The 249,154-nt window shown below is 45.0% G+C and overlaps 1 protein-coding gene across 5 annotated transcripts; it reads left to right on the top strand.

Annotated features, from left to right (window-relative positions):
- Positions 1-7,024: 7,024 nt before the first annotated feature.
- On the top strand, positions 7,025-190,561 carry LOC134957968 (flavin-containing monooxygenase 5-like). 5 transcript variants are annotated; one of them, XM_063940246.1, is made up of 9 exons: positions 7,025-7,081; positions 35,466-35,606; positions 37,654-37,842; positions 100,475-100,637; positions 122,753-122,895; positions 151,250-151,449; positions 184,912-185,261; positions 186,054-186,126; positions 189,983-190,561. In XM_063940246.1, the coding sequence occupies exons 2-9, from the start codon at positions 35,472-35,474 to the stop codon at positions 190,323-190,325; spliced, it is 1,596 nt and encodes a 531-aa protein (XP_063796316.1). In that variant the 5' UTR covers positions 7,025-7,081; positions 35,466-35,471; the 3' UTR covers positions 190,326-190,561. The 5 variants fall into 5 exon arrangements, with proteins under 5 accessions (XP_063796316.1, XP_063796315.1, XP_063796314.1 ...); XM_063940245.1 differs by lacking the exon at positions 7,025-7,081 and adding an exon at positions 29,717-29,809 and having other exon boundaries at positions 35,469-35,606; XM_063940244.1 differs by lacking the exon at positions 7,025-7,081 and adding an exon at positions 29,732-29,809.
- Positions 190,562-249,154: the final 58,593 nt, after the last annotated feature.

Genomic DNA, 249,154 nt, shown 5'->3' with positions numbered 1-249,154 from the left:
AATTCTTTAATCACTAAAATAGCTACAAAATTTGAAGCGTGGATCCAGGGCCGTTTCTAGACAATTTGGCTCCCAGTGCGAGATTTCAAAATGCGCCCCCCCATTGGTATAAAAAAAAATTGCGTGCCCCCCCCCCCCCCCATATAGCCAGAAAAAAAGCATGCGCGCGCCTTCCAACAAGGCTGTGTGGCCTGATTAAAATGGGCGTGGTCTCATTTCAGTGGGCGTGGCCTCGTCTGATATCACACCCACCACAGGGGGAAAAAATAAAAATAAAAAAGTCCCCTTTTTACACATTACACCAGGCAAGTGTCCCCATATTACACAGCGCGGCAGGCAGGTGTCCCCATTTACAAAGTGCGGCAGGCAGGTGTCCCCATTTTACAAAGTGCGGCAGGCAGGTGTCCCCATTTAACAAAGTGCGGCAGGCAGGTATCCCCATTTTACACAGTACGGTAAGCAGATATCCCCATTTTACACAGTACGCAGGCAGGTGTCCCCATTTTACACAGTACGCAGGCACGTGCCCCCATTTTACACAGTACGCAGGCACGTGCCCCCATTTTACACAGTGCGGCAGGTATCCCCATTTTACACAGTACGCAGGCATGTGTCCCCATTTTACACAGTGCGGTAGATATCCCCATTTTACACAGTGCGGTAGGTATCCCCATTTTATACAGTGCAGCAGGTGCCCCCATTTTACACAGTGCGGCAGGTATCCCCATTTTATACAGTGCGGCAGGTATCCCCATTTTATACAGTGCGGCAGGTATCCCCATTTTATACAGTGCAGCAGGTATCCCCATTTTACACAGTGCGGCAGGTATCCCCATTTTATACAGTGCGGCAGGTATCCCCATTTTATACAGTGCGGCAGGTATCCCCATTTTATACAGTGCGGCAGGTGCCCCCATTTTACACAGTGCGGCAGGTATCCCCATTTTACACAGTGCGGCAGGTGCCCCCATTTTACACAGTGCGGCAGGTATCCCCATTTTACACAGTGCGGCAGGTATCCCCATTTTACACAGTGCGGCAGGTATCCCCATTTTATACAGTGCGGCAGGTATCCCCATTTTACACAGTGCGGCAGGTATCCCCATTTTATACAGTGTGGAGGGTGCCCCCATTTTACACAGTGCGGCAGGTGCCCCCATTTTACACAGTGCGGCAGGTGCCCCCATTTTACACAGTGCGGCAGGTATCCCTATTTTACACAGTGCGGCAGGTATCCCTATTTTACACAGTGTGGCAGGTATCCCCATTTTACTCAGTGCGGCAGGTGTCAAGTGGGGAGGGAGAGAGAAAGAGAGAGAGAGAGAAAGAAAGAGAATACTTACAACTTGCCGCTCTTCGGGTCCCGCGGGCCGGCCGCCTCCTCCGTCGATGGTTATCTTCTCCAGTCCTCTCCTCCCTCTCTCTTCCACCCGAGCGCTCCTGCTCGGGGGGCGGGGCTTCGCGGAATGACGCGTTTGCGTCGTGACGTCACGACGCAAACGCGTCATTCCGCGAAGCCCCGCCCCCCGAGCAGGAGCGCTCGGGTGGAAGAGAGAGGAAAGAGAGGAGTAGTCACGAAGTGCCGCGGCGGGCGCCCCGTGCGGTTGCACGGCTCGCCCGCCGCTAGAAACGGCACTGCGTGGATCGACCTCCCCCTTTCTTTGTTGGGACGTTTAGCTGTAATAAAATCCATTATCTTTCCAAAGATATTTTACTGCATGCAAATGTTACCAGTAGCTATACTTCAATCTGATATTAAACATCTAGACGCGCTGTTTTCCAAATTTCTTTGGCAAAACAAGCTCCCAAGAATTGCTAAGGCTAAACTTATTACTCCTAGGCATAAAGGTGGGTTAGATTATCCTGATTTGAAAATGTATTCCCATGCAACTTTTTTCAGATACATTAATGCCTGGATATTGAATAAATCTCAATACATTGATCTGACCTTAGATTGAGCTATTTTTACCCATATTCACCAAGTGCCCTCCTTCAGTCGAAAGTATCTCTTATACCAGTGAATTTTCAAACTCATATATTATTTGCAGATACCTATAGAACATGGATCGCTATTAATAAAAGTTGTGAAAGTAATCTATATAGTACCCAATACATTCTGTTATGGGGAAATCCCTCTTTTACACCATCAATAACAAACCTTTGGTTTGGTACGTGGCAATCTAAAGGGCTAGATGTTTCATATAAGGTATGTGATCCAGGTGGCCACATGTCCTCGTTTGAAGATATCAGTCAGCGATTCCAATTACCTAAAACACATATGTATATGTATCTCCAGATGCGCCATTTTTTAACCTCAATAAAGCTCCCCTTCCATACATAACCAGCCAGGCTATCATTGTATCACAGGTTAATTCCCTAGAAATGTTTTTTCTTTTCTCATACAATAAGGTCTATAAAGTCAAGTATATGTATCAACTTCTTCTTAGTTATGTTAAACATGGACAGTGGGATATATTATTGGATAAATGGAAAATGGATATTTCTTCGCTGACTGTTATTTCTGAATTGACAGAATCATATTCCCTTTCAGTGAAGGTTTTATCTTCAGCTTATTTACAAGAAGTTCATATTCGTACCCTGCATAGAGCATATATTACCCCACATCAGAGAAAATACATGGTCAAAGTGGAACAAGGTCATTGTTATAAACGTGGTACCTTAATAGCTGATTTCTTACATTGTATGTGGGATTGCTTTAAACTTAGACAATTTTGGTGTAAAATTGTATATTTCTATTAATAATATGTTTAATTTGCAGCTCAGTCCAGATCCAAAAGTGTGCTTAGGGACTAACTTCTCAGCATGCTTTAAACTTAGACAATTTTGGTGTAAAATTGTATATTTCTATTAATAATATGTTTAATTTGCAGCTGAGTCCAGATCCAAAGCGTGCTTAGGGACTAACTTCTCAGCATGGTCCTTGGGAAAAGATAGGAAAACTATTAGTGATGAGCGAGGTTCGGTTTTACTCGGTTTTACTCGGTTCTCAAAACGGCATCTTATTGGCTATCCAAAACACGTGACATCCGTGAGCCAATAAGATGCCGTTTTGAGAACCGAGTAAAACCGAGTAAAACCGAATCCGCTCATCACTAAAAACTATTCTTCCTCTCCTGATTACTGTTATTACTGTCTGTAAAAAATGTATACTAATTCATTGGACAAAGAAAACTGCTCCTCGTCTTGCAGAAGTAAAGCTTAAACTTCTTCAGTTTTTATATTACAAGAGGAAATATGAATGGTTTGATTTATATCCAGGAATTCAGAGGTTTTATCGTAAATGGGCTCCATTTATCGGTACTTTGGAGTTGGAGACCCAACAACATATTCAAAAAGTTTTTGAGAACTTTAGTTCTGATCCTCCTTATTCCTCTTTGAAACAGATAGAAAAATAATAGACCATCTTGAGAATTGAAATACTGAGGTTTACTAATTGTTAAATCGTGTAGATTTTCTCTTTAGCCCCCCTACTTCTTCTTTATCTTTTCTTCCCCTACCCCTCTTTCCCTACCCTTCTGTATTTTTGTTTGTTTGATTAGTAATTTCTGATTGATATTACAGAATTTAACTATTACTATATGGATCTCCAAGGTCTATGGTTCCACATATTTCTACTTATGATGGGAGATGATTGAAGTAGATTTTGGGGATGCATCTGTATGTTTCTTCTTTAACCCCCTCTTGTTAGAGGGTATTGCTACTGTAATACTTTGTTGTTGTACAAATACTCTGTTTGTATTAAAATTTCAATAAATATATTTGCCAAAAAAATGTTGCTATTACCCAAATTAATGAACCTCTACTGTGCTATTCCGAGACTTCTTCCCAGACAATTATTTAATAGGTTTACCCAAATTCTCATTAATTATGTATGGAAAGGCCTTAAGCCTAAAATAGCCAAAATACTATTTCCCTCCCAAAACTCAGAGGAGGTGCTGCCTTTCCGGATTTTGAGGCATACCACTCCGCCTGTATATTGAGCCAAATTAAAGACTGGTTTGGATCTGATGCCCTTAAACCATGGGTCATTATTGAAAGTGCTATGATGTCTCCTTTTGGTCTCCCAGACCTCCTATGGTTACCTACTATGATAACTCCCCCTCGAACCCATACTTGTAAGACAGTTTTCACGACTATTCAAATTTGGCGGAAATTTGTATCCCCTAACACAGGAATTCCCTCTCTATAATTTGATGAGTGGGCTGGAATGGGTTTGACTTCATTGACAGATGTACTCCAGGTAGATGGGCTGGTACCCTTCTCTCTCCTCCAGAGTAAGGCTAATATTTCACCTCGAGATTTTACAAATATTTACAATTGAGACATTGGCTACAGAGTCATGTCTCACTCCCCTTGAGCAACTTGATATTCCCCCCTTAATACTGTACAAACTTAAATCCTCATCCCACAGAGGTATTATCTCCTGGTGGTATCAGTATTTGCTATCGGAACGGACATCTGGGAAATTGCCCTCTCAAGTTAAATGGGAGAAAGATTTCTGTCAAGTTTTAGCTGATGAGGATTGGGATGTCATTTTACTAACTTGTTTTAAGATATCTAATTGTGTTCACGACTCGGAGATGTACTATAAACTACTATATAGCCCTTTTTCCAGTTGATGAATACCTAATTAATAAATTATATATTTTTTATTACTAGTATATTATCTATTAAAGTTGCTTATTGATAACTTTGTTAGAATCAATATAGCCACATATTGCTAGTTCAGTTACTAAAGTATCAAATATTGTTTTATAAAGGCTCCATAGAAGTAATGCCATAAACAGGTCTTTGTGTGAGTTTGTCTATGTCAGTGCAAACCGTGTTTAAAATTGTACACTTAGTTGTTTTTTAATGCCTCAGTAAAGATTGTAATATTGTAGAACTGCACCTCTCCTAGACGGGCGGAAACACACTAACTTTGGAACGCGTAGTGTGGCGGAAATGGGCAAATTACTTTGGAACGCATGAACACCGCTACTTATATCCAGGAGGGAGAATACATCAAATAATTTTCTATCCTGACGAAGCCTTGTAGGCGAAATGCATTGACCCCAGATCGCATTGATCCTTCCAGTGCCGCACAGCACTGATAGCGGGCTGGTTGGGTGGTCTGCCGGCAGACACTTCACCTTCCAGAAAAGAGCATCCAGCGTCCATTTATATATCTGAAGCAGACCCTCTACTCCACAAGGCATTCAGGGGAGGTAAGAATGGGAGTCCTCTCACCTACCTCCGTTACACGTGGGGACTTGTGGGCAGACCCCGTACAGGCTTAAGGACACAAACCGCTTACACCATACAAGAACAGATTCTTGGATAATTTACATCTGGTGACATTATTTTTTATTTTTTATTTTTCATTCTGCATCTAGGGAGTAAGTCGCAAGTAGCGCATCCCACTTTTGCCATTTACGGTATTGAAGACTTTTGTTCTGTACATATATAACTATTTTACTACACGGAGAGTGTACAATTATTTAAGTGTTGTGGTATATGTTGTGAGTCTATGTGTTTTATATTGTATACCGGTATTAGGAGTCTCTATTCTCCCCAATACGATTTTTTAGTTCATTATATATATTATTTTATATAAGTTCAGTTATATCTTATCAGATCCACATAATAAATATTTCTATGCTTTTACCATTGAGTACCACATGTTATTTATGAGGTGAGGAGAGCACTAGAGTTTGCCTGGTTTACTCAGTCCAATATCAGCTACCAGCAGTTTGGACCAGCACATGCAATCTCCACCACCAACACCCTCATGATCAACCTCCTCATTATTTATAGAAGTACAGTAGTCCTTCCAAAAAATTTGAAAATCCTGATGTCCATTAAAACAAATTACAAATTCTATGAGAAAGACCTGTGCCAGCAATTGCAACAAACATAAACTTCTTCTGTAACAGTAGATACTGTACCAGTGTGGATGAGCTAATATTGTGTGATGAGGACAATGATATTAACAACAGTGAGGAGGAGGATGATGAGGATGATGTGTTTGACATGTTCCAAATGTAACGATGAACAACAACACTTAGGCACTTTAAGCCCATTGGTTGCTTGGTTTGTGGGGGCCCAAACAAACCAAGCACTTCAGCCACAAAAGTGGTAGTCTCTGTCATTGAAATGTTTGGTTTGTTAAACTGTGCATGTTCTTTTAAATATACAAAATAAGGGTTAGTGGCTGGGCCCAAGGACAATTCTATATTGCACCACTTGTGAACTAGATTTAGGAGAGAAAACATGGTATTATCCCTATGCTTAGACTCTCTGCACTGCTTAGACTCTCTGCACAACCTCAGAAATATACAGAGGTGTGTTACCCAGTTGGGAAGTAGGCAATGTAGAATTGCCAGTAGGTCAGTTTCCTAATATTAATTAGTGTGTAACATAGGCTACTATGGAGCTTGAAGCTCTGCAGTGATACTATTTATTTACATGGCTTCTCTTTCAACCCTTGATAGGAATCCTTGGCTATTAACATTATATTATGTTATGGCCTTTTCTCTTCTAAATTGCTGTAAAGCAGATTGTCATGTCAGATTTATTTAATTTTCTTAATTAATCATTTAAATGAACCAGTTTCAATCAATTAATCAACGCTTTACCTGCCTGCCACTACATGTACTTCCCTGGGGCCTATTCTTTTGAAAACATTCTTTCTATGAGGTTGTATAGTTTATTAAATTGCCATCCTGTCTGCCACTGCTGTGCTGCAATGTGGAGGAGTTATGATATTACCCATATATGTTATTACTCCTACAATTCATAGGTTTGAAATAAAACGTGTGTATCATTTACTAACTTCCTTACACTACTGTCACGCAATGTCAGTGTAATTACAGCCACATTGCGTTCCGTTCTGCATCAGCCACATTGAGGTTATTTTATAACCTCAAATACATGTTTTTCTTAACAAAGCACAGCCAACATATGAATTGCCACATCAAGGTCATCACTAGTTAATTTTTCACAGCATTGTCCTTTGTACTACTGCATAAATCTCAGACCCCAATTTAGCTGTTTCTATCACTTCACGCCTGAGGGACAGGTAAGCATATTTGTATCACTACAGTATTTCAGTGGTGTGCTGGTTAGCATATGTACAGTTGACACTATTTTCTACTAGTGTGCAAGGATTTGTTTATTTGGCCTCACATCAGAACTTCAACTGTTCCAGTAGTTTTATTTATATTCAGATATGTAGTTATACTATTGAATGCTCAGCAATAAACAAAAGGTTATACAAGCAGATGCTGATAGTGTAAACACAATACACAGAATGCAAGCCAGAACATTTTTAGATAATGTATTATGAATGCAGTGTTGCACAGCCAGCTTGAAAACAAGAAAAGGCAAGGATATACTGTACATCACTAAGATATATGAACACTCAATTACCAAAGAATAATACAGTAGATCCAAAAGTTGTTCGGGAAAATATAAAATTGCAATTGTCACTCTGTTACAACAGTATCCTGAATGGTTTCTCAGCCATATGAGTTGATCTCCTCTGGGTCCTTATGAAACCAGTTCTTATGTTGAAGAAACTAGTCAGGATACTGTTGGAACAAAGGGACTGCTGTTATTCAAAATTTGCCTGGAATATTTTTGAACATATTATTACACTATCTGTGGACAACAGAGCAAGTTAACTTAAATACTGCTCATACAATATAGTGTGTGATATTTCTAATTCCATTTGGAAAAGTGAATAGTAAATATCACCAAAATTCAATGTAGTGGATTTGTCCTGATTCGACAAACACAAACATGTTACTGTGTGCCAGCTGATCTGTAATGACGCACTAAAGTTACTGGTGTTCTTTTAATCAGTTATGGATCATCTGAAATGGGTTTGTTTACTACTGGTTCTTTATTCATCTTTCCTAGATGACTGTTTAAATGATTTAACCAGTAAAGAAAAAATGTGAAACATTTCTGCATATGTTACCAAGTATTATGTGTTTATAATGTTGTGAGTAATGATGTCTTTTATTTAAAATATGCTTTGAGAATTAAATATGTTAGTGATCTTAGTGATATACTGTATATCCTGTGCTCCTATCTGATTTCTCTCTTTGGTCCATATACTATATGGAGGTTGGCAATTTGTCTATTAAGAACCAGCTCTTATTTCACAAAGAGAAGAATTAGTTTTAGGAAATGCACAGGAACAGTTTTAGGAAATGCAGAATTATTCAAGTAAACCTTCCAAAAGGTTAAGAAACTTCAATGAAAATTATATTTACATAGCTGCCCAGTAAGTCAATGGCCCAGCCATTGGGATTTTAGGGCTTGCCATAGTCTTCTGCCAACATCTTCTAAGGCAGTAGAAACCTGTGTCATACAAGAAATACCCAATGGGTGGGAACATTGACTCATGGAAACACAATTAATTGAATACGTATTTTCCTTTAGGAGAAGCTAATAGGAACGTCCCGAGAAAAAGATTGATACAGCCAGGGTAATTGCTTTCAAAGGACAGTTCATATTTTCTGGATCATAATAACTATACATAAATAAAAAATGCCCTCATACTTCAGGCTTCCATAAATATCAGTTTTATCAGGTAGTTTGACAAATCTTACATTCGGAACCAAAAAGTTTCTGCAATTGGTTCCAAAATAAAAATAACCAATAAATAGGAAGGGTCAGGGCCTCTGACCACTCACTTTAATCCCTGCTTTTAAACAACCCCATGCAATGACTCCTTCAAATCTAACCAATGCTGTGCACCAATCATCTCTAAAGGTCCACACACACGGCGCGATTTTGACTGAGCGATTTACCTTGAACTGGCAGTAGGCGATTTTAACTAACTGTGCAAGTGATTTTGGCTATGGGTGATTTTGAATAACTCATTTAAAGAGGGGGATGCTTTTACTTTTCCAGCGACCTAGTCAAAATTGACTTGCCTGCACAGTCTATTTTTCCCAGCGATAGCGACCTGGCAGGGACGTGAATTGCTATCGCTCGCTGTGTACACAAGGAGCGATATGCAAAAACTTTCTTAGCGATTTTGACTATATAGTCATATCGCTCCGTGTGTACAACAACTTTAGCCTGTGTGTGGACAAGCCTTGAAACAGAAAGCATAGTCATGTTCCATGTGAGATTTAGTATAGGAATAAAAATCATCATGTGATTCTGCAGTTCCCTGTTTTTACATACATGTAACCCCTGGGTAAGCTGCAGCTGGTGCTACTGCCAGCTTTTGCCCCAGTGGAAGGGGAGATGGACAATGTGAGCCTGAAGTACACTGTGAGCCTGATTCTGAGTTGCATGCAATGTTGCTGCCAGATGAAGTGTCCAGTGTGCATGCGTTCTAGTGTGCACGCTATGTTCAGAGGTGGATGCTGCTGTGTCCGCACTAGCAACTGCTTGATGATAATATGCAAATGCCAGAATGTGCAAACCCTGAGATGCCCATTTTCTGTACCAAGCTGGTGGTTCCAGACAGTCCACTATCAGTGCACCATTGTGTTCACCATCAACACTTGCACCAGACTATGGGGTATATGCAATTGCGGTCGAATTCCCGAAACTGTCGAATTTCTGGATTTTTTCGCCAAAAAAAATAATTTGTCAATGCAATTCAGTGCTTTCCGTCAAAAAAACGGACTTTCAAAATTCGACTTTTTGAAATTCGTCTTTTGTCAAATTCGACTTTTCTGCAATGATACAAGTGCTGCAATTCGACCAAAGTGTATTCAATTCAAGTTTGGAAATTCGACAACAGTGCTTTTAGACAGTAAATTCGTAATTTTCAATCCGCCACACTTTGGAGGGTGAAACCAATAAAAAAAAATTAAAACATGTTTTTTTTGGTGTTTTTTTGGGGGGGAATAGCATATCTATTTTTATTAGAAGGGATTAGGTACTTGGTTTGTCTTTTTTGGTTGCACAAGTATTTTTTATGTATTTTTAAAAATATATATATATTATTATTATTTTTTTATAGCTGGAACGGTAAAATCAAGGAAAAAAATGGCGTGGGGTCCCCCCTCCAAAGCATAACCAGCCTCGGGCTCTTCGAGCTGGTCCTGGTTCTAAAAATGCGGGGGAAAATTTGACAGAGGATCCCCCGTATTTTTAAAACCAGCACCGGGCTCTGCGTCTGGTGCTGGTGCAAAAAATACGGGGGACAAAACGAGTAGGGGTCCCCCGTATTTTTTACACCAGCATCGGGCTCCACTAGCTGGACAGATAATGCCACAGCCGGGGGTCACTTTTATACAGTGCCCTGCGGCCGTGGCATTAAATATCCAACTAGTCACCCCTGGCCGGGGTACCCTGGGGGAGTGGGGACCCCTTCAATCAAGGGGCCCCCCCCCAGCCACCCAAGGGCCAGGGGTGAAGCCCGAGGCTGTCCCCCCCATCCATGGGCTGCGGATTGGAGGCTGTAGCCTTGAGAAAAATGTCTGAATATTGTTTTTTCCAGTAGTACTACAAGTCCCAGCAAGCCTCCCCCGCAAGCTGGTACTTGGAGAACCACAAGTACCAGCATGCGGGAGAAAAACGGGCCCGCTGGTACCTGTAGTACTACTGGAAAAAAAATACCCAAATAAAAACAGGACGCACACACCGTGACAAGTACAACTTTATTACATACTGCCGACACACACATACTTACCTATGTTGACACGAAGCAGTCGGTCCTCTTCTCCAAGTAGAATCCACGGATACCTAAAAATAAAAGATAATTATACTCACCTTCCAGCGTCCAGAGATACATCCACGTCCAGAAAATAATCCAGGTACTTGGCAAAAAAAAAAAAACGCAATGACCCGATCCTGCGGACTGAAAGGGGTCCCATGTTGACACGAGACCCCTTTCCCCGAATGTGCCGGGACCCCACGTGACTCCTGTCACTGAGGTCCCTTCAGCCAATCAGGAAGCGCTACTACGTGGCGCTCACCTGATTGGCTGTGCGCTGTCTGTGCTGTGACAGCGCATCGCAAAGCCTCTCCATTATATTCAATGGTGGGAACTTTGCGGCTGACCGCGGGTAACCCCCCCGCTGACGTCACGTGGGGTCCCGGCACATTCGGGGAAAGGGGTCTCATGTGTCAATTAGAGATGAGCGCCGGAAATTTTTCGGGTTTTGTGTTTTGGTTCTGGGTTCGGTTCCGCGGCCGTGTTTTGGGTTCGACCGCGTTTTGGCAAAACCTCACCGAATTTTTTTTGTCGGATTCGGGTGTGTTTTGGATTCGGGTGTTTTTTTTAAAAAACACTAAAAAACAGCTTAAATCATAGAATTTGGGGGTCATTTTGATCCCAAAGTATTATTAACCTCAAAAACCATAATTTACACTCATTTTCAGTCTATTCTGAATACCTCACACCTCACAATATTATTTTTAGTCCTAAAATTTGCACCTAGGTCGCTGGATGACTAAGCTAAGCGACCCTAGTGGCCGACACAAACACTGGGCCCATCTAGGAGTGGCACTGCAGTGTCACGCAGGATGTCCCTTCCAAAAAACCCTCCCCAAACAGCACATGACGCAAAGAAAAAAAGAGGCGCAATGAGGTAGCTGTGTGAGTAAGATAAGCGACCCTAGTGGCCGACACAGCCGTGGACTACCGTACTGTACTGTGTCTGCTGCTAATATAGACTGGATGATAATGAGATGTAGTATGTATGTATAAAGAAGAAAGAAAAAAAAAACCACGGGTAGGTGGTATACAATTATGGATGGACTGCCGAGTGCCGACACAGAGGTAGCTACAGCCGTGAACTACCGTACTGTGTCTGCTGCTAATATAGACTGGTTGATAATGAGATGTAGTATGTATAAAGAAGAAAGAAAAAAAAAAACACGGGTAGGTGGTATACAATTATGGATGGACTGCCGAGTGCCGACACAGAGGTAGCTACAGCCGTGGACTACCGTACTGTACTGTGTCTGCTGCTAATATAGACTGGATGATAATGAGATGTAGTATGTATAAAGAAGAAAGAAAAAAAAAACCACGGGTAGGTGGTATACAATTATGGATGGACTGCCGAGTGCCGACACAGAGGTAGCTACAGCCGTGAACTACCGTACTGTGTCTGCTGCTAGTAGACTGGATGATAAATAATGATATAAAAAATATATATATATCACTACTGCAGCCGGACAGGTATATATTATATAATGACGGACCTGCTGGAGTGGACACTGTCTATCAGCAGAATGAGTTTTTTAATTTTTATAGAATAAAAAAACACCACACAAGTCACACGACGAGTGTACTTTTTCAGGCAGACATTCAATCACAATATACTATACTGGTGGTCAGTGTGGTCAGGTCACTGGTCACAGTGGTCAGTGGTCAGTCACACTGGCAGTGGCACTCTGGCAGCAAAAGTGTGCACTGTTTAATATGTACTCCTGGCTCCTGCTATAACCTATAACTGCTCCCCAGTCTCCCCCACAATTAAGCTGTGTGAGCACAGTCAGATATTATACATAGATGATGCAGCACACTGGGCTGAGCACAGATATGGTATGTGAGTGTGACTGAGTCACTGTGTATCGTTTTTTTCAGGCAGAGAACAAGAACAGAACGGATTATTAAATAATAATAAATTATAAAACTGCACTGGTGGTCAGGTCACTGGTCATCAGTCACTAGTATAACTCCTCCTAAGCTCCAGTAAGTAAATGAAGTGTCTCACTCTCACTCTCCTATCTATTTTAATTTCTAAACGGAGAGGACGCCAGCCACGTCCTCTCCCTATCAATCTCAATGCACGTGTGAAAATGGCCGCGACGCGCGGCTCCTTATATAGAATCCGAGTCTTGCGATAGAATCCGAGCCTCGCGAGAATCCGACAGCGTGATGATGACGTTCGGGCGCGCTCGGGTTAACCGAGCAAGGCGGGAAGATCCGAGTCGCTCGGACCCGTGTAAAAAAACATGAAGTTCGGGCGGGTTCGGATTCAGAGAAACCGAACCCGCTCATCTCTAGTGTCAATATGGGACCCCTTTCAGTCCGCAGGATCGGGTCATTGCATTTTTTTTTTTGCCAAGTACCTGGATTATTTTCTGGACGTGGATGTATCTCTGGACGCTGGAAGGTGAGTATAATTATCTTTAAGAGGACCGACTGCTTCGTGTCAACGTAGGTAAGTATGTGTGTGTCGGCAGTATGTAATAAAGTTGTACTTGTCACGGTGTGTGTGTCCTGTTTTTATTTGGGTATTTTTTTTCCAGTAGTACTACAGGTACCAGCGGGCCCGTTTTTCTCCCGCATGCTGGTACTTGTGGTTCTCCAAGTACCAGCTTGCGGGGGAGGCTTGCTGGGACTTGTAGTACTACTGGAAAAAACAATATTCAGACATTTTTCTCAAGGCTATCAGCCTCCCATCCGCAGCCCTTGGATGGGGGGGACAGCCTCGGGCTTCACCCCTGGCCCTTGGGTGGCTGGGGGGGGGACCCCTTGATTGAAGGGGTCCCCACTCCCCCAGGGTACCCCGTCCAGGGGTGACTAGTTGGATATTTAATGCCACGGCCGCAGGGCACTGTATAAAAGTGACCCCCGGCTGTGGCATTATCTGTCCAGCTAGTGGAGCCTGATGCTGGTGTAAAAAATACGGGGGACCCCTACTCGTTTTGTCCCCCGTATTTTTTGCACCAGCATCAGGCGCAGAGCCCGGTGCTGGTTTTAAAAATACGGGGGATCCGCTGTCAATTTTGACCCCGGATTTTTAAAACCAGGACCAGCTCGAAGAGCCCGAGGCTGGTTATGCTTTGGAGGGGGGACCCCACGTCATTTTTTTCCGGGTTTTTCCCGTTTTTTTAAATCGCGGCAAAATCCGGCAAATCGGACGTTTTTCGCCCGCGGGACTGTCGAATCCGTTTTTCATTGAATATGGTGAATTCCGGCAGCCACCTGCCGGAATTCACCTGTCGAATTGTGTCGAATTAAAAAACGGCGATAATTTGCCGCGATTCTCCGTGAATTGCATATACCCCTATGGCAGTTACAGTTTCTTCATATGAACATGGCCTCTGTGTAAGCAGTTGTGCATCTGAGAACACAGCTTGGATGCAGTGACATGCCCCTGACACTCCCTTGTGGCAGAATGTTTTGCACTCCCTTCAGTCCACCTCCAAGGCACAGCCCAGGAACAGCCATCGCTTTACCTCTGGTGTTCTGGTACCAGCTCCTCCATATACTTTAGCACATCACTGTGTACACTCGGGTAATGTACGTGCCATAGGGATTTCCAGAATATATCGTACATGTGCAGTAGGAGATAATCACTGAAAGGTGTAACCATCAGCATTACATGCAGTTAGCGTCCATATCTGAATCAGAGTTGTCTTGAAAATGTATTAGGCATTCGTGGGTGGTGACTGAGAGGTAATAGGTAGGTGGCTATGTGGATGCAGGAGATAGTCCATCTGATGGCTGTGCTGTGGGAGAGTCACAGGCATGACACTGAGGTGGCTGAGAACTCAGATGCATAATCGCTCACATTGGAGGCCATACTCTGATGGAAAATCTGCACCTAACATGGGGCTGCTACAAATTTTTATGGTGCGACTGATGTTTGTGCCTAAAGATGCACCAAGTGGTATTTAAGCATCTACACATTCAGATGCGTGGCTGAACACCATGGAAGGACTGGTAGTCTTATTTGCATAAAGATGCAGAAGCAGTACCGCCAAAAGGCACAAATGCAGACGCTACAGCATCCAACTCAGAATCAGCTCTTAAATGTTGCCAGCTAAGGAATGAAAACTATAGTTCCCAGAATCCTAGCCAAACACCGCCGGCCCACCCCCTCCCGCCCAGCGAATGCCTATGTCTGTCAATCAAACAGAGGCGAACACAGGGCTGAAATGGCCGTCGACTGTCTGGCATGCGCCGGCGCACTGTGGCACCGGCACATGCGCAGTTCAGACCTGATCAGCTACAGCACCGATCAGGTCTGAATTAGGCCCTATATTCCCTAGCACATACACACATAGGTTGATTTTTTTGTCAGAAGCCAAATAATCTGGCAATATGTTTTGGGACTTTGGAAGTAAATTGGAGCACTATAAGGAAACCCACATAAAACAGAACATACAAACTTTAAATACGAGTACATGGCTTTGATGGCAATCAAACCCAAGACCCCAGTGCTATGTGGCAGGAAGCAAACCATTGAGTCACCCATGAACTTGTGCATTAACAAATAGACCTATTTTTCTTAATGATCTACAACCTTAAATTATGCAACCCAATTGCTTCAAGAAACACCTCCCCCCAACACACACATACACTATAGCAGTCCCTAATAGGCTAATACCTTGCCACGTCACGACAACCCTTTCCCACACCTCTCCACATTACAGAACTTCCCTCCCCTTTGTTCCATGCCCTTCCACATTAAAGCAACCATCAAAACCTATATTTCCAAATTTCAGCAATACTTTGACAACTCTCCACATTACAGCAATCTTTTATAGCAATTAGAGATGAGCGCCGGAAATTTTTCGGGTTTTGTGTTTTGGTTTTGGGTTCGGTTCCGCGGCCGTGTTTTGGGTTCGACCGCGTTTTGGCAAAACCTCACCGAATTTTTTTTGTCGGATTCGGGTGTGTTTTGGATTCGGGTGTTTTTTTCAAAAAACCCTAAAAAACAGCTTAAATCATAGAATTTGGGGGTAATTTTGATCCCAAAGTATTATTAACCTCAAAAAACATAATTTACACTCATTTTCAGCCTATTCTGAACACATCACACCTCACAATATTATTTTTAGTCCTAAAATTTGCACCGAGGTCGCTGTGTGAGTAAGATAAGCGACCCTAGTGGCCGACACAAACACCGGGCCCATCTAGGAGTGGCACTGCAGTGTCACGCAGGATGTCCCTTCCAAAAAACCCTCCCCAAACAGCACATGACGCAAAGAAAAAAAGAGGCGCAATGAGGTAGCTGTGTGAGTAAGATTAGCGACCCTAGTGGCCGACACAAACACCGGGCCCATCTAGGAGTGGCACTGCAGTGTCACGCAGGATGTCCCTTCCAAAAAACCCTCCCCAAACAGCACATGACGCAAAGAAAAAAAGAGGCGCAATGAGGTAGCTGACTGTGTGAGAAAGATAAGCGACCCTAGTGGCCGACACAAACACCGGGCCCATCTAGGAGTGGCACTGCAGTGTCACGCAGGATGTCCCTTCCAAAAAACCCTCCCCAAACAGCACATGACGCAAAGAAAAAAAGAGGCGCAATGAGGTAGCTGACTGTGTGAGAAAGATAAGCGACCCTAGTGGCCGACACAAACACCGGGCCCATCTAGGAGTGGCACTGCAGTGTCACGCAGGATGTCCCTTCCAAAAAACCCTCCCCAAACAGCACATGACGCAAAGAAAAAAAGAGGCGCAATGAGGTAGCTGACTGTGTGAGAAAGATAAGCGACCCTAGTGGCCGACACAAACACCGGGCCCATCTAGGAGTGGCACTGCAGTGTCACGCAGGATGTCCCTTCCAAAAAACCCTCCCCAAACAGCACATGACGCAAAGAAAAAAAGAGGCGCAATGAGGTAGCTGTGTGAGAAAGATAAGCGACCCTAGTGGCCGACACAAACACCGGGCCCATCTAGGAGTGGCACTGCAGTGTCACGCAGGATGTCCCTTCCAAAAAACCCTCCCCAAACAGCACATGACGCAAAGAAAAAAAGAGGCGCAATGAGGTAGCTGTGTGAGTAAGATTAGCGACCCTAGTGGCCGACACAAACACCGGGCCCATCTAGGAGTGGCACTGCAGTGTCACGCAGGATGGCCCTTCCAAAAAACCCTCCCCAAACAGCACATGACGCAAAGAAAAAAAGAGGCGCAATGAGGTAGCTGACTGTGTGAGTAAGATTAGCGACCCTAGTGGCCGACACAAACACCGGGCACATCTAGGAGTGGCACTGCAGTGTCACGCAGGATGTCCCTTCCAAAAAACCCTCCCCAAACAGCACATGACGCAAAGAAAAAAAGAGGCGCAATGAGGTAGCTGTGTGAGTAAGATTAGCGACCCTAGTGGCCGACACAAACACCGGGCCCATCTAGGAGTGGCACTGCAGTGTCACGCAGGATGTCCCTTCCAAAAAACCCTCCCCAATCAGCACATGATGCAAAGAAAAAGAAAAGAAAAAAGAGGTGCAAGATGGAATTATCCTTGGGCCCTCCCACCCACCCTTATGTTGTATAAACAAAACAGGACATGCACACTTTAACCAACCCATCATTTCAGTGACAGGGTCTGCCACACGACTGTGACTGATATGACGGGTTGGTTTGGACCCCCCCCAAAAAAGAAGCAATTAATCTCTCCTTGCACAAACTGGCTCTACAGAGGCAAGATGTCCACCTCATCTTCACCCTCCGATATATCACCGTGTACATCCCCCTCCTCACAGATTATCAATTCGTCCCCACTGGAATCCACCATCTCAGCTCCCTGTGTACTTTGTGGAGGCAATTGCTGCTGGTCAATGTCTCCGCGGAGGAATTGATTATAATTCATTTTAATGAACATCATCTTCTCCACATTTTCTGGATGTAACCTCGTACGCCGATTGCTGACAAGGTGAGCGGCGGCACTAAACACTCTTTCGGAGTACACACTTGTGGGAGGGCAACTTAGGTAGAATAAAGCCAGTTTGTGCAAGGGCCTCCAAATTGCCTCTTTTTCCTGCCAGTATAAGTACGGACTGTGTGACGTGCCTACTTGGATGCGGTCACTCATATAATCCTCCACCATTCTATCAATGTTGAGAGAATCATATGCAGTGACAGTAGACGACATGTCCGTAATCGTTGTCAGGTCCTTCAGTCCGGACCAGATGTCAGCATCAGCAGTCGCTCCAGACTGCCCTGCATCACCGCCAGCGGGTGGGCTCGGAATTCTGAGCCTTTTCCTCGCACCCCCAGTTGCGGGAGAATGTGAAGGAGGAGATGTTGACAGGTCGCGTTCCGCTTGACTTGACAATTTTGTCACCAGCAGGTCTTTCAACCCCAGCAGACCTGTGTCTGCCGGAAAGAGAGATCCAAGGTAGGCTTTAAATCTAGGATCGAGCACGGTGGCCAAAATGTAGTGCTCTGATTTCAACAGATTGACCACCCGTGAATCCTTGTTAAGCGAATTAAGGGCTGCATCCACAAGTCCCACATGCCTAGCGGAATCGCTCCGTGTTAGCTCCTTCTTCAATGCCTCCAGCTTCTTCTGCAAAAGCCTGATGAGGGGAATGACCTGACTCAGGCTGGCAGTGTCTGAACTGACTTCACGTGTGGCAAGTTCAAAGGGCATCAGAACCTTGCACAACGTTGAAATCATTCTCCACTGCACTTGAGACAGGTGCATTCCATCTCCTATATCGTGCTCAATTGTATAGGCTTGAATGGCCTTTTGCTGCTCCTCCAACCTCTGAAGCATATAGAGGGTTGAATTCCACCTCGTTACCACTTCTTGCTTCAGATGATGGCAGGGCAGGTTCAGTAGTTTTTGGTGGTGCTCCAGTCTTCTGTACGTGGTGCCTGTACGCCGAAAGTGTCCCGCAATTTTTCTGGCCACCGACAGCATCTCTTGCACGCCCCTGTCGTTTTTTAAAAAATTCTGCACCACCAAATTCAAGGTATGTGCAAAACATGGGACGTGCTGGAATTTGCCCATATTTAATGCACACACAATATTGCTGGCGTTGTCCGATGCCACAAATCCACAGGAGAGTCCAATTGGGGTAAGCCATTCCGCGATGATCTTCCTCAGTTGCCGTAAGAGGTTTTCAGCTGTGTGCGTATTCTGGAAAGCGGTGATACAAAGCGTAGCCTGCCTAGGAAAGAGTTGGCGTTTGCGAGATGCTGCTACTGGTGCCGCCGCTGCTGTTCTTGCGGCGGGAGTCCATACATCTACCCAGTGGGCTGTCACAGTCATATAGTCCTGACCCTGCCCTGCTCCACTTGTCCACATGTCCGTGGTTAAGTGGACATTGGGTACAACTGCATTTTTTAGGACACTGGTGAGTCTTTTTCTGACGTCCGTGTACATTCTCGGTATCGCCTGCCTAGAGAAGTGGAACCTAGATGGTATTTGGTAACGGGGGCACACTGCCTCAATAAATTGTCTAGTTCCCTGTGAACTAACGGCGGATACCGGACGCACGTCTAACACCAACATAGTTGTCAAGGACTCAGTTATCCGCTTTGCAGTAGGATGACTGCTGTGATATTTCATCTTCCTCGCAAAGGACTGTTGAACAGTCAATTGCTTACTGGAAGTAGTACAAGTGGGCTTACGACTTCCCCTCTGGGATGACCATCGACTCCCAGCGGCAACAACAGCAGCGCCAGCAGCAGTAGGCGTTACACGCAAGGATGCATCGGAGGAATCCCAGGCAGGAGAGGACTCGTCAGAATTGCCAGTGACATGGCCTGCAGGACTATTGGCATTCCTGGGGAAGGAGGAAATTGACACTGAGGGAGTTGGTGGGGTGGTTTGCGTGAGCTTGGTTACAAGAGGAAGGGATTTACTGGTCAGTGGACTGCTTCCGCTGTCACCCAAAGTTTTTGAACTTGTCACTGACTTATTATGAATGCGCTGCAGGTGACGTATAAGGGAGGATGTTCCGAGGTGGTTAACGTCCTTACCCCTACTTATTACAGCTTGACAAAGGGAACACCACGGACAACAGGTGTCTCCCCGGGTGCCTGACTTAAACAAACCACCTCACCATCAGAATCCTCCTGGTCAATTTCCTCCCCAGCGCCAGCAACACCCATATCCTCCTCATCCTGGTGTACTTCAACACTGACATCTTCAATCTGACTATCAGGAACTGGACTCCGGGTGCTCCTTCCAGCACTTGCAGGGGGCATGCAAATAGTGGAAGGCGCATGCTCTTCACGTCCAGTGTTGGGAAGGTCAGGCATCGCAAACGACACAATTGGACTCTCCTTGTGGATTTGGGATTTCAAAGAACGCACAGTTCTTTGCGGTGCTTTTGCCAGCTTGAGTCTTTTCAGTTTTCTAGCGAGAGGCTGAGTGCTTCCATCCTCATGTGAAGCTGAACCACTAGCCATGAACATAGGCCAGGGCCTCAGCCGTTCCTTGCCACTCCGTGTGGTAAATGGCATATTGGCAAGTTTACGCTTCTCCTCCGACAATTTTATTTTAGGTTTTGGAGTCCTTTTTTTTCTGATATTTGGTGTTTTGGATTTGACATGCTCTGTACTATGACATTGGGCATCGGCCTTGGCAGACGACGTTGCTGGCATTTCATCGTCTCGGCCATGACTAGTGGCAGCAGCTTCAGCACGAGGTGGAAGTGGATCTTGATCTTTCCCTAATTTTGGAACCTCAACTTTTTTGTTCTCCATATTTTATAGGCAGAACTAAAAGGCACCTCAGGTAAACAATGGAGATGGATGGATTGGATACTAGTATACAATTATGGACGGACTGCCACGGTTAGGTGGTATAAAAAAACCACGGTTAGGTGGTATATATTATAATAATAATACAATTATGGATGGACGGACTGCCTGCCGACTGCCGACACAGAGGTAGCCACAGCCGTGAACTACCGCACTGTACACTGGTTGATAAAGAGATAGTAGTATACTCGTAACAACTAGTATGACACTATGACGACGGTATAAAGAAAGAAAAAAAAATACCACAGTTAGGTGGTATATATTATAATAATAATACAATTATGGATGGACGGACTGCCTGCCGACTGCCGACACAGAGGTAGCCACAGCCGTGAACTACCGCACTGTACACTGGTTGATAAAGAGATAGTAGTATACTCGTAACAACTAGTATGACACTATGACGACGGTATAAAGAATGAAAAAAAAACCACGGTTAGGTGGTATATATTATAATAATAATACAATTATGGATGGACGGACTGCCTGCCGACTGCCGACACAGAGGTAGCCACAGCCGTGAACTACCGCACTGTACACTGGTTGATAAAGAGATAGTAGTATACTCGTAACAACTAGTATGACACTATGACGACGGTATAAAGAAAGAAAAAAAAATACCACGGTTAGGTGGTATATATTATAATAATAATACAATTATGGATGGACGGACTGCCTGCCGACTGCCGACACAGAGGTAGCCACAGCCGTGAACTACCGCACTGTACACTGGTTGATAAAGAGATAGTAGTATACTCGTAACAACTAGTATGACACTATGACGACGGTATAAAGAAAGAAAAAAAAATACCACGGTTAGGTGGTATATATTATAATAATAATACAATTATGGATGGACGGACTGCCTGCCGACTGCCGACACAGAGGTAGCCACAGCCGTGAACTACCGCACTGTACACTGGTTGATAAAGAGATAGTAGTATACTCGTAACAACTAGTATGACACTATGACGACGGTATAAAGAAAGAAAAAAAATACCACAGTTAGGTGGTATATATTATAATAATAATACAATTATGGATGGACGGACTGCCTGCCGACTGCCGACACAGAGGTAGCCACAGCCGTGAACTACCGCACTGTACACTGGTTGATAAAGAGATAGTAGTATACTCGTAACAACTAGTATGACACTATGACGACGGTATAAAGAATGAAAAAAAAACCACGGTTAGGTGGTATATATTATAATAATAATACAATTATGGATGGACGGACTGCCTGCCGACTGCCGACACAGAGGTAGCCACAGCCGTGAACTACCGCACTGTACACTGGTTGATAAAGAGATAGTAGTATACTCGTAACAACTAGTATGACACTATGACGACGGTATAAAGAATGAAAAAAAAACCACGGTTAGGTGGTATATATTATAATAATAATACAATTATGGATGGATGGACTGCCTGCCGACTGCCGACACAGAGGTAGCCACAGCCGTGAACTACCGCACTGTACACTGGTTGATAAAGAGATAGTAGTATACTCGTAACAACTAGTATGACACTATGACGACGGTATAAAGAATGAAAAAAAAACCACGGTTAGGTGGTATATATTATAATAATAATACAATTATGGATGGACGGACTGCCTGCCGACTGCCGACACAGAGGTAGCCACAGCCGTGAACTACCGCACTGTACACTGGTTGATAAAGAGATAGTAGTATACTCGTAACAACTAGTATGACACTATGACGACGGTATAAAGAAAGAAAAAAAAATACCACAGTTAGGTGGTATATATTATAATAATAATACAATTATGGATGGACGGACTGCCTGCCGACTGCCGACACAGAGGTAGCCACAGCCGTGAACTACCGCACTGTACACTGGTTGATAAAGAGATAGTAGTATACTCGTAACAACTAGTATGACACTATGACGACGGTATAAAGAATGAAAAAAAAACCACGGTTAGGTGGTATATATTATAATAATAATACAATTATGGATGGACGGACTGCCTGCCGACTGCCGACACAGAGGTAGCCACAGCCGTGAACTACCGCACTGTACACTGGTTGATAAAGAGATAGTAGTATACTCGTAACAACTAGTATGACACTATGACGACGGTATAAAGAATGAAAAAAAAACCACGGTTAGGTGGTATATATTATAATAATAATACAATTATGGATGGACGGACTGCCTGCCGACTGCCGACACAGAGGTAGCCACAGCCGTGAACTACCGCACTGTACACTGGTTGATAAAGAGATAGTAGTATACTCGTAACAACTAGTATGACACTATGACGACGGTATAAAGAATGAAAAAAAAGCCACGGTTAGGTGGTATATATTATAATAATAATACAATTATGGATGGACGGACTGCCTGCCGACTGCCGACACAGAGGTAGCCACAGCCGTGAACTACCGCACTGTACACTGGTTGATAAAGAGATAGTAGTATACTCGTAACAACTAGTATGACACTATGACGGTATAAAGAATGAAAAAAAAACCACGGTTAGGTGGTATATATTATAATAATAATACAATTATGGATGGACGGACTGCCTGCCGACTGCCGACACAGAGGTAGCCACAGCCGTGAACTACCGCACTGTACACTGGTTGATAAAGAGATAGTAGTATACTCGTAACAACTAGTATGACACTATGACGACGGTATAAAGAAAGAAAAAAAAATACCACGGTTAGGTGGTATATAATATATTGTAATACAATTATGGATGGACGGACTGCCTGCCGAGTTCCGACTGCCGACACAGAGGTAGCCACAGCCGTGAACTACCGCACTGTACTGTGTCTGCTGCTAATATAGACTGGTTGATAAAGAGATAGTATACAATACATACAACAATATACTACTATACTGGTGGTCAGGCACTGGTCACCACTAGTCACACTGGCAGTGGCACTCCTGCAGCAAAAGTGTGCACTGTTTAATTTTAAATTAATATAATATTATGTACTCCTGGGGGCTCCTGCTATAACAACCTGCAGTGCTCCCCAGTCTCCCCCACAATTATTATAAGCTTTGCCTTTTATACATTGATGTGCAGCACACTGGGCTGAGCTGAGTGCACACAGACTGAGTCACACTGTGTGACTGGCTGCTGCTGTGTATCGTTTTTTTTCAGGCAGAGAACGGATATAGCAGAGAACGGATATATTATATTAAAATAAATAAAAGTTAACTAACAACAACTGCACTGGTCACTGTGGTAAACTCTGTCTGACTCTGCACAATCTCTCTCTCTCTTCTAATCTAATTTCTAATGGAGAGGACGCCAGCCACGTCCTCTCCCTATCAATCTCAATGCACGTGTGAAAATGGCGGCGACGCGCGGCTCCTTATATAGAATCCGAGTCTCGCGAGAATCCGACAGCGTCATGATGACGTTCGGGCGCGCTCGGGTTAACCGAGCAAGGCGGGAGGATCCGAGTCTGCTCGGACCCGTGAAAAAAACATGAAGTTCGTGCGGGTTCGGTTTCAGAGAAACCGAACCCGCTCATCTCTAATAGCAATGCCATATTGCAGCAATACTCTTATCATCTATTTATCTTCTAATAATACCACCATCCCGACACACAAAAGTAATACTACCATCTCATCTCCACACTAAAGGCAAAACTCCCACTCTCCCCCTATAGCAATACCAATTATGCTCTTCAACAATAATACCACAACCATCCCTTCCCTGTTCTAAGCAATAATGCCACCACCACCCCATATTACAGACATAGGGTCTGATTCAGACATGATCGCTGCTGTGCCTTTTCGCACAATGGACGATCAGGCATTAACTGCACATGCAGTGTCAGGCTGGTGCGAAAATTCTAATCACATAGCCATTCGCATGCTGATTGACAAGAGAGCTGTTTGTGGGTGGTAACTGACTGTTTTCTGGGAGTGTCAGGGAAAACGCAGGTGTGTCCAAGCGTTTTCAGGGAGGGTCTGTGACATCAGCTCCGGCCCCGATCAGCCTGATTCTATTGCACTGTAGGAGTAAGTCCTGGGCTGCGCAGAGACTGCACACACATGTAAAAAACATTCACTGGTGAGTGAGGTGCGAACGGATTTGCAGCTGTCCGCTGACTGAGGGGGTTTTCAGCAGCTTGCCGTACACATGCGATCGCACAATTGCACGGCGAATATATACACTCCCCTTGGGCGGCGACTATCTGATTGCAGGACAACAATTTTAGCAGCCTAGCGATCAAGTCTGAATCCCCCAATAGTGCCATCACCTCCGTTTTCACTGGAGCAATAATACCACCACCTCCTCACTATAACAATAATATCAGCAACTTCACACCACAGTGATACTAAAATCTTTGCACATTACAGTACATTAATACCCACAACTTTACACTACAACCCTCGCCCCAACACTCCAGTGGTCTGTGAATTTTTTATGGGGTCCTCTTAAATAAGTGTTTGTCACTTGAGTTCTCCATTTTTTTTGTTTTCATAATATATTTTGCAACCCCTATGTATCCCCTGCGTTTTAGAGTCTTTTCTAACCTATATGGAGGTTTCTTTGCAACAGATGACCTCTGAAAAAATTGAGCCTTCCAGGGCAGACAGTGTCTTAAACAGTATGCATATAGGAGACCATGGGGTATATGCAATTGCGGTCGAATTCCGGATGGAATTTGACCATTTTTTAATTCGACACAATTCGACATTCAGACACCCTGCCGCCGGGACCCAAATTCGACATATTCAATAAAAAACGGATTTGACAGTCCCGATGTCGAAAAATGGACCAATTGACGATGGCTGTGCGTCCTGGATTCGACTTTTTGGACGACACAAAAGTGTTTTTCAAAAACAAAACAAAAAATTGCGTGGGGTCCCCCCTCCTAAGCATAACCAGCCTCGGGCTCTTTGAGCCGGTCCTGGTTGTAAAAATACGGGGAAAAAATGGACAGGGGATCCCCCGTATTTTTACAACCAGCACCGAGCTCTGCGTCCGGTCCTGGTGCAAAAAATACGGGGGACAAAAAGCGTAGGGGTCCCCCGTATTTTTAACACCAGCACCGGGCTCCACTAGTCAGAGAGATAATGCCACAGCCGGGGGACACTTTTATATCGGTCCCTGCGGCCCTGGCATTAAATCACTAACTAGTCACCCCTGGCCGGGGTACCCTGGAGGAGTGGGTAGTGGTACCCCTTAAATCAAGGGGTCCCCCCCTCCAGCCACCCAAGGGCCAGGGGTGAAGCCAGAGGCTGTCCCCCGCATCCAAGGGCAGCGGATGGGGGGCTGATATCCTTGTGTCAAATAAAAGAATATTGTTTTTTGTAGCAGAACTACAAGTCCCAGCAAGCCTCCCCGCAAGCTGGTACTTGGAGAACCACAAGTACCAGCATGCGGGGGGGAAACGGGCCCGCTGGTACCTGTAGTTCTGCTGCAAAAAAAAATACCCAAATAAAAACAGTACACGCACACCGTGAAAGTAAAACTTTATTACATACATGCACGCCGACACACACATACTTACCTATGTTGACACGCCGACTCTGTCCACTTCTCCAAGTAGAATCCATGGGGTACCTGAAAATAAAATTATACTCACAAAAATCCTGTGTAGCATCTGTCGTCTTCTCCTTGTAATCTACGTACTTGGCAAAAAAACAAACCGGAAAACACGATCCACGCACTGAAAGGGGTCCCATGTTTACACATGAGACCCCTTTCCCCCGAATGCCAGGACCCCACGTAACTCCTGTCACAGAGGGTCCCTTCAGCCAATCAGGGAGCGCCACGTCGTGGCACTCTCCTGATTGGCTGTGCGCGTCTGAGCTGTCAGACGGCACATAGCACTATGCCGCTCCATTATCTTCAATGGTGGGAACTTTGCGGTCAGCGGTGAGGTTACTCGCGGTCAGCGGCTGACCGCGAATAACCTCACCACTGACCGCATAGTTCCCACCATTGAAGATAATGGAGCGGCATAGTGCTATGTGCCGTCTGACAGCTCAGACGCGCACAGCCAATCAGGAGAGTGCCACGACGTGGCGCTCCCTGATTGGCTGAAGGGACCCTCTGTGACAGGAATCACGTGGAGTCCCGGCATTCGGGGAAAGGGGTCCCATGTGTAAACATGGGACCTCTTTCAGTGCGTGATCCGGTTATTGCGTTTTATTATTTTGTACAGGATTTTTGTGAGTATAATTTTATTTTCAGGTACCCCATGGATTCTACATGGAGAGGTGGACAGAGTCGGCGTGTCAACATAGGTAAGTATGTGTGTGTCGGCGTGCATGTATGTAATAAAGTTTTACTTTCACGGTGTGCGTGTACTGTTTTTATTTGGGTATTTTTTTTGCAGCAGAACTACAGGTACCAGCGGGCCCGTTTCCCCCCCGCATGCTGGTACTTGTGGTTCTCCAAGTACCAGGAGGCTTGCTGGGACTTGTAGTTCTGCTACAAAAAACAATATTCTTTTATTTGACACAAGGCTATCAGCCCCCATCCGCAGCCCTTGGATGTGGGGGGCAGCCTCGGGCTTCACCCCTGGCCCTTGGGTGGCTGGAGGGGGGGCCCTTGATTTAAGGGGTCCCCACTCCTCCAGGGTACCCTGGCCAGGGGTGACTAGTTGGGGATTTAATGCCAGGGCCGCAGGGACCGGTATAAAAGTGTCCCCCGGCTGTGGCATTATCTTTCTGACTAGTGGAGCACGGTGCTCGTGTTAAAAATACGGGGGACCCCTACGTCTTTTGTCCCTGTATTTTTGGCACCAAGACCGGATGCAGAGCCCGGTGCTGGTTGTAAAAATACGGGGGATCACCTGTCAATTTCCCCCCCGTATTTTTACAACCAGCACCGGCTCAAAGAGCCCGAGGCTGGTTATGCTTAGGAGGGGGGACCCCACACATTTTTTTCTTGATTTTTAACCCATTCCCACCCCTTCCCACTGAAAAACATGATCTGATCTCTCCATATTATTTTAGTCAGTAAAAAAAAAAAAATTCTTTTAAAAAATATATAAATAATACTTGTTGCTCCTAATAGACAAACCAAGTAGATAACCCCTTCTAATATAAATAGATATGCTATTAGCACCAAAAAAAAAACACAAAAAAAACATGTTTTTAAATTTTTTTATTAGATTCCGCCAGCAAAATGAGGCGGACTGAATTTGACGAAATGACTGTCGAAAAGCACTGTTGTCGAATCGACATTCTTCAATTGAATATACTTTTGTCGAAAAGCTGCATTTTTACCATTGCAGACATGTCGAATTTGACAACTGTCGAATTTCAAAAAGTCGGATCTGAAACGGACGTTTTTTTGTCGAAAAGTACTGTAATGCATTGTCGAATCTTTTTTTTATGTCGAAAATGCCCCGTTTTTCGACATTTGCAGCAATTCGACCGCAATTGCATATACCTCCATATTGGAGATCATGTAGTACAAAAGCTACCTATTTGCATAGGAATAATATGTCATCTTCTTTATACAATAAATGTTCAGCCAGATAATACATAGTAATAGTACTTTAGGGGCAGGGCAAAATGTGAACTTCTGCGATCAAACATCTTGAAGAGATGCCATTCTCCTACATTTCTCCCCTGCCGCCCCTCTGTGTCTCTCCAACGACGCCCCACATGATCATATACAGCACCATTCCCCAAGTCTTTACAATGCCATCCTCCTTGCGTGTCTATAGTGACATCCTCTGCCAGGGCCGTAGCTACGTGTGTGCCAAGTGGGCCTGGCACACAGCGCAGTTGCCCTGAGGGCGCACGGCCAGCGGCATGTAATGAGTCAAACTGACTCATTACATGCCGCCTCTGAAGTCTGTGCCGTGCGCCGCCGCCGCACTGAGGAGGAGAGCAGCGCTGGGCAGCGGAGAAGGACGAGGAGGGACGGGGACTGGAGCCGCAGCAGCGCTATTTCATTGGTAGTAAGCGCCGCTGCAGCATCCCCCTCTCCTTCCGTATTGGCTGCCCGGCGCTGCTGTGGATGCTGGGATGCGGTTCCTCCATCCCAGCATCCACAGCAGAGCCGGGCAGCCAATACGGAAGGAGAGGGGGATGCTGCAGCGGCGCTTACTACCAATGAAATAGCGCTGCTGCGGCTCCAGTCCCCCTCCCTCCTCCTCCTTCTCACCTGCCTGCACCGAGGGAGCTGCACGAGGAGCCTGTCAGCGGGGAGATGGTAAGTATGTCTCTCTCTCTCTCTCTCTCTCTCTCTCTCAGGGGGACACCGTCTGCCATAATGTGTAAAAAGGGGGCCTGGCTGCCGCAATGTGTAAAAAGGGGACCTGGCTGCCCAATGTGTAAAAAGGGGGCCTGGCTGCCGCAATGTGTAAAAAGGGGGCCTGCCTGCCGCAATGTGTAAAAAGGGGGACTGGCTGCCGCAATGTGTAAAAAGGGGGACTGGCTGCCGCAATGTATAAAAAGGGGGCCTGCCTGCCGCAATGTGTAAAAAGGGGGCCTGGCTGCCGCAATGTGTAAAAAGGGCGCCTGGCTGCCGCAATGTGTAAAAAGGGGGCCTGCCGCAATGTGTAAAAAGGGGGACTGGCTGCCGCAATGTGTAAAAAGGGGGACTGGCTGCCGCAATGTGTAAAAAGGGGGCCTGGCTGCCGCAATGTGTAAAAAGGGGGACTGGCTGCCGCAATGTGTAAAAAGGGGGACTGGCTGCCGCAATGTGTAAAAAGGGGGCCTGGCTGCCGCAATGTGTAAAAAGGGGGACTGGCTGCCGCAATGTGTAAAAAGGGGGACTGGCTGCCGCAATGTGTTAAAAGGGGGACTGTCTGCTGTAATGTGTAAAAAGGGGGACGCTGTCTGCTGTAATGTATAAAAGGGGCTCTACCTGGTGTAGTGGCGCTACTGTGCAGCGTAATTTGAATAATGTAGACTACTGTGCACCGTAGTATGAATTGCTATTATTTTGTGGCCACGCCCCTTCCCCATGAAGCCACGCCCCTATATATTTTTTGCACGCCGTAGGCGCGCACTGCCCCTATCTTACATGGGGGGGCGCCAATGTCATTTCTTGCACACAGCGCTAAAATGCCTAGTTACGGCACTGCTAAGCAGTGATAAAAGTGGAGAAGTGAGCCAGTGGAGAAGTTGCCAATGGCAACCAATCAGCTGCTCTGTATTCTTTTATAGTATGCAAATTATAAATGTTACATCAATTCTGATTGGTTGCCATGGGCAACTTCTCCACTGGCTCACTTCTTCACTTTTATCACTGCTTAGTACATGTCCCCCTTAGCCTCAGAGAAGGTTAATCAGTGCTTACACCTGCATGTGGTGTATAAAAGGATGTCAGCCTGACATGGAGTCTCTCTCATTACCTGAGGAGCAAGCTGCTGGCTTACAGAGAGAAACTATTACCGCTTGAAGTAAGTGTTGTATTAAATTGCATTTTTGGTGAGTTGGACAGTATTTCTCACACAGGGAGGGAAACTTCCTGTATAGTCAGAGCTGGACAGGCTAGGATTCATGTTTATGATTTTTTTTTACTTTTGCTGCAAAAAATCATACCTCACAATGTGACCCTTTCCAGGAGGGACAAAATGCTCTATTCCTGAGCTCCCTTCTTAATTTATGATTACAGCTACCTATGGTGCAACACCATTGTTATCAATTAACCTGTTCAAAACAGATGAGGGCAATCCTAAATTAAGAGAGAAGTCCTGGAACAAAGCATTTTGTCCCTCCTACAATGTGTCACGTTGGGAGGTATGGCTGAGGCTATTTCTTCCAAACACCCTGGACTGACGTGGTACTGTTTGCTGCTGAAGAAAGTGCACCCATCTACCCCAGGAGACGGCCTCCTATCTTGCCACAATATACATATTTTATAACCGACATGTAACATATAGGGGGAGATTCAAATGTTTGAAAAGTCAGTTGGGAGTCTGGTTTTTTTTCCTATCTAATAGACAGGAAAAAACAGACACCCAACCGACTTTTCCAAAATTTGAATTCCACCCATATAATAGTTGTTATTAATATAAAACTAGTATTATCTATATAATCTATCTATTCTTTCAGAATTTAGTAAGCTTCTCTGTGTCCATGGTAGCAAGCAACCCCCCTCCCCTGGTGACAAGAGATTTCGTTATTATTACACCAATAATTGTGATATGTTATGCAAAGCTTTAGTACACAAACTATGTGGCAGTGATACAAACTGATGTGTTAGGTCTCTTGCATCTCCTTAGCAGCCAACCGATTTAGCTTACTAACACTCTCATTAATTGTATGAGAACATTTTCAAAAATGTTTGCCCAGAATCCCCAAAGCTACTTCTGCCCCAATCATTGTAGACTATGATGTCCAGATGCTAGCTGACTCATATCTCTCAATATAAATCTGAAATGCTGAGGAGGTTATTTATTAAACCGAGAGAGGCTCTTTATACAGTGATTACATCAAAAACGGCTTTTCTCAGCTATTCTCCATTATTTTTTTTATTTTATTTTTTATAGGTTCACAGATTTCTCCAGTGTTCACCTAACTAGTTCTACTTACCGTGGACCCCATAGGCTTCTATGTGGATGGAGGCTTACCACAATTTACTAAGCAGTGAAAAGTTTTAGGTGGCATTACTCTATACATTGCAAAGGGACTTGCAAAGCCGGAAAGATTTTTTTGTTTTTCATAAATAGATCCCACATACCCCTTTAACATTGCCAAAATAACCCGGGTTGTTGCCGAGTCGACCTGGGTTGAGGGGGTGGTCTTCAGTATGCCGGTGGTCGGGCTCCCGGTGCTCAGTATACAGGCGCCGGGAGCCCGACAGCCGGCATACCGACACTTATTCTCCCTCGTGGGGGTCCACGACCCCCCTGGAGGGAGAATAAAATAGTGTAGCGCGCCACCGTGCCCGTAGCGTGGCGAGCGCAGCGAGCCCGCAAGGGGCTCATTTGCGCTCGCCACACTGTCGGTAAGCCGGCGGTCGGGCTGCCGGCGCCGGTATGCTGGTTGCCGGGAGCCCGGCCGCCGGCATATCGTAGTGAACCCGGGTTGAGGTGCAGTGTGAAAGCGCCAAAGTGAATAACCCAGGTTGAGTAACTCAGCATTTCAACCTGGGTTAACAGTAGGGTTAAACACATGTCTGACCTGGCTTGTTGTGCAGTGTAAAAGCCTCTGACCCGCGATATTCATCCCAGGTCTCAGAAAAAGGTGCTGATTGGCTGTTTGTGTCTGCTCATAGCAGTCCCCAGCCCCTCCTTTTTAAACCTCATCAATGTGAGACAGAAAAGTCAATTTTAAATCACATCAGTGTTTAACATGGGTAACCCGGGTTCAGTGTGAAAGGCACCAGCCCGGGAATAACCCGGGTCGAAACTGCAATGTGAAAGGGTCTGAGCCTGCTCGGACCCGGCTCGGACCTGGGTTCAAAAGCCCGGTCCGACCTGGATTTGTGATCTGAAAGCTGTGCCTGTTCCTCAGGTTATAATACTGTAGGTTTATGTTGGCAGTATGGATGGTGTAATGGTAAGCATTACTGCTTCACAGCACTGAGGTCGCAAATACACTGGTAGGTTAATTGATTCCCCCCCCCCCCACAATTTTTTTTTTTATAAATTACTCTGCGTGTGCGTGTGTGTGCGTGTGTGTGTGTGTGTGTGTGTGTTAGATGGGCTAAGTCAGGGGTGGGCAATTATTTCAGCTGAGGGTCCACTTCACATTTCCTGTCAGTATCCGAGGGCCACAAACAAAATAGCAGCTCCCCCCACTTGCCAAAAATATAGGGACGTGGCTTCATGTGGAAGGGGTGTGGGCAAAAAATAATAGATTCATATAAGGCTGCACAATAGTCTCCATTATTCAAATTGCGCCACTTACACACATTACACCAGGTAGAGCCCCTTTTACACACATTACGGCAGGTAGAGCCCCCTTTTACACATTAACATTTTATTTAGGATAATTATTGCGCAGCAAGCAAATTATCCAGTGTCTTATAGCCCCTGGGGAAAGGTGTGACACAGTGATAGAACACGGGGGGTGTGACACAGTGACAGAACACGGGGGGGGTGACACAGTGACAGAACATGGGGGTGACACCAGTGGTGTCAGAAGGCGGGTGCAGGGGGTGCGACCGGGTGTCCCCTTTGGACAGGGTGACACCAAAGTGCCAGCTCTTCTGCTGTGACAAGAGCCGAGTGCTGCAGTGAGATAATCTCCTGCAGCACTCGGCTCCTGTCACAGATAAGAGCCGGCACACACACAGTCCAGTCTCCGGGGTCAGCCAGCATCTTTGGGGAAGCTAGACATGCCCCCGGAGCGAAAGAGAAAAGACCCACCAGGCCACACCCCTTCTAAATTAGGTCACACCCACTTTCTGGGCGCCACGCGGCCCGAACGCGCGCGGGGGGGGGGGGGGGGGGGGGTAATAGTACAGAGTGCGCTCCGGGTGTCTCCACACCCGGTGATGCCTCTGGGCGACACGGTGACAGAACACGGTGGGGTTGACAGTGACAGAACACGGTGGGGTTGGCAGTGACAGAACACGGCGGGGGTGACGCAGTGACAGAACACGAGGCGGGGGTGATGCAGTGACAGAACACGAGGGGGGTGTGACACTGTGACAGAACACAGGGGGGTGTGACACTGTGACAGAACACGGGGGGTGTGACACTGTGACAGAACACGGGGGGGGGGACATTGTGACAGAACACGGGGATGACACGGTGACAGAACATGGGGGGGGTGACATGGTGACAGAACACAGGAGGGGATGGTACAGCGAGAGCTAAAGTTCTCTCCCCGCAACCTAAAAAAAGTCTGACGCCACTGCCCGCACACACAAATATACACACACTATCACACACACACTCTCTCTCACACACACACACACACACACACACACACACACACACACACACACACACTTTCTTTCAGTTTTTCCATTTACTTACTGATCTGGCTGGTAGTGGCAGGAAGGATGAATCTGTAGCAGTCTGGCTCTTGTCCCGTGTAGCTCCGCACCCTGAGGTCCCGTGTAGCCCCGCCCCCCCATCGGCACATAGCTGCGCCCCCTTTTCGGCTGAACACAGCTGTTGTCACTGTGGACAGGAGGAGGCTGCTACAACGCAGCAGGGGAGAGAGGCGCCGCCGGCAGCTAGGAGGTACTGCAGTGCAGAGCAATGACAAGCAGCTCAGCCGGTCGGGCCGCTTGTCATTACTCGCTGGTGGGAGGCAGTGGGCCGGGCAGGATCGGTTTGCGGGCCGTATTTTGCCCACCCCTAGGCTAAGTGGTTCTTATCTGTCAAATTCTATGTAACTCGGAAGTGGTTTTACTTAAAATTTTATACCAGGCCTAGTCCTGAAGATGCACTTGGCTCTTCTAGAGACTCTCTGGATACTTTCAAATCCTTATCTTTTCAGTTCACCTATGTCCCAGGAAGTTTTTCATTCCTAATTTGGAATGTGAATATTGCATTCACCTATTTTTTTTTTTTTTTTTTTCCCTCTGGCTGATAAATAGTGTTAACCAACAAGGTGCTTTATGACTTTTTAATTCTGGAACAGAGTACATAGCTCCTGTGCTTTCAGTCTTGGCCTTATTTACTGTACCTTACTTAGAGGTCTTATGTACTAAGCCTTGGAGAGAGATGAAGTGGACCGTGATAAAGTATCAGCCATTCAGCTCCTAAATGCCATGTGTCAAAGTCGAAAAATATCATAATGCATATGCCTTGTACTAACCCCATGCACATGCCCGCTGCTCATGCACTCAGTCCGCTGTGCGTGCACATATCCGCAATTTGCGTAGGATCGCTCCAGCGATCATGCGCATGATATGGGTATTTACGGCGGAGTTTGTGAGCGTGTTATTAGAATATTGCATATTTAACCCATATAGCGTATATTTTAGATATAGTTCCCCTAGACCATGTCAGCGAGTATTATTAGTTTAAACAGTTCCTGGACAGAGAGATTCCTCTTTGCATGATAGGAAGGGTCAGATAAAGGTTGGAAGGTGATGTCTAGTATCCAGCTGTAGGGTATTTTGAGGGTAACATTCCGGTGTTAGTTAGAGAAAGATTGCTTGTTCCTGCGTATAGTTATGTACAAAAGTAGATTATGAACATTAACTGTATTTACTGTAAATTACATATGCGGCGGGAATCCAGAGGATACCACCCACAAGAGCAGTTGGGAATGACATCGCCCACCTTTTCAAATCCACCTATGACCTTTTCTGTAATGTGGAGACATATCTCTGTGTCCAATGAACAATGAGATTACAGTGACCATTGTATTGTGTATGCATGTTGTGTATAAAAGGACCATTGTTGCCTGGCCGGTCAGAAGACTCTAAACGCTATCTGTATGACCAGTGGAGGACCGAGTTCGGGTTGCGCTTGCGAATATTCTCACGTACGTACATTCTCTGTAGCCATTATTTCTGTTTAGATTTACTTGTTAGCCTGTAGTGTATAAATTGTATTGTTTTACCTTTTTGGAATCAATCCACGGAGGCCTTAGAACCCTGTGTTTTCATTTACAAACAGTGTTGTGTTTTCGCTTTCCTGCATGGGCTTTAAAGTAGTTTAACCTGTTTAAGGTGTATAAGCATTGTTGAGGTGTATGCACTGCGGTTACTTTGTATCGCCAGCGCTACTTAAGGTTTAAAGGTATAACATCGTTGCAGTACTTTGCTGCCAAAGGTTTAAAGTATAAGCATATCATTACATTGTATCATTAACAAGGTTTAAAGGTTATCCATTGTGTGAGCGCTCGCTGTGTGTACTCCGTACACTCAGCGCAGCGTGCGTACGCCAAGTGCGTACCACGTGCAGGACTCTGTACGCAGATAGCATACAAAGTTCGTAGCACGTGCAAGTAGTCGAGCGGCTCAACGGTAATAGTGTACAAAGGGGTATAGCTTTGTGGTCTAAGATAATACCGACATTATCACATGGTACAGGCTGTGTTATGAGCTGGTTGGTTGGTACATTTTCTCCATCCAATTTATCTCTCTCGAAGGCTTAGTACATAGAACCCTTAATCTTTCAATGTCTGTGCTTCTCTTGTTAGCAGGTCATGGCGGTGAAGAAAGTTGCTGTGATTGGGGCAGGAGCCAGCGGTTTGACATCCATAAAATCTTGCATTGATGAGGGCCTGGAACCCATATGCTATGAAAAAAGTGAGGATATTGGAGGTCTCTGGAGATATAATGTGAGTATAGAATGTTTTTTACAATTCAAAAAGGTTGCTCAAAGCATGTTACAAACTAAGTGCCCATGAAGGTGGGACAACACATTTCTAAATGAACGACAACACATTCTACAGACAGAGCACTTATTAGTAAATCATCTGAATAACAAGCTGTAAAACAAAGAATATCGCTGTATAATTTAAGTTTGTTCAAATCACCTGATACATTAATTAAGATAATGGTCCATCTGATAGTCAATTACTGCGTGAAGGTAAGAGACAATCAGGCACAGTGTGTGGGCGTTAACAGGGGAGTGGTGGCAAAACCGTAAACGTGTTCTGGCAGTGTTTTGGGAATGTCACTGACAGACCTGCAAATCTGTGCTCAAACAGCGTGGCTCTGGCTTCTCTGTAGATACTCCAAATGTGGTCAAATTTGAGTATTAGTGACATTGACTAAACTCAAAGGCCATTTTTAGAGAGAAAGTTGACCCGCGATCTGAGCAGCTCGGGACTGACTTGAGTAATCGATATACATTCGATGAAACATCAGTGGGGGTGTTTTCTCAAGCCCCTGTGGATCTGCACACAGTGTAGATAAATAAGGGTATGATTTACCGATGGTCGGGATGCCAGCCGTCAGTATACTGACAACAGCATCCTAGCCGTCAGTATGCATCCGGGCGAGCGCAAAGAGTGCCCTTGCAGGAACGGTGGCTAGCTGCGCTCACCACAGGTTCTATTCCCACTCTATGGGTGTCGTGGACACCCACGAGTGGAAATAGCCCCTGTGACCCGGGATTCTGGCTGTCTGTATTGTCAGCAGTCACAGAGCCGGATTAAGAGGGGGGCCCCGGGGATAAGTACCCCAGGCCCCCCTTTTTAAAAGGGCCCCCCCGTAGCTGCCACAGATCGGATCTCTGATCCGATCTGCGGTGCTGCGCTCCCGGCTCCCGGGAGCCGGCGCGCCGGCTCCACATGCAGGGCAGTTGAGAAATAGCTGTCTCCACTTTCCTGGCAGCAGCGCCGCGGCCGCACGTAGGGACTGTGTAGCGTGTCCAGGAAGGACAGCTGAGCGACGTCTCAGCTGTCCAATAATCTGTGCAGCAGCCTGTGGCTCAGCCATTGGCTGGGCGCGCAGGCTGCAGGGAACAGGGAAGGCAGTGCATATGGAGCCTTCCTGCGCCCAGCCAGCACCCCTATACACTGGACCTACCAGCATCAGAGCAATGTGTGTGTGTGTGTGTGTGTGTGTGTGTGTGTGTGTGTGTGTGTGTGTGTGTGTGTGTGTGTGTGTGTATATATATATATATATATATATATATATATATATATTATACACTATATGTCAAATTATACACCAACGTTTCGGGGCTTCCCGTGCTGCCCCGCCACCGCCCTCAGTCCTTCTCCACACAATCTCCTCCTTCGCACCATGCCGGCCACAGCCTCCGCATCCACTGCACCGCAGACCACAGCATCCTCAGCACCGCCGCTACTAAAGAGGTAATCTTACCCTGTTGCCTTTCTCTCTCCCTAGTCCCTGTATGCCCTTGCTGTCCCTCTCTCTGTTACTCTCCCTGTCCCTGCTGTCACTTTCCCTGTCCCTCTGTCACCCTCCCTGTCCATGCTGTCACTTTCCATGTCCCTGCTGTCACTCTCCCTGAATTTTGCCTCATTCCATGTGGCATAATGTGAATTTGCGGAAAGGTGGTGTTAGGGATCAGGGTTAGCATTCTGAATTAGTCTGTATTTTGACAGTCGGCATATCAACCACCGGGATCCTCATACCAACACGCTCCGAGGCGTGCGCAGTAAGAAAGCATCACCTAATGTGTGTACAATAGCTGCTTTGCAACTGTACCTAAATGAGCCTCACTATTACTATTACAGGTAGGGAATCGGTTTGCAGTCATTAGCATATTGTCGCACATAAATTGAATTAGGCCCTAGGTTCATATAAAATTGAAGGCAGACATTTTGTATCAAAATATACACCATACTATGAATTGTGCACTTGGCCATAAAATATTTGTTATTTCACACACAACTGTGTTTCCTATAACAGGATAATCCTGAAGATGGTAGAGCCAGTATCTATAGATCTGTCATTATTAACACATCCAAGGAGATGATGTGTTATAGTGATTTCCCAATCCCGGAGGAATTCCCAAACTACATGCACAACTCCAAAATCATGGATTATTTCCAGATGTATGCAAAGAACTTCAACCTTCTGAAACACATCCAGTTTAAGGTACTACAAGAATAATTAACCCCTACATCACAAGATGATCCTTTGGTAAATACTGTACATATAGAAGAAATATATGTCAAATTATAGATTGCATGCAAGTTAATAATAACACTGAGGACTTCACTGAAATGAGTTACTGGTGGCAAACCTAAAAAATACTAGATTGCATTGTGATCTGGGAATATGTTATCTATAGATGTAATTTAAAATGCAGAGACTGTAAGGTCCAGGGCAAAGTGACATTTAAAATAATAGAAAACTGAAAAATTAGATCACGAATATGGTTACATTGTTTTGTAGCACACTGTACCCATTTCAGAGCATATCTTAGTATTTAGAGGGTTAAGTGTGTGGGTTAGAGATTTACGATGCAGGTGAATGTGGTGGACAGTAGGGATCCAGTGAGGATTCTGGCATTTGGGATCCAGGCAGTCGGAATCCTGACACTGGGATTCGATCTGGGTCGCAATGCTGGTGCCTGGACCCCAAACGTAAGTATGCAGGGACTGCTGCGGGGTAGGGGACGGCTACAGTCAGGCTGCAGGGGAGGGAGGATTAGGTTTAGTCTGCGGGGAGGGTAATTAGGGTTAGGCACCACTGGGAAGGGTTAGGTTTAGGCGGCGAGGGGGGTGGGGGTTTAGGGTCATGCTGCGGGTTAGGGATTAGGGGTAGCATCCTTACTTAGTAGGTATGGGACTCTGAGCATCGGGATGCCACTGTTGGTATACTGACTGCCGGCATCCAAAGCGCTGTGATCCCAATCAATTTTACTTGTGGGAATATCAGGTGTTTCGATAGAGAATACAGGCTAGCCGCAATAAATAATTCGCTTCTGAATTATCACCAGAAATAAAACCACTAATTTTAACCCTGGCTGAATCCTCATCATCATCACTATAACTGATGGCTGGCAGTAATAATATCATCAGCACTTGTGGCTGGTAGTACAACTGTGGTAATAACATTGGCATCACTGGGGGCTGGCAGTACATCGGCAGTAATAATATCAGTCATCACGGGTGGATTATCTATAGATTGCAGTGGTCAGCGCACACAGGTGGGAAATAATGTGTAGAGGGGGAGGAAGGGGGGTGGGTACAGGTTAGGTATGAGGGGGGGGGGTGGGGAATGGGGATGGGACTAAGGGGTGACTAGGAAATACTCCATGGGGGTAATTCTCAGTTGATCGCAGCAGGAAATTTTTTTAGCAGTTGGGCAAAACCATGTGCACTGCAGGGGGGGGGGGGGGAGGGGCAGATGTAACATGTGAAGAGAGTTAGATTTGGGTGGGGTGAGTTCAATCTGCAATCTAAATTGCAGTGTAAAAATAAAGCAGCCAGTATTTACCCTGCACAGAAACAAAATAACCCACCCAAATCTAATTTTCTGCACATGTTATATCTGCCTCCCCTGCAGTGCACATGGTTTTACCCAATTGCTAACAAAGTTCCTGCTGCGATCAACTCAGAATTACCCCCCATATCAGGTATTCACAAACTGTGTGGATGGTATGCTTCTATAGAACATCATGACAACATGGTCTTTATAACTGATGTCAATCATTTATTGTTGGAGGTATAGACTAAAAAGTCTAATGTTCAAATACTTAAAATCGTATGGTCCTGCAGACTCCCTTTTGATGTATAATACTTTTTGGGTGTATTGGTTTCACAAGGGTCCCTCTGCGGGGAAAAATGTCATGTGAACCTTTAGGGAACACCTGATGTACCTTGTTCCTGGATTTGTATTTAGGGTAAATGTACATGTGAGTGCTATGGCACTTGTGGGTATTTGTATTGCGGTGTCCCGCTATGATACTCTTTCTGTCTGTATAGCATACTTGCCTACCTGACCCTCCCCATGAGGGAGAAAATGCTCTGTTCCTGGACTTTCCTGGTAATGTATGATTGCCATCTCCTGTGGTGAAACACCTTTCTTATCAATTAACTAGCTCACCACAGGTGATGGCAATCATACATTACCAGTAAAGTCCAGGAACAGAGCATTTTCTCCCTCATGGAGAGGGTCAGGTAGGCAAGTATGCTGTATAGTTGATGGTGGTCTGCCAGTATGGGAACCAGGGTACGGGCTTATTATACTCACCACCGGGGGTGCGTTCGGCGCACATGTACTGGCTCCGCTTTCGTCCCTGTTCCCTCTGGTGTCCCGATCATCTGCTTGGTGAGTCTGAGTCCAGTCCCTGCTTCAATGCGGCAGCCGCTGGTTTCCTTGAGTCCTTCACTGCTGCTTCCGGAGCTCTATTGTCTTCTGCTTCACGGGCTTTCTCTCTCTCTCGTCAGGGAGAGAGAAGGTGGCGTTTTGAAGTGTAAATGTTCTTTCTGTCAGTGTGCGATGGTCCAACGCGTTTAAGCAACTTGGTGCCTTTTATCTTGGAATGGCATGGGTGGCTGACAGTGCATCAGTAGTAACAATGTCATCATCACTGGTGGCTGACAGTTCAACATCAGTAATATCATCATTGTCATCTTCACTGGTGGTTGGCAGTGCAATAATGGGAATATAATCATTGCCATCATCACTGGTAGATAGTAGTGCAACAGCAGTAATAATATTATTATTATCATCAGCAGCAGCAGTAATTTAATCATCATCAGCAGTAATTTAATCATCAGCAGTAATATAATCATCAATATCAACATCAGTAATATAATCATCAGTAATCAGCAGCAATATAATCATCAGTGCAATATCATAATAATCATCAGCAGCAATATAATCATCATCATCATCATCATCATCATCAGTAATATAATCACCGGTGGCTGGCAGTGCATCAGCAGTTATATAATCATTGCCATCATCACTGGTGGTTGGCAATAAATATCAGGAATATAATAATTGTATCATCACTGGTAGCTAGTAGCACAACATCCGCAATTATATAATTGTCATAATCGCCAGACAGCCTGTCCGTGCCCTAATCATAGCGGTGTGGCCATAACCTTCTTAAATGTAACATTCCTTTACCTGGGTTTTCTGGTTAATGGTGTGTGTTTAAACGCTTCCGCTTTGCAATGCTTCTCACCTTGTACTTCTCTTGGTATTAGTGCCTTCACCCGAGTCTTGACATGAGGTGCTCTTCTGGGGAATGTTCAATTTCAGGAACACCAGAGGGAGATTCGGGAAATCCCTGCCCACCACGTCCTTAGACCGCCCCCACTACAGGAATAATATCACACAGATATGTTGCAAAAGCCACCCTGGCACATTTATTAAAGGGTCTGGAATAGCAATTGCTTTTTATGCATTTATATACAAGGTACTATAGTAAGTTCAATAAAAAAGGACATACTGTATACTAAATAGGCATAGAAACATATTGAACAGTCAGTAATGTACACACATCTAAAGGGTGTACTGCATAATGCAATAATAAGAAAAAAATGAACATAACGGATGAATCTGCTCTCTCCTACAGTATCCGTCCCTTCCTTAACCTTCCTTTTGTATACAAATAACACCCAGGCCTTTGCAATCACTGACTGGGTAATGACAACTTAACCAGCAGTATGACAAAGAATTTTACACATACCACACCCAGCATTAAACAATACATCCCCCATTATAGTGCACTGTTATTTCAGAGTTCACAAATTATCTTCTGCATACTATGGCTTGGAGAAAACTGTACTCTAAGGGTTCCAATTGACATTTTCAGCAACACTGGTACTTGTAGTTCCACAAACTGATTCGTGATGAAATCACACACTTTGTTAGCTAATAATTGTCAGTCTTTAGAAAGAAACCTAACACTGTAAACTGCTACTTATCTCACACTCCTCCAAAGTGTGCATCCCTCTGCAAACTTTCCACCCCAGGGGTCGAAAAGGAAGGTTTGAAATGTGTTATCTTCTTTAGGCTACTTAAATCCATCAGACTGGGGTTCACCCTCTCAGCGGGTCTCCCTCTGTACAGACACTTTGATTTCTTCCCCAGTATCCTCCAGTTGTAGTCAGCTGCATCTTAGCTATATTAAACACATGACCTCCTCATCCTCGTCTTTTCCCCGCCCCCGACAGCCTCTGCGTGTCTCTCTGTATATCCTCTGAAACCCCAGGCCGTCTGGGAGATGTAGTCTGTAAACACAAAATGGCCGGTGTCCAATTTCACATCTGCTGCCAGTCATAAGCGCCAGGTGCTAAATTTATGAAAAAAAAAACATAAAAATATATTGTATATACGCCACAGAGTGTCGCCAAACCACGTTTGGGGGGGAGGGGGGGGGGGGTTGTGCGTCCCTCAGTCAGGGACAGATCCAGAGGGAGGGCAGCGGTCACCTTTCATCCACCACAGCCCAGCATAGAGCAGTGTGCTGGGCTGGGAAGAGATGCTGCATGCTGACAGTTAAGGTGTGGGGGGTGGGCATGCAGACCCGCTCCACATTGGGCACCTCCAACAGGCCTGGGTGATTAGTACCTGCTCCACCCTCCACACCCTTGTAGTCACTGATAATCACCGGTGGCAAGTAATGCAGAAGCAGTAGGAGTATCGTCATCACTGCCGGTTAGATAATAACATCCCCATCATGACTATGGCTGCAATAGCAGTAATAATATAATTATTATTAGTGATTGGCAATGCAGTAGCAGTAATCTCATTGCCATTTTTGTTTAAAAAAAACAAACGAACAAACAAACATTTGCTATATAAGAAGGTTTAAAAAAAAAATGTGTGTTGGGTGCAATTTAGAACACGATGTTCAGTTACAAATTAGGAAAGACTAGGCTAAGATGATTAGTGGTGTACCAACAAATGTAAGCTGTACCCTTTTTTTATTTATTTTTTATTTGGTTCTTCGTAACCTTATAGGTGGTCCGGGAAGTTTCGTGTCCATATTTATTGATTACTCTAGCATACGTAGCCTTATAAACCACTTGTCTGGTGTGTCTGCATCAGATGTGACCAATCAAACACCCACTGTGCAATTGCTGGAAAATCTTTCAGCAACTTCCCCTCTTAGAGGGACCTCCTGGCCTTTTGTTTCCTAGGGGGACATGTACTAAGCAGTGATAAAAGTGGAGAAGTAAGCCAGTGGAGACGTTGCCCATGACAACCAATCAGCATTGACGTAACAGTAATAATTTGCATACTATAAAAGAATACAGAGCAGCTGATTGGTCGCCAAAGGCAACTTCTCCACTGGCTTACTTCTCTACTTTTATTACTGCTTAGTACATGTCCACCCTAGTTCCCTCCCCCAATGCCTGCTGTGCTGCCAATCACTGCTGATCAGGCAGCCCCCGACCAGTGGCTACAAAGATTAGCAGCTGCTGGGGAAATGCATTAGAAGCAACCTTAACCTTGCTGTGTACACCAGGAGGCTGCAGAGAGAAGCAGCTGCTACTGAAAATGTGAGTTTGCGATGGTCCAATCATTGATGGTCTGATGTCTGTCATTGATGTTTCCAGAAAAACGTTAACTTTTTTTTTTTTTTTTTTTGTTTTTTTTTTTTTTTGATGCACGTATAGAACTGCCATTGATTAGAGCTTATGGGGCATATTCATCAATATGCCCTTAAAACACCATCATAATTTTGGATCTATCTAGCTGTGGGTTGCAGCAGCAAATACAATGGTAAGGGAACGATTCTGTATCACACTCATGCAAGGACAGCTGCTCAGAGAAGCAGATGTCCTTGCCATGTTTAACACTGTAAATGTAATAGCTAATTGCTATTAACTTCTGGGGAAGCTGCTGATCACTGATATAGGCAGGAGAAACACATAAAGGACTCATTTCTGTAGCTCCAGGTGGTGTTTGCCACTCCTTGTCCAGGACCACAAACAGGAATCACTGCTCAGAAAATAAGGCCAGCATTATCTACAGATGAGAACCACGTTAAGGCACCTCACTGCACATCCTGATCTTAGTGGGTTCTACCGTTTCCTACTTTGAAGCACCCCAGGGCTGCCTTTTAACACTGTGAGCCTTCATTTGTGCTGTGGATGGACTACAGCAGATATTTCTATTTGCTTTTGTTCAGTGAATGTGCATGGAGCCATGGACACTGCCACCGCTGAGATTGCTAACAGTGCCAGTCAGCTGGCACTCTCGCCCAGCACTGGGAGACTGACAGAGCTGCGATTGATGGGTATCTGTCCTCTTACTAATGCCTTATATATGCTGGGAGGTAGATACTGCTATTGCCCAGCATTAAGAAAGTGTCAGCCCTGCTCTGTCATTGTTGCTGCATTTCAGCTGTGATCACGGCAGATACTGACTGTTACTAACAGTGTAATTTAATCCTTTTTACCTGTGAAAGACTTAAACTTTTTACAGTCCTATATATTTTATTTGTGACATTTACACATAATCATTTAGAGATCCTGATCTCATTTGGCCTTATCCAGGTCAGCAACTAAGTGTAGCACTTCTAGACTATTACACATAGGGGGTCATTCTGACCCGATCGCACACTGCAGTTTATCGCAGCGGTGCGATCGGGTCAGAACTGCTCATGCGCCGGGGTGTAAGAGGTGCGGTGGTGCGTGTGGTGGTGCCTGCTGTCGTGCAGGTGTAGTTTCGGTACTCACCAGGCGCCGCTCTCTCTCACCTTCAGGTACCGGAACCTTCAACGGACCTGGCAATCTTCAATCGGATCCGGACACGATGACCTAGGAGGAAGGAGATTGCTAAGTGCCGTCCTCCTGACTGTGGACCGAACCGCCCTCCGGAGCCGAGGAAAATAGTGCTTTCGGGCTAGGTGAGGGTCATCCCAGGCGTCCGCCTCAGAGCCCGAATTTCACCTATTGGCACTCTCGCACCAGGTGGAAATTCTACATTGCACCGGCGTGCAAGGTTCACCGTTCGCCCTGAAGGAAGGGAGACAGATAGGGACACACAGACAGATGTTACTCACCGTCCTACGTCTTGTACTCCGATCTTCTCCACTTAAAGGTCCCTGTAAGGAGGCAAAGAGAGAAACAGCCGTGCAGGGCCTAACTCTAATCTAGTGTGCGTCTGCTACACTAGCTGCATAACAAAGCCCTCAAACTGGCTCAAGTGTAAGTGTAAGTGGTGCAACACAAACTATGCACAAACTCTAAAACAACATTTTGCCCTGCACGGTAACAACACACACATCAGAGTACATCATCAAACGGTGCTGTCCCTTTAAATCCCTACCTACCACTGGAAGGGGGTGGGCGCCACACAGCCTGCCCACCTCCTGTACACTTCCGGGGGCTCAGGTCAAGCGGACCTGCCTACCTAACACCTCGGGGTGGCCTGGGCCTAGTGCCCAGTGCCACCTTTATTCACCTCGGGGCACTTATTCACTGGGCCTAGCGCCCCCTGACTGCACACAGGCCGGAGGCCTGACTTCACCCACGGGCCTAGTGCCCGCCTAACTCGTCACTCGTGGGTGACCTGGGCCTGGTGCCCAGGGTCACCTTATGTTACCCTAATTGGCCAAAGTACACTAGGGCCTAATGCCCTCTAATGTCCCCACAGGCCTATTGCCTGGATTGCCCCCGGGCCTAGTGCCCGCCTACTACGCCCAAACCACCGACTCAGATGGTGACCCCCAAACTCCTATCTGCGCAACAGGCCTAGTGCCTGAATTGTGCCCCCGGGCCAAATGCCCGTCCCTGGTGGTCTAGGGAGGAAAAGGGAGGGGGTGAAAGTTGCCTCACCTGATCCAGGGATCTCCGGCGCCCTCTTCTGCCGCTGACCCGTCCTGGCCAGCGGCGCCGCCTCCGCTCCTCAGCGTCCAGCCGCCGCTGGACATCTTCCTCCTGCAGGCCGACGTCTTCTGGCCTCTTCAGCGGCCACCGGAGCTCCTCTTCACACGGCCGTCTTCTCCTCCTCGCGGCGTCTTCTTCCGCGCGCGCGGTCTCTTCGGCTCCCGCCCGGCGTCTGACGTTAGACGCCGGGGCCTATGACGCGGCGAGCGCCGATTGGCTCACCGCGCCCGTCTCCGATTCGCCGCCGCTCCGGGAGCCGCGATTGGCTCCCGGGGGGCGCCAACATTTGAAAGCCTCCGCAGCTGACAGCCTGGTGCAGGGAAACATCCGATCCCTGCACCAGACACCCGCCGCCGCCACACACTGACAAGTGCTGGGTACAGACAAACTGCCCCAGCGCTGCCCACAGCCAGGAACTGCAGGGGATGCAGATCCCCCTGCACCCTGCCGGTCCGATGTGCCCTGGGACACGGGGCACATCTCCACAGGGGCATGCCAGACTACCGAAGGTCGTCGCTGCAGTACGATTGCCTCTGCCCGATTGACAGGCATGGGCGGGGGGACACGAAACTGCAGTGTTTAGCCGCCGTTTCATGGGCACGGTCTGGCCAACGTAGGTGTGGCTGGACCATGCGGGGGGCGGGCCGCAGCGGCTGCGTGACATCACACGCAGCCGCTGCGGGCCGGGGAATGACGAGTAGCTCCCGGCCAGCACGCTAAAGCTGCGCTGGCCAGGAGCTGCTCCTAAAGTGCAAAAGCATTCTTTTGCACTTCTGCTGGGGGGGCCGGCACTGACATGTGGGGTGGGATAGCCCTGTGCTGGGCGTCCCCCCGCATGTCTATGGACATGATCATAGCCCTGCAAAATTTTGCAGGGCTACGATCAACTCTGAACGACCCCCAAAGTCATTTGGAGAAATTGCCACTTGGAAAGCATGGATCAATTTCTAACCCTAGTGGTTACCAAGGGCCACAACTGCTATTAACCTGTTTTATATAGTGTATACTGTATGTGAGTACGCCTAGCCGGAATAGGCCCTCACTACTTATAAACTCTGAACATTATTCATTGGTCTCACAGAGATGATTACAAAATCCTGTGTGCATGTTGCAAATTCTTTCAACAAACTTCTCACAGGCACTATCATTTGAATTTCTATAAAGTGAAACTGTTTTAACTAATGTCACTATATCTTCTGAAGTCTGGCAGACTAATATATTGATACAGTATCAGGAGGCACTAGAGCTCACTTATTGAATAACTATTTGGAACTGTAGAGAATTCTTGTGTTTTTATGAATACATTTCATTTATTGTGTACCTATTGTATTTGTGCAATTAAATTCAATATATTATAATCTTCCAGCACTACCATTTTCTCTCTCTCTCTCTCTCTCTCTCTCTCTCTCTCTCTCTCTCTCTCTCTCTCTCTCTCTCTCTCTCTCTCTCTCTCTCCCCCCCCCTCATTTGGTGAGCAGCATTTAGATTAATTACGCTAATTGGCACAAACCCAGAAGCGCCTGATATCTTTGTTGATTTGCCTATGGGGCATATGTATCAATAAGCACTTAACTGACATGGTCAGATCACGCGCGAACGCACCATGTTCAGAAAAGCAGTTGTCCTTGCCATACCTAACACAGAGAATTTAATAGCTAATTACAATTAACTTATGGGGAAGCCGACGATCATTGATATAGGAGGAGAAACACGCCAAGAACTCATTTCTATAGCTCCAGCCGGTGTTTGCCACTATTTGACCGGGAACAATAAACAGGAATCACTGCTCAAAAACTCCAGACAAGGCTGCAGATTTTGGACTACACCAGCAGCCGGGAGGAAGAGTTGCTGCCTTATTTGTGGATTCAGGAGAACAGAGGGTATTTGCCTGTTTATAAGTACCTTGATATTCCAAACTAATTTCTTGGCCAGGAACAAATGATATACTCTTACATCCATCAAGCATGACTGCTTCTGCATACACAGTAAGCTTCTTCTAATAAATTTCATATTGTCTGGTTAACAGTAAAGCCTGCCCTGGAATCTACTACTGCATAAAAGCTAATAATACTATAAGCTTCTGAACAAGATCTAACGGGTATGATGCAATATCCATCCTGGCATTCGGAATGCCAGCAGTCACATGACTTACCCGCCATCCCAAACCCGAGAATGCTGACCCGTAACCCTCCCTCCCTACCCTAACCTAACCCTCCTCTGGTGGTGGCTAGGGCTAAATCTAGGGGGTGGTGGATAGGGCTAAATTTTAGGGGGTGGCAGCTACGGCTAACCACTGCCCTAATTCTACCACCCCCTGGGCACTAACACCAATACCCGCAGAGATACTTACCTTCAGGATGTCGGCAGTCAGCGTCCTGGCGCCGATTTCCTGAGTGGTGTCTTGATTCTGGCATCTGTCACACGACCACCGGCATCCCGCCTGTCAGGATGCCAAATGCATCCCGATCTAACAGCATCTCATTGCTTGGTTACTAATGCTGCATTCACACTGCAAATGCCGGATCCTACCCGGTAAGACAAACGTGTACTTACCGGGTGGGATCCGGCATTTGCACTCCGCTGCTGGCTTTCCGACCCGGCAATATACCGGGTCGGTTGCCATAACAACGGAGCGCGCAGCAGGGGTGGAGGCGGTGTCGGGAGATGAGCTCATCTCCAACGCCGCCTCTCCCTATCTTGTGAATGGGAACCGTGTCGCATCGACACGGCTACCATTCACACCGCACCTGACCCGGTAATCAACCCGGGTAAAACCCTTCCTTCTTTTTTACCGGGTTGATTTACCGGGTCAGGCGACCCGCTAAATCGGCCAGTGTGCTTTCACATCGCACACTGACCCGGTTCGACACGGCAATATGCCGTGTCGGTACCGGGTTATTTGTGCGATGTGAAAGGGGTATAACAAACAGTGGATTTGTGCACACAATTAATTACTAACAAATGTTTATGCTGGAATATTCAGTGGCTTTTTTTAGGAGTATACATACTGTACTTTTATTTAGTATTTTTTATATACAGTATTTCAAATGTGATTAATACCAGCCAGTGTTTATGTGATACTATTGATATGTATTATTATTTTTACTTTCTTTTATTAGTTAATTAAATATCATCTGCTCACCAGTGCTGTCTTGCTATTTTTATATTTGTGGTATTTAAGGGTTGCGTACTCCCTGATTAGACAGCTGCACGCGAATTAAGTGTTTATATTTGGACCTCAGCAAGTCTTTATCTGCCTTTTTGACAAGAAGTTGTATCTGTAGTTACAATTGTAGAGGACATTATCTGGGATGATTACTCCAAGGAACTCTGCTATTTTTGGGTCAAAAACTATGGGGGTAATTCCAAGTTGATCGCAGCAGGAAATTTTTTAGCAGTTGGGCAAAACCATGTGCACTGCAGGGGAGGCAGATATAACATGTGCAGATAGAGTTAGATTTGGGTGTGGTGTGTTTAATCTGCAATCTAAATTGCAGTGTAAAAATAAAGCAGCCAGTATTTTATTTACCCTGCGCAGAAACAAATAACCCACCAAATCTAACTCTCTCTGCACATGTTATATCTGCCTCACCTGCAGTGCACATGGTTTTGCCCAACTGCTAAAAAATTTCCTGCTGCGATCAACTTGGAATTACCCCCTATGTATTTCTCTCCCTTGGTGGTATGTACAGTATTTTGCATTCTGATTGTTTCCTGCAATACATATGGCTTTCCGTGCATATTAAAAAGGTCCTCTACACCATGAGGTATAAACAAGCTGTGCGTGCTCAGTAATATTGGCACAGCATATTACAGCATAGTATATTGGCTTAATGACCATTTGCTTTTAAAAAGTGGACTGTGGGTTATATTCAAAGATGGACACAAATGCCTTTTTGCAGCTGCGAATCTAGTACACAGCAGCTGTGCGAAAATATACAGTGGTCACAGCTGCTTAGATTTGAGTTTCCTCACAGTATTGTTCACCGGCAACAGAGCAGTGGCACAAACACACAGCAGTTGCTTTAAAAGAAACATTGTGGCACAGCAGTGGTAGACAGCATGGCAACTTCATAAACTACTGCATACGACCCCATAGAAAGAATGTTTTCAAAAGTAGAGGCACCAGGTGAAAGGAAATGGAGATGTAGTGGCAGGCAGGTACAGTTGATTGTCAAATTTGATTAATTTAGAGAATTAAATAAATCCTGTTGTGCAGTAACTGACAAGCCAAAAGGACATAACAGAATATCATTTAATGGCTAAGGATTCCTGACGGGTTAAAATAGAAGCCAAGAAAATGAATGGTACTGCAGAGCTACAAACTCCAAATCACAAAACAAAAACAATTTCTCAGGCACTATTAAATTCTATCAAACACTTCAGATCTGGAGATAAATATACATATATTTCTGCTGCTACCTTTTCATTCATTCTGGATTAACTTGAACAAGAATAGTAGAAAAGATATAGTGGAATAAACCACCTTAAGGAGCACATTTAAATATCAACCATCATACAATATATCAAGGATATCAAATTTATTAAAAACACGAGCATAAATAAAATCACTGTACACTCGCACACATATAATATTACCACTGCTTGTCACCGATCCTTTAAACTGTAATAGTCCTTAGTTGGAATTATTCGGACAGAGCTTCCAGGTATTATGTGAATTGGGTCTTCTATCTATCCTTTTTAATTTTTAAATGAAAGTTTTCCTTTTTTTTTTTTTTCCCCCCCTCTTACGTCCTAGAGGATACTGGGGTCCATATTAGTACCATGGGGTATAGATGGGTCCACCAGGAGCCATGGGCACTTTAAGAGTTTGATAGTGTGAGCTGGCTCCTCCCTCTATGCCCCTCCTATCAGACTCAGTTTAGAAAATGTGCCCGGTGGAGCCGGTCACTGCTAGGGGAGCTTCTAGAGTTTCTCGTGTGTGTGTGTGTGTGTGTGTGTGTGTGTGTGGTTTTTTTTTTTTTTAAAGAGTAATTAGGCACAGGGAGGCTGCTGGGACTTGGGGGGAGGGGGGGGGGGGGGAGAAGAGGAGGAGGAGGAGTGGTGTCCAACCCTCTGAGGTTAATGGCCACTATCTCTGCTGACAGGACATTAAGCTCCTGAGGGTGATGATCGTTAGCCCTCGAGGCGACCGCTCACTCCCGCAGCATGCCGCCACCCTCTAACAGAGCCAGAAGATCGCAGTGGTGAGTGTGTCACTGGTGACCCGACAAGCGGGGAGCCGGTTTGAATGGCGGCAACAGGGTGGGAGCACAGTTCTGACATTGCGCTCTGGACAGGCTCAGAGGTACTCCAGTGCGGCGCTGTGAGGGGCGCCCTGGGCCAGCCAATACCCTTGAAAAACTGGTCACTCAGGCTATCGGGGACTTCGGTACCGCTGCTAGCGCCATTACCTCAGGCCAGTATAAAGATTCAAAGTTGGGGAAGACGCGTCATGTTTAAGGGTGGAGTTTCTTCTCAGAGCGGACCCAGCAGCTCACCAGCGCCATTTTCTCCCTGCAGATCCACACCAAGAGATGCTGACATGGAGCACTGCCCCTCCACATAGCTCCAGCTAGCCTATGCTGTACCAGGGTGTTGTAGAAGGGTGGGTGGGGGGGGGGGGGGGGGGGACTGTATATAACTGTGTAGTCTGTTAAGGGTGCACAGTCGGCATCAGGCAGTTATTTCATAACTGCCTACTGGGGTACTGTGTGTGCTGGCTCCATTAACTCTGTTTCTCTGAAGGTACTGGGGGGAAACTGTGTGACATTTTCCTGTATGTGTATGTGTGTGTGTATGCAAATTTCTCACATAACAATGTCCAGGGACTCTGGGGTCTATTTACTAAGCCTTGGATAGAGATAAAGTGGATGGAGATAAAGTACCAGCCAATTAGCTCCTAACTACCATGTCACAGGCTGGGTTTGAAAAATAACAGTTAGGAGCTGGTTGGCTGGTACTTTATCTCCGTCCACTTTATCTCCACCAAAGGCTTAGTAAATAGACCCCTCTGTGTCTTGTGCGGCAGAATTTGTATCTTCTCCAGAGGGACCCATTTCCTGTACTCAGGGATGTAATCTCATGTGTAATAAAAACAGGGGGTCCCCTTGGCTAAAATAGCCCTCACAAATGGTTGATGGCATAGGAGCCCAAAGAATAACATGGTCTGTGCTTTAGATGATCCTGCCAACTGTGACAGGGAAAGATTGGCACCACTGCCATCTATTTTTATTCCCCTTTGCTCGGTAACACAAAAACTCGGGAATTTAGGCCTCTCACTGATTGGCCCCCCCAGGTTGCAGGGAAAATTCACCCCGAGGTGGGCTGTTGCCGGGGCTGAGGAGCCAGTGATAAGTGAGGACGGGGGTGGTCCAAGGAGGGGGACCCCTTTAAAAGAAGCGACTGAACGCGGGAAGAGGAGCTGCTGCCCGCAGAATGATAGAGGGAGTAAACCCTGTAAAAGAAGAAGAGGATCGCTCACCGTGAGGATCGTGGAGACTGCCCTGCGGAGGAGTGGGGAGACTGGTCTGCTGTCCCGGAGGCGCGCCGTGGAGGAAGAGGAGGGACGGCACACCGAAGAAGATCGTGGACCTGGAGAGCCCTTCTGCCCGACTCTACCTGTGTACTGGCATCGTGACGGACCGGGACCTCTCAGGAGAGTAGTGCTACCCACGCCATTGCCTGTGCGAGGACGAGAGGGCCCTTTAAAGATGTGAGAGGACGGGGACCCCGGGGAGTAAGTGGCTGCTCTGAAGAAGAGAAGACTGCAGACCACACCATCGTCGCAACCAGAGCAGTTGGAAGAGTTACTGAAGTGGCAGTCGGAGGATTGGGCACCTTGACGAACAACCCCTGGAAGCAAGCCCACCGAAGGACCCCGGAGAGAAGGACTGCACGGACCAGTGGCTGCGGGAGGACGAAGACTCCCTGGGCATCGCGACTGGAGAAGATCCGTCAGCAGACTTTTACAACGGTGCATCCCCGGAGCGGTGCTCAGCAACAGGCAGGTCACAGGGGGTGGGTTCCCCTGCTCAGAGGTGTGGCCCCATCTGGGAATTGTTAATAGAGAGGTAGGCTTCCCTTATCCTGATTCCCCGCCGCAATAAGCAGGGGAGGTAGCCTCTCCTCTAGTTGCAGCAGCCTGATATAACCCTGAAAATTGTAGAACATACGGTTCAGTAATACATGTGCTTTGAAAATGTGGTACCTATGGGTTACGCTGCGCCATTGAACTGAAGTAAAATTGTATTTTAGATTGTTTTATGGAGTGCTCATGCTCGGTTATTGCACTGGTCTGCTATTTCACCACCGTGTTATGCAAGCTCCGCCCACCAGTGCTTATTCAGGTTAATACTGCTGTGTGCTGTTATTTATTCCAAAGGCGGGCGATTGGTGACTGTGTTATATAGAGACGCCCACTAGTGCTTATTTAAGTCTAATACTGCTTTGTGCTATATAGAGACGCCAACTTGCTCACCTGTTTCCGCAATATACCTGCTTTATTGCAACACTGGTTATACGAGACTGTGCTATATAGAGACGACAGCTTGCTCACCTGTTCCCGCAATATACCGACTTTATCGTTACTGCTGGCTATAAGAAGTTGAGAAATGTTTAGAATTAAATTGCAAGTGGGTTGGTGAGTTTACAAACAAGGTAAGTAAGATGGTGTATCTTACTTACCATGTTTGTAAACTCACCAGCCCACTTGCAATTTCATTTTAATTCATTTTGATTAAGTGGCAGGTCAGCCAAATACGGCGGTAAGGGGGTATCACCTGCTCATTAGCCAAGGGAGATAATTCATTGTGCTAATTCTGTGTTTGTTATAATATTTCCGTGAATCCTTTTAATTTTGTCAATACAATAAAATTGTGTTGTATGCATTACGTGCCAGTCTGTGTCTGCTTCACAAAGGGAATCGCACGCTTGCCTCCCTGTCACGGGGTGCTGGTAGCAGCAAGGTACCGGAAGACCGTCAGCTGGAAATAGGGACATCAGTACACCCGCGGACTGGGGGATTACACATGTCTCAGCCCTCTGAATCTGAGCCACATTGGCTGGCTTCCATTAAGGGACTGTTATCCCAGATTTCTTCAAGGGTAGCCCATAATGAGACTGAAACACAGGTTTTAAGAAAATCTGTGGAGGTTTTGTCTGGTTCTGTCCCCACTACCTCATCAAGATCCCCAGGTATATACCCGAAGAAATGTGTCCTTGCCCAGATTACGCAAGGTGACATGGATACTGACTGACACGGCAGGCGTTGATGGGGATATGTGGGGGAGGGGGAGGTATGGCTTCCCTTGCTAAAGGGGTACAGCTCAGGATTGAGGCTATTAGGGATGTTTTACACATTACTGAACAGCCCCCTGAACAGGTTGAGGAGGCTTTTTTCACAGACCACAATAAGCCCCCTTAACTTTCCCTACATCTAAAGAATTGAACGCATTATTTGAAAAATCCTGGGAAAACCTGGAGAAAAAATTCCAGATCACAAAGAGGGTTCTTGTCACTTTTCCCTTCCCTGAGGAGGATAGGAAAAAGTGGGAAAGCCCACCTATAGTGGATGTCTCTGTCAAAAAAGGTGGTTTTACCTGTAGCTGAGTCTACTGCGTTGAAAGAACTGGCAGACTGCAAGATTGGGACTACGCTCATATTCATATACACTGCTTCAGGCGTGGTGTTAAGGCCTACTATTGCCTGGGCATGGATTTCTAAAGCCATAGTAAAGTGGTCAGGCGCATTGCTTGAGGAATTAGATACTATGGCTAGAAGTGACATTGAAATGTTTTTACATAACATACAGGATTCTGCGGCGTTCATGGTGGATGCCATGAAGGACCTGGGTAATCTGACTGCAAGGACATCGTCCATGGCTGTCTCAGCACGTAGGGGACTCTGGCTACGCCAATGGTCTGCCGACGCGGAATCTAGAAGTGTGGACCCTTCACAGGTCAGGCTTTATTTGGGGAAAAATTGGATGCTTGGATCTCCACGGCAACCGCTGGTAAGTCAACCTTTCTTCCCTCAGCCACTCAGACGATGAAGAAACCCTTTTCTACGTCCACAAAGCAGTCCTTTCGGACCGCAAAGGCTGGAAAATCCAAGCCTCCTACCACTTTCTTCAGAGGTGGTCGAGCAAAATAAAAAAAAAAACCTGCACCTGCAGGTTCCCAGGAACAGAAGCGTGCCTCTGTTTCCTCAAAATCCTCAGCATGACGGTGGACCTCACTGTCTGGAGAACGGGCAAGTGGGAGCGAGACTCAGATGTTTCAGTCACGTCTGGGTGTCATCCGGCCTGGATCCCTGGGTACAGTATATTGTGTCCCAAGGGTACAGACTGGAGTTTAAAGAGCTCCCACCTCACATATTCTTCAAATCAGGCTTGCCAGCTTTGCTGACAGAAAGGGCTATCCTTCAGGAACCATTCAAAAATGAAAACGGTCTGATGTCATTGTCAGAGTTCCATGTCATCTGATAAACAAGGGTTATTATTCAAACCTATTCATGGTACCAAAACCGGATGGTTCAATCAGGCCAATTTTGAACCTGAAGTCGTTAAACCCTTATCTAAGGGAATCCAAGTACAAAATGAAGTCTCGGAGAGCGGTGATCTCAGGGCTGTAGAAGGGAGAGTTTCTGGTATCTCTAGATGTCAAGGATGATTACCTCCACATTCCGATTTGGCTGCCACACCAGGCTTATCTCAGATTTGCGCTGTTGGACTGTCACTATCGGTTCCAGGCACTGCCATTCGGCCTCTTCACAGCACCGCGGGTGTTCACCAAGGTAATGGCAGAGATGATGATTCTCCTTCGCAAGCAGGGGGTGAATATAATTCTGTATCTGGATGATTTGCTGATGAAAACATCTTCCAGGGAGAAGTTGTTGCAGTCCATTGCTCTCACGACTCGACTGCTCAGGGAACACGGATGAATCCTGAATCTTTCAAAGTCATATTTGGAGCCGACCAGGAGTTTGTCTTTCCTGGGGATGATCTTCGACACGGAAGTGCAGAGGGTATTTCTACCGGTGGAAAAAGCGTTGGTGACACAAACGATGGTTCGGGATGTCTTGAGACCTGCCTGGGTATCGATTCAGTGCATTCACCTTCTGGGGAAGAAGTTGCCTCCTACGAGGCTCTACAGTACGGAAGATTTCATGCACGGTCCTTCCAACTGGATCTCCTGGACAAGTGGTCGGGATCTCGCCTACACATGCACCAGAGGATACGTCTGTCGCCGAAAGCCAGGATTTTACTCCTGTGGTGGCTACAGCTGCCTCACCTTCTCGAGGAAAGCAGGTTTGGGATTCAGAACTGGATCCTTCTAACCACAGATGCAAGTCTCAGAGGTTGGGGCGCAGTCACCCAAGGGGAAACCTTCCAAGGAAGGTGGTCAAATCTGGAATCCATTATTCCAATAAACATCCTGGAACGAAAAGCCATGTACAACGGTCTTCTGCAAGCGGCACACCTTCTACGAGCTCAGGCCATTCAAGTACAGTTGGACAATGTAACAGTGGCCTACATAAACCGACAGGGCGGAACGAAGAGCAGAGCTGCAATGTCTGGTGACAAGAATCCTTCTCTGGGCAGAAAAGCAAGCAGTGGCGCTGTCGGCAATCTTCATTCCGGGAGTGGACAACTGGGAAGTGGACTTCCTCAGCAGACATGATCTCCATCCAGGAGAGTGTGGTCTCCATCCGGAGGTGTTCACGGAAGTAACAGGTCTTTGGGGTGTACCTCAAATAGACATGATGGCTTCCCATCTCAACAAGAAGGTTCAGAGGTACCGTTCCAGGTCGAGAGACCCGCAAACAGTGGCGGTGGATGCCCTGGTAACTCCGTGGGTATTCAAGTCAGTGTACGTGTTCCCTCCACTTCCACTCATTCCAAGGATTCTAAAGCTCATAAAGAGAACAAGAGTTCAGGCAATCCTCATCCTTATTGCTCCGGGCTAGCCGAGAATGGCTACTGACTCCTCAATTCAATCAAAGTCTTTGGATGTTGTAAGGGCTCTGAAGATCTATGTGAAGAGGACTGCTCGTCACAGGAAATCAGATTCTCTGTTTGTCCTATATGATCCCAAGAAAATTGGATGTCCTGCTTCTAAACAGACGATTTCTCGCTGGATCAGGTTCCCTATCCAGCACGCTTATTCTATGGCAGGTTTGCTGTGTCCAAAATCTGTTAAGGCCCACTCTACTCGTAAGGTTCTTCCTGGGCGGCTGCCGGGGTGTCTCGGCTTTGCAGCTTTGCCGAGCGGCTACTTGGTCAGGGTTGAACACATTTGCTAGGTTCTATAAGCTCGATACTTTGGCCTCTGAGGACCTAAAGTTTGGTAAATCAGTTCTGCAGGAGCCTCCGCGTTCTCCCTCCCGTTCTGGGAGCTTTGGTACATCCCCATGGCACTAATATGGACCCCAGCATCCTCTAGGTTGTAAGAGAAAATAGGATTTTAATTACCTACTGGTAAATCCTTTTCTCGTAGTCCGTAGAGGATGCTGGGCGCCCGCCTAGCGCTTTGTTATCCTGCAGTAGTTGTTTGGTTCAGTACTGCTTTGTTCTTAGTTGAGTACTGTGTTGTTACTTGGTTAAGTATGGTTCTTCTGCTGTAGAGTTTTCAAGCTGATTAGCTTGGTTTGCCTTGTTTGTGTGAGCTGGTGTGAATCTCTCCACTATCTGTGTAAATTCCTTCTCTCGATGTTGTCCGTCTCCTCGAGCACAGGCCCTCATTCCGAGTTGATCGGTCGGTATTTTTCATCGCATCGCAATGAAAATCCGCTTAGTACGCATGCGCAATATTCGCACTGCGACTGCGCCAAGTAATTTAACAATGAAGATGGTATTTTTACTCACGGCTTTTTCATCGCTCCGGCGATCGTAATGTGATTGACAGGAAATGGGTGTTACTGGGCGGAAACACGGCGTTTTAGGGGCGTGTGGATGAAAACGCTACCGTTTCCGGAAAAAACGCAGGAGTGGCTGGAGAAACGGAGGAGTGTCTGGGCGAACGCTGGGTGTGTTTGTGACGTCAAACCAGGAACAACAAGCACTGAACTGATCGCACAGGCAGAGTAAGTCTGAAGCTACTCTGAAACTGCTAAGTAGTTTGTAATCGCAATATTGCGAATACATCGGTCGCAATTTTAAGAAGCTAAGATACACTCCCAGTAGGCGTAGGCTTAGCGTGTGTAACTCTGCTAAATTCGCCTTGCGACCGATCAACTCGGAATGAGGGCCACAGTTTTTCTATACTGAGTCTGGTAGGAGGGACATAGCATGGGCTGGCTCCTCCCTCTATCAAACTCTTAAAGTGCTCATGGCTCCTGGTGGACCCGTCTATGGGGGTCATTCCGAGTTGATCGTAGCTGTGCTAAATTTAGCACAGCTATGATCATTCACACTGACATGCGGTGGGACGCCCAGCACAGGGCTAGTCCACCCCGCATGTCAGTGTCGGCGATGCCTTTGCACTTCAAGAGTAGTGCAGTTTTAGTGTACTGGCTGGGAGTACTCGTCGCTCCCCGGCCCGCAGCGGCTGCTTGTGACGTTACGCAGCCGCCGTGGCCCGTCTCCCCCAATGGTCCAGCCATGCATGCGTTCGCTGGACTGCGCCCCCCTAATCGGCGGCTTAACGCCGGCGTCCAGCCCCCTTCCACCCAGCGACCACCTCTGCCTCAGAGGCGATCGCTAGGCAACGACGGCTGCCATGCCCCGGCGCATGCGCAGTTCCAACCCGATCGCTGTGCTGTGATAAACTGCAGCGAGCGATCGGGTTGGAATGACCCCCTATACCCCATGGTACTAATATGGACCCCAGCATCCTCTACGGATTACGAGAAAAGGATTTACCGGTAGGTAATTAAAATACTATTTTTTGCTGAACACTTTATGCAGGGGGAGAGCACTGCTCCTGCATGTGCTATGTACGATCCTTACATACAATTATTGTTAGCACTGTGCATTAACTTGTCTGTGATGTTAATGAGGGAGAGTGCCTGCATTTCTCAGTAGATGGTAAATACGATGGAATCATCAGAGAATCATCTGATAGTGCATAAGGTCCCACTAATACCACTGCCTGGACTTTAACTTTTTGACTCTTGTCACCAATTGTGCCTACTTTTGACTGGGGAACTTTCCAGGATTGTGGGGAAAAGACATGGATATTGGCCGCACTACAGAAACACGCATGGCAACATGGTAAGAACAAAATTATTCAGTGCCGTAACTAGGCATTTTAGTGCTGTGTGCAAGAAATGGCATTGGCGCCCCCCCCCCATGCAAGATAGGGGCAGTGCGCACCGTAGGCGTGTGAAAAATATATAGGGCGTGGCTTTATGGGGAAGGGGCATGGCCACAAATTAATACCAATTCATACTACGGTGCATAGTAGTCTCCATTATTCAAACTTTGCTGCACAGTAGCGCCACTACACCAGGTAGAGCCCCTTTTACACATTACGGCAGACAGCGTTCCCCTTTTTACACATTACGGCAGACCGTCCCCTTTTTACACATTGAGGCACACAGGATAGAGATATATAGACAGACAGATACTTACCATCTCTCCCCGCTGGATCAGGCTCCTCGGTGCAGGCTTTATGCAGCAGATCCCAGGCAGGGAAGGAGGAGGAGGGAGGGGGACTGGAGCTGCAGTAGCGCTATGTAATTGGTAGTGGCACCGCTGCAGCAGTCCCCCTCCTTCCGCATTGGCTGGCCAACACTGCTGGGATGAGGGAAGCGCATCCCAGCATTCACAGCAGTGCCGGGCAGCCAATGCGGAAGGAGAGGGACTGCTGCAGCGGCGCCACTACCAATTACATAGCGCTGCTGCGGCTCCAGTCCCCTTCCCTCCTCCTCCCCTGCCTCTGGCGCTGCTCCTCTCCTCTTCTCCAGCGCCGCGCAACCAGCACAGCAGAGGCAGATTGTAATGAGTCTATTTGACTCATTACAAGCCGCTGGCCGTTGCGCCCTCAGGGCGACTGCGCTGTGTGCCAGGCACACCTGGCACACACTTAGTTATGGTGCTGCAATTATTCTCTGCATAAGCCCTAATTCCAACTCCAGTAACTCTGTAAAGGAAACATTCAAGGGAGGTTGAACATAGCGCCTTATGTTTTATGATACAGAGCAGGTGCTCTCTCTCTCCTATTAATATCACAAACAGGTTAATGCACAGTGCCAGCAACAATTGGATGTGAGGGTCGATTATAGTGCATGCAGGAGCAGCGCTCTCCCCTGCATAAAGTGTTCAGCAGAAAAAGGAAAACTTCCATTTAAAAATAAAGGGGAAATTCACATACACTGTATATTGAAGTTTTGATTCACATGGAAGCTCTGTCAGAATAATTCCTACTAAGGACTATACTATAGTAAATATTTAAAGGGTCGGTGACAAGGGGAAGCATTTGATATGCCGGCTGTCGCAATCCCGGCACTCACCATACCAACGCCGGAATCCCGACAGCCGGCATACCGACAACTATTCTCCCTCTTGGGGTGTCCACGACACCCCTGGGGGGAGAATAAATAGTGTAGCATGCCCCTGTACCTGCGAGGGGCTCTTTTCTGCTCACCCCACTGCCTGCATGCCGGCAGTCAGGATCCCGGCGCCGATATACTGGGCGCCGGGATCCCAAGCTCCGGCGTAACATACTACACCCGGTGACAAGCAGTGGTAATCAGAGGCAGAACTCTGGGAGGCAACGGAGTCATCTGCCGCCGGGCTCCTGCTCTGAAGGGGGGCACCTCTCCTCCCATTCTGTGACACCATTGAATTAAGTTAATTGATAGCTGCCGCTATCTCTTCAGTGGCAGACTTCCTCGCTGATCTCTGCACCTTACAAATCTCACCCTTTTTATTATACTGTAGATACACATTTTACAAGTGTCATACCCAGGATTAGAACCCACGACCTATTACACAGGAAGCAGACACCTTACTGATGAAGCTGTCAGTGTAACAGGTCATGGGTTCTAATACTGGGTATGACTGCTAAGGAAAGTGTGATTTAAAATAAAAGACAATTAAAAACACCACACACACACACACACACACACACACACTTACACACTTATCTTAATATAGGAAATAGGGGGGCACCAATATTTATCTTGCCTCCGGGCAACTGGGACGAACTTACGCCACTGGTGGTAATATTATGTGTGTGAGTATACAGTGGTTTTATTAAACTTCAAATCAGCCTATGCATGGTCAATTAAGGCTAGTGCACGCCCCACCAATAAAATTTACTCTGCACGCCGCAGCTGTCACTACTTTGCCCCTTAGGGAAGCAGGAGAGAGAATAAAGAGAGTGAGAGACAAGTGTCCTGGGGGGGGGGGGGGGGGAGGAGGAGGAGGAGAAGAGAGAGAAGGGGGAGGGTAGAAAGAGGGTGTAGGAGAGAGAGGAGCAGGAAAAGAGGGGGGGTCAGGGAGATAGGGTGTCAAAGCGAGAGAGAAGGTATCAGAGAAAGAGAGGGTGTCGGGGAGAGAGAAGGGAGCAAGAGGGAGTCAGGGAGAGAGAAGGAAAGAGCAAGAGGGGGTGGTGGAGAAAGAAGGGAGAGAGGGGGAGTGAGCGAGAGATACAGAGGGAGTCAGGGAGAGAGAGGAGAGCAAGAGAGAATGTGACTGGAAGAGAGAGTGGGGAGAGACAGTGAGAAGGGGGAGTGAGCAGGAGAGAGAGCATGTCAGGGAGAGAGAGAAGAAGAAACTAAGAGGGACAAACCGAGAGGAGCACAGGAGATAGAGAGGGAGCCTGGGGGAGTGCGAGAGGGTGCCAGGGAGCAAAAGAGGGTGAGACAATGAGCAGAAGAGAGAGGGAGGGGGAGTGAGTGGGAAAGACACTACCTGTTACTGCCTGGCTAGGCTTCAGCAATCAGCACAGGTCCCTGGACGTGGGTACTTCACTGCATTAGGCCCTGCCCACCTTCCCACCTGTGATCGTGCAGCCCAGGTCTCTGATGGGGCTAGCAGTTCACTGCATTAGGACCCGCCCTCTTCCCACCCACAAATCGTGTCACTGCTGTGCCCTGTTGCAGGACTCGACCAGGTAGAGTCAGCAGGAGCAATATTTTGCACAGTGTGAGGACCCTCAATGTGTGGGGGCCCCCGGACGACTGACCGATCAGCCCTGCCTATAATCCGGCCATGAACTTATGTTACACACTTATAAATATTATGAGGCTGGCCTGCTAGCCATACTACTCCCCTCTCCCTCGACCTTCCTAATTGGGTAACACATCCCTGGAGTAGATTTGAAGTGCACCAGAAAATCTATTGCCTGGTATACACTAGACGATGTGTGTACCTAGCGATTTCAGTGGTGATGGGAGCGATGGAGGGGAGGAGCTTGGCCATGCCTTTTTGCAGTATATCGCTTGAAACATAGCCAGATTGAGCTGCATATATAGCCGATGGGCGATATAGCAAGCGGCCCACAGGAGTGGGCATCGTTGACGATATAGTGGGTACACACTGGATGATTTGAACAATATGTCATTCAGAAATGTCGAAATCGCCCATATCTTTCAAAAAGTCATCCAGTGTGTGTATAAGAGGGATAATACCAAGTATTGTCTTCAAAATCTAGTCCACAAGTGGTGCAAGATGGACTTGTCCTTGAAAACCCCCACCCACCCTTATGTTGTATATTAAAAAGGACATGCACAGTTTAAGAAAGCAAGCACTTCAGCGACAGGTACTGTCACTTTTATGGCTGAAGTGCGTGGTTTGTTTGGGACCCCACAAACTAAGCTACTGATGGGCTAAAGGTGGCTATTTGTTATTTATGGTCACACTTGAATCATGTCAGACTTAGATATAGTTACATGGACATCCATAGACTCTCCTCCGGGATTTGTGAAGTTTGTGAACACACCGTTTGAGCATTAGTGTTCTTCTTTTTTTTTTTTGGGGGGGGGGGGGGGGGGGCACTGATTTGTTTGATTTAAAGGTAACACATCTAAGTATTGAATGTGAGGTGCCAGAGGATGCCTGACTGTTTTTGGCCCTGTGTCCCAATCACATGCACTCAATCATTAATATGATGTATAAAAATGTTAAGCTGAGCTAATGAGTGGTGTATAATGCAGCAGCTCTGCATTCAATCTATATATTGTGTAATTATTACAGACCGCTTGTAAGTAGAAAGGAATACTATATGAGTAAAGCAATACCTGTAAAAAATAAAATTGTTAAACAAATAGTTAAATGTTTAAAAGCTCTTTTGTTGATATAATTGTGGTGTCTGGAGAGACAGATGGGGGTTGTGATTTATACCGGCTGTGAGCACGTTGAGAGGATTTGAGGTAACGGAACCTACTGCCCCTATTGTTGCCAATACCTGCCTCCTTCCTCAGTTATGTTCCTCCGGCTGGTTGCCACTGTGTCAATGCTGGCATTCGCCCGACAGCACGTTGCGATGCCGCTCTGTATTGGACGCTTCCAATGCGTTTCAGGCATGAGCCCTTTGTCAAGGATAGCATTGGTTACCGTGCTACCTCCTTTTATCTCAAACTTTATTTCATTTATATAAAATAAACAGGAAGTCCTATACCAGAAAGTACTTTAAAAATGGCGGCTGCAACATTGTTGCATTCTGTCACTGATACCTATGCAAAAGTTGTTAGTGGTGTTTGCATTCTTTATTAACATAACAACAAGTGAGTGTGTATAAGAATTATAATGTGTGTATGTATATGTATATGTGTGTGTATATGTCGATTGGGTCCGGCACTCAATAAATGATCCAATTACCCCGGTGTCCTGATCCAAAAACGGTATACAATTCTGGATGGAACGGCACTCAGAGGCTTTTTTTTATGCAACAAGCGTGTATTAAAAATTCAATAATACATCAGTTCAGTATATCAACGTTTCGGTGCCGACACGCACCGTCAGGATATGATGCATAGTACAAACCTAAAAAGACAAACACATACAACCTGTACAGCTTAACTCACCCAAATACCTGTGTAATCACCATTCACCTGAGCTCCGGGCGGGTGTCCGGCGTCCTGGCGTGCGGGGGCGCTCGGCGATTGCGTCATCCCGTTGTCCAGACCATGCTGTAATCAGCGGGGTGCCTGTGCGCTGCGTCCGCCCGTCGTCAGGGCAACAGCCTGCAGTCGTGTTTGGTAACCATGGACGCCCTCGCGTCTCCTGGCCCTTACTGTCCCGCTGGCTGTATTTGCCGAATGCCGCTCCTTCACAGCTCTATAAAATAAAACGTTAAAAAGAGAAACTGGAACACCCAGTGGGCGTTATGTATGCTCTATATATTAGTATCCATGCACAGCAGTAATGGAATATATGTATACCACTGGATTACAGGAGGAGAACCTAAAAAGAACTATAGGAGACCTTACACCCAATTCGGAGGACTACGCGAATATAGAAAAACTAATGAGACACCGGCATCACAGAGTGATAGCGACTTTGTAATATCTGAAAGTGAAGACAACAGTAATCCACCTGCCGTCCCTTTAGGAGCACGCACCCGCACTGGGGGCCCAAACACAGGAGGCTCTATACAAGAAGGGGCGGTCAAACGAAGAGGGGTAGGCCGCCCACCGTGGAAAAAGACATAGAACCAGTCTTCGACCTGTCCCAGCGGGTTCTCACAGCGGATGAAATCTCAGTGTTAAGTAGGGGACTTTCTTTTGTCTCCACCAATCATCACGTTGAATACGACTGGGGCAAGGATCTGCATCAATTTAGCAGAAAACTCAGGTTACAAGAATTCTTCTCAGGCAAAACTGGAGACATGCCTGTGAGTACAAATGGGCCAGATTCCATAGAAAAATTCTGCAGAAAAAACATCAAATCTTCATTTGACCCACCGGTCCTAAATCCATCTCTAAAATGCTTCACAAGGCTATTAGATGATTCTGTACATAAATATAACAATGAGAATAAATTTACAAGATACAATCTCCCTAAAGGAGAGCGGAAGGCACTTAAAAAACTGAGCGAGTACACCGACATCATCATCATCCGCCCGGCGGATTAGGGCGGGGCCATCGTGGTCCAGGACACCGCCGATTACCGCAAGGAGATTCAGAGGCAACTCAGTGATACTTCGGTGTATATCCAGCTACCAAGGGATCCTGTGAACAAATACAAAAGTGAGCTGGATAACATACTCAAACAGGCACAACAAGAGGGTATCATTTCTGAAAGAGTGTTAAAAGCTTTAACACAATCACACCCGGTGACCCCGATTATTATATACAGTCCCTAAAGTCCACAAGGACGCAGAAAATCCTCCGGGACGCCCCATAGTATCAGCCATGGGATCATTATATCAACCAGTCTCACAGTACTTGGATGCGCTACTACAGCCGTGTATCACTCGAAGATTCCTATGTGAAAGACACTACTAATTTCCTGTTACGCATTAATGACTACATGACGGCACCATTTGATTTACTGATGTGCACAATGGATGTACATAGCCTGTACACAGTCATCCCGCATAAGGCCGGACTCAGGGCAGTAGAGGAATTCATCAGGAACAGTAACTAGTACACAGGACCCAATGTGGCATTTGTCATACAGCTTCTCAGCCTGGTATTACACAGAAATTATTTTCTTTTTGATGGATGTTTTTTATTTACAGGTATCCGGTTGCTCTATGGGATCAAACGTGTCACCAACATACGCAAACATCTATATGTATGCAGAGGAACGACATCTATTCTACAGTAATCCACTATTTATGGAACACTCGAAATTATTTTTGCGATACATAGATGACCTCATCATATTTTGGTCCGGAACAGCCGACACACTTGTGACCTTGGTGGATTCCATCAATGCCCTTAAGGGTCCGATACAATTTACTTACAAATACAGCTTTAAAGAAATAAGTTATTTAGATGTTCTCCTGGTAAACAGAGAGGGAAGACTGGTTACGTCTATTTACAGCAAGAGTACTGACCGTAACACATTATTAGGATACAATAGCCACCATCCCACAGCCCTAAAGTCCGGGCTCCCGTACTCTCAAATGCTGAGGGTTGCCCGCATTAATAGCGACCAGGAATCATTGCATAAACAGCTGGATGAGATGATGATCAAGTTCCTGAAACGAGGATACCCACAAGATTTGCTTCTACAGCACAAAAGAAAAGTTTTACAAATCCCTAGGGAACAGCTGCTACACACCCATAAAAAGACAAATAAGAATGATGACCGCATAATCTGGCCAACGAATTATACAACTAGTAGTAGTGTTATCCAACAGGCCACTAAGGCCCTATGGCCAATAGTTAGTACTGATACCGACTTAAGGGGTTTTAAAACAAAAAAACTTATGACAAGCTTCCGACGAGGGAGAAACATCAAGAACTGGGTGGTACGCACTGATATAACCGGATTTAACAATTTTCCAACTACAGGGAGCACTCAACATTGTAAGGGGTGCTACAAGTGTATCCATTGCACTACATGCAGTCATATGGATACTGGAAAGGCGTTCCGACACCCACACAGCGGGAAGTACATCCCCATTAAGCATGCGGTAACTTGCACCACGGCATACATTGTATATATCATACGATGCCCATGTGGCTCGTACTACGTGGGCAAAACCATACGCCCCTTTAAGGAAAGAGCCACTCAGCACAGATCAGCTATACGTGCGGCGATTCAAAGCGGCAACAGCGATCAACCAGTAGCCAAGCACTTCGCGGAATGTGGTCACACTTTGACAAGTGTTAGGTACATGATCATTGATCATCTACCAATGAGCAGACGGGGAGGCGATAGAAACAAACAATTATTGATTCTGGAAGCCAGATGGATCATGAGATTGGACACTGTGGCCCCCAGGGGCCTAAACGAGAAGATATGTTGGAACAGCCTTGTGTAGAAGACATCAAAAATTAAAAATTATTCTATGATTACAGATAGGGCATGTTGAGTATCAAGCATAATTTATGTATGGTTAGGGAAAGTATTTCTATAACCTTTAAATTTTAAATCTAATGATTGAGGATGTTATAATAGAATATACATATATTCCATTACTGCTGTGCATGGATACTAATATATAGAGCATACATAACGCCCACTGGGTGTTCCAGTTTCTCTTTTTAACGTTTTATTTTATAGAGCTGTGAAGGAGCGGCATTCGGCAAATACAGCCAGCGGGACAGTAAGGGCCAGGAGACGCGAGGGCGTCCATGGTTACCAAACACGACTGCAGGCTGTTGCCCTGACGACGGGCGGACGCAGCGCACAGGCGCCCCGCTGATTACAGCATGGTCTGGACAACGGGATGACGTCATCGCCGAGCGCCCCCGCACGCCAGGACGCCGGACACCCGCCCGGAGCTCAGGTGAATGGTGATTACATTGGTATTTAGGAGGGTGAGTTAAGCTGTACAGGTTGTATGTGTTTGTCTTTTTATGTTTGTACTATGCATCATATCCTGACGACGGTGCGTGTTGGCACCGAAATGTTGATATACTGAACTGATGTATTATTGAATTTTTAATACACGCTTGTTGCATAAAAAAGCCGTTGAGTGCCGTTCCATCCAGAATCGTGTGTGTGTGTGTGTGTGTGTGTGTATATATATATATATATATATATATATATTATTGCTCAAAAAAATAAAGAGAACACTAAAATAACACATCCTAGATCTGAATGAAATATTCTTATTAAATACTTTGTTCTTTACATAGTTGAATGTGCTACAGCTGACAACATAATCACACAAAAATGATCAATGGAAATCAAATTTATTAACCCATGGAGGTCTGGATTTGGAGTCACCCTCAAAATTAAAGTAGGCTGATCCAACTTGGATGTAATGTCCTTTAAAACAAGTCAAAATGAGGCTCAGTAGTGTGTGTGTGTGTGTGTGTGTGTGTGTGTGTGTGTGGCCTCCACGTGCCTGTATGACCTCCCTACAACCCACACAAGTGGCTCAGGTAGTGCAGCTCATCCAGGATGGCACATCAATGCGAGCTGTGGCAAGAAGGTTTGCTGTGTCTGTCAGCGTAGTGTCCAGAGCATGGAGGCGCTACCAGGAGACAGGCCAGTACATCAGGAGACGTGGAGGAGGCCGTAGGAGGGCAACAACCCAGCAGCAGGACCGCTGCCTCCGCCTTTGTGCAAGGAGGAACAGGAGGAGCACTGCCAGAGCCCTGCAAAATGACCTCCAGCAAACCACAAATGTGCATGTGTCTACTCAAACGATCAGAAACAGACTCCATGAGGGTGGTATTGGATGCCCACAGGTGGGGGTTGGTGGGGGCCCGATGCCCACAGGTGGGGGTTGTGCTTACAGTCCAACACCGTGCAGGACGTTTGGCATTTGCCAGAGAACACCAAGATTGGCAAATTCGCCACTGGCGCCCTGTGCTCTTCACAGATGAAAGCAGGTTCTCACTGAGCACATGTGACAGACGTGACAGTCTGGAGATGCCAAGGAGAACGTTCTGCTGCCTGCAACATCCTCCAGCATGACCGGTTTGGCAGTGGGTCAGTAATGGTGTGGGGTGGCATTCTTTGGGGGGCCGCACAGCCCTCCATGTGCTCGCCAGAGGTAGCCTGACTGCCATTAGGTACCGAGATCCTCAGACCCCTTGTGAGACCATATGCTGGTGCGGTTGGCCCTGGGTTCCTCCTAATGCAAGACAATGCTAGGCCTCATGTGGCTGGAATGTGTCAGCAGTTCCTGCAAGACGAAGGCATTGATGCTATGGACTGGCCCGCCCGTTCCAAAGACCTGAATCCAATTGAGCACATCTGGGACATCATGTCTCGCTCCATCCACGAATGCCACGTTGCACCACAGATTGTCCAGGAGTTGGCAGATGCTTTAGTCCCAGGTCTGGGAGGAGATCCCTCAGGAGGCCATCCGCCACCTCATCAGGAGCATGCCCAGGCGTTGTAGGGAGGTCATACAGGCACGTGGAGGCCACACATACTACTGAGCCTCATTTTGACTTGTTTTAAGGACATTACATCAAAGTTGGATCAGCCTGTAGTGTGTTTTTCCACTTTAATTTTGAGGGTGACTCCAAATCCAGACCTCCATGGGTTAATACATTTGATTTCCATTGATCATTTTTGTGTGATTTTGTTGTCAGCACATTCAGCTATGTAAAGAACAAAGTATTTAATAAAAATATTTCATTCAGATCTAGGATGTGTTATTGTAGTGTTCCCTTTATTTTTTTGAGCAGTGTATATGTGTGTGTGTATATATGTGTGTGTGTATGTATATGTGTGTGTGTATATGTGTATATATATGTGTGTGTGTGTGTGTGTGTGTGTGTGTGTGTGTGTGTGTGTGTGTGTGTGTGTGTGTATATATATATATATATATATATATATAAATTTTTTTTTTTTTTAAACGTATGCATAAAAATAAAACTTTTTAAAAAAGATTTGTACTTTTTACAAAACAACATTCAATTCGAAATGTAATCCGATTTTTATAAATATGCCTGTTTATCTTAATCATTTTCACCAGTGGCGCTAGTAGGGGCCCGCAGCGAGCGCTTGTGGGGGCGCCCTAGCCGCTGCCACTGATTTCTGCTGGGAAGGAGGGACATGGAGGGCACAGCGCGCGCCTCTCCAGGAGGGACACACAGGAGAGGCGCGCGCTGTGCCCTCCGTGTCCCTCCTTCTCGAATCGCCCGGGGGGGGGTTGCACTGGGGGAGCATATTTGGCACTGGGGTTGGGCATGTTTGGCATTGGGGGTGTATATGTGTACCTGGCACTGGGTGGGGGCATATTTGGCACTGAGGGCATATCTGTACCTGGCACTGGGGGGCATATTTGGCACATGGGGCATATGTGTACCTGGCACTGGGGGCATATGTGGCACTGGGAGCACAGCCCTAGCAACGAGCATGACACCCAGTGCATGAAACCCCTAGCTATGAATATTACCACCTGGCAACAAGCTTGAAACCCAGCACATGATACCTCTAGCAACAAGCATAACACCTACCGCATGAAACCCCTGGCAACGAGCATGACACCCTGGGCATGAAAACCACTGGCACCGTGCATGGAACCAAGAGCATAAAACTCCTGGCAATGAGCAGGTAATTAGAAGCCTTACTGTAGGACTTAATGAGTAATTGGCATTGCGGTATGTGGCATAATGTATCACGGACATTGCGGTGTGTGTCATAATGTGTCACAGGCATTACGGTGTATGGCATACTATATCACGGGCATTGTGGTATAATGTCTCCGGGTCATTGCAGTGTGTGGCAAATTCACTGCTTTCCTAGTGCCAATTATGGGGAGGAGGGTGGGGGGTGAGGGCGCCAGATAATTTTTTTTTTTTTTTTGGCTTGGGGGAGAAAAAATGAGTTTTATGGTAAGAACTTACCTTTTGTTAAAACTCTTTCTGCGAGGTACACTAGGCTCCACAAGGAAAGACATAGGGGTGTAGAGTAGGATCTTGATCCAAGGCACCAACAGGCTGAAAAGCTTTGACTGTTCCCAGAATGCATAGCGCCGCCTCCTCTATAACCCTGCCTCCCTGCACAGGAGCTCAGTTTTTAGTTAACCAGCTCAATGCAGTAGCAGGAAAAGAGACGACAATGGTTAGTAGCCACATACACCACACTCTCACGACAGAGAAGTGTCAGCGGCTAATGCCATTCCAACCCAAAGAAGCTAAGTGCGTCAGGGTGGGTGCCTTGTGGAGCCCAGTGTACCTCGCAGAAAGTTTTAACTAAGGTAAGTTCTTACCATAAAACTCGTTTTCGGCTGCGGGGTACATTGGGCTCCACAAGGAAAGACATAGGGGATGTCCTAAAGCAGTTCCTTATGGGAGGGGATGCACTGTAGCGGGCACAAGAACCCGGCGTCCAAAGGAAGCATCCTGGGAAGCGGCAGTATCGAAGGCATAGAACCTTATGAACGTGTTCAGAGGACCATGTAGCCGCCTTGCACAATTGTTCAAGGGTCGCACCACGGTGGGCTGCCGAAGAAGGTCCAACAGCCCGGATAGAATGGGCCATAATGTGTGCAGGAGCTGATAGACCAGCCCTCACATAAACATGTGCAATCACCATTCTAATCCATCTGGCCAAAGTTTTGCTTGTGAGCAGGCCAGCCCCGTTTGTGAAATCCAAACAGCACAAAGAGAGAATCAGATTTCCTCATAGAAGCAGTTCTCTTCACATAGATACGGAGAGCCCGTACCACATCCAGGAGAAACAAGTGCCAGAAACCACAATCTCCTGGTTAAGGTGGAACGAAGAAACCACCTTAGGTAAATATCCGGGACGAGTCCTAAGAACCTCCCGGTCACGGTGAAATATCAGATATGGGGAACTACAAGACAAGGCACCCAAATCCGACACTCTTCTAACTGAAGCAATAGCCAGCAGAAACACCACCTTAAGGGAAAGCCACTTAAGATCAGCTGAACCAAGAGGTTCAAACGGAGACTCTTGTAACGCCTCCAAAACCACCGACAAGTCCCAAGGAGCCACAGGCGGGACATAGGGAGGTTGGATACGCAACACACCCTGAGTAAAGGTATGCACATCAGGTAAGTTTGCAATCTTTCTCTGAAACCACACCGACAAGGCAGATACTTGAACCTTGGGGGAGGCCAGACGCAGGCCTAAGGCCAGGCCCTCCTGAAGAAAGGCCAAAAGGTAACGCCCGAAACTGGTAATGGAGGTTGCCAATTGCAAACCTCAGGTATTGCTGTTGTGACGCTGCTATAGGAATATGCAGGTAAGCATCCTGTATGTCCAAGGAGACCATGTAGTCCTCAGGTTCCAAGGCCAGAACTATAGAGCGAAGGGTTTCCATACGGAATTTGGAAACTTACACAAACCTGTTCAATGCCTTGAGGTTGAGAATGGGCCGGGAGGACCCATTCGGTTTCGGGACCAGAAACAGCGGAGAATAGTACCCCCGGCCCCTCTGAGCAAGAGGCACCTGTACTACGACTCCTGTATCCAGGAGGGTCTGTACCACCGAATGTAGAGTGTTTGCCTTTGGTCCAACGGGACGTATGTTCGGCAAAATCGATGAGGGGGTTGATTTTTGAAGGCTATGGCGTAACCTCGAGTGACGACTTCCCATCATGCGGCAGGCTTATCGGTCTTGGAAGCTGGCTGACGGGCAGCCCAGGCTCTTTTGGGCTTTGGCTTACCAGGTTTGGAAGTGCGGGCCTGCTTGTTGTACGCTTGACCTTTTGCTTTACCTGAAGGGCGAAAGGAAGTACCTTTAGCCTTCGACACAGAAGGAGCGGTAGTTGGCAGACAAGCAGTTTTGGCAGTAGCCAAGTCAGCCACTATCTTATTTAAGTCCTCCCCAAACAGAATATCTCCCTTTGAAAGGGAGTACCTCCAGGGTTTTTCTAGAGTCCAGATCCACAGACCAGGATCTCAGCCACAATATCTGGCGAGCCAGGACTGATGTAGTAGAGGCCTTGGCTGCTAGGATACTGGCATCAGAAGCCGCCTCTTTAATATAATGAGAAGCTGTGACAATATATGACAAGCATTGTCTAGCATGGTCAGAAGAGATTTCAGCTTCTAACTCTAGGGCCCATGCTTCAATAGCCTCTGCAGCCCATGTTGCTGCAATAGTGAGCCTTGTGCAGCACCCGTGAGGGTGTAAATTGCTTTCAGACAACCCTCCACACGTTTATCCGTAGGATCTTTTAGAGATGTGACGGTAGTGACAGGTAGAGCTGAGGAAACCACCATCCTAGCCACATGTGAGTCTACTGGAGGAGGCGTTTCCCAATTTTTAGACCGCTCTGGCGCGAGGGGATAGCGAGCCAGCATCTTCTTTTGAGGCACAAACCTCTTTCCCGGGTTTCCCCAGGGTTCCTGACAAATATCCATTATGTGGTCAGAGTGAGGTAAAACTTGTTTAACCACCTTCTGATGCTTGAACCTATCTGGTTTCTTAGGAGGGGCTAATGGCTCGGGATCATCCGTAATCTGTAAAATTAATTTAATAGCCTCCAAAAGATCAGTAACATCCACATGTGAACTACCCTCCCCATCAGCAGTATCTGTGTCAGAATCTGTGGGGTCAGTGTAAGCGCTGTCCATCAGACGAGGTGTCTGTGACAGCAGTGGGTTGTGAGGAGATAAGAGCTCGCTTAGAGGACCCCTCGGTCTTAGGCGAGCGAGGGTCAGACTTTTTAGTAGTCAAGGACTGGTTCAACGTCTTTAATTGAGCAGACAAATTATCCGCCCACGGCGGGTTAGCTGCGGGGACCACATACGGTTGCACCGGCATAGGGGGTCCCATAGGGGGTGTTAGTTTAGTAACTAGCGTATGTAGAAGCGTGGAGAAAGTAGCCCATGGTTGGTCATTCTGTACCCCCGTTGCCACAGTCCCACTGGGGGGCAAGGAGCCCCCAGAACCAAAGCCCACAGCTGCTATATTCTCCTCATAGGGATCTGTGGCATCAGCAACACCGGCAGTGTGTTCAGCCCCAGAACCGTTACCTTCAGAAGCAGACATGATCTAACTTGCTGTAACAGAGTACAATTGTCAGCAGCACAATACCTCTTACCCAAACCCCTGCGCAGTGTAGTCAGCACAAGCAGAGATACAGGAGAGATATAGTGACTAAAATCACAGAGAAAAATACGTATTAAAGTATATCTTGTGAAAATCCTATATAATCATAAAACCTGACGCACCAAGCCCCCTCAGGTTATAGAATATAGGGATAGCAAGTTGAGTGAGAGACACGAAATGGAAACCACTCAGCAAGCTAATGCACACACATATAGTCACAGTTAAACAATGCAGAGGTTATTACTAACAATAATACTGCACTGGACCAGCTTATATATAGCTATGTAGTCAATAGATATACATCCAGTTCTTACTGTGCAGTGTTATATCACAGGGTACTTCTACCAGAGAACCCTGACTAAATGCACTCTACAGTATCTTAACTAACAATGTCTAAGTGACATGTAGAATACTTAAGTGTCATGTAAAGTCACAGCGCTGACAACCAGGCGGCTTTACACAGGAGGATTTGCCCAAGCAGTCCCAGGAACAGTGTAGCTGAGAGAAATGGCGCCCAAACACTGACAGGGTATGAGGGAGAGACAGATATGCAGCTCCAGGGCGGGAACATTTGCTGGAAATGGCGCCCTGGGGCTGGGGGAGGGGCTCCAGGTCTAAGCCTTATCCCCTCTGCTGGCAAAACCACCAGGTACTGTGGGCTACACATAAAAAGGTTTTAAGGGAAAGCCTGACCTGCACCCATGCCCTGGTGATCTAGTGGGATCGCCTGTACTGCCACAGTGTCCAGCGCACGCGGCCCGCCTCCCACCAGCCGCGCCGGATCGCGATAAAGCACTGGTCCCGTGAGCGGGGCCCACTCACCACCTCCCGAAGCGCGGCCACGTGATCCCGGAGAGCCCCGTCGTGTGTGCCTGACCAGAAGAAAACCGGAGCCTCCTGCTGTAGTTACCCGGCAACAAGGGCTCCGGAGTGTACAGCGCCGCTGGGGAGAGATGGAGCTGCATCAGTGAATGTCACTAGACATATACACACTGCTACAGCCCTTCAAGTCTTAATTTTTCTTCAAAAAGCTCTTCTTAGGGCTGCCCAGAGCAGCCCCTGTGTTATGTGCCTGCTATCTGTGGCACCAACTACAAAACTGAGCTCCTGTGCAGGGAGGCGGGGCTATAGAGGAGGCGGTGCTATGCATTCTGAGAACAGTCAAAGCTTTTCAGCCTGTTGGTGCCTTGGATCAAGATCCTAGTCTACACCCCTATGTCTTTCCTTGTGGAGCCCAGTGTACACCACAGCAGAAATTTCTAGTTACGCCACTGATTTTCACCACACAAGCATTATATAATTATTAGTGATGTGCACCGGACATTTTTCGGGTTTTGGTTTTGGATTCGGTTCCGCGGCCGTGTTTTGGATTGGGACGCGTTTTGGCAAAACCTCCCTGAAAATTTTGTCGGATTCGGGTGTGTTTTGGATTCTGTATTTTTTTTTTTTTATTTTTTTTTTACAAAAACCCCTAAAAAACAGCTTAAATCATAGAATTTGGGGGTCATTTTGATCCCATAGTATTAACCTCAATAACCATAATTTCCACTAATTTTCAGTCTATTCTGAACACCTCACAATATTATTTTTAGTCCTAAAATTTGCACCGAGGTCGCTGGATGGCTAAGCGACACAAGTGGCCGACACAAACACCTGGCCCATCTAAGAGTGGCACTGCAGTGTCAGGCAGGATGGCACTTCAAAAAAATTGTCCACAAACAGCACATGATGCAAAGAAAAATGAAAGAAAAAAGAGATGCAAGATGGACTTGTCGTTGGGCCCTCCCACCCACCCTTATGTTGTATAAACAGGACATGCACACTTTAATGAACCCATCATTTCAGCGACAGGGTCTGCCACACGACTGTGACTGAAATGACTGGTTGGTTTGGGCCCCCACCAAAAAAGAAGCAATCAATCTCTCCTTGCACAAACTGGCTCTACAGAGGCAAGATGTTCACCTCATCATCATCCTCCGATTCCTCACCCCTTTCACTGTGTACATCCCCCTCCTCACAGATTATTAATTTGTCCCCACTGGAATCCACCATCTCAGGTCCCTGTGTACTTTCTGGAGGCAATTGCTGCTGGTGAATGTCTCCACGGAGGAATTGATTATAATTCATTTTGATGAACATCATCTTCTCCATATTTTATGGAAGTAACCTCGTACGCCGATTGCTGACAAGGTGAGCAGCTGCACTAAACACTCTTTCGGAGTACACACTGGAGGGAGGGCAACTTAGGTAGAATAAAGCCAGTTTGTGCAAGGGCCTCCAAATTGCCTCTTTTTCCTGCCAGTATACGTACGGACTGTCTGACGTGCCTACTTGGATGCGGTCACTCATATAATCCTCCACCATTCTTTCAATGGTGAGAGAATCATATGCAGTGACAGTAGACGACATGTCAGTAATAGTTGGCAGGTCCTTCAGTCCGGACCAGATGTCAGCACTCGCTCCAGACTGCCCTGCATCACTGCCAGCCTTTTCCTCGCACCCCCAGTTGCGGGAGAATGTGAAGTAGGAGATGTTGACGGGTCACGTTCCGCTTGACTTGACAATTTTCTCACCAGCAGGTCTTTGAACCTCTGCAGACTTGTGTCTGCCGGAAAGGTTTTAAATCTAGGATCGAACACGGTGGCCAAAATGTAGTGCTCTGATTTCAACAGATTGACCACCCGTGAATCCTGGTTAAGCGAATTAAGGGCTCCATCCACAAGTCCCACATGCCTAGCGGAATCGCTCTGTTTTAGCTCCTCCTTCAATGTCTCCAGCTTCCTCTGCAGAAGCCTGATGAGGGGAATGACCTGACTCAGGCTGGCAGTGTCTGAACTGACTTCACGTGTGGCAAGTTCAAAGGGTTGCAGAACCTTGCACAACGTTGAAATCATTCTCCACTGCGCTTGAGTCAGGTGTATTCCCCCTCCTTTGCCTATATCGTGGGCAGATGTATAGGCTTGAATGGCCTTTTGCTGCTCCTCCATCCTCTGAAGCATATAGAGGGTTGAATTCCACCTCGTTACCACCTCTTGCTTCAGATGATGGCAGGGCAGGTTCAGGAATGTTTGGTGGTGCTCCAGTCTTCGGCACGCGGTGGCTGAATGCCGAAAGTGGCCCGCAATTCTTCGGGCCACCGACAGCATCTCTTGCTCACCCCTGTCGTTTTTTAAATAATTCTGCACCACCAAATTCAATGTATGTGCAAAACATGGGACGTGCTGGAATTTGCCCAGATGTAATGCACGCACAATATTGCTGACGTTGTCCGATGTCACAAATCCCCAGGAGAGTCCAATTGGGGTAAGCCATTCTGCGATGATCTTCCTCAGTTTCCGTAAGAGGTTGTCAGCTGTGTGCCTCTTCTGGAAAGCGGTGATACAAAGCGTAGCCTGCCTAGGAACGAGTTGGCGTTTGCGAGATGCTGCTACTGGTGCCGCCGCTGCTGTTCTTGCTGCGGGAGGCAATACATCTACCCAGTGGGCTGTCGGTCATATAGTCCTGAGTCTGCCCTGCTCCACTTGTCCACATGTCCGTGGTTAAGTGGACATTGGGTACAACTGCATTTTTTAGGACACTGGTGACTCTTTTTCTGACGTCTGTGTACATTTTCGGTATCGCCTGCCTAGAGAAATGGAACCTAGATGGGATTTGGTACCGGGGACACAGTACCTCAATCAAGTCTCTAGTTGCCTCTGAATTAACGGTGGATACCGGAACCACGTTTCTCACCGCCCAGGCTGCCAAGGCCTGAGTTATCTGCTTTGCAGCAGGATGACTGCTGTGATATTTCATCTTCCTCGCAAAGGACTGTTGGACAGTCAATTGCTTACTGGAAGTAGTACAAGTGGTCTTCCGACTACCCCTCTGGGATGACGATCGACTCCCAGCAGCAACAACAGCAGCGCCAGCAGCAGTAGGCGTTACACTCAAGGATGCATCGGAGGAATCCCAGGCAGGAGAGGACTCATCAGACTTGCCAGTGACATGGCCTGCAGGACTATAGGCTTTCCTGGGTAAGGAGGAAATTGACACTGAGGGAGTTGGTGTGGTTTGCAGGAGCTTGGTTACAAGAGGAAGGGATTTAGTGGTCAGTGGACTCCTTCCGCTGTCACCCAAAGTTTTTGAACTTGTCACTGACTTCTGATGAATGCGGTCCAGGTGACGTATAAGGGAGGATGTTCCTAGGTGGTTAACGTCCTTACCCCTACTTATTACAGCTTGACAAAGGCAACACACGGCTTGACACCTGTTGTCCGCATTTGTGTTGAAATAATTCCACACCGAAGAGCTGTTTTTTGTTTTTGTTTTGTATTTTGACCAGGCATGTCAATGGCCATATTCGTCCCACGGACAACAGGTGTCTCCCAGGGTGCCTGACTTAAACAAACCACCTCACCATCAGAATCCTCCTTGTCAATTTCCTCCCCAGCGCCAGCAACACCCATATCCTCATCCTGGTGTACTTCAACAGTGACATCTTCAATTTGACAATCAGGAACTGGACTGCGGGTGCTCCTTCCAGCACTTGCAGGGGGCGTGCAAATGGTGGAAGGCGCAAGCTCTTCCCGTCCAGTGTTGGGAAGGTCAGGCATCGCAACCGACACAATTGGACTCTCCTTGGGGATTTGTGATTTAGAAGAACGCACAGTTCTTTGCTGTGCTTTTGCCAGCTTAAGTCTTTTCATTTTTCTAGCGAGAGGATGAGTGCTTCCATCCTCATGTGAATCTGAACCACTAGCCATGAACATAGGCCAGGGCCTCAGTCGTTCCTTGCCACTCCGTGTCGTAAATGGCATATTGGCAAGTTTACGCTTCTCATCAGACTCTTTCAATTTTGATTTTTATGTCATTTTACTGAACTTTTGTTTTTTGGATTTTACATGCTCTCTACTATGACATTGGGCATCGGCCTTGGCAGACGACGTTGATGGCATTTCATCGTCTCGGCCATGACTAGTGGCAGCAGCTTCAGCACGAGGTGGAAGTGGATCTTGATCTTTCCCTATTTTAACCTCCACATTTTTGTTCTCCATTTTTTTTAATGTGTGGAATTATATGCCAGTATCAATAGCAATGGCCTACTACTATATATACTGCGCACAACTAAAATGCACCACAGGTATAGAATGTAGATGGATAGTATACTTGATGACACAGAGGTAGGTACAGCAGTGGCCTTCCGTACCGTACTGCTATATATACTGGTGGTCACTGTCAGCAAACTGCAAAACTAAAATGCACCACAGGTATAGAATGTAGATGGATAGTATACTTGACGACACAGAGGTAGGTACAGCAGTGGCCTACCGTACCGTACTGCTATATATACTGGTGGTCACTGTCAGCAAACTGCAAAACTAAAATGCACCACAGGTATAGAATGTAGATGGATAGTATACTTGACGACACAGAGGTAGGTACAGCAGTGGCCTACTGTACCGTAATGCTATATATTATATACTGGTGGTCCGCAAACTGTGCAAAACTGAAATGCACCACAGGTATGGATGGATAGTATACTTGACGACACAGAGGTAGGTACAGCAGTGGCCTTCTGTACCGTACTCCTATATATTATATACTGGTGGTCAGCAAAATTATGCACTGTACTCCTACTATATACTATCTACAATGCAGCACAGATATGTAGTGTTTTTTTCAGGCAGACAACGTATACTGGTGGTCACTGTCGGCAAAACTCTGCACTGTACTCCTGCTATATAATACAGCTGCTCCCCAGTCCCCACAATTAAGCAGTGTGAGCACAGCTATATGCAGCACACTGAGCACAGATGAGGAGCGTTTTTTTCATGCAGAGAACGGATAAAACTGGTGGTCACTGATCAGCAAAACTCTGCACTGTACTCCTCCTATATTAATATACAGCTGCTCCCCAGTCCCCACAATTAAGCAATAAGTAAAGCAAGCCCAAATATTTGCATCAACAATACACGGAGAGGACTCCAGCCACGTCCTCTCCCTAACATTTCCAATGCACGAGTGAAAATGGCGGAGACGTGCAGCTGCTTGTATAGAATCCGAATCTCGCGAGAATCCGACAGTGGGATGATGACGTTCGGGCGCGTTTGGGTTAACCGAGCCATACGGGAGAATCCGAGTATGCCTCGGACCCGTGTAAAAAGGGTGAAGTTCGGGGGGGTTCGGTTTCCGAGAAACCGAACCCGCTCATCACTAATAATTATGCCTCTTAAGACATACTGAAAGGCTTTTAAAAACTTTTTTTTAGAATGTTTAGTGAATGCATCAAGAATTACACTATCAAGAAGGATTTAAGAAATACTATTAGCTTACAACATTATTTTAAAAGGAATTGCTAAAGCTGGTATGGGGGTGTAACCAGTGTATGTATGTGTTTTATATATGTATGGTGGGGGAGGGAGATAGCCTGGTGACAGGGGGAGGAGGTGGGGATCAGGCTGGTGAGGGGGCTTAGCTTGGTGACAGAGGGGAGGTGGGATTAGTTTGAGGGGGGGTGGTTAGGCTGGTGGGAGGGTTTATCCTGGTGACAGGGGAGGAGGAGGATTAGTCTGGTGACAGGGGGAGGAGGGGGATTAGTCTGGAGATGGGAGGTAGGGATTAGTCTGGTGAAACGTGGAGGAGGGGGGGGATTAGTCTGGTGGGGAGAGGTTGGTCTGGTGACAGGGGAGGAGGGGGATTAGCCTGGTGATGGAGGAGGGGGGATTAGTCTGGTGGGGAGGGTTAGCCTTGAGGCAGGCAGGGGAGAAGAGGGGGATTAGTCTTGTGGGAGGGGGGGCGCCTGGTGACAAGGGAGGAGGGGGGGGGTCAGGTTTGTGAAGGGGCTTAGCCTGGTGACCGAGTTTAGTGAGGGGGAGTGTGGTTAGGCTGGTGACAGGAGGAGGAGGAAGGATTATTCCGGTTGGGGGGGGAGCAAAGAAAATTGCAGGAGGCACTTTCACTTGTGCTGCTGCTACATATTGCAGAGCTCAGGGTTATATAATATATTTTGTATATTACCTGTCACTGGTAGATGGCGGCTCCGGTAATGTAGGAATAGGGGACCCCAGGGTACCTGACCTACCAGCGCCAGACACAGTGATAGTAACATGGGAGGCCCGGCCTTCCACGGCCGCCAATCACCGCACAGCTGCAACCAGCCCACCCGCCATCTAGAGGGAGTCGCAGCTAAGAAAGTAACACCACAGGAGCCGCCAGAGCAGGGGTTGCATCATGGGCTTCAGGGTAGGCTGGGGCTGTGGTCCAGACTGCCCGGCGCTCTTCTCACTGTACCTTATCAGTCGCATACACGGTGTAATAGTAGGGCCGGCCCTGGTCCTCTTCCACTCATCTCTACACTGCGGCGGTGCAGGCAGCAGCAGAGCAGTGCTGCTGGATCCTCCCAGTGCCCTGCAGTCGGCAGTAAACAGAGGTGCTGGTGGGGTCGCTCTGCAGCTGTGCCCACCAAACCGCAGTGTCACTGGCAGGCTGTTGTAGCAGGATTTGTTTCCCCTGTTTACAGCAGCACAGCAGTATGCAGTTGCTGTGTGCCTATTTTGCTGGTGGGCATGGAGCTGCAGCTCCATCAGCCCCATTGTTAATCCGGCCCTGGATACATTCAGTTAATCAATCCTCAAAGTTCAGTCAACATTAGTTTCATGTACATTAAATAAGCAGAAACATATTTCTGCATTATCACTCGTGACCATCTTTAGATGATGTTGAAGAAGTACTATGACTGGCTGCAGCAACAGCACTAGTGCTGGTTTTATGTAATAACACTAGCTAATACCCGTGCTTCGCTACTGGATGGGGATGGTAAATTAGAATTATAGTTGTTCGTTAATTTACATTGGTTGGAGATCTAGTATAGGCATATCTTGCTTCCCTGACCCACTTTGTATAGTGGCCGGATCCCTTTTTAGTCAGCCAAGGGACCCTGCTCTCCAAACTATACAACTCTCAGTCTGGCTTTCTGCTGCCTCCATTCCCCTCCTCACATCATGTCAGTGCACCTGTGAATTTAATTATCAATATTTTTTTTATTATTCTTTTTTTCAGTTTCTTATATAGCACAGCACATTATAAATCTCCTGATACTCTGTACTGCTTGTGGACCCTGCTACTCTATATAACTCTCAGTGTGTGAGTGTGTGCTACCTCCATTCCCCTCCTCACAACATGTCACTGCCCCTGTCACATGCAGCCCTGTCCTGCCTGACATATTATGCATCTCCTCATATACTGTGTGCTGCTGGGGACCGTGCTCCTCCCACTATATCACTCTGTGTGAGGCTTCCTGCTATCTCCATTCCCCTCCTTACATCATGTCACTACCACTGTCACATGCAGCCCTGTCGTCACTGACATATCATGCATGTCCTGATAGAGTCTGTGCTGCTGTCCCACCCCCCCTAGGGGTGCTAGGGTTGTCTTACCCCCACAGTTTGTTCCCAGATTGTAAGTAATCTGTTTACCAAGTTTGGTGTAAATTGCTCCAAGTCTTCCAGAGATATGCTGTCTGCTGAAATACTCTGTGCTGCTGCCTCACCCCTTGGGGTGCTGTCTCTAGGCTGCTGCTAGGCAGCAGGGCACATTGCTAGCTCTGATTTTGCTCTTACTGTCTCAGAGAGCCAATCAGAGTGCATCCTTTGCCCTGCAGCAGCCACTCAAACAGAAGAGCAGTGTGGCAGTGTCTGGCTGTACTGGACTCACTTCAGCAGCCTCTCCACCTGTGTTCGGCATGGTGGACTGTATTTATAGTGTACCCTCCAGTCCCCACAGCAGAGCAGCGCTGATGGTTACACTAGTATGTCTGTTGCTTCGGGCTCCACCCCAATCCTGTCTCTAGTCATGCCCCAATCCTGTTCCCAGTCATGCCCCGATTTAACCCCCTGTCAACCGCGCTGCAAAGGTTTTTGCGCATACGTAAATCATATAAATAGTTTTTACCATCAAATTATTTTGACGCGATGGTTAGTTACCATCACATCGAAAGTTTCAATGGTGGAAGCCCAGCCATCATTTGATGGTGGGCTTCAGATGTCCATCACTAGCTAGGGGTGCCTTACCCCCACGGTGTTTGTTCCCAGATTGTAAGTCATATGTGTACCAAGTTTGGTGTAATTTGGTCCAGGCATTCGAGTTATGCTGTCTGCTGAAATACTCTGTGCTGCTCCTTCACCCCTATGGCTGTCTTCCCGGGTGTGGATCATTAGATCGACAGTGTCTAGGTCGACAATGTTTAGGTCGGCAGGATTGGAAGGTCGACAGGGTTTGTAGGTCAACATGTGCTAGGTCGACAGGTCAAAAGGCCGACATGAGAGGTTGTTGTTTTTGTTTTTTTTGGGGTGTTGTGTTCTTCGTACAGTGACTGGGAACCCCAACTAGTGCACCGTGTCCCCTCGCATGGCTACATACATACATACATACATTCATTCATTCATTCATTCATTCATTCATTTTTGGCAATTTCTGTGGATGGACAGTGACATTTGTTAAACCAGTTCTTAGCAAGCACCTGGGACCTAAGGAGAAGCTACCTGCCAAGCTTCAAGATTATAAATATTATTATAGTTGACACTAGGGATGTGATGTGTGGTGGGCACTTTTCGGGTTTTGGATCTGGATCCCCACTCGTGTTTTCAATCTGGATTGGTTTTGCCAAAAGCACCCTTTCGGGTTTTGAATGTGGATGATTTTTGAATAAAACATAAAAACATCTAAAATCGCAAAATGTGGGGGTAATTTTGATCCTACAGTATTAGGCCTTTGACCTGTCGACCTAGCACATGTCGACCTAGAAACCCTGTCGACCTTCCAACCCTGTCTGACATGCCTACTTGGATGCTGTCACCGATATAATCCTACACCATTCTTTCAATGGTGACAGCATCCTATGCAGTGACAGTAGACATGTCCGTAATCGTTGGCAGGTCCTTCAGTCCGGACCAGATGTTAACACTTGCTCCTGACTGCCCTGCTTCACCGCCAGCGGGTGGGCTAGGAAATTTTATCCTTTTCCTCGCAGCCCCAGTTGCGGGAGAAAATGAAGGAGGAGCTGTTGACGGGTCATGTTCCGCTTGAGTTGACCATTTTCTCACCAGCAGGTCTTTGATCCTCTGCAGACTTGTGTCTGCCGGAAAGAGATACAACGTAGACTTTAAACCTAGGATCGAACACGGTGGCCAAAATGTAGTGCTCTGATTTCAACAGATTTGACCACCCGTGAATCCTGGTTAAGCGAATGAAGGGCTCCATCCACAAGTCCCACATGCTTAGAGGAATCGATCCGTCTTAGCTCCTCCTTCAATTTCTCCAGCAAAGCCTGATGAGGGGAATGACCTGACTCAAGCTGGCAGTGTCTGAACTGACTTCACGTGTGGCAAGTTCGAAGGGTTGGCAAACCTTGCACAACACGATAATCATTCTCCACTGCACTTGAGTCAGGTGCATTCCCCCTCCTTTGCCTATATCATAGGTGGATGTATAGGCTTGAATGGCCTTTTGCTGCTCCTGTATCCTCTGAAGCATATAGAGTGTTGAATTCTACCTCGTTAGCACCTTTTGCTTCAGATGATTTCACGGCAGGTTCAGGAGTGTTTGCTGGTGCTCCAGTCTTCGGCACGCAGTGGCTGAATGTCGAAAGTGGCCCGCAATTTTTTGGGCCACCGACAGCATCTCCTGCACGCCCCTGTCATTTTTAAAAAAAATTCTGCACCACCAATTTAATTGTATGTGCAAAACATGGGACGTGCTGGAATTTGCCCAGATGTAATGCACGCACAATATTGGTGGCGTTGTCCGATATCACAAATCCTCAGAGTCTAAGTGGGGTCAGCCCTTGTGCGATGATGTCCCTCAGTTACCATAAGAGGTTGTCAGTGGTGTGCCTCTTACGGAAACCGGTGATACACAGCGTAGCCTGCCTAGGAACGAGCTGGCGTTTGTGAGATGCTGCTGCTGGTGTCGCTGCTGTTGTTGCAGAAAGCAATACATCTACCCAGTGGGCTGTCACAGTCCATGTAGTCCTTAGTTTGCCCTGCTCCACTTGTCCACATGTCCGTGGTTAAGTGGACACTGGGTACAACTGCATTTTTCAGGACACTGAGGACATGTTTTTTTAATGTCCCTGTGTTACGCCTGAGGTCCGACTGACCAGTGGAGATCTCAGGCGTAGGGGCTGACTGGAATGTGAATCTGGGAGCTTTGATACATAACCAGGATATGGTAAATTTGAGCATAGGCCCGGAGGCGTGACCAGAATGGAGGAGACTATAAGATAAAACAAGTATTTTATTCAGCACGCAAGATGGTACAGATAGCGGCAGATGGTATTAGACTCAATGATCGGTATCACAGATAATGCAGTAACATTGGCACAGGAACAAGGTAATGCAGAAGCATATGTAACATTGATGGCAAGATGTAATGAGATGCAGTGTGAACCACTGATGAGGTCCCAATATAATGAGCACACAATAGCAGACACAGTTGCAGTGTAAACCACTGATGAAGTCAATGTAGAGGAATACACAATGTTACTGACCACTGGAGAAGAAAGGATACTGATGGTACTGGGTATTGATGGCAGAGCAACAATGAAGCTAGAGATCGATGGCAGAACACCGATGGAGCTAGAGATCGATGGCGGATCACCAATGCTAGAGATCGATGGCGGAACACCGATGGAGCTGGAGATCGATGGCGGAACACCGATGGAGCTGGAGATCGATGGCGGAACACCGATGGAGCTGGAGATCGATGGCGGAACACCGATGGAGCTGGAGATCGATGGCGGAACACCGATGGAGCTGGAGATCGATGGCGGAACACCGATGGAGCTGGAGATCGATGGCGGAACACCGATGGAGCTGGAGATCGATGGCGGAACACCGATGGAGCTGGAGATCGATGGCGGTACACCGATGGAGCTGGAGATCGATGGCGGAACACCGATGGAGCTGGAGATTGATGGCGGAACACCGAGCTGCAAGCAGGATGGAACTCAGGTCTCATGGCAGAATGGAATCTCTTGGAGCAAGGTAACCTGGAAGCAGCTGAGAGCAAAGATCCATACAGGGTATGACAATCATAGCACTGGCGATCAGGCAGTCCTTACCCAGCATTCTTATAGGAACCAGTGTGCAGGGATTGGCTGGGATGATCAGGTGGTGTAGGGAATCTCAGACAGTCATACAATTGGCTGTGCTGCAGTCAGGTGTCCAGGATTTGTCACAGCAGTACTCAAGGCTTAGGCTCCGATGTGGATTGAGGCCTAGTAATCCCAAACACTAGGAAGCAGACATTATGCTGAGAGAGCTATGCAGGAACAGCATGTAAAGACTTTACTGCAAGCTGGGTGTGGTGAACAGAGAGCCTGTTTGCTGAACACTGGATCTTGACAAGTACACACACAGTGGAATTCCTGCTCGGGTGCTACCCAGCAAGTAATCAAGACTGCAGTTTGTATGTGAAGCAGATGCCTGTTTGCAGATTAAGCAGAGGTAAGCCACAGAACATGAGAAATCCAGTCAGGATCGTGACAGTATCCCCCCCCCCTCTTCATGGGTGGACTCCGAACACCTATCTTGAAATTTAGGATATTGTTGGAAAAGAATTTACATCTGGAAACTGAAGAAATGAAATGTAGACAAAGTCAGAGACAACTTAAACTGGATTCCTAGAAGTCTTCCCAATCTTCTTCTTCAGAAGCCAGACTTTTGTCATCCAAACAAGTGGACCATTGACCATCACTGTAAATAGAATTATCTTCCTGGGAGAAGACATGGCTAGGAAGAATAGTTCCACCCATACTGTAGCTTGAGTCATCAACAAATTCACTTTTGGAATCTGAGTCCAAGTCCAGAGTAAGCATGGGAACATTTACATTAGTGGAGAGAAATGCTATGCCAGACTGCACTTCACAGAATTTTGAACTACATGATGAACCAGAAGCAGAATCAAAGGAAACGTAACCAAGTCTTAAATCATCAGACCGTTGTTCTTGAACTGGTTTTGTTGTATTTCTTTTTATTGGCAACTTGGAAGTCTTTGATACCTTGATCTTGCACAGGTAATGATGCTGCGGATGAGTTCGCAATGGACGGATTCGGACAGTCAGTCTTTGGGGCAAATTCCCGTTGAACAGCTTTAATGAAAGCAGAGAGATCAGTTAGTATTGGATCATTGGAGTCAATAAGAGGGAGTAGCCCACTCCAAAGCTTTGCCCCTGAAAGCTTGAAGGAAATACTTGATTGCATTAGATGGAGTGATGCCATCAGTTGATTTTGACTCAATATCCAAAAGGTACTGACGTGCTAGAGCATGAAATTAGATTAAATCTCCCCTCGAAGAAAACCGATGGAGAAACTTCAGATAAACACTTGGCAGACTGATCAGTAGACAAAGACTTAGACTCTTGAATTAGATTGGTAGCTGGAGACCCTGGACTTGTTGATGAGCGAATATACACGGAGACAGATGGAAGTCTATTCTTGAGACTGGAAGATGGAAGTCAAACTTGGACCGGCGGAGACTTTGGACCTACGGATGGAACCGGATTGGGTCCAGAGCAGGGCCGGTTCTACACATTGTGTCACCCAGTGCGAAAGTTTCCACTGGCACCCCCCCCAAGCGGCAAAACAGGGGCATGGCTTCATGGGGGAGGGTCGTGGCCACAATTATGCCCCCTGTAGCTGTTTCCTCAGTATGTGCCCCCCTGTAGTCTTGCCCCCCTGTAGCTGTGCCTCTAGTAGTAGTGCCCCCTGTAGTAGCGCTGCTTTGAAACCCTAAAAGAAAAATCACAATACTTACCTGCCTCGCTCCTGCTTCAGGACCGCTGCCGCTGTCTCCAGTTCCCGGCTCCTCTCTATGGGCGAGACGTCATGACGTCTCTCCCATAGCAGCGCCGCACTGACACTAGGTCAATTTTGACCTCTAGCGTGAGTCAGCGATGCCAGCTTCAGCGGGCGTTCGCTGGAGCCGGGGAGCAGGGGAGGATAATTAGTAGCGGCTCTTGCCACGGCGGTGCCCTCAGGGTAGCTGCTCCCTGGGCAAAAAGCCTGCTTGCCTGTGGCAAGAGCCGCTACTGGTCCAGAGATATTTGAATCAGCTGGAACCAAAGGACTCTTCAGACGGATGGAACCGGATTGAGTCTAGAGACAGTTGAATCAGCTGGAACTGAAGGAGTTTTTGGACCAACGGATGGAACCGGATTGGGTCCAGAGATATTTGAATAGGCTGGAACCGAAGGAATCTTCAGACGGATGGAACTGGATTGAGTCTGGAGACGGTTGAATCAGCTAGAACTGAAGGAGTCAGAATCCAGTTAGAACCAGAATGAGTGGAATCCAAGTGTTCAGTTAGTCCATCCTGGACCTGGACCATACTGGATGCCAACATGGTAACACACTCAGAAGGCAGCAAACAGGAGTCTATGTCTGTATCTGTGGCCCTAAGAACTCCCCCTGGGATCTTGGCCCTGGATACTTCCCTTGAAACTGAAAGTCTGGAGACCCCACCTGGGGTTGACGAATCAGACACTTCTCTTAGGGTTGATAATTCCAGCACCCCTTCTGGGGTTAACAGATCAGAAATTGCTCTTTGGGTAGAAGACTCATATGCCACTTCTAGAGCCTGAACCTCAGATACCCCTTCTTGGGCTGTAGAAACGAATGCCCCTTCTTGGGCTGCAGAAACGAATGCCCCTTCTTGGGCTGCAGAATTTGACTTCCCTTTGGTGAAAAGTCTTATTTAATCTCTGTTTCCCAGACTTGGAAATGGGGCTCCTGGTCACAGGACCCCAATTGTAGAATTGGGTTTTTCTTTGATCGACCTTCTTATTGTTCTTGACAGGATCAGAAGGAGCTGAAGATTCCACATAGAAAGGTTTGTAATTATGAATGCTGTGATGTGGAAATCTAACACTTCCTTGGCTTATGGAGAGAGCAGTCTTTAATAAAGTGATCAGAACCCCCACAGTAGAAACAAAGTTGAAACTGCATGTGACGCCCGCGTTCCTCTTCAGAAAGTCTAGATCGTGGATTATTCTGGAACTTATCTTTACTTGGTGCAAGGGGCAAGGACTTAGACATAGGGAGATTGGCAGCTGTCGCATCTTTGTTCTCAGCAGACTGTGAGAAGGCTTTAATGGAGATGGGAGCAGAGATATTAGGAGTATCACTGAGACACTTTGAAATAATCGGAACGATGCTAGAGAGAAGGTCTTGTAACTGTTCTAACAGTTGATTGAGAGTCCTTAAATATTCAAATTTCTAAGCGACAGGGAACCATGAGGACCTGGAATTATGGACGGAGGAGATCATCCCCTCAACAGAAATGTATTTCACAAAAATGTCAGAGTTTTCTTGAATCAGATACCTGAAGACGAGTACCAGGTGTAATTTGTGGATTGCTCTCAACTTCTGGAAAGGCAGCCAGAACATCCTGATGCCAATGAGGAAGAACATTAGAATTATTCCCAGGAGAATGAGATGGAGCCCCTTCTAGAGTAAATGGATGGTGCTTGGATTAGGGTAGAGAACTAGAGACCCTCTTTGGAGAAGTTAAATTCAACATTTTTTTAGTAAATATTTTTTAATTACAGCGTCACTGAAGGTCAACAAGTCCTGAAGTATAGGATCATTTGACTCAATAAGTGAATTAGCCCATTCTAGAGCCTCTCCTCTAAAAGACAGAAAAAGGTATTTTACAATATTGACAGGCGTAATATCAGATAATAAATTAGACTCCATGATAGCAAGGTATTGATTCACCAATGCATGATATTGGCCCTCATTCCGAGTTGTTCGCTCGCAAGCTGCTTTTAGCAGCTTTGCACACGCTAAGCCGCCGCCTACTGGGAGTGACTCTTAGCTTATCAAAATTGTGAACGAAAGATTCTCAAAATTGCGAATAGACACTTCTTCTTAGCAGTTTCTGAGTAGCTCCACACTTACTCTGCAACTGCGATCAGTTCAGTCAGTTTCGTTCCTGGTTTGACGTCACAAACACACCCAGCGTTCGGCCAGACACTCCTCCGTTTCTCCAGCCACTCCCGCTTTATTCCCAGAAACGGTAGCGTTTTTTCGCACACACCCATAAAACGGCCAGTTTCCGCCCAGAAATACCCACTTCCTGTCAATCACATTACGATCACCAGAACGAAGAAAAAACCTCGTAATGCCGTGAGTAAAATACCTAACTGCATAGCAAATTTACTTGGCGCAGTCGCACTGCGGACATTGCGCATGCGTATTAGCGACTAATCGCTCCGTTGCGACAAAAAAATAACGAGCGAACAACTCGGAATGACCACCATTGTTCCAGATCTCCATCGAAGTAGACAGGTGATAGAGCGTTGGATGAGAACTTGAAGCTTGGAAATCACTCATAGGAACAGAAATGGAGTTAACCAGAGACATTTTTGACTGGTGAGGAGATGCATTGTCTTGAACTGGAAGGCTAAAGTACTCAATAGGTACTGACGGAGCAGCAGCTGGGAATCACGCTAAAGGAAACTGTGTTGATGTACTGGAAACTTCAGAGCCATGTAATGATGACTGAATATTATCCAGCTGACTGGACAGTTCTTTCAGACACTGGGTAACCCGAACCTGTTTTACCTCCAGATCTTCAAGGTGTGCTGTCAGGTATTGAACCAGTCCTGCAGGAGAAGCCTGATCCTTGACTGGATACATTAGGCCAGTGCTAACTGTCACGCCTGAGGTCCGACTCTGACTAGTGGAGATCTCAGGCTGACTGGAATGTGAATCTGGGAGCTTTGATATTTAACCAGGATATGGTTAATTTGAGCGTAGGCCCGAAGGCATGACCAGAATGGAGGAGACTATAAGATCAAACAAGTCTTTTATTCAGCACGCTAGATGGTACAGATAGCGGCAGATGGTATTAGACTCAATAATCTGTATCACAGATAATGCAGTAACATTGGCACAGGAACAAGGTAATGCAGAAGCATATGTAACATCGATGGCAAGATGTAATATATGAGATGCAGTGTGAACCACTGATGAAGTCCCAATATAATGAGCATACGTTAGCAGACACAGTTGCAGTGTAAACCACTGATGAAGTCAATGTAGAGGAATACACAATGTTTCTGACCACTGGAGAAGAAAGGATACCGATGGTACTGGGTATTGATGGCAGAGCACCAATGAAACAAGAGACCGATGGAGCTGGAGATGGATGGCGGAACACCGATGGAGCTGGAGATGGATGGCGGAACACCGATGGAGCCAGGCAGAGCTGCAAGCAGGATGGAACTCAGGTCTCGGGTCATAATGGAATCTCCTGGAGCAAGGTAACCTGGAAGCAGCTGAGAGCAAACATCCATATAGGGTATGACAATCATAGCATTGACGATCAGGCAGTCCTTACCCAGCATTCTTATAGGAGCCAGTGTGCAGGGATTGGTTGGGATGATCAGGTGGTGTAGGGAAGCTCAGACAGTCACATAATTGGCTGTGCTGCAGTCAGGTGATCAGGACTTGTCACAGCAGTACTCAAGGCTTAGGCTGTGATGTGGATTGAGGCCTAGTAGGCCCAAACACTAGGAAGCAGACATTATGCTGAGAGAGCTATGCAGGAACAGCATGTAAAGACTTTACTGCAAGCTGGGTGTGATAAACAGAGAGCCTGGTTGCTGAACACTGGATCTTGACAATTACACACACAGTGGAATTCCTGCTCAGGTGCTACCCAGCAAGTAATCAAGACTGCAGTTTGTATGTGAAGCAGGTGCCTGTTTGCAGAATAAGCAGAAGTAAGCCACAGAACATGAGAAATCCAGTCAGGATCGTGACACCTTGTACTGTCCTGGAATCATTTTCCTATCGAAGTGGAATCTAGATGGGATTTGGAACCGGGGACACACTACCTCCATCAATTGTCGAAATCCCACTGCAATAATGGCGGATACCGGGTGCACGTCTAACACCAACATAGCTGTCAAGGCCTCAGTTACCCGCTTTGCAACAGGATGACTGCTGTCATATTTAATCTTCCTCACAAAGGACTGTTGGACAGTCAATTGCTTAGTTGAAGTAGTACAAGTGGTCTTCCGACTTCCCCTCTGGGATGACGATCGACTCCCAGCAGCAGCAGCAACAACAGCAGCAGCAGCAGCAATAGGCGTACCATTCAAGCATCTTCCCGAGGAATCCCAGTTAGGAGAGGACTCGTCAGTCATGCCAGTGGCATGGCCTGCAGGGCTATTGACATTCCTGACTGAGGAGGAAATAGACGTTGAGGGAGTTGTTGGTGTGGCTTGCAGGAGCTTGGGTACAAAAGGAAGAAGGGATTTAGGTGTCAGTGGATTGCTTACGCTCTTACCCAAAGTTTCTGAACTTGACAATGACTTCTGATGAATGCGCTGTTGGTGACGTATAAGGGAGGATGTTCCTAAGTGGTTAACGTCCTTACACCTACTTATTACAATTTGACAAAGGCAACACATGACTTGACACCTGTTGTCCGGACTTGTGGAGAAATAATTCTACACCGAAGTGGTGTTTTTTTTTGTTTTTTTTTGTATTTTGCCCAGGCATGACAATGGGCTTTCTCGTCCCATGGACAACAACTGTCTCTACTGTTGCCTTATTCAAGCAAACCACATCACCATCAGAATCCTCATCGTCAACTTTCTCCTCAGTGCCAGCTACACCTATATCCTCCTCATCCCGGTGTTTGTCTACAGTGACCTCTTCAATCTCAATAGCAGCAACTGGACTGGCTGTGTTTTTCCCAGCACTTGCAGGGGGCATGCAAATGGTGGTAGGATCCTTCCCTTTCCATACAGTCTTGGGAAGGTCAGACATCACAACCGCCGAGACACTTGGACTCTCCTTGGGGATTTGTGATACTATCTTAGAATGTACAGTTCTTTGCTGTGCTTTTGCCAGCTTACATAGTTACATAGTTGTTGAGGTTGAAAAAAATTAAACTAAATGCTAAATGTTGTGATCTAGGACCTGCAAGTGTCTCTTAAGTTTTAACAATATTATTAGTGAAAGTAATACAGTGGTAGATAGTTATGCTGTTTACACAGATTTTTTAAAGTGGGTATCAGTCCCTGCTAATCTGGGCATGTCATGATTAAGTGCAGGCTCTAATTTGATATATTGCATATAAGGACAGCAGCGGTGAAGATCTCCTTTTGAATAAGGCTGGCATAATAAGTAACGTTTAGTATCATTTTGTGATTCCACCAAGTCGAGGCTATTCAACTGCTTGCATTGTAGCTGTAACAGTAGCTAAAGACTGTGTGAATATTGTTATGATAACAGCTACAATTGTTGCAACTGCACTCCCAGGGAGCACTTGGTAACCATCACTGAGCTATAGTACTCATAACGTCATACATATTACCGACTAGCGATTGAGATTTGTAAACATCTTTGCTTATTTATATACAGTAAGCATTGTGTCAGTCTCTGCAATTCAGAGAGTAAATGTTGGCATACAATATTAATAAGGTTGAAATATTAACTGGATTGTGTATACAATGATATAGAATATTGATTAGAACATCATCTGCTTTAAGACTCTCAGGGAATCCCTGATATATATTTTTCCAAACCTATTGCTCATAATTGCGTATATATCAAGGCAGGTATGATTATATACCAACATTATTCCTGCCAAATATACATGTAATTTGTTGGCATAACTTTACCTATTGCTAATAATGCGGTATCTATCTCAATTCGGTAAATTCCGTGGAATTTAATATCGGAATCCTCCTTTCTTTCTCCATCTTTCTCTTCTTGAAGCTCTGTTTCTCCTTTTTTCTTTTTTACTCCTTGTTTCTTGTTCGTGGACTCTCACCAACGATCCGGAGGGTATATATAAGTCCTTCCCCCCCACCTAACGTTAGCAGCAGATCCACCTATTGTTCTTTCTGACTGTACTAATCTCAGTTTATCTTTTTCAAGTTATCTCTCATCAGTGATTCACTGGAGGTGCAACATATACCATTCTACCACCATACCACACTGGAACACGCCCAATACCACTGGAACTTGGAATCTAAGCAGGAGTGGGCTTGGCCAGTACTAGGGTCGGAGACCCCCTGGGAATACCGAGTGTAGTAGAATATCCATTTGGGAATACCCGGTGTCTAACACTGACAGCAGAATCACCGTTAACTTCTTCCTTCTACCTTATCAGTCTTTATTGCACAGCAACCTTGGAATCCTATTTAGAAATTGTATCTCACTATAAAGTAATTAATTTGTGAGTTCTGATATATTGACCAGAGGTCCTCTATAAGTATATAGTGCATAGCCGGAGCAGAAGGGTCCATAGATCCACATAGTTGCTTCTGTATGAAACCATAGGATACTGGACTAATGCCCAGGCGTGGTTTAATCTAAATGTTGTATGTTGTTTGTCTTGTAAGTTATTGGATACACTGTCAATTTTAGATTAGAATAAAGATACATTTATCAGAGTGCACTCACAAAAGGGTCTTTCTTCTTCAAAAAATCATATAGAGATTGAAAAAAAGACCGATGTCCATTGGGTTCAACCTGTATAATGTTTTTTTTTTTTTTTTTTTTTAATCTTAATTAAATGCTGTATCCTTGGATATTTTTTTCCCGCTAGGAATTTATCTAATCCATTTTTAAACTTATTTATTGAGTCCACCATTACTACCTTCTCTGGTAAAGAATTTCAAATCTTTACTGTTCCTACTGTGAAGAGCTTAACTCTTTTTTTTTTTTTCATTTTTCTAGCAGGAGGATGAGGGTTTCCATCGTCATGTGAAGCTGTTACTTGCCACTCCGTGTCGTAAATGGCATATTGGCAAGTTTACATTTCTCCTCAGATAATTTAAATTTCTTTTTTTGGGTCATTTTACTGAATTTTGGCTTTTTAGATTTTACATGCCCTCTACTATGACATTGGGCATCGCCTTTGCAGACGATGTTGGTGGCATTTCATCGTCTGTCATGATTAGTGGCAGCAGCTTCAGCACTATGAGGAAGTGGTTCTTGATCTTTCCCTATTTTATCCTCCAAATTTTTGTTCTCCATTATTTTTCTGGAGTTATATAACAATATGCAGCACAGGAGAGCGTACCCCTACACCACACAGGGCAAACACTGTAAAATGTACTTGGATTAAATATTAACAACCCCTTTATTTGGAGTAAATAATATACAGCATAGGATAGCACCACTGTACTTATATGGCAGCACCACTCTACTTATGGCAGCACAGGACACCACCACTGGAGTGACTGGACTGATTCAGCACAAGACAACAGCACTGGACTGAACTTATACAGCACCACTGGACTTATGGCAGCACAGGACACCACCACTCGAGTGACTGGACTGATGCAGCACAAGACACCAGCACTGGACTGAACTTATACTTATTCAGCACCACTGGACTTATGGCAGCACAGGACACCACCACTGGAGTGACTGGACTGATGCAGCACAAGACTATACCACTGGACTGGACTGGCCAATCCCGTAGGGAGGCCCGGGATTGGCCTCCCTACGCCCGACTATAGCAGAGCTGCCAGCTGACTCTGGCCCGGCATCTCCTGCTGCATGGCGCATTGAGGCAAGATACTCAAAGAGCTAAAAGATGTGCTGGTTACACCTTTAACAGATTTATTTAACCAGTCACTAAATACAGGTGCTATTCCAGAGGACTGGAAAAGAGCAAATGTAGTTCCACTGCACAAAAGTGGAAGCAAGGAAGAAGCAAGTAACTACAGACCAGTAAGCCTTACATCAGTAGTAGGGAAAGTAATGGAAAAACTATTAAAAGAAAGAGTAGTGGAATATCTTAAATCAAACAACTTACAGGATCCAAAACAGCATGGATTTACTGGTGGAAGATCATGCCAAACAAATCTTATTGACTTTTTTGACTCTGTGATGAAAATAATAGATCAAGGGGGAGCTGCAGATGTAGCATATCTAGACTTTAGTAAGGCATTTGACACTGTCCCACATCGCAGACTGCTAAATAAACTTGAAAGCCTGGGGGTGGATTATAAATCAGTTAAATGGATAAGAACCTGGTTGCAGGATAGGAAACAGACAGTCGTAGTTAATGGAGTGCAATCTATGGAGGGAAATGTTACCAGTGGAGTACCCCAGGGATCTGTACTTGGTCCAGTTCTCTTTAATATCTTTGTTGGTGACATTGCAGATGGTATTGAAGGGAAGATATGCCTTTTTGCAGATGATACAAAGATATGCAACAGGGTAGACACACCGGGAGGGGTCAAACAAATGATTAATGACCTAGGTAGGCTTGAGAAATGGTCAAGAACGTGGCAACTACAGTTTAATGCTAAAAAATGCAAAATCATGCACTTGGGTCTCAAAAACCCAAAGGCTAAGTATAGTATCAAGGGTACTATAATGGAAACTACTGAGGAGGAAAGAGATTTAGGAGTCACTATTTCAAGTGACTTGAAGGCAGGAAAGCAATGCAACAAAGCAATGAGAAAGGCAAGTCAGATGCTTGGTTGCATAGGGAGAGGAATCAGTAGCAGGAAAAAAGAAGTGATAATGCCACTGTATAGGTCATTGGTACGGCCCCATCTGGAATACTGTGTCCAGTTCTGGAGACCCTATCTCCAGAAGGATATAAATACATTAGAGAGTGTACAAAGAAGGGCAACTAAAATGGTGCATGGCCTACATCACAAAACTTACCCGGAAAGGCTAAAAGATCTTAACATGTATAGTTTGGAGGAGAGAAGGGAAAGGGGAGACATGATAGAAACTTTCAAATATATAAAGGGTCTTACCAAAGTTCAGGAGGGAAACATTCATCAAAGGAAAAGAAGTATTAGAACTCGAGGGCATACATTGAGACTGGAGGGGGGGAGGTTCAGGGGAAATTTAAGGAAAAATTACTTCACAGAAAGGGTAGTGGATAAGTGGAATAGCCTCCCATCAGAGGTGGTAGAGGCTAAGACTGTAGGGCAATTTAAACATGCTTGGGACAGGCATATGAATATCCTTACAAAGAATCAAGGTTAAAAAAGGGTTGAGATTGCCTAAAGGATAAAATAAAAAAGGGGCAGACTAGATGGGCCAAGTGGTTCTTATCTGCCGTCAAATTCTATGTTTCTATGTTTCTAAGATGTATGAGGACACATCTGTAACCAAGCAGAGGTAGAGGTCACAGTGTTAGTGGCCAATCACTTTGAACCCTCAGCTACAGATGTGTCCTCCTACATTCGTGCTGCAGTCTTGTTAAACAGCCCTTCTAGTCATGACATGCCAACAGCTTATGCAAAATAATCATTAAATATAGACATACTGTAATTGCTCTAAATCAAAAGTTTAAAAACTAAATGAACTTGGCAATTCAATTAGAAGCAACCAGAACACCAGCACCGCGCAGCTACGAACATCCATATCTTGTACTCCATAAAGGTGTGGAGTTAAATGTGCGACATAGTGGCACTGTAAATCTTGGTGATGTGTTTAGTTGTAACCTCACATTGGGGCAGATATATTAAGCCTGGAGAAGGGATAAAGAAGTGATAAAGCAGTGATAAGTGGAAAGTGATAACGCACAAGTCAGTCAGCTCCTGTCATTTTTCAAATCTGTAATGATTGGCTGGTGCGTTATCACTGGTATATTACTTCTTTATCCCTTCTCCAGGTTAATACATCTGCCCCATTGATAGAAAGCCCCATTAGGAGTCCTATCCATATGCAAAGAACAGATCTTTAAGTAAAATGACATCAAGAATGGGTATTGGAGATAATTTACACTTTTCTAGCCATCATCCAAAAATGATATGTAGCGAGAGAGATAAGTGATGTTTTAACAGAGCTTCTGGCAGTGCTCTTTTAGGACTATTATTAGTTTCTCCCAAAATGAACCCCAATATGAAATTGTTTATTGGAAGATGAGGATTGTATAATAAGGCCTTAGAACAGAGGTTCCCAAACTGATTTCTCAAACCATCCAAATGGTCCGGATTATAAGGTTAACCGTGCTTTGTCATAAGTGCTTTAATTAGGACATCAGTCCATTTGATTTAACTATCTGTGTTTCAGCCATGGATATCCTTAAAACCTGGACTGTTATGTTGCCTTGAAGACAGAATTTGTGAACCACTGCCTTATGATATTGGACACGTTTTTGTCAGTCGCAGTGGTCACATCTACTAATGAAAGTATCCTATTGGTAAGATTTTATTTTTACATTTAGGATACTGTTAGTACAGCTTGAGTATCCCATATCCAAATATTCCGAAATACGGAATATTCCGAAATACGGACTTTTTTGAGTGAGACTGAGATAGTGAAACCTTTGTTATTTGATGGCTCAGTGTACACAAACTTTGTTTAATACTCAGTTATTAAAAATATTGTATTAAATGACCTTCAGGCTGTGTGCATAAGGTGTATATGAAACATAAATGAATTGTGTGAATGTACATACACTTTGTTTAATGCAAAAAGTTATTAAAAATATTGGCTAAAATGACCATCAGGCTGTGTGTATAAGGGGTATATGTAACATAAATGCATTCTGTGCTTAGATTTAGGGCCCATCACCATAATATCTCATTATGGTATCTAATTATTCCAAAATACGGAAAAATCCGATATCCAAAATTCCTCTGGTCCCAAGCATTTTGGATAAGGGATACTCAACCTGTAATTCTATAAAAACCCTTTAGTGAGCCTCCAGCTAAATGCTGCCCTGGAAAGACGAGGGAAAAGGAACGAAACACACGAGCTGTGAGCTGCATATTTGTGAAAAGAACAAAGGTTAAATGTAGTTTGTGTTATTAAGTCAGATAAAGACTAATAACGCCAGATAAGAAAAAGAGCAAAGGTCTTGAAATGGGATATTTTGCTTATGAGGAGAAATTCACATCAGGAATCTTTCGTCATCATATGGTATATGGTAAAGATTAGAAAATGTAGACAAAAGAACATTCCAAACAGATCTGTGACAAGGTTATTGAGAAGGGATGTATGTGACTGTTATGTGGCTGGCGGTCGTGACCGCCTGTCACAATTCCTCTCCCTACATCCCGCCCCCTTAGAATCCCGACAGTCGACATGCCGACTAGCAGGGACTATTCCTGTGACATCCATAGAGTGGTAATAGAACCTGTGCGTTGCTCAAACCCCGCCCCCCCCCCTTCCCTGCCGGCCATCTCGATGCTGGGATCCCAGCGTCGGTATGGTGACCGCTGATCACGCATACCCAACCCCATTGAGAAGTACCAATCATGAAAAGGGTACAAGAATGTTTCCAAGGCATGGAATAACTCCAGAAGTCCATCTTTAAAGAAAATTGTGAATCTGCTTAGAACAGGCTGTTCTCCAAAACTGAGCAACTGGATAAGATCACTTCCCAAATCATTCAATGGGCAAAAAAAAAACCACATACAAAACATGGCCTTATAAAATGTATGACCAGTGTTTTATTTATTTTATATAATTTTAAGGAATATAAAAATGTAAAGGGCTGTACATGCAATTAGCTGTATAAAGAGAGGACAACAAAAGCCAATGGCATTCATAAATTAATTATAGAGATGAGAGGAACTGTGCCTGGGATAATAGCACATACAGAGTTTTTGGGTTATAGAGTATGGGTGGGTAGCAAGAGGAAAGCCCTGGTTGAAACAAACATAATAGCCTGGATACAGTTTATACAAAGATATGTGGGAGATACTGTATGACCACAAGAAGATCATTTTGACAATGGTTGGATTAAACACCTTTGGCACTTTATCAAGTATTAAGTAATAGTGGGAATTCAATTAAATTCAACATGGCACAGCATTGTAAGTGTATACATATATACAGTGGGTCCTACCTTTGGAGGCCAGGGGGCCTGCTGCTGCCCATGTAGGAGAGAGAGAGGTGAGAGCCGCCGTCCCCATCCAGCCAGGTCCCGGCGCCTGTGCAATGGATCTGGCAGACACGGGACCTGCGCATCTGCACAAGCGGTGGCTTGTTTGTGCATAAGCATACCCCGACTTCTATGGGCTGCATCAGCAGGGCTGCCAAGAGAAATTCTGGGCCCCAGTACAGTAACTTCCTGCCCCCCCCCCCCCCTGCAAGGGGTGTGGCCACAACCTGTTGGTTACATGGCTGCACCACTTTGGGGGTATGTCTAGCACACGAGAAGTACCCACTCACAGGAGCATGACATAAATCCCAGCAGTTGTGACAAAAATGTTCACTATTAGGATGGTGGGTCAGTCACATAAAAGCTGCATTGGTTGCAGAGCGCACTCCCTGGAACACCATCATTTTGTGAAAGTGCATCCTCCATTGTAATTTTGGGATAAAGGATGCACTATAGTGTGTAAGTGCAATCACGGTATACACACACACACACACACACACACACACACACACTATATGCAGAAATACCACATAACTTTCAGTACTTACCATGATTGAATTTGAATAAACTGAAATGTTGACTTGCACATTAGTGGCCACAGTATTTCTGCTTATAGTACCAGTCATCCCACTAAGGGCACCCGGGAAGTTGTGCAGTATTTTGGACAGAGTGCCAGCCAGAGATAGATAGATAGATATTACACACACACATACAGGGCAGTAGAGAGTCTGGCTAGGCCCAGGTACTTGTCAGGGGCCATTGCCTATTCACAGGAGGCGTGGTCATGCACCCTTTTAAAAAATACAGAAAAAAATTGTATTTTAAACACCACCATGACCACACTCCAGCCCAGCATTCAGCAACGTGTGCTGGACTTAGGAGAAGAGCTGTAGCTGCTGCTGTCAGTTAAGTAGGAGAAAGCCCAGGGCCCCCACTGGGCCCCTCCATCAGACCTGGGCCCCGGTAATCTGCACACCCCCTCTCTGTGCATCAGCTGCAATTCATAGAAGCTGAGTAGGGCTGACAATGAAGCAGGGAGTGGCTTCCAACAGTAAGCCAGCTCTCTGCTAATCGCAGGAAACACCTTCCACCTGCCCTGCGGGTGACTGACCGGTAGGACTTCCAATAAGAAGTCACAGTGAAGCCAGTACAGTTACGGACTGCATCTGGCTTCACTAACGCTGGCGGATTTTACCCGGGGGACTGCAGCCCTGCAGCCCATAGGCAAAATCTGCCACTGCGTTATGCTTTGGTTTGTGTTTTTAATAGAAATGTATATTTTTATATACTCATAAACATATTATCATATAAAATAGATGCATTACATCACAAAATGCACTGCAAGCCAACATATTTGTAGTTACCATAGGACCATAGATCTATTCTTATGGGGGGTCTTAACTATCATTTGAATAGTGTAATTTGGCAAACCGTATTGCTTGCTACATTTAGCATATAAACATGTTACTTAATACGGTATTAATAAACCTATTTCAGACTACTGTTTGCAGTATAAAGAAAAGCGAAAACTTCTCTACCACTGGTCAGTGGATTATTATCACTGAAAAGGAAGGGAAGCAAGACACAAGCATCTTTGATGCAGTGATGATGTGTACTGGACATCATACATTCCCTAATCTACCACTATCTTCTTTTCCAGGTAAGTGTTCTCCGTTATTCTTATTATGATGACGAAGATTTATTAGAATTATCATCATCATTGTTGTTATTATGTTTATTTCTAAAGCAAACTATCCTACTGTTTGTGAAGTTGTTGTTGCTGGCAACTGCACCCAAACTTGCGCCCTTCACAGGCTGATTTCTTCCTCAATTCGCACAATTTTCCTCTGAGTCCTATGGGGCAGCGAGCAATTTTGTGCAAGTTCGGACCGCTGTAAAGTGCGGCTGCTGCTGTGATGACTTGCGGGTGCAAGTTTATTGAATATAATTGGATTGACCCCAATATAGCTTTGCCTTGGAGGATCAGTATACTGTAATTACACATTTTGTATGAAGACTGACCAAATATATATATATATATAAAAAAGCGAATAAGATCAGAGCGACCATAAGTGGTAAATACTCTAGGAGACTAAAAGTTTCTTTTAAAACCAATGCGGGGTTTATTTACAACGAATGTTTCATCAGACCAGACGAAACGCGTTGGATGATTCCTGCTACTATTGAAATCCTCAGTTAAGCTGCTTTTTCTTTATACGGCATTTTTTATATATATTTATATATATATATATATATATATATATATATATAATATATATATATATTAGAGATGAGCGCCTGAAATTTTTCGGGTTTTGGTTTTGGGTTCGGTTCCGCGGCCGTGTTTTGGGTTCGAACGCGTTTTGGCAAAACCTCACCGAATTATTTTTGTCGGATTCGGGTGTGTTTTGGATTCGGGTGTTTTTTTCCAAAAACACTAAAAAACAGCTTAAATCATAGAATTTGGGGGTCATTTTGATCCCAAAGTATTATTAACCTCAAAAACCATAATTTACACTCATTTTCAGTCTATTCTGAATACCTCACACCTCACAATATTATTTTTAGTCCTAAAATTTGCACCGAGGTCGCTGTGTGAGTAAGATAAGCGACCCTAGTGGCCGACACAAACACCGGGCCCATCTAGGAGTGGCACTGCAGTGTCACGCAGGATGTCCCTTCCAAAAAACCCTCCCCAAACAGCACATGACGCAAAGAAAAAAAGAGGCGCAATGAGGTAGCTGTGTGAGTAAGATTAGCGACCCTAGTGGCCGACACAAACACCGGGCCCATCTAGGAGTGGCACTGCAGTGTCACGCAGGATGGCCCTTCCAAAAAACCCTCCCCAAACAGCACATGACGCAAAGAAAAAAAGAGGCGCAATGAGGTAGCTGACTGTGTGAGTAAGATTAGCGACCCTAGTGGCCGACACAAACACCGGGCACATCTAGGAGTGGCACTGCAGTGTCACGCGGGATGTCCCTTCCAAAAAACCCTCCCCAAACAGCACATGACGCAAAGAAAAAAAGAGGCGCAATGAGGTAGCTGTGTGAGTAAGATTAGCGACCCTAGTGGCCGACACAAACACCGGGCACATCTAGGAGTGGCACTGCAGTGTCACGCAGGATGTCCCTTCCAAAAAACCCTCCCCAAACAGCACATGACGCAAAGAAAAAAAGAGGCGCAATGAGGTAGCTGTGTGAGTAAGATTAGCGACCCTAGTGGCCGACACAAACACCGGGCCCATTTAGGAGTGGCACTGCAGTGTCACGCAGGATGTCCCTTCCAAAAAACCCTCCCCAATCAGCACATGATGCAAAGAAAAAGAAAAGAAAAAAGAGGTGCAAGATGGAATTATCCTTGGGCCCTCCCACCCACCCTTATGTTGTATAAACAAAACAGGACATGCACACTTTAACCAACCCATCATTTCAGTGACAGGGTCTGCCACACGACTGTGACTGATATGACGGGTTGGTTTGGACCCCCCCCAAAAAAGAAGCAATTAATCTCTCCTTGCACAAACTGGCTCTACAGAGGCAAGATGTCCACCTCATCTTCACCCTCCGATATATCACCGTGTACATCCCCCTCCTCACAGATTATCAATTCGTCCCCACTGGAATCCACCATCTCAGCTCCCTGTGTACTTTGTGGAGGCAATTGCTGCTGGTCAATGTCTCCGCGGAGGAATTGATTATAATTCATTTTAATGAACATCATCTTCTCCACATTTTCTGGATGTAACCTCGTACGCCGATTGCTGACAAGGTGAGCGGCGGCACTAAACACTCTTTCGGAGTACACACTTGTGGGAGGGCAACTTAGGTAGAATAAAGCCAGTTTGTGCAAGGGCCTCCAAATTGCCTCTTTTTCCTGCCAGTATAAGTACGGACTGTGTGACGTGCCTACTTGGATGCGGTCACTCATATAATCCTCCACCATTCTATCAATGTTGAGAGAATCATATGCAGTGACAGTAGACGACATGTCCGTAATCGTTGTCAGGTCCTTCAGTCCGGACCAGATGTCAGCATCAGCAGTCGCTCCAGACTGCCCTGCATCACCGCCAGCGGGTGGGCTCGGAATTCTGAGCCTTTTCCTCGCACCCCCAGTTGCGGGAGAATGTGAAGGAGGAGATGTTGACAGGTCGCGTTCCGCTTGACTTGACAATTTTGTCACCAGCAGGTCTTTCAACCCCAGCAGACCTGTGTCTGCCGGAAAGAGAGATCCAAGGTAAGCTTTAAATCTAGGATCGAGCACGGTGGCCAAAATGTAGTGCTCTGATTTCAACAGATTGACCACCCGTGAATCCTTGTTAAGCGAATTAAGGGCTGCATCCACAAGTCCCACATGCCTAGCGGAATCGCTCCGTGTTAGCTCCTTCTTCAATGCCTCCAGCTTCTTCTGCAAAAGCCTGATGAGGGGAATGACCTGACTCAGGCTGGCAGTGTCTGAACTGACTTCACGTGTGGCAAGTTCAAAGGGCATCAGAACCTTGCACAACGTTGAAATCATTCTCCACTGCACTTGAGACAGGTGCATTCCATCTCCTATATCGTGCTCAATTGTATAGGCTTGAATGGCCTTTTGCTGCTCCTCCAACCTCTGAAGCATATAGAGGGTTGAATTCCACCTCGTTACCACTTCTTGCTTCAGATGATGGCAGGGCAGGTTCAGTAGTTTTTGGTGGTGCTCCAGTCTTCTGTACGTGGTGCCTGTACGCCGAAAGTGTCCCGCAATTTTTCTGGCCACCGACAGCATCTCTTGCACGCCCCTGTCGTTTTTTAAAAAATTCTGCACCACCAAATTCAAGGTATGTGCAAAACATGGGACGTGCTGGAATTTGCCCATATTTAATGCACACACAATATTGCTGGTGTTGTCCGATGCCACAAATCCACAGGAGAGTCCAATTGGGGTAAGCCATTCCGCGATGATCTTCCTCAGTTGCCGTAAGAGGTTTTCAGCTGTGTGCGTATTCTGGAAAGCGGTGATACAAAGCGTAGCCTGCCTAGGAAAGAGTTGGCGTTTGCGAGATGCTGCTACTGGTGCCGCCGCTGCTGTTCTTGCGGCGGGAGTCCATACATCTACCCAGTGGGCTGTCACAGTCATATAGTCCTGACCCTGCCCTGCTCCACTTGTCCACATGTCCGTGGTTAAGTGGACATTGGGTACAACTGCATTTTTTAGGACACTGGTGAGTCTTTTTCTGACGTCCGTGTACATTCTCGGTATCGCCTGCCTAGAGAAGTGGAACCTAGATGGTATTTGGTAACGGGGGCACACTGCCTCAATAAATTGTCTAGTTCCCTGTGAACTAACGGCGGATACCGGACGCACGTCTAACACCAACATAGTTGTCAAGGACTCAGTTATCCGCTTTGCAGTAGGATGACTGCTGTGATATTTCATCTTCCTCGCAAAGGACTGTTGAACAGTCAATTGCTTACTGGAAGTAGTACAAGTGGGCTTACGACTTCCCCTCTGGGATGACCATCGACTCCCAGCGGCAACAACAGCAGCGCCAGCAGCAGTAGGCGTTACACGCAAGGATGCATCGGAGGAATCCCAGGCAGGAGAGGACTCGTCAGACTTGCCAGTGACATGGCCTGCAGGACTATTGGCATTCCTGGGGAAGGAGGAAATTGACACTGAGGGAGTTGGTGGGGTGGTTTGCGTGAGCTTGGTTACAAGAGGAAGGGATTTACTGGTCAGTGGACTGCTTCCGCTGTCACCCAAAGTTTTTGAACTTGTCACTGACTTATTATGAATGCGCTGCAGGTGACGTATAAGGGAGGATTTTCCGAGGTGGTTAACGTCCTTACCCCTACTTATTACAGCTTGACAAAGGGAACACACGGCTTGACACCTGTTGTCCGCATTTCTGGTGAAATACCTCCACACCGAAGAGCTGATTTTTTTGGTATTTTCACCTGGCATGTCAACGGCCATATTCCTCCCACGGACAACAGGTGTCTCCCCGGGTGCCTGACTTAAACAAACCACCTCACCATCAGAATCCTCCTGGTCAATTTCCTCCCCAGCGCCAGCAACACCCATATCCTCCTCATCCTGGTGTACTTCAACACTGACATCTTCAATCTGACTATCAGGAACTGGACTGCGGGTGCTCCTTCCAGCACTTGCAGGGGGCATGCAAATAGTGGAAGGCGCATGCTCTTCACGTCCAGTGTTGGGAAGGTCAGGCATCGCAAACGACACAATTGGACTCTCCTTGTGGATTTGGGATTTCAAAGAACGCACAGTTCTTTGCGGTGCTTTTGCCAGCTTGAGTCTTTTCAGTTTTCTAGCGAGAGGCTGAGTGCTTCCATCCTCATGTGAAGCTGAACCACTAGCCATGAACATAGGCCAGGGCCTCAGCCGTTCCTTGTCACTCCGTGTGGTAAATGGCATATTGGCAAGTTTACGCTTCTCCTCCGACAATTTTATTTTAGGTTTTGGAGTCCTTTTTTTTCTGATATTTGGTGTTTTGGATTTGACATGCTCTGTACTATGACATTGGGCATCGGCCTTGGCAGACGACGTTGCTGGCATTTCATCGTCTCGGCCATGACTAGTGGCAGCAGCTTCAGCACGAGGTGGAAGTGGATCTTGATCTTTCCCTAATTTTGGAACCTCAACTTTTTTGTTCTCCATATTTTATAGGCAGAACTAAAAGGCACCTCAGGTAAACAATGGAGATGGATGGATTGGATACTAGTATACAATTATGGACGGACTGCCACGGTTAGGTGGTATAAAAAAACCACGGTTAGGTGGTATATAATACAATTATGGATGGACGGACTGCCTGCCGAGTGCCGACACAGAGGTAGCCACAGCCGTGAACTACCGCACTGTACACTGGTTGATAAAGAGATAGTAGTATACTCGTAACAACTAGTATGACGACGGTATAAAGAATGAAAAAAAAACCACGGTTAGGTGGTATATATTATAATACAATTATGGTTGGACGGACTGCCTGCCGAGTGCCGACACAGAGGTAGCCACAGCCGTGAACTACCGCACTGTACACTGGTTGATAAAGAGATAGTAGTATACTCGTAACAACTAGTATGACGACGGTATAAAGAATGAAAAAAAAACCACGGTTAGGTGGTATATATTATAATACAATTATGGTTGGACGGACTGCCTGCCGAGTGCCGACACAGAGGTAGCCACAGCCGTGAACTACCGCACTGTACACTGGTTGATAAAGAGATAGTAGTATACTCGTAACAACTAGTATGACGACGGTATAAAGAATGAAAAAAAAACCACGGTTAGGTGGTATATAATACAATTATGGTTGGACGGACTGCCTGCCGAGTGCCGACACAGAGGTAGCCACAGCCGTGAACTACCGCACTGTACACTGGTTGATAAAGAGATAGTAGTATACTCGTAACAACTAGTATGACGACGGTATAAAGAATGAAAAAAAAAACCACGGTTAGGTGGTATATATTATAATACAATTATGGACGGACTGCCTGCCGAGTGCCGACACAGAGGTAGCCACAGCCGTGAACTACCGCACTGTACACTGGTTGATAAAGAGATAGTAGTATACTCGTAACAACTAGTATGACGACGGTATAAAGAATGAAAAAAAAAACACTGTTAGGTGGTATATAATACAATTATGGTTGGACGGACTGCCTGCCGAGTGCCGACACAGAGGTAGCCACAGCCGTGAACTACCGCACTGTACACTGGTTGATAAAGAGATAGTAGTATACTCGTAACAACTAGTATGACGACGGTATAAAGAATGAAAAAAAAACCACGGTTAGGTGGTATATATTATAATACAATTATGGTTGGACGGACTGCCTGCCGAGTGCCGACACAGAGGTAGCCACAGCCGTGAACTACCGCACTGTACACTGGTTGATAAAGAGATAGTAGTATACTCGTAACAACTAGTATGACGACGGTATAAAGAATGAAAAAAAAACCACGGTTAGGTGGTATATATTATAATACAATTATGGATGGACGGACTGCCTGCCGAGTGCCGACACAGAGGTAGCCACAGCCGTGAACTACCGCACTGTACACTGGTTGATAAAGAGATAGTAGTATACTCGTAACAACTAGTATGACGACGGTATAAAGAATGAAAAAAAAAAAACCACGGTTAGGTGGTATATAATACAATTATGGTTGGACGGACTGCCTGCCGAGTGCCGACACAGAGGTAGCCACAGCCGTGAACTACCGCACTGTACACTGGTTGATAAAGAGATAGTAGTATACTCGTAACAACAACTAGTATGACGACGGTATAAAGAATGAAAAAAAAACCACGGTTAGGTGGTATATATTATAATACAATTATGGATGGACGGACTGCCTGCCGAGTGCCGACACAGAGGTAGCCACAGCCGTGAACTACCGCACTGTACTGTGTCTGCTGCTAATATAGACTGGTTGATAAAGAGATAGTATACAATACTACTAATATACTGGTGGTCAGGCACTGGTCACCACTAGTCACACTGGCAGTGGCACTCCTGCAGCAAAAGTGTGCACTGTTTAATTTTAATATAATATTATTTATCATGTACTCCTGGCTCCTGCTATAACAACCTGCAGTGCTCCCCAGTCTCCCCCACAATTATAAGCTTTATATACAATACATTGATGTGCAGCACACTGGGCTGAGCAGTGCACACAGACTGAGTCACTGTGTGACTGTGTATCGTTTTTTTCAGGCAGAGAACGGATATATTAAATAAAACAAACAACTGCACTGTCTCTGGTGGTCACTGGTCACTGTGGTCGTCAGTCACTAAACTCTGTCTGCACTCTCTTCTAATCTACAGTATCACAGCAATCTCTCTCTCTCTCTCTCTTCTAAATCTAATCTAAATGGAGAGGACGCCAGCCACGTCCTCTCCCTATCAATCTCAATGCACGTGTGAAAATGGCGGCGACGCGCGGCTCCTTATATAGAATCCGAGTCTCGCGAGAATCCGACAGCGTCATGATGACGTTCGGGCGCGCTCGGGTTAACCGAGCAAGGCGGGAAGATCCGAGTCGCTCGGACCCGTGAAAAAAAAAGTGAAGTTCGTGCGGGTTCGGATTCAAAGAAACCGAACCCGCTCATCTCTATATATATATATATATATATATATATATATATATATATATATATATATATATATATATATATATATATATATATATATATTCTTTACATAATTTTAGACACATAGTTGTTTCTCATTTTTTAGTGCATGAATTTTTAGCACCATTTTTATCCTTGTCTTTTACATGACCTTTTGGAGTGTTTTTTAAAGATTTTGTAACGGTTTTCTAAAAAAGCATTCTTGTATGTTGCCTTTTTATGTCCAATTTTCTTAAACGTTCGTTGTAAATAAACCCCGCATTGGTTTTAAAAGAAACTCTTTTAGTCTCCTAGAGTATTTACCACCTATGGTCGCTCTGATCTTATTCGCTTTTTCCAATTTTTATCTATCCTGCACACGTACAAGTGCAGGTTTTACCTAAGATCTAGCAGATGCCCCATAAAGAAAGGGGAGTGGCATATAGGGACTAGATATTCCACTGGGGTACACTTCTAACCGACATACTGTGAAAAATTATTTTCTACTGTATGTTTTGGCGCTGTTAGTTCACTATATATATATATATATATATATATATATATATATATATATATATATTTCTACAAAATTATAGTGGTTCAGCTTTCAAATAATTGGACTGTCACGGACAAGCTTTGATTATTGTTCTGTACCCAGAAAATGTTAACTTTTGTTTATTGTGACCCCAAATGTAAAAGATATCTCATTCTGTATCCATCAAAACAATAATATAAACAGTACTGTAGTATTGTTAATCATTGATTAGGTATTGCTTTTCTTCAATTACAATTTGGTGTAAATTTGATAGAAAAATACCCTGCAGCTCAAACAATGTTTACCTTTCAACATTCATTTACCAATAGAAAAATAAATGTGTTGAAACAAGCTGTTATACATTGTAGTGTGCGATTTTCAGTTTTGCTTACAGACCACATTCTTTATAGGTTTGTAGGAACCTTCTGCAGACAATGGAGTAAAATTAAAGTATTCTCCATAAACACTGGGGTTACTAGGTACTGACACCGATTTGGCCCAAATTTTGGGAAACAAATCCTACATTATTATTTATTTATACAGCTTCACAAGGGTTCCTTCCACAGCGCCTAACAAAGTACATAAACAAATGAGCAAAACAAGAAAACAGCAACTAAAGGTACATAATGTATAGCACCCGACATTGACTATGCGATATGGCCGGACCACTGCACCACCGATATAGGCAATGTTGAGCTGCCTGCACAGTCTATTTTTTTTCTTGCAATGTCGATGCAGCGGGACAGCACATCAGCATCGCAAGCTGTATACACATGGTGCGATATGCAATATATTTCCTGCGATATGGACTATATAGTCTATATCACAAGGAAAATTGCACCATGTGTACCCAAACTTTACAGTACAAGACATTATAGGGCAAGTACATGGTATATAAACATATCTGCATCAGGGGACAAGGCACTGAAATAAGCATCAGGGTGGCAGACACAGAGAGTAAGGTGCCATTGTAGGGCGTATGGAGTGGAAGATAGTCTAAATAAGAGAAGGGAAAGCACATGAGGGAGAGGGCCATGCTTGTGAGAGCTTACATTCTGAAGGGGAGGGGCAGACAGATAGGGGTGACACAGATGGGGTAGAAGTGAACATGGAACAGAGGCTTAGGATAAAAGATTGCTGTGTGTGATAAAGATGTGGGTCCTGAAACCCGTTTTAAGTTTTGTAGAGAGGTGGAGAGCCTGATAGGGAGAGGTAGAGAATTCCAGAGGTAGGGAGCATCATGCCCAAAATATTGCATGAAGGAATGGGCAGAAGTAAACAGCTGGCAGGAGAGGCAACATGCATTTGTGCAACAAAGAGGGCAGGTGGGACAGTACACAGGAGAGGAATGCGTGAGTTGTTTGAGTAATGCTGCTTTCAGATCGCAAATGCCGGATCTTACCTGGTAATAGAAACGTGTCCTTACCGGGTGAGATCCGGCATTTGCTCTCCTCTGCTGGCTTTCCGACCTGGCAATATACCGGGTCGGTTGCCATAGCAGGGGCGGGGGTGGAGGCGGCGCTGGGAGATGAGCTCATCTCCTGCGCCGCCTCTCCCTATGCTGTGAATGGGAGCCGTGTCGCATCGAAACGGCTCCCATTCACACTGCACCTGACCCGGTATTCAACCCGGTAATAACCCTTCTTTTTAACCGGGTTGAATTACCGGGTCAGGCGACCCGCTAAATCGGCAAAGGCGCTTTCACATCGCACACTGACCCGTTTCAACATGGCAATATGCCGTGTCGATACCGGGTTATTTGTGCGATGTGAAAGGGGTATTAGTGTGAGCAGCTTGATTTTGATTCTGAAGGGGAAGGGGAGTAAGTGTAGGGCTTGTAATAGAGGGGAGGTATGTTTGAAGAGGGAGATGAGCTGAGCAGCAGCATTGAGGGTAGATTGGAGTGGAGAGAGATGGTAGTCAGGGAATCCAGATAGAAGGATATTATAATAGTCCAATCTAGAGATGATCAGTGAGTAAATGAGGGTCTTAATAGCATCCAGTGTGTGAGAAAGGGTGTTATCCTGAAAATATATTTGAGATGAAATGGCAGGATTGCAAGAGGTACTGATGTGTGGTTTAAAGCAATGGGAGAAATCAAAGATAACTCGAAGACAATATACTTAGTGGCTAGAGGAGATAGTTGTGTCATCAATAGATAATTATACTGTGGAAGGTTAGGTTATTCTGGAGAGTGAAAAGATGATCAGCTCAGTCTTAGACATGTTAAGTTTAAGATACTGCTGGGACATGCAAGAAGATATAGCAGAGAGACCGTTGGAGATATGAGTGAAGAGAGATGGAGAGAGATCAGGGTAAGGAAAGGTAGATTTGAGTATCATCAGCATAGAGATAATATTGGAAGTCAAAAGAGCTAAAGGGCACAAATAGAGAGAGAGAAAAAGAGGTCCATAAATAGAACCTTGGGGACACCTATGAGTGCAGGGGAGGTGGATTCCTTAGAGGAAACAGAGAAGGAGCAGTCAGAGAGGTAGGAGGACAGCCAAGAGAAGGCAGTACCTTAAAGGCCAATGGAGTGAAGGATTTGCAGGAGGAAAGGGTGGTCCACAGTGTCAAAATCAGCAGAAATGTCAAGGAGATTAAGTAAAGCGTAGTAACCCTTGGATTTGGCGGCATGGAGGTCATTGCAAACTTTTGTGAGGGCAGTTTCAGTGGAGTGGAGAGGGTGGAAGTTACACTGAAATGGGTCAAGCAGGGACTTGGAGAAAAGAAATAAGGCAATTGTAGAAAATATCCTCAAGTTTGGAGGTAAAATGGAGGAAAGAGATTGGTCGGTAATTGGATAAATCGTTAGGATCAAGGGTAGTGTTGTTTTTTTTGTTTTTTTAAGAATAGGGGAGTCAAGGGCATGCTTGAAGGCAGAGGGGGACAATGCCTGCTGAGAGGTAGAGATTGAGGAGGTGGGCATCTTGTAGCATTTAAACCAGTGAGTTCAGTGCTGAGTCTCCAAGTTACATAGACAGGAGATGTTTGTGGTAATGAGTAAGTGAACTCACATTTGTAGTTTGAAAGCAGTCCATCTGTATTCCTGATTGTTGTTACAATGTTCTCCTGTTGGCAGGAATCAAGGAACTTTAAAGACCTTATGATCAAAAGCCACTAAGAAACTATTAAAAAAAACACCTTTATACTTTAATTAAGGATCTTCACAATGTCGAACATGCAAATGCAAGTATATGCTGCCCACCAAAACTTTTTTTTGATAGATATGGTAATATATGGCATAATAAAATTGACGTTATTTGCAACAACACATGAGTTATTTACAATTTAAAATGCCATTGCTGTAAACCAGAGGTTCTCAAACTCGGTCCTCGTGGGCCCACACAGTGCATGTTTTGCAGGTAACCCAGCAGGTGCACAGGTGTATTAATTACTCACTGACACATTTTAAAAGGTCCACAGGTGGAGCTAATTATTTCACTTGCGATTCTGTGAGGAGACCTGCAAAACATGCACTGTGTGGGCCCACGAGGACCAAGTTTGAGAACCTCTGCTGTAAACACTACATTGGCAAAACCATAAGACCTCTGCAGAAAAGAGTTTTTGGAGCATAAAGGGAGTGTTTGGAATGCAAGAACAAATCAAGGAATGAGATCTCTTACCCCTAAAACCAAACATTTTCTTAGATACCATCCGAGAGGAATTAAAGTCCTTGGGATGGAAAAAGTCACTCCAAGTATCAGAGGTGGTGGTCTGGATAAACTACTCTTACAAAGAGAAACAAGGTTGATATTTCTTCTAAACACAATGTCTCCGGTAGGTCTGAGTATAGAGAAACATTTCTCTGTCTTTTGTACACATCAGGAGTAATACAACATGCCATATATTTCTATATGATGGACAACTGCATATACAATTTCTTATTATTTCTATGTAATTTTCAATTGAAACATATCCCACTGAGGAATACATATTTAAATATACAGTATAATATAAACTCATTTGTAAATAGAGGTAATAAAAAGTTATACCAGCGCTGGCTATAACAATGAATAATAATACATTAACTGGCTAGTAATAATTTTGTATTTATCATATACTATTAAGACATTAGAAAAAGCATTAAAGACAATATAAATTCCACTGAGAGATTTTATGCCAGTAGTACATTCAGCCACTAAGTAAGCCCAATGTCCAATATCTGGCTAGGACTCTCCCCTAAGTAAATTGCACAGTCACTAGAATGAGCAGCTGGACAACACATACCAGCAAAACGCATTGAGCTTGATGCCACTTATGCCCAACCGATAGGATCACTAATACACCTCTCTGGCATTTATGTGGACCATCACCCTTCAGCTGGATACTGTCACTGCAGCGTGAACGGCTCCATCACCAATTCAGCATCTAAAGGACTTGTTGCCAGCTGATCATCAATATTGGGGACTGTCTACGAAAGAGCCAATACCGGTAACAAAGCCTAACTGACTTTCATCGGCTTTTGCAATATATCCGGTAAAACCAGCTGCTCATTCTAGTGACTGTGCAATTTATTTAGGGGAGAGTCTTAGCCGGATATTGGACATTGGGCTTACATAGTGGCTGAATGTACTATTGGCACAAAATATCTGTGTTTATATTGTCTTTTAAATGATTTTTCTAATGTCTTAATAGTATATAATAAATACTAAATTATTACAAGCCAATTATTATTATTATTATTATTATTATTATTATTCATTGTTACAGCCAGCGCTGGTATATCTTTTTTTTTTTTTTTTTTTTGTTTGTTATACCTATACAAGCGGATATATCACAAAATACATTGGATAATATAAAATTGATGAGTACTAGTCATGACCAATACATAAGCTTTATTATAAGTTGACATAGGAGCTGTGCACAGCAGCATTCTTTTAAACACAATTTCTATTCTTTCTTGGACACTCTTGTTTTATTGTAATGTTTTGCTGATCTACATGTGTGTATGTTTTACCATTATGGTTTTAATACAGTTTCATTAAAAGTAAAATGTTAATAATGTACATCATGATAAAATAATTGCTTTTCTCACTTGGTTCTGAATACACAACATAGTAATCCTTTTATTGTCAGTGATAGCACCCCTACTTTTTGGATCATATAGATAATAAACAATGGGCCTTATTCAGGTCCTGATGGACCTGCACTGCATAGCGCTAAATATCGATGTTCGGTACTTTGCGCATGCACCCTACCCGTACTACCTGTATGCAGTACAGGTTTGCTATTGTGGACTCAAGGCAGCATCAGAATGTCAGTGATTAACAGTCGGATGCTGTTTGGGCTCCATTTCTAAAAATGGAGGAGTGTCGCCGCCATTGCGAGGGAGGGATGAAGCCAGGATCTCTGTCGGAGGATGGAGATTTTATAGCTTCTTGGTAGCTTCTGCGGTGGCTGGCTTGCTTGGCCCCATGGGTCATGGGTCACGCAGTTAGCAAATGGTGTTTCAGGTGATGCTATGTTCTAGGACGCAACTGCACTACCATACTAGAGCTATTGCTGCTGCTGCTTCCATGTCAGCAGCAGTGAAAGCCAGCAGTGGATTGGGATGGAAGACTAGCTCGGGTAATTTATGGAAGCAGCCCTATTGGCCCCGCACAGGAAAAATACATCCATTGGCCCCCACAGAAAACAATAAAATAAATTTGCCCCCGCATGGAAAAATATGTATAATATCGCTTTTGGTATTACAATTTGTTTCAAATTTCCACTGCTATTTGAATGGCCCAGTCACCCCAAAAGGTTTTATAATTGTTGGCTGTAGCATGTGTATATATTAATTTATTTAATAACATATCTGCAGCGGTGTACACTGGGGTTCCACAGGGAATAACTTTGGGGTGTAGAGTTGGATCTTGATCCGAGGCACCAAAAGGCTAAAAGTTTTGACTGTTCCCAAGGTGCACAGCGCCGCTTCCTCTATAAACCCGCCTCCATGCACAGGAGCTCAGTTTGTAAGTTGGTGCCTGCAGTGCAGGCTGCTAACAGGGAGGGCTGCGCTAGGCAGCCCTGAAAAGAGCTTTTTTAGAAGAAAGAAGACTTCAAGGGCCGCAGCACGGGCACTTAAAAGTGCTATATATCAGTTTGACATCTCGTGCTGCGGCACCCCCTTACCTCCCCCAGTGGCACTGTATACTCCCGCGCCCTGGTTGCCGGGTACTTACAGCGGAAGGCTCCGGTTTCTCTTCAGGCACACACACACCTGCCGCTGCTCTCCAGGATCGCGTGGCCGCATTACAGGGAGAAGGTAAGAGGGTCCCCCAGGCGGGATCCGCTGAAAACCGCGATCCACCGCGGTCTTTAGGAGATGGGCCGCGCGCGGTGGCGTGGACACTGTGGCTGTACAGGGACCCCACTAGACTACCAGGACAAGAGGCACAGGTCGGATTACCTCATAACCCAGTTTAATAGGCCCCGCAGTACCCGGTGGTGAAATCCAGCAAGAAGATAAGGCTCTGACCTGTAGCCCCTCCCCCAGCCCCAGGCACCATTTACTGCAAATGTTCCTGGAGCTGCATCTCTGTCTCCCTCGCTCCCTGTCAGCTTTTTGGCGCCATTACACAAATGCTGAGCTGATTCTGGGACTGCTGGGCAATGTCTCCTCTGTAAAGCCGTCTGCATCATCAGCGCTGTGCATTTACAGGACACTTAAGTATTCTACATGTCATTTAGACAGTGTTAGTTAAGAACAAGTACATTACTTCAGGGATATTTAGTACAAGTATTCTGTGATATACATCCAGTCTTTACTGTGCATTGTTATATCTACATGCCAATATAGCTTTACCTAGTGGTGCAGTTTTATTGTTGGTAATAATTCAGACTTGCCTACTCTCCCGGAATGGCCGGGAGGCTCCCGAAAATCGGGTGACCTTCCTGGCCCCCCGGAAGAACAGACAAGTCTCCCGATTTCAGGTGTTCCCCACTGCCCGGCCGCCCACTTAGCGAGTAAAGTGGGCGGTACGGGCAGGCGATGACGCGATTCTTGTTGAATCGCGTCATCATAGCCACGCCCCCTGCTGTATAATGCCGGTAATAGCGGCATTACACAGCGGGGGCGGGGCTTACGTGATCCCACAGCCACGCCCCTGTTCTGCCTCCGTCACGCCTCTGGCCCGCCCCCCTCTGCACGCCCCATCACTGCTCGCCCCTCTGCTGAGCCGACCTGGCTGCTCTCTCCCGGAGAGAGCAGCCAGAAAGTCGGCAAGTATGTAATAATTTCTGCATTGTATATGTGACTGAGTGTGTGCCAATAGCTGTTGTGTGATCTCTATTTCGTGTATCCCACACATATTGCTATTCCTATATTCTGTACCCTGAGGGGGGCTAAGTGCATCAGGGTCCTCTCAAATATAGTATTTCACAGGATATACTACTTTAGTTAGTATTTTTCTCTGTTTTACAGTCACCGCATACCTCTTAAATCCTCTATTTGTGATCTGCTTTGCAGTTTTTGTCAGGTAATTTGTCTACTTATATTGTACTGTTACACGCTAAGGTTACGCTTACATATAATGTCTGCTACACAGGGTGGTCGATCTATGGCTGATCCTGTACCATGCAGTGCTGACGCCATGAATCACTCGGAGGAAAACATAGCAGCTGAGGGTTCAGGTACTGGGGGTTCTATACCCCATGGTCAGTCTGCAGCAACAGGGGCAAATCAAGACCCACCTTGGGCTGTTTTCTCTACTTTACTGACTACGCTAGTAACTAGACTTGCGCCTCCTATGGGACTTCCTGTGCCATTACAGCCACATATTGTCCCTGCAGTTAATCCGCCATGGGCAGATACTCTGTCCTCTCAGTTACAGCAATTAAATCAGTCTCTGGCTAAGCAAAATCCTGACTCTCGCCCGTTGAAGACCAAGGGGTCATCTAAACGGCCCATTACTTCCTCACAATCCACACATGTTTCAGATACCTCATCCGATGAAGATGGCGCTTACACTGACCCTTCAGACACTGATGCAGATGCTTCTGATGGGGAATCTCTGACACAAGTGGATGTTCCTGACCTCTTGGAGGCTATCAGGCCGATTCTTCAAATCGATGATGACAAAGATCCTCCAGCTACCTCTAAGAAACCAGATAAGTTTAAACGTCAGAAGGTTACTAAATTAGTTTTACCTCATTCTGACCACTTGGTTGACATTCTTCAGGAATCCTGGGAAAATCCAGGAAAGAAATTTGCTCTGTCTAAAAAGATGCTAGCCCGTTATTCCCTCGCTGCAGAGTTAAGTAAAAATTGGGAAACACCTCCGCCGGTGGATTCACAAGTCGCATGTCTGGTGGTGTCCTCTGGTGGTGTCCTCTGCCTGTCACTACCGTCACCTCACTGAAGGAACCGACGGATAAGTGTGTGGAGGGTTGCTTGAAGTCCATTTACACTCTTGCTAGAGCTGTACATAGGCCCACTATTGCGGCCTCTTGGGCTGCTAAGGCTATAGAGGCCTGGGTTCAGGAAGTTGAAACGGAACTACCGTCTGATTTTCCTGATAATGCTAGACAGTGTCTTTCATACATTATTACAGCCTCTCATTATATTCAGGAGGTGGCATCTGATGCAGGTATCCTGGTGGCCAAAGCGTCTACTACGTCTATTCTGGCTCACCGGATCCTCTGGTTGCGGTCCTGGTCCGTAGATCTGGACTCTAAAAAGACCTTGGAGGTGATCCCTTTTAAGGGAAACCTTCTTTTTGGGGAAGATCTCAACAAGATTGTTGCTGACTTAGCTTCAGCTAAGACTGCATGTCTGCCTAGTACTTCTCCTTTGACTCCAAAGGCTAAGAGTACTTCCTTTCATTCCTCTCGACCTCCAGGTACAGCAAAGGGTCAGGTGTAACCAAAACAGGCTCGCACTTCCAAAACCTCTAAGCACAAACCTAAACGTGCCTGGGCTGCCCATCAGCCTGCTGCATGACGGGGTGGGCCTCCCCCTGGGGGATCCCAGGGTGGTAGGCCGACTTCTGCGGTTTGCTCAAGTGTGGTTACAGACCACTTTGGACGCCTGGGTAAGGGAAGTCGTCACTCCCGGATACGCCATCTCTTTCAAGAAATGTCCCCCTCGTCAGTTTTGCACAACAAACATCCCTTTGGATCAGGTAAAAGCAAAAACTCTCCATTTGGTGGTACAGTCTCTCCTGGATACAGGAGTGATCGTACCGGTGCCTCTGGCTCAGAGGCAGAGGGTACTATTCCACGCTGTTCCTAGTCCCGAAACCGAATGGGTCCTCTCTGCCTATTCTCAACCTCAAGTCTTTGAACAAATATGTGAAAGTTTCCAAATTTCCGTATGGAAACGCTTCGCTCTATTATTCTGGCTTTGGAGCCCAAGGACTAGATGGTATCCCTGGACATACAGGATGCTTACCTGCATTTTCCTATTGCTGTGTCACATCCGCAATACCTGCGGTTTGCTATTGGCAACCTACATTTTTAAATCCAGGCCTTACCTTGTGGTCTGACCACGGCTCCAAGAATCCTGATACTGGCGAACTCTCCAGAGGTTCTCCTGTCATCTGGAACTGATGGTTCAATTCCTGCAAGCCCACGGGTGGCTTATCAACTGGAAGAAATCTTCCCTGGTCCCTCTCAGAGCATGGTGAACCTGGGAGCAATATTGGACACCCACAACCAGCGGTTGTTTTTGTCTCCAGAAAAGATCCTGAAACTTCAGGACAAGATAAGATCCTTCCTCTCTCACCCACGTGTGTCGATACACTCGATGACGCAAGTACTAGGCCTCATAGTGTCTGCTTTCAACATGGTAGAGTACGCTCAATTTCATTCCCGCCCCCTGCAAGTGAGACGGCCTGCCTCACCGGATCAGGACCCACATAATCTCCTTGACTCCAGAGGTCCGCTTGTCACTGAGCTGGTGGCTACAGGACCAGCAACTGAGCAGGGGTCGTCTCTTCTGGATCTCCAACTGGGTCCTTCTGACAACAGATGCCAGTCTGCGGGGTTGGGGAGCGGTGTTGGAGCAACAATCTCTTCAGGGTCGGTGGACCAGGGAGGAATCTCCTCCCGATAAACATTCTGGAATTGCGGGCAGTGTTCAATGTGTTGACACTAGCCCTGCCTCTGTTCTTGAACAGGCCTGTTCTGTACTAGTCAGACAACGCACCACGGTGGCGTACATAAATCATCAAGGCGGCACCTTGAAGCCGCATGGCAATGAAGGAAGTATTAAAAATCCTTTGTTGGGCAGAACGCCACCTGCCAGCCGTATCGGCAGTGTTCATTCCGGGAGTCCTCAACCGGGAAGCAGACTATCTCAGTCATCAGGATGTACATGCCGGAGAGTGGAGCCTTCATCTGGAAGTCTTTCAACTCCTAGTGGACAAGTGGAGCCTAACAGATGTAGACCTGATGGCGGAGCAAGGACAAGGGATCCTCAAGCAGCGTTCATGGACACACTGGCAATTCTATGGAACTTTCGGCTGCCATACGTGTTCCCTCCGGTATCACTTCTGCCCAGGGTGATAAGGAAGTTCAAGCAAGAAGGAGGAATACTACTTCTAATCGCTCCAGCGTGGCCCAGGCGGCATTGGTTCTCAGACCTGCAGGGTCTCTCGATAGAGTATCCTCTTCTACTTCTGCAACGCCCAGACCTCCTCGTTCGGGGCCCTTGTGTCTACCAGGATTTGGCCCGGCTGGCTTTGACGGCATGGCTCTTGAAGCTTCCATACTGAGGATTTTCTGAGGCAGTTATTCAACCGGCATCGGGTCGATTTTATTATAGGGTCTGGAATTCTTACTTCGCCTGATGTGTGACTAACCATTATGGCACATATAAGTTTAGTACTGCCAAGCTTTTGGCTTTCCTGCAATAGGGCCTGGACTTAGGCCTTCGTCTGGCCTCCCTCAAGGTTCATATTTCTGCCTTGTCGATATGGTTTCAGAGAAAGATTGAGACTCTGCCTGATTTCATACATTCACTCAGGGTGTTTTACGGATTCAACCTCCCTATGTCACTCCTGTGGCTCCTTGGGATTTGTTGGTTGTGCTGGACGCCTTACAAGAGTCTCCATTTGAATCTCTTGAGTCTGTGGACCTTAAGTGGCTTACTCTTAAGGTCCTGTTCTTGCTGGCTATTGCATCTGCTAGACGAGTTTGACATTGTCCTGTCGGTCACCCTTTCTGATTCACTGTGACCAGGCAGTTCTTAGAACTCGCCCTGGTTATCTGCCTAAGGTGTTGTCCTCTTTCCACCTTTAACCAAGAGATTGTGGTTCCGGCCTTTACATTTCCTGGTTTATCACCCAAAGAACGGTCTTTGGATGTGGTACGGGTTCTCCGTATTTATGTGAAGAGAACAGCTTCTCTTAGGAGATCTGATTCCCTCTTTGTCCTTTTTGGTTTTCAAACGTGGCTGGCCTGCTATTAAGCAGACCTTGGCCAGATGGATTAGAATGGTGATTGCACTTGCTTATGTACAGGCTGGTCTTCCAGCTCCTGCTACCATCAAAGCCCATTCTACTCGGTCTGTTGGACCTTCTTGGGCGGCCCGACGTGGTACGACCCTTGAACAATTGTGCAAGGTGGCTACGTGGTCCTCAGTGAACATGTCCATAAGGTTCTATGCCTTCAATACTTCCGCCTCCCAGTATGCCTCCTTTGGACTCCGGGTTCTTGTGCCTGCTTCAGTGCATCCCCTCCCATGAGGAACTGCTTTAGGACATCCCTGATGTTATTCCCTGTGGAACCCCAGTGTAACCTGCTGCAGAAAAGGGGATTTATGGTAAGAACTTACCTTTGTTAAATCTTTCTGCGAGGTACACTGGGTTCCACAGGGCGCCCACCCTGACGCACTTGGCTTCTTTGGGTTTGTATGGCATTAGCCACTGGTCCCTTCGGGTGGTCTTCAGTATGCCGAATGTCGGGATCCCGGCACACAGTAGACCGGCGCTGGGATCCCGACACTCGGCATACCGACAGCTATTCTCCCTTGTGGGGGTCCACGACCCCCCTGGAGGGAGAATAAAATAGCATGGCACGCCACCGTGCCCGCAAGGGGCTCATTTGCGCTCTCCACACTGTCGGTATGCCGGCGGTCGGGCTCCCGGCGCCGGTATGCTGGTCACCGGGAGCCCGGCCGCCGGCATACCATACTACACCCGTCCCTTCTCCTGTCGCGAGAATGTGGTATATGTGGCTACTAGTGATTGTCGTCTCTTTTACCTGCTACTGCATTGGACTGGTTAACAAAACTGATCTCCTGTGCACGGAGGCGGGGTTATAGAGGAGGCGGCGCTGTGCATCTTGGGAACAGTCAAAGCTTTAGCCTGTTGGTGGCTCGGATCAAGATCCAACTCTACACCCCGATCTTATTCCCTGTGGAGCCAAGTGTACCTCGCAGAAAGAGATTTAACAAAGGTAAATTCTTACCATAAATCTCCTTTTTATGTAGTGCTAGCATATTTCATTGCACTTTCTTTCAAAGTTGAGCGGGGGCAGATTGGGGACAAAGTGGCCCTGGGAAAATGTGTAGAAGTGGCCTCACATGGGCAGCACCAGAGGTATACCATGTAAGTATGGCGGCAGCACCACCCCTCACATGTCAACAAAACAGGCCCCATGTGCGCATGTGCCCACCGGGGGGCCTTCCCTGTGGGTTCTATGGCCAATCCGCCCCTGGCAATTGCAACTCTGTCCACATCTGAATCAGGCCCAATATTATATTAGGGGTTTCCTTTTGATCCTCAATTTTGGTGACAACATAAAGTAACAGTGCAAACAAACACTTCTATTTAAATCTTGCAGACAACATTCTTACCCAGGTAACATGTCCATTTGTTTTTACCATTTTTTTTTTTTTTTTTTGAGTGGTACGTTTCTGCAGAAGTGAAAAGAAAAGCAGGATTGTCTCTCTATGCTGCTCAGACTTGTGGGCTAATTCAGACTAGATCACTGCAGTGGCAGCTATCGCAGTCAATCCTTTTGTGGAGTGCGCACGCGCAGTGGCCACACTGCACGTGTGCACCCCGGGAGCCCAGTGAGATGACGGGGCACGGTCCGGACAAAGTAGGCATATCTGAACCGTTGTGAGGGCTGGACGCAGAGGCTGCGTGATGTCACACGCAACCGCTGCGACCAGGGATGCAGTGGGTAGTCCCCTGCCAGTGCGCAGGAGCTGCACAGGCAGGGAGCTACTTGCCCGGTGCAAAAGCATCGCCACCGTGCAATGCTTTTGCACCCTTGCGGGGGAGGGAAGGCAAAGCCCGACATGCGGGGCGGACTAGCCCTGTGCTGGGCGTACCCCCGCATGTCTGAGTAAATGATCGTAGATGTGCTAAATTTACCACATATATGGTCAGATCTGAATCACCCCCATGGTTCCTCCAGACCAGATCCCTGGTGGTATTCTAATGATGTAATTTCAGCAGTTACAATGGCAGTCCTAGTGTAAAAACCATTGCTTCTGCATCATGAACACAACACTCAGTGGGGTTAATTCAGATGCGGTTGGAGTTGCTATCACTGCTGCTTCCTTGGAAGCAGTAGTGATTAGTGCTGTATGGTGATGCAGCAGGAGGCGTCATTTACAAGCAAATGCCACCAGCTGCAGTAGTGATCCGACCTGCATCCTAGGACGCAGCATCAGATCACCCAGTCACCATTAGGCGGCTTATGGCACCCATGGTGCTGCAAAAGCCACCCATCTCAGAGCCCAGGAAATCTCCTTCTAGCGATGGAGCTCCCTGACCTCTTCCCTACCCCTAAATGGCAGTGGCATGCCTCCATTTTCACAAGTGGAGGCTGTCACTGGCTGCCCCCTCCTCGCCCCCCAGATGGTAGCAGACTCAATCACTGACAGTGCTGCGTTGTAGGAGCTGATCACACATGCGTAGAACGAGTCATGCGCAAAGTATAGGTAATTGGAACTTTGCAACACAGGGCGCAACTCTAACCATATCTGAATTAGTCCCACTGTTTGCAGCTTATTGAGTACATTACATACATAGGAAACAAGCTCCTAGACATATTGATGGTACTGATTTTATTGACTGATTTGATTCATTCAATGTGCAAAAAAAAAAAGACCCATAAAAGCATGGTAAAATGTATGACCAGTGTTTTTTATTTTTTTTGATATCCTTTTTAGGAATAGAAAAATTTAAAGGGCAGTACATGCATAGTCGTGATTACAAGGCGCCAGATGATTTTCGAAATAAAAGAGTTGTAGTGATTGGAATTGGGAACTCTGGTGGGGACATAGCCGTGGAACTAAGCAGGACAGCACAACAGGTATGTGGCTTATATGGGATACTTGTTAACATGGTACAGGCAGATGTGTTGGTATTTAGAAAGTTGATGCATTCATGACTTAAGAGCAGGAAAACAGATACTGTAGCTGACTGATGTATCGGAATGTACTTAGTAGTAAATGCATGTGATACTATTGTAGTAATGTTACAAAGGGCCTTACAAATCCTCTTCAGAGCGTAGATGGGTAAAGTTGTGAGGGTGGGATTTTTAACCCACCATTTCATTAAATATTTCCTTTCTCCCACATACGTTGCTCACACTGGTACATCCTCACAACTGTACCCATTCCGATCTGAACTAGACAGTAAGCCCTTTCATTAGCCCTATAAAATGAATTTAGTCCTTAGGATACACTAATGGAAATATATTTCACAAAATAAATGAAGTGTGAAAACTTTATCCACACAATAGGAGATGCAGTGATCCACAGAAGAAAAATATTGCTCCAATATTCAATTGACACTATAGATCTAGTTTTTGGATTATGGATGACATCCAGGGGTTAAAGTGGGGGGAACAAGGTGGAACGGAGTTCCACCACCTGTAATGGTAGGGGGAACTAGTTCCACCTACTCCATTGCCCTGCACAGTAATTCCAATAGAGAAGCCTGCCCCATCACCTACATCAACAGATGATGCAGACGGCACTAGTGTTACTTATGAGCTGCAGGCAGTTCCCACTTCCTCAGGTCCCAGTGACTCCATGGTTCTCCATCTACAGCCCACCCCTCCTGGTACTCGCACACATATGTGATGGCATGTCACTGCTGCTGAAGTGAAGAAGAGCCATGAAGAGGAGCAGGCTCTGCATCTTGAAGACAAGATGAGAGGGGGTTGGGGGGACAAGATTGGTGGGGAAGCTGCTGTAGGGGTACAGTGCATGGAGCTGTTGGAGTGACAGGCAGAGAAGTGTATAAGCGACATTCCTGTGGTCATTATGTATAAGGGGCACTACTATTATGGGCATTATGTATAAGGGCACCACAATGGTGGACATTATGAGTAAGGGGGACTACTGCTGTGGGAATTGTGAAAAAGGGGCACTACTGTGGCATTGTATATAAGGGGCACTACTGTGTGGCATAACGTGTCTAAAGGGTACCATTGTGTAGCGCAACGTTAATAAAGTGAAGTAACCTGAATAATGGGCACTACTATGTGGTGTAATATGAATCAAGGGCACTACATGTGGTGTAATGTAAATAGGATTGTGCTGCTGTATGGTGTAATTTGAATTTGGGGGTACTATTGTGTGACCGTGCTGCTTCTGTGTGAGATCAATGTCCTTTTTATAAAGTATGGGAAGTAGGACACTAATTTATAATTTGCGGGGGGGGGGGGGGGGGTGCGGAAAACACTAGCCCTGGCTTTGCTTAATGTGAGGTGGGGGGGTGGGTGCGATGGTAAATGAGTTCCACCATCTCTCCAGGACCACTTTAAACCCTGATGACAATTAAAGAATTTTTTTCTTTGATGCTTAATTGTTTGCAGAATTCTTTACAAGGATTGATCACAAGTTCTACCCCCCCAGTCAAAAATAATTTCCTGTGAGATACTCAGTAACTGAAAATTTTGTTTAACACACTTAAACAGAAGATTTATTCTAATCCTCTGTGCTCCCGGACACCATAGATGCAGCTGGTGGATGGAAATACAGAGGGGCACCTTACTTCAACAATCAAATCTTTAAAAATAAAAGGAACCATCCACCTGCGCCAGATGATCTCTTTAACAGTGTTAATGTGGATACCTCTATCACATGAGGGGTTAGTTCGACATCTACTGTGAAAATGTATCGGCTCACACACCAGCTAGACAGAACACACTTACTTTCTGGTTCTGTCTCGCATTCACGTAACAGTCACAACTTCAGTCTAATTGGAGACAAACTTACATTTAAATTCTGTCTAAGTTCACATCAAAGGTTTCTTTACAATCAGCGCTGAATGAAGTCCTCACCATCAGGAAATGTAGCAAGTTCTTTTAATTTTATAATTTAACGATAAAGCATGTAGAATTGTTCATTTTTAAAAATGCATCAGCAGACACAGACACAAGTACAAAACCCGGCATGGTGCAGAAGTCTCCAGATATACTCTGCAGGTGTTACCCGGCTGTTACCTTCGTCCAATGGTTCATAAAGTGTCTCTGGTGCTGTTCATTCAGATGCAGGAAAAACGGCAAACAACGCGGTTCGGAGCGTGCGCTGCTCCTCTTTCAAGTTATGCCGCCATAGTAAAATCTTAACATTTTTATAGGTAAGCTCAGTTGATCGTGACAACCAATAAAAATCAAAACAGTTTAACAAGTCAGATAATTTAACAAACCGTTACACCTGGATTGATTAGTTTGTATATACCTGTAGCTTTCTTTATCCATAACTAAGAAAAATTCAAATTATAAAGAAATAGAAAGGATTATTAGTAGTCATTGGAAGTTACTCCAAAATGACCCCTTTTTAGTAGGACATGCAGGTGATAAACCAACTGTCACCTACAGAAGAGCGGACAACTTAAAGAAAACCTTGGTGCAAAGTGCACTCCCTGTAAAAAGAATGGAAACAAAAGTCCTATCTAAGAGATTCTACAGGTGTGGTTTCTGCACCATGTGTAAAAAGTGTAAAACTGACACAAAAATTACACATTACAAGTCAAACGTCACCTCTCAGTCATTCATTATTAGGGATTTTATTACTTGCAATAGTAAAAATGTTGTCTACTTGTTAGAGTGCTGCTGTGGCCTACAGTATGTTGGAAGCACCAGCAGAAAACTCCAGGAACGAATGAGAGAACATTGTCGAAATATTCAAAAAGGGTCAGAGAGTCATAATGTCTCTCTACATTTCAAAGAGAAACATCAATGTAATATTGGTTCGTTAAAAAGCTTCTGTGGGATAAAACTAGCTTGTCCCAATTGGAGGGTATGTGATACGGAGGGGGTATTAGCAAGAACAGAGATGAAAACTATATATGAATTGAAGACCCTTAGTCCAAAGGGTCTAAATATAGATTTTGAGATGAAGTGGATCTTATAATATGATTTTATATATATATATATATATATATATATATATATATATAATATGTGTATGTATGTATGTATGTATGTACATGTGTGTGTGTGTGTTTGTTTAATTACTGAATTTATACATTATTAATGTTCTCTTTCCTGTATGCCTTTTTTTTTTTTTTTGAGATTAGACTTTATAACATCACTGAAATCCCCAAAGGCTGGTTCTCTTGAAAGGATGTCGATATGAAGTTCAAACATCGGATATATGTTCTTTCCGATTGACAATATGTACTGTATGTCTTGTATGAGGATTTTAATTTTTGGAGCAGTATATTGCACTTGTAAAGCATACATGACCCGTATATATATATGTGTGTGTGTGTGTGTGTGTGTGTGTGTGTGTGTGTGTGTGTGTGTGTGTGTGTGTATGTATGTATGTATGTATGTATGTATATATATATATATATATATATATATATATATATATATATATATTTTTTTTTTTTTTTTTTGTATTTATTTATTTTTAATACGAGTTCATGAAGTTGGGTGTATTTTGCCCACGGTGTATACCCATATCAATTGGAAGTAGCATATCACTTTAAGAACCCCTATGTGCTTAGTGCTGAGGAGCACTGACACACGATCAGAAAAAGATATTTGCATGTTGTACAATACGTGACATGAAGGAAATTTACGGTGCCGCATATTAAATTAATGAAAGCAGCATGTCATTTAAAAATCCCCATATAGTCTAGTGCGAGCTAATAATTATACACTATATAAAAAGACATCCACATGTCATGTAACTACTGTATGTGGCACGAAGAATTTTTACCGCGCCACGCATCAGAACAGCATGAGAAATGTACAATATGCAAATCCATCTCATGTGGGTAATATGTTATTTGCATTCCATGATTTGGAAACTATATAGCATTATAAAATGGGGTGTCATTTTATGCATTATAAATATATTTCTTGTATGTTTTTTGTAAAATATGTTAGAAAGAATCTTGTATTTTAATTGTGTTTTTTTTATAAAGTGAATGTTATGTCAGTACTGTTACACTTGGCAATTCTGAGGTTAATGTTTATAATATGTAACTGTTTAAAGCATGGGGCTGGATAAAGAAAGCTACAGGTATATACAGACTAATCAATCCAGGTGTAACTGTTTATGTTAAATTATCTGACTTGTTAAACCTTTTTTTTTTTTTATTGGTTGTCATGATCAGGGCCGTAACTAGGTATGTGCCGATGGTGCCTTGCCCACAGCGCACATGCGCTGAAGGCGCACCATCGGCAGCACACCCCCACCCATACACGGCCGCAGCCACTGTTCTCACTATAGAGTCCAGCGCTGCCGCCTGTCTCCCGCCGTGCGTCAGAGCCTCCGCCTCTGCAGGGACTCTGAGCGCGGCATTCCCCCACACTGCCGCCTGTCTTCCACCGCCCGGAGCCGCCCGCTCTGCATGTACTCAGAGCGCGGCATTCCCCCGCACTGCTGCCTGTCTCCCGCCGCCTGGAGCCGCCCGCTCTGCACGGACACAGAGCGCGGCAGTGCCGTAACTAGACATTTTAGCGCTGTGTGCAAGAAATGGCATCGGCGCCCCCCCTCAACGGATACCGGTGGCAGTGCGCGCCTCAGGCGCGCGCAAAAAACATAGGGGCGTGGCTTCACGGGAAAGGGGTGTGGCCACAAAATAATACCAATTTATAGAATGGTGCACAGTAGTCTCCATTATTCAGATTACGCCGCACAATAGCACCACTACACCAGGCAGAGCCCCTTTTACACCTTACGGCAGACAGCGTCCTCTTTTTACACATTACGGCAGACAGCGTCCTTCTTTTTTACATATTACGGCAGACAGCGTCCCCTTTTTTTTACACATTACGGCAGACAGTCCCCCTTTTTACACATTACGGCAGACAGAGCCCCCTTTATACACATTGCGGCAGACAGCATCCCCTTTTTACACATTACGGCAGACAGTCCCCCTTTTTACACATTACGGCAGACAGAGCCCCCTTGATACACATTGCGGCAGACAGCGTCCCCTTTTTACACATTACGGCAGACAGCATCCTTCTTTTTTACATATTACGGCAGACAGCGTCCCCCTTTTTTACACATTACGGCAAACAGCGTCCCTTCCACATTACTGGATAGTCCCCCTTTTTACACATTACGGCAGACAGAGCCCCCTTTATACACATTGCGGCAGACAGCGTCCCCTTTTTACACATTGCGGCAGACAGCGCCCCCCTTTTTTACACATTACGGCAGACAGCGCCCCCCTTTTTTTTACACATTACAGCAGACAGCGTCCCCATTTTTACACATTACGGCAGACAGAGCCCCCTAGTTATGGCTCTGCCCTCACCTCCTCTTTGTCAGGCAGATATCACTAACCCTATCAGATATCACTAACCCTATCAGATATCACTAACCCTATCACTAACCCTATCAGATATCACTAACCCTATCTCTAACCCTATCAGATATCACTAACCCTATCAGATAACCCTAATGGCATCCTCCTCCAGGCTGTCCCCTGGTACCTTCAGAGGCTGCGGCTCCGGGCAGCGGGAGACAGGCGGCAGTGCGGGGGAATGCTGCGCTCTGAGTCCATGCAGAGCGGGCGGCGGGAGACAGGCAGCAGTGCGTGGGAATGCCGCGCTCTGTGTCCGTGCAGAGCGGGCGGCTCCAGGCGGCGAGAGACAGGCAGCAGTGCAGGTGAATGCCACGCTCTGTGTCCGTGCAGAGCGGGCGGCTCCAGGCGGCGGGAGACAGGCAGCAGTGCGGAGGAATGCCGCGCTCAGAGTCCCTGCAGAGGCGGAGGCTCTGACGCGCGGCGGGAGACAGGCGGCAGCGCTGGACTCTATAGTGAGAACAGTGGCTGCGGCCGTGTATGGGTGGGGGTGTGCTGCCGATGGTGCGCCTTCAGCGCATGTGCGCTGTGGGCAAGGCACCATCGGCACATACCTAGTTACGGCCCCAGCGGCATTCACCTGCACTGCTGCCTGTCTCCTGCCGCCTGGAGCCGCCCGCTCTGCACGGACACAGAGCGCGGCATTCCCCCGCACTGCCGCCTGTCTCCCGCTGCCCGGAGCCGCAGCCTCTGAAGGTACCAGGGGACAGCCTGGAGGAGGATGCCATTAGGGTTATCTGATAGGGTTAGAGATAGGGTTAGTGATATCTGATAGGGTTAGTGATATCTGCCTGACAAAGAGGAGGTGAGGGCAGAGCCATAACTAGGGGGCTCTGTCTGCCGTAATGTGTAAAAATGGGGACGCTGTCTGCTGTAATGTGTAAAAAAAGGGGGGCGCTGTCTGCCGTAATGTGTAAAAAAGGGGGGCGCTGTCTGCCGCAATGTGTAAAAAGGGGACGCTGTCTGCCGCAATGTGTATAAAGGGGGCTCTGTCTGCCGTAATGTGTAAAAAGGGGGACTGTCTGCCGTAATGTGGAAGGGACGCTGTCTGCCGTAATATGTAAAAAAGAAGGACGCTGTCTGCCGTAATGTGTAAAAAGGGGACGCTGTCTGCCGCAATGTGTATCAAGGGGGCTCCGTCTGCCGTAATGTGTAAAAAGGGGGACTGTCTGCCGTAATGTGTAAAAAAAAAAAAAAAAAAGGGGACGCTGTCTGCCGTAATATGTAAAAAAAGAGGGACGCTGTCTGCCGTAATATGTAAAAAAGGACGCTGTCTGCCGTAAGGTGTAAAAGGGGCTCTGCCTGGTGTAGTGGTGCTATTGTGCGGCGTAATCTGAATAATGGAGACTACTGTGCACCATTCTATGAATTGGTATTATTTTGTGGCCACACCCCTTTCCCGTGAAGCCACGCCCCTATATTTTTTGCGCGCGCCTACGCCGCGCACTGCCACCGGTGTCCGTTGAGGGGGGCGCCGATGCCATTTCTTGCACACAGCGCTAAAATGTCTAGTTACGGCACTGGTCATGATCATGTGATCTTACCTTTAAAAAATTTAAGATTTTACTATGGCGGCATAACTTGAAAGAGGAGCAGCGCATGTTCCGAAATGTGTTGTTTGCTGCTTTTCCTGCATCTGAATGAACAGCACCAGAGACACTTTATGAACCATTGGACGAAGGTAACAGCCGGGTAACGCCTGCAGAGTATATCCGGAGACCTCTGCACCATGCCGGGTTTTATACTTGTGTCTGCTGATGCATTTTTAAAAACAAACAATTCTACATGCTTTATCGTTAAATTATAAAATTAAAAGAACTTTCTACATTTCCTGATGGTGAGGACCAGGGACGGATCTAGACTTTTTTCTTTAGGGGGGGCAGTTTACTGGTTAATCTTGACTCCTCCCTCTACAGTCCCAACTCCTCCCATCTGCAATCCTAACTCCTCCTCTCTCAATTCTGACTGAACTTTTTGAGTGAGACTGAGATAGAGTTTTCTATGTACATGTGACATTGCTATGGGGTAATTGTATTTATTAGCCCTAGTACCCACACACCAGCAAGTGAGGGGCAAATGCTCTGTAACCCTTGCTCTCCTGGCTCCTCTGTGCTGCTGTGCGGTGTGTGTGTGTCCCCCCCCCCCCCCCCTAGATCCGGCCCTGGTGAGGACTTCATTCTGCGCTGATTGTAAAGAAACCTTTGATGTGAACTTGAGACAAAATGTAAATATAAGTTTGTCTCCAATTAGACTGAAGTTGTGACTGTGTGTCAGTTAAAGAAACTGTTACTTTCTGGTTCTGTCTCGCATTCACGTAAGTGTGTTCTGTCTAGCTGGTGTGTGAGCTGATACATTTTCACAGTAGATGTTGAATTAACCACTCATGTGATAGAGGTATCCACATTAACACTGTTGAAGAGGTCATCTGGCACGGGTTGATGGTTCCTTTTATTCTGAAAAATTTGTTTTATGCTGAAATGATGAAGCAGGGAATTGGGGATTTGTAAGGAATGTCTTCCGGAGGAACAAAATTTTACATTTCGAAAAAACTGTGACCCAGATGACATAAGTCTTCTGGAACTGGTAGATCAATAGTAGTGGAGCAACTCAAGATCTGGGGGAGCTTTCTATAAAATGAGAATAACCATGAAATGTTGTTTGGTAAATTTTATTTATTAATACTTAGTACAGGTTGAGTATCCCATATCCAAATATTCCGAAATACGGAATATTCCGAAATACGGACTTTTTTGAGTGAGAGTGAAATAGTGAAACCTTTGTTTTTTGATGGCTCAATGTACACAAACTTTGTTTAATACACAAAGTTATTAAAAATATTGTATTAAATGACCTTCAGGCTTTGTGTATAAGGTGTATATGAAAAATAAATAAATTGTGTGAATGTAGACACTTTGTTTAATGCACAAAGTTATATAAAATATTGGCTAAAATTGACTTCAGGCTGTGTGTATAAGGTGTATAAATATTGTATTAAATGACCTTCAGGCTTTGTGTATAAGGTGTATATGAAAAATAAATAAATTGTGTGAATGTAGACACTTTGTTTAATGCACAAAGTTATATAAAATATTGGCTAAAATTGACTTCAGGCTGTGTGTATAAGGTGTATATGAAACATAAATGCATTCTGTGCTTAGATTTAGGTCCCATCACCATGATATCTCATTATGGTATGCAATTATTCCAAAATACGGAAAAATCCGATATCCAAAATACCTCTGGTCCCAAGCATTTTGGATAAGGGATACTCAACCTTTACCAGCATATTCTGTTGCACTTTACAATTGTGAACAGTAATAAAACAATACTGCGTAATAACAGACAGACCTAACAGTAAAGGTGCGTACACACTGGCCGAAATATCGTCCGTTCTCTTGAACAGCCGATATATCGCGGGTCCGTCGGCCAGTGTGTACAAGTTATATGTCTGTATATTCCGTCATTCACAAACAAATAACGTTGTGATGTGTGCTGAGCCAGGGGAGAGATGTGTGCAGAGCGGTCTGTTTTAAGATCGCTCAGCACACGTCTCTTCCGTCAGTGCTGGCCTTTAGTGTTAGTGAACCATCAGATGAGGTTACCTGGTCGCAGTTAGTGTGCCCATATATTTTTGGCCAAAAATGATGCTAAGCACCTCAATTTTGCTCTGTTAGATTGAGTTTACTATATTTATTTTGATTAGCAGTGCTTAGTACGTACTATAGAGTGTGCATCTGTATTTTCTTTTTTTGCTGCGTGTATGTGTAGAATTACATGATAGCACCTCTTATTATGTTTGGAATTGGGGTGTGCAGTCCCGTACCCCAATATTAAGGTGTGGTACAGCAATTTCAGAAGTTAATGTAGACATGGGTGAGAGTAGATGTTGCAGACAGGTGAAAAGTTGTTAAAAATTAATAGCATTAATATTTCTGCAGGTTATAGGAGGCTTGGAAGAATTCAGATATTGAAATCTCCCATGAAGAGGGTGGGGATGTCAGAGGATAAGAAGCGAGGGTGCCAGGCAGAGAAATGTTCCATAAATACTGTAGCTTGTGTAGCCCAGCTGTACAGCAACACGCATAGAGAAATGGGTAAAAATCCTGATAGCTTGTACTTCAAATGATGGAAACTGTGGTAGAACTGTGTACAAACTGGGACAGTAATATTCCAAACCCACCTCCCGCACTGTTTCCAGGCCTGGTGTGAAGTGGAGACTACAAAGTGACAGTGCTGCAGGAGAGGCCGTGTCTGGTTGTGTGAGCCATGTTTCTGTTGCCAGAAGGTTGAGGCTGTTTGAGATAAAGAGGTCACAGATGGATGATAATTTGTTATAAACAGAATGAGCATTCCATAAAGCACATTTGAGTTATTTGGAGGCTATTAGGAGACACGTGATGTTTATGAAAGTAACTCTATTTATATTCCATTGTGAACCACTTGTATCTGAGTTGAGCGGAGGGTATTATGATGGAAGAATTATGATGTCCCTACCATAAGGGGAAATACATATCTCAAGTGTATGTATGTAAATGCTAGAAGCCTTACAGGTAAAAAGTGGGAACTAGAAATCCTCGCAGCAAGCAAGGAATATGATATTATAGGCATTACTGAAACGTGGTGGGATGAATCTCATGATTGGACAGTCAATCTAGAGGGTTACATGCTGTACAGGAGAGACAGACTAAATAAACTGAGTGGAGGGGTATGTCTTTACGTAAAGCCATTTCTAAAACCTGTTATATGGGAAGATATTCAAGAAGGGACTGTAAATACCATTGAGACGTTATGGGTAGAAATTGCATGCAGGGATAAAGGAATAAAGAAGTTATTATTGGGGTTATGCTACAGGCAACCTGGTATCAACGTATCTGATGAGGAATTGTTCCTGAATCAAATTGAAAGAGCAGCAGGAGTAGGAGACATAGTAGTGATGGGAAACTTTAACTATCCCAAGATAAACTGTAAAATCAATTCATGTGATACTGCTAGGGGCAATATGTTTTTAAACACGCTAAATGATAATTACTTAGTTCAATTAATCGAGGAAACAAGTAGGTACAATGCAATCTTAGACCTGGTATTAACTAAAAATGGGGAAATGGTATCAAATATTGAAGTAGGAAAGCCCATAGGTAACAGCAACCACAATATGGTCACATTCAATATCAGTTTTCGTAAGCAGTCCTATACTGGCTCAACTAGGACTCTAAACTTTAGCAAAGCCAACTTTGACATGATGAAGGAAGCGTTAAGGGACATTGAATGGGAAATTCTGTTTCAAGGAAAAAATACTACAGAGAAATGGGATGTATTAAAATCACTGCTAATTAATAATACTCGTAAATTTATTCCCAGCAGCAGCAAAAAAATAAATAAAAATCCCAAACCAATGTGGGTTAACAAAAATATAAGGGAATTAATGGACAAAAAAAGATGAGCATTTAAAAAATACAAATCTGAGGGGGATGCGGAGTCATTCCAGCACTATAAAGACTGTAACAAAATATGCAAAAAAGGAATAAGAGCGGTTAAAGTAGAAACTGAAAAACTAGTAGGAAAGCAAAGCAAATCCCAATTTTTTTTTAAGTACATCAACAGCAAGAGACTAAAGAAGGAGAGTATAGGCCCTTTAAAGGCCAATAGGGGAGTCTTCATCAACAATGATAATGACATAGCAAACAAACTAAACAAGATTTTTCAACGGTATTTACCAGAGAGGACCAAATGCTGGGTCTAACACAAAATCTCAACAAAGATAATGTCCCACTACTAAATGTTTATTTATGTGAGGAGTTAGTCTGTGACCGATTAAAAAAGTTAAAGATTAATAAGTCACCTGGTCCAGATGGAATTCACCTGAGAGTTCTTATGGAGCTGCACACTAAACTAGCAAGACCTCTATTTTTGATCTTCATGGATTCGGTTAAATCGGGTAAGGTTTCAAAAGACTGATGTATAATGGAGGTAGTGCTGATATTCAAAAAGGGGAGCAAAGCTAAACCAGGTAATTATAGACCAGTTAGTCTTACATCTATAGTGGGGAAAGTATTGGAAGGTATTCTAAGGGACAGTATTCAAAAGTTCCTTGAAGAAAATAAGGTTATTAAAAGGAACCAACATGGATTTGAGAAGGACAGATCATGTCAAACCAACTTACTTGGCTTTTATGAAACCGTAAGTGCGAACCTTGATCAGGGTAAGGAGGTGGATGTAATCTTTTTAGACTTTGCCAAAGCTTTCAATACTGTACCACACATGCATCTTATCTATAAGCTACAAGAAATAGGGCTAGGGAGCACAATATGCACTTGGGTTAGTAATTGGTTAGATAATAGGGAGCAGCGCGTTGTGGTCAATGGATCATTTTCAAATTGGACTAAAGTACTAATCAGTGTGCCACAAGGGTCTGTACTTGGACCACTTTTGTTCAACATTTTCATCAATAACCTAACTGTAGGTCTAGAGAGCATGGTGTCACAGACGACACCAAATTGTGTAAGGTTATAAATACAGAGGGGGATACTGAGTCTCTTCAGAACAACTTAACTAATTTGGAAGCATGGGCGGCAAAATGGAGAATGAAATTCAACACAGACAAGTGTAAGGTAATGCATTCTGGGGGCAAGACCAAAAATAACACCTACATACTAAATGGGGTAATATAGGGGATTCTGTACTGGAAAAAGACTTAGGGGTTCACATAGATAACAAATTAAGCAGCAGTACCCAAAGTAGGAGTGCAGCAAAGAAGGCAAATAAGATATTAGCATGCATAAAACGTGGGAATTGATGCTAGGGACGAGAGTATTATACTCCCATTATGTAAATCACTAGTGAGGCCACACCTTGAATACTGTGTGCAATTTTGGGCACCATATTACAAAAAGGATATCCTGGAGATAGAAAAGGTTCAGAGGCGGGCGACCAAACTAATCAAGGGCATGGAGACGCTGGAATACGAGGAAAGGCTTGCAAGGCTCGGCATGTTTACATTGGAAAAGAGGAGGCTAAGAGGGGACATGATCAACCTCTACAAATATATATAAGGGGTCAATACACAGAGCTTGGGAGGGACCTGTTTTCTATAAAATCAGCACAGAGGACACATGGTCACTCGCTTAGGTTAGAGGAGAGGAGTTTCCGCACATTGAGGTGAAAAGGCTTTTTCACAGTAAGGACAATACGTGTTTGGAATTCCCTGCCTGAGAGAGTAGTAACAGTGTACTCAGTCAACACCTTTAAGAATGGGTTAGATAAATTCCTATTGGATAAAGATATTCAGGGTTATGTTGCGTAGTCATGCATTATAGTTAATATAACTAGTACTAACATAAAAATAACTATTCTTATAATGGGACTGCATAGGAGACCACAAATAGGTTGAACTCGATGGACAATTGTCTTTTTTCAACCTTAGTAACATAGTAACTATGTATTTAGGTTGCCGGCTGTTGGGATTCTGGCGCACGGTATACCAGCGCCGGAATCCTGACACCCATCATACCGGCATCTTTTCTCCCTCTTGGGGGTCCACAACCCTCCTGGAGGGAAAATAGATAGAGTGGCGTGCCACCGTGCCCACAAGGAGCTCATTTGTGCTCGTCCAGCTGTCGGTATGCTGGCGGTCGGGATTCCGGCGCTGGTATGCTGGCCGCCGGAAGCCCGGCCACCGGCATACCATACTACACCCAGTTGAGCATGTGGGTGGGTCCTGGATTTAAAGGTGTGGATAGATTTCTCATGCAAGTTACAGACAATACTTTTCCTGAGAATAAATAACTTATTGTGAAGAATATTACATTGCAGGTTTGAGAATCTGGATCCATATACAGTACTGTAAATCCTGAGTTTAATCCTATTAAGTCGCATGCCATGGAGGAAATATAATGGAGTGCGCAATTTCAGTGATTTCTAACTCACGGCGCTACTCAACAGACTTTGAAGTAGAGTTGCTGGGTGTAATAGGCAGAGATTTAGAAGGTACCTATGTCACACGATAGTGTCTTCTATCTATGGTCATGAATTGAAACCCAGAACAAAGTAGCCAATCGGACTGTAAGTTTCCGTACGTGGAGCCGGATTCAGTCTGATTGCTATTGCTACTAAAAGTGCAATTTTTTGCAATGTCAGTTACAAAGAATGCACAAGTAGTTGCCGCCCAGAAATAGAAAAAGATGCCCACTGCAATATTTGCAACACATAAGCAGGTGCTTATGCATCCTAATCCATACGCAAAATTGGGTCCCGATTTGATTCGAGACAACTCGGAAATTTACTAAACACAAATCACTGCAGTGTTGGGGCAATTCGAATTGAGATATACTTCTGTCCACACAAATACGAATCGATAGACCATCAGTCAAACATGGTTGTTTCTTCACATACACCTCATACAACACGGGAATTTACTAAGAATTCGTATTCTCAATCACTGCTGACAATAGCCAAACACTGCTGGAAAAGCATGGAATTCGTACAGAAATTGAACTTTCAAATAGACCTGCTTTTGGCTGGCATGTTTGGAGAATCGTGCATGGATCAGTGAGCTCTGTGCAGCTTCCCTGTATAAAAGTGTGTGAAATAGGTAAGATAAAATAAAAAATTGCGTGGGGTCCCCCTCCTAAGCATAACCAGCCAGGGGTAAACCTGTATTTTAAAACTAGCACCGGGTTCCACTAGCCAAGAAGATAATACCACAGCCGGGGGTCACATTTATGTAGGTCCCTGCAGTCATGGCATTACCCCCAAACTAGTCACCCATTGCTGTGGTTCCCAGGGGGAGTGGGAACCGCCCAATAAAGGGGTCTGCCCCTCCAGGCACCCAAGGGCCATAGATGAAGCCCGGGGATGTCCCTGCTATCCGTGGGCTGTGGATGACAGGCTGATAGTCCATCTGTAAAAAAAAAAAAATTAATTTCTTTCACCTGTGGAACTACAGGTCCCAGCAAGCCTACCCCACATGCTGGTACTTGGAAAACCAAGAAATATTACAATAAAGACAGTACATACACACACACACACACACACACACACACACACCGTGAAAGTACAACTTTAATTAAACATATATGCACACTTATACACTCACACATGTCCCAAAGAGCCCCTCGTCCCCCTGTCAATGTAGAATCTACAAGTACCTGTAAAGTACCTGTAAATAAAAAATTTAAAAATATGTTCATCTAATCCAAGATTGTCCTCTTCATTCCAAGTAGGCATCCACAGGGTTAAAAAAAATAAAATTAAAATGCCAAAATCCCTATCCAACTAAGGGTCCCTTTTCCCCCTGTGACTCCTGGAACCCGCTCTCCTTATTGGCTGTGTACTCCCAGCCTGCCAATCAAGCGGAGCACATAGGCTGTAATGGGGACAGAAATCCCCATTATCCCCTATGGTGGGAACCTGCGCTCTGTGGAAGACTGCAAGGATAATTGAGGTCAACTACAAGAGCCAAAAGCAGGTCTGTTTGAAAGATCAATTTCTGTACGAATTCCATGCTTTTCTGGCAGTGTTTGGCTTTTATTGGCAGTGATTAAGAATATGAATTCTTAGTAAATTCCCGTGTTGTATGAGGTGTACAGTATGTGAACAAACAACCGGTTGTTTGCACAGGGATTCCCCAGTATTCTATTTTCCCCCCCCCCCCCCCCCCCTGGTATTTTAACAACCAGGACCAGCCCAAAGAGCTCAGGGCTGGTTATGCTTAGGAGGGTGGACACCACGCAATTTAATATATATTTTTTTCAACTACAGGATTTAACTATTTAAATACTGTACATAATGAAGTACTGCACGGATCTCCCAGATTTGGCTGGGCTTCATTGTGCTATGTCCGGCAGTGTTTTACTAATCTCACTGCCCAACAATACGAAGGACATTGACATTGGTGAACTCTAATTGAAAATACACGGTAGTTTAGTAAATTACGGGGGGGGGAGGGGTTCTCTCAAAAAGTTCCAGTCTCAAATAGCCAATGTCAGCCGAGATTGATCTCGGCCGAAATCAGCTGCAACACGAATAATAAATAAATTTACCTCAACATGTCTCAGTCCCAGCCTAGAGAGTTAAAAACACTTTTCACATCATAACATGTCTTTATCTTTTGTTTTGCAAAAGACAATAATAAATTCATAATAATAATGAACAAAAATAATAGAGATGAGCAGGTTTGGCTCTCAGAGAACTGAACTGTACCGAACTTCACCATTCGAGTCCGGATCCGAGCCAGGCTGGGGTTTTCCCGCCCGACTTGGAAACCCGAATGAGGCAAAATGTCATCATCCCGCTGTCGGATTCTTGCGGGATTTGGATTCCATATAAGGAGCAGCGCGTCGCACCCATTTTCACTCCAGTCTCGGAGAGTGTAGTGAGAGGACGTTTCTCCGTCCTCAGTGTCTGTGTGGGGGCGGGAAAGTGGGGTGGTGAGTCTTGTGCTGCTCAGTTCAGTCCAGTGTAGTCAGTGTCTTATGCTGCATCAGTCCAGTCAGTCACAGTGTTGGTGTCCTCAGCTACTATACAGTATGTCCCCAGTGATGCTGGCTGCTGTATAATTCCCTTGCATTTTTGCTGTGTTGTCTTGCATCAGACCAGGGGTAGTGTCTTGTGCAGCATCAGTCCAGTGACCAGTCACAGTGGTGGTGTCCTCTGCTGCCATATATCCAGTGTAGCTGTATAAGTCCCCTTCAGTGGTGCTGTGTTGTCTTGCATCAGACCAGGGGAAGTGTCTTGTGCAGCATCAATCCAGTGACCAGTCACAGTGGTGGTGTCCTCTGCTGCCATATATCCACTGTTACTGGCGTATAATTCCCGTGATATTGGCGTATAATTCCCATGATACTGGAGTATAATTCCTGTGACATTGCCGTATAATTCTCGGAATACTGGCATATAATTCCTGTGATATTGCTGTATAATTTTCGGAATACAGGCGTATAATTCCTGTGATATTGCCATATAATTCTCTTAATACTGGCGTATAATTCCTATGATATTGCTGTATAATTCCTGTGATATTGCTGTATAATTCTCAGAATACAGCCGTATATTTCCAGTTATCCTGCCGTATAATTCCATATAAATCCATATAATTCTGTATAAATCCAGTCCAGTGGTGCTGCCATATAAGTTCACTGGTGCTGTTCTGTGCTGTATATTATTTACTCCAAATAAAGGGGTTATTAATATTTAATCCAAATAATTTTTACAGGGTTTGCCCTGTGAGGTGTAGGGGTACGCTCTCTTGTGCCGCATATTGTGTTATATAACTCCAGAAAAATAATGGAGAACAAACCTTTGGAGGATAAAATAGGAAAAGCTCAAGAACCACTTCCTCCTAGTGCTGAAGCTGCTGCCACTAGCCATGACATAGATGATGAAATGCCATCAACGTCGTCTGCCAAGGCCGATGCCCATTGTGATGATAGAGGGCATGTAAAATCCAAAAAGCCAAAGTTCAGTAAAAAGACCCAAAAAAATAAATTTAAATGGTCTGAGGAGAAACGTAAACTTGCCAATATGCCTGTCACAACTGAGGGCTTGAGCTGATGAGAGGAAGCCTCAGTTGTAGGGGCTGAGATGTATTTAAACTTAGAGGGTTGGATCAGACCCTTAGACATGCAGGTGAGATGCAGTACAAATGGCTGAAGGCGTGACCACGACAACTGAAGTAAAAGTCTATGGATTTTATTAAGCACAGTTCTTATAAAACAACAGCAGTACTTTTCAGGAATGAATTAGAGCAAGAGAAACAGTAACAGTTCCTTGGAAAGTTGCAGAATAGCGGATGCCTCAGGGTACTGGTAATATCAGGTACAGTTCTAATTGACCAGGAGTTGGAATGTCCTTAACCAGAAACCTGTATGCAGAGTATTGAAATAAAGATGAGGAACTGACCAGCAGGTGTTCACTGGAAGCTGGCAATACTATACAATGTGCTAGACTGCTGAGTATGCCAGATGGAACCGGCCAGGTGATGAACTGTAGAATACTGTGTTTGAATGATGCTAGAGTTCGATGAATATGGAGATCGATGGTTTGTAGATAATCGATGGTGGAGCACCGATAATGCTTAGAAGCAGAACACCACTGGAAGCTAGGCGCTGGAAGCTGGTGTAACAATATCCAGGAGTGAGATGTAATCACAGAGCACTGTGGAGTCAAGCTGCACCGCAAGGTGGTAGGCTGGTGCGGGTCTCTAGTGGAATTTAGAAGCAGGAGCTGGAAACCTAAAGCAGAAACGACCACAGGAAGGAGAGACTGTTAACACAAGGTTTGACAACCAAAGCACTGACAATTTCCTGGTTCAGGCACAGGATATTTATACCTGCAGGGAGGCAGGCATTGGCCAAGCAATTGAGCAGATTCCAGTGGAGCAGCAGATTGGTGTAAACTAAGACATGTGACTGAAACCAACATGGCTGCACCCATGTAGCACTTAGAGTCAAAGTTAGTTTGGGAAAACCATGTGGGAATTCAGTAGTAATGGCAGCGGATGCTGCAGAGGGCAGAAGACGCCACACAGACAACCTGCACACTGGAAACACATGAATGACATCAGAAGCCGCAGCAGGCAGGAGACGTTACTCTGAAGAATCTGTGAACTGGAAACACAGGAGCGGCGGTGGAGGCCGCGGCGGGCTGGAGATGCCAATCTGAGGTTAACATGAGGCCGCTGTGACAGCGCTGATAGATGACAGGAGGGAGATGTAGAGTGTGGATCTCAGCAACACTGCTGAGATCTGGCCCTGGAACGCTGAGCCAGCCTCAGGAGACATCTGGACGGTAAGTAATGGCGTCCAGTTACCCCGATCGTGACAGCACCCCCCCTTTAGGAGTGGCCCCAGGACACTTCTTAGGCTTCCGAGGAAATCTGGTATGGAAGTCTCGGACCAACTTAGGAGCATGAACATCTGAGCGTTCTTCAGGACCGTAGCCTTTCCAGTCGATCAGGTACTGAAGACGACCATATCGGAAGCGTGAATCCAGGATCTTGGCAGCCTCATACTCAACACCACGTTGAGTTTGGACTCTGGGAGGAGAGGGGAGTGCTGAATGAAATTGGTTCAGGATAACTGGTTTAAGGAATGAAACATGAAAAGTTCTGGGAATCTTCAGGAATGGAGGTAGCAGGAATTTGTAAGCCACTGGGTTGATGACTTGTTCAATGTGAAAAGGGCCAATATAACGAGTGGCAAATTTCATGCCTGGAACCCTCAATCTCAAATTCTTCGTAGCCAACCAGACACGATCACCCACTTTACGGGCAGGTATTGCCCTACGCCTCTTATCCGCAAACTTCTTGTACCTGGATGATGCTTTTAGAAGAGCTGCATGGACATTCTTCCAGTTATTTGAAAACTGACAAAGAGTGATATCAGCTGCAGGCACCGATGTTGCTGAAAGTGGTTGGAATTCAGGAACTTTTGGGTAAAACCCGTAGTTGGTGAAGAATGGCGTGGAAGAAGATGAAGAATGATGCTGGTTGTTGTGACAAAATTCGGTCCATGGGAGAAGTTGAACCCAGTCATCTTGGGATGAAGATACATACATACGGAGGAAGGCCTCCAAGTCTTGATTCACCCACTCTGTTTGACCGTTGGTTTGGGGGTGATAAGCTGTGGAGAATTTTGATTTGAATTGGAGGGCCAGGTACAAACTTCGTCAGAATTTGGCTACAAATTGAACACCTCTGTCAGAAATTATCTCCTCAGGGAGACCATGTAGTCTGAAGATTTCCTGGATGAAGACTTGAGCCAACTTGAAAGCTGATGGAAGACTGGTGAGCGGAATGAAATGAGCCATCTTGGTGAACCGGTCAACTACCACCCAGATGGTATTAAACTTATTACACATAGGGAGATCTGTAACAAAGTCCATTGATAGATGAGTCCATGGACGATGAGGAACAGATAGAGGAACCAGTTGCCCAGCGGGTGACTGGCGGGGTACTTTGTGTTGGGCACATTTTGGGCAAGATGCAATAATTTCGGTGATGTCCTTCTTTAGGGTCGGCCACCAGTAAGATCTGGAAACAAATTCTAAGGTATTTTGGATGCCTGTGTGTCCGGCGAAGCGAGAGGAATGTGTCCAATGCAAGAGCTTCCTTCTGAGGGCCGGTTTAACAAAACTTTTCACTGGCGGGGGCGTAGAGTCCAACCTCACTGCGGAGAATGCCACTGGATCAATAATATAATGCTTGTCAGTACACTCTGACTCATTTTCTTGCTCCCAGGAGTGGGAAAGGGCATCAGCCTTGCGATTCTGTGACCCTGGACAAAACTGAAGTTTAAAGTCAAATCTTGAAAAGAACAGTGCCCACATGGCTTGGTGAGGGTTGAGACATTGAGTACCTTTTTAAATACAGGAGATTTTTGTGGTCTGTCAGAATGGTAATAGTATGTGAAGCTCCCTCTAACAAATATCTCCACTCCTCCAGAGCGAGTTTGATAGCCAAAAGTTCTTGATCGACTATGGCATAATTGCGTTCGGCAGGAGAGAACTTCCATGAGAAGAAGCCACAAGGATGTAGATGACCGTCATTGGATCTCTGAGACAGGACTGCGCCAACTCCAACAGAAGAGTCATCTACCTCAAGAGTAAAAAGCGAGCTGGTATCTGGCTGTTTCAACACTGGAGCAGAGACAAATCTTTGTTTCAACAGATGGAAGGCTTGAGTGGCTTCCTCTGACCACTTGGAAGGATTAGCACCCTTTTTGGTAAGAGCAGTGACAGGCGCCACAATAGTGGAAAAGTCTCAAATAAATTTCCTATAATAATTGGCGAATCCTAGGAATCTTTGGATACACTTGAGGGTTGTAGGTATCTGCCAATCTTGAATAGCTTGAAGTTTCTCAGGATCCATCTCTAGCCCAGAACCGCACACAATGTAACCTAGAAATGGAATGGATTTTACTTCAAAGACACACTTTTCCAGCTTGCAATAAAGATGATTGCACGGAGACAGGACAGAACCTCCTTCACCCAGAAACGATGTTCAACCAGGTCATTAACGAAGATGAGGATGTCATCGAGGTAGACCACAACATGACAATAAAGGATATCTCTGAAGATCTCGTTCACGAAGTGTTGGAACACAGCTGGAGTGTTACGGAGTCCGAATGGCATGACGAGGTACTCCGTAATGTTCGTCACATGTTAAATGCAGTTTTCCACTCGTCACCCTTTCGGATCCAGATGAGGTTGTAGGCACCCCTGAGGTCTAACTTTGTACAGATCGTAGCACCACTAACGCGGTCAAATAATTCGGTAATGAGAGGTAGAGGATACCGATTTTTCATGGTAATGTTGTTCAAACCATGGTAATCTATACATGGCCGCAGGCCACCGTCTTTCTTCTTGATGAAGAAGAAGAAGAAGCCTGCGCCAGCTGGAGAGGAAGAAGGCCAGATAAATCCTTTAGCTAGATTTTCTTTGATATATTCTTCCTTAGAATGAGTCTCTGGTAACGACAATGGATGTATTCGACCTCGAGGTGGAATATTCCCTGGAATGAGGTCGATAGGACAATCCCATTCCCTATGAGGGGGAATAATATCTGCAGAGGATTTACTGAACACATCTGTGAAGTCTCGGTATGGAGAAAGTGGAACATCCGAAGATTTGGAGGAGGATGAACAAACTCGTAGCACTTTAGAAAGGCAAGTCTCAGAGCAGGAGGGACCCCATGCCAGGATATGGGTAGTCCTCCAATCAACTTGAGGGTTATGTGGCCATTGGAATCACCAGGAAGGAAATCAGTTCAGAATGAAGGGCTCGTACCTTCAGACGGATAGGCAGGGTCTTGGAAGAAATGACTGCATCAGAAATCCTACTGCCATCCATGGCAGTCAAGGATATGGAAGATGGAAGTCTCTCAGTGGATAGGGACCACCGCTTAACGTATTCCTCAGTCATAAAGTTCCCAGCTGCTCCTGAGTCCAGCAGGGCAATAAGGTTCCTGGTGCGTTGTGCCACTAGAAGTGAGACTGGGAGGTTACAATCACTTGAAGGAGAGGATTTCATTACTCCTAGCCGACCCTCTCCCTGGCGGGCTAGGACTTGGAGTTTCCCGGACACTTGGGACAAGCGTTGATGACATGAGAAGGTGCAGCACAATACAAACAGTCGTTCGGATAGGTGTCTTCTACGCTCTGCTGGTGATAAACGAGAATGACCAATTTGCATAAGTTCATCTTTGGGCGGACATGGCGGAGGAGGAGGAGTGGAAGTCTTAGGAAAGGTTGACCTTCCTCGCTCAATTGCCCTTTCACGGAACCGAAGGTCAACTTTAGTGCAGAGGAATATGAGCTTGTTTAACTTTGACGGTAAGTCTTTGGTAGCGAGATCATCTTTAATACGTTCAGATAAGCCATGCCAAAAAGCTGCGTAAAGAGCGTCATCGTTCCAGCAAAGTTCTGAAGCCAAAATTTGGAACTGTATCAAATATTGACCGACAGTTCGTGTCCCCTAACGTAACCGGAGGATTTCAGAGGAGGCAGAGTTTACACGGCCTGGCTCGTTGAAGATGTGCCTAAATGTTGCCATGAAGTTTGTATACGAGGATAACAGAACATCTGATCTCTCCCAGCGGGGTGATGCCCAATCAAGGGTGGAGCCACTGAGGAGGGAGATGATATAGGCAATTTTGGTGCATTCAGTTGGAAAACTGCCAGGTTGCAACTCGAAATGGATCTCACACTGGTTGCGAAATCCCCTACAGGCCTTTTGGGACCCATCAAATTTAGCAGGTGTTGGCAAATGAAGTCATGGAGCAGAAATGGGTATGGTGTGGCCGCCCCTGAACCACGGAGGGTTGTTTGTATTCCATCCAGCCGAGAGGAGAGGTCCTGGAGACAACGGATAACATATCCTTGTGCAGCCTCCTGATGTTCAAGACGGGCTGCCAGTTCTTGCAACGGCCTGGTTGCTTGAACTTGATCTCTGGCTGGATCCATTAGGTCAGTGCTTACTGTCACAACTGAGGGCTGGAGCTGACGAGAGGAAGCCTCAGTTGTAGGGGCTGAGATGTATTTAAATTTAGAGGGTTGGATCAGACCCTTAGACATGCAGGTGAGATGCAGTACAAATGCCCGAAGGTGTGACCACGACAACTGAAGTACAGTAAAAGTCTATAGATTTTATTACTCACAGTTCTTATAAAACAACAGCAGTACTTTTCAGGAATGAATTAGAGCAGTGGTTCTCAAACTCGGTCCTCAGGACCCCACACAGTGCATGTTTTGCAGGTAATCCAGCAGGTGCACAGGTGTATTAATTACTCACTGACACATTTTAAAAGGTCCACAGGTGGAGCAAATTATTTCACTTGTGATTCTGTGAGGATACCTGCAAAACATGCCTGGGGTCCAGAGGACCGAGTTTGAGAACCTGTGAATTAGAGCAAGAGAAACAGTAACAGTTCCTTGGAAAGTTGCAGAATAGCGGATGCCTCAGTGTACTGGGAATATCAGGTACAGTTCTAATTGACCAGGAGTTGGAATGTCCTTAACCAGAAACCCGTATGCGAAGTATTGAAATAAAGATGAGGAACTGACCAGCAGGTGTTCACTGGAAGCTGGCAATACTGTACAATGTGATAGACTGCTGAGTATGCCGGATGGAACCGGCCAGGTGATGAGCCGTAGAATACTGTGCTTGAATGATGCTAGAGTTCGATGAATATGGAGATCGATGGTTTGTAGATAATCGATGGTGGAGCACCGATAATGCTTAGAAGCAGAACACCACTGGAAGCTAGGCGCTGGAAGCTGGTGTAACAATATCCAGGAGTGAGATGTAATCACAGAGCACTGTGGAGTCAGGCTGCACCGCAATGTGGTAGGCTGGTGCGGGTCTCTGGTGGAATTTGGAAGCAGGAGCTGGAAACCTAAAGCAGAAACGACCACAGGAAGGAGAGACTGGTAACACAAGGTGTGACCACCAAAGCACTGACAATTTCCTGGTTCAGGCACATGATATTTATACCTGCAGGGAGGCAGGCATTGGCCAAGCAATTGAGCAGATTCCAGTGGAGCAGCAGATTGGTGTAAACTAAGACATGTGACTGAAACCAACATGGCTGCGCCCATGTAGCACTTGGAGGGAAAGTTAGTTTGGGAAAACCATGTGGGAATTCAGTAGTAATGGCGGCGGATGCCGCAGAGGGCAGGAGACGCCACACAGACAACCTGCACACTGGAAACACATGAATGACATCAGAAGCCGCAGCAGGCAGGAGACGTTACTCTGAAGAATCTGTGAACTGTAAACACAGGAGCGGAGTCTGTGGTGGGTCGGAGACGCCAATCTGAGGTTAACATGAGGCCGCTGTGACAGCGCTGATAGATGACAGGAGGGAGATGTAGAGTGCGGATCTCAGCAACACCGCTGAGATCCGGCCCTGGAATGCTGAGCCAGCCTCAGAAGACATCTGGATGGTAAGTAATGGCATCCAGTTACCCGGATCGTGACAATGCCATTTACGACACGGAGTGGCAAGGAACGGCTGAGGCCCTGGCCTATGTTCATGACTAGTGGTTCAACTTTACATGACAATAGAAGCCCTCATAACTGAGGCCTTGACACTTATGATGGTGTTAGACATGCGTCCTGTATCCGCCATTAGTGCAGTGGGGTTTAGACCATTGATGGAGGTATTGTGTCCCCAGTACCAAATCCCATCTAGATTCCACTTCACTAGGCAGGTGATAGCCAGATTTTGCCATTTAATTCCAGTGATTTGGACATATACAGGTTGAGTATCCCTTATCCAAAATGCTTGGGACCAGAGGAATTTTGGATATCGGATTTTTCCGTATTTTGGAATAATTGCATACCATACTGATATATCATGGTGATGGGACCTAAATCTAAGCACAGAATGCATTTATGTTTCATATACACCTTATACACACAGCCTGAAGGTCATTTTAGCCAATATTTTTTATAACTTTGTGCATTAAACAAAGTGTGTGTACATTCACAGAATTCATTTATATTTCATATACACCTTATACACACAGTCTGAAGTTCATTTAATACAATATTTTTAATAACTTTGAGTATTAAACAAAGTTTGTGTACACTGAGCCATCAAAAAACAAAGGTTTCACTATCTCAGTCTCACTCAAAAAAGTCCGTATTTCGGAATATTCCGTATTTCGGAATATTTGGATATGGGATACTCAACCTGTAATTATTAATTACAGTGATTTTGCCAATTAATTTCAGTGATTTGGACGTATAATTCCAGTGATTTTGCCAATTAATTCCAGTGATTTGGACGTATAATTATTAATTACAGTGATTTTGCCAATTAATTCCAGTGATTTGGACATATAATTATTAATGACAGTGATTTTGCTAATTAATTCCAGTGATTTGGACGTATAATTATTAATGACAGTGATCTTGCCAATTAATTCCAGTGATTTGGATGTATAATTCCAGTGATTTAGCAAATTAATTCCAGTGATTTGGATGTATAATTCCAGTTGGAATTGTTTGTGTCGCTTGGCTTAGTCATACAGCTACCTCATTGCACCTCTTCGACATCTTTGCATGAGGTGCTGTTTGGGGCCTAGTTTTTGAAAAGTGCCATCCTGTCTGACACTGCCGTATGAGTCCACGGGTACTGCTGTATTAGTCCTTGGGTACTGCCATATAAGTCCACCAATTGCAGACTTTTTAAAAAATGACTGGAGTGTGCTGGAGTGCTGTCAGTGGACCAAACAATTGCGGCCCACTCTCGACATTCAGCCACTGCGTGACACTACTAGATGGGCCAGGTGGTTGTGTCGCTTAGCTTAGTCATACAGCAACCTCGGTGCACCTCTTTTTCTTCTTTGCATCATGTGCTGTTAGGGGATTTTTTTTTATATCTGCCCTCCTGTCTGCCACTGCAGTGCCACTCCTAGATGGGTCAATTGTTAGTGTCACTTGGCTTAGTCATAGGCTACCTCATTTCACCTCTTTTACATGATGTGCTGTTTGGGGCCTTTTTTATATATATATATATATATATATATATATATATATAATAATCTGCCCTCCTGTCTGCCACTACAGTGCCACTCCTAGATGGGCCAATTGTTTGTGTCACTTGGCTTAGTCATACAACTACCTCATTGTAATTCTTTGTCTTCTTTGCATGATGTGCTGTTTGGGGCCTTAGTTTTATATCTGCCCTCCTGTCTGACACTGCAGTGCCACTCCTAGATGGGCCAGGTGTTTGTGTTGTCCACTTGGTCATCCAGCAACCTCAGTGCAACCTTTTGGCCTAAAAACAATATTGTGAGGTGTGAGGTGTTCAGAATAGACTGAAAATGAGTGGAAATTAATGTTATTGAGGTTAATAATACCATAGGAACAAAATTACCCCCAAATTCTGTGATTTTAGCTGTTTTTATGTTTTGTTTCAAAATTCATCCAGATCCAAAACCAAAATCAAAACACGAAAGGGTGGTTTTGGCAAAACCAAGCCAAAACCAAAACACGAAAGTGGAATTAGAACCAAAACCAAAACACGAAAAGTGCCAGCCGCACATCTCATAATAATAATAATAATAATTAATAATAATAATGCTTCGGTCTCCCTATAACGAGTCTAATTAATAAAAAAAGTAATTGAGCTTGTTTCTTAGCAAGATCCATTAAATGAAAATAACATTTAATTTCATCCCAACACATTAGTAATGTTTTTTTTGTTGTGTTATGCAGACTCTACTCAGATTTGAAAGAAAAGAAGTAAGATTTATCCAGCGGTGCTGTTGATTAGTGTTAGAATCCCTTCCCTGTACACTAGTATAGGGAGAGTGAATCAAAGAAGAATGGAAACTTAATGTTTCTGTTTCACTTCTTAATTTCATTTTGCCATCTGGATATGGTGAAATGAGCTGAAGTAGTGGACCTTGGTAGTGGGAGAGGAGCAGTGAAATTCAGTGCTTCCTTATGTCAACTGCAGGTGCATGCGCTGTGTGAAGAAAACTTACTGGACCCACGATAAATCACTTTCTGCACTGCTTGCCGGGATCGCAAAGGGACCAGTTATGGGAGGTTATCGCCAAACAGAAATTACTAAATGACTACATAACAATACCAGGGGCATAACCAGAACTTTGTGGGTTTAATAGCTACATATTGAAGGGACCCCTGTCCAAATTATTCTAGAGAAACATCTCTCTGCAGCAGTTGTTAATGTTATGCCCCACAATAGTGGGGTGTGGTATTGGAGGTCGACCACACTTAGGTCGACAGTATCTAGGTTGACCACTTTTGGTTGACAGTAACTAGGTCGACAGGGATTCTAGGTCGACAGGGTCTGTGTCCACAGGTCAAAAGGTCAACATGAGTTTTTTAAATCTTTTTTGGTGACTTTTTCACCCTACAGTGACCGGGAACCCCAAGTAGTGCACCGCATCCCCTTGCATGGCTCGCTACGCTCACCTTTCCCACTCATAGTCCACATTGGTCATAAAGTATGAAAAAGTAAAAAAAAAGAAAAAAAAGTGAAAAACTCATGTTGACCTAGAATATGTGGACCTAGAGACCCTGTCGATCTAGTTACTGTCAACCAATAGTGATTGACCTAGACACTGTCGACCTAAGTCTTGTCGACCTAGAGACCGGATACGATAATAGTGACCTAGTTCATATTCTGAACCACAGTTGTGCCTTAGTTAACATTATGTCCCTAGTTCACATTATGTCACATTGTAGGGCACGGTGATAAAGTACCAGACAATCAGCTCCTAACTGCCATGTTACAGGCTGTGTTTGAAAAATGACAGTTAGGAGATGATTGGCTAGTACGTTATAATCGTGCAATGTATCACTCTCCAAGGCTTGATAAATCTGGGCCACTGTGTCCCCAATGCATATTACCTCATCTGGTACCTTTCAGGGATGGAATATACAGTATAACCCATGGAAGTTATTACCCAAAATGACTGCACCAACCCTACATTATGCCTAATTTCTATGTTTTTTCTTTTTAAGAATTTTTCTGCTTGCTGAAATGCTAAATTGTTTGTAACATGTACAGTATTTTGTTTTTTATTTCTGTAAAGCGCCTTGACTCCTAATGGAGAAAGAGTGCTATATAAATAAAATTATTATTATTATTATTATTATTATTATTATTATTATTATTATGATAATGTGCATTTAACATACAACATAAATTCCATTTTATAAACAAACTTATCATACATGTTTTAACATCACTTCAGGCATTTCTAAGAGCACAATTTTTGGCGTAAACTGTACACACTTACCAACAAATAGAGGAGACTGAGTAAGGCCAGCACCTTACACAGGAAGAGTATAGAAAAACAGTAATTGCAAAAAAGATAAAAATAAACTTGCACCACAACAAAAGTGTGATTTTTCTAGGGCTGATGGGCTGGTTTATATCGGACAGATATGTAAGCTAATAGTCCTCAGATATCAGATTTACAGCAATCTTGCTGCCTTGATTCCCATCTTTTGTTTTGCAAGTTATTGTGATAATTTGCTGAATGTTAGTTCTGGTAACTTCTATTTTTAACATTATCAATTGTAATGGCGACTTACATCATAGGAAGATTGATGGCATGACGCGATTGTGAGCGATGCCTTCCATTTTCATAACTGTCTCCTGTGAATAGATGCTCAGCAGAGCAGCCAGTGTGTGAAAGGAGCCTCCCAACTGCCGCCTTCCCACTGCGGGACACTGCTGTCCACGGGTGGGACAGCCCCTAAAAAAGGGACTGTCCCGCAAAAATCGGGACAGTTGGAAGATATGCTATAATATGCTGTAATCATGACAGTTTTACAAAATTGAAGGTTTCAGAATGAAGTGGCGCTTATTTATAATATATCTGAATGATTTTGTTCTTTTCTAGGTGTACTTAAGCACTAGAAGAGGTGCCTGGATAACAAATCGGGTGTCTAGTAATGGCTACCCTGTGGACATTGCAAAGCTCTCTCGCTTTATAAGCCTAATGCAGAAAATTCTTCCATCTTTTATGGTCAACTATGTTGCAGAAAAAGATGTCAACAGTAGATTTAATCATAGCAACTATGGACTCTTGCCCCGACACAGGTAAATCTTAGACCAGTATTTTTTTATACAAACATTGCTTTTTATTCTTATAGTCATTATTTATATTATTTTTAGACCTTTTAGGGGAAATTCAATTACCTGCAATAAAACCTTGCAGACTTTGCGCCCAATTGTGGATTACCGCGGGTGTGCACACTACCGATACCCACAGTAGCTCATTTTTATCTTCTTAGAAAACCCTGCAGCATGAGGGAAAAAAAAGATACTTACCATTCTGGCAGTCAATGGTGGTTTCTGCAGCTCCCAGTGATTTTTGCCATCATCTTCTCACTGGAGAAGGGGGATGCTTAGATTTTTTTTTTTTTTTTTTGGGGGGGGGAGGCAGCTGGGAGGTGGCTGCTGGTAGATGTAGTTGTATCAGGTAAGTACTTTGGGAATGTGGTTGTAGGTGCAGGTGTCGGCGGACGTACCTGGATTCTTCACCCGGGATCACCTCTCGGACTGGATCACACTATTGGAACCCTAGGCAGAGGGACAAGGAACCCCAACCCTGGAGGACCCAACACATAAGTCTACCACACGTTAGGATGGTGACATAATTTATTATTCGGGAATAAACTAGTCACCGCTGTAAATTAAACTTTGGTTTAAGTTTCAATATGAGTACAAGTTACCACAAGTTATCACAAACAATTAGGTATCCTATAACTGATGAGCTGACAGAATATGCATAACATTAAACAGCAGAAAAGATTACAATACAAGTAAGTTGATAAGGCACTGTATCATAGACTAACGTTCGTTGTAAAGCTAAAAAAAATATTCCTTTAGATTTTTTTCCTTATGTCCACTGGGTAACAGTCTGTGCACCCTTCCAGCTCAGTTCTACAGTCTGTGCACCCTTCCAGCTCAGTTCTAGTACTAATACCCAGCTACCAAGGAGTTAGTGGTGCATAGCGAACAGTAAGCACGAAGTAGTAATAAGTCATACAGTTTGATTGTAAAGGCAGAGGTTGGCCTGCCAGCAGAGATGAAATGGCTGTTAAACCAGAGATGATGCGAATCAGTTACTTGATAAACAGCTTACATGCAAAATGAGAGTTATGGGTGGTGGTTGAAAGCAGCAGTCAATGGCAGAAATGCTTGGTTAAGCAGGAACAGTGTGTGCATCGGTAGCCCTTAATAGTTCTTCACCGCAGTCTCTCAGACCCCAGCTTGTGTCTTTGGCTGTGAATATTTGTTCCTCTATTTCTGTAACTGTAACGCTGTCAGGGTTCACTTTTACTTATTCTTGGGGAGAAGTAAAATACTCAAACAGTTTTCTGAGATAAAAGTTGCGGTAATATGGAGCTGGATCCCTCTTGCTGTCCCCTGATGGGTTTCTCCCTCAATAGAGTGAGTCATTAACTGGGTTTGGTAATATCCTAATATGTTCGGCTAATAACAGGATTTGATTAGCCCGCATTACTGGGCTTAGAAGTCCTTCAATACAACTTAGTGTACTGTTCTTGGTATTGCCTGAAACCCGCTTACACTGTATTATGTAAATTATGGTGTATTTACTTCAGTCTCCAGCTGCAAATTACATGTTCCGTGTATAAGAGTTACTACTACAGTTCCCTCATCAACTATGGGAACAGGGCACCCACTGCAGCTCTCCACTAAAAGTCTCCCACCTGATACTGCACATCAGTTTTGTGTAACCCGGAACTCCACACCTCACACACTCCTGCACTGTCCTTGTCAGCTTGATAGTGGCGGCTCCCTCCGGTTCAATGGCCGGTCAGCGGTATGGCTCGCCTCAGCACCCACTGCGCTCCTCATAGCCTCTTAGTCTCCTCAGGATGCTTCTCCCGTAGTCAGGTGCATGTTAGCAGCAGTGCTCGGTCTCCAGCTCCGGTCACCTCAGCTGGATCTCCACAGCGCGGTTCTTCACAGCAGCCCCCTCGCACCAACCACGCTTCCTCAGCTTCCCACTCTCCATACGGCCAATCCAAAGGCCCGTTCCTTCCCGCTCTGTAAATGTCAGGGGGTCAGCCAATCACAGGGTACTTTTCTCCCTGCTCTCTGGCCGTGACAGTTGGGCTTCTCTGCTTCTAGGCTTTACTCCCCTGGGTCCTAGTGGCCTCCATGTCCGCTCCTGCTGACATCACTAACAGTTGGGGGATAGTTGCCTAATGTAGTGCTGCATTGAAAGCATCAATATGCACGGGCCTGTGCTGCAGTGGGGCACCCCAGGATAGTGGGGTGCCACATATATTCCTCCACTTGAAGGTTGTGTGTCCTCACGCAAAAGCAACAGTTATGTACAATGTCCCGGCAGTCTTTCTCATGGCAACATACACAACAGCTAACTTTAAACTTGGATGTCCATATACTTTGTTATGTAGTCCTTCATACATTACTTAAGAGTTCAATTGGCATGAATACAAAGTACATCAAGAATGCAATTTTTACAATCACAAGGTAAGTATGTATACAGTGAACACATACACATTTATTCCCTATACCTTAGGGGCAAGACACCTTGGGTGCTTCTTTCTGACCGCAGGGTCAGGTACATCACTGACAGATTGCTCACCAGCATGACTGGGAACACTTAGATTCTCACCAGGCCTGGGTACTGGCTGCTCTAGGGTGATCACCCCTGATGGATGGGAAGGAACTGAGCCACACATGAAGAGAAAGTAGCTCTATGGGGCATGTAGTGGGACACCCATTGAAGGTCTACATCCCTCTGGCCACAGGTACATCCTCTCGCTGGGATTCAGACACCTTGGCCATACATCTTTTAATCTGGTCACGAGGTACTGTGCTGATGGGACCATCTTTTCCTTTTTGAATTCTGTAGGCATACAGGCCATCAGTAGGGACTCCCACCACAATGTATGGGGTATCCTCCCACATGGAATCAAGCTTACTCAAATGGTGGATTTTCTTTTTCCATAAGCAATCTTCCAGTTGCAGGGGCGTAGCATGGGCATTGCTGTTATAGCCCATCTCTTGACGCTGATGTGACGCTTCCATGCACTGATCAACTATTTCTCGTGCAGATTCAATACGGTGTTGGTGCTCCCGCACCCAATCATTCTGTGGAATCACTGGCTCAGACACTTCAGGAGTCAGTTTGAGGTCCTTCGGAAGCTTTCCTTGATGTCCAAACATAAGGTAGTAAGGGGTGAAGCCAGTGGAACAATGCTCAGTATTGTTTTACAGGTAGGTCAACTCGTGCAGCTGTGTTGGCCATTGTGAGCGTTTCTCAGTGAACAGCCTTCACAGAATGTTGATGACCGTCTGATTCGCTCTCTCACACAGTCCATTACACTGAGAGTGATAGGTCGTCGTCCTCGGCTTCCAACATCCATATATGGTGCACAACTCCTGAAACAGCTGCGACTCATATGCTGGGCCTTGGTCGGTTAAGATCCGATCGGGGTACCCATAGGGCCTGGCAAAGTTCTTGAGGAATACTTCCACGGTGGTCTTAGCAGTCAAGTCATGAACAGGGACCACGACCAGGAACTTGTTATAGTAATCGGTCATTGTTAAGGCATACTGGTACCCACTAGGACTGGGTTCGAGTTTTACATGGTCCAGGGCCACAAGCTCCAATGGCCGATGGCTTTTGATGGGACACAGTGGATCCTTTTGGCTGGCTTTTGGCCTCCTCTTCAGGTTGCAGGCCACGCAACCACGGCACCACTGCTCGAGATCCTCTCTCATGCTGACCCAGAAATACCTTCTCCTCAAGGTGGCTTCCATTTTCTGGGGGCCAACGTGACCGGACTGATTGTGATAAGCAGTCAGCAGGAAGTGGGCTTGTTGTCTGGGCACCACAGTTTGTACGATGGTCTGGTTCGTACTGGGATTGGTACTGGTTCGGACCACTAGTCCATGCTTAACGCTGATATGGTCTCGGTGTCGTAGCAGTTTGACCAACTCGGGATTGGCAATGGCTCTCTGGATCTGGGTCAGTCGACTCTTCCGACGTAGGTGGCCCATCAACTCTTGCATCACTGGGCTCTCATGTTGCACTTTCACCCATTTGAACCCTAAGTTGACACAGGGCGGGCTATCAGGACTTGCATCAGACGTGGCGGCAACAGGCTCAGAAGTGATGATGCGGTATCTCTTCCTTTGTGGCTTGAAAGTTGGGGTCTCTACATTTTCAGAACAATCCTTCTCCTCTTCAGCTATGTCATCAGTGGGCAGGTGGGACAAGTTATTGGCATTCCCATTAGATTTTCTACTCTGGTAGACTACCATGTAGTGGAAGCCAGCGAGATGGGACATCCACCACTGTTCAAGAGCTTGCAGGCAGGCTGTAGACCAGTGTGCCAACGGGTTAGTGTCTGCCACAATCTCAAAATGTGTGGCGGCCAAGTAGCTTTTGAATTTCTCGGTTACAGCCCAGACAAGGGCAATAAGCTCCAACTTGAAGGCCGAGTAATTATCCCAATTCTGTTCAGTCTTCTTCAGACCCCGGCTGACGTATGCAATGACTCTCTCTCGGCCATCCTGCTCCTGGGATAGTATGGCTCCTAGGCCACAGTGACTGGCATCGGTATACAGCTTGAAAGGCTTCCCATAGTCTGAGGCACTGCTATTAGCTAATCCAATCAATGATGCCTTCAGCTGATCAAAGCAGGTCTTTTGTGCCTCTCTTCACTCGACTCTGGACGCACTTCTCCGCTCTTGACCCGACTTGCCTCGTAGCAGCTCATGTAACAGGGTAGTCATTTTTGCAGAGTTTTCAATGAAGCACCTGTAGTAGCCAACAAAGTCCCAGAAGTTTTGGACATCCTTCACTGTCCTCGGTACACGCCAATCCCTCAAAAAACATGGATCTTCTCTTGATCTGGCTTTACACCCTTGGCACTGATGATGTGCCTGAGGTATTGCACTTTTGGCTTCAATAGATGACACTTCGATGGCTTTAACTTCAGCCCGCATTTGGTAAACTGGGTGAACACCTCATCCAAGTGCTGGAGGTGCTACTCATAGTTCCTGGAGTAGATGATATCATCCAGGTAAAGCAGGAAGGTGGCTGGGGCATTGCAGAGCCCAAACGGTATCCTTTAAAACTCGAAGAGACCTATTGGCATTGTGAACGCAGTCTTCTCCCTGTCCTTCAGAGCAATCAGGATTTGCCAGTACCAGCTTGTGAGGTCAAGATTGGAGAAGTATGTTACCGTCTTCAACACCGTCAGAGATTCCTCTATTTTCGGCAGCGGATAGGTGTCCTTGTGAGTCACTGCATTCAACTTCCGATAGTCCACACAAAAGTGCAAACTGCAATTCGTTTTCTTCACTATAACCAGGGGGGTGTCCCATGAGCTGTGGCTTTCACGAATCACACCGGCATCCTTCATCTCAGAGATCATGTTGCATACAGGTTGGTACATACCCGGTGGCAATAGTCTCTGCCATTCCTTAATGGGAGGACTGTTCCCGGTGTGGATGTGGTGGTACACCCCTCTGCTTTTTTGAGGTCGGATGGGTACTGACTGAAGGCCTGGGCATTCTTTACCACCTGAAACACGCCCTGGTGCCTTTCCTCAGGGGTGTCAGAATCGCCATTTAGGATCTCCTCCCACCACGGGGTTTCATCTGCAGCAGCCTTTTACCCTGTCGTAACCCTCTGCTGGACCACCAGCACACTCATCCCCATCACGTCTTGAAAGTCCACTTGAATCACTTTAGCCACCGGGCAATGCTTTAACAGCCGAATAGGAAAACTGTGTGTGTTCAAGACACGGATTGGAACACTTCCATGTTCCACCTTTGCCAAGGTCCTTGCCACCGCAAATGGTTGTTGTCCATCGGTATCGCAGAATTCAATCATTGCCTCATAGTCCTGCCCACCTGGTTCGATCCTTGCCTTGCACCACACGACATGTTCGGAGTTGGGTAGGAGAATTACAGGTCGATGATCAGCTACTCTGGTCTTGCCCTCTTCTGCCCCTCAAACAGCCATACTGTCTGCTGCAACACCTTCCGTTCCTGCGGGGATGAAGATCGCATCTCGAACTGGAGAGCCTCCACCAACTCATCGGGACAATTCTTTAGGACATTCATCACAAGTATCATGGGAGGTAGGTGTCCACTATTTGCTGTAGTCACCAGACATCCTTGCTGCTTAACCTAGCCTTGCTGATCATTAAAGTTCCATGGCTACTGGGAGGCCAACTTATCTGTTCTCCATTGCTAGCCAAAGCTGGAGCCATGTGTTTGGTGGCATCACAATCATTCTTTGGCCCCAATGCCGTTGAAACTCTGCAAGTTGAATCGTAGTCACTTGAGACCCAGTATCTAGAAGAGCTGGCATTTCAACTCTGTTAACCCAAATCTTCAAGTGAGGGCACTGTCCAACATATCAAGTCCACCATTCCTGCATCGATGGACCTATTGGCGAGGTTCCTCCCGGTGGTCGGTCCCTTGCCTCGGGATCTCATTGTTTAAATCCTCACTCTGGCATCATCTTTCTATGTGACCGCTCTGATGGCACCATCTACATATCGGCTGCCCCAGTGAATCGAACTGGTCTGTAGGGTGTTGGCCTGAAGTTCTTGGTAAATCCCATTGCGACATATTTCTTCCTCCCCGATCTTAGTGCCAACTGCTGCATCTTACGCTCTGTTGGTTCTGTTGAAGTGCTTTTAGTTGTCGACCCATGGCTGACCAGGACCTCGTCTTGGGCCAGGGCAGATCAGGACTGCTAGGTAACAGTGCCCTTGGCGGTCTGATGTATACATCACATGGGCTGTGGGACATCCTCATGCCCTTCATCGGACAGGCAGTTGAATGAGAGGTCACCTCCTGGTCTCACCCAGTCCCCTCCGAAAGCATCCATCGTCTCTTTAAATTTGGTGCAAATGCACCCAACATTCTGCCCCTTCCACAGCTTCAGCTGCGTACGAGTGGCGTCTCCTCTTGCTCCCTTAATAAAGAGGTCATTAAGGATCTTATCTTTTTGCAGTCCTTAATTTGGGTCCAGAGCCATCATAGTTGCATCACCTCGTGCAGCCCCAGAGTGAAGTCCCTCAATGACTCATGAGGTTTCTGTTTCCAGGCATATAGTAGTTCTTTGAGCTTGGCGACTGTCCATGAGTCAAAGGTGGTCCTCTATTTTTCCCATATGCCCTCAACAGTTGCTCTCTGGTAATTCTCCCAGGATTTCACCTTGTGCAGAGCAGATCCTTTCAGTTGGGCAATCAGTATCACCACCTGCTGTGCTTCAGGTATTAACTTTGAAGTCTCTGAAGGTACTCATTCCAGGGAAGCTGTCATCTCCGGAATACGCCAATACCTATGGAGCCCCATGTAATATGGCATAGTGATTGGTGATGACATTGCTGCTGGCAGAGACAGAAAAATAAAGAAATGAGTACTACCTCAACTGCGCACAGCTTAAAAAGTCCACTCAGATGTCTAACACAATCCGACCGGAACGTGTCAGTCTTTAAAAAGATAGGAGGTAATCTTCCAATCTTTTTCCCTTTTAGTCCGTTAGATAAAGGAAATCCCTCAAGGTGGGTTCAACGTTCCTCAAAAGAGAAAATGAAAGCACACTATCGTGTAGTACGTCCCAGATGTTAAGTTGACAGGTCAATCTAGCTTTCATGGTTGATTGTGCTGATTCCTACCGTACTCGCGTCTAATTCTGATCAGTTTTCACACATAAAGGTATCTTTATAGGTCCAAACCTCTTCTAACTGGGCAGAAATGTTGTTCACACTTTCTGGATTTCTCCCAGAGTGGTGTCCCAATGTGAAAGAATAATGGGGAAAAGAGAGCCCGAATTACTACACCACAGTGGAATCCACTCCACCAATCCCACTGACAGCGAATGAAATAGGCTAGCATACCATACTTACACTCCAAGAGTGTTGAATAAGCCCATAAAGGTATCTTTAACAGTTATTCACAATCGGACAAATCAATAAATGTCAGAAAATAGAAGGGCAGGCGTACCCCACTTAGTCGTCTGACTTGCAATAGGCCCGTAGCAGTTTCTATCACCACTTCCTTTCCAAGAAGTGTAACTCCAATAATCGAGTACTTCCAATCTTGGTATAATGAAATATGTATCAAGAGTGGAAGTAGGTAAAAAGGAATTTTTATTGTAACATTAAAATAAAAATCAATCGGGCAAAAACCCTAATGGACCATCCAGAAGTTGTTTAACACAATCAAAAAGGATAAGATAGATCCGGATTACCTCACCTATTGAAATGGATATCTGGAAGATCCGCAGGAAGTTTATAGCCCTCACACCAACGCGTTTCGACCGTGGTCTTTGTCAAGGTGTATGCTGAGGGCAACTAAACATCATCAGCTTATACCCACTCACAGGAAGTGTGTAACAATGTGGGAGGGGTCAGGCCAATCCTTATTCACTGATAAAATAACATGAATTAATATGATTTAAAAAAGTGGTTAACCTATTGTATATAGAAAGTGCCCCTTCTATATTCTAGGGATGTGTTTTAAGATAAAAGTGTGTACTTTATAAACCTTAATTAACTTAATTACTAGTGCTGTGCGTTCCACCTAGCGCTGGTGGAACGCACAGCTTCCGCCGGAAGTAGATGTACGTCCGGACCCGGGATCTGGCGTGCGTTCCACATACCTCCGTGGAACGCACGACTTCTGCCGGGGTGACGCGGCCTGGAAGTGCCGCTGCGCTGTTAGCGGCTAGGGGAGGAGGTGTGTGCCGGGTGTATGTCTCATCACATGCGTTCCACTTGACTTAGGTGGAACGCATGTAAGGGCGGAAGTGGTGCGCTATAGTGGGGATTGAATTATAACCATCCCACATTATTAAACATGTTTGGCAGTGACATGTACAAAGTAACTCATAAAAACAATACATTATAGCAAGAATATCATAAATAAGAAACGATATTGAATAGATATAAGGGAAGTACATAAATAGGCAAAAGTAAAAACAAATACAGTATAAAATGCAATATGAAAACAATACAATACGATAACAGTACACCGAGGATGTTTATGTAGTGGTCCTCCATATTGTCAGGGGAAATATTGTATACATAGAACCACATGGTATAGGGGAGATATTAGATAAATATATGGAAAATAAATATAAGAATAAAAATGTTCAAAAATAAAAAGTGCAATATAATGCGATGATAGTGTACCGAGGATGTTGATGTGATGGTCCTCCAATGGTGTCATAGAAAATCATTGTTGTAAAACAACACACTAACTGAGGATGGTTATGGGAGATAGGAGTACTTCTAATGATTAGATTATATAAATACACAGATGGTGCAGAACAATTACAGGGAGTATCTTTTAACACCTAAAAATATGCACGGATTTGTGCGGGGAGAATGTAGGAACAGGAGCTGGAAACCAAGGGATGGGAGAAAAAACGTAAATAGGCCTGGGAGATTTTTCTAAGGTCTATTTCGATTTACTAAGGTGCATGTTCCCAAATGGATTTTTACAGGAACCATTTGATTTCGAAGTCAAGGTTCATGCCTCTAGGTTATAATGTTCCTAAATTAAAAATGGTCCTCATCTCAGTCCTCGCTAATCTCTCTTCGATGTCTGTCTCTCTCCAATTTTTCAGAGCCAGTTGTATTCCACAGAATAACACAATCTCTGAAGGTTTTCACATATGATCTTTTTTGAAGCGTGATGAAATTCTATGGGTTTCCAAGCCCTTCTTAATGTTTCTCAGATGTTCGCTCATCCGTTCTTTTAATTTCCGTGTTGTTCTGCCAACATATTGTTTGTTGCAAGCACATTGGACCAGATACACAACATTCTTGCTGTCGCAAGTGATGAAGTCCTTGATCTCAAAATTTCTCTTATTGGTAGTGGATGTGTAGCAAGTGATGGTGGAATTATTGCTCTTACAGTTCCTACACATTTGACACATACCGCATCTGTAGAATCCCTTAGATTGGATGCTTCTGAGGCTTTTCGGTGCTTCTACTACGCTTCTGACCACCTTTTTCCTAATATTGTCTACTTTCCGGTAGACAAATCACGTTTTTTCTGTAAGATAGTTTTTAATTATGGGGTCTTTGAGGAGTAGGTCCCAGTTCTTCTTGAGAAGTCATTCCACCTCCTTATGTTGACTGCTGAATTTGGTTATGAACATGATCTTTCTCTCTTCTTCATTCCTGGTTCCTGGATGTTCCTTAGGTCTCAACATGAGGCTTCTATCTGTGGTTTCGTATTCTTGATAGGGTATGTCCAAATGCATCCTATTGTAACCTTTTCCTTTGAACTGCTTCATGAGGTTACTTGATTGTTCCTTGTAGTCCTTGAGTTTGGAACAGTTTTTTCGTAATCTGTGGAACTGACTTTTCGGTACAGATGTGAGCCAATTAGGATGATGGTTGCTAGAGGATGGAATGTACGAGTTGCAGTCTGTAGGTTTGATGTATGTACGTGTATTAAGTTGGTGGTCTTCAATAAATATCGGTAAATCCAAGAAATGGACAGATTCCTGACTAATCTCGAAGGTGAGTTGGATGTTTTTACTGTTGTCATTAAGATATTGACAGAATTCAGAGTCCCAGAATCCCCTTTCCAAATGAAGATGTCATCAGTGTATCTTTTCCATAGCACCAGGTCCACCCCAAATTCATGGCCACTGAATATGGAGTTTTCTTCCCAGTGTGCCATAAACAGAATGGCATAACTTGGGGCAAACCTGGTGCCCATAGCTGTACCGTGTTGTTGTAGGTAGTAAGTATCATTCAACCAGAAAAAATTTAAACTGCATAATCAAAATAGGAGGAGTAAAAAGAAAAAACAGACTCCAGTCGTGGAAGAAAAACATAAAGAATTTATGAAGATTTACAACTTAAGTAATCACATGCTCACGATGGAGGAAGAAAACGTCCTTAAAAGAGATTTTGAGATCAAGGACTTCATACTTGCGACAGCAAGAATGTCGTGTATCTGGTCCAATGTGCTTGCAACAAACAATATGTTAGCAGAACCACGCGGAAATTAAAAGAACGGATGAGTGAACATCTGAGGAACATTAAGAAGGGCTTTGAAACCCATGGAATTTCATTACACTTCAAAAAAGATCATATGTGAAAACCTTCAGAGATTGTGTTATTCTGTGGAATACAACTGGCTCCGAAAAATTGGAAAGACCGACATCGAAGAGAGATTAGCGAGGACTGAGATGAGGACCATTTTTAATTTAGGAACATTACAACCTAGAGGCATGAACCTTGACTTCGAAATCAAATGATTCCTGTAAAAATCCATTTGGGAACATGCGCCTTAGTAATTCAAAATAGACCTTAGAAAAATCTCCCAGGCCTATTTAAATTTTTTCTCCCATCCCTTGGTTTCCAGCTCCTGTTCCTACATTCTTCCCACACAAATCCGTGCATATTTTTAGGTGTTAAAAGATACTCCCTGTAATTGTTCTGCACCATCTGTTTATTTATATAATCTAATCATTAGAAGTACTCCTATCTCCCATAACCATCCTCAGTTAGTGTGTTTTACAAAAATTCTTTTCTATGACAACTTGGAGGACCATCACATTAACATCCTCGGTACACTATCATTGCATTATATTGCACTTTTTATTTTTGTACATTTTTATTCTTATATTTATTTATTTTCCATATATTTATCTAATATCTCCCCTATACCATGTGGTTCTATGTATACAATATTTCCCTGGACAATATGGAGGACCACTACATAAACATCCTTGGTGTACTGTTATTGTATTGTATTGTTTTCATATTGCATTTTATACTGTATTTGTTTTTACTTTTTCCTATTTATGTACTTCCCTTATATCTATTCAATATTGTTTCTTATTTATGATATTCTTGCTATAATGTATTGTTTTTAAGAATTACTTTGTACATGTCACTGCCAAACATGTTTAATAATGTGGGATGGCACCACTTCCGCCCTTACATGCGTTCCACCTAAGTCAAGTGGAACGCATGTGATGAGACATATACCCGGCACACACCTCCTCCCCTAGCCGCTAACAGTGCAGCGGCACTTCTGGGCCGCGTCACCCCGGCGGAAGTCATGCGTTCCACGGAGGAAACTGCTACGGGCCTATTGCAAGTCAGACGACTGTAAGTGGGGTACGCCTGCCCTTCTATTTGCTGACATTTATTGATTTGTCTGATTGTGAATAACTGTTAAAGATACCTTTTATGTGCTTATTCAACACTCTTGGAGTGTAAGTATGGTATGCTAGCCTATTTCCTTCGCTGTCAGTGGGATTGGTGGAGTGGATTCCACTGTGGTGTAGTAATTCGGGCTATCTTTTCCCCATTATTCTTTCACGTTGGGACACCACTCTGGGAGAAATCCATAAAGTGTGAGCAACATTTCCGCCCAGTTAGAAGAGGTTTGGACCTATAAAGATACCTTTATGTGTGGAAAGTAACTGATCAGAATTAGACGTGAGTACGGTACGAATCAGCACAATCAACCATGAAAGCTAGATTGACCTGTCAACTTAACATCTAGGATGTACTACACGATAGTGTTCTTTCATTTTCTCTTTTGAGGAACATTGGACCCACCTTAAGGGATTTCCTTTACCTAACGGACTAAAGGGAAAAAGATTGGAAGATTACCTCCTATCTTTTTAAAGACTGACATGTTCCAGATTGTGTAAGACATCTGAGTGGACTTTTTAAGCTGTGCGCAGTTGAGGTAGTACTCATTTCTTTATTTTATGTCCATAATTCCGGGTATTGAGTGACATCCAGGGTCTACACAACTGCAGCCGCCTAGAGCGCAGTGGTTCACTATTTTCATATTTGCTGGCAGAGACGGGTTTGCCTGGCTTGGTCCTTCCTCCTGGCCTGATCCTTCTGCCTGGGCCAGTGCGGGTGATGAGGGCTGTGATTCCAACATCTCACTTCAATCTGATTCGATCCTGTTCGTAGACGCCAAGTTGTATCAGGTAAGTACTGTGGGAATTTGGTTGTAGGTGCAGGTGTCGGCGGACGTACCTGGATTCTTCACCCGGGATCACCTCTCAGACTGGATCGCACTATTGAAACCCTAGGCAGAGGGACAAGGAACCCCAACCCTGGAGGACCCAACACATAAGTCTACCACACATTTGGATGGTGACATAACAATTTATTATTCGGGAATAAACTAGTCACTGCTGTAAATTAAACTTTGGTTAAAGTTTCAATATGAGTACAAGTTACCATTCACCATCAATTAAGAATCCTATAATTGATGAGCTGACAGAATATTCATAACATGAAACAGAAGAAAGGATTACAATACAAGTAAGTTGATAAGGCACTGTATCATAGACTGCCGTTCGTTGTAAAGCTAAAAAAAAAAAGTTCCTTAGAATTGTTCCTAATATTCACCGGGTGACAGTAAACAAGAAGTAGTAATAAGTCATAGAATTTGATTGTAAAGGCAGAGGTTGGCCTGCCAGCAGAGATGAAATGGCGGTTAAACCAGAGATGATGCAAATCAGTTACTTGATTACAGCTTACATGCAAAAGGAGAGTAATGGGAGGTGGTCGAAAGCAGCAGTCAATGGCAGAAACACTTGGTTAAGCAGGAACAGTGGCCCTCATTCCGAGTTGATCGGTCGCAAGGCGAATTTAGCAGAGTTACACACGCTAAGCCGCTGCCTACTGGGAGTGTATCTTAGCATCTTAAAATTGCGACCGATGTATTCGCAATATTGCGCTCACAAACTACTTAGCAGTTTCTGAGTAGCTCCAGACTTACTCTGCCTGTGCGATCAGTTCAGTGCTTGTCGTTCCTGGTTTGACGTCACAAACACACCCAGCGTTCGCCCAACCACTCCCCCGTTTCTCCGGCCACTCCTGCGTTTTTTCCGGAAACGGTAGCGTTTTCAGCCACACTCCCATAAAACGGCCTGTTTCCGCCCAGTAACACCCATTTCCTGTCAATCACATTACGATCGCCGGAGCGATGAAAAAGCCGTGAGTAAAAATACTATCTTCATAGCAAAGATACTTGGCGCAGTCGCAGTGCGAATATTGCGCATGCGCACTAAGCGGAATTTCACTGCAATGCGATTAAAAATACCGAGCGAACGACTCGGAATGAGGGCCAGTGTGTGCATCGGTAGCCCTTAATAATTCCTCACCACAGTCTCTCAGAACCCAGCTTGTGTCTTTTGGCTGTGATTATTTGTTCCCCTATTTCTGTAACTGTAACACTCTCAGGATTCACTATTACTTATTGCTGGGGAGAGGCAAAATACTCAAACAGTTTTCTGAGATAAAAGTCGCGGTAATATGGAGCTGGATCCCTCTTGCTGTCCCCTGATGGGTTTCTCACTATCTCGGTCCCTCAGTAGAGTGAGTTATTAACTGGGTTTGGTAATATCCTAATATGTTCGGTTAATAACTGGATCGGATCACCCCGCACTACTGGGCTCAGAAGTCCTTCAATGCAACTTAGTGTACTTTTCTTGGTACTGCCTGAAGCCCCCCTTGACTGTATTATGTCCATATGGTGTATTTACTTCAGTCTACAACTGCTAATTACATGCTCCGTGTATCAGTTACTACTACAGTTCCCTCGTGTCCACACAGGGCACCCACTGCGGCTCTCCACTAAAAGTCTCCCACCTAACACTGCACCCCAGTTTTGTTTAGTCTGGAACTCCACACCTCACACACTCTTGCACTGTCCTTGTCAGCTTGATAGCGGCGGCTCCCTCCGGTTTAATGGACGGTCAGCGGTATGGCTTGCCTCAGCGCCCACTGCACTCCTCACAGCCTCTTAGTCTCCTCAGGATGCTTCTACCATCAGTCAGGTGCACGCTAGCAGCAGTGCTCGGTCTCCGGTCACCTCAGCTGGATCTCCACAGCGCGGTTCCTCACAGCAGCCCCCTCGCACCAATCACATCTCCTCAGCTTCCCACTCTCCAAACGGCCAATCCAAAGGCCCGTTCCTTCCCGCTCTGTAAATGTCAAGGGGTCAGCCAATCGCTGGGTACTTTTCTCCCTGCTCTCTGGCTGTGACAGTTGGGCTCCTCTGCTTCTAGGCTTCACTCTCCTGGGTCCTAGTGCCCTCCATGTCGGCTACTGCTGACATCACTAAAAGTTAGGGGATAGTTAACCTATGCAGTGCTGCATTGCAAGGCCTCAATATGCAGGGGCTGTGCTACAGTGGGGCACCCCAGGAGAGTGGGGTGCCACATAGAACTCCCTGCTGCCTTGGAGGAGTTTAAACACACACGGTATTCACACACTGATACTTACACATGCACACACACAGTCTATACTTACACACATCGCTACTGCAGAAGACTAGATACAGATGCCGGATGACACAGCTTCGGAAGAGATTCTAAATAACCTTTAATTGCCCCTAATCGCCAGAACAAAAATCGTATGCTTACTAACAAGCTTTTTGGCTTGGGTCTTTTCTTTTGATGTTGTCGAATTTTGAGGTGTGTGATTTGTATACATTTTGGGGTTTTCTCCTCAGAATTTGCACTTGAATGCGTTATAAGTAGTACTATAAAGCCTCAGAAGTTTCATGCCAACACAAAGCAAATCACACCTCAATTTGCACCTCAAATCCCACCATAATCACATCTTAATTCGCACCACAAGTCAACAAAAAGCATCAAAATCCCCAAACGCATTTTTATTGGTTTTGTCTTAATTACACATGTTGATTTTTGGAAGTTGTACATTGGGGTGTGATTTTTGCGTGATTTTGGTGGTGTTTTCATGAGTCGTAGGCAAAAAATGGTTCACACATGTCAACACGCTAAAAAAAAAAGTGCATTTATTTTGTGCATTGAGGTATGACTTTGATGCAATTTTGGTGTGAAGTGGAGCAAATTTTGCCAAGACGATTCTTAGTAAATTTGCTATTTCCATTGATACCAATGTTATTTGGATGATGTTTAGACTGATGGTGATTTGTCGCGATTTGCAGTGTGAAGTTGACTTCCATTCGAATTGGTCCTTAATAAATGTGCGATTAACAAAATCGCTGCTTTTTCACAAAAGCAAACAAAAAAATTGGGCTAAATCGACCTTTAGTTAATTTCCCCCTGCAATTGAATAAGAAACACCTGTGGCTGTGGGAAAAACCCAGCTCATCTCCCACGAGCAATTATATATGCCCCTTTGTGTAGCGATTAGTATTAATGCTGTTATTATTAAATGTTGTAATAGAAACTAGTATTATGAAATAAATGTCAAAATGGATCTAATAAGCATCTGGTTGTTTGTTTAAAAAACTGTCCCAGGTTCCATAATACTAATACTGCTAATATGCTATATGTTTCTTATTGCAATATTTGCATATACTTATCCTAGATACCTGAGGGGAAAAAAAATATTTGCAAACCATGTTACAAAGGTGTTTGCAGCAGTGCTAGAAAGTTTGTGAACATTTTAGAATTTTCTTAATTTCTGCAAAAATGTGTAACTTTGGAACTTTATAATAGATATAAAAATATCTCAATAAATCAAATAAAACAAAAGTATTCATTTGTTGATCAAAATGATCAAACATTAAATTTCTTTATGGAAAAAGTTAGCCTCTAGGATTAAGTATTTGCTGTGACTTCCTTGATAAAACACTTACAGCAATTGACCCAATCACCTGCTTGGAGGAATGTTGGCATATTCTTCCTTACTGAACTGCTTCAACTCTTTGGATTTTCGGGTACAAAAAAAACACCCTACTTGTACATTTCTTTTGGACTAAAGTCTTTGACTTTAGATCTGTTATTCCAAAATGCACAATTTGTTTGTTACATCCATATTTTTGTGTGCCTGTGTGATGGACTTCTGAACACTGACATTAGCCAGTGCCAGAGACACCTGCAGATCCTTTGATGTTACCTTGGGGTTATTTGTGAACCCTGAAATATTATATGCCTTGGAGTGATTTTATTGACTACAGTGCCACCTGAGAAGAGAAACAAGTGTTTTGAATTTTCCCTGTATGTACACGGGCCCTCATTCCGAGTCGTTCGCTCGCAAGGCGATTTTAGCAGAGTTACTCACGCTAAGCCGCCGCCTACTGGGAGTGAATCTTAGCTTCTTAAAATTGCGAACGATGTATTCGCAATATTGCGATTACAAACTACTTAGCAGTTTCAGAGTAGCTTCAGACTTACTCGGCATCTGCGATCAGTTCACTGCTTGTCGTTCCTGGTTTGACGTCACAAACACACCCAGCGTTCGCCCAGACACTCCTCCGTTTCTCCAGCCACTCCCGCGTTTTTTCCGGAAACGGTAGCGTTTTTATCCACACGCCCATAAAACGCCGTGTTTCCGCCCAGTAACACCCATTTCCTGTCAATCACACTACGCTCGCCGGAGCGAAGAAAAAGCAGTGAGTAAAAAAACTATCTTCTTAGCAAAATTACTTGGCACAGTCGCAGTGCGAACATTGCGCATGCGTACTAAGCAGAAAAACGCTGCAATGCGAAGAAAATTACCGAGCGAACGACTCGGAATGAGGGCCACTATCTGTCAGACACTGAATTGGTGAAAGTCAAAAAAATTGTTTCCAGCCTGTTAAGCATAGATAACTCCTTTCCTGATAGTCTCAAATTTCTCCTAAATTTAAGGAATGGCAGTTCACAGATCTGTGGGGGTAATTCAGATCTGATCGCTGGCCTGCGTTTTTTGCTGCCCTGTGCTCAGATAGTCGCTGCCTACAGGGGGTGAGGAAAAGCGCTGCTCAAGTGTGCGATTGCTTCTTTTGCAGAGCTGCACAAAAATCAATTTGTGCAGTCTCTGAGCAGCCCAGAATTTACTCTTCGTGTGCGATGGAATCCTGCTGATCGGGGACGAAGCTGACGTCAGACACCCTCCCTGAAAACGCCTGATCCCGCCTGCATTTTTCCGGACGCTCCTGGAAAACGGTCAGTTGCCATGGACAAACGGCCTCTTCCTGTCAATCACCTTGCGAACGCCCATGCATTCGGATTTTCCGCACCATCCCGTCGCTAGGCGCTGTTGCCTGTTGCTTTTGTGCAACGCTGCACAGCAGCGATCAGATCTGAATTACCCCTTCTATTCTGATGCCCAGACTGTAGTAGTGAAGACTCCAGTTAGTTTTTTATAGAGCAGGGCCACCCAAACTCATAGCAGGTTATCATCTATTGGTTGACACTAATCATCCCCTTAACTGATTATTGTAGGGGATAACATGAGACCTGATTTAAATGTGGTTGGAGGGAGCAGCAATGCTCAGATATGTGAATGCTGCATGAAGCATCTGGTATAAGTAGACATCTCCTGCATGCAGTTGTAAGCCACTGCTGTATCCAAGAACCCAGCAACTGATCACTTGCGACATCATTGGCCAGCTGAGCGACCCATGGGGTCATGCAGGCCGGCCGCCGCAGCTCCTTACAAGAAGCCAGGAAATCTCCATCAGAAGACTGAGACCCTGGTCTTGGCACTCCCACAAAATGAAGGTTACATGCCTATGTTTTGTGAAACCGCTTCCGTCGCCGTCCCTTAATGTTAGATGACACAGGACTCGTACATATGCAGTAAGGGTCTGGCGAATGCGCAAAGTACCGAACTTCAGTATTTTGTGACTGTAGCCATAGATGCGTTGGGACCTGAATTGGCCCAATAGTCTTTTCACCAAAGAAATGTATTGTTTGATCATTACATATATGAAACAGTATATCTTTTGTGTCATTTATTTATTGGGCTCTTTTTGTCTAATTTTTATAACTTAGATCAGAGATTTTCAACCTTTTACAACTCGCGGCACACTGAACAAGATTTAAATATTGCCAAGGCACGCACACATATAATGGTGATGCATGGTGCAGTTGCGTGTCCTAGGATGTCATGTCGCAGCTTTTCCATAGGTAATGCCTGAGCCACATCTGAGAAAGCCAGAAGAGCCCAACACTGCCCAGACCCAAAATTACAACTGGCTCTACAACCACTAAACCCACCAGTATTGATTGTTCCAGGGCCTCAGTAGCGGCAAAACACTGACGGGTCTGGCTCTGTTTCTATGGCGGCACACCTGGAGACTGCTCAGGGCACACTAGTGTGCCACGGCACAGTGGTTGAAAAACACTGACTTAGATGAACCAGTGCAGAAACTAGTGTTTCCGCATGTGTAATGATTAGCACCAAGCTCGGAAAAACCTCACCTGCAGCATGAGGACATGCAAATAGATTGTTTGCCTGTGCTTGTTGATCTTCCTGAACTAATGCTGTGCTTACATTTCAAATCCATTTTTTAAAGCCTTTTCCCTCTATTAGCTTAAGTATCTGTGACAAGACATTTGTCATAATGGGGGTCATTCCGAGTTGTTAGCTCGCTAGCAGATTTTAGCAGCGTTGCACACGCTAGGCCGCCGCCCTCTGGGAGTGTATCTTAGCATAGCAGATGTGCGAACGAAAGATTAGCAGAATTGCGAATAGAAAATTCTTAGCAGTTTCTGAGTAGCTCCAGACTTACTCCTACACTGCGATTAGCTCAGCCCATTTCGTTCCTGGTTTGACATCACAAACACGCCCTGCGTTCGGTCAGCCACTCCCCCGTTTCTCCAGACACTCCCGCGTTTTATCCTGGCACGCCTGCGTTTTTCCACACACTCCCTGAAAACGGTCAGTTTCCGCCCAAAAACACCCACTTCCTGTCAATCACACTCCGATCACTTCAACGATGAAAATTCTTCGTTTGGACGTGAGTAAATCTACTAAGTTTTGAGCAAAAATACTTAGCGAATGCGCACTGCGTACCATGCGCATTTTCACCTTAATCACTCCGTTGCGAAAATCAGCAACGAGCGAACAACTCGGAATGACCCCCAATGAACGAAATAGATTGAGACAGGGAATACACATGCTGACGCAATGGGCAAAAAAATTTTAATAACATTTTACATAAATGTTGTCATACACCGATTGTTTATACGTCATATCGTGCAAGATGTCATTACTAAAATGTTCCGAAACAAGTAGATACCATATATTTTTTTTTATTTTTGTGTTGCATCACAAATGCAGGGAAAAACCACTCAGAGTTTACTAGAGATGCTAGACTGCAACATTAACAGCACAGGAATTATTGGCATAACATACAGTATGTACAAAGTCGCATGTGAAATACAACAGAACTTGGCATGAGGAAAAGCCGTGGCTGCTAGCATCTGAGTCCTGTTTACACAGATTTAGACTCAGTCGCGCACAGATGTGCAAATGTTGAAAGCCCCAATGGTCCGTGTATGGTAGTATTGCAGTTATGTCTTTTCCAGTTTTTTTTACATATGAATAACATGCACATTTTGAGCCAAAAGACACTGCATTGGGGAAGGGGGGAGGGGGGGTATAGTCAGGGGCACCATTAGCTTTGCCAAGCCCAGGTAATTGGTAATGGGAGGGGGCATGGCCAACGGGGAGGGGAGGCCAGGCCTCCTCCTTACAAAATAAGAAACAAAAATTCTAATATGCGGCGGGGGGCGCCTATTAGATTTGGCCGGCAGCAGGAGGCAGGTGCACAGCAGGGGGGCAGGTGCGATCGCCTACCAAAGAACATCGGAGAGAAGCTGACTGATGTCTCTTTACCTAGCTCAGCACACAGCAGCGTGTGCTGCGCTGGGGAAGAGAGGCTGCTGAAACAGCAGGAGTCAGTCCTCTCCCCTTGCCTGCCCGCTGTCTGCAATGAGGAAGGGTGGCCCCCTGGGCCCCTCCAACAGCCCTGGGTCTGGGTAAAGAAAACCCGCCCCTACTCAGCACCACTGGGTATATTTACTAAAGTGACGGTTTATAGAAGTGTAGATGTTGACCATAGCAACCAATATGATTCTATCTTTTATCTTCTAGAAGGTGCTATATCAGTGAAAAGTAGAATCTAATTAGTTACTATAGGCAACATCTCCACTTCTATAAACCTGCACTTAAGTAAATATACCCCCTGGTGTGCCGAGAGCGGCTATTTGCAGCAACTTGAGCCACAGTATTAAAGGACAAATAACGGGGATTTCAATTGCCAGTGAAGCCCCTATGGGGCAGTAAACACTTTTGTGCAAGTTTGGGCTGCCGTACAGCAGGGCTATTGTTGCGTTGAGTCGGCGGAATGAAGGGATTCCCCCCTCCCATATTGTTTGATTTATTTTACTAATGGATTATTCAGTAATTGCATTTGTCCATGGAACAAATGGACACAAACACTATAGGTGGTCATTCCGAGTTGTTCGCTCGTTGACGATTGTCGCTATGCTGCGATTTGTTGCTAAATGCGCATGCTACGCAGAGCGCATGCGCTAACTTATTTTACACAAAACTTAGTAGATTTGCTGGTGTTCGTGCGGTGCTTTTCAGTCGCACTGCTGATCGGTGAATGATTGACAGGAAAGGGGCGTTTCTGGGTGGTAACTGAGCGTTTTCCGGGAGTGTGCTAAAAAACGCAAGTGTGTCAGGGAAAAACGCGGGAGTGTCTGGAGAAACGGGGGAGTGGCTGGCTGAACACAGGGCATGTTTGTGACGTCAAACCAGGAACTAAATGGACTGAGGTGATCGCAATCTAAGAGTAGGTCTGGAGCTACTCAGAAACTGCAAGGAATTATTTAGTAGCAGTTCTGCTAATCTTTCGTTCGCTATTCTGCTAAGCTAAGATACACTCCCAGAGGCCGGCGGCCTAGCGTGTGCAATGCTGCTAAAAAGCAGCTAGCGAGTGAACAACTCGGAATGAGGGCCATTATGTATCACTTAGCAATAAATACTGTTATAAATCAAATACAAATGCTTGTACAGTATTATGCTAAAATATGTGGTGTAATGTACTACAAAAAAGGAACAGAAGACCAATAGTCCCATGGGAAAAATCTCAATCTACTCTCTTCTATGAATACAGGTTTGGGAAATTGATTATAAAAGTAGACTTTGAACTTTAAAAAAAAAAAAAAATATACAGTATATTATAATAAATAGGTATTGCTCACTTCATGTCGGTGCACCAGCTGTGAAAAACAAGCAGACATAGATAACTAGATACACATGAACCACTAACGTGTACATTCACTAACCTGTTAGAAACATTTTACTAGACAGCGTATCCAATGAATGATTAAAGAATGATTGTGGCCTGATGCGATGGATAGAATTAGGGCACGTATTTCCACACTGCATGCACCCAAAAACTGTGCCTGCATGCAGAGCTGTACACATCCTAAGGGGAAAAAACCACCCCCTATATGAACATCATCATCATCATCATCATCATGACACCTTCTTTATTCTGTATCTAATATACATATGTAGATAGAAAAAAATATTACACAAAGTAGCACTTTTCTTTACATATTAAAATTTCTGCAAAACAACACCAAAATGGAGTGTTCTTATGCTACAGGAAGGTAATTGCTAAATGAACCACTGGATAAAAATATACTTATGCTGGTAATTTTCCAGTAAGAAAATGAACAGAGTCTGTGAACTACAGTAGCATTTACGTTGGAACACTACAGCACTCCTCTGCCCACTGAATTTGCACCTATACTGGTCAAGTATTTCCCTCTGTTTCCTCTAATACAACTGTACCTTCATTATATTGGCAGCTAGTGGCATTCCAGACTCTCATCCCCATCAGGGCCACCATCAGGGCGTGGGCTGCCAGGACTTCAGCCTCGGGTCCGGACCATCAAATGTCAGCAGTGGGGATTGTCACACTGCAGACAGCAATAGAGGGCCAGGGCCATTTTGCCTTTGGCTTCGGCAATGAGCCTTAAATCACTGGGCCCCTGGGTTGCAGGGTAGAGTGGCCTGGGGAGGGCTGTTACTGGGGCCCCACTAGCCAGTTAACGCTGAGTAAAGGGGTAGTCCTGGCGTGGTGGATCTAGACTTAACTTTTAGGGGTGGCGGTTTAAGAATTAGGACCCCACCCCCTAATCATAGCTCCTCCCACTTAGAAATGCCCCTCCCGTTAACTTCTAAAATTTCCTGTTGTTGCCATTACTAATAAAATGTTAGTTGCCAGTTAGTGGAGAGAACCCTGCGCACTGGTGATACAGACTGGCGAATCGCCATTCCTGCATGCATCTGCACATTCGTAGATCACACAGGAACAATCATGCAGCCCAGATTTGGGCTACCAGTTCACTTTCAGAGAGAAAAAGTTAAATCAATTTATTTTAGCAGGAAAAAATGCTTTATATAAATACTAATTTCTTTTAAAAGTTCCTGTGATGGCATAAGTAATAGGACAGCAATGCACACGGTATGAGCCGAAATTCACATTATAGCATATGGTATGAGCCGAAATTCACATTCTAGCTCACAGAATGAGCTGAAATTCACATTATACCAGACGGCATGCACCGAATATTACATTATAGCACACAGAATGAGCCGAAATTCACGACATCTCCCCCCGTCACCCTAATGCTACCCCCCTACCCCCATCATCCCTCCCCTCCATCTATCCCACCCTGTCCTCCTTCCGTTCCACTACAGGCAAGGAAGTCCACACCCTCATCCCCCCCCCACCTGCCCCCTGGACCCCCTTCCATCCCATCTTCTCCACTCCCTCTCCCCCACGTTGCTCACCTCTTTAACCTGTTGCTCTCTACCAGCATCTTCTCCTCACCATTAAAACATGCTCTGGTCTCACCTAGTCTCAAAAAACACAACCTCATCACCCACTAACCCACTAACTACCGCTTCATCTCTCTTCTCCCTTTCACCTCCAAACTACTTGAATGACTTGTCTACAGCCGTCACACAAGCTACCTCTCCATCCTCGATCCACTACAATCTGGCTTTCGCCCACTCCACTGAGACTGCCCTGGTGAAAGTCACCAATGACCTGCTTTCAGCCAAATCCAGGGGCCACTTCTCTCTGCTCATCCTTCTGAACCTCTCTGCTGCCTCTGACACCATGGATCATCCTCTCCTCCTCCGCACACTCCAAAATGCTGGCCTCTCTAGCACTGTCCTTGACTGGTTTTCTTCTTACCTCACTAACCGCACCTTCTCTGTGTCTGCCTCCGGCACCACCTCGCACCCTTCCATCCTTCCTGTTGGTGTCCCTCAGGGTTCTGTCCTTGGCCCCCTTCTGTTATCCCTGTACACCTCTTCCCTGGGTGCGCTCATTAACTCCTTTGGTTTTCAATACCACCCCTATGCTGATGACACACAACTCTACCTCTCCTCTCCTGATCTGTCCCCCTCTGTCCTCTCAGGTTTCCAGCTGCCTCCCCACAATCTCCTCCTGGATGTCTGAGCGCTCTCTGAAGCTCAACATGGACAAAACTGAACTCATAATCTTTCCTCCATCCACAGCAACACCCCTTACCAATATCTCTATCACTGTTGACAACACCACCATCTACCCCATTCCCCAACTCCACTGCTTGGGCATTACTCTTGACTCCTCCCTCTCTTTTGCACCCCACATCCAAGCTCTGGCACAATCATGTCGGTTCCAGCTATGCAAAATTGCTCGTATCAGGCCATTTCTCTCCCAGAGTGCAAGTAAACTTATCATCCACTCACTGGTCATCTCACGACTTGACTACAGCAATGTTCTCCTCACTGGCCTCGCTTGCTACCATCTTGCTCCCCTCCAATCTGTCCTGAACTCCGCAGCTAGGCTTATCTTCCTTTCCCGCCACTCCCCTTCGACAAAATCTACACTGGCTCCCATTCCCCTACAGAATCCTCTTCAATCTCCTCACCCTCACATACAAGGCCATCTCTAATTCCACTGCTCCCTACAGTTCCAACCTCTTCTCCCTTTATACTCCCTTTCCACCCTCTGCGGTCGACCAATGATTGTCGTCTCTCCACCACCCTGGTCACTGCTTCCCATGCTCGAGTTCATGACTATACCCGTGCTCCACCCCTTCAGTGGAACACACTCCCCTGCTCCATTAAACTCTCCCCGACCTTGCAAAGCTTCAAACGGGCACTAATAACCCACCTATTCATCAAAGCATACCCTCCCGATGCATAACCTAGTTTTAAGCCCGCTCCTACATCCCCCTGCCTCATGCCTTGAACATCTCAGCTTTGCTTACATACTGCAATCAGGCTACCTCCCGCTTACTTGCACCTCATGTCATCTGTCTGTCGAGCCTTCCCACGAGATTGTTAACTCTTCAGAGCAGGACCCTCTTTCCTCTTGTTATCTAAGCCCTCTTCTCGACACATTTCACTCTAAGCTCTCCCCTACTCAGAGACCATCTTTACCCGCTCTTTCTCCTGCTGGTAAAGGCTCATCTCTATCTATGGCCGCAAACTCCTAGTAGTATGATGATCTCTCCCTCACTATTTACATCTTAGCTGTATTATGTCTTGAGAATTGGGGTGCTCTCTGTTACCTGTACTCTATTTCTGTTATTTATTTACTGTAATGCTAAGTTTTGTCTCCCTGTACTGTCCTTTGTACGGCGCTGCAAAACACTTGTGGTGCCTTATAAATAAAATGTAATAATAATAGCACACAGAATGAGCCGAAATGTACATTATAGCATACGGTATGAGCCGAGATTCACATTATAGCACATAGAATGAGCCAAAATTCACATTATAGCACACGGTATGAGCCGAAATTCACATTATGCCACATGGAATGAGACAAAATCCGGGGAGAGTGACAGCAGGGATATAGGGACATCGGGACAGGGAGAGTGACAGAGGGACAGGGAAAGTGACAGCAGGGACAGGGAGAATGACAGAGAGAGGGACAGCAAGGGCATACAGTAGGGATTAGGGAAAGAGAAAGGCAGCAGGGTAAGATTACCTATTTAGCAGCGGCAGTGCTGAGGATGCTGTGGTCTGCTGTGCGGAGGAGGTGGACGTGCAGAGAAGGACTGAGGGCGGTGGTGGGGCACAGTTATTAAAGTTACAAATTCTGCCCGTGAGCACAAGGAGTCGATTGTGTTCTTTCTGCAGTTGTGAATGGGATCATCACCGTGCCCGCTCTACTCCTGCCGTGAAAAATGAGTCTGCCCCTGAAAAACATCCTCAAATGCCTACTGTACATGACGGTGTTTGTCATCGCGCAGAGGCATGATAACACTGAGTCTGAGGAGGAGCAGAAAAGGACAGGGAAGGGGAGCCGGGCCTTGCAAGTTGCTCTCAGACTCTCAGCGGCAGCAGCGGGGAGATGCCATCGCCGGGATGGATGGTCAGAATGGATGGTCGTTACCTGGCCGTAAAGTACTTCCACCCGCTGCTGCTGCGATGATCATCTGCAGTAGCCACAGCCAGGCAGCACCTGAGGGCTGGCTGCTGCTGCCACAGATGATCGTCGCGACGGGACCCGGCCATCCATCCCGGCGCCGATATGTGTGTGTGGGGGGGTGTTCGCTCTAATCGCCCCCCGCTAAATCCGCCACTGGGTCCTGGGGAGGTAAGACCTATTTAGGAGCACTGCAGTGCGGGGGTAGAGAGGTGAGGAACCTGACCGCTCACCTCAAAGGATTGGCGCAGTGCCTTGGACTTCGGCTTCTGACCCCGGATCATGATGCTCGGCTGAAGAAGCGGTGAACGGAGGACCACGGGACTTGGCCTGCAGAGGTGCCAGGCGACTGGACCCGGAGATGCTGGAAGAAGAAGGAGCGCGAGGACTATGGCTACCTGGAAGATGTTTGTCGGGTTGTCTGTTTGGCCAGAGGATGTTGTGAGAAAATAAGGACTGAAAGCAGTAGTCTGTGTCCTCTTTGTGCAAGTCTACCATTTATTTTTAACAGCCTTGGATGGAGTTTTATTTATTTATTTTTCTTGCATAGCGCAGCAAATTTTATTGTGCTTTACAATTGGAAACATTGAGAACATACTGTAAAACAAAACGAATGCAAACAGCAATGAAAAAACAAGACTGGGTAATAATAACAGACAGTCATAGAGGTATGAAGTTTAATTATGCACAGGGTTTACCCAGACTGATTCAATTAGCTATTGGAACCTCACGCACTATTCCCAAAATGGTGCATTTTTCCTCTCTGCTTCAGGAGTTTAGAGTAAAAATCTGTGTTTAAATTCAGACTGCATTTTAGCACACAGGGAAACCCATAGCTTCCACTTTGCACAGAATTTATGGGATAGCGAGTATTAATCCATGTTTCTCTAACGTCCTAAGTGGATGCTGGGGACTCCGTAAGGACCATGGGGAATAGCGGCTCCGCAGGAGACTGGGCACATCTAAAGAAAGCTTTAGGACTATCTGGTGTGCACTGGCTCCTCCCCCTATGACCCTCCTCCAAGCCTCAGTTAGATCTCTGTGCCCGAACGAGAAGGGTGCACACTAGGGGCTCTCCTGAGCTTCTTAGTGAAAGTTTTAGTTTAGGTTTTTTTATTTTTAGTGAGACCTGCTGGCAACAGGCTCACTGCATCGAGGGACTAAGGGGAGAAGAAGCGAACTCACCTGCGTGCAGAGTGGATTGGGCTTCTTAGGCTACTGGACATTAGCTCCAGAGGGACGATCACAGGCCCAGCTTGGATGGGTCCCAGAGCCGCGCCGCCGGCCCCCTTACAGAGCCAGAAGGCAGAAGAGGTCCGGAAAATCGGCGGCAGAAGACGTCCTGTCTTCAGCAAGGTAGCGCACAGCACTGCAGCTGTGCGCCATTGCTCTCAGCACACTTCACACTCCGGTCACTGAGGGTGCAGGGCGCTGGAGGGGGGGGCGCCCTGAGACGCAATAATAAACACCTTGGATGGCAAAAAATGCATCACATATAGCTCCTGGGCTATATGGATGCATTTAACCCCTGCCAATATACATAAAAAAACGGGAGATAAGGCCGCCGATAAGGGGGCGGAGCCTATCTCCTCAGCACACTGGCGCCATTTTCCCTCACAGCTCCGTTGGAGGGAAGCTCCCTGGCTCTCCCCTGCAGTCACTACACTACAGAAAGGGTTAAAAAAGAGAGGGGGGCACAAATTAGGCGCAGTATTAACTATACAGCAGCTATAAGGGGAAAAACACTTATATAAGGTTATCCCTGTATATATATAGCGCTCTGGTGTGTGCTGGCAAACTCTCCCTCTGTCTCCCCAAAGGGCTAGTGGGGTCCTGTCCTCTATCAGAGCATTCCCTGTGTGTGTGCTGTATGTCGGTACTTTTGTGTCGACATGTATGAGGAGAAAAATGATGTGGAGACGGAGCAGATTGCCTGTAATAGTGATGTCACCCCCTAGGGGGTCGACACCTGAGTGGATGAACTGTTGGAAGAAATTACGTGACAGTGTCAGCTCTGTATAAAAGACAGTGGTTGACATGAGACAGCCGGCTACTCAGCTTGTGCCTGTCCAGACGTCTCATAGGCCGTCAGGGGCTCTAAAGCGCCCGTTACCTCAGAGGGCAGATATAGACGCCGACACGGATACTGACTCCAGTGTCGACGGTGAAGAGACAAATGTGACTTCCAGTAGGGCCACACGTTACATGATTGAGGCAATGAAAAATGTTTTACACATTTCTGATAATACGAGTACCACCAAAAAGGGGTATTATGTTCGGTGAGGAAAAACTACCTGTAGTTTTCCTGAATCTGAGAAATTAAATGAGGTGTGTGATGATGCGTGGCTTTCCCCCGATAACAACTGATAATTTCTAAAATGTTATTGGCATTATATCCTTTCCCGCCAGAGGTTAGGCACCCCCTAGGTTGGATAAAGCGCTCACACGCTTGTAAGGGCTCTATCCTCTCCTGAGATGGCCGCCCTTAAGGATCCTGCTGATAGAAAGCAGGAGGGTATCCTAAAATGTATTTACACACATACTGGTGTTATACTGCGACCAGCAATCGCCTCAGCCTGGATGTGCAGTGCTGGGTTGGCGTGGTCGGATTCCCTGACTGAAAATATTGATACCCTAGATAGGGACAGTATATTTTTGCCTATAGAGCATTTGAAAGATGCATTTCTATATATGCGTGATGCACAGCGGAATATTTGCCGACTGGCATCAAGTCTAAGTGCGTTGTCCATTTCTACCAGTAGAGGGTTATGGACATGTCAGTGGTCAGGTGATGCGTATTCCAAACGGCATTTGGAAGTATTGTCTTATTAAGAGGAGGAGTTATTTGGGGTCGGTCTTTCAGACCTGGTGGCCACGGCAACAGCTGGGAAATCCACGTTTGTACCCCAGGTCGCCTCTCAACATGAGAAGACGCCGTATTATCAGGCGCAGTCTTTTCGTGGATAAGCGGGCAAAAGGTTCCTCATTTCTGCCCCGTGACAGAGGGAGAGGAAAAAGGCTGCAGAAATCAGCCAGTTCCCAGGAACAGAAACCCTCTCCCACCTCTGCCAAACCCTCAGTATACGCTGGGGCTTTACAAGCAGAATCAGGCACGGTGGGGGGCCCGTCTCAATGAATTTCAGCGCGCAGTGGGCTCACTCGCAAGTAGACCCCTGGATCCTTCAGGTGATATCTCAGGGGTACAAATTAGAATTTGAGACGTCTCCCCCTCGCCGTTTCCTAAAGTCGGCATTACCGATGTCTCCTTCTGACAGGAGACAGTTTTGGAAGCCATTCACAAGCTGTATTCCCAGCAGGTGATAATCAAGATACCCCTCCTGCAACAGGGAACGGGGTATTATTCCACACTGTTGTGGTACCGAAGCCGGACGGCTCGGTGAGACCGATTCTAAATCTAAAATCTTTGAACACTTACATACAGAGGTTCAAATTCAAGATTGAGTCACTCAGAGCAGTGATTGCGAACCTGGAAGAAGGGGACTACATGATGTCTCGGGACATCAAGGATGCTTACCTTCATGTCAAAATTTACCCTTCTCACCAAGGCTACCTCAGGTTTATGGTACAGAACTGTCACTATCAGTTCAGACGCTGCCGTATGGATGGTCCACGGCACCCCGGGTCTTTACCAAGGTAATGGCCGAAATGATGATATTCCTTCAAAGGAAGGGAATTTTAGTTATCCCTTACTTGGACAATTCCCTGATAAGGGTAAGATCCAGGGAACAGTTGGAGGTCGGTGTAGCACTATCTCAGGTAGTGTTGCTGCAGCACGGTTGGATTCTCAATATTCCAAAATCGCAGCTGGTTCCGACGACTTGTCTTCTGTTCCTAGGGATGATCCTGGACACAGTCCAGAAAAAGGTGGTTCTCCCGGAGGAGAAAGCCAGGGAGTTATCCGAGCTAGTCAGGAACCTCCTAAAACCGAACCAAGTCTCAGTGCATCAATGCACAAGGGTTCTGGGTAAAATGGTTGCTTCCTACGAAGCAATCCCATTCGGCAGATTCCACACAAGAACTTTCCAGTGGGACCTGCTGGACAAATGGTCCGGGTCGCATCTTCAGATGCATCAGCGGATAACCCTGTCACCAAGGAGGTCCCTCCTGTGGTGGTTGCAGAGTGCTCATCTTCTAGAGGGCCGCAGATTCGGCATTCAGGACTGGGTCCTGGTAACCACGGATGCCAGCCTGCGAGGCTGGGGAGCAGTCACACAGGGAAGGAATATCCAGGACTTATGGTCAAGCCTGGAGACATCACTTCACATAAATATCCTGAAGCTAAGGGACATTTACAATGCTCTAAGCTTAGCAAGACCTCTGCTTCAAGGTCAGCCGGTGTTGATCCAGTCGGACAACATCACGGCAGTCACCCACGTAAACAGACAGGGTGGCACAAGAAGCAGGAGGGCAATGGCAGAAGCTGCAAGGATTCTTCGCTGGGCGGAAAATCATGTGATAGCACTGTCAGCAGTATTCATTCCGGGAGTGGACAACTGGGAAGCAGACTTCCTCAGCACGACCTCCACCCGGGAGAGTGGGGACTTCACCCAGAAGTCTTCCACATGATTATAAACCGTTGGGAAAAACTCGACAGGTATTGCGCCAGGTCCATGGACCCTCAGGCAATAGCTGTAGACGCTCTGGTAACACCGTGGGTGTACCAGTCAGGGTATGTGTTCCCTCCTCTGCCTTTCATACCCAAGGTACTGAGATTGATAAGATGGAGAGGAGTAAGCACTATATTCGTGGCTCCGGATTGGCAAAGAAGGACTTGGTAACCGGAACTTCAAGAAATGCTCACGGAGGATCCGTGGCCTCTACCTCTAAGAAGGGACCTGCTCCAGCAAGGACCCTGTCTGTTCCAAGACTTACCGCGGCTGCGTTTGACGGCATGGCGGTTGAACGCCGGATCCTGAAGGAAAAAAGGCATTCCGGATGAAGTCATCCCTATCCTGATCAAAGCCAGGAAGGATGTAACCGCAAAAACATTATCACCGCAATTGGCGAAAATATGTTGCGTGGTGCGAGGCCAGTAAGGCCCGACGGTGGAAATTCAACTGGGTCGATTCCTACATTTCCTGCAAACAGGAGTGTCTATGGGCCTGAAATTGGGGTCCATTAAGGTTCAAATTTCGGCCCTGTCAATTTTCTTCCAAAAAGAACTAGCTTCAGTCCCTGAAGTTCAGACGTTTGTATAAGGGGTACTGCATATACAGCCTCCTTTTGTGCCTCCAGTGGCACTTTGGGATCTCAATGTAGTTTTGGGTTCCAAAAGTCACATTGGTTTGAACCACTTAAATCTGTGGAGTTAAAATATCTCACATGGAAAGTGGTCATGCTGTTGGCCCTGGCCTGGGCCAGGCGCGTGTCAGAATTGGCGGCTTTATCCTGAAAAAGCCCTTATCTGATGTTCCATTCGGACAGGGCGGAATTGAGGACTCGTCCTCAGTTTCTCCCTAAGGTGGTTTCAGCGTTTCACCTGAACCAACCTATTTGTGGTGCCTGCGGCTACTAGGGACTTGGAGGACTCCAAGTTGCTAGACGTTGTCAGGGCCCTGAAAATATATGTTTCCAGGACGGCTGGAGTCAGGAAATCTGACTCGCTGTTTATCCTGTATGCACTCAACAAGCTGGGTGCTCCTGCTTCTAAGCAGACTATTGCTCGTTGGATTTGTAGTACAATTCAGCTTGCACATTCTGTGGCAGGCCTGCCACAGCCAAAAATCTGTAAATGCCCACTCCACAAGGAAGGTGGGCTCATCTTGGGCGGCTGCCTGAGGGGTCTCGGCTTTACAACTTTGCCGAGCAGCTACTTGGTCAGGAGCAAATACGTTTGTAAAATTCTACAAAATTGATATCCTGGCTGAGGAGGACCTGGAGTTCTCTCATTTGGTGCTGCAGAGTCATCCGCACTCTCCCGCCCGTTTGGGAGCTTTGGTATAATCCCCATGGTCCTTACGGAGTCCCCAGCATCCACTTAGGACGTTAGAGAAAATAAGAATTTACTTACCGATAATTCTATTTCTCATAGTCCGTAGTGGATGCTGGGCGCCCATCCCAAGTGCGGATTGTCTGCAATACTTGTACATAGTTATTGTTACAAAAATCGGGTTATTATTGTTGTGAGCCATCTTTCAGAGGCTCCTCTGTTATCATGCTGTTAACTGGGTTCAGATCACAGGTTATACGGTGTGATTGGTGTGGCTGGTATGAGTCTTACCCGGGATTCAAAATCCTTCCTTATTGTGTACGCTCGTCCGGGCACAGTATCCTAACTGAGGCTTGGAGGAGGGTCATAGGGGGAGGAGCCAGTGCACACCAGATAGTCCTAAAGCTTTCTTTAGATGTGCCCAGTCTCCTGCGGAGCCGCTATTCCCCATGGTCCTTACGGAGTCCCCAGCATCCACTACGGACTATGAGAAATAGAATTATCGGTAAGTAAATTCTTATTTTTACTGCATGGAGAAAATGTTGATTAATTTGAATAGCTCTTGGCATGAAACCCTTAGCGGCTCCCTTCATGGCAAACATTGCACCTAACTGAATTCCCCCTTTGATGTGAAAAATATTTTATCTGATAACAAACCTGTGCCTTTTTATATACAAGTGGCAGTAGTGAATGTGTGCATATTGAATGTGACCAATTAGCATAAAATACTGGAGCTGCTGTATGGTGCAGTTTTAAAGTATATGCAGACATCACATTATATGTTTTCGCTTCAGAATTTTGTTTATATTTCAGCACATTTCAGTATTGTATTTGTATAAATTCCCTACCAGATGGGCACCTTATCAGGAAGAAGACTTTTATTTTACTACCAGTTTCTTTTGGGGTTTTATTGATTTTTTTTTTTTTTTTTTTTTTTGGGGGGGGGGGGGGGTCAGGGGTTGTTTCATTTATGCTTGATAGGTCAATATTTCATGAATGCTCTGTTTTTAGAATTTGTTTTATGAAAATCCTGTTTTAATTGCTTTAAAAGTTCCCCTTTATAAAGTACATTTACTGTTCTTCATTTTCATTTCTGCAAAAGAACTTAATAAATTTCAATATATTTTTTTTTAGTTATTTGATTGTCTACAGATACACAGAGACAGATTTACTAGAGCTTCTAAAACAGAGACGTGCCCATAGCAACCAATCAGATTGTGTCTATCATTTTCTAGGATGCAACAAAGAAATTAATCTTTAAATTAATTAATATTTAAAAGCTTTAGTAAATCTTCTCCACAGTTACAATATTTTAATAACCATTTATTTTGCTTTGGTTTTATTTCTTTTTAATTTAGATACAATAGTCAACATCCAACTATAAATGATGACCTTCCAAATCGCATCATCTCAGGCTATGTTCAAATTAGATCCAATGTGAAAGAGTTCACAGATAATGGGGTTGTATTTGAAGATGGCACAATGGAGAAAAACATAGATGCTGTCGTCTTTGCTACAGGATACAAATTTTCTTTCCCATTCTGTGAAGTCATTAATGTTAGGAGTAACAAAATTTCCTTATACAAATATATGTTTCCTTACCATTTGGAGAAGCTCACCTTAGCCGTTGTGGGACTTATACAGCCTCTTGGTGCTATCATGCCAATTTCTGAGCTTCAGTCTCGCTTGGCAACACGAGTTTTCAAAGGTACAGTATTAAGTGGTAGAGCAGTGTTTTTAAAATTATAACGTGTAAAAATGTAATACTGTAGTGTTTTATACAGACATACTCTACTTTAACTATCCTAACATAAAATACAGTGCCAATGAATGATTTGCTTATCAAAACAACCATCTCACATTAAGGTTTATAAGATAGTGTTCTATATTGTACATTCCCTATTGATACATGGGCCTCCAAGCCAGTGACGTAACTAGGGGGTGCGGACAGCACTGGGTGACACCATCCGAGGGGGTGGCACAGGAGAGTTTTCAGGGGCAGTAAAGTATGCATATATTTTCTGTTTACACAAATGTGTCTATTAATTTAGCTAGTGCATTCATAGATGTCTCTGGAAGTTGGTCTATGGGATTATGGTTCTGACTGGAAATGTAAAATATCACTTCCCCGACCATCCCACTAAACTTTAGGATGAACACCCCTATTATTAATATTAACATTCCATCCAGAGAGGAGAAGATACAATATTTGCACCCTCACATGTGCTGCCATCTTGACACATCCTATATCCTATATAAATGTTTGCACATGAGGTAAAATATACTAATCTGTGAGAAGTACATGCATTCCCTTTTATAAATTGCCTTTACTGCCTCCATACATTTCACTGAAGTAGTGCATTTTCAACATATTCTGGAATACGACAACAGCAGAGCATTCATACAGCATTACATGATGAGTTTTCACATTTTTAATACGTTAGATTATTATTGTGTTACTATTCTTCTTAATAACCAATCATTTGTTTTACCTATATAGGTTTGGTCCAACTGCCCGACCAGCAAAGCATGGTTATAGATATAGTAAGGAAAAAGGACAAATTGGATATTCGGTATGTCATCCAGATCTTGTTCAGGAAACTTCTGTTTACTGTATATACTGTAGAATGCAGTGACAAAACTACATTTGTATATAGTGATGCCATTAAAAGTCAATAGTACATCACTGCTAATATACAGCATGTATTGTGATAGTGAATACGTTTCAGAAAATAAATGTTGTGAGGAAATATACGTATATTTCAAAAAACAAGTTATTTAATGCAAAATTGGACTGTGCACATCATTGCAGCTTTTTTTTTTTTTTTAAAGTTAATCCTTGGTTTCTAAGTGAAAATATTTCTTCTAAGATACATTTCTTACATTGTTTTTAAAAAAAACTGTGTATATTTTGTCACTGCAATTAAGTTCTTATTCACATGTATCTATTTTTTATTAACACATGAAAATGTAATTAAAAAATAAAAATCAGTTATGCTACTCCCATATTTAAAATGTTAGAACACATACATTTTTCATAGATTAAGATGCAGTGCCAGGACAATAGACTGCAATAAACGTAAACTCAAGAAAATCATATTAAATGTGCATCAGTAAAAGGCACACTCCTCTTCATAATAAGCACATACAATTACAGGTTGAGTATCCCTTATCCAAAATGCTTGGGACCAGAGGTATTTTGGATATCGGATTTTTCCGTATTTTGGAATAATTGCATACCATAATGAGATATCATGGTGATAGGACCTAAATCTAAGCACAGACTGCATTTTTGTTACATATACACCTTATACGCATAGCCGGAAGGTAATTTTAGCCAATATTTTTTGTAACTTTGTGCATTGAACAAAGTGTGTGTAAATTCACACAATTAATTTATGTTTCATATACACCTTATACACACAGCCTGAAGGTCATTTAATACAATAGTTTTAATAACTTTGTGTATTAAACAAAGTTTGTGTACATTGAGCCATCAAAAAACAAAGGTTTCACTATCTCACTCTCACTCAAAAAAGTCCGTATTTCGGAATATTCTGTATTTCGGAATATTTGGATATGGGATACTCAACCTGTACTAAAATGCTTACTACAGGGGCAGACTTATGGGCCCTAAACATCTGGCGACCCGCCGCCGAGCTGCCCGATGCCTAATACGGCAGACGGGCGACCCGGCGAGGGAGGGGGGGTGACAGGGCGAGTGAAGCTTCTTCACTCCCCCCCTCACGTGGCTCCATAGCAGTGCAGGCAAATATGGATGAGATAGTCCATATTGGCTTGCAAGTATAAGCGACCCGACACCAATGATGAACGAGCGCAGGGCCGCACATCTTTCATCGTTGGTACCTACACACTGAACGATATGAACGAGTTCTCGTTCATTAATGAACAAGAACGTTCATATCATTCAGTTATGTCATCTAATGTGTAGGGCCTATAAGAGATAGATGTACAGTATTGTTAGTAAGGTAGAAAAACTGACTGCTGGGATGCCGAACGACGATCCTGAATGGAACCTGAGAATTTTTACATGTTTGTAAATGAACTGGTTGAAGCATTTTCCATACTGTAGTTGCTGGTCTCCTCCCCCCTCAAAGTTTACTATTATCTACATTGTGCTCTCATCTACAGTATATTGGATGATAACCTGCAGAGGAGGTACAGTAGCTGGCAGCCAAGTCATGTGACAGTCACACTATACCATTGACCAGCGACGTGCGGCACGGTCAATGGTTGGGGTGGCACTAGCTAGTATCAGAGCCAAATTTACACACATAAATATGAATTTCAAGGAGTTCATGTGGCTATTATACAAAGGTGCAGCAGTGTGTTCTTTGTTACCCTCATGTATATTAATATATGTACACACACACACATACACACACACACACACACACACACACACACACCATAGGTGTGCGCGGGGGGGGTGCCTGGTGCGCACAGGCACCCCCTAATGTCTGGCACCCTGATCTCACATGCCTGATGTAGCGATCGCCAAGCAAGCTGATTACTGTCCCCTTTGCGCTGCACCCTGTCAGGACTGTATTACTGACCGGGCGCCTGGGTTAATCAAGGGTGCCACTGCCACCGGCTTTCAAACTCCCAGCTCCACCTCCATGTACAAAAACAGTATGATGTGATGTGATTACGTCATGCTGCTTGCACGGCCACCCGCCACACCCGCCACATGCCCACCTGTCTCCTTCTATGCTATGCCAACGCCAGCCACTGATGAGGATCAGCATGCAGCCAGTGTTCCTCTTAGGAAGACAAATTCAATACTGCCAGGCGGTCGGCAGCAACATTGACACGTCACTCGTTTTTCCAGCAGCAGCAGCAGTACTAGTCTGCGACTGTCAGTGTCAGTGAGTGACTGACTTGTAAGTAAGCTGCTGAAGCTTGCAGAGGAAAGAGAGGGGGAGCAAGACCAGGCTGAGGAGGAGCAGTGTAATTGCAGTGAGTGCCATCAGGGGTGTTTGTTTGGTGCACACCACAACATCTGACAATGTATCTGCTTTATTAGGATTGGTACAAGGGTGGACATTTTATATTGCATTGACCGTCAATAGATGGTGCTAGACACGCCCAAAAGGCGGTGCTAGACACACCCCTCCGACGGTGCACCCCCTAATAAAATGTGCTGCGCATGCCTATGACACACACACTGATGTCCACAGTGAGAGGTCCACTCAGCACATTCCAGATTACCTCAGTATCCTCTTTCAAGTTTAGGGTCTATCCTTTACACTGCGTGATGCAGTAAACCAGATGCAGAACATAGATTATGTACTTTAGTTGCCTCAACAGGTTGTTCAAGCAAAAGTGGACTTCTAATTTAGCATTGGCATTAGATATATAAAAATAAAAAATAAAAATACTGTTAAATAGGTTTAATTTCTCAACAGTATTTGTAATGTGGAAGCTGCAGGGGCGCTTTAAGAGAGGAGGAGGCCCGTGTGCTTCCTTCTCTGTATGGGCCCCCTCCTCTCTGCAGGAGCACTGTACAGTCTGAGCACTAGAGGGCTCAGACTCTACTGCGCATGCATAGATCTCCTGAAAAATGGCGTAGCGGCCATTTCCCCAGAGATTTCTCTACTGCGCATGCGCAGAACTCTGTGAAAATGGCCGCTGTGCCATTTTCACAGGGTTTTGACAGCTCAGGTGATGCCGGCGCGGGACTCCGGACGGGTGAGTATTAAAAAAATGGGTGCAGTGTGTGTGGTGTGGGCCCCCTCTGGACTCAGGGGCAGGGACGGATCTAGACTTTCTTTAGGGGGGGCGGTTTACTGTTTAATCTTGACTCCTCCCTCTACAGTCCCAACTCCGCCCATCTGCAGTCCTAACTCCTCCTCTCTCAATTCTGACTGAACTTTTTGAGTGAGACTGAGATAGAGCTTTGTGATTGTTCTATCTACATGTGACTGTGCTATGGGGTAATTGTATTTATTAGCCCTAGTAGCCACACACCAGCAAGTGAGGGGCAAATGCTCTGTAACCCTTGCTCTCCTGGCTCCCCTGTGCTGCTGTGGTATAAGCTGCAGCACATCGTTCTGCCTAAGGCTCTCCCAGGAGAGCTCTCTTCTGGTCAAAAGTGGGCGTGGCTATGACTGTGTTATGGGGGGCGGTCGCCCCCTTCGCCCCCCCCCCCCCCCCCCCTAGATCCGGCCCTGCTCAGGGGCCCGTGTGGACCACACACACTGCACCTATTATATAAACACTGCTGGTTTGGCAATTCAGAAGTGGGCCCTTATTATATTAATTTTCCACCTGTTCTATAGGCCACTCTTGACTGTTTTGTACTGTAGTCATTTGTACTGTCTATCACATTTCATCTAGTAATTACAAATCACAATAAATGTCACAAGTATACCTGCTGCATTGTAAAACTTTCTTTTTTACATTAAGCTATGTGGAAAGCCAGCGTCATACTGTACAAGTGGACTATGTGGCGTATATGGATGAACTGGCCACACTCGCTGGTGTGAAACCAAATCTGGTAGAACTATTCATTACAGATCCACGGTTGGGCTTCCAGGTGTTATTTGGACCCTGTACTCCTTACCAATATCGACTTACTGGGCCTGGAAAGTGGGTTGGTGCCAGAGAGGCCATCTTGACTCAGTGGAAACGTATTATAAAGCCAACAAAGACCAGAGTACTTCAAAATGAAACGGCAGAAACATCTATTACAATGCTGAAAGTCTTTGCTGTTTTAATTATCTTGACTGCTCTATATCTATACTTATAGTATTTGTATTTGCGAGTTGGGAATGGTGTCCTATATATGACAAATGTGTCACATATGTATTTGAGCAACTTCATTAAAGTGCATATATACTGTATGCACTTTGTAAAATAATCTTTGTCACATAATTGGAAGCAAGTAAATGTATAATTTTTGAATGAAAGTCATTTTATTTAACCAAACTAATTTGTATGTAAAATGACTAAAATATTATGTCATTATTAAAATGTATAATTGGATTCAAGTTGAGTAAGTAAATACATTTGACAGAAACAATAGGATTTATTTCAATCAAGAATATCCTATGAATACCAAGAAATGAATATATTACAAGCACAGGGAATATAGGCCCTCATTCCGAGTTGTTCGCTCGCAAGCTGCTTTTAGCAGCTTTGCACACGCTAAGCCGCCGCCTACTGGGAGTGAATCTTAGCATAGTAGATTTGCAAACGAAATATTAGCAGATTTGCGAATAGACAGTTCTTAGCAGTTTCTGAGTAGCTCGAGACTTACTCTGCCACTGCGATCAGTTCAGTCAGTTTCGTTCCTGGTTTGACGTCACAAACACACCCAGCGTTCACCCAGACACTCCCCCGTTTCTTCAGACACTCCCGCGTTTTTCCCAGAAACGGCAGCGTTTTTTCGCACACACCCATAAAACGGCCAGTTTCCGCCCAGAAACACCCACTTCCTGTCAATCACACTACGATCACCAGAACGAAGAAAAAACCTTGTAATGCCGTGAGTAAAATACCTAACTTAATAGCAAATTTACTTGGCGCAGTCGCACTGCGGACATTGCGCATTAGCGACTAATCGCTCCATTGCGAAATAAAAATAACGAGCGATCAACTCGGAATGACCACCATAGTTAATAGCATCAGTGGCAGTGTTCTTAATGGTCTGTAAAGGGCAGTAGGATAAGTGTGTACTTTAGGAGAGAAAAGATATTCAGTGTAATAATCAGTATGGGGCAACAAATAAAAATAAATGTATTACAAAATAATTATTTGACATTCATCTAAAGGCTAATTTATTAGCAACAGGAATTGGAAACACCATTTTACATAAACAATATTAAACTATAAAAAGTAAAGGCCTTATTGAGAGATTCACATAAATATGATATTCACGCAAATCCCTGATAATGATCAGCACATGTCCAGGAGCCGCACTACGCATATACAGATCTGGCTGCATCGCCCCAAAAGCCACATGATCGACATGCTGCTGGCAGTTGTGGGTGGGACAGCATTGTGGGGGGGACAGCATTGCAGAAATTGTGGGAGTGTCGGCTCTTTCTGGGCATTCCGAAGTCCGTGGCTGTGTCCTTGGACACAGCTTCACTTGCCCCAACAGCGGGATTTTGCCGGATAGCCTGAGTAACCTAAAAGATACTCAGATGTCTGATGTTCTTGCAGAGAATCTGATGCTGCGTCTTTGGATGTAGCATTGGTTCATAGAAGTCAGCAGTGGACATCTTTAAACATAAGATGCCTCCTTTGGCTTTTGAATAAGTTTGCACAGCGTCACAAAGACACAGCTGCAGCGTCATTAGTGTCCACCTCTGAATTAGCCCCTAATGAGAAGTAACAACAGATGCAGAAAACATGTCAATCTTGTTTTTATAAATAATTTTATAGAATAAACAGGTATTCACCGTACAGGAGTACTCGCCATTGATCTGTGTGGGATGGAATTATTTTAAAATAATACTAAAAAAGATACATAAATCCAGGAGATTGCATCAGTAGGTGTATATATTACATTATATCATCAAGAAACCACTGTGGTATACTGTATCATTTATTTATTCGTAATGAAAAATAGAGTCTCCAGAAAAAAATAGTTATCCACGTGAATATTATTGTATATGCAGCAAGTGTGTCACTGTAAGAGACCTGACAGTTGTTTGTCCACGTCCTGTAGGCTCCCCCCTGTGGCCTTGTAGCAACTCCAGTGTCAGTTCGTTTCTCACTCATTCCACACAATTCTGCATGGCATCACAGGAGAGTAAGCAATGGAGCAGAGTCTCCGCAGACAGGGGCGGATCTAGACTCTGCTTTGGGTGGGGGGGGGGTTAAAGATTAATCCTGTCTCCTCCCCTCTCTACTCATTACTCCTCGGTTATGGCTAAAACTAAGTTGGGTAAAGAACTTCTAACGTCACCAGGGGCAAGAGCAAGTCCCAAACATGGTACCCGAAATGTACCCTGGTGGGCTCACTTCTCTCACCACGCTTCGGGCTCAGAGTGGTTGTTGGCATGGGTAGTGAAAGTACTATCCTGCCGGCCTTGCTCCTCCCCCTGACATCAGAGGTCCTTTAGCCCACTTGGTACTAGCATCTACCTTTGCCTCATGACTGCTGCTGATTGCAGATCACTTACAATTTAACCCATTAGGGACGGAATAGTCTGTGGGATTTATAACTCTGTAACATGCATGCACCTTCTAAGACAAATGGGTCTGAAATAAGAGTTTGCCATTCATATTATATATGTTACATAAACAGTGTGATAAAGGCACAGTATAGTAAAGCGGGAAGCCCGTGTGCATGACATCCAGCATCATCCACAGCCACTACAACACTGTGTGAGTTTTGGAGGTCGCCATTCCTATGAGCATCGCAACAGCATTTTATGGTGGGAAATTAAATCATTTTCCAAAATTCTGCAGCTCCACATCCAAGATTAATCACTGACAATTTAATGCACCATGGCTAAACACAGGCTTACCACACTATACCTTTAAACTGGGACGCTCATGAATTCCACAGGTTCTGTGGCTGAGTAAAACCAGGTGAAGTGCAGACTTGAAATCAGCCAGCCACAGAACCTGTGGAGTTCATGTGTGTCCTGGTTTAAAGGGATAAAATGGTAAGTCTAGTTAAACAGCCCACCACAAATGGTAAATGTCATTGGGTCTATAATAGAAATCACACCAGCCACCGGGTTTCATTGCGATTTGTGTTGACCCAGTGGCATCACTAAAGGGCTTTGGGCTACATTGGCTGACACCTTCTTAGGGGGTGACACCATAACAGCAGAGCTGCCCTAATATTATGGTGTCACCCCCTCGGATTGTGTCACCAAACCACCAGGAGAGGAGGTGGGCAGCAAAAGAGGAGGCAGGTAGTAAACAGAGGTGGAACGTGCCTGACAGCACAGAGGGAATGCTTCACACAAGGGGGCATGGCTTCACAGGCATGAGGCCATTCCCCCTTCGCTATATCTACACTCATCTACCCCACTGGATGGGAGATGCACTAAGCCTTGAAATGTAATTAATTTCACAGTGATAAAGTACTAGCCAATTAGCACATATTTGCCATGTTACAGGCTGGGTTTGAAAAATGACAGTTATGAGATGGTTGGTAGTTTATCACAGTACAATTTATCACTTTTCAAGGCTTAGTACATCTGGCCCTGGGTGTCACCATATCTGGTAATGCCACTGTGTTGACCTCAGGATGGAAAAGGATGACATATTACCCCCCATCAATGACAGAGACACCCAAAATGTCATCAAAATTAAGTGACAATGGAACCAAATGTAATGTCATATCATTAGACCTCCTCCACTGCACAAACCCAAAAAATTCTGATTGACTATTCACACATGGTTAACCTTATTGCTTATGGGGTCCGGGGATTAAGCCTATGGATGTGGCAATCATTACATTTATAAATGCTCCGTTGACAATTCCACATAGTTGACTATGATGTCAAGCTCCTCCTGGGTCTACCAGACAATGTTAAATTGGGTTTAATAATTTTGAGTGCTGATGTGCACGAAATCTAGCAGGATACTTGGTTTGATAACAGTAACATTGGGTTACCTGTTACATATCACATGCTCCTAGATCAATTGATTATGCCTTCTGTGTGTGCACCCAGGAGAATTCTGATGTCTTTGAAAGCTAATGGTGTTGTTAACTTAACGGTATGACTGCACTTGGTGTTTTTGGCTTTATAGACAAATCTGTCCAGTGGGTGTCTGAGATGGTGGCTGCTGTGCAAAAGGACGGGTCTGTCAGCATTTGTACTGACCCAGTGCGCCTAGACAAAGCTCTCATGAGGCCACACCACCCCATCAAACCAGTGCAGCTTGTTTTTGCAGACCTGTCTAATGCCAGGATATTCACAACCTTGAATGCCAAGTGTGGTTTCTGGTACATATGTACCTCTGGACAAAAGATTCCTCCGTTCTCACCATGTTCTTGACTCCAAGTGGAAAATATGAGTTCCTGGGAATGCCCGATGGGATCTGTACTAGCAGTGAGGTATTTTAGTGCTGCATGGACTATATATTTAAAAACTACTCCTGTGAAGTCATTCTGGGTGTGGGGTTCCACTATGGAGGAACATGTCCAATGTAATTCCAAGATGTTTGAGAGAATGTACTCTATTAGCATGAAACTTACTTTTTAGGATTATCTGTTCTAGGTTACTTAAGTTCCATATATAGATGTGTCCACATACATCTTTGCTGTATCCCGCCATGTATGGCACAGTTCTGCATGCCTTAGACTCTGAGATTTAGCCATGCCTTGTGATTTTTCTTAATTTGCTTCTTTAATATGTTACTTTATACATATTCTATTATGGCAAACAATTTTTTTTAAATTCATTCACTCGCTACTCGTGATAAACAGCTTAGCCGTGTTTTGCATGTTGTGCCAAATTTGTAAAAAAGCAAAGATGTAAGTGGACACATCTGTATGGGCTATTTGCTCATTTAACAGGGTGTAAAGCTTGACCAAGACACTGGCCATTCAAGACCTGCCTATTTCTGCCCACCTCCTCTCCCGGCTGTTTGATGACACAATCCGAGGGGGTGACACTGGGCCGGTTCTAGCCCTTGTGGTGCCCCGGGTGAAATAGGGGCGTGGTTTCATAAAGGGGCATGGTCAGGTATGCCCCCTGTAGAGTTGTGCCCCCAGTACTGTGCCCCCGTTTGTCACCCCAGTACTGTGCCCCTGTTTGTGCTGCTTACAAAAAAATAAAACATATTTTTTAAAATTAATTAATACTCACCATCCCGGTTCCTGATTTCCGACCGCTGCTGACCTCTGTCTCCGGCCACGGGCGCTGATCCTCTGATCTATGGGAGAGACGTCATGACGTCTCTCCCATAGCACAGTATAGACACTAGAGGTTAATTATGACCCCTAGCGTCTATGTGCCGGTCCCACAATGCCGTGCGGTGCGCGATGACATCATCGTGCACCGCACAGCAGTGACAGCACAGCACCGGGGGGCACCACCAGTAGTGGATCTTGCCACGGCGGCCTCCGGATGGCAGCGGTGCCCCGGGCAAAAATCCTGTGTGCCCGCAGCAAGATCCGCTACTGGGGTGACACTATAATATTAAGGCAGCTCTGCCATTTTGGTGTCACCCCCTAAGAAGGGGTCAGCCACTGTAGCCCGCAGCCCCTTAATGACGCCACTGGGACAACACAGGGGCAAACACTCTGGGTTGCAGGCCTAGATCTCAGGACCAGCTGTTTCTCTTATGGGCAGTTTTCTGTGGCTTGCTCATGAGTTATCCCCAAGCATCATTTTGTGTTAATCCCTGAAGGAAAAATGCCAAATATTGTTTACAAAGAATTTTTGTGATGAAAGTGTACAATTTAAAATATACATCACAATATTAAATGGCACTACTGTCTTTGTAAAATGAGTTCCGCTGAGCAATAAGACATCCACGTGAGTGAAACCATGGGCAAATGCTAGTTATTATTATGTTTTTTAAACCTACAGTAAATACTTTATTTGCTCAGGTATTATGACCTACTTACAGTGCATCCGGAAAGTATTCTCAGCGCTTCACTAATTCCACATTTTGTTATATTACAGCCTTATTCCAAACTGGAATAAATGAACTTTTCCCTCAAAATTCTACACACAATACCCCAGAATGACAACATGAAAAAAGTGTTTTTAAGATTTTTGCAAATTTATTAAAAATAAAAAACTAAGAAATCACATGTACATAAGTATTCACAGCCTTTGCTCAATACTTTGTTGATGCACCTTTGGCAGCAATTACAGCATCAAGTCTTTTGAATAAGATGCCACAAGCTTGGCACACCTACTGTATCTTTGGGCAGTTTCACCCAGTCCTCTTTGCAGCACCTCACAAGCTCCATCAGGTTGGATGGGAAGCGTCTGTGCACAGCCATTTTGAGATCTCTCCAGAGATTTTTAATTGTATTCAAGTCTGGGCTCTGGCTGGGCCACTCAAGGACATTCACAGAGTTGTCCTGAAGCCACTCCTTTGATATCGTGGCTGTGTTCTTAGAGTAGTTGTCCTGCTGAAAGGTGAGCTGTCGCTCCAGTCTGAGGTCAAGAGAGCTCTGGAGCAGGTTTTCATCCAGGATGTCTCTGTATATTGCTGCATCCATCTTTCCCTCTGTCCTGACTAGTCTCCAAAATCCTGCTGCTGAAAACATCCCCACAGCATGATGCTGCCACACCATGCTTCACTGTAGGGAAGGTATTGGCCTGGTGATGAGCGGTGCCTGGTAACCGCCAAACATAATGCCTGGCATTCACGCCAAAGAGTTCAATCTTTGTATCATCAGACCAAAGAATTTTATTTCTCATGGTCTGAGAGTCCTGCAGGGGCATTTTGGCAAACTCAAGCACATGGCAGCATGCCTATTTACTAAGGAGTGGTCTGGCCACTCTGTCATACAGGCCTGATTGGTGGATTGCTGCAGAGATGGTTGTCATTCTGGAAGGTTCTCCTCTCTCACAGAGGAATGCTGTAGCTCTCACAGAATGACCACCACGTTCTTGGTCACCTCCCTGACTATTTATTATTATTTTATTAACAGTTTCTTATATAGCGCAGAAATTTCTGTTGTGCTTTACAACTGGACACAATTAGAAGACTAAACTGGGTAAAAACAAACAGTCATAGAGGTAGGGGGCCCTGCTCGCAAGCTTACAATCTATGGGGAAATAGGCATTGATACACAAGGACAGGTGCTATCTATTGCATAGTTGTCCACCAGATTGCAAAGGTTCTTGGTGGGCTGCATGATATCACTTCATAGCAGTGATGAACTAAGGTCAGGAGGAAGGAAGAGTGAAGAATTAAATATGTGGGGGATATGTGCGGACTGTACTGTGGGGATATAATTGGATAGGAAAGCTATGAAGGTAATATGAGCAGTTCTGGAATTTGATATGCTTGTCTGAATAGGTGAGTTTTCAGGGAACGCTTGAAGGTTTGAAGATTAACGGTGAGTCTTAATGTACGTGGTAGGGCATTCCACAGACTGGGTGCAACCCGAAGAAAGTCCTGCAATTGTGCATGGGAGCAAGTAATGAGTGTGGATGAGAGATGTAGATCTTGTGTAAATCAATAGGGCCGGGTTGGGAGATATTTTGAGATAAGCGAAGAGATGTATGTTGGTGTAGTATGGTTAAAAGCCTTGTGTGTAAGTAACAATACTTTATATTGAATACGGTATAATACAGGTAGCCAATGGAGGGAATGACATAGTGGGTCTGCAGACGATGAACATCTAGCAAGGAATATTAGCCTCACAGCTGCATTCAGAATGAATTGTAATGGTGAGAGTCTCTTCTTAGTAAGACCAGTAAGAAGACTATTGCAATAATCAATGTGGGAGCTAATAAGAGCATGGATTAGAGTTTTAGCAGTGTCTTTTGTAAGGTATGATCATATTTTGGATATGTTTCCTAGATGCATGTAACATGATTTTGAGAATGAATGTGGGGAGCAAAGGACAGTTCTGAGTGAAGTATGACACCTATGCAGCGAGCTTGTGGTGTAGGGTTGATTGCAGAGTTCTCAACAGTGATAGAAATATCAGAAAGGACTAGGGCCCTTCTCACCCGATCACTCAGTTTAGATGGCCGGCCAACTCTAGGAAAAGTCCTGGTGGTTCCGAACTTCTTCCATTTTCGGATGATGGATGCCACTGTGCTTATTGGGACCTTCAAAGTAGCAGATATTTCTGCTGCGGGGTACACTGGGCTACACAAGTCTGGACAATGGGGTGTAGAGTAGGATCTTGATCCGAGACACCAACAGGCTCAAAGCTTTGACTGTTCCCAGAATGCACAGCGCCGCCTCCTATATCACCCCGCCTCCTAGCACAGGAGCTCAGTTTGTCAGTTGGTGCTGCAGTAAGCAGGCACTTAACAGAGGGGCTGCTCCAGGCAGCCCTAAGAAAAGCTTTTTATGAGGTAAAAAGTGAAGACTTCAAGGGCAGCAGCAGGGGTAAATGTCTTCTGATATTCTCTGCTGCAGCTCCAGCTCTCCCCAGCAGCGCTGTACACTCCCGAGCCCTGGTTGCCGGGTACCTACAGCGGGGGCTCCGGTTTACTTCACGTTAGGCACACACGGCTGGGGCTCTCCAGGATCGCGTGGCCGCGCTTCGGGAGGTGGTAAGTAGTTCCCACTCGCGGGACCCGGTCTTTATCGTGATCTGGCGCGGTCAGTGGGAGGCGGGCCGTGTGCGCTGGCTGTGGACACTGTGGATACAGGCGATCCCACTAGATCACCAGGGCATGGGCGCAGGTCAGGTTTTCTCTTAAAACCGTTTTTAATATCGACCACAGTACCCGGTGGTTTTGCCAGCAAGGGGGATAAGGCTTAGACCTGAAGCCCCTCCCCCATACCCAGGGCACCATTTCCAGCAAGTGTTCCTGCCCTGGAGCTGCATCTCTGTCTTTCGTCATTCCCTGTCAGTGTCTGCGGCGCCATTACTCCTCAGCTCACTGTTCCTGGGACTGCTTGGGCAAATCCTCCTATGTAAAGCCACCTGGTTGTCAGTGCTGTGACTTTACATGACACTTAAGTATTCTACCTGCCTTTTTAGTCAGTGTTAGTAAGAAAGAGTGCATTTTGTCAGGGGTTTATAGTACAATTACCCTGTGATATACATCCAGTTTCTTACTATGTAGTGTTATATCTATTGACTATATAGCTGTGTAAGCTAGTCCAGTGCAGTATTATTGTCTGTAATAACCTCTGCATTGTACAAACTGTGACTATTTGTGTGTGCATTGATAGCTGAGTGGTGTCCATCTCGTGTCTTTCACTCAACTTGCTATCCCTTTATTCTATAACCTGAGGGGGCTTGGTGCGTCAGCTGTTATTTAATATAGGATTTTCACAAAGATATACTGTATTACGTATTTTTCTCTGTGATTTAGTCACCATATCTCTCCTTTATCTCTGCTGGTGCTGACTACACTGCGCAGGGGTTTGGGTTTAGGGATATAGTGCTGCTAATAATTGTACTGTGTTACCTCATACTGCAAGTTATATCATGTCTGCTTCTGAGGGTAACGGTTCTGGGGCGGAACACAATGCTGGTGTTGCTGAAGCCACAGGCATATATGGGGAGAATATAGCAGCTGTGGGCTCTGGTTCTGGGGGCTCCTTGCCCCCCAGTGGGACTGTGGCAACGGAGGCACATACTGACCCTCCGTGGGCCGCTTTTTCCATGCTTCTGCATACGCTAGTTCATAAACTAACACCCCCTATGGGACCCCCAATGCCGCTACAACCGTATGTGGTCCCTGCAGCTAACCCGCCGTGGGCGGATGATTTATCTGCTCAATTAAAGAAGTTGAACCAGTCCCTGACTACTAAAAAGTCTGACCAACGCTCGCCTAAGTCCAAGAGGTCCTCTAAGCGAGAGCTCGTCTCCTCACAATCCACTGCTGTCACTGACACCTCGTCTGATGAAGACAGCACATACACTGACCCCACAGGTTCTGACTCAGATACGGCTGATGGGGAGGGTAGTTCACATGTGGATGTTCCTGACCTTTTGGAGGCTATTAAGTTAATTCTGCAGATTACGGATGATCCCGAGCCATCCATTCCTCCTAAGAAACCAGATAGGTTCAAGCGTCAGAAGGTGATTAAACAAGTTTTACCTCACTCTGACCACCTAGTGGATATACGTCAGGAACCCTGGCAAAGCCCGGGTATGAAGTTTGTGCCTCAAAAGAAGATGCTGGCTCGCTATCCCCTCACGCCAGAGCTGTCTATGAATTGGGAAACGCCTCCTCCAGTAGACTCACATGTGGCTAGGATGGTGGTTTCCTCAGCTCTACCTGTCACTACCGTCACGTCTCTAAAAGAGCCTACGGATAAACGTGTCGAGGGTTGTCTAAAAGCGATTTACACCCTCACGGGTGCTGCACAAAGGCCCACTATTGCAGCTACATGGGCGGCAGAGGCTATTGAAGCATGGGCCTTGGAGTTAGTGGCTGAAATCTCCTCTGACCATGCTAGACAATGCTTGTCATATATTGTCACAGCTTCTCACTATATTAAAGAGGCGGCTTCTGATGCCAGTATCCTAGCAGCCAAGGCCTCTACTACGTCAGTCCTGGCTCGCCGGATATTGTGGCTGAGATCCTGGTCTGTGGATCTGGACTCTAGAAAAACCCTGGAGGTACTCCCTTTCAAGGGGGATATTCTGTTTGGGGAGGACTTAAATAAGATAGTGGCTGACTTGGCTACTGCCAAAACTGACTGTCTGCCTAATACAGCTCCTTCTGTGTCGAAGGCCAAAGGCGCGTCCTTTCGCCCCTTTCGTAAAGCAAATGGTCAGGCATACCATAAGCAGGCCCGCACTTCCAAACCTGGTAAGCCGAAGCCCAAAAGAGCCTGGGCTGCCCGTCAGCCAGCAGCCAAGACCGATAAGCCTGCCGCATGATGGGGCGGGCCTCCCCCCTGGGGGATCCCAGGGTGGGGGGCCGGCTTCTAGGGTATACCCAGGAATGGTTGAAGACCACTTCAGATGCCTGGGTACGGGAAGTCGTTACTCGAGGTTACGCCATAGCCTTCAAAAACCGACCCCCTCATTGATTTTGCCAGACAGACGTCCCGTCGGACCAGACAAAGGCAAACACTCTGCATTCAGTGGTACAGACCCTCCTGGATACAGGAGTCGTAGTACAGGTGCTTCTTGCTCAGAGGGGCCGGGGGTACTATTTTCCGCTGTTTCTAGTACCGAAACCAAATGGGTCCTCCCGGCCCATTCTCAACCTCAAGGCACTGAACAAGTTTGTGAAGGTTTCCAAGTTCCGTATGGAAACCCTTCGCTTTATAGTTCTGACCTTGGAAAATGGGGACTACATGGTCTCCCTGGACATACAGGATGCTTACCTGCATATTCCTATAGCAGTGTCACATCAACAATACCTGAGGTTCGCTATTGGCAACCTGCATTACCAGTTTCGGGCATTACCTTTTGGTTTAGCAATGGCTCCGCGAGTCTTCACCAAAGTTATGGCGGTGATGACAGTGGTACTCCGCCGACAAGGGGTCAGGATACTGCCGTATCTGGACGACTTGTTAATCCTGGCAAATTCCCCAGATCTTCTCCTGCGTCATCTGGATATGATGGTCCGGTTTCTACAAGCCCACGGGTGGCTCATCAACTGGAAGAAATCCTCCCTGGTCCCTGCTCAGAGCATGGTGCATCTGGGAGCGCTGTTGGACACTCACAACCAGAGGTTGTTCTTGTCTCAGGAGAATGTCCTGAAACTTCAGGACAGGATTCGTTGCTTCCTTTCTCGTCCGCAAGTGTCGATACATTCTGCAATGCAGGTGCTGGGCCTCATGGTGTCAGAATTCGACATGGGGGAGTATGCTCAATTCCATTCTCGCCCCCTCCAGAAGCTGATTCTAACCAAGTGGGACGGCCTGCCTCACCGGATGAGGTCTCACATGATCTCTGACTCCGGAGGTCCGTCTGTCGCTGCTCTGGTGGCTCCTGGATCGACAATTGTGCAGAGGCCGTCCTTCTGGATATCCAACTGGGTCCTGTTGACGACAGATGCCAGTCTAAGAGGTTGGGGCACGGTGCTGGAGCAGCACTCCTTGCAGGGTCGGTGGACCAAGGAGGAATCTCTCCTCTCGATCAACATTCTGGAATTGTGGGCGGTCTTCAATGCGTTGAACCTAGCCCAGCATTTCATTCAGAACCGTCCTGTTCAAGTACAGTCAGACAACGCCACCACAGTGGCTTACATAAATCATCAAGACGGCACTCAAAGCCGTTTGGCACAACACCATCTACTGGCAATATCGTCAATATTCATTCCGAGAGTCCTGAATTGGGTAGCGGACTTTCTCAGTCGTCAGGACGTGTATGCTGGCGAGTGGGGCCTCCATCCAGAAGTGTTTCAACTCCTCGTGGAAAGGTGGGGTCTTCCAGATGTGGATCTGATGGCGTCTCGACACAATCACAAGGTTCCGGTCTTCGGAGCAAGGACAAGGGATCCTCAAGCAGCATTCGTGGAAGCGCTGGCAGTGCCGTGAAGGTTTCAGCTGCCGTACGTGTTCCCTCCGGTGTCACTCCTGCCCAGGGTAATTCGGAAGTTCAAGCAAGAAAAAGGAAATCTGCTTCTCATAGCTCCGGCGTGGCCCAGACTGCACTGGTTCTGAGACCTGCAAGGCCTATCATCATAGCGTCCACTTCTACTTCCACAACACCCAGACCTCCTCGTTCAGGGCCCCTGTGTCTACCAGGACCTAGCCCGGCTGTCTTTGACGGCGTGGCTCTTGAAGCTTCCGTCTTAAGAGCTAAGGGTTTTTCTGAAGAGGTCATTAAAACTATGTTGCGGGCCCGGAAACCGGCCTCTGCTCGGTTTTACCATCGGGTCTGACATTCCTACTTTGTTTGGTGCGCATCTAACCATTATGACGCTTCCAAGTTTAGTACAGCCAAACTTTTGGCTTTTCTACAGCAGGGCCTAGATTTAGGCCTGCGTCTGGCCTCCCTCAAGGTTTCTATTTCTGCCTTGTCGGTGTGGTTTCAGAGAAAAATTGCGACTTTACCTGATGTTCACACTTTCACTCAGGGTGTGTTGCGTATCCAACCTCCCTATGTCCCGCCTGTGGCTCCTTGGGACTTGTCGGTGGTTTTGGAGGCATTGCAGGAGCCTCCATTTGAACCTCTTGTTTCAAGCTGACCCTAAGTGGCTTTCCCTTAAGGTGGTGTTCTTGCTGGCTATTGCCTCTGCTAGAAGAGTGTCGGATTTGGGTGCCTTGTCTTGTAGTTCCCCATATCTGATTTTTCACCGTGACCGGGCGGTTCTTAGGACTCGTCCCGAATATTTACCTAAGGTGGTTTCTTCATTCCACCTTAATCATGAGATTGGGGTTCCAGCTTTTGTTTCTCCTGATTTGTCTCCCAAAGAGCGGTCTTTGGATGTGGTACGGGCTCTCCGTATCTGTGTGAAGAGAACTGCTTCTATGAGGAAATCTGATTCTCTCTTTGTGCTGTTTGGATTTCACAAACGTGGCTGGCCTGCTCACAAGCAGACCCTAGCCAGGTGGATTAGAATGGTGATTGCGGCATGCTTATGTGAAGGCTGGTCTGTCAGCTCCTGTTCACATTACGGCCCATTCTACTCGGTCAGTTGGACCTTCTTGGACGGCCCAACGTGGTGCGACCCTTGAACAATTGTGCAAGGCGGCTACGTGGTCCTCCGGGAACACGTTCATAAGGTTCTATGCCTTTGATACTGCCGCTTCCCAGGATGCTTCCTTTGGACGCCGGGTACTTGTGCCCGCTACAGTGCGTCCCCTCCCATAAGGAACTGCTTTAGGACATTCCCATTGTCCAGACTTGTGGAGCCCAGTGTACCCCGCAGCAGAAAACTAGTTTTATGGTAAGAACTTACCCTTGTTAAAACTTTTTCTGCGAGGTACACTGGGCTCCACAAGGGCCCCACCCTGACGCACTTAGCTTTTTTGGGTTGATATGGCATTAGCCGCTGACACTTCTCTTGTCGTGAGAGTGTGGTGTATGTGGCTACTAACCGTTGTCGTCTCTTTTCCTGCTACTGTATTGGGCTGGTTAACTAAACTGAGCTCCTGTGCTGGGAGGCGGGGTTATAGAGGAGGCGGCGCTGTGCATTCTGGGAACAGTCAAAGCTTTGAGCCTGTTGGTGCCTCGGATCAAGATCCTACTCTGCACCCCATTGTCCAGACTTGTGGAGCCCAGTGTACCTCGCAGAAAGAGTTTTAACAAGGGTAAGTTCTTACCATAAAACTCGTATTTTCTGTACTTTTCCCCAGATTTGTGCCTCGAGACAATCCTGTCTAGGAGGTCTACAAACAAATCCTTTGACTTCATGCTTGGTTTGTACTCAGACATGCACTGCCAAGTGTGGGACCTTATATAGACAGGTGTGTGCCTTTCCAAATCATGTCCAATCAAGTGAATTTGCTACAGGTTGACTCCAATTAAGCTGTAGGAACATCTCAAGGATGATCAGTGGAAACAGGATGCACCTGAGCTCAATTTTGAGCTTTGTGGCAAAGGCTGTGTATACTTATGTACATGTGATTTCTTAGCTTTTTATTTTTAATAATCTCAAAAGCTTTTTTCATGTTGTCATTATGGGGTATTGTATGTAGAATTTTGAGGGAAAAAATAAATTTATTGCATTTTGGAATAAGGCTGTAACATAACAAAATGGGGGAAAAGTGAAGCGCTGTGAATACTTTTCGGATGCACTGTATATGAGCTTACCTATATAGGTCCCGCCACAAACACCGGCATGGCAGGCCCTGCCAGGCTTCCAGGTGTAGACGTGATGACATCATGCACACGGTCAGCATGGGGGGTCACGCCATTACCTAGCAACCAAAGACTAAAACCTAAACAAAATGTACATATCTAGTTATCTGATTGCAACAAGCATTTATGTTACATAGACATAATATGAGCACATGCATTCATGTCATTTTTAGCCAGTACCTTAGTCTATAATTAATATTTGGATCCTCATACATTACAAAAATGGAACAAAACTGAGTGTTTTGTTAAGACCCATAGGGCTATAGTATTTAATGTAAATATCCATTGTGATTCTTTTGTAACAGCTTTTAGTCACGATCACCACCATTCAATGATTGCAGAACATGGTCCACGAATTTATATCTCAAGGTGGCCAAAGAATGTCTAGCATTTTAAAGTGCTTAGTTATGGGCTGGTATACATATTTACCTTAAAGTGCCAATCTGATGGCCGACCTATGCTGTGTGGCCTGCTCTCTAAAACTAAAAATGGTCTTGCCCACATAAGCAAGCCCACAAGTGCATTTGATTACATATATGACACAATGGCTAGTGCTGGTAAGAGCATATTTAATGGGAATTTTTTGCCGAAGTGCAGGTGTGTTATATACACACTCGCCTACACATGGCTGCATTGGGAATACCAAATTGCTTTCTAATAAATATTTAAAATGCCCGCTCTAATATATATTGTAGACGCCTGCACATCTTATTACCATGTGCCATGAATGTGCGCTATACATCGCAAAACACTGCATCCCATAAGAGAAAACAATACACCCATACATTATCTGAGTTCCAAAGCTCATTGATGTATATACAGTATTTGTTATTAAAAGGATATGTATTCAATATATCACAATGTACAGTATACATATAGTTACATGGTTACAATTCATACAGTAAGCAGATAATAAATACAGTTACAGGCCAGTGATACAATTACCATATCTTTCTCATATAAAAGTCTTCCCTCCATATCACTCTCTCTCTCTCTCTGTAAATAAATACAGGAACTGGTCTGGCAGCACCTCCATCATCATCTGGGACAAAACAGCAACTAACTCCTGTGTGTCTCTGTAATGTGTTATCTAGTTTGGGGGAGTGCACACATCTAGTCTAAGGGAGGGAACTTTCTCATTCATGATGAGTCACTGGTTTGTTCATATGCTAACCAGGTTCAGCCTTGAAGACATCCAAAGGGCTGGCATGAGTTTCCTGTCCACCACCTGTTTGGAATGTCTATTGTTCTAATAAAAGTGATTTTAGCTTTCATACATTTAATCATAACTACTTGTTGCAATGTCCTACAACTTAATAACAGGCATCAAATTGATATACACATTAATCTGGTTGCTTTAATACCAAATACGACAGGTCTATCTTGCGTCGTTCCAATAATACACATACATGACATTACTCCATTATATAATTTTAAATCATTATGATGTCTGGCGCTTGATATTATTATAATTATGTGCTGTATGAAATAAGTGTCGAATCCATCTCTGTGGCATGTCCGTGTAAATGCGTATGTTACCATATATTGCTGTGCTCGCTGTGCGTATTTGCAAGCATAGCGACTTATATTGTGTGTAGTCTTTATGTTCTCTCTATGTAATATTTTTGACTTTGACAGTCCACCCGTTGGCAGTAAACAATAACTTCCATCAATTATTAACATAAGAAAAAAAATATTTCAGACAATAATCGTGACCTAGACACAAGTATGTATTCATTTAGCAAATCAGATGTTTGACCATATTTGGGGAAGACAGGGAGGAGGACGAGACATCCTCTAGATGCACTCGGCAGTCACGGGACCACTGGTTGGGTGTGGGACAACATTCAACCTATAGAGTATGCTGGGACAGTGCTTTGGCCTATAATGTCTAATTTGGACGAACATTTCACAGATACATGTACGTACGTCTTTGTACACTGATGTTTGGATTCGATTGAGGTTCTGCTGGGTAGATGAAGAAGACACAAACATTCGTGAAAGTGACATATAAAATTTTCATGATCTACATATTTACTATCCTTTTCTGAACATTGTTTCCATTTCTGGAACGTATGCTAGGTCTGTTTAATCACTGAACAAGGGTTATAAGTAGTGTTCTTCCTAAATAACATAAACCTTCGGAGTTCGGGGAGAGCCACTCATAAACCTTTCTTCCACATATATTAATGAGCTCTTTATCTGCAATGTGTGAATAGCCATTGTCTGATTGTTCCTGATTACCTCCGAACTCCATAACTACTAGACCTTTGATTTTTCTCTGGCTTTAACAAACTGATCGGCTAATCCTGGGATCCTATAAGGAAATCACTCCTTCCTCCAGAACCAGTTCCAGTCCCACACTCGACTCCTCATAAAAAAAACCTCACAAAAATAGAATGTCCTGAAAAAAAATGTCTGTCAGCGGGAAAGAGAGAAAAAAACAACTCTTGTTCATAACAAATCAATTACAATGACTGGTCTTTCTGCAATCCTTTAGTACGCTCAGGTAGTGTTCAACAGTGCTGCCTCTCAGTCTTCACGGAACAGAGTCTCTGGTGATACTTTTGCGTTCTCACTCCATTTACGAGTTCCTTCCGGACTACCGACTTTCCTGCAATGGGAATCGTGGACCCAAGTCTCTCTCTCGGCTACTTTCACTGGGATAGTGCTGTCAACAAAACTTGGTATGGTCCTTCCCACCTGTCTATTAGGCAACCTGAGCGTAAGAACAATCACACAGTCTCTTGGTTCACAATCAAGACAGTTCGTATTTGGCATACCAGCAATCAACAGTTTCAAGTTCTTTTGTCAAGTTCTCAAATGCTGGCTCATCTCGATAAAGTACTGTGCTGTCACCTCATTGGTGAATTTCTGATCATTGTGCGGTTCAATCATGACATGAGATTGTCTTCCAAAAAAAAAAAAAAAGACACAAATACCAAAACAAAAACAAATTTCGAAGAGGGTGATTTGTTAAGTGAAGATCTGGGAGTGGTTCCGATGCTACATAATACTAGTGGCAGTATCTATAATCACAATAGTACAATTTCAAGCTTTGCTCCTATTTCTAGGGGTACCATTATCTAGACAAAAATTTCTGCACAATTTTTTCTTTGCGGAAAACACAGCAGCATCCGTGGCGGCAGGAAATGCCTCTACCCAGTTTGAGAAAACATCAGTGCACACCAATACATAACAATAATTCCTAAAGGGTGTTAACTGTACAAAGTCATTGTGTGTTTGCAATGTAGAGTACCATGAGCATAACTCAAAAAAAAAAACATCTCTAGAGGAGAGAAAGAAGAAGAAAATGAAAAAGAAAATGTCAGGTTTGCCATTCACCAACAGGCATATAATCTATCTCTACAAAATTTCCCTTCACCAGTATTCTCATCCTTCCTCCACCCTTTGTGCATGACAAGGCAGACTGCAGTAATACTGGTGTTATCGTGCTGGTGAGATATACTGAGTTTGGGCAGAACTCTGAAGGACCTAGGCATGTGGAGTTTGAACTGTAATTGGGTCCATGTATTGTACCACCCTGTGTGAACGCAAAAGATGAAGAGGAAACTGTGGAGAAACAGAATAGAGGTTGGTGACAGAAGAGTTTGTAGAGGCAAAGAGGATTTTATAAAAATTTGACAACTGGATTGGGCACTACGGGGAAGTGGTTCTCTGCTTGGGCTACTCCCCTTAAAAAAAATTTTTTGTCATATCGCTATTGGGACTATCCCAGCCACCAATCCAGTGTCCTGTCCATCCTAAGTTCATAGGGAACCCGGTATCTGTGAGAGAATTTCCTCTACCTGTGATGGACATGCATCTGGAACAGTGATATGTAACATTAGTCTTCATGGGTATCCAACATACTTTGTACTTCCTGAGTGGGAGCACATTATATGTATAGCATATCTAACAAAGCTCCTGTTAAGTTAATCAGGGGCCATTTCTGCTAGGAAAAAGCAAAAGTTTAGAGGCCCCATCTTAACCCCAGCAAGTTTTGTCAAAGGGTAATGTTGCATTTATTTTGATCTTCCCATTAGCCGAATCTGTGTTTTCTATATGGCTTATGATTCCTTACTATATGTCCCTTGGTCCCGTCTATGTGTTTAATAATGTGGCTTGTGTTTTCTGTCTAGGGGGTCTATATTGACTATGTGTCCTACTACTCCTACAATCTCTGGCAAAATGCCCTTCCTTCCTGCAAGTGTAACATATTATTGACCATTAGGGATCTGGGGTTTGGACTGATGGGTCTTTCCTGTATGTGCCTGTATACTTACCGTCCTCAACCTCTCCACCTGTTGTTCTCTGCGCCTAGCACTATTCTTGTGATGTTCAATAGCACACTCTTTAAGATTAGCTACTGAGACCCCTTTCCAGTTTGGCAAAGAAGTCTGCACCCTGACCTTCAATGCCTTATTGGGGGTAATTCCAAGTTGATCGCAGCAGGATTTTTGTTAGCAATTGGGCAAAACCATGTGCACTGCAGGGGAGGCAGATATAACATGTGCAGAGAGTTAGATTTGGGTGGGGTGTGTTCAATCTTCAATCTAATTTGCAGTGTAAAAATAAAGCAGCCAGTATTTACCCTGCACAGAAATAAAATAACCCACCCAAATCTAACTGTCTCTGCACATGTTATATCTGCCTCCCCTGCAGTGCACATGGTTTTGCCCAATTGCTATCAAAAATCCTGCTGCGATCAACTTGGAATTACCCCCATTGACCCCATCCATTAGCACAGAGACAGCTACCTCCCATTTGCCGAATTAGTGTTTACCAGTGATCTTATTCAGACGGAGAGTTTTCTATTACTGCAAAAGACAAAAAAAAAAGTTTAACAAGCTTCTAGGTCATGCAAAGTATTCATTCAATCCTTCTCATCCCGTGTTAATGGTCTGTACATGGTCCAACAAACATTTCCGAGCTCATCTTGACTAGGGGCATTACTAGGAATGAATACTTCTTATATGGTAACTAAAAGAAATACCCGGGGGTTACCTTGTCTCTGTCCGCTTTCCTACTGGCAAATACTAATGTGCGGACAGGTTTTTCTCCATTTCTGACGTTACTTTCTTGATTTTTTTTTGGGGGGGGTTTACTATATATGTACACGAATGATACCATACTTACCAGTTCCACTGGTCTCAGCCACTTCCCCCGCATGCTACTGCTCTTCTTTTACCGGTTGGATACTCCTCTGAGTGCATGAAAGATGGCTGAAAACAATCAGATCACCTTCTCCTCCTAAATAAAACTTCAACATTCATTGGTACATATATAGGTTACAGTCATATTTTTCATATTTTTATTATTTTCTATAGTTTGTATGCTGGCCGTAACTGCTTCCACATCTACATATGGTGGTGTACTTGCATTCTCTTTTTTCTTCCTACTTGTTTATTGTTGCTACAAGTTCAAACAGTTCTTATATTTCCATTCTTGTCTTATGACTTTTGTTAGACATCCCACCTACAATACTTTAGGATCAGACTCACCAACCCCTCTTGCTGCCACAGGTTTAAACAATTTGTATGTCTGACCCTTTGTTTTCTGGATTTTATCAGACATATTTTAATCTTTACGTTCTGCAGTACCTCTGGTTCAAAGCTGCCCACCCTAGGGAATGATACCCTATCGCTGTCAGTCATACGTACCCATTCGTCACAATAAACTTCAGCGTGTGGACCATATTTTCCACACATAATAAACCTCCCTGACCCCTTGGGCCGCGGCTCTTCAACCTGAACCCTGGCTACCATACATCCCTTAGTTGAGCAACTGGCTCCCATAATTGTGGGCCTTTTCCCACAAACACCAAAATACTCAATATAAGCCGATGGTGAAAGTTCTCCGAGCGCTTTCACCCACTCTCGCCCACTTTTGCCGATACTACCATACACTGTCGATAGCGAAGGCGATGTACCCAACTTAGGGCCCCTAATTGACCTATATTTACTGGAAGTTTTTAGGAGTAACTTACCCTTTCCAGTAAATATCTATTGTTGGAGATTTTCCCGAGAGAGACCAGCGAAAACTCCCTTTATGCACTTGTACACAAATCACGCTTGCGTATGCTCTATACAGCGCTAATGATACCGCGATTTTACGCAAAATCTCGTAAAAATGGTATCAAGTTGCACTATGTATCGCACCCACAAACATGTGGTCCAATCGCACAGAGTATAGGTACTTGTTACCTATCCGCCCTATGACCACTGGAAGCGAATCACAAGCAGCGAAACCTCAGCCGCAGCCTATCAACAAAACTATATGGGTCACAAAGTTCACAATTCACAATTCCCTACCATGCTCCTGTGTAAGTCTCTTCACGACTTACGTATTCCAAATCCTATACTAACGTGAGTCAGCCGCCTCACGCCGCCAAGCCTCCACTCACTTGGTGTACTGAATGACGGGATCCCGAATTCCGGGATTCAACCCACTCATACCCGCTTTCACTCACTCAAATACGCTTTGTTTTTCTGTACAGAAAATTGTTTTACTCCCTGTAGGTAAGTAGCTTTATTCCAGAGGTGCTTACAGTTTTTAAACTTAATTTTAGCGTAACCTGCTTTTGGAATCGGATAGTTATGTGCTATTGTATTAAATGTCTACTATCCCACCCTAATTGAACAAATATCATGTGGTTTTATTATGCGCACACAACCCTACGCAAGCTTGCGTAATTACACAATCATGCGTATCCCTATGCCACGTGTGCAGCCTTGCGCCACATGCACGTTTTTGTACGCAGTCCTCACATTCCGTACCATGTGTACCAATGTGCGTACGCAATAAAACAAATCACACAACTCTATAAATGTGAGCAATACTAACTATAATCGCTCACTTAACACAACACCCAGTTTTTTTCTTAACAACCAGGCCAGAACTGCGTTTCATGTCTATAATTACTCCCTTAAATACATTTATTTAAAATGTATCTGTATAGCAAACAAATGTATCCGATTTCACACAGATCTATAATGACTGCAATAATCTATAATTTAAATGATATGATTCAGATTAGATAGCTATCTTGCAGAACATACACTGATATAAATATACACATAATTATAATAATATTATATATATGTACCATTAACTGGTCTCCTATGAGACACCTTACCTCTAATTTGCATATCAAAGACAATGGCTTTTCACTGCTGAAAAAAAAGTAGTTACACAGGTTAATTTGCATTTCAATGGCTATCCTCTCTAGTAAGCAGATTCTACAAGTCTTGGAAGAAAAAGAAAAAAAAACCCCAAAACTCTTTCTTTCCCTTTTCTGTGTGCAACCCCCCACTTGATGTAAAGTAATTACGCACAGACAAGAAGGAAAAAAAAAAAACACTTATCTCACCATTTACTCTCACTAGGCCCAATTGAAACTATTTGTAATGGACTATGGCATGGGTTAAATAAATGCATTGGTAACTCATAAATGGTGCTTGATGTGACAAAGGAAACTGATTGTTCTGAGCACACTGAAATCAGCTATTTAGAAAGTGACCTTCCTAAAATGGCCACTGCTCCTCCCCCTTCCACATCCATGAGGTTTATACAAGATGGTGGACAGGCCATGTGGTTAGGCCAAAATGGAGGACAGACCATGCGGCTTCCTTTGTCACAAAGAAATCACAAATTATACAAGCACCAGAAGTTACTTTAGGCCTGAGTTTAAAAAAAAAACTATATCAAGGCTATGCAGCAATTTTTAAATGTACTTTTAAATCTACTTAACAGATAAACAATCCAATCTGAATCAAACACAATATGACTTATTTGAACTTTGTTTTGCAACCATAAAAATAAATTTTAGCATTTTAAATACTATGAGAAACACATTGTCCCTTGAATTTTCATATCATCGGCTTACTGGTAACACAACAATACACGTGGATGTTATTCGTCAGCGTCGCGATGCGTCCATCGTTAGCCGGTCGATCACAGCCGCGTTTGTAATGTACAGTGCACCATTAAGACCGTAATATCCCGGACGAGCCCCCATCTGGGAATACCAAATTGCTTTCTAACAAATATTTAAAATGCCGGCTCTAATATATATTGTAGATGCCTGCACATCTTATTACCATGTGCCATGAATGTGCGCTATACATCGCAAAACACTGCATCCCATAAGAGAAAACAATACACCCACACATTATCTGAGTTCCAAAGCTCATTGATGTATATATTTGTTATTAAAAGGATATGTATTCAATATATCACAATGTACAGTATACATATAGTTACATGGTTACAATTTATACAGTAAGCAGTTAATACATACAGTTACAGGCCAGTGATACAATTACCATATTTTTCTCATATAAAAGTCTTCCCTCCATATCACTCTCTCCCTGTAAATAAATACAGGAACTGGTCTGGCAGCACCTCCATCATCGTCTGGGACAAAACAGCAACTAACTCCTGTGTGTCTCTGTAATGTGTTATCTAGTTTGGGCGAGTGCACACATCTAGTCTAAGGGAGGGAACTTTCTCATTCATGATGAGTCACTGGTTTGTTCGTATGCTAACCAGGTTCAGCCTTGAAGACATCCAAAGGGCTGGCATGAGTTTCCTGTCCACCACCTGTTTGGAATGTCTATTGTTCTAATAAAAGTGATTTTAGCTTTCATACATTTAATCATAACTACTTGTTGCAATGTCCTACAACTTAATAACAGGCATCAAATTGATATACACATTAATCTGGTTGCTTTAATACCAAATACGACAGGTCTATCTTGCGTTGTTCCAATAATACACATACATGACATTACTCCATTATATAATTTTAAATCACTATGATGTCTGGCGCTTGATATTATTATAATTATGTGCTGTATGAAATAAGTGTTGAATCCATCTCTGTGGCATGTCCGTGTAAATGCGTATGTTACCATATATTGCTGTGCTCGCTGTGCGTATTTGCAAGCATAGCGACTTATAATATGTGTAGTCTGTATGTTCTCTCTATGTAATATTTTTGACTTCGACAGCATGTAGGGCAACCTATGCATCTATAACAACCAGTAGCTTTACATAGAAAATGTGCAGGCCCGGGAGATGATGATTTGTGATATCATTATGAACCAGAGGGTTTCTAAGATTTCTTCCCCTTCTGAAGCAATTCAAGACATCTGTATCCTTGAAGGGCAGAGACCTATCAGTTTTAAGTCGTGGCCAAAACTTCTTAGAAGCACGGTTAACTTTCTTACTCTGTGTAGAAAATGTACTAACAAATGGGAAAGCTTTTATTATTTTTATTAACCGTAGGGGTTAAACACACTTCACGGGACATTGCTAGTGCCTAAAAACTTGGCACAATTCACATTGATCATAACCCCTACTGAGAAATTAGACATCATATCATTCATTGGGGCCTCTGCTATCATATTGTCACTCCCAATTCTCCTGACTCAGAGAAATTGGGAGTATGGTAGGCCCTTTTTCATGGGAATCAGGTGATCACTAGAACAGTGAAGTAGTGTATTTTTATCAATAGGCTTTACATAAACACTGGTTTGGATGTGATTATCCACATTTGTAATACATACATCAAGATAGTGCACACTTTTTTCACTACATTCAAATGTAAATTTGATATGTTCATCCATTGTATTAATTATTGCCATCTGCTCCTTAAAATCAGCTTCAGTACCTCTCTAGAGAATAAGGGTTTTGTCTATGTAATAATTAAAAAAATGGGGGAAAAATGGATTAGGCAGAAATAGCCTGTCCTCGATTGCGAACATAAACGCATTTGCATAGACTGGTGCCACATTTGAGCCCATTGCGCACCCTCAGCGCTGCAGAAAGAACTCGCCATTAAAGTAAAAGTAATTCAATGTTATAGTTTTATCAAGCAGGTCCAGGAAGAAGTCCACATCAGGTCCTTTATAGTGGTAATTTCTATATAAGAGATCTCTGACTGCTTGTATCCCTTGTTGGTGTGGTATACTACAGATTGAGTATCCCATTTCCAAAATGCTTGGGCATATATAAGGGAAATGGGGGGACAGGGATGTCCTCTGCACCAGACGGTTATTAGTATTCCTAATTACAGTAAAGAATTCCCCAAATTATATGATTACAGAGAGTTTTTTTCATTCATCATAGGGGGTGCTGCCATAGACAATAAGATTGAAGAACAACATGGGACAGAAAAAGATTGTCTCTTTGTTGGCGCACTTAGAAGAAAAGAGAGAAATTTTTGTCTATTATCAATATTAATATTAAAATATAACTTTTATTAGTACTTAACTAAAATATATAGCAATTGAGAAACATAAGTGAAAAATAACCTATTATGTGAAATTTGTGAATAAATTCAGTGATACAAAATATTAAAATAATAAAAACAGTTTCACTGTGCCTGAATTTTTTCTTAATTCACTGTGTTGTGTATATACATGTATATACCTTTGCGGGACTATTAATTGTATATAATGCTTATACTAGATATAGGGTAGGACAGCATATATTCCACACATAAACGGCAGGTATAGGTATTTAAGGTATATGTCTATGAAAGGATACAGGTATCACCTGATGAGACTGTGAGTGTCAGAAATCCACCTAAGATGATCGCACCGACTCTGCTGACAAATGACCCTTTTAGAAGACCGATTGATTTTTCATGAGCAATAAAACCATAGCTACCTTATAGGTCTAGGCCTGACCCAGTTTGCTAATAATGGTCTCTGAATAATTTGCTCCGACTCTTGTGTACCAATTGGGTCATGTCTATTATGCAGATTAGTCTTATTGACAGAATTCACATGTCAAATAGACATATGCATATGTGCACGGTGGTTTTTATTATAGACATCCACTGTTATTATCCGTGTTTGGGATCCACATCAGCAATTAGAGGGTTATTATGTCCAATTTGTGGTTAAAAGCTGCAACGGCTTTATTTGTCACCACTCCCTATGATGAATCTGTTATATCACATCAAATGATTATCCGTATCACATGCTGGAGGGACAAACCCCCAATATCAGCCTTTTATGATGGTTTTAACTTCATAAACATAGGTTTTGTCTTGAATTGTTATTTATGTTTATGAAGTTAAAACCATAGACGTGACCCAATTGGTACACAAGAGTTGGAGCAAATTATTCAGAGACCATTATTAGCAAACTGGGTCAGGCCTAGACCTATAAGGTAGCTATGGTTTTATTGCTCATGAAAAATCAATCGGTCTTCTAAAAGGGTCATTTGTCAGCAGAGTCGGTGCGATCATCTTAGGTGGATTTCTGACACTCACAGTCTCATCAGGTGATACCTGTATCCTTTCATAGACACATACCTTTAATACCTATACCTGCCGTTTTTGTGTGGAATATATGCTGTCCTACCCTATATCTAGTATAAGCATTATATACAATTAATAGTCCCGCAAAGGTATATACATGTATAAATACAACACAGTGAATTAAGAAAAAATTCAGGCACAGTGAAACAGTTTTTATTATTTTAATATTTTGTATCACTGAATTTATTCACAAATTTCACATAATAGGTTATTTTTCACTTATGTTTCTCAATTGCTATATATTTTAGTTAAGTACTAATAAAAGTTATATTTTAATATTAATATTGATAATAGACAAAAATTTCTCTCTTTTCTTCTAAGTGCGCCAACAAAGAGACAATCTTTTTCTGTCCCATGTTGTTCCAAAATGCTTGGGACCAGAAGTATTTTCGATATTGGATTTTTCCATATTTTGGAATAACTGCATACCATAATGAGAAATCATGGCAATGGGACCCAAGTCTAGGCGCAGAATGCATTTATGTCTCATATGCACATTATACACACAGCATGAAGGTAATTTTAGCCAATATTTGTAATAACTTTGTGCATTAAACAAAGTTTGTGTACAAACTAGAGATGAGCGGGTTCGGTTTCTCTGAATCCGAACCCGCACGAACTTCATGTTTTTTTTCACGGGTCCGAGCGACTCGGATCTTCCCGCCTTGCTCGGTTAACCCGAGCGCGCCCGAACGTCATCATGACGCTGTCGGATTCTCGCGAGACTCGGATTCTATATAAGGAGCCGCGCGTCGCCGCCATTTTCACACGTGCATTGAGATTGATAGGGAGAGGACGTGGCTGGCGTCCTCTCCATTTAGATTAGGAGAGAGAGAGAGAGATTGACCTGAGGCTGATACTGTAGAAGAGAGTGCAGAGTTTAGTGACTGACCACAGTGACCACCAGCAGTGCAGTTGTTTTATTTAATATATCCGTTCTCTGCCTGAAAAAAACGGTACACACAGTGACTCAGTCACATACCATATCTGTGTGCACTGCTCAGCCCAGTGTGCTGCATGCCTGCATCATCTATGTATATATTATATATCTGACTGTGCTCAGCTCACACAGCTTATAATTGTGGGGGAGACTGGGGAGCACTGCAGTGCCAGTTATAGGTTATAGCAGGAGCCAGGAGTACAAGACAGTCACATACCATATCTGTGTGCACTGCTCAGCCCAGTGTGCTGCATCATCTATGTATATATTATATATCTGACTGTGCTCAGCTCACACAGCTTATAATTGTGGGGGAGACTGGGGAGCACTGCAGTGCCAGTTATAGGTTATAGCAGGAGCCAGGAGTACATATTATATTAAAATTAAACAGTGCACACTTTTGCTGCAGGAGTGCCACTGCCAGTGTGACTGACCAGTGACCTGACCACACTGACCACCAGTATAGTTAGTAGTATACTATATTGTGATTGCCTGAAAAAGTTAAACACTCGTCGTGTGACTTCACTTGTGTGGTGTTTTTTTTTTTATTCTATAAAAAACTCATTCTGCTGACAGACAGTGTCCAGCAGGTCCGTCATTATATAATATATATACCTTTCCGGCTGCAGTAGTGATATATATATATTTTTTATATCATTATTTATCATCCAGTCGCAGCAGACACAGTACGGTAGTTCACGGCTGTAGCTACCTCTGTGTCGGCACTCGGCAGTCCATCCATAATTGTATACCACCTACCCGTGGTTTTTTTTTCTTTCTTCTTTATACATACATACTACTACATCTCTTTATCAACCAGTCTATATTAGCAGCAGACACAGTACAGTACGGTAGTTCACGGCTGTGGCTACCTCTGTGTCGGCACTCGGCAGTCCGTCCATAATTGTATACCACCTAACCGTGGGTTTTTTTTTCTTTCTTCTTTATACATACATACTACGACATCTCTTTATCAACCAGTCTATATTAGCAGCAGACACAGTACAGTACGGTAGTTCACGGCTGTGGCTACCTCTGTGTCGGCACTCGGCAGTCCGTCCATAATTGTATACCACCTAACCGTGGTTTTTTTTTCTTTCTTCTTTATACATACATACTACGACATCTCTTTATCAACCAGTCTATATTAGCAGCAGACACAGTACAGTACGGTAGTTCACGGCTGTGGCTACCTCTGTGTCGGCACTCGGCAGTCCGTCCATAATTGTATACCACCTAACCGTGGTTTTTTTTTCTTTCTTCTTCATACATACATACTACGACATCTCTTTATCAACCAGTCTATATTAGCAGCAGACACAGTACAGTACGGTAGTTCACGGCTGTGGCTACCTCTGTGTCGGCACTCGGCAGTCCGTCCATAATTGTATACCACCTAACCGTGGTTTTTTTTTCTTTCTTCTTTATACATACATACTACGACATCTCTTTATCAACCAGTCTATATTAGCAGCAGACACAGTACAGTACGGTAGTTCACGGCTGTGGCTACCTCTGTGTCGGCACTCGGCAGTCCGTCCATAATTGTATACCCCCTACCCGTGGTTTTTTTTTCTTTCTTCTTCATACATACATACTACGACATCTCTTTATCAACCAGTCTATATTAGCAGCAGACACAGTACAGTACGGTAGTTCACGGCTGTGGCTACCTCTGTGTCGGCACTCGGCAGTCCGTCCATAATTGTATACCACCTAACCGTGGTTTTTTTTTCTTTCTTCTTCATACATACATACTACGACATCTCTTTATCAACCAGTCTATATTAGCAGCAGACACAGTACGGTAGTTCACGGCTGTAGCTACCTCTGTGTCGGCACTCGGCAGTCCGTCCATAATTGTATACTAGTATCCATCCATCTCCATTGTTTACCTGAGGTGCCTTTTAGTTGTGCCTATTAAAATATGGAGAACAAAAATGTTGAGGTTCCAAAATTAGGGAAAGATCAAGATCCACTTCCACCTCGTGCTGAAGCTGCTGCCACTAGTCATGGCCGAGACGATGAAATGCCAGCAACGTCGTCTGCCAAGGCCGATGCCCAATGTCATAGTACAGAGCATGTCAAATCCAAAACACCAAATATCAGTAAAAAAAGGACTCCAAAACCTAAAATAAAATTGTCGGAGGAGAAGCGTAAACTTGCCAATATGCCATTTACCACACGGAGTGGCAAGGAACGGCTGAGGCCCTGGCCTATGTTCATGGCTAGTGGTTCAGCTTCACATGAGGATGGAGGCACTCAGCCTCTCGCTAGAAAAATGAAAAGACTCAAGCTGGCAAAAGCAGTAGCACCGCAAAGAACTGTGCGTTCTTCGAAATCCCAAATCCACAAGGAGAGTCCAATTGTGTCGGTTGCGATGCCTGACCTTCCCAACACTGGACGTGAAGAGCATGCGCCTTCCACCATTTGCACGCCCCCTGCAAGTGCTGGAAGGAGCACCCGCAGTCCAGTTCCTGATAGTCAGATTGAAGATGTCAGTGTTGAAGTACACCAGGATGAGGAGGATATGGGTGTTGCTGGCGCTGGGGAGGAAATTGACCAGGAGGATCTGTGTGCACTGCTCAGCCCAGTGTGCTGCATGCCTGCATCATCTATGTATATATTATATATCTGACTGTGCTCAGCTCACACAGCTTATAATTGTGGGGGAGACTGGGGAGCACTGCAGTGCCAGTTATAGGTTATAGCAGGAGCCAGGAGTACAAGACAGTCACATACCATATCTGTGTGCACTGCTCAGCCCAGTGTGCTGCATCATCTATGTATATATTATATATCTGACTGTGCTCAGCTCACACAGCTTATAATTGTGGGGGAGACTGGGGAGCACTGCAGTGCCAGTTATAGGTTATAGCAGGAGCCAGGAGTACATATTATATTAAAATTAAACAGTGCACACTTTTGCTGCAGGAGTGCCACTGCCAGTGTGACTGACCAGTGACCTGACCACACTGACCACCAGTATAGTTAGTAGTATACTATATTGTGATTGCCTGAAAAAGTTAAACACTCGTCGTGTGACTTCACTTGTGTGGTGTTTTTTTTTTTATTCTATAAAAAACTCATTCTGCTGACAGACAGTGTCCAGCAGGTCCGTCATTATATAATATATATACCTTTCCGGCTGCAGTAGTGATATATATATATTTTTTATATCATTATTTATCATCCAGTCGCAGCAGACACAGTACGGTAGTTCACGGCTGTAGCTACCTCTGTGTCGGCACTCGGCAGTCCATCCATAATTGTATACCACCTACCCGTGGTTTTTTTTTCTTTCTTCTTTATACATACATACTACTACATCTCTTTATCAACCAGTCTATATTAGCAGCAGACACAGTACAGTACGGTAGTTCACGGCTGTGGCTACCTCTGTGTCGGCACTCGGCAGTCCGTCCATAATTGTATACCACCTAACCGTGGGTTTTTTTTTCTTTCTTCTTTATACATACATACTACGACATCTCTTTATCAACCAGTCTATATTAGCAGCAGACACAGTACAGTACGGTAGTTCACGGCTGTGGCTACCTCTGTGTCGGCACTCGGCAGTCCGTCCATAATTGTATACCACCTAACCGTGGTTTTTTTTTCTTTCTTCTTTATACATACATACTACGACATCTCTTTATCAACCAGTCTATATTAGCAGCAGACACAGTACAGTACGGTAGTTCACGGCTGTGGCTACCTCTGTGTCGGCACTCGGCAGTCCGTCCATAATTGTATACCACCTAACCGTGGTTTTTTTTTCTTTCTTCTTCATACATACATACTACGACATCTCTTTATCAACCAGTCTATATTAGCAGCAGACACAGTACAGTACGGTAGTTCACGGCTGTGGCTACCTCTGTGTCGGCACTCGGCAGTCCGTCCATAATTGTATACCACCTAACCGTGGTTTTTTTTTCTTTCTTCTTTATACATACATACTACGACATCTCTTTATCAACCAGTCTATATTAGCAGCAGACACAGTACAGTACGGTAGTTCACGGCTGTGGCTACCTCTGTGTCGGCACTCGGCAGTCCGTCCATAATTGTATACCCCCTACCCGTGGTTTTTTTTTCTTTCTTCTTCATACATACATACTACGACATCTCTTTATCAACCAGTCTATATTAGCAGCAGACACAGTACAGTACGGTAGTTCACGGCTGTGGCTACCTCTGTGTCGGCACTCGGCAGTCCGTCCATAATTGTATACCACCTAACCGTGGTTTTTTTTTCTTTCTTCTTCATACATACATACTACGACATCTCTTTATCAACCAGTCTATATTAGCAGCAGACACAGTACGGTAGTTCACGGCTGTAGCTACCTCTGTGTCGGCACTCGGCAGTCCGTCCATAATTGTATACTAGTATCCATCCATCTCCATTGTTTACCTGAGGTGCCTTTTAGTTGTGCCTATTAAAATATGGAGAACAAAAATGTTGAGGTTCCAAAATTAGGGAAAGATCAAGATCCACTTCCACCTCGTGCTGAAGCTGCTGCCACTAGTCATGGCCGAGACGATGAAATGCCAGCAACGTCGTCTGCCAAGGCCGATGCCCAATGTCATAGTACAGAGCATGTCAAATCCAAAACACCAAATATCAGTAAAAAAAGGACTCCAAAACCTAAAATAAAATTGTCGGAGGAGAAGCGTAAACTTGCCAATATGCCATTTACCACACGGAGTGGCAAGGAACGGCTGAGGCCCTGGCCTATGTTCATGGCTAGTGGTTCAGCTTCACATGAGGATGGAGGCACTCAGCCTCTCGCTAGAAAAATGAAAAGACTCAAGCTGGCAAAAGCAGTAGCACCGCAAAGAACTGTGCGTTCTTCGAAATCCCAAATCCACAAGGAGAGTCCAATTGTGTCGGTTGCGATGCCTGACCTTCCCAACACTGGACGTGAAGAGCATGCGCCTTCCACCATTTGCACGCCCCCTGCAAGTGCTGGAAGGAGCACCCGCAGTCCAGTTCCTGATAGTCAGATTGAAGATGTCAGTGTTGAAGTACACCAGGATGAGGAGGATATGGGTGTTGCTGGCGCTGGGGAGGAAATTGACCAGGAGGATTCTGATGGTGAGGTGGTTTGTTTAAGTCAGGCACCCGGGGAGACACCTGTTGTCCGTGGGAGGAATATGGCCGTTGACATGCCTGGTGAAAATACCAAAAAAATCAGCTCTTCGGTGTGGAACTATTTCAACAGAAATGCGGACAACAGGTGTCAAGCCGTGTGTTCCCTTTGTCAAGCTGTAATAAGTAGGGGTAAGGACGTTAACCACCTCGGAACATCCTCCCTTATACGTCACCTGCAGCGCATTCATAATAAGTCAGTGACAAGTTCAAAAACTTTGGGTGACAGCGGAAGCAGTCCACTGACCAGTAAATCCCTTCCTCTTGTAACCAAGCTCACGCAAACCACCCCACCAACTCCCTCAGTGTCAATTTCCTCCTTCCCCAGGAATGCCAATAGTCCTGCAGGCAATGTCACTGGCAATTCTGACGAGTCCTCTCCTGCCTGGGATTCCTCCGATGCATCCTTGCGTGTAACGCCTACTGCTGCTGGCGCTGCTGTTGTTGCTGCTGGGAGTCGATGGTCATCCCAGAGGGGAAGTCGTAAGCCCACTTGTACTACTTCCAGTAAGCAATTGACTGTTCAACAGTCCTTTGCGAGGAAGATGAAATATCACAGCAGTCATCCTGCTGCAAAGCGGATAACTGAGGCCTTGACAACTATGTTGGTGTTAGACGTGCGTCCGGTATCCGCCGTTAGTTCACAGGGAACTAGACAATTTATTGAGGCAGTGTGCCCCCGTTACCAAATACCATCTAGGTTCCACTTCTCTAGGCAGGCGATACCGAGAATGTACACGGACGTAAGAAAAAGACTCACCAGTGTCCTAAAAAATGCAGTTGTACCCAATGTCCACTTAACCACGGACATGTGGACAAGTGGAGCAGGGCAGGGTCAGGACTATATGACTGTGACAGCCCACTGGGTAGATGTATGGACTCCCGCCGCAAGAACAGCAGCGGCGGCACCAGTAGCAGCATCTCGCAAACGCCAACTCTTTCCTAGGCAGGCTACGCTTTGTATCACCGGTTTCCAGAATACGCACACAGCTGAAAACCTCTTACGGCAACTGAGGAAAATCATCGCGGAATGGCTTACCCCAATTGGACTCTCCTGTGGATTTGTGGCATCGGACAACGCCAGCAATATTGTGTGTGCATTAAATATGGGCAAATTCCAGCACGTCCCATGTTTTGCACATACCTTGAATTTGGTGGTGCAGAATTTTTTAAAAAACGACAGGGGCGTGCAAGAGATGCTGTCGGTGGCCAGAAAAATTGCGGGACACTTTCGGCGTACAGGCACCATGTACAGAAGACTGGAGCACCACCAAAAACTACTGAACCTGCCCTGCCATCATCTGAAGCAAGAAGTGGTAACGAGGTGGAATTCAACCCTCTATATGCTTCAGAGGTTGGAGGAGCAGCAAAAGGCCATTCAAGCCTATACAATTGAGCACGATATAGGAGGTGGAATGCACCTGTCTCAAGCGCAGTGGAGAATGATTTCAACGTTGTGCAAGGTTCTGATGCCCTTTGAACTTGCCACACGTGAAGTCAGTTCAGACACTGCCAGCCTGAGTCAGGTCATTCCCCTCATCAGGCTTTTGCAGAAGAAGCTGGAGACATTGAAGGAGGAGCTAACACGGAGCGATTCCGCTAGGCATGTGGGACTTGTGGATGGAGCCCTTAATTCGCTTAACAAGGATTCACGGGTGGTCAATCTGTTGAAATCAGAGCACTACATTTTGGCCACCGTGCTCGATCCTAGATTTAAAGCCTACCTTGGATCTCTCTTTCCGGCAGACACAAGTCTGCTGGGGTTGAAAGACCTGCTGGTGAGAAAATTGTCAAGTCAAGCGGAACGCGACCTGTCAACATCTCCTCCTTCACATTCTCCCGCAACTGGGGGTGCGAGGAAAAGGCTCAGAATTCCGAGCCCACCCGCTGGCGGTGATGCAGGGCAGTCTGGAGCGACTGCTGATGCTGACATCTGGTCCGGACTGAAGGACCTGACAACGATTACGGACATGTCGTCTACTGTCACTGCATATGATTCTCTCACCATTGAAAGAATGGTGGAGGATTATATGAGTGACCGCATCCAAGTAGGCACGTCACACAGTCCATACTTATACTGGCAGGATAAAGAGGCAATTTGGAGGCCATTGCACAAACTGGCTTTATTCTACCTAAGTTGCCCTCCCACAAGTGTGTACTCCGAAAGAGTGTTTAGTGCCGCCGCTCACCTTGTCAGCAATCGGCGTACGAGGTTACATCCAGAAAATGTGGAGAAGATGATGTTCATTAAAATGAATTATAATCAATTCCTCCGTGGAGACATTGACCAGCAGCAATTGCCTCCACAAAGTACACAGGGAGCTGAGATGGTGGATTCCAGTGGGGACGAATTGATAATCTGTGAGGAGGGGGATGTACACGGTGATATATCGGAGGGTGATGATGAGGTGGACATCTTGCCTCTGTAGAGCCAGTTTGTGCAAGGAGAGATTAATTGCTTCTTTTTTGGGGGGGGTCCAAACCAACCCGTCATATCAGTCACAGTCGTGTGGCAGACCCTGTCACTGAAATGATGGGTTGGTTAAAGTGTGCATGTCCTGTTTTGTTTATACAACATAAGGGTGGGTGGGAGGGCCCAAGGACAATTCCATCTTGCACCTCTTTTTTCTTTTATTTTTCTTTGCGTCATGTGCTGTTTGGGGAGGGTTTTTTGGAAGGGACATCCTGCGTGACACTGCAGTGCCACTCCTAAATGGGCCCGGTGTTTGTGTCGGCCACTAGGGTCGCTAATCTTACTCACACAGTCAGCTACCTCATTGCGCCTCTTTTTTTCTTTGCGTCATGTGCTGATTGGGGAGGGTTTTTTGGAAGGGACATCCTGCGTGACACTGCAGTGCCACTCCTAAATGGGCCCGGTGTTTGTGTCGGCCACTAGGGTCGCTAATCTTACTCACACAGTCAGCTACCTCATTGCGCCTCTTTTTTTCTTTGCGTCATGTGCTGATTGGGGAGGGTTTTTTGGAAGGGACATCCTGCGTGACACTGCAGTGCCACTCCTAAATGGGCCCGGTGTTTGTGTCGGCCACTAGGGTCGCTAATCTTACTCACACAGTCAGCTACCTCATTGCGCCTCTTTTTTTCTTTGCGTCATGTGCTGATTGGGGAGGGTTTTTTGGAAGGGACATCCTGCGTGACACTGCAGTGCCACTCCTAAATGGGCCCGGTGTTTGTGTCGGCCACTAGGGTCGCTTATCTTACTCACACAGTCAGCTACCTCATTGCGCCTCTTTTTTTCTTTGCGTCATGTGCTGATTGGGGAGGGTTTTTTGGAAGGGACATCCTGCGTGACACTGCAGTGCCACTCCTAAATGGGCCCGGTGTTTGTGTCGGCCACTAGGGTCGCTAATCTTACTCACACAGTCAGCTACCTCATTGCGCCTCTTTTTTTCTTTGCGTCATGTGCTGATTGGGGAGGGTTTTTTGGAAGGGACATCCTGCGTGACACTGCAGTGCCACTCCTAAATGGGCCCGGTGTTTGTGTCGGCCACTAGGGTCGCTAATCTTACTCACACAGTCAGCTACCTCATTGCGCCTCTTTTTTTCTTTGCGTCATGTGCTGATTGGGGAGGGTTTTTTGGAAGGGACATCCTGCGTGACACTGCAGTGCCACTCCTAAATGGGCCCGGTGTTTGTGTCGGCCACTAGGGTCGCTAATCTTACTCACACAGTCAGCTACCTCATTGCGCCTCTTTTTTTCTTTGCGTCATGTGCTGATTGGGGAGGGTTTTTTGGAAGGGACATCCTGCGTGACACTGCAGTGCCACTCCTAAATGGGCCCGGTGTTTGTGTCGGCCACTAGGGTCGCTTATCTTACTCACACAGTCAGCTACCTCATTGCGCCTCTTTTTTTCTTTGCGTCATGTGCTGATTGGGGAGGGTTTTTTGGAAGGGACATCCTGCGTGACACTGCAGTGCCACTCCTAGATGGGCCAGGTGTTTGTGTCGGCCACTAGTGTCGCTTAGCTTAGTCATCCAGCGACCTTGGTGCAAATTTTAGGACTAAAAATAATATTGTGAGGTGTGAGGTATTCAGAATAGACTGAAAATGAGTGGAAATTATGGTTTTTGAGGTTAATAATACTTTGGGATCAAAATGACCCCCAAATTCTATGATTTAAGCTGTTTTTTAGTGTTTTTTTTTAAAAACACCCGAATCCAAAACACACCCGAATCCGACAAAAAAAATTCGGTGAGGTTTTGCCAAAACGCGGTCGAACCCAAAACACGGCCGCGGAACCGAACCCAAAACCAAAACACAAAACCCGAAAAATTTCAGGCGCTCATCTCTAGTACAAACACACAATTCATTTATGTTTCGTGTTCACACAGCCAGAAGGTCATTTAATACAATATTTTAATAACTTTGTATATTAAACAAAGTTTGTGTACATTGAGCCATCAGAAAACAAAGGTTTCACTATCTCAGTCTCACTCAAAAAATTCTGTATTTCGGAATATTTCGTATTTCGGAATATTTGGATATGGGATACTCAACCTGTAGTATAAAGACTGATGATGTCCACCCAGGGTCGGACTGGCCCATAGGGGTACCAGGGAAACCACCGGTAGGCCCCACTGCCTGAGTGCCCACTCCTTCCTCTAGGGATCAGGTTCCAGACTGTGCACTTGTATTATACATGGTAGATATGTTGCATTACACTGCACAAGACTATTGTGTATTTCAAGCCTCTGTGGAGGCTGGCCACACCCCCTGTGGAGGCTGGCCACACCCCTAAGTATGGGCCCCTATCATGGTATTCCCCCGGTGGGCCCTTCATACCCCAGTCCGACACTGTGTCCACCACACATAACAGGTACTTGTTAGGGAGATTCTGTATTTTCAACAAGAGGACTGTAGTGTATTGCAAAAAAGTAGGTTGACGCTCTATCACAAGCTTGAGAAAAAAGTCCAAATATCTGGATATTAGACTCCCATGCTGCGATAATCGGGTTCCCCGGAGGGTGCTCCAGATGTTTGTGCACTTTTGGGAGGGTATAAAATTTGTGCACTACTGGATATTCACATGTCAGGGCATCAAATGTTCTTTTATCAAGAATTTTATCTGCAAATGCTCGAGACAAAATGTAGTCCACCTCCTTTTTATAGATCACTGTTGGATCTTTTCCTAATTATTTATAGACACTATGATATTCCAACTGATTCTATGCTTCCTCCATGTAATACTCCTAGTCTAACAAGACAATCGCTCCCCCCTTGTCAATTAAAATATATTTTTTTGCCAGTAAATCAGACACACTGGAAGTAACTAATCACCCCTTTAAGGCAAACTCTACGTTCGACCCTCAAACACATAGTGTTTCATTTAAGATCTACACACGCATGATTGAAACTACAGTGGCATCTGAGAAAAAAAAGATGATTAAAACATATCCTAATCTTACCAAACAGGAATTTATGGCATTAAAAGATCTTAATGAATGTAAATCTCTCATTATTAGACCAGCTGACAAGGGAGGAGTGATTGTCCTGTTAGACTTGGAGTATTACAAGGAGGAGCATACAATCAAAATGTCTATAAATGACTAGAAAAAGCTCCAACATAGATCTGTGAAAAGGATGAGGACTACATTTTATCTCGAGCATTTGAAGATAACATTTTTAATAAAAGAACATTTGATGCCCTGACATGTGAATATCCAGTAGTAGTGCCCAACTTTTTTACCCTACCGAAAGTGCACAATCATCCAGAGCGCCCTGCTGGGTGCCCAATTATCACAGCACAGGATTCTTTGCTCGAAAATATATCCAAATATTTGGACTTTTTTTCTCCAGCCTGTGATACAACGTCAACCTACTTTTTTTGAAAGACACTACAGACCTCTTGTTGAAAATACAGAATCTGCAGAATCCCCCTAACAAGTATCTGTTATGTGTGGTGGACGTCATCAGTCTTTATACTAGTATACCACACCAACAGGGGATACAAGCAGTCAGAGATCTCTCATATGGATATGACCACTATCATAGGCGGATCCAGGGAGGGGGGGGCACTCGAACCCGTGCCCCGCTGTCATTTCTGACTTCTTCTTTTTTTTCAAAAGGAGAACAGCAGCAGCACTACTGCTATTTCTGTCAGTCAGATTTGATAAAAGAGCCAGCAGGCACTAGGACCTGCCACTGCTCTAACAGCAAGTCCGTGTGGTAACCAATGGGGATGCTGGAGCTGCAGCTCCAGCCTCCCCCTGCTCACACTGCAACCTACCTCCCCTACTGCCAGCCAGCCAGAGTCCAGCCCAGGTGCGGGGGTTCAAATGCCAGTATCGAGTAAGACTGTTACTTCTGACAGCTCAGAAGGCTTCATTAGCCCTCACTGCACTGCACAGTTTCCCAGCACTTCCTCCTCCACTTCCTTTACCACCATGCTAGGTGCAGTCAAATTCAGCTCAGTTTTGAGAAGGCGGCTCGTGTGATTGTGACAGGGCTGTCCTGCAGAAGTCTTGTGCTGCTTGTTGGAGATCCAGCTGGTTGCTTCTGCTAATCAAAGCTGGGCAGTTTGTGTCCTGCAGTCTGAGTCTCACTGCAAGCCCAAAACAAGGTATGCTGCACCTGCCACCACCAACTAAAAACTTTAATAATTATATTGTGCTGGGGTGCTTTCCAGGCTCCCATAACTAATGGAACAGGTGACCAACATTTCAAGGCCCAATCAGTCTTTTCATCAGGGTGACACATTGGCAATAAACCAGGATGCGCTCCTACAGCCAATCATTACCTGATGGCGTATTCTGTGAGTCTACGACCCCTGTGATACCACTCCTCTTATCTGGGAGCACGCGTGCCTTAGGTGCATGTAAATATAACTATTACCATTCCCCTATCATGGTGTCCCCCTTTAATTTTCTTCTGGATCCTCCCCTGACCACTATAAAGGACCTAATGTGGACTTCTTCCTGAATCTGCTTGATAAAACTTTGGCATTGAATTACTTTAATGGTGAGGTCTTTCTGAAGCGCCGAGGGTGCACAATGGGATTAAATGTGGCCCCAGCCTACGTGAATGCATATATGTTTGCTGTCGAGGACAGGCTATTTCTGCATAATCCATTTTTTCAGAGAAATTGTTGTTCTTTAATCATTACATAGACGATATCCTTATTCTCTGGAGAGGTACTGAAGCTGATTTTAAGGAGCAGATGGCAATAAATAATACAATTGATGAACATATCAAATTTACATTTGAATGTAGTGAAAAAAGTGTGCACTATCTTGATGTATGTATTACAAATATGGATAATCACGTCAAAATCAGTGAGAGGGTGGTCACATCAAATATTGATTTGATTTAGTGTTCTCTTCTATTCATTTAATAGGTCTATTGTTTGTAAAGATTTATGTACTTTACCCTAGTATTTACGTGCATATATAAGCCCTGTGACTCCATGCAGTTTGAACCGAGCTACAAGTGAAAAAAATAAAAAATACAAAATTATAGATTTAATGTTTGTATTGTTCAGTGTACTTTTACCCTTGTGCACTTCGTTTCCATGCATATATAAGCCTTGTGACTCCACACAGTTTGAACTGATCTGCAGGTTAAAAAAAATATAAATATATAGATCTATGTTTTGTACTGTGTGGTGTGCTTTACTTAGAGCGCTTTGTTCATGTGCATATATAAGCCATGTGAGTTCATGCAGTTTGAACTGAGCTGCAAGTTAATTTACATACAGTATATATATATATATATATACATATATACAGTATGTTGTTTGTACTGTTTGGTGTGCTTTACCCTAGTGTGCTTTGTTCACATGCATATATAAGCCCTTTGACTCTATGCAGTTTGAACTGAGCTGCAAGTTCAAAAAATAAGAAAACAAGCAGCCTAGCATTAGCTAGCCCCTTTCTCTCAACTAGACCCCAGCGGGATCCGGATTGAAAGTCGACAGTAACTAGGTCGACAATGTCTAGGTCGACCACTATTGGTCGACAGTAACTAGGTCGACAGGGTCAAAAGGTCAACAGGGCCAAAAGGTCGACATGTTCTAGGTCGACAGGTCAAAAGGTCGACATGAGTTTTTCACAATTTTTTTCTTTTTTTGAACCTTTTCATACTTAACGATCCACGTGGACTACGATTGGAACGGTAATCTGTGCCGAGCGAAGCGAAGGCACCATGCCTGAAGCATGGCGTCGCTTCGCTCGCCATGCGAGGGGACAAATTGGGGTTCCCGGTCACTCTATGAAGAAAATGACACCAAAATAACATTAAAAATTCATGTCGACCTTTTGACCTGTCGACCTAGAACATGTCGACCTTTTGACCCAGTCGACCCTTTGACCCTGTCGACCTAGTTACTGTCGACCAATAGTGGTCAACCTAGACATTGTCGACCTATTTACTGTCGACTTTCAATACCACACCCGACCCCAGCACCTGCAATCTCCACCGCCAACACCTTCATCCTCAATATCCTCAGTAATAGTCAGAGGTAGTCCTGCATCCAATTTGATAAGACTAAGTGACTTCTCCCTTACCCAGGATTTATCAGAAAAAAATTTCAGTGCTAGGCCTGCTGCTGCTGGGGATAGATCTACTTTCCAGAAGGGGACTAGTATTTAAAAAAAACACAGTTGACTGTGAAACAATCCTTTTCAATTGGAAGCAAGTATGACAGTTCTCACCCAGTATCACTGACATCATCACAGCTGTGCAGCCAATACCTGTAATTAATGCAGTGAGTTTTACACATTTATTGAGGTCCTTTATCTGTGGTACCAAACTCCATCTCAATTCCATTTCTCCCAAAAAAGCCATTCCTCGGCTTTACCAGGACGTTAAAAAAAGATAAAAATAATTATTGGCCTACAAAATGTCATTGTATCCACTGTCCACTTAACTATAGATATGTGGACAAGTAGTAATGGGTAAAATAAAGATGACATGACTGTAACAGCCAACTGGGTGGGTGAATCACCTTCAGCAGTAGTATGTAACAAACTCATTTAGAGCAGGCTGTGTAGAGGCATAACGCTGCCAACCTCTTAGAAAAACGAAGGAATGTGATGGCTCACCCCGCTTGGACTCTCCACAGGATGACAACACCACAAATATTGTGAAAGCATTGCATATGGATGATTTCCGACAAGTCCCATGTTTTTGCTCACACAATCAACTAGATGGTAGGGTTTTCTTTTAAATGACAAGAGTGTGCAGGACATGTCTGGGGCCCGAAATATTTTGAGACATTTTTGTTATTCAGCTACAGCATGCAGGAGATTGCAGCACTTGCAAGAATAGTTTAATTTGCCCTGCCACCAACTGAAGCAAGAGTTGGTAACCAGGTGGAATTCCACCCTTTAAATGAACAGCAAAAAGCTATCCATAGCTATACAACAAGCCACAACATTGGGAGAAGAAGGAGAGTGTACTTTAGCACAGCACAGTGGAGAATACTTTACGTTTTGTGCAAGGCGCTCAAACCCTTCAAAGTAACCATCTGTGAAGTGAGTTCTGACACTGCTAGCTTGAGTCAGGTAATTCCCCTAATTAGGCTTTTAGAAATTCAGCTGTTGAAACTGAAGGAGCAGATGAAAAAAAACTAATCCACAAAGTATGTTGGACTTGTCGATCAAGTCCTTTATTCACTTCACCAGGATACAAGGGTTGACATTATCTTGAAATCAGATCACTACATTTTGGCGAACGTACTTGATACTGGTTCTTTCTTTTCAAGTGACCCAGATCTTAAGAGAGGCAAAGAGCTCCTGGTAAACAAGTTGGCAGCTCAAGTGGTACACTATATAACAACATCTCCTACAGTTGCTCCAGCAGTTGCCAGAAAAAAACTCAGCTTTCCCAAAAGACCCAGTGGTGACGTAGAGGAGTCAACACAACATTTTGGCATCTGGATCTAAAAGAATAACCTTAAGTTAGTGGCACCTATACCATAACTCCATCTGATATGTTCACCATCCAAAGGATGGTGGAAGATTATTTTCATGATATTGTACAAATAGGCATGTCACAGAGTCCAATTGACTACTTGAAAGAAAAAAAGGCAATTTGGAGGCCCTTGTACAAACTGGCTTTTCATTACTTAAGCTGCCCACCCTCCAGTGTGTACTCAGAAAGAGTTTTTAGCACAACCAGGAACTTTATCAGCGATTGGAATAGGTGGCTACTTCCTCAAATGTGGAAAAGATGATGTTCATCAAAATGAACTGCAAATTCCATGAGGAAGACTTTTACCGGCAATTATAGTAAATCAAAGTACAGAGACTTCTTTAATGGTGGAATCCAGCAGGGATGAATTAATATTGTGTGAAGATTATGTACACACTGATGAGGGTGAGAATGGTAGTGACAATGACATCTTGCCACTGCAGAGCTGTTAGCTTAGGTTAGATTGGTAGCTTGTTTTGTGAGGGCCCAAACAAACTAAGCACTTCAGCCTCAAAAGTGGCAGGCCCTCTCACTGAAGTGCTTGGTTTATTAATCTGTGCATGTCCTTTTTAATATCCAAAATAAGGGTGGGAGGGAGGGCCCAAGGACAATTCCACTTTTAATTTCTGCCACTGCTTGTGAGGCAATGTTTCTTAGATGTGCTATAAACTGCCTTGTGTTTGTGCAGCTGCTTTGTCACACAGTAACCAGCTATTCGCTGTAGCATTTGGCCAAAAGTGGATGAAAACAATATTTTGAGCTGTAAGGTGTTCAGAATTGACTGGAAATGAGTGGAAATGAGTGTTATTGAGGCTAATAATACCAACTTATGTGATTTTAGCTATTTTTTTAACTTTTTGAAACAATCCAAAACAAAAAAAACAGTCACCGCCAAAATCCAAAACCAGCTAACGTATTAGACCCAAAACCAAAGCCAGTAAAAATGGTTTGGCACACATTTAATCATAATAAATGTTTACGGAATAGAATGTTATTAGTCTATTATTTTGGGGATTTGAAGTTCAATTTTTTTTTGTGTTCGATTTGAGATAATTTTTCAAGTCGAATGTCAGAAAATCAGGGAATCTTATATTTGTCTATGGAAAAACATTGTTATTATGCTGATTGCCATTAGTAAATATAACCCACTCTGGGCCTAATTCAGATATGTACACTAACACATCTCCAATGAAGGGAGGATTGTCCATGCACAGGATGTGTCCTGCGCATGTGATGCCCTACATCTGCGAGTCAGCTCGCAGTGTCTCCCAGCCACAGTTTGATTGACAAGCTGCGGCATTTGTGGTGGAGAGGCGGTGTTCCTTGCAATATGTGAAAATATGTATGTATGTGTGGCTCCTACATGGCTTGATGGATCTGACCAAACCTGATACACATACCCTTTATTATCCAGCTTAAAATACTGGCAGGGTTTAAAGCAGGGGTGGGGAACCTTTTTTCTACCGAGGGCCATTTGGATATTTATAAAATCCTTCGGGGGCCAAACAAAAATTCTCAACTTAAAAAATTACCCTGCCCCCCAGTAGGTCTGCCCCTTAGAGGTACTGTGTGTGCGCACCAAAAAAATGGGTGTGGACAGTTAAAATGGGACGTGATACGCATATGCCAATAGTGTAGTGCCAGATCCACAATTGCCCCTACAGTGCCAGGTATACAAATGCCCCCACAGTGCCAGGTATACAAATGCCCCTCACAGTGCCAGGTATACAAATGCCCCCACAGTGCCAGGTATACAAATGCCCCTCACAGTGCCAGGTATAGAAATGCCCCTCACCGTGCCAGGTATACAAATGCCCCTCACAGTGCCAGGTATACAAATGCCCCCCCACAGTGCCAGGTATAGATGCCCCCACAGTGCCAGGTATACAGATGCCCCTCACAGTGCCAGGTATACAAATGCCCCTCGCAGTGCCAGGTATACAAATGCCCCTCACGGTGCCAGGTATACAAATGCCCCCCCCCCACAGTTCCAGGTATACAGATGCCCCCACAGTGCCAGGTATACAGATGCCGCCACAGTGCCAGGTATACAAATGCCCCTCACAGTGCCAGGTATAAAAATGCCCCTCACAGTGCCAGGTATACAGATGTCCCCACAGTGCCAGGTATACAGATGCCCCCACAGTGCCAGGTATACAAATGCCCCTCACAGTGCCAGGTATAGAAATGCCCCTCACAGTGCCAGGTATACAGATGTCCCCACAGTGCCAGGTATACAGATGCCCTCCACAGCTCTCCCTCTGTGACCCTCTACCTACAAGTTAAGACTCTCCTTTATTCATTTTAGATACTTTAACATTTTTGATTATTATTAACTTTTCTGGTTTTAGAACCATGTTCATGTGGTTTTAAAGTACAATCCATCCCCTCTCCCTACTTTTCTAAGAGTTTAAAAATCTTTTTACAGTATTTATACATATTTTTCTATTACTCCATTGTATTTTATCTGTACCAAATAAATTGTTATATATATTTTTATATACGTGGACGGATACATATTTTAATACACCGTTGGTCGCCAGAACCCTTATACCAATTGCTCATAAACTACCATTACAGTAACTTACCATTACTGCATACTTAAGGGTTCGGCAGACGCCCAAAATCTTTGGGAGTTTTTTAGTTGGGTGTATTTTTAACATTTGTGGCGCTTGCATATTCTTTGTTTTATATATATATATATATATATATATATATATGTGTGTGTGTGTGTGTGTGTGTGTGTGTGTGTGTGTGTGTGTGTTTATATACATATACAAATGGGGCCACGCTAATCGTGTCTCCGTCTGTGCCTGGGCACGTCTATCGCTGTGTCTGGGGCGTGCACGCTTCTGTGACGTGCACGTGCCCCATTCACTAGAATGGGAGCGTCTGTGTGCACTCCCATGGGATGGCTAGGCGCTGGATCACCTAGTCCCGCCGGGAGTGCATGGGTGCGATGGAGCCGCACTAGATGAGTGCGGCTCCATCTGTATATGTATCTGAAATGAAGGTGAGAGTAGCACCTCCTAGTGTATTATGTAATGACTTTAAAACATTATCATCACCAATTCACAGCACCATTAGAATGAAGGTGTACCGGAAATGGTTGTGATCACCACTTCTAAATCGCAGATGTTGGATTAAGGAGTGGCTCCAAACAAATAAATACTAGAGATGAGCGGGTTCGGTTCCTCGGAATCCGAACCCCCCCGAACTTCAGCCTTTTTACACGGGTCCGAGGCAGACTCGGATCTTCCCGCCTTGCTCGGTTAACCCGAGCGCGCCCGAACGTCATCATCCCGCTGTCGGATTCTCGCGAGGCTCGGATTCTATCGCGAGACTCGGATTCTATATAAGGAGCCGCGCGTCGCCGCCATTTTCACACGTGCATTGAGATTGATAGGGAGAGGACGTGGCTGGCGTCCTCTTCGTTAGAATAGATAGAGACACTTGAGTTGATTTACTACTAACTTAGTAATTTTGGGGAGCATTAGGAGTACTCAGAGTGCAGAGTTTTGCTGATAGTTACTAGTGACCACCACCAGTTTTATTTATTATTTAATATAATCCGTTCTCTGCCTGAAAAAAAACGATACACAGTCACATACCATATCTGTGCTCAGCCTCAGTGTGCTGCATGATAATATCATCTATGTATATCTGACTGTGCTGAGTGCTCACTGCTCACACAGCTGAATTGTGGGGGAGACTGGGGTGCAGTTATAGCAGGAGTACAGTGCACACTTTTGCTGCCAGTGTGACTGACCAGTGACCACCAGTATATTGTCTGCCTGAAAAAGTTAAACACTCCTGTGGTGTTTTTTTTTTTTTATTCTATAAATGCATTCTGCTGACAGTGTCCAGCAGGTCCGTCATTCATTATATTATATAAATATTTACCTGCAGTAGTGTTATATTTTTTTTGTTCATCTCTATCATCTTTATCATCTCTATATTAGCAGACGCAGTACGGTAGTCCACGGCTGTGGCTACCTCTGTGTCGTCAGTGCTCGTCCATAATTGTATACCTACCTGTGGTGGGGTTTTTTTTTCTATCTTCTTCATACTAGTAGTTTAGGAGTCTGCTGACAGTGTCCAGCAGGTCCGTCATTATATTATATATACCTGCAGTAGTGATATATATATATTTTTTATATCATTATCATCTCTATACTAGCAGACGCAGTACGGTAGTCCACGGCTGTAGCTACCTCTGCGTCGTCAGTGCTCGTCCATAATTGTATACCTACCTGTGGTGGGGTTTTTTTTTCTATCTTCTTCATACTAGTAGTTTAGGAGTCTGCTGACAGTGTCCAGCAGGTCCGTCATTATATTATATATACCTGCAGTAGTGATATATATATATTTTTTATATCATTATCATCTCTATACTAGCAGACGCAGTACGGTAGTCCACAGCTGTAGCTACCTCTGTGTCGTCAGTGCTCGTCCATAATTGTATACCTACCTGTGGTGGGGTTTTTTTTCTATCTTCTTCATACTAGTAGTAGGAGTCTGCTGACAGTGTCCAGCAGGTCCGTCATTATATTATATATACCTGCAGTAGTGATATATATATATTTTTTATATCATTATCATCTCTATACTAGCAGATGCAGTACGGTAGTCCACGGCTGTAGCTACCTCTGTGTCGTCAGTCACTCGTCATCCATAAGTATACTAGTATCCATCCATCTCCATTGTTTACCTGAGGTGCCTTTTAGTTGTGCCTATTAAAATATGGAGAACAAATATGTTGAGGTTCCAAAAATAGGGAAAGATCAAGATCCACTTCCACCTCGTGCTGAAGCTGCTGCCACTAGTCATGGCCGAGACTATGAAATTCCATCAACGTCGTCTGCCAAGGCCGATGCCCAATGTCATAGTACAGAGCATGTAAAATCCAAAACACAAAATATCAGTAAAAAAAGGACTCAAAAATCTAAAATAAAATCGTCGGAGGAGAAGCGTAAACTTGCCAATATGCCATTTACCACACGGAGTGGCAAGGAACGGCTGAGGCCCTGGCCTATGTTCATGGCTAGTGGTTCAGCTTCACATGAGGATGGAAGCACTCAGCCTCTCGCTAGAAAAATGAAAAGACTTAAGCTGGCAAAAGCACAGCAAAGAACTGTGCGTTCTTCGAAATCACAAATCCACAAGGAGAGTCCAATTGTGTCGGTTGCAATGCCTGACCTTCCCAACACTGGACGTGAAGAGCATGCGCCTTCCACAATTTGCACGCCCCCTGCAAGTGCTGGAAGGAGCACCCGCAGTCCGGTTCCTGATAGTCAGATTGAAGATGTCAGTGTTGAAGTACACCAGGATGAGGAGGATATGGGTGTTGCTGGCGCTGGGGAGGAATTGACAAGGAGGATTCTGATGGTGAGGTGGTTTGTTTAAGTCAGGCACCCGGGGAGACACCTGTTGTCCGTGGGAGGAATATGGCCATTGACATGCCTGGTGAAAATACCAAAAAAATCAGCTCTTCGGTGTGGAAGTATTTCAACAGAAATGCGGACAACAGGTGTCAAGCCGTGTGTTGCCTTTGTCAAGCTGTAATAAGTAGGGGTAAGGACGTTAACCACCTCGGAACATCCTCCCTTATACGTCACCTGCAGCGCATTCATCATAAGTCAGTGACAAGTTCAAAAACTTTGGGCGACAGCGGAAGCAGTCCACTGACCAGTAAATCCCTTCCTCTTGTAACCAAGCTCACGCAAACCACCCCACCAACTCCCTCAGTGTCAATTTCCTCCTTCCCCAGGAATGCCAATAGTCCTGAAGGCCATGTCACTGGCAATTCTGACGAGTCCTCTCCTGCCTGGGATTCCTCCGATGCATCCTTGAGTGTAACGCCTACTGCTGCTGGCGCTGCTGTTGTTGCTGCTGGGAGTCGATGGTCATCCCAGAGGGGAAGTCGTAAGACCACTTTTACTACTTCCACCAAGCAATTGACTGTCCAACAGTCCTTTGTGAGGAAGATGAAATATCACAGCAGTCATCCTGCTGCAAAGCGGATAACTGAGGCCTTGGCATCCTGGGCGGTGAGAAACATGGTTCCGGTATCCATCATTACTGCAGAGCCAACTATAGACTTGTTTGAGGTACTGTGTCCCCGGTACCAAATACCATCTAGGTTCCATTTCTCTAGGCAGGCGATACCGAAAATGTACACAGACCTCAGAAAAAGACTCACCAGTGTCCTAAAAAATGCAGTTGTACCCAATGTCCACTTAACCACGGACATGTGGACAAGTGGAGCAGGGCAGACTCAGGACTATATGACTGTGACAGCCCACTGGGTAGATGTATTGACTCCCGCCGCAAGAACAGCAGCGGCGGCACCAGTAGCAGCATCTCGCAAACGCCAACTCTTTCCTAGGCAGGCTACGCTTTGTATCACCGCTTTCCAGAATACGCACACAGCTGAAAACCTCTTACGGCAACTGAGGAAGATCATCGCAGAATGGCTTACCCCAATTGGACTCTCCTGTAGATTTGTGGCATCGGACAACGCCAGCAATATTGTGTGTGCATTAAATCTGGGCAAATTCCAGCACGTCCCATGTTTTGCACATACCTTGAATTTGGTGGTGCAGAATTATTTAAAAAACGACAGGGGCGTGCAAGAGATGCTGTCGGTGGCCAGAAGAATTGCGGGACACTTTCGGCGTACAGGCACCACGTACAGAAGACTGGAGCAACACCAAAAACGCCTGAACCTGCCCTGCCATCATCTGAAGCAAGAAGTGGTAACGAGGTGGAATTCAACCCTCTATATGCTTCAGAGGTTGGAGGAGCAGCAAAAGGCCATTCAAGCCTATACAACTGACCACGATATAGGAGGTGGAATGCACCTGTCTCAAGCGCAGTGGAGAATGATTTCAACGTTGTGCAAGGTTCTGCAACCTTTTGAACTTGCCACACGTGAAGTCAGTTCAGACACTGCCAGCCTGAGTCAGGTCATTCCCCTCATCAGGCTTTTGCAGAAGAAGCTGGAGACATTGAAGGAGGAGCTAACACAGAGCGATTCCGCTAGGCATGTGGGACTTGTGGATGGAGCCCTTAATTCGCTTAACAAGGATTCACGGGTGGTCAATCTGTTGAAATCAGAGCACTACATTTTGGCCACCGTGCTCGATCCTAGATTTAAAACCTACGTTGTATCTCTCTTTCCGGCAGACACAAGTCTGCAGGGGTTCAAAGAACTGCTGGTGAGAAAATTGTCAAGTCAAGCGGAACGCGACCTGTCAACATCTCCTCCTTCACATTCTCCCGCAACTGGGGGTGCGAGGAAAAGGCTCAGAATTCCGAGCCCACCCGCTGGCGGTGATGCAGGGCAGTCTGGAGCGACTGCTGATGCTGACATCTGGTCCGGACTGAAGGACCTGCCAACGATTACGGACATGTCGTCTACTGTCACTGCATATGATTCTCTCACCATTGAAAGAATGGTGGAGGATTATATGAGTGACCGCATCCAAGTAGGCACGTCAGACAGTCCGTACGTATACTGGCAGGAAAAAGAGGCAATTTGGAGGCCCTTGCACAAACTGGCTTTATTCTACCTAAGTTGCCCTCCCACAAGTGTGTACTCCGAAAGAGTGTTTAGTGCCGCCGCTCACCTTGTCAGCAATCGGCGTACGAGGTTACTTCCAGAAAATGTGGAGAAGATGATGTTCATTAAAATGAATTATAATCAATTCCTCCGTGGAGACATTCACCAGCAGCAATTGCCTCCACAAAGTACACAGGGAGCTGTGATGGTGGATTCCAGTGGGGACGAATTGATAATCTGTGAGGAGGGGGATGTACACGGTGATGAATCGGAGGATGATGATGAGGTGGACATCTTGCCTCTGTAGAGCCAGTTTGTGCAAGGAGAGATTAATTGCTTCTTTTTTGGTGGGGGTCCAAACCAACCCGTCATTTCAGTCACAGTCGTGTGGCAGACCCTGTCACTGAAATGATGGGTTGGTTAAAGTGTGCATGTCCTGTTTATACAACATAAGGGTGGGTGGGAGGGCCCAAGGACAATTCCATCTTGCACCTCTTTTTTTCTTTCATTTTTCTTTACGTCATGTGCTGTTTGGGGAGTGTTTTTTGGAGGGGCCATCCTGCGTGACACTGCAGTGCCACTCCTAGATGGGCCAGGTGTTTGTGTCGGCCACTAGGGTCGCTTATCTTAGTCACACAGCTACCTCATTGCGCCTCTTTTTTTTCTTCTTTGCGTCATGTGCTGTTTGGGGAGTATTTTTTGGAAGGGCCATCCTGCGTGACACTGCAGTGCCACTCCTAGATGGGCCAGGTGTTTGTGTCGGCCACTAGGGTCACTTATCTTAGTCACACAGCTACCTCATTGCGCCTCTTTTTTTTCTTCTTTGCGTCATGTGCTGTTTGGGGAGTATTTTTTGGAAGGGCCATCCGGCCTGACACTGCAGTGCCACTCCTAGATAGGCCAGGTGTTTGTGTCGGCCACTAGGGTCGCTTAGCTTACTCACACAGCTACCTCATTGCGCATCTTTTTTTCTTTGCGTCATGTGCTGTTTGGGGGGTGTTTTTTGGAAGGGCCATCCTGCGTGACACTGCAGTGCCACTCCTAGATGGGCCAGGTGTTTGTGTCGGCCACTTGGGTCGCTGAGCTTAGTCATCCAGCGACCTCGGTGCAAATTTTAGGACTAAAAATAATATTGTGAGGTGTGAGGTGTTCAGAATAGACTGAAAATGAGTGGAAATTATGGTTATTGAGGTTAATAATACTTTGGGATCAAAATGACCCCCAAATTCTATGATTTAAGCTGTTTTTTAGGGTTTTTTGAAAAAAACACCCGAATCCAAAACACACCCGAATCCGACAAAAAAAATTCGGTGAGGTTTTGCCAAAACGCGTTCGAACCCAAAACACGGCCACGGAACCGAACCCAAAACCAAAACACAAAACCCGAAAAATTTCCGGTGCACATCTCTAATAAATACAGCAACCTCGATGGCCCGTTCAATTAATTATTCCACTTTTCTTTCAATCCAAGGATAACAACTCACATTTAGTAAAAAGAAAGCAGGCATAATAGTGTAATATAATTTATAGTACACACATTTATTAACAAAAAAACTCAATAAAATGCCCGTACAATTTCTAAAAGTTTATAAAAGCAACTTATCTGAGTTGCTCAGTGTCCCATGTGTACCTGGTATACAGTATATACTGTGTGTGTGTATATAGATAGATAGATATATGATAGATAGGTAGGTAGATATATATATATATATATATATAATATAGTATTGTGCAAAAGTTTATGTGTGTGTACGTATGTATATATAAAAATTAGCCAGAAGATGGCACTATTGTTCCACCAGTTTTTCTTTTACAACCATATGTTTCCAATTGAGTACACTTCAAGTGATATAAAACAGGTTGGGTCTTGTTACCACTGACGTTTACTATGGAGACCTTTTGATTTAACATTTCCATTAGCCAGTATACATGCACTCTGGGGAGAGACACAATTAAAAGAAACTGCAGTTGGCTGCAATTCAGAATGTCTTGTCTGGAGAGGCACATGTTGTAGTAAAACTAAAGAGAAATGAATGCAGCTGTAATTCAGATAATGTACAGCTGTATAATGCAGGCGTGAGGTACTGTATGTTATGGTAAGCACTGCATTATGTTTTCATAAGCTCTTTTTTAATTTTTAAGACAGTACTGTATTTGCAATAATAAACTAAGCGAAAAGTAAATGTAAGGCACAATGGCCCTCATTCCGAGTTGTTCGCTCGCTAGCTGCTTTTAGCAGCATTGCACACGCTAGGCCGCCACCCTCTGGGAGTGTATCTTAGCTTAGCAGAATAGCAAACGAAAGAGTAGCAGAATTGCTACTAAATATTTTCTTGCAGTTTCTGAGTAGCTCCAGACCTACTCCTAGATTGCGATCAGCTTGGTCCGTTTAGTTCCTGGTTTGACGTCACAAACACGCCCTGCGTTCGGCCAGCCACTCCCCCCATTTCTCCAGACACTCCCGCGTTTTTACCTGGCACGCCTGCGTTTTTTAGCACACTCCCGGAAAACGCTCAGTTAACGCCCAGAAACGCCCCTTTCCTGTCAATCATTCACCGATCAGCAGTGCGACTGAAAAGCACCGCACGAACACCAGCAAATCTACTAAGTTTTGTGTAAAATAACTTAGCGCATGCGCGCTGCGTACCATGCACATGCACATTTAGCAACAAATCGCAGCATAGCGAAAATCGGCAACGAGCGAACAACTCGGAATGACCCCCAATGGGCCCAATTGAGGTTGGATCGCAAATCGTGATCCAACCTGAAGGCGCGTTCGCAGGGCCCATCCTGCGCATACCCCCGCATTTACTGCGGGTGACCCACAGTATATGCGAATGTGGTGGAGTTAGCGGGGTGGGAGGGGAGCGCTCCATTTCCAAGACGGAGAAGGAGCATTGCGGGGGGTGGCGGCAGGGAAACAGGGGCGGCAACTTCCGAATGAGGGTGTGTCGGCGGCATTATTGTATATATTATCTGCGTGACATCACACGCAGCCACTCTGATCAAATAGATGGCAGCAGGCCTCCTGCCGTCGCAGCCAGGTTGCTCCAGCAGGAGCAATCCACAATTTCAGCGATCACGCTGAAATTGTGGTACGATCACAATTTCAGCATGATCGCAGTCGGTGCACTGTGGGCTATATGCTGGGCGACCTTGCCCTGTGATGGGCGGCCCCCTGCATGCGAACAAAAGGATTGTAAATTCTGCTGTTTAGTAGAATTTACAATCCTTACTGAAAAGGGTCCAGTGGCCTCACAAAACATGTAGGTGTAAAAGTAGTAGTCTACTACTTGCAGATATTGGTAGTTCCCAGCGAGACTGCCTGATGTTTTAAAAGGCCAATCATTTAAAAAGCAAAACTTATGCCTGCAAGTCACAGGCTTTTATATTTACTCCATAGAGTTAACCAGATTAGGTTACCCTAGACCCGTGTTTTGCAGTTTGTAAATTGTAGCCTATTTTTGGAAATTACTATAGTAAATGTCAGATATAAAATAGATAAATAGAATCTATGGGGAATTGCCTATTCTGGGGTCAAAATTATCCTTAGGATCCCAAAACAATGCACATGAACAGTCATTTATTTATTACCAGTTATTTATATAGCGCACACATATTCTGCATTGCTTTTACAGAGAATATTTGGCCATGCACATCAGTCCTTGCCCCAGTGTAGTTTACAATCTGGCCCAAATGTATTAAACCTTAACAGGAGATTTATGTCCCATACACACTGGCCGATATATCAGCCGTTCTATTGAACGGCCGATATATCGTGGGTCTGTCAGGCAGTGTGTGTGTACGGGCGATATCTCTGTTAACTCCATCGTTCACAGACATATCGCGTCGGCCCTGCAGCACAGCCAACGGCCAATATATCTACCGATACTGTGTACACGCCCGCCCAGTTCATGACGTCAGTCCCTGATGGATCGGGCAGTGTGTATGCACAGCACACTGCCCGATCCATCCATAGATATATCTGCAGATCAACTGATCTGCAGATATATATATTAGTGTATACCCACCTTAAGTGTGATAATGTCGATTATCTTTACAGGAATAAAAGCTATACCTTAAACACACCTTAAATACACTTTAAACCTTTAGCCGCTGTGGCCGCTATACTTAATTCACTCTATGCACCTTTTACGCTATTTGCGGTCAAAGTCCCGTACAGTGTACAGACTTTGCGTACACACGCCGCGCTGACGGTACAAAGTACTCTCAGCGCGTACACACCCAGCGATACACTTTAAACCTTCACAGTAATGCAATGCAATGATATTACACTCTAAACCTTATGCAGCAATGCAGTGTGATGCTATTACACTTTAAACCTTATGCAGCAATGCAGTGAGATGCTATTACACTTTAAACCTTATGCAGCAATGCAATGAGATGCTATTACACTTTAAACCTTATGCAGCAATGCAGTGAGATGCTATTACACTTTAAACCTTATGCAGCAATGCAGTGTGATGCTATTACACTTTAAACCTTACCAGGGCAATGAGCACACGACACCAATTGTGATTAACCGCTGGGTTCCGACACCACAGTGGATTATTTCTGAAAGGGGGTTTACAATACAAATTATACACTACAATACAAGACAATATATATAACAGAATAATGGCTACAGTCAATGTACATACGTGAGAATATTTGCGTGCCCTTCCTGGTCCAGTCCTCCGTAATCAAATAGATAACGTTGTGAGTCTTGTGGCTGGCCGGCCTGCAGCAGGCTTTATTTATACAAGTCTTCCAAAAGCAATACAATGGATACTGTTCCCTTTGTCTATTGGACACAGGGATGCACTTTTACAGTACAGGAGAGGTCATAGGTTGATTTGAAAAGGTAGGCGATGTGTATCTCAACTGCTCTTGTGGGTGGTCTCCTCTGGATTCCCGCCGCATACATAATATACAGTAAATACAGTTTATATCTATATTCTGCTTCTCCACATAACTTTCCGCAGGAACATGCGATCTTCCGCAGACCAACACCGGAATGTTTCCCTTAAAATACCCTACAGCTGGATACCAAATATCACCTTATAACCTTAGTCTGTCCCCTCTTATCCTGTAAAGGTGAATCCCCTTGTTCTGCAACCATTTAAACAGCTATAACTTTCTGATGTGGTGCCAGGAGACTATGTGTACATTGTGCACTATTTGGATTAAATATGTAATGTGTTCTAATGGCCCTCCATACGTACACACACTCTGCCGACAATACCCATACCACGCGCCGATGCGCAGGACCGCGGGAGCGACCATACGCAAAGTGCGTACATGTGCACGCACTGCAGAACAAGTGCACGCGCAGTGGGCATGTGTGTGCAGTTTATACGTGCTGCGTGTTCTGCAATATTTTTCGACTTTGACAGTCCACCCTTTGGCAGTCACCAATAACTGCCACTATCTAATCACTAAACATAAAAATATCAATATAATATCTACAGACGATTGGATGGTCGGAGGAGAGTTGTAGGCGGGAAATGTAGGACCTAGTGGGATAGTAAAAAGCATGTATGTGTGAATCCATGTCTGAGGGGCATGTATCATCGTGCCGTATATGTTTTAGATAAGCTTCGAGGTATTGCGAAGTATACATTAAATCCTTCTTATCCCGTATTAAGGGTCTGTAAGTGGGCCGACAAATGCTACCGAGCTCTTTTCGGCTTCTTGTTCCAACAAATGAGGTGCACATTTAGTTGATGATACATGGAGGGGGAACATATGTGAGTGCTAGTATATGTGGATATCACCTGTCGACTATGTGTGTCATTAACTGAAGGTTATAGAGATGAAGATAAGACACATATCTAAAATACATTCACATAACATTTATATAAACATTCTTGGGTAGGGCTGATGTCTTTTCCGTATGGGTGTATCTGGGCAGAGGGGGAGACAAAGGAAAAACGGGTGAAAGAAACAGGCCATGGAATTAATTTGCAATCCTTATCATAACACTGTCTCTATGGATGGGTCGTAAATTAAATCTGCTGCTATAACAATGCCCTCGCTCCTTAAACTCATCAAATTTGTGCCGTGCTTGCGCCGCATCAGAATTCGAACACACCTAAATATCAAGCCAATAATTATGACGACTCCCAGGATACAAAGGAGAAACTTTCCTACACTCATAATAACATTTTGAGCCCACTCTCCTAACCCTGAGAACCAATTTCGTGGGTTCAACCATGAGACCCAGCCGGTCAGCTCATTACCCACAGCGGTCAGGGTAAGATTGTGTCTCCTCCGGAACTCCCACTTCAACTGCAAGATATCGTCCATCTTTTGATCGATGATCTCCGTGGGGTCGTCAGTGCTGTTTGTGATATATGTACAGCACTTCACACCATATTGAGTTGCCAGAGTAACACAGTACCCACCCGTCACGGCTGTGATATAATTTAGGACCATCCTGTGCTGAATAAGTTCCATCTTGTAAGCTTGTAACTCCCTTCCCGTATACCTGAAGGTGTCGTCATACATCTCAGTGATATTATCTATCAAGTTCGCTAGCGCATGGATATACGTAGAATTTATAATTCCTCTGGCAGTACGGGTGATGTCTAATGCGAGAAGGAATTGAATCCCGGTGGATTCGTGGATCAAATCAGAGGCTACATGCTCTGTCCTCTCTATGAGGTGTCTCTTGACGATGTGTTCATAGTGAGTATGAGTATAAGGAGCCTGAGCACTGCGGTGAACATCTTTCATCTTATCATGGGTTATGGTCATGACCTCTGCCAGTACTCTCCCAATATAACACAATCCCTCTGAGCTCGGGGCAAGCCACTTATACGCCTTCCTCCCACATATGAAATAGGCATCATCAGGGAGAACATAGGGGACAGAATATGACATTACCATATTACAAACTTTCCAAGTGAAAAACCCAATCCCTAGTTCTCCCATCTGCTCAGTACAAGTATCGGTCTGGATGATATGAGCACAGTACCCTGGTGATACTTCTCCAACCCACATGGTCTTGCTTCCTTGAGTGTACCTATACCGGAAATACCTCCCGCTGTTGGCTATTTGGCGTACAAGTTCAGAGTCTATGGGTATCCTACCAAAAAGAGAAAAAAGAAAGGTAGTTCTGTGGTGCACTTAGTCGATGAGTTTCACAGTTTTTATTTATTAAAACATAACTTTTATTAGTATCATAAAATATAATCTCCCCACTTATCTATAAAAAGCGAAATATTAAAATATAGAGATAGAAAGAAATGAAATAATAAAATCTGGCGTTGGAGCACCCGATATTTCTCCTGTTCTTATTAAATATTTGATCCAAATATCATTAGTATTGTTGTGTCTGAACCATAATGATATGTTAATTCTAATTCTCTAAATATATCCTAGAGTGATCTATTAGTAATGTCCTTCCTCCTCTTATAGACCAGGCCGATTGTGTGGTTGTGAGGTGATTACGGGAAGGATATATATATAGATCACTAAGCATTAGATAGATAGTATGCAATCTTGTATCAAATACAGTTTGATTGTCCTTTCAATTCAGTGGTGTATTTCCTCATGCAATGTTATGAGGTTGATGCAATGTATTATGTTCAATCCTTCACTGTTACAAATTAACTGAGCAGATCACTGTAGCAGTGTTATAACGGATGGGTTGCTCATTCACTCCTCTATGCCTTAATACAGAGCATAATCCCAAATCAGTACATCTATAATAATAATGTACTGTAGTATGGGGATACAGGGTTGTCCCATTCACAGTTACTGCCTAAGTGTGATCTTTTTTATATATATATTATCCCTTGCTGTTTGATCATTTTAGCTCGTGCAGGGCTGCAGAGACTTAGTTTATAGGTATCCAGTCCTACATTAGACAATCGCAGACATAATAGTAATAATGTTGTATGGCAGTTTGGCTATTGGATCTTTCCTCTATATAACCATGAGGTACATGATCCGAATCGCCACTGCTGTGTGATTACATGCAGATAAATGAATGCTGCCAGTGTGTTGTCACATAGGGCTAAGATTGATCTCTGCTAATGAGCCTTTATGTCTGCTAACGGTGTACTGAATATCCAATAGCCAAACTGCCATACAACATTATTACTATTATGTCTGCGATTGTCTAATGTAGGACTGGATACCTATAAACTAAGTCTCTGCAGCCCTGCACGAGCTAAAATGATCAAATAGCAAGGGATAATATATATATAAAAAAGATCACACTTAGGCAGTAACTGTGAATGGGACAACCCTGTATCCCCATACTACAGTACATTATTATTATTATAGATGTACTGATTTGGGATTATGCTCTGTATTAAGGCATAGAGGAGTGAATGAGCAACCCATCCGTTATAACACTGCTACAGTGATCTGCTCAGTTAATTTGTAACAGTGAAGGATTGAACATAATACATTGCATCAACCTCATAACATTGCATGAGGAAATACACCACTGAATTGAAAGGACAATCAAACTGTATTTGATACAAGATTGCATACTATCTATCTAATGCTTAGTGATCTATATATATATCCTTCCCGTAATCACCTCACAACCACACAATCGGCCTGGTCTATAAGAGGAGGAAGGACATTACTAATAGATCACTCTAGGATATATTTAGAGAATTAGAATTAACATATCATTATGGTTCAGACACAACAATACTAATGATATTTGGATCAAATATTTAATAAGAACAGGAGAAATATCGGGTGCTCCAACGCCAGATTTTATTATTTCATTTCTTTCTATCTCTATATTTTAATATTTCACTTTTTATAGATAAGTGGGGAGATTATATTTTATGATACTAATAAAAGTTATGTTTTAATAAATAAAAACTGTGAAACTCATCGACTAAGTGCACCACAGAACTACCTTTCTTTTTTCTCTTTTTGGTAAAATACTTGTTTTAGGTAGTGGGTAGCACATCCCCCCTCTATATACATCTAGAAATTGAGATTAATACATTAGACGGGGATATAGTCGTACGGTATCTGTGCGGAAATCTCTGTTCTTTTCTATGGGTACCCTATCAGCTCTGTGCGAAAAGGCCATTGTCTGGTTATTCCACGTCACTTCCCAATTTCCCGGTTTTCGGTAATTGGAAATATTGAAACATAATAAGGATCTATCTACTTGGTACTGGTGGAGCTTCAAACTAAGGGGCCTAGAAATATTGAATTTATTGTCCACCGGTCTCCCACCCCGTAATTCGAGTACCTCATCTATTGCTATAGGGTACGGTACTAATCCTGACTTGCTCTGACCCTGAGGTACTTGTGAGCACACCCAGCATT

Source organism: Pseudophryne corroboree, chromosome 9, assembly GCF_028390025.1.
Source record: "Pseudophryne corroboree isolate aPseCor3 chromosome 9, aPseCor3.hap2, whole genome shotgun sequence".
Taxonomy (NCBI): Eukaryota; Metazoa; Chordata; class Amphibia; order Anura; family Myobatrachidae; genus Pseudophryne; species Pseudophryne corroboree.
Note: the sequence above shows the minus strand (reverse complement) of the source record. Positions and strands in the feature narration are given on the sequence as shown.

Coding starts and splice junctions, on each gene's coding strand:
- LOC134957968 (XM_063940246.1), top strand. CDS start 35,472: ATGGCGGTGAAGAAAGTTGCTGTGATTGGGGCAGGAGCCAGCGGTTTG. Junction 100,638..122,752: donor ACCACTATCTTCTTTTCCAG/GTAAGTGTTCTC, acceptor TATCCTTTTTAG/GAATAGAAAAATTTAAAGGG. Junction 122,896..151,249: donor TAAGCAGGACAGCACAACAG/GTATGTGGCTTA, acceptor GTTCTTTTCTAG/GTGTACTTAAGCACTAGAAG.